At 36.8% G+C, this 288,358-nt stretch overlaps 3 protein-coding genes and 1 long non-coding RNA gene across 10 annotated transcripts; 2 read left to right on the top strand and 2 right to left on the bottom strand.

Annotated features, from left to right (window-relative positions):
- Positions 1-6,456: 6,456 nt before the first annotated feature.
- Positions 6,457-16,398, bottom strand: mis18bp1 (MIS18 binding protein 1). 4 transcript variants are annotated; one of them, XM_082142404.1, is made up of 18 exons: positions 16,289-16,398; positions 15,241-15,904; positions 15,046-15,141; positions 14,775-14,864; positions 14,136-14,410; positions 13,969-14,042; positions 13,601-13,722; positions 13,432-13,522; positions 13,222-13,334; positions 12,748-12,914; positions 12,546-12,621; positions 8,865-9,906; positions 8,564-8,730; positions 8,296-8,438; positions 8,012-8,154; positions 7,762-7,840; positions 7,607-7,663; positions 6,457-6,977 (listed from the first exon to the last, which is right to left on the bottom strand). In XM_082142404.1, exons 2-18 carry the CDS (start codon positions 15,833-15,835, stop codon positions 6,750-6,752), a joined length of 3,558 nt encoding a protein of 1,185 aa, XP_081998530.1. In that variant the 5' UTR covers positions 15,836-15,904; positions 16,289-16,398; the 3' UTR covers positions 6,457-6,749. The 4 variants fall into 4 exon arrangements, with proteins under 4 accessions (XP_081998530.1, XP_081998529.1, XP_081998532.1 ...); XM_082142403.1 differs by lacking the exon at positions 16,289-16,398 and having other exon boundaries at positions 6,457-6,974; positions 15,241-15,876; XM_082142406.1 differs by lacking the exon at positions 16,289-16,398 and having other exon boundaries at positions 6,678-6,974; positions 7,612-7,663; positions 15,241-15,876.
- A 450-nt stretch (positions 16,399-16,848) lies between these two features.
- On the top strand, positions 16,849-19,338 carry LOC309478725 (uncharacterized protein). 3 transcript variants are annotated; one of them, XR_014199077.1, is made up of 4 exons: positions 16,849-17,651; positions 17,721-17,927; positions 18,477-18,690; positions 18,807-19,338. XR_014199077.1 is itself a non-coding variant. In XM_082142407.1 (4 exons), exons 1-4 carry the CDS (start codon positions 16,994-16,996, stop codon positions 18,930-18,932), a joined length of 1,203 nt encoding a protein of 400 aa, XP_081998533.1. In that variant the 5' UTR covers positions 16,850-16,993; the 3' UTR covers positions 18,933-19,338. The 3 variants fall into 3 exon arrangements, 1 of the variants encoding a protein (XP_081998533.1); XM_082142407.1 differs by having other exon boundaries at positions 16,850-17,651; positions 18,474-18,685; XR_014199078.1 differs by having other exon boundaries at positions 16,855-17,651; positions 18,474-18,690.
- A 21,438-nt stretch (positions 19,339-40,776) lies between these two features.
- On the bottom strand, positions 40,777-197,390 carry mdga2a (MAM domain containing glycosylphosphatidylinositol anchor 2a). Its single transcript, XM_082142515.1, has 17 exons — positions 196,504-197,390; positions 147,511-147,650; positions 135,212-135,386; positions 122,665-122,861; positions 121,081-121,213; positions 117,543-117,812; positions 106,712-107,041; positions 102,898-103,191; positions 80,295-80,564; positions 73,387-73,535; positions 55,745-55,922; positions 50,214-50,234; positions 48,778-48,933; positions 46,675-46,839; positions 44,487-44,617; positions 44,175-44,277; positions 40,777-43,288 (listed from the first exon to the last, which is right to left on the bottom strand). Exons 1-17 carry the CDS (start codon positions 196,574-196,576, stop codon positions 43,200-43,202), a joined length of 2,874 nt encoding a protein of 957 aa, XP_081998641.1. The 5' UTR covers positions 196,577-197,390; the 3' UTR covers positions 40,777-43,199.
- Positions 197,391-202,961: 5,571 nt separating this feature from the next.
- LOC309478796 lies at positions 202,962-207,023 on the top strand. Of its 2 annotated transcripts, XR_014199099.1 has the most exons (5): positions 202,962-204,499; positions 205,187-205,275; positions 205,378-205,575; positions 205,681-205,792; positions 206,437-207,023. It is a non-coding gene; the product is annotated as an uncharacterized lncRNA (long non-coding RNA). The 2 variants fall into 2 exon arrangements; XR_014199100.1 differs by having other exon boundaries at positions 202,962-205,275; positions 206,437-207,022.
- Positions 207,024-288,358: the final 81,335 nt, after the last annotated feature.

The raw sequence follows: 288,358 nt of genomic DNA on the forward strand, positions 1-288,358 counted from the left end.
GAAAGTAGCTCGGCTTTAATCGGTGTTCGTTGCCATGGTATCTTACGCTGCAGGGCTAACCTGCTCCGGGGCAGGTTATGTTCTGGATTCAAGATCTCAGACTGAAGTTTGACCAATCAGCTGAGAGCAAAGAAACATATAGGTGACTTAACTTATTCCCAGTGTCTGTTGCAATGGCTTGGACATCTCAGCGCAAATTGTTATACGAGCACTTTGTAAAGAAAAAGTTTTTAGCATGACAAAATCCCCTTGCCTTTCCTGATAGTTATTTGTATGAAAGATACAGATTTTCCGCGGAAGCAATGTATTATCTTTGCGAACTTCTTGAGCCGCACATAAAGAATTTAACACGTCGAATTCATGCACTTACTGTACCGCAAATATTGCGTTGCGTTGCGTTTTTTTTTTTTTGTTTTTTGCAAGTGGTACATTCTTGCACGGTGGGTGACGCACAGAAGCTCGGGGAAAACACGGTTTGTCAAACCATTCGCAAGGTCGCTCTGCAGGAGTAGGCTACATGAATAGTGTTCCCCGGACATTTATCGACCATATGTCCATAAAAGAGGGCTTTTATAAAATTGCCGGTAAGATATATTGATAGGGTGACATCACATGAACACTTTTTTTTTTTCAAAAAGCAAATTTCACAAATGTACTATACAATACATGTTAAGAATTATTTGTAAACTTTTTTTATTATTCTGTTAATCTTATGATAGGATTCCCTAGAGTCATTGCAATATGCAGTCTATTGCTCCAATCTCCACTGCTCTAGTCTAGGGGAATATGAGGCAGATTATGTTAATAGTAAGTCCTATCACAGCCTTAATGTTCAGGTAGAGATGATGTGAATATGTGAGATGAATCTTTAAATTAATAGTAACATTAACAGATATAACAATGATCTACTAAACATTTCATCTGCAGACGACTTGTGGTCGTGAACGTATGATCACAAGTTTGGATGGTAAATGGCCTGGCTCCAGTGCTTGACTCACAAATTTCTGTGAGTCTGTGTTGTATCGGCGCTTTGAGGAAAGCCAGTTAAATTTGGTACAGTACAAAACACTGTTAATTTGAACTGAGATAAACCTACACAATAACCCCCTATCATGACCCTCAGACAGGGCCACAGCACAGCTTCAATGTGGCCCTCAGTAAAACCAGAGTGAAGATAGAGATGACCTTTGACATCCTAAAGGCACATTTCAACTGTTCGGCACTTCAGAGTCACCAGAGTGTAAAGATGTAGATGCAATCACCATACAGTATTCCACTTAATTAAAGCACATTGAAACTGCAGATAGGTCTCAAACTGTTTTATTGGTTTTGTGGGATGGGAGGGAGAAAGAGAGCAAGAGAAAGTTGCATTAATAAATATTTATACTAAAGTGTTACTTGGTTAAATAAGTTCACATACTGAGATCAGTTTTATCCAGCTGTTTGATTTCCAAAATTTATTTTTTTTTAAATTTTTTTTTGAGCCTCCTCAGCTCAGTCCAGCTCCGTCCAGCTCCTTTAGTGAACAGTCTAGTTCAAGTCTCCTTTAGTGAGCAGTCTAGTTCAAGTCTCCTTTAGTGAGCAGTCTAGTTCAAGACTCCTTTTGTACAGGGCCCTGACTGAGTCTGTTTCCACCTGAAACATAATTCCACCACAAACATGATCATTACAAGTTTTCTGGAGGCTCATCAAATCACAAAAAAGTTCCTTGTCTTCCTACAAACACAGGACTGACTGTAATTTATGTCAAGGGTTTTAAATCCTTACCTTGTTCACATTTCTTCTGAAGGCCATTGAGGTAGAGGCCTCAGTTTCTGGGGCAGGTTGTGAAAAATCCACCAATAAAAGAGATGTGTAAGGGCCAGTCCCTTTTTTATGCCACACATTCAAATGTTTGCCATAATAAAAAGCCCAGTGCATTCACATCAGCAACTGTCTGAGAACACACAGACAGAGTGTCTTCATTTCCTCCACCCTAATAAATAAAACTGGCTAATGTAAAGCATAACTGTTGTAAAGCAGGTTATGTTTGGTGTTCTGTCTGCTGCATACTGACCTCTGTGTGGGAGACTGTGTGTATGTGTGCTGGCTTCAACAGGGACACTGTATTTCCCTCTACTGCAGAACATACAGTCAGCCATATTTAAAACTTAAAAAAAGTAGTAATGTATTGCACACGTACCCAGTGTGACTTGCTTAGAGGAGCCAGCACCAGGGTCAGATTGTACAGCACCTGTAATCACATCCATAATCGGCCATCCCTTATTGCCTACTCAGAGCCAACTCCTCCGCCACAGTGTATTCTGGTTTTCTGAATTTAACTCTTTATTTCTGTTTGCTGCAAACAAGTGTTTGTGATAAAATGTTCACAAAAGTAAAAAGGTTGTGGTAAATACTCACCACTTTAAATTATATTTTTATTTTTATATTTTGTCTTTATCTGCTGACAAGAACATTTGGAGTTGGGGTTGCATCAAAAACCAATGAATATTGAATAATATGAACAATGAATAATATAATCTTTCTTAGTAGCCAACATACATGCACATTTTTTTATATATTATAAAAATAGGCTATAGGCTATATTACACATAATATAGGCTATACTTATTGTATGTGTATTTATGTAATACATAATTTTACATAAATATAGAACGTATTTGTTTAACTTACACATTAACAATCAGCAATCTTTCTCCAACAGTCTTCTCTTGCTTTGGCAGCAGAGACCGTATTGTTTCGAGCTTGAAATACATATTTAAATTAATCGTAATTATGAATGATTATCTCTTGCTCCTCCGCGGAAAAATATATCGCTCTCGCTCTACCCGCGATTGGTTGTTCAGTGTCGACGTCACTCTTTTATGTGCACGCGCGCGTGGAGTAATCATAGCTTGAGGATCAAAGCCTGAGTTGACAAAGAAAGTTGATGAGCTGCATCATGGTACCAATAAAGCCTGATTGCATCGGTTTGGTTTTGTCAACTCAAAACTAATCCTGTAACCCCGAGTTTGTTCAGCTACCTTCATGGTACAGGCCCCCGAATCAGAACGCGAAAACATATGACTCGGTTGATTTGACTCAGTTTTATAATTTTTTTTATTTACCCCTGGGGCCTGTACCATGAAGGTAGCTGAACAAACTCGGGGTTACAGGATTAGTTTTGAGTTGACAAAACCAAACCGATGCAATCCGATGGATTTTGTCATGCTAAAAACTTTTTCTTTACAAAGTGCTCGTATAACAATTTGCGCTGAGATGTCCAAGCCATTGCAACAGACACTGGGAATAAGTTACGTCACCTATATGTTTCTTTGCTCTCAGCTGATTGGTCAAACTTCAGTCTGAGATCTTGAATCCAGAACATAACCTGCCCCGGAGCAGGTTAGCCCTGCAGCGTAAGATACCATGGCAACGAACACCGATTAAAGCCGAGCTACTTTCATAGTACCTAAAACCCAGGGTTGGCGGAAACTAAACTGAAACATAGCTGGCTAGCCACCTAAACCGGCTTCATGGTACAGGCCCCAGATAACATTTTAAGCTGTCATATGTTATGTTACAATGCACCCCACACATGTTACAATGTACCCCACCTATGGGGCATGTTGTCACATTTCACTTCCATTCTTTCGGGGTATGTCAAGAAAAAAAGTATATAGCCTACTGTATTAATAAAACAAAACCACATAATTGTACTAGACATGTGGGAAATTAATGTGGGAAAAAATAAATACTCTGAACCATAAGTAGATTTACACAAACTGAGAAAGTCAAAAAGCGTTAGGTTGTGCCCCGCTCTATATATATGTTTTTTTTTTTGATAAGTTGCATAATTATTATCTCTATCAGTTTTCTTGTGTATTTCTGTGGTTTTCATGTGTTTATGCTTTAAGAGATTATTTTCAGATTTATATTCGATTTATGATTATTTTATTATCATTACTGTTTTCATCTAAATGCTTGTTGCAAATATTTTGGGTTGTAATATAATACGCGTTGCTTCAAATTAATACAAAATATTATTGTAGCTGGAGAAGGATGTGTGTGATTGGTTATACGTGCATGCTCGCGCGTCTTTACGTATATTTGGGGAGTTCTACGCGATACACTTCATTCTCGATAAGCAACGGTGAAGGGGCATCGCTTGACCGTGTAGCCTATTCATATTAATATCGTCTTTTACAGGTATAAAATAAAATGCACGCCATCATTGTAGACTTCTTCACATTAATTGTTTTCTGATGTATATGAGCGTGTTATGTCTGTAAACTCTATTTAGTGTTAACGATCGGTGCCGCCGTTAGTGTAAATTACTCTGGTGATGCGGAGATAAAATACAGATTATGTAGTGGTATTGTATGTGTTTCATGTTATCCTTTATTTATTAATTCTTTGTCAGGATTTTATTTCGTGCTGATTCACTGATAATGTGAGTATATGACGTAATGTAGTCGAGTGAACTTGGAAGTACATGGCATGAATGAAATTTTAGTGTTTACATTACCAGTAATGTAAAGCTGTGTTGAAAAGTATGAGGCTGCACTTGTTATATAATTTATTTCCATTAATTAATCGTTCCATAATATAAATAGGCCTATAAAATTACCGGCCAAAAGTTTGGACACTAATATTTTTTTTATGTTTTTGAAAGAAGCCCTTTATGCTCATCAAGGCTGCATTTATTTGATCTAAAATACAGAAGAAAAAAAACTGTAATATTGTGAAATATTACTACAATTTGAAATAGTTTTCTATTATAATATACTTTTTTGATACTTTTTTCAGGATTCGGAGTTAAAGAACAATTTATTTAAAATATAAATATTTTGTACCAACATAGGCTACACTACCGTTCAAAAGTTTGAGGTCAGTAATATTCTATCTTTCTTTTTCTTTTTTTTTAAAGAACTTAATAGGCTACTTTTATTCAGCAAGGATGTGCTAAATTGATCAAAAGTGACGGTAAACGACTTATAAAAGAATTTCTATTTTAATTAATACTGTTCTTTTTATTCATCAATGAATCCTGAAAAAAGTTACATTTCTAACATTGATCATAAATCAGTATATTAGAATGATTTCTGAAAAATCATGTGACACTGAAGACTGAGTTATGGCTGTTGAAAATCCATATTTGTTGGCATCACAGAAATAAACGATATGTTTAAAGTATATTAAAATAGAAAACCATTATTTTAAATTGTAATAATATTTTTCTGTATTTTTGATCAAATAAATGCAGGCTTTATTCGCATAAGAGACTTCTTTTAAAAAAAAACATGAAAATAGTAAAGTGTCCAAATTTTTGACCAGTAGTAGGTTACTGTAGCCTACTATTGCAGCATACATTTAAAAAATGTTAAAGTCCTTTCACGTCACTATTTCGCCTGTTGTTGTCCGCCGACACTTTACATAACGTTAAGCCTGTAGGCCTGGGCTTCATTTCACAAACTATGATAGTTTGATCAAATGGTAAACGGTGTATGTAGCCTATAAATAGACATAGTAGCCTAGACTAAATAAAGCGACTTTAATACTAGGCCTACTTACCATTAATGCGACTTTTGGTGCTGGTTTTGTGCAGTGCTGTGTATAGTCAATTAGCATCCATTGTTTAAACGACGCAGATTCAGATCGCTTCATAAATGTAAATTCGTCTGTGCATCTAAATTTCAATTTCAAACGATTTATGAATGACTGGTAAATTACCGCTCCACTTCACATTGTCCAATTAAATTTGAACTTGTGCCAGATAACGATTGGTCGGTGTATTATAGCCTACATGACAAACGGGCTTCAATGAATTATGTAATATTTTAAAATATGTGATAGGAAGATTTTTAATTGATTCGACAAACTACCTTTTATTATAAAAATTAAAAAAAAGTTACACAATTGTTGAGTTTATTCCTTCCTGCCGTCGAGCCATATGCTCACTGAAATAACTATATTTGGCTCGAGAGCATCGGTTCCCGAGCAGACTGTGGAATACATACGTTTACACTAGTGCATTTTCATTTTAAAACGCATAACTTTTGCTAAGATTACGTCTGCCGTCCACACTACTCGTTCCAGAAGGGTTTTAGACCCTCGTTCCAGAAGGGGTTCAGCGAAAAAAATCGAAGCCAGAAGACACACGCAACTTGACGCAACGCGTTGTGGCAACGACACCAACCTCAGACTGACAGAAACGTAAAAATAAACGTGAATTTAGGCATTTTGTTTTATTGACCACAATATTATCATTGATATTTGTTTGAGAAGGACACTTTTGATTAATTTTGAAAAAGGGCAGGGGCTAAACCAAAAGACCAATAAAAGGATTTGCCCAAAAATGTAGCCTATAAAGACAGGAAGGAACAAGATAAAGAAAAAATACAAGACACACAGCTGAGACTTCACTGCTAGCCCAGCATGTCTGCCCTTTGCCCCCAAAGAATAGTTATGTAAAACTTGTGATCACATTTTTTATTGTAACCGTTTTATTAGTTTATATTTATTTACAATACAATACGATCAAATAAAATCATTTAAAATGTTGCATTTTCAGTGAGGAATAATTCAATTTTTTTTCTTGGATAACATCCACAGGTGATGAACTCCAAATTAAAAATATACAATCCATTGATAAACTCTGAACTGGCCAAAAACAAAGCACTTCTCTTTTTCTTTAAAAAAAAAAATTGTTTTGTAAGCTATTAAGAGCTAGCAAACATGAGCCTTGGATCTGCCAAAGCAAAACGCACTTAAAAAACATCCGGATGCCAAATAGAAGTTAAAACATTGTAAAATAATGTGATTAACAGCATTGAAACTAGCTGATTTAAGATGATTTTTACAAATGCTAAACAATGATATTGAAACTCAGCAGTATTCCATAAAATAATCATCCTCCTCATCACTGTCATCAGCTCTGGATGGGTTATCCTTTTCTGAGAGCATATTCCACACCACAAAGTCATCATCTTCAGCTGCTGAAAACATGGGGGATGAATGGAAAAAAACAACATGGATAAACAACATAGTATATTTTTCAACTCACTGCTCTGTATCTAACCATGTTCAGATTGCAAGTCTTAAACCGACACGCAACGATAACATCAAAACCGGTGACGGAATAGAAATGTCGGAAGTATTCAAATGGTAGTTAAAACGGTTTGTCCAAAGATTTCAGCTGTGACTACAGCATGAGATGATAAATAGATTTGATAGATAGACAGATAGATAGATAGACCACCACAACGTAAGCATACCTACATGTGACAAGGCTTTCAAAACAGAAACAAGAAAAATGGAGGTGCATCATCTCGCTCTCCAAATAAGCTCCCTGTCGAGTCGCGGTGCAGAATTCCTCCGTCGAGGAAGTTCTGCACAGTGACTCGAAAGGGCGCTTCAATTTGGAGAGTGAGACTACGTCATTGCCAAAGCAACCCATCCATGCAGATAGGTTGGTTATGTTTGGACACACAAATCTTTTTTGATCACTCGGAATTAACAGTGCAAACAGTCTGCCTGAAAAGATCTGATTTGAGAACAAATCTAATTTGCCTGCAGTCTGAACAAAGCCATAGAGTTACCATTACCAAAAATGTAATGTGCATACATTACCAACACATCTCTTTAGGGTCTTCTTGACTGCTGGAGTTGGTGTAAGCTTGTCCTACACAAGAACAATATTGCATCACCATCATATTGATTGAAAAAAAGGAACACTTATGGGAACAATGTTAAAAACAAGCAGGATTTTAATATTGTTACCATTGGTGCAGCCTTTTTGCCCCGTTTCTGTCCTTTTTGTTTCTTCTGAAGATGAAAAATGTACTTGTCCATGTTATTCCTAAGATAAACAAAGAATTTAACTGATTTATACAAAGATGCAAATTAGACATCTGCTATTTGAATATTTCCATTTTCAAATGAGGCAATAAGCCTGATGAGTACACTCAGCATCCGCCCACTAAACACTCCAAAAGCATAAAAAGCTTTGGCAGTAGAGATACAAACGTACTTATTGATGGATCCCAGCATTCCTGGGCTAATATGCAGACACTGAGGGGTTTTAGCAGTAGTAGAGTTGCTTGAACTTGGCGTCTGAGGGTTCTGGAGCTGGCTGAAATCCTCATCATCTCCATTTGCAGCAAATACAGGCAACTACAGAAGACAAAGGTCAAGTTAGATTATTTTAATTTTTTTAACAAGATATCTGATTTAGGCTTTATCAGGTCTCTGTGTGCAATTTTTATGAAATCTAGTTCAGTGTATGTGGATCTAAATCAACCAACATAAAAGCACCTTGATTTGTTGTTTATTGTGCATTGGTGAGCTGGTAAACACATCATCATGGTCATCTTTAGGCATGTGGTCCAAGAAATGCCTCATCTGCTGTCTCCTTTTAAGAGTTCCAGCTTTAGCAGTTATTTCAACTACTTCCTTTCCTGTGAGCAAAACATAAGCTCAGGCATTTTCAATTGTATGGATTTACAAAAAAAAAAAAAATCCATAACCTGTAAAAACTGTCATACTCATAACTCATCAAGCTATACTGTAAAGGATAGGTTACCTGGTTCCTCAGTTGCTGCTGGTTTCTTTGATGAATTTTTACTGGAACTTTTGGTCTTCTGATGGGCATTACACTGTTCCTGACACTCTTCAGCCGAACGAGTTCCAACAACATATGCAACGTTTGGCCAGTATCCGCTCTTATGCTTGGGTAATGAGTTGACAGCCCTTTCCAAAGAGATACACAGTGAAATCATTTCTAAATTGCATCCAATTAAATTATGTGAATTTGTTAAATCATGGCCAGAAAACATTTCATATCAAAAACAATTTTAGGGTTGGCTTTCAAGATAAAAGCTTACTCGTGTAGTTTTTGTAGTTCTTCTTCAGTCCATTTTCCATCCAATAGCTCATCATGTTCATTCGTATTGCCTTTTTCTTTTTGTGGCTTTTTGCTTCTAGTGTTTGCTTTTCCCGTTTCAGATTTCTTTGATCTTCTGTTATTTGAAACAGCACGTTGAACACTTTCCTCATCCTCCGAGTACTCAGAATGTATGTCCTCTGAGGAAACCAGGTGTCCAGTCATTTTAAGTTCAGATTTACCTTTCCTTTGTCTTGTCCTTTTCAACAATAACGTGGCCTTTTTGTCGTGTTGTCGTCTCTCTTCATCATCCTCTGTGGAAAAATCAATAGAATCTCCTGGGAAAACATCATCTGAATTTCTCAGCGAGACCTTTTTTGGTCTACGTGAACCTTGTTCATTTTGTTCCTCAAAACTGGTAGAGTCTTGCGGCACAGAGGTATCAATCTTATGAGGTTTTGTTAGCTGTTTACAGTCTGTGGACCGTTTTCCTCTTTGTCTTTTTGGAGGGTCTGGAGATGCAAATGAGCTGTTTGAGTCAGTAGAGTATTGGGCTCTGGAGCTTAGGCGAGAGCTTCGGCGCAAGGAACTGTTATTGCGTGGCATGGAGTGCGGTTCATCTTGAATTTGTTTTTGGGAAGGCTTTCTGTTGCGGTTTGTATTCGAATCACTCTCAATGCCAGTTTCCTGTTCATCATATGACATTCCACCATCTCCAAGTGAGAAATTAGAATTCACTGCATCAACTTTTGCGTTCTCTGTTATTTCTTCTCCAGAACTCACAGTGGCTTCCTCTCCTCCAAACTGTTGTTTTCTCAGAGAGGCTCTTTGAGGTCGACTAGCTTTTTGTTTCACCGCATGACCCGAATTCGAGCTGGGGGCCACAACCGGGGGTCCTTTCTGAGCTCTTGTAGGTTTATTCAGTGAAGTGCTCTCTATTTGATTGCTTTGAGATGGGGCATTCCTTTGGGGCTTGGAATGCTGTTTGATCCTCCTCATTGGCACTGACAGGTCATCTTCACTGCTAGATGTGTTACGTTTCCCTTTTGTAAAACAAATAAATGTGAGAATTTGCGCTAAAAAAAGCAAATGCACTTTATAAATACAAGCGTGTTATCAATACTAGTGCTGCACAATTAATCGAATTTCTAATCGCGATTACGAATGCCGCGATTACAAAAGAAAATCCACTATGCGTGCGTGTGTTTAGAGCGTGTTATGTTATGAGAGGCGAATCACGACTACTTCAGAAAACCCAGCACAATAGGAACTACCAGGCAGTGACGTAAGTGTACGATGAAATAAAAAGTCTTTCACCTCAGAAAAACGGACTTTCATGTCATGTCAGCCATTAAGCCTTGTTTATACTTTCGCCTGGCTACGCAGCGCGAGTCTCCGCACACTGCGCGCGCACCTCCCCAAAGGGACGAGGCGTGCGCTCTCCGTTTTACTATTCTTTGAAATGATAGGGGGCGACTCGAGTAATTGTCCTCTAAAGTCTAAACCATCAGGAATCAGCAGTGAGAAGAAGAAAGCTATAAACACGTGACAATGTTTATTTTAGTACACCACCACCAATACCACACTACAAAAAGAATCGTGTAAAACCCAGTAAACCCTGAGATTATTACTCGTGACAATAAAACAAAATATATGGATATGAGAACGTGTATACAACATAACTAAATGAACGATCTCTTACATATTTTCTAATTTTACTAAACATTTCATTAAGTTTCGTGAACATTTTATTAAACATGGACCTTTATGTTCATTAAAAATACTTTTTATGCTATTGTATGCTCATTTTTTTAAATGTAAGCAACTAATTTAAACGTGCAAACTGGGTGCCGGTGTGGTGAAAAGTTCGAGCTCGGCCAGATTCGGCTCGAAGTCGTTCATCTTCGGATGCAGAGCCGCGCGCGCTGTTACAAAAAAAGCCATGCACACCGCCAAGCGAAATGGGGTCTTGCACCCAACGCGCACAACCGCCCACACCGCAATGACATTTTTGCCGCGCGCACCTTCGCGCTCGTGCGGACGCGTCGAGTGTGCTCGTAGCGCACCATCTTCAATTGAATGCGCAAATGCGCCGGCGCGCGCTGTGTATCGCTTCACTGTATATAAAGTGCAAAATAAACTACGAGCATGCAACGTCGTTCAGTGGTAAATTAGTAAGTCACGAAATAAAAGTAAAATACCAATAAATCACGTTACTGGTACGTCGTGTGTTAGTTGAGAAGGATTTGCATGCAGGTATGATTTTCATTCTAATCACCAGGAGAAGTTTCCATGTTTCATTAACAGTTCTTGTTAGTATTGTGTATTCACCATGTCGTTTCCATATTAACCCCAAAATGCCACTTTATTTTCATTTTGTGTTATTTTTTATATTTTTAAATGACTGTGGTGGCTCATACCAACATTGTATTAACACAAAGTTTGGGACTGCTATTTAATATCTTTAGCATAGGCCTAATGTTTATTAGTAGTCTTTACTATTAGTCGTATTCTTACAATTTATGTGTATGTTAAGTAAACGGGGATAGTACTTGTGTGTGTAAAATTGTTTTTGTGTAAACATGTATTATAATAATATACACTACCGTTCAAAAGTTTGGGGTCAGTAAGATTTTTTATGTTTTTAAAAGAAGTATCTTCTGCTCACCAAGGCTGCATTTATTTGATAAAACAAAAACAAAACAAAAAACCAGTAATATTGTGAAATATTATGACAATTTAAAATGACTGTTTTCTATTTTAATATATTTTAAACTGTAATTTAATCCTGTGATCAAAGCTGAATTTTCAGCATCATTACTCCAGTCTTCAGAGTCACATGATCCTTCAGAAATCATTCTAATATGATGATTTGATGCTCAAGAAACATTTATGATTATTATCAATGTTGAAAAGAGTTATTTACATTTTTATTTCATGATGCTATGATGAATAGAAAGTTCAAAAGAACAGCATTTATATGAAATCTAAAGCTTTTGTAATATTAAACACTACCGTTCAAAAGTTTGGGGTCAGTAAGAATTTTAATTTTATTTTTGGGGGAAAGAAATAAAATAAATCAATACTTTTATTCATCAAGGATGAGTTAAACGGATCAAAAGTTACAGTAAAGACATTTATAATGTTAGAAAATATTCTATTTTAAATAAATGCTGTTCTTTTGAACTTTCTATTCATCAAAGAATTTAGAAAAAAAAATTACACAACTGTTTTCAACATTGATAATAATAATGAATGTTTCTTGAGCATCAAATCATCATATTAGAATGATTTCTGAAGGATCATGTGACACTGAAGACTGGAGTAATGATGCTGAAAATTCAGCTTTGATTACAGGAATAAATGACAGTTTAAAATATATTAAAATAGAAAACAGTCATTTTAAATTGTCATAATATTTCACAATATTACTGTTTTTTTAATTGTTTTTTAATCAAATAAATGCAGCCTTGGTGAGCAGAAGATACTTCCCCAAACTTTTGAGCGGTAGTGTATATATATATATATATATATATATATATATATATATATATATATATATATATATATATATTAAATGTAAATTGTGATAATCGTAATTAATAATCGCAATTACAGTTTCAAGGGAATAATCGGCAATTATGATTTTTGTCATAATCGTGCAGCCCTAATCAATACACACCTCTTCCCCGAGTTTCAGGCCTGAATGATTGTTCCTCTGTGATTTGTGATGTTGCCAGAGTTACTGGCTTCTTTGGCTGGAAAGAAAAATAACATAATATTTAAGAAATGGCCCACTTGCACCATAACAACATATAAAGTCCCTGTGAATGTCACCAGAGATCAAAAGACATTGACACTGCTAAATAAAATGATAAGAGTACCGTGGACAGCAGTGAGGTAGAATAGTCTTCATGGATAGTGACATTCATGTCAGAGTCCATAACAATCCTCCCTCCTTTCCAGTATTCCAATGGCGGTTTGATGAGTCGGCCACTGCGAGAAACTTTTGCACTGCCCGGCTGAATGCTGTCAGCGGGCGTGATGGGAGCTGAATAACACAAAAAATTGTGTGACCTTTACAAACCTATGAGGATGGCCAGAGTTTAAACTAAATCATTTGAATTGGGATTACAAACATTCTTGATCCAGACGCTAATAAAATATAAACGCAGCTAGATATTAAATGAATCAATTATTTTTGATCGATTCAATAACAAATGATTCAGATTGATTTGTGAACCCATTTTACCTGATTCTTCAAAAAAGAAGTCACTCAAAAGAACAATATGCACTCACATTAGACATCACTATACAGGCCATTCTTTGCTCATATATATGATATATGATATACTCACAGGTTGTAAGGCCTTGAATCTTGGGATGTTTGGATGTTAAGTTTTTAGAAGCCTGTTGATTTCTTGCTCTGGGAGGTTTTGCACTGCTGTCATCCTTCTGACCTTTCTGTGATCTAAATCAAAATTAGGTAAAATCGTTCAATGAAATGTATGGTATCTTTTTTGTTATTTGATGATACATAACGTAATAACAGAGTTGAGGCAACATACCCCATATGGCCACTCAAAAACTGATCCAGGTACTCTTTCCACATATTTGGAAACCCAAACAGAAACTTCTTCAAAAACCATGATGGAAATGCTGCAATGGTTAAAACAAAAATGTTAAATGAAGTAAACACAAAGTAAGGCAATCTCATTTAAAAATAAATTTTCTTACATGAATTGGGATATTTAGCCATTTTCCCAATGAGCACATAGGTTCTGCCAGATGAGGTCTTGAGCACATTACTTGAGACTCTTTCAGTGATTAAACTGCTGTGCCAAGGTATCATAGTGTCTCTGTATTTATCAAACAAACCACATTAGAGCTACATGATATCTGAAATCATTCATCTAATCTTTGCAATGGGTTTGTAAAGTAAAAATGTTTGTGTATTTAAGAAAAGTATAATGCTGTAGTATAATAAAATTTACATTCACATATAATGTAGCACACAGACGATATATCAAGTCATCAAGATTTACCAAAAGCACAATCAAACAAAACGAATAAGGAAAAAAACAAGTAAAAAGCAAATATCTTACACGCGAATACCATCAACCACAAGGTCTTTGTTGAGCAGTTTCAAAACCCATTCTCTTAAATGAATACTCCTCACCTAAAAGACAAGTACAATGTCACCATTACAAAATATAAAAATCATAATAACCTTAAAGCCCACTAAGAAACAATGATAATTTCCTTAACTTACATTGGTTCCTTCATCCAGTGCTATGGCTGCTTGTCTAGCTTGTTGTTTTGACTGAAACACAGACACTTGCTTTCGTGGGATCAAGACGCGAGGAGAAAGCTGCAGGAGAGGATCTTCCAGAAGATTATGAGAGGGCTGAGGGGGTCCAGGGACAACTTCTGCGCACTCCGACTGATCAAACGGACCAGATTCAGGACTACTGGACATGTCATTTTGGAGGTCTTCCTCGTTGTCTTTTTCTACACAAATGCTCTTCTCACGAAATACACAACCGCCTGCAATCAAATTTCAGAGCAAATCTATTATGATCAGTGTCATATTGCTCTTTGCATGAGTTACTTTTGCATTCTTAATCAGATTACAGTAGGTCTATGTCTATAACCCAGTGTTCTGTAAAAATCTGAATCAGATCTATTATCAAGTAGGTTTACACACACAAGGAATTTGTCTTGATGAAAGGAGATGCTTCCAGTGCACAAAAAATAACAACGAAAAATAAAGATTAATAAACACACTCACAACTGGTCACGCTTTATATAAGTTTATGTTTATGAAAAAGGAGATTCATATCCAAACACATACATCATTCTAAACTACTGTAGTTTTATGAGTAATGCAGGATAAAATGAAACATTATACCTCTATTTCCACTTAGATAATTGATGGGTTTCTGCTGAAGCTGGGCTAATGTCTCATCAGGAACCACCTTGTCCAACAGCACACAAGGCTCTTGAGTAAACAAACAAAAAAGATTTGTATAAATTAATTGAGTCCCAGTGAATACAACTGTGCTGAAATGTCAGAGAACAGCAATTGCAAAAAGCATTTTTTTTTTTTTTTATAAATAATATATCTATATCTATATATACACATACATACATACACACACACACGTATATAAAAATCATACGTCTGTTTCTGTTCAGATTCTCTGGCATTTGCTTAAGCCTTGCTTTCATCTCTGAGAACATCTCCCGAGGCATCTTCTCCAGTAAAACACATGGCTCTAGACACACAAATAATAAAAAGAATTAAAAGAATTCAATTACAGCAATATGTACGACATCTGAAGAAAAAAAAGAAAAGAAAAAAAGATAAAACTAACCAATAAATGACCGTGACTCAGTATTAAAAGTTTCATTTTTTCTTCCAGGAACTTTATGAACATTGATGGAATGACTTTCCTGTGGCAAATCCATTTCTCCAGCCTGTGCATCTCCTCTTGGCGACTGTGGAGGTGAGAGGGCTAACACATATGTCTCCTGGCTGGCGTTACTCTTTTGTGAGTACTGGATGACAGGGTTCGAAGGCATATCACCACAGATCTCTTGGTTTCTTACATGATCAGAGGCTGCCCCATGCCCAGCAGAATTCTGTCTCTGAACTTTTGCCTTCATTCTCGCAAAAATCTTTGCTGGCGTCTCAGTGCACCTCTTCAGCATCAGGTTAGCTTTGTCTTGAGGGGTTACAACCTCTGCCGTGGCATTGATACTGCTGAGCTCGCAGGGGATATTTGGACTGTTTTCTTCAGCACTCTGTGCAGTGGAGTTCATCACCAACACATCTCTGTTTGAATTCTTTCTGCCTGAACCAGCGGCCCCATTGTGAGCAGTTTTAGGTATGGTTTTGACTGGTGTGATCATGTCACCAGGATTAGGGACTTCAGGACGTATGAAATAGTGTTGTCGTTGATGATACATTGTTGAGTAAGAGGAAAGATAGTCTAACTGTTTACATACCCGTTGTGGTCCATGTTTTCAGCAAAAATCCTATAAGATGCAAAGAAAATTAAATTAGCTAAATAATAATAATAATAATCCAAATCCAGTGTCTATCAAATTGGACACTTCCATGAAGAATTAGAAACATATCTTTAATATGACACGCAACATCAGTTATAAAATAACATAAAAAATGAATAAACATCTTAATGGAATTATACTATAAACACTTCTCTAAACCCAACGATTTTCATTGGCTGTACAATACTAAAGCTAGAACGAAAACAAAAAACCGTGCACACTTATCCGTCGACAAAATATACAAAACGATCGATTACATATCAGTAAACGAAATAAATATCTAACTTAATAGTTAAGTGAATAACATTATGGACTCCCTTTACAAGTTACAATAACAACAAAGACACTCACCATAAAAACTCATTTGAATTTTCCCGGATAAGCGCGGCTAACGTCTCGCGTCGCGCAGGCACTGCGTCACTTCCGTTAATGCTGCTAGGAAGTGAATGATTCATTTAAGCGAGTCGGTTCTTTCAAAGAGTTAGTTTTTAAAAAATGTGGTCAAAAACCGTTATGTGATTATTTTACCTCAAAACGCATGGCATTGCATCTTGCTGTTCATTACGTTTTCAGATTAGGATTGATTAATTATGGCGTTTTTGTAATGTTTATCAGTAAAGTTTGAGCCATCCGGCTTATAAAACAAAATCATTGAACCTACATAAATTGCATTAGCGTATTACAATTAATATGGGTGGCTTTTTTATTTAAAGACCAAAATGTAACAGTGAGTATAATGCCAAAAAGGCTTAAGATGTCAGACATAGGGTGTCACAATATACACTTTGAATTTATTTTAACCAATTTTGCAAATACGGACACTCCTTTAGACATTCTCTGTTTAATCTTAGTCGTGAACGAATCGTTCAGACTGGTTTTGTGAACCGGTTCAATTGATTAATCAAAAAGATCCGACTCAAAATAACTACGCATTATGAACCACGTGTCGGAATGAATACAAAATGATTGGTGTACGTGTCGGAGTGAAAACAAAATGATTCGTGTACAAGAATGAACATTTAGGAAATACATGTGAGGATAACGTTAAAGGAGACGATGTCCGCTTTTCAACTAACGGATGAGATCTGGATCCACGTTTTTGGATTTCTCTCTGTTCGTGACAAATTGAGTGTTCGTTTAAGCTGCACGTGCTTTAAAAGACTGATCGACTATTGGACCTTATGGAAAGACAGCGTTGTTGTCCTCAAAAAGTTCGAACTCTACGACTCACATTTTTGGAAAACTCTGCGCCAAAGAAAAACCAAGTCCATTGTTGTTCAAAAGGCAAATGCAAAAGGATTGCGACATATTGTGACCGAGCTTCCGTGGATCAGTTCCGTGACTCTGGCTCAGTGCAGTGATGGCAAAGCTCTGGCAGAGTTGGGTGCTTTAAAACACCTCGAAAAGCTCGTCATCCGTCAATGTTGCTGTCGGAGTCTGACCAGCTCACTTTTATCTTTGAGACAACTGACTCATCTCTGCTTGTGTGAGGTCCAGAAAGCTTCAGTATCGGAGATAAGTGCTGCTACTTCGCAACTTGTCAAGCTTACCTCCCTACACTACCATGAAGATAAAAATCCTATCTTTAAACCTGTCCTTCATGGCATGTTGAGGCGTCTGCCCAAATTGAAACACCTTTCTTTGAGATTGGGACCAAAGTATGGGATTCTTCCTGATGATTATTTTTGTCCAACTAAAGCATGTGGGCGTCCTGGTATGTATGCTTCATAAAGAAAAAGAAAATGAAGGAAAAAGTATATTCTCTCACTTGTGTTTCACACAGGGGTTAGTCCGGATTCAGAGTTCGGGCTGAGCAGTCTGGAGCTGCTGAACTGTTATGACCCCTGCCTCTCCCCTGTTGCCTTTGAAGCCCTGTCCTCCCTTACTAAACTGACGGTGCATTATAAACAATGGTGTGATGATCCAACTCTTTGCCGTCTCACAAAATGGTTGCAAGGGCTTCGTGTACTCTCAGAACTCAAAATTTCTTGTAAGTATGAAATAATGCATAAACACGGCTTATATATCTTTCATTTTTACCTCGCAGATTCGATAGAAAATGGGCTTCAACCGGAAGTTACAAATGAGACAAAGATACTTGTAAAATAATGTAACGATTAAGATGCAAGCAGAAACTTGCAGCATATTGCTTACTTGTCAGAAAACTACAAAGTTAATACAGACAAGTTTTCATTTTCATTGGCACCCATAGGTTCATGAACAAAAATATAACAATAATGATTAGCATAAATAATAATTGTTATTATTATTATTATTAGTAGTAGTAGTAATAAATGTAGTTCAAATTTGTTACTATATATTTTACTACTAATAATTATTCCATTATTATTATTATTTTATATTGATTTGAATCTATTGACAGCCCTAGTTTGTGTTTCAGAAAATGTGGATCATTAAACAAGTATGTTAGGGAAGAACATAAGAGTAACAATTCAGCACTTGATCTTGATTTTGCAGTTTGATTATACAATAAATCCCTCTACATTTTTGCTCTTTCTTTTGTATTTTTTTTTAGTAGGATACCCGCTCGGATTCTATGCTAAATCAATACCCAGGACTGTGCAGCATTTGTCTCTCATGGGAGTGAAGGCAGATTTGAAGGTAGTCAGGATCATGGCAGAGCAGGTGCCAGATCTCCTTCACCTCCACTTGGACTTGTGTTGTCACGACATCTGTAATATAATCAAAGAAATTCCTCAGATGTTTCCAAAGCTGGAGATCCTAAAAGTGAGGTGAGAGTTCTTAGTATAATAATCGAACTATATAATGTCAGAATAAGTAAACATGCTGCTTTTTGTTCATATCTGACCTCGGTTAACTTTCATTCTAAATAACTTCTCTCTTTCAGACACCAAAATGTTCCAGCATCAGTGTTTCTTCAGCTTCAGCATCTGCCTCGACTTCAGCAGTTAGTGATTTTGGATGCACCCCAAGGTCCCAGTCCTACTGTCCAAGACCTGAAACAAAAACTTGATGACCAAACAAACAATAAAATCCATGTGCTTCATTCCAATTCAAAGGACCAAACCACTTGTTCTTGTGGTTTTAATTGATGCACTTCATTGTTTCTTATGTGCAACTTGTGTATTTGATGCATTTGATGATTTCAGACATATACAGATACTCGTGCCTTTCACACAGTTGTTTTTGTAATATAGAGGAACATGTATGTGGAAGATGGAAAATGGACATAAATTGTAAATAGTGGATTAGTCTACATTTTTTACATTTGTTACATTGTCAATGACATTGTATGCCACCAGCATTCACTTGATTCTTTACAAAGTGGAATATATTTAGAAAATGGTATAATCTCTCATAGTCTCTTTGTATATCGTCTCAAATAAAGTAATGAAAGGAAATAAAGACAACAGGAAGAAGTCTTGTTTTAAATCCTTAACGTCCAAACCCCTCCACTAGGTGGCAATCCATTCACATTTGAGTATTTAAAAAAAGAAAATATACTTTTTTTTTTTCCCTCTTCATCTTTCCAGTTAAAACACAAAGTATATAACAAATATGTGCAAGTTCTTTTTTTCTTTTTTACAAGTAGATATACCATATATTTTCACTTTGGAACTACAAATAAGTTTAATATTAAATGATTTATACATTTATGTAGGCTATTATACAGATTGCCTCAAATACATTTAAAATGAAAGCTTTTATTTATTAGGAGCCAGGCACCTATTGTAATTTTTGGCATTCCTATTATTATTATTCTTTTTCCGTTTCTTCTTCCGCTCTGGAAGTCTATGGCTGCCCATAGAACCGCTTGCAGGAAAGTTATGAAATTTGGTACACAGATAGAAGACAGTCTGAACTGTCACCATAGCAAATTTGGAGTCTCTAACTCAATCCCTCTAGCGCCACCAACTGTCCAAATTTGCACTCACGTTTATGCTAATAACTTTATGCTAATAACTTTTGAACCGTAAGGGATAGGAACAAAATAATTTTCCCTCTGATTCTGTGGCTCAAGATGAATCATTGACCTGAGGCTACCTGCACAGTTTCGGCGCAGTGCCACCTAGTGGTAATTTACTTTTTTTGCTTGTAACATAACTTCACAAAAATCACAAAACTAGTCTCTTTTGATTCGAACGATACCCGAACGATGATGGCCATTTAGAATTTTGGCAGAATTTATATTTTACAAAGGCATTGGTGTATCATTTGGGGCAGCGCAATCTTGTGGTCAAAAGTTATAATGAATTGTCAAAAATGCTAATAACATTTGATTAAATTAGCCAATTTTAATGAAGCTGGTCTTAATAGTTTCATTGGGTCATGTCTAGAACATAGATACCGATTTTGCCATATTTGGCCAAACTTCCTGTCAGCCATTTGTATTTTGTTTCAAAACCTACTTTTTCAAACTCCTCTCCCTGTAAAAAATTGCTGTAAAAAAACAGCCACATTTTACAGTAACATGCTGTTTTCCATTAAAACAGCAATATACCATAGAAAAAATGCATTCTGGGTGATATTTGTCGTTTTGGAGAAAGTAGCCTTCAGGAATATACTGTGAATTAACAGCGCTCAAAGTCGACACTCAACGGCTGTGTTCCAAATCACACCCTATACCCTCATTCACTATTCCCTACATTAGTTCACTAATATAGTCCACTTGACTGAGTGAATTATTTCATAGTTAATTCAGTTAATTTTCTAAGTTAATTGAGACACTGAGGTTGACCTGCTCTTAACAATCAGATCACTGAAGGAAAGAGGAACTAGAAGAACAGAAAAAAAGATGAAATCAAGATAAAAGACATTAAATCTTAGCAAAATATCTTAGCAGAGGGGGATTAAACACCTCCACAAACAGCATTACCAGCTTCTCTTATTACTAACCAGTTTGACTTTATTTCTGTCAGACGTCTACAGAAGTTATTATTAAAAGGTAGCAGAGGTTAAGATGTAATTTTAGTTTCATTTGATGTCACCATGATGGTGATCAGTGATTGCTTTAGTTGGGCTCTTGACCCTTGACTTTTGAACATTAGAATTTCTTTGGCTGCAATAGCTGTGCCTTTAAAATACATTTGCTATGGCAAAAAAGCTGAAAGAAAACAGGGTCGATGAAAATAGCTGTTTGTTAATGGTCACAATCATCATATAGTGGCCTAATACATTTTGAATTTCTAGATCAGCTAGACATACACAGGCATCAAGAATCAGCATATAAATCTCAACAATGGTGACAATCATAAGTTTCATGCTGCACTGCATGTTGGGTATCAGCGTAGTACAAAAAAATAAATAAAAATAATTCAGCCTTGACTCCCAGCATGCATTGCAGCATGAATAAATTATGCAGCTGAATTGTCTGGTTATTTTCTTTAATTTGTACGTTTTGCTTTTATTTTTGCTGTTGGTTGTGTGTTGACTTTTAGTAGCATATTTTATGATGTTCAGATTTGATGTTATCTTTTTTGTTGATTGTCACCATTGTTGAGATTCATTGGCTGATTCTTGATGTCTGTTTGTGTCGAACTGAAGCCATAGTTAAAACATTTTTTGTGAATGATGAGTTAAAAGAATTCTTCATAACTGATCACGCAGCACTGCTTGAACTTTTGCTGTATTTTCACAGTGTAGTAAAATAAAATTGAGCTGCTTTAAAACAAGACAATTTTGATAAGGGGTTAGGACAGGGGATGTCAACAGTGATCCAAACATTATGTAATGACTAGTGGTGGGCAGATCGAGGCTTCGTGAAGCAATGAAACAGTTGAACCAAATGGGCCATATTGTTTCGAGGCTTCGAATCAATCCGACACCCGTCTCAACGGTGACACCTAGTGGTCACTTGCAGGTGTTGATCTGAAACAACCTTGACGAGCCATTAAAAAAAAGTGTTTTTTTATTATTGTATTTTTCTAATATGTGAAGCTTGTAACCTATAGGCTCTTCACTGTGCATAATGTTATTTTGGTCCTGGAAAATGAATATTAATAAAAGAAATCAAGCCACAATGTCTCACTTTTTTAGAGATTTTTATTAAAAAATATTAATTTTTCTGCTGTGGATGGACTTAGCCTACTTCTTTTTTTACAGATAATTTCTCCAGCCTTTGAAAAAATCCTCTCACAAGGGACACTTGTTGCTGACGTGCAAATATTTTTTTTTTTGGCTAGGACATACAAATGAGGAAAGATTACTGCTCTCTCTTTCCAGTAAGTTAGTGGATCATGAGTTCTGGGCAAATTTCAAATTCTCCTCAAATGGCGCATCATGGATGATGTATTGTTGGAGTAGGCTAGCTGCCGATCACAATACACACATCTCACTTTATTTGGGATTTCTAAACGGAAATGCTCCCACACCACAGATGTACGGCATCTCTTCTGGGGAGCCTCCATTTTATCTATCTATCTAAATCTATCTATCTATGTAGGCCTATCTATATATATGAATCTATCTATGTGTCTAGATATGTATCTAGATATAATCTATCTATGTATATATATGTATCTATCTATAATCTATCTATGTATTTATATATGTATCTATAATCTATCTATATATGTATCTATCTATTAATCTAGCTGTCTATATATATTTATATCTATGTATCTATTAATGTGTCACTATATGTATACTCTGTCTGTCTCTAGCCTATCAGTCAATGTGTTGTGTAAATTTAAATGTAAGCCTAAATAGCCTACAACTAATCAAATTGCACTATGTCACTATATCACCAAAAATCTCAAAATCAAACTCCTCTCAAAAACCCACGAGGTCAATATGCGTTGATTTCACTTTTATACAGATGTGTGCGACTGTGTGGTCTGTTCCCGACTGTGTCAATCAAACGCTGATTCGGCGGACCACACCTGATGAAACACTTAGTGAAACACTTCGAGGCTTCGTTTGGCCATAGTCACGTGACATGGGTGTTTTGAATCACGCTTCGGATCAGTGTTTCGAAACATCTGCGCTTCGGGATCTCGCAAAGCTTCGGAAAGACTATTTCGCGTCAGCCATCCCTAGTAATGACATCATAATCAGCAAAACCTGATCTCATTTTTGTTTGCTTTGTTTCTGCCACACATGTGTCTTAAAAACACATAGTTGCAGCAGCCGAAGAAAAACTAATGTTAAAGTCAAGGGTCAAGATTCCAACTAAAGCAAACACTGATCTCCATAATGGTAACGTCAAATGAAACAAAACAACATCTAAACCTCTGTTAATTCTCAATAGGAATTTCTGTAGACGTATGAAAAATAAATAAAGTCAATCTGGTTAGTAATAAGCGAAGCTGGTAATGCTATTTTTGGAGTTGTTTAATCCTCCTCTTCTGAGATCTTGAGAGATTGAATGTCTTCTGTGGCTGAAGTCAGTTGTAGTTACTGTGTTTCACTTTTTTATCTTCTTCTTGTTGTTCCTCTGTCCTTCAGTGATTCTGCTTGTTAACATCAGGTGTTCATCACTAATGCTCAATCATCAGTTAATTAATCACTGAATTATATCATTAACTTCAACACTGTGTTACTCCAACACTGTAGTGTAAACACACAAGTGTTCATTTAAAACTGAAGATGGAGTGGGGATTGCAGTGGGGTTAAAAGGGTTAAATAAAACAAACAAAAAAACAGAGCGAAGCAACTTAACTGTAAATTAATTTATGACATAAAACTGTAGAAAAACAGCAATTTACTGGCAACCCAGCTGCCAGTAGATTACAGTAAAATCAAGGGAAAACAGTAATAGCCTATACTGTAAAAAGTTACAGTCAGATTTATTAAACAAAAGAAGTTAATTTCACTGAAAAAATATTTGTGAAAGTTCATAGAAAAAAGGTATGCAAAGTCAATAACTGATAAGGAGAGTAAATATTAAACTGAATTTTTTTGTGTGTTTTGCACAAGATGATACAGGAGAGATCTGTTAGTTTAATTCATTAGTTTTGTGGGTCACCATTGTGCTGGAGAGTAGAGCCTGTGCTTCAGTCAAAGATGAGAGAAACACTGATGTTATGCTGTCTGTTGCTTTATTTAAAGGCAGTATCTGTAATTACTGATGCAGTGACAATCTCCTTGCTAAGTACTTTAGCACATACATCCGTGCTATTGTTCGCTATACGAACTGCAAAGACTTTAGTTAAAATCATGTTTTTAATTAATTCACTATTACACATTAGGTGTTTGCAGTTTTATATAAAGATATATTAATTTTCAGTGGACTCAAATGAAGTCAGTTCACAGTACTATCAGTATAAATACTAGTTTTTGAACTCGAACTGTTTAAAGCAATCTGTTTCCCAAATGGTATGAGTTATGGTATTTTTACGGTATCATACTGTAAAAAAGGAGAGCTGTAAATTAACGGTAAAGGGCTGTAAATTAACATTTGCTGGCAACCACAGCTGCCAGTAGATTACCGTTATTTTACAGGACAATTCTTTTACAGTGTAGACCGTTTGTCCAATTTCACCAAATTTGTGGGTAGTATCCAAAAACTGTACTTAGGTAAAAGTACAAGTACTTTTTGGCATATATACAATATTTACTCTAAGTAAAAGTAAAAGTAATAATCTTAATAGTTACTTGAGTAAAAGTAAAAAGTATCCAATGAAAAAACTACTCAAGTAACTAGTTACTTCGGATCATCATCATATATATATAACATGATATTATTTAGTTTTTGTTTTATTTAAATTACTATTATAATCATAATTTGATAGGCTATCTTTGCACACACAAAAAAACAGACGAGACAAGCATTATTTCTGTCATCTGTAGCCCGAAAATTATTGCCTGCCCTTTGGTTTGTATAATAGTAACTTATACAAAGTACGTTTGGATTATTAGACAATGTCGAAATAAAGTGAATTTGCAGAGTTTTGCATTCAAAGGAATTTAAAGGCAGGGAACCATAAGCACAGCCACAGAGAAGAAAGAGTTAAAACTCTTCACATGTGCTCGCGCTCATGACCGATAGGCTACTGAACATCTGAACACATACAACGATCAAATGCATATCGACGGATCTTCTTCTGTCTGTTCTCCAAAATGTAATCAAATATATATTTCTGCAAGCATATTTAAACTGGTTAACTGTGTCATAAGGCAGGCAAAAGCATTCGTTTTCAAGACGATTTCGCACGCCACTGCGCAATAGCCTACACAAATTACCGCGGGATGGCTGGTGTTCATTTCATAAACTATGAAAAATGGTAATGTTAGCTTATTTAATGTATAAATTAAGGGTCCATATATATATATGTCCAAAAATAATTCTCGTAATAATCTGTTTGGTTGTAATTTTGTAAAATTAACTGAATGAAATGAAATCGAATGTATCGTAGGCCTACTGTGGAATCATTCATTCACAGACAGCATACGAAGATGTTCAACTAATAATAAAGATCTTCATCGCTGGCAAACAATATGCACTTGCAGTTGCAGATTTGCTTGCTTTCACTTGACTGTAGGTCCACGGCCACTTCATCCAACGCTCTTGACGTTAAACCTTCCTGTTACAAACTCAAGAGTGTGAAACCGCTTCAGACAATTCAGTGCGTGAAGGAAACTGAACAAATCATTCAAACTGATTTGCGAACCAATTCAGACAGTTCTGCCCATAGACATCATATAATATCTATGGTTCTGCCAACTTGTTTGATGAAGTCTTTTAACAGAATCGACTCAAAAGAGTGATTCATTTGTGAATTGAGCATCGCTCATGCCCCAGAAAAAAGATAAAGCGCGCTTGGAATAAACTACATTTAACAACATGTAGGCTATTGCATTAAAATAAAGTAACGAGAGTCACGTCGCCCAACGTAACGAAGTAAAAGTAGCCTACAGTTTTTTCATTAGAAATGTAGGCTACTCAAGTAAAAGTAGGCTACCCACATTTAAATCTACTCTTAAAAGTAGGCAATTCCCCCCCATCCCCCCCCTATTGATTTCGAGTCAATAGACGAAACCATTTTCGTATACCACATCAACAAAGTTGAGGCATGATGTCAAAAACGATTCTGAGGCTGTGTCTCTGCAATGCTTTGGCACATTGACATCATTGTCACCTTATTACTCTGACCACACCACATCAGATTCGTAACAGTGCCATCTATTGGTCGAAAGTGATATACCATTATTTGCCTTTTTTTTGGGTCATTTTGCCTAAACTAATCTTAATAGGCTTTTAATTGCTCATTGTTGCAGTTGGTCTGATGCCCACCCTTGTTTGCATGACTTATTGTGCCTTCTTTGTGCTTGGCCCCTTAATTGCTGCTTGCAGCTATATAAAAAAATATATATTTTTAACACATTGTGATTTCACACGCATTTTCAGTTGTATGAAAGACAAATATGTGAAATGTTAAAACATTTAAATGTTTACCATATACTCGGAACAGGATTATCATATTTAGTTTTATAGTTAATTGCTGATAAAACAGTTATGTTTTTTTTTATGTTTTTTTTTTTTTTTACCACACTTCATTTCCAATTTAGACGTTTAAGGATTTATGATATGAAAATTAATTTTAAAGGCTTTCTATCAGGTTTTACTAATCAAGACCCAGTCAAACTGATGAGGCATTCATATAATTTAGAAGCAATTGTGCTAGCAATTAGCTGCAGTAAAGCTGATCCATCATTGCATATAATACTGAAGGGTGAATGTTTGGATGTTTTAATCCCACTCAAGGTTATACAGTTGTAAGAGCTTCCCAGAAGTTTTATGGTGTATTGAAGCTGTGAGAAATCTTCCATTAGCCGAGGATGGAGCATTCATCAAACGAGAGACGACAAGGACAACATATCATTCCACATTATATCCCACTGAGGGAGAAATAATATGCTCATAAGTAACAGTGGCGACTGAGTGAAAACACTTCTGGAGTAGCATGCAATGCTGCCTGACTTAAACAGTGTCCATTGAGAAGCCTGCAATGCTTCAACATCCAGTTCTATCTGCAATTTGAGAAGTGTTGAGCTTAGCATGCGTTTGATGTGAAAGTTGTGGTTCAGTCTCCTTAAAATATTTTACATACATTTTTTTTACATTATGTTTCATTTCAGGCTGTGTAAATATTCTACATTTATACATGTTCCAGAAATTTCTATATTTCACCTCAGCAAGAGAACTATATGTTCTAATGCTTCAGTCATACACTCTGAGATGAGTAGCAAAGGAGAAAATGGAAGGAGATTGGTGTATTCTCTTTGAATTTTCATTCTGAGACAGACATTCAAAATTCTTTCAGAATGCTAAGTGTTCTGTACTGGATCTCTTAGGGGGAAAAAATGTTTTCAAAAGCCAAGACCAAAAATACCATGATGAGTCTGCTATTGCAATTACGAATTAGTGTTGCATGGTTTTCTCGGAACATTGTATTGCCTCTTAATTAACAAAAAAACCCTTTTTTAATTTTTTTTTAATTTAAAAATTTTTTTTTAGATACAAGTATCATACTGTCAGAAGGAGTTCACTCAGTCATTATAGAATTGACAGATAGCATTTGATTCGAAAATGGGGCAAAATGTCCCTAATTAAAGCATCTTTTGAATTTTCCTTGAAAGTGTTTTGAGCCATAATACGAGCTTGGAACACTCTGCAGCTTTTGACTGCTGTTGGGCTCTGGATGGGAATTTCGGATTTCTTTTTAATGATATGACCCTAAACTATCTGAATGGCAGGCCTGCTGGAGCTGAATTCAAGGTAGCTCGTATGAAGCAATAAAACGCCAGCCCTATTAGTTTTGATTGAGATGATATGGCTACGGAGGATGGCGTGCACCTCCCCACATGATCACACATAATCAATGCCATTTAGTGGATGGTATCATCTTGTTGGTTTCTTCCATTACAGTCTATGGAGGGATTTTGCATTCTCTTCCACACACAATCATTTCTCATTTTGAGTATGTGAATGGCGAAGCCCCCACTCTACTGTGAGTAAACGACTTCTCAATTCTTATCAGAAAGCAATTTGCTCGTGCGAGACAGTACAGTCCAAGCTCTCCATCATTATGAAATGGCTGTCCATGCCGTCTGATCTACGAGAAAGGAGATGCCGTATGAACAGACTGACTATCTGGGAGATAGCTTGCCAGCTCATCCGGATGCAAACGCTGTATCATGCCGGGACAATGAAACCTGTGTCGCAAAGGGAGCTATGAAAATGTCGAAAACTGGCAAAACTAGCGAAAAATAATGTCTGTGCATGCAGGAAGATGCCATTCTATGTAATATATATATATTATATATATATATATATATAGGTTATGGTGGTTTTATATGATGTAATACAAATAAATAAATAATTCCCTCTGTTTTATCATTTTAGGCCTACATTTTGCCAAAAATCTAAATGGCTGTCCTGATGATCTAAACAGGTTATATTGTGACAACTTATCCCAACGTGTTCAATTATGTTTGAATTATGTTCATGTTTTTTTTTTTTGTTTTTTTTTAAAGAAACCTATACTTTGAGAAATATCAACTGTGACAGCTTTCCCCGGATATAAATAGAGGTCTTTAGAAAAAACACAAACTCAAGCAAATATGTTTTCTTTGCACATGATTTATATCCCTTTCTCTCCCTTTCTATGTTCAGAGGTTTTGAGGACACTAGGAGTTGTAAATGGCATAGTGAAGAACCTGATGAGTTCTGAAGTGAAAAGCAGGATGTGGGTCAGTGTGAATGTGTGAGAGTGAGGCTGTTATTCCCGTAGAACAGTAAAATCAGTAGCTGCCACTAGTAGTGAGGAAGTAATACCAGAAAAAAACTGATCAGGGAAAGAAAAAAAAACCAAGAAAAAGTCTATGCAAAGATCTCTCAATGGAACACATTATAACCAAAACCCTAATCCTGCTAACTGTATCCTGCATCAGATTTTTTTCTTTTTCAAAAAGGTTCTCTAAAAGCTCAAGGTTTCTGTCAAACTAAATACAATAGATGTTTTTACCTCCCAATGACAGTCGTGTATCTTTGACAGTCTTGAATCTCATAATCCAAATCTTTCAAATTTACTTTAATTCTTTGCTATATTTTAAATTTTCCTTTCTATAAAAGCCTACTGCTTGTATACATTCAGAAGGTCTTCTGAATCATTTTGTTTTCTCAACATTGCAACACTGCATATCTAATCAGCTCCTGACAAACACATTAATTATTATTTGAATTATCGCTCAGTGAGTCATTTAGTATTACTCTGGAAGGTTTTTGTCTTTCAAACATATTAAAATATGCAAATTCACGTCATTTCATATTTATATGCTAGGATTCCACAACTTATTTTTGTCAGCTAAACCACTTTGCCCTAAAAGTAAAACTTGGAAGTTAATAAGTTAGGTCAATAATAAAATTAAGCCAATAATAATAAAAAGTTCACGGTTCTCTGATGTCGGTTAATGGTCACATGACAGGTAAACGATTTTTCTCTAATTTTTTTAGTAAATGTTTATTATTATTATTATTTATTGATTATATTGATTATTTATTAATTATGATTTAATTACTTAATAGCTTTTCGTTAAACTCACAAACCCCTGCAGTTCCTTCACGAACCTGTCTGGGAAACCCTGACGTAGGCCTAATGTAAAATTGAATGCACTTCATGTTGTTGACAACAAGAAATGGAATATATTTTCTTTGTTTTCGTATTTCTATATTAATATGGTACAAGATTATCCTATTCAAATCAATGTGATAAACGAGTCCGGTCAAAGTAATCTAGAAAATAATCAAAAAGTAGTCAGAATACATTACTTAAAATGAGTAATCTTGCATTAGCCTACTAACTACAATTTTTGTCATGTAATTTGGAATCAGTAACTGACTACAATTTGCAAGTAGGCCTCTTTTACCCAGCACTGCCCACAACTTAATATTAGATTTCAGGGATTATACTAAGTATATTTCCAAAATGATGTTCCTAAAACTTTCTAATAAAAAAATCCTATATTTTTAATGTGTTCATACCCCATTAGATATAGCCAGAGAACGAAAGAGAATGATGAAGTAGCTGAGCAAAATAATGAAAGAGAGAGATGGTCAAACATGTGGACGAGTGCCATAAGAACATTTCTATTTCATAAGATGCTCAAAGTGCTGATGTACAAACAATGAATAAATAATTCCATTCTTTGAACTAGAGTTTGAACTGTGTGTTCCATAGGGAGTTGACAGAAAATAGACCTAATGATGACTTTTTCATAAATAAAATGATTTGCTTCAAGACAAATACTAAATTATATTAGGTAGTGTATGAAAACATACATTATTATCTGAAAAAGATCAATAGGTGGGTTTGTATGAGGAGTCGATTACTTTGTTATTTAAATGAGAGAGTAAAAAAAGGCAATATAGCATTAATAAATCAAGAGTTGGGAGACATACAAATCTTTTGTTTTAAATCTGTTTGTGTTAGATCAGCTGGACAGAAGAGACACTCATATATGAGCAACATTACACAAACCAACATGAAAGAGAAAGAATAGTGCTAAGGTGCTGGATGTGATAATTTCTCACAATTAGTTTAATCATACCCGTGGGTTATGCTCTCTTTAAACCCCGGCCGGGTTATGAAACCCTGTTGTGCTCTAAACTGCCTTGCCAAAAATGAACAGCATGGAATGATGCAGTGCATGAAGAAGACAACCAATCATAAACTAAGCAGTGCTTACAGCATTAAATATTCATGCATTTTGTAGTCGCATAAACTTCCAAAAGTTTAAGCTCTAAAAGAAAGATAAAAAAAACAGTGGCTGCAAATGACTTAAAAAAATTATTTGTTATTACTGTTGCACATTTCAGGAGAGTTAAGAGTGGACTTTACATGGCGACATTTCCCCACATCGACAAACAATTATTCAAACATAATGAGTACGTGTGGCGATAATCATCCAATCAGTGTCACTGATCTCATAAATCTGCATAAAAGAAAGTAAACCCAGGGTTTAAAAATGTACAGTAAAGCGTCTCAGGTTGCGACTGTAACCATGGTTCCCTGAGAAGGGGAACGAGACACTGCTGATACTACGACGACAGTCCATGACGTCACAACTGGAGCGCCTGTGATTATAAGGACTGCGCGCTACTTTCCAGTTCCCACTGGATTTCGTCCTTTGCATTGTTGATTCGAATAGCAAACAACTCTTACTGCACACACCGCAACAGACTTTTATTAAATGGTGGTTGAAATAAAATGCTGCGTGGTCAACCAATCAAAATGCTGCGTGAACTCAACCAATCAGCATGTTCAGCGCCCAAGTCCCATCTCCGAAAGTTCCAGAACTTTCATCAACTTCCTCGCCAGCAGGGACTTTCTGAGGGGATTCTTTTTACCTGGAACTTAATTTAGACCCTGGTTCCTGCAGTTAAAACACACCGAGTACCACCCTAAAGTCCCTAGTTCCTGGGGAAAGTTCCTGCGGTGGAAACGCAGCTTTAGCCGGAGTCAGATCTTCAATCATGCACATCCAAAAGTCTCATAAGTGACTTTTACACCAGGTAGTTCTAGGAACTAGCCACCAGGGTGGTTCCTCAAGAACTAATGGTTCCCTTAAGGAAACATTTTACTTGTTGCATTCGCACCGCTAATAGGAACTCTGAAGTGCATGACGTAAGCCGCGCTTGTTGTTGGGACCTTTATTTTAACGGCGCTGAGAACGCCAGAGCCTTCTACTTCATTAGTTTACGATCTGTCTAACAGTCCTGTCTAATACGTCTAATAATCATGTTTGGCTTGGTCCCCTCAAAGTTGCGTTGGATTTTATCCTTAGCGTAAAGGTTAAGAGGCCTAACTATCACTGTTTTCTATGTTCATAGAGTTAGTTTGCGGAATAAATATATAGGCTATAATCTGTATGTTTACACAGCTTTTTTTTTTAAATGGCGGCTGCTGGTGTTTCGCGTACGTTAAGCTAGCTAATCAGCGTATACTTATGTCACTGGTAGTTCCTATAGTGCTGGTTTAGACCCTACTCTGAAGTAGGAGCTAAATTAGTTCCTCCAAAAGGAGTTCCTAGAACTAAAATTATTCCTGCGGTGCGAACACGCCAAAAACTGGGTACTTCCGCCAATAGTTCTAGGAACTATGAAAAGGTTCCTCCGGTGCGAAAGCCCCTATAGAGACTGTCCTTACTACTGCATAATCTACTTCCCAAGCTCCTATTCTCTATGACAAGGAAAGTCCTGGCCTTTACTTTCCTCCCCTTAAATTAGTCATATAGATCACTTATGATTTTTTTTTTGGCTTGAAATCTCTATATTTTGTTTTATCTTTTCAGTCACTGGGCTTGTATTTGAAATCTCCAACACAAAGCAAATCAAGGCAACAGTAAAGAACATAAACAAACTCTTTAAATCTTTAGATAAGTTATACTGTGCTATAAAGGAGTCCTCAACAGGTTAGTTTTTGTATCAGTAAATGAGTTCTACCAGCAAATGCTGGTAGATGCTTTTTTTTTTTTCATGAGGAATACTAATAGATTAAAAGCGGCAAGCTGATGGCTCCCTTTGTCATATAGTTGGAGACAGAGATAAAGAAGCAATTCCGGAGGAGTTTGATAGAGGATTGGAATTTGGTTTTCATACACGCCATCCACTGGTATGTAGCCGAAGATGCCGTGGGAGTGGTCATCACTCACGGACGCTTGGTTCCCGGGGTGTAGACTCCTGCTGCTAGTAAGTCACCATAGACTGATGATAGTGTCAGCCACAGAACAATCTGCATTCATCATTTCTTATCTGCTGGGCCGCTGTGCTGATCCAAGAGATGCATCCTCTTGCTGCTGCAGGGTCAAGGACTGCATGATTGAGTTGAGTGTGTGTGTTGCTTTTTGACCCATACAGCATACTCCCAGTCCTGGAATTACTTGAGATCAAAATGACATGGAGTGTTAATGCACCATGGAAGCAAACCAAGCACCCAAGTGCAGACGTGTAAGAGGATTGTCCCAGTTACTGTCACTATACAGTACTGGTGTCTACATGATAGGAATGTAAGCAGTGCCTGTTTTATGGATGTAAGGGTGTTCGTGGTCAAGCAATAACACAATGCTATCATTGTCTAAGGGACAGGTCATTTCCGAATATCGTCCTCTAATACCAAACTCAGTACTCAATCAGAGAAATAGGAGGCCTGACCTTCACTGTGTCCATACCTTCTCCAACAGCAGGTTTTAAAAGATGTTCTGGATCATATTGATGTTGATGCTGGCAATAAGTGCCAATACCTAGTCAAGTAGTTGTTTAAAATAGCATTGCATATTTTAAACGAATATATTATACAAAAAAAATGTCACCTTATTTTTTTCATAACTTGAATGCTGAAAATCATCCAGCAAAAACACAAAATATATATTTTTTGAAGCATCAATATGCAGATTTTGCTATGCAATGACAGTTAATTGTGACTATGGGTTGTTAAATTCGTGATGAAACAGACGTACAGACGTTAACCAATATTGTTTTGACGTTAAAAGTTGGCATGAAACGGGTGTTGCGATAGTCTTTTCTTCCTAATGTGACGCACAGTATATCCGAGGGAAATGGTTTATTGAACAAGAAAAAATGCTGGGTGGGATGTGATTTTTCCCATTAATTGAAATTGATTGGATGGTTGTATTTTGCTATTTTCTGTGATCTTGTGAGTGACAAGTCGCCCCGCCCTCGCTCCAGTAAACACGCCATCAGAGAAGAGATGTCACTGCAAGAGGGAGGGGAAATTACTTTGATTAAAGATTATGAGGGCACATGAATAAAAAATAAATAATAATAAAGATGTGCACTGATAAGTCATTCATAATGAATACTGCAATATTCCATAAAAAGCAATAATTGTCCATTTTGATTTCATTGTGACTTTTTATGAATGGTGACTTAATTATGAACACATTGTTTATTCCTGGCATGTTACGTAGGGGATTTACTTATCGTGGTGTGGAATATAAAGGAAAGCAACATTCACCTATAAGCCTATTTTATTAATTAAATAGTCTGTCTAAAGGAGTAATGGGATTCAAAGTGAGGGAAGAATAAGAGACATCACGAGTTGTCTGCATGCAGAAGGACGTTATCGTAAATATAGCCACTAACCAAAAGCAGCTGAGCAGAGCGGATTCAATCTGCCTCCTTTATGACATCTGATTATCAATATGAATGAACCTCCGTCTTTTTCCCTTCCCTGATATCCAAGTCATCATCTCCATGGTGACATCCCAGGCTTTTCGTGGCCACTCCTTAAAACAAAATTAAGCAGAACAAAAATACATTTCCAGTAGGCCTAGCTCAACTTATATTTGGAGAGGCACATTCGGGATTCATTTACTCTAGCAGAACGCAATTTAGTTATAGTAAACATAATGATGAAAAAATTTGAATTCAAGTGAAGAAACACCATTGAAATCTTGCTATGTTGTTTTGCAAATGCCTCAAGGAATGTCTGTTGTGAAAATATGCAGCTATACATTTTTAAGCACGCAATCTTTTCACATCCCTCTCCAGCAGTATGTGCCTTCTCAGTGACTGAATCATTACAGAGACCTCCATAAAGAGTAAATCAACAGTGTTTACTTAAAGACAGAAACACATTCCACATCATTTACACTTTCTCAGAATCCACTAAAGTCTGATTTTCACTGCCAGCTTCTGGAGAAGAGGGGCTGCAGGTTCTGTGGTTGAAGGTGCAACTCAGCACAACTAAACTGCATGCTCGACAACACACTATATCAGCATGCTTGGCCTGGATTCATAATTTACAAGTATGACCCTAGCTACTTGCAGCCGTCGGAAACTTCTCCTTCCTGTCTAATTAGGATAGAGCTTGTGCGAATCTTTAGATAACACAAGCTCATACAGCGGCCCCAAAACTTATTTGGACACTTAAGCCACACTTAAAAAAAGTTATACATTTATAAAATTCCAAACCATGTGGCATCTGCAAGCTACTTATGGTGATTTTCTTTTCTTTTTTAAAATTCTATTATTATAAAATGTTGCTATCTTAAGGAACAGCACAAAATAAAGAACAATTACAACTTTCCGGTAACTCTTTAGATTCATATTCACAATTAACTAGGAGTTTTCCCTCAATAAACTCCTAATTACTGCTTGTTGACAGTAAGTAAGGTAGGTGTTGTAGTGGTTATGTTTAGGTATTGAGTTGAGTTAAGTGATGCAGAATATGGTCATGCAGAATAAGGCATTAATATGTGATTTATTAGCCAATATTCTAGTGATATTCATGCTAATAAACTGTTTCCTTATCTAAAGCGTTACCAACTTTCAAACTCCAACATATAGAATTACATTAATAATAATAAATATATTTGCATAAGAAAATTACTTAAATTATAGTTACAGCTATCAGTACAGTATTTTTATTTTATTTTATAATTCTCACATAAATGTAATCTTCACTATTATTCGCAGCCATGTTGATAAGCTGTATAAGGGGGTCCATATCTTATTAAATATCTATTTTATTCAATATCTACTTTTCTCAAAGTGACTGTTAGTGGATGTAAAACACATAAAGTGTGGCAACCAGAAATAACACTATACCTTTTCCAGATATGTCTTGTCTTCATTTTAGTGATTACATCCAATCTGTCATTTAAAACCAAATAAACAGCATTTTTTTTAAATGTTATATTATATTATATTATATTATATTATATTATATTATGATATTTTGTTATTTCAAACATTTTTGCCATTTTGGCCAATGCGTGTTCAAATTATTTATTTTGGCCACTGTATGTAATAACAAGTGATCAAACTCAATGTGCTGCATTCTGATCACATGGTATTTTCTTTCCCATCACCCATTGAGTGACTATCCGCTGTGATGGCATCTGTTCTGATAGGCACCTGACAGAGTCGAGATCCATTACTCAACAGTGACAGCTACAACCTGTCAGACAAATGGACCAGCGTCAGCTGACATATAGAACAGACTTCAGACACTGAATGCAATATTAGGAGCACCCTGAGTTTGGCATGGGAAGCAGCTCCTGTTCATTCATGCACCCTTCATTCTTCTCATACAGCTCATTTAGATTCCATCACCTTATGTTAATGTTCGGGCTGTCAAACAAAGTCATTTTCCTTTAAAATTTCAGACACATTTTGAAGACAGACAATATTTTACGTGATGAAATCACTGTTGGAATAACTACAGGTTCTCAGCTGAATTTTTTCCCTGACTCATTCCTTCAGTGGGAATACAATGAGTTTTCAGAACGATTTAAACACCAGTTGTCTAATTTTAAAAGCACTAAAAGAAATAAATAAAAGAAAGAGGAGGCATACTTCAGCAACTTCAGTTCTGATTTAATTCAGTCAGTTTGCAGAGGTTACCAAAATGAAACAACCGATCATTTTAATAAATAAAATATATTATCGGAAGGCAAATATATGTGATTTATATGCTAAGAACGGCACTAACTAAAGTTTCCTGTACCGGCCTGCCACCAGCCACCAGCTATACACTCAAATTTTCCCAAAAGATTTTTCAGTGAACTTTTTTCTTAGTGTAAAACATATTTTAAAAACCTGAATAATCTTTTGAGGGAATCAACTGACAAATTACTTATGGCTGCCTTTGCACATGGAACTGGCATAGAAAAAAAGTATTTTAACACAACAAAAATGTCACACTCCACCTTTAAACTAAACTAAACTAAACTAAACTAAACTAAACTAAACTAAACTAAACTAAACTAAACTAAACTAAACTAAAGCTCATTCTAATGCTAAGAACTTGAAACTTTAGTCAAAGCGCTTGGCTGCCTGTAAGGCTGTTTGTATTTCAAGTATAAAAATTGTATAAGGGAATCAAACATCGCATGTAAGATTATTTAAAGAATCAGCCGGGGAAATCGCATTTGAACATTATATGTGTTCTATCAAACTCTACATAAAATGTTTGTTTGATTCTCTTCCATGTCGCTTGCATTTATAGTCAAAATGACATATTGTGTGAAATAACCCACAAGAGTGTGTAAGAAAGGCAGAGGCTCAGGTTTTTTCTCAGAGAGAAAGTGTGTGTGTGTGTGTGAAGAAGACGTTAGCCTGTTGAAGTGTAAAGCAAAGACTTCACAGAGAAATCTCTGGTGGATGGAATCTCAGGCCCTACAATGTTTCAGACTTCACTGAACGCGCACATCACAGGATTTAAGTCTAATTGAACCGCAGAATCTACCAGGCACAGAGGGTGAAAGCTTTTCTTGTATTATATAATGCAATCTTAAATTTTTTATAAGAGAGCTGTCAAATATACGCTTTGTACTGCAGGAACTAAAGCATAATTCAAACAAAAACAGCCATATTATAACTATTGTTGTTAAACTTATTATTAATTATAATTCATATGAATATCCCCTGAAACAAACACATTCATATGAATGTTTTTACAAATAGCTTCATTAATGCTATTTATGGTGAACAAAAAAGTGGCCAAAATGTTTTAAAATGATGATTATTTATTAATATTATTAAGCTATTTGAATTTTTTTTAATTCAAATAATCATAGTTTTCCTTATAGCTTCAAAAAAAGCTATAATAATACATTTCACTAATAGCATTAATAATTGTTCAATCATTTATGTTTTTCAAATAGTTAAAATAGCAATTCATAAAACAAGTCAACGTAAAACAATGGTCAAAATGGTTAAAGTTATCTTTATGAAGCTATTTGTAGCTACTTTATGATAATCATTGTTTTCAGATAGCCTTTATAAAGCAAATAATAAACATCATTTCACTATTATGTGTCTTTCAAATTGCTTCATAAAAGCCATTCATAAAACAAATGAACCAATCAATCCTGTCAATAATAATTATGATGCTGATAATTAACATTACTGCAGTCCGCAGTTTTTCCTCTTTGTCGCCATCTCTGTTCGAAATCTGCAATTGCAGTTATTCGCGGAATTATCAACTTTGAGTGGGTTGTGCCTAGGCACAGCGCGGATGAATCCAATGTTTTGAGGAGAATGCGGCTGTCAGTCGCTGGTGTGGATATTGACATTCGCAATCACAGATTCTACTTTTTGGAAGTATGACCAACATAAAAATTTTCTACGGAAAATGCCATCTGAACAAGTAGTTCCTTATAAGTAACACCCACATTTGTTCTGACCAGCTAAGGGAAAAGAAGATCATATGATAATGATGATGATCGCTTATCATATCACGTCAAACCTTGCAAATTATAGGCTACTTTGTTCAAATTGTTAAATTTAACAACATCAGCATTGCGTGACTACATTAAATGCCCTTAGGATATTCAGACTAATTTTTTCTGTAGCCACTCCTAAGTCCGAAGTCTTTTGCATTTTACAACGGGTGAATCTCCAGTTGTCACTGGTGATCGTCGTTTGAACCTTTCTGGATCCGCCATCAAATTGATAAGTTTAATTATATAAAGTGCTGTGAGAAAAGGCTATAAATCTCCACCGCCAACATCCTCACACGCAATATAGCCTACTAGCTGGGACACCTTCTTTAAGTGTATCCAGATGTGACGTAATGACGCAAAGATGCTCGAATTTCCCGCGGAAATCCACCAGTACCAACGGAATTAAAAACATTATTACAAGTTTACCGTTTAGAATCGAACTAAGGCAAGCAGTTATGAACACTGGCTGGTTATGTACTTGCTCAAACAATTTATTTTGGATAATTTTTAACCCAAAAAAGTTACTGAATTTTTTTAACTACTATACTTTAACTAGGCTACTATAGTTAACATGAACTAAAAATGAACAATACGTCTACAGCATTTATTAATCTTAGCTAATGTTAATCTCAACATAATTATATTAATACATTATTAAAATCAAATGTTGTATTTGCTAACATTAGTTATTGCACTGTCAACTAACATGAACAAACAATCAACGACTGTATTTTATAACATTAACAAAGACGATTAAATACTGTAACAAATGCATTGATTGTTAGTTAGTGTCAATTAACACATTAACCAATGTTAACAAATGATACCTTATTGTTAAGTGTTACCAGGGAACCAATTAATTCTGTCAATAATGAATATTATTATATGTGTTTTTAATAAAAGCTATTTAATATTATTATTTATCTACTGTATTGCAGCCAAACTTTTAATAACTATATTAATAATGCATCCATAGCAAAAACTGCATTTGCAGGACAAGTAATGCTATACAGGCTGATTATAAATGTGGAAGTCATTGGCAGATACTTGACCAGCTCTCTATTGTAAAGGATAAGAGAATATCCCTGCAGTACTACCGCCAGTCCAGTGTTTTCAGCATGCTCAGGATATTTTCTAAAATCTGTCCAGCTAGTCTCAATAATCCGCTCAAACAATATGCTTTTCCGTTGGTTTGCATCACTGGTCTGGCAACGTTTTCTCATTTGTATGTTAAGTTAATATTTTCACATGAGTGAAAGTGGGGCAAGGAGAGAGAAGGATAGAGATGAAAATGTACAGCATGGAAACAGATGGTACTTGCTTTGTTTGGAGCATTTCGCCATGAAATAATGGATTATGGGAAAATATTTTATAAGCACAGACAAATCATACCCCTCAAAACAGCCAGACCACCCCAACCAAAAAAAAATTAAATAATCATTTACATTTGATGTATGATAGCTATTAACTAGCAACTCATACAATAATTTTAATGACATAAATATAGAAGGGTGTCCAACCTGTTCAGCCATAATCTCATTTCACATGACAGCACTGGAAGGCAGAGGCAAAGTTGCCTTTAGCTTTATACATTACGGTGTGTGTTTTCTCAGTGGCTTGTCACTGGTGACAAATGGGCCTGCTTGTAGGGACTTTCAGACCATAAATTACAGATAATCATATGGGTACTTATAAAATAACCTAATGGAGGGTTTTTAACCATCCCTAACATCATAAGCTCCTGGGCATTATATGCAAAAATCCTCCACGCTTGATAGAAGTTAATCTTTTTCTTTTTAAACAAAGGGTCAGAAGTTGCAAAAAGTTTGCACTGCAGATAAACAAATATCTGTCATTAGGAAAAACTGTAGCTCTTATTTTTTGGCTTATAAGGATCTGTGGATTTATTTGGCCACCCAGCTGAACAGATAAACCAACAAAAACGTATGATATATCTGATGCAGGAGGTTTCAGTGAAAATATATTCAAAGGCGATAAAACTGATGAAATTTCTGTCAAGATTAGTAAATAAGCCTGAACTGAACACATTTCAGTAAGAGCCAATGCCATTTCACATGCATTCCAGCTGAATTCTTACAATTTCAGCTTTGTGTTTCGCGTATACAGACCGAAGATCAAATGAGGCCCAAAACTGAATCAGTAATCTATTTTTGATGAAACTACCAGACACCCTGTGGTGAGACCCCTCAAACTACAAAATAAGACGGGTATTTGTAGGATTAGTGGCAGTCTCCGCAACGTCATTTAGCTGGCACTTTTTAGGGCTTAAAGTGGGTTTGCAGCCCAAGGCGGAACCACACACGGGTTTTATCATAATTAAGACAGCAAATGTTCTGTTAAGTGATGGTTAGTGGAACTGTAACTGCACATCCTCTTTTCAAAAATTCAAAGCTTTCATTTCATGGAATGACAAAATATATCTCCCCAGTCCCACACACACGCAGTGCTGCTTGAATGTTGGAATCTGGCTTGAGCCACAAAAAAAAGAAGAAGAGAAAAACAATACAGAACTGATGTATGAGAGCAGCTCTACATAGCTTTATTTACCAAATGGACCAAATCTATATATATATATTTGGCAATCTACCAAATCTATTGTTGATAATTTTGCTACAGTTGCCAAAATAGGTGAGCTTTAAGTCAGATCTATCTATCTGTCCGTCCGTCCATCCATCCATCCAGAAACTGTTCCATTGATCAATCAGTACTTGATTCAGAAGATAAAAACTGATAATTTGCTCTAAGCTGTTGTTTGGCCATATAGCATTTTTTTCTCAAGATGTCCAAGCAACTGAAAAAAAAAAAAGTATAATTAATGAAAACATCTGTACTAAGGAAAAAACCCACACACAATACCATGAAAGCCTTTTATTGAACCGAGATGTAAAATATCTTTTTTTTTTATGTAAAGAATTCGATAGTTTATTCCTGTTGATTGTAACTTTAATAAAATCGAGAAAAACAACTTATTGTGTGTTGAAGGTATTGTGTTTCTGAATATTGACATTAATATTTCACATTGTGCTTTGTCTGAATAAGTGTGAAACCGTTTCCATAGACCTCCCTACCAGGTGTATTTGCATATAATCTCATATATTTTATATTATTTTATAATGTCATACTATAGATTCAAATTATGTCATAATATAGTAATGCAAAGGGATTTTAGAAATGAATAAATGTTGAAGACAAAAAAAATAAAATATATATATATATATATATATTTGTTGCCCGAAGCAACATTTTTGGGCTGAAAAAACTAAGAGCAACGTAATTCTTCCTCGGAAATGAATAAGATGAATGAGAAAAGTGATTTTACAATACATGTCCAAAAACCAGCTGGTTAAGGTAACGGATGGTCTCAGGTAGTTCATAGTTTGTAGTACAGTTTTTGTAAAAGCAGTCATTTTCATTAGAGTAATAAAATATCATTTGTACGAATCCAACCGGATGGATCCAGATCAAGGCTGATCATCTTGTCCAGCTTGAGCATCAGTCCTCTAAAAGGTCCTCATTTTTTCAAACCTCTCAGTCCTCGGGATGTCAGAAAAAAAATGCCTTTTTTCGGCGGCACAGAAGTCTCATCAGATTTCTCAGGAGGATTTCATAGTGACCCTCCCGGCTGTTTTTCACCTGGTGATAATAGCTCCCAGATGTCCTACTGAGGAATCAATGGTGCTTTTAGTCCAGTCCCACCACCATTGTTTTCCTTATATCAGTCGGACGTGGAGCAGGTGGGATGTATGCTGTCGAAATAAAAATAAGTCATCATCTATCAACAGTATGTGGAACGCAAGACATCAGTGATGGGCTGCAACTCTCAAAACTCTCAAAAATGGGCACCCGTCTCTCATCGCGGCTCTCTGATTTTCACCTTTCACTTCACGTGTGTATGTACGCTATAAACCGTGCCAAAAGGAAATGCTATAGATGATACAGTAGCACAGTAAAATGATTTTACAGAGGCTCTGAAGGCACTTGATTTCATAAAAGACAGCAACTCCATGTCCCTTAGCGAACAGGTGACGGCTATCTTTACGCACCTAGAGAAAACAACTGCAAGCGGACACAGTGGGGAGATTTACATCCACACCAGCAGCAGGTACATCGTGATGTTCAACAGTTCTCTACCTCTGTTGTTTAGAGTTGCACTGAAATGAAAGGTCAACTCAATGATTCTCAGTGAGAGACGGTGTTTGTTGTGTCAGCTGCGTGATTAGCTGTTAATATCGATTCAGATGAGTTTGGTAACATACCTAATATAACGAAACACATAGAGTAAGAATGAAACATATACAGCCCAGAATGGGCGTATCAGGACGCCAACTGTTCAACTTGCTCTGTTAAAGCACAAAGGACAAGTACATGAACGCCCCATCTGTCTGAAAACATACTTTACATAGAGATTGTACTCCCCTTTACAAAAACACACATTTGTGGAGCCCTGATGTTCACATCAAAACGATAACATCAGAGCACAGGGAGATACAAAAAGCGCGATTGTATTTGACATACCTCTATTTTCAGACATAAGAAACGAAAACATTTTCAATTTTTTTTTCACATTTTTTTTTTTTTCAAACAATCATTCATTTTTGTTACCAACTCTGGTATCCTTGTTTTTTTCCTTCTCGGAAGCTTTCTTCATGTGGTTCAGTATTACGTATTGTGACATAATGAGGTCTTTGATGACAGAATCAGACGTTCAACAAAGCAAAAAGCATGTAGTGATAGAAATACATGTTACGTCTTTGTGCTTTGAAAGATTTCCCTATTAAGTCTCTCAAGCCGTCCTGCTGTAACCATCCACCTGTTCTTTTCTTTCTAACACTGACAACGGTAATGGGCTTTTTCCTCAAGATCTTGAGTGGACTCCAGTATAATACTCATGCCAATGTGTTAGCGAGCTTCAGATTCCCTCCCCGGCTTCCTTTTCATTCGCACTGATCTAAAACCTACGTTCCTTTTGTGTAGACGGGATGAATCTTTGGTTGTAGTCTTCAGGCAGTCCGAGTCAGCCGAAATCTCTATGAATGCCAAAGCTGGGTTCCACCTCCATGTGATGAGGTCACCTTCGGAGGCCAACCAAGACCAAAAGTAAAGTGAGACAGAGCTGCCATATATGCACTGCAGCAGAAGAAGCCAGGGATCTTATATCTGTGGGAATAAAGACAAGAACAAATGCAGTTATGGATGTGAACAAATATTCATTTCTCAGTGTTGTGTAAATAATTCAGAGATTAACAATTCTTCGTTCCTTTAGAAGTTTAATGAGGTTTGTCTACGCTCTGTATATATAGAACATCTTTCTTTCAACGTGCTATGCTTTAATGCAAAAAAATATATTGTAAATGTTTGCTGAGTCATGAAAGAGACCTTCAAGCTGGTGGATTGTCTTGTCATAGACAAGAAAAATGAAAGATAATACAGTCCACGTCTTGTTAGCCTTGATCCTACAGAAAAGTTTCTTCCACAATTGTTTGTTCTTGTGACTTATTTATACTAAACAGGTATTCAGCAAAGCAAAGTATAATTAAGCTGATCAAAAGTGACAGTAATATTTCAAATAAATGTTGTTCTTTTTAACTTTCTTTAAACTTTTCTAAAACTTTTCTTAAAAAAATAAAATAAAATAAAAAACGGAAAGAATTTCTGAAGGTTCATGTGACATTGAAGATTGGAATAAATGATTTTTTAAGACACATCAAAATGTAAAAGGTATTTTAAATTGTAATAATATTCCACAATATCACTGTTTTGGTGAGCATAAGAGAGTTCATTAAATAGATTAAAAAAAATCTCCCTCCCTCAAAATAACCAAACTTTTGGATAAAATCCAAATTTGTAATTGCTAGTATACCAATTTATAAACTAAAAATATAGCAATTAAATATGAATGAATTACATGTATTATTTCAATCAATTTGGGCTTCATTACAATAGAAAGACATTAATTACAATTATTATTTTTCTTATTTCTTTTTTATTTCATTGCAATAAACTCAAAAGCCATTTCTTAAAAACTCTTTTCCAATATACTTACTACTACTGGGTGGGGGGTCTCGACACTCTCCTTCCTCTATGGCCACATCGTCTATAGCAATATCCCCCTCAATGCCAGAGCCACGTATGCCCTCCAAAACCATCTAAATGAATAGGCAGAAAAAAAAAAATATATTTTCACTCCGTAATGGCTTTTCATTTCATTTTGAATGCAAAGTATATTAAATTATATAATTAGAAATGAGAAAAATATTATTCATGTAGTTTTTATCATATTATATTACATTATTTTATTATTATATTTCTTATATTATTTTTTTCGTGTTATTATGCAAGCAAAAAGAAGAGGCACCTGGAAAGAGGATGTTGGATTGATGTTAACTCTGGCTTGCCTCCAACGGTCTCCTTGGTTCCCACTCAGGGTCCACACAGATGTATCCTGACCTGTCTGGCTCTTCTGCCTCAAATACACGTTTAACGTTCCTTGAAAAAAAGGCATATGCACTTAGTGTCAATAGAAGTCATTAGATGCAATATGCCAGTTAACTACATAATGCCCTTGGAACCGTTCTTATGTATTACACAGCAACTGCAAGGTTCAGTGACCTTGAAAAGACATCGACTCATCTCCATCTCCAGAAGAAATCAATCATTAATCTGTTCAGAACACAACCACTGCTGTTGTTGTATGTATATACTGCATATATATATATATATATATATATATATATATATATAAAAAAAATATATATATATATATTTGGCACTATCTATAATTGCTACTACTCTAATTCTATGCTAATGAAAGGAAACGCTGGAAGAAAATCTGTATTACTCTCTCAGATGTCTGGGATTTGGCCAAATGGCATGTTTCATTTCCTTGCAAATGAGGAGACAATGAGATTAGTGCCACAGAGATCTGATGCTATTAATGCTAAAATACACTTTCTGGAGAAAAACGGGGAGTGGAACATTAAAACAACACACAAAAAAACTCTTGTTGCTATTTCGTTCTTCTTTAACAATGTATTTTTTTCCATCATTACAACATTTTTTGAAAATGAGATGAGGACTCTAGTCATATTACTTCTCAAATATATTTATTTTACGTGGAGCGGTCAGTGGCGGGCATTTTGAGATCACGTAACAAGCCGAATATTACTATAATTGATCTTTTACAATAGCATTTTTTACTGAAAACAATTGGATTTGCATTACAGTCCATCCAAACCACTAGCTGTCAGTATAAGTCAAAGACAACTGGAATATAGGCTAGTGCAACATACACAAAATGGATTTTACTTGCACCTTAAGAACCACTTGGGTTGGTTTTTATATCAAAACAGCCATCTAACCATGTTGTCTGGGTTGCTTGCTGTGCAGCCAGACAGAAGATCTTGTTGGTCACATGGAATTTTAACCCCAGACGCCCGATGAGACCATGTGTCAAAAGCCAGGAAGAGAACACCCTTGTGAGTTGGAATTAGCTTCACACTTACTATTCGAAAAGCACACAGCTTTGTGAAGCAGAAAATTGCAGTTACAAGCTTGTCTGTGAGGCCGTGGAGGTCATTGCTACCCCAGAAGTGCAATAGCATGTCCAGCTCAACTGCAGCAGCATAAAGTAAGCATGAAAAAAGGAACTATAGAAATGTATGTGTACCAAAGAGCACAAATTGAGTTATTGGTCTAAGTCATTTACAGCACTTACAGTCCACTAGAAACCTTTAATAGCAGGTTTTTCCATCCCAGAAAAGGCCAAAGAGTACACTGCAAATTTCTGACTAGCATGTTAACTTATATGGAAGCCCATTTCTTTCTGAGAGTAAAAAAGAAAATATAAAAAAGAAATCCGTTATTTAGGAGACAAAGTGTAAAATAAGAAACAAGTTACGTGATGTATAAAATTCACAATAGGATATGAGAAATAAATGGGCAATTTTGACATATAAAGCCTATGAGATTTAAAGAATTATGAGAAATATATTTTTCTCAGGCCTGTTTCTACCTAAAGTAAAATAGTAATATACATTTATATGTAAAAATCACATTTCTGAGAAATTAAATCTACCCCAATTCCATAAATTGAATATTCAATAAAGCTCATTGGATTTGAAAGCATCTATATTCATTCATACATTAAAACGGTTCATACATAACACATTTTAGAACCTGTCCATATTTTGACATTTTATACATATTTAACTGGAAAGTGGTAGACATTTCATCTTTGTTTTCATCTTGAGACACTGAAAGTAAGAATGTTCCAGCCCGTATCTGCCTGTCACTGACTGACCAGGGCTGCGTTTCCAAAAAAGCATTGTAAGCCTAAGAAGATCGTAAGAAGAAGAAACGCAGCCCTGATCACCAAGCACTCATTTGAACAGTAGATTTGTGATGTCAAACACACTGTAGTTGAAGAGGTTACAGCTCATCAACACTAATTAGAAGAAACAATTAAAATAAGTAATCTGCATACAAATCCCCTTTAGTTGATGACATCAGGAGTCCTTGCAATGTACTGTGCTAACAGAACCCACCTATATGCTTTCCATACATGTGGTAGTAGAAGCTGAAGCAGTACGTTGGGTTGGGGGCCACATTCCCGTAGGGATTTTTAGGGGCAACACTGAAGGATGGGGTCAACAGTCGGGCCTTGTCTCCCTCCAGACGTGGTCGTGAGGTCTCAATGTACATGTAGAAACCTGTGCAAAGTCCACAAGTACATCAAAATTAACTGATCATAGTAGCTCCCACACTACTGTTTAAAAGTTTGGGGTTGGTACGATTTTTTTTTGTTTTGTTTTTTTGAAAGAAGTCACTTATGTCTATCAAGGCTACTAAAAAATACAGTAAAAAACAGGGATGTTGTGAAATATTATTACAATTTAAAAGAATGTTTTCTATTTGAATATATTATACAATGTGATTTATTCTGTGAAACATTTTTTCAGGATTCTTTGAAGAATAGAAAGTTCAAAAGAACAGCATTCGTTTGAAATAGAAAAAACATACTGATCCCAAACATTTAAATGGTAGTGTATACATAATATACATCAAATCAAGAAAATGATTTGAATTTGGCACAATAATTAAAATAGTTTAGCATCAAAATCACACAACAGTTCAAATCTGATATTGCACATGCTAAATTATCAGGATATAATTTCTCCAAGCGTTAATACACTCCATTGAACTTAGCGCTGCCTCAGAATAATCAATAGGACCTCAGTGACTCCACAGAGCAGGACAAATGATTTTTCAATTCACATTTCTCATAGCCTTTTAAAAGAAAGATTTTTTTCCTTTCACATCAGGTCAGAGGGACTTAAAAAGCTATTGACCTGCGTTTTTCTCCCACTCAAGTCAAGCCCTTGAACATCAATTAATATAAATATTAACAGAGCGCTGCAAGAATGAGTCCTAAAACCCAGAAACAACTTAGCATTTTAGCACTTCCGGTTCCATCGTCCTCAAGTCAATAGGTTTTCTGAAAGGGTTTTTGGTTAAATGCCTGAAACAAGGTCTGTGGTTAACACAATTTTTTTCCCTTTTATATTACATCAAGTACATCAGTTTTTTAAAAAGCTTTTATGTGTCTTACAAAAGTCAGTTGCTATCAAGTGGCTAAATGGGACCAGATGTTGTCGGGGACATTAAACATAATCACATTGAACAAGTAAACTAATATACTCGCTAGTTTTCTTTTTGTGGTTATACTTGTGCTTCTGCAAACTATTATAACTCAAAATTTCTAACTTGCACATTTTTTAGAGGTTGAAAGATTTGTCGGAAGCTTAACGGGATAGTTCACCCTAAAATTCTGTCATCATTTAATCACCCTCATGTCATTCCAAACCGGTAAGACTTTCATTCATCTTCGTAACACAAATAAAGATATTTTTAATAAAATCTGAGCCAGTTATGTACTCTCTATTGACAGCTACACATCTACCACTTCAAAATCTTCATAAAGAGATCGTAAAACTAATGTTACAATGTAAAAGTAACCTAATTCCGTGGGAAAACCGAGGATTTGGCAACACTGAGGGTGATGCTAACTTCTAGGTTGTCCTACAAAAATTACGTCACCCCTGCAGCACTTAAAAACCCACTTCAGTTTATAGATTAAATAAGCACCCTACCGTTATTTCTGAACTTATAACTTGCAATCTTCAGATTCCACTACTTTACCAAAGTAGACAAGCTGATTGCATTAGTGATGTGTTGACCCATGAAAATGATCCAGTTGCACACCGGATCTGTCATGATCCGATGTCAAGTGTAATGACTGACACCATTTTTCTGAAAGTGCAGTTAATGGAACCCACAGAGCATCTTCCTCTAAACATCGCCCAACCAAAAGACAGCCTGTGCACTCCTTCAGCAACATGAGAAATTGAAAGTGCCTTTGGACGCTAATGCTATTAGCCTCTCTCTAAAAGTCACAAGCTTCATTTTGCTGCTGATATAACCTCCTTTTACTCAACATCCACTATGCCACTGATGAACAACAATTCATTAACTTATTTGTGAAAATATGAATCTTGAATTGTTTGACTTTGGTGTAGCTATAAATCCACATCTATCTATATTTAACTTACAGATTTGATTTACTACTAAGTGGCACATGTGCGGTATACCTTGTTTAGAGCCACTGCGGTCACTGCTGGGTCCAGTGTTGGGTGTATATTTAGTGTCCCTGGTGGCAGCGCTATGTCTCGTCCAATCAAACTCTTCCGTTTTATCTTGGGTGAACATACAGATGGTGTCCTCTTCGAAGCCGCACTGAAACTTACCTATGGTTGTTTCAGCAGAAAAAACAGTAAAATGTAGAGTGTGCAGAAAGAGCATCTAACAAGCTATATCAGACAATTCAGTCATTCCAGAGTGATCACATATCTGTACATAAATACATTTATGGATCATTATTAGACAGCTGAAATGTACAATATCAATGTATAGAGAACATCTAAAACAAGATATTTAGAAACACATTTGTACAAATTTTCATTTGTATTCATGATGCTTTCATCATCATCATCAGAGTTCGAAATGTATGAACTAGTCCAACACTGTTGATGTCACATTTAAATGTTTCACCCATTTACTGTCACAATATTTATGACCATTAGAAATTACACAGATAAAATTAAACCTTTAAATGACAAATTTGATAAATGCATTAACTGTGTTAAAAAATGTGATGGCAGTAAACATTTTTCATTTTCACGTTACAATCCATGATTTTAATATACAATAAACTAGATTTGAAAATATTTGTATGTATATGCTTTCAAATATGTATAATTTGCATAATACATACACTACCGTTCAATAGTTTGAGGTCAGTAAGATTTGTTTTGAAAGAAATTAATAATTTTATTCATCAAGGATGCATTAAATTGATCAAAAGTGAGAGTAAAGTTATTTATAATGTTGCAAAAGATTTCTATTTAAAATAAATGCGGTTCTTTTGAACTTTCTATTCATCAAAAAATCCTGAAAAAATGTGTCACGGTTTCCACAAAAATATTAAGCAGCTGTTTTCAACATTGATAATAATAAAAAAAAATCTCAGGCACCATATCATTATGTAAGAATGATTTCTAAATAATGGCTGCTAATAATGACCAGATAAAATAAATGCAGCATTGATGAGCATAAGAGATTTTTTCAAAAACATAAATAAAATGATTGACCTCAAATTTTAACAGTAGTGTATATGATAAGCAGATGTATGACTGAACATAATTATGACAACACTGTTAGATTACATTTTAAAATATAATTATTGAAAGATAAGTTATTTTCAAAAACATATTAAAGATCTTAACAATCCTAAACTTTTGCGAGTTAGTGTACATAAAAAAGTTGTTAATGTTATGCACATTAAAATGTTAATATTTTGATACATAATCTGTCTATCCAAACATATAAATGTCTATACCTATACTAATGAGATCATGTTGATAATTTACTCATGCTAAACTTCAAAAAGCAACAGCTATACATATTTTTAAATAGCTCTTATTCCCCCTTTTTTTACAAAAAAACCCACAAAAAAACTAAAACTTACTCCAATGAGGATTCACCGGTGCTGTAAAACAGAAAAAAGAAGAGGTTACACATGTGAAACCCTAGGCTTATAGTAGATAGTTTATTAATAAATCATTATAAACAACAGCAGGGGATTCAGAGAGGGGAGAATGCAGTTTGCCCTTGGAGAAAAGTGTTTAGAAAGTGCTTTGGGCATCATTACCATGTATCACACAGTTAGAGAGGGGAAATGAAATAGCGTTTTAGTGCAGGAGGGGGTGTTTGTGTGGGGAGAGGTCGCTATGGGGCTGTGCAATGCTCAGGTGAACCATAAAGACCTGTATCTCTCTTCATTCCATTCACAAGCAGCCTATCTGAGTGTGGCAGAAAGCCGTGTGCTTCCAGGCAGCCTCATTGAGGGCTAAGGTGCATTGTGGAAGAAAGGTTTCAGAGGGCATGTGTGGAAAAGATAGTGAGACTGAAACGATCCCTTTTTCAACCAACTAAGTTCAGTGCCTTAATAGAATACAGAAAAACCATGCGCAATCCTGTTTAAGTCAGAAAATGTGTATGGATCCTCCACACTAAGCTTTGAATATCTATGTTGGGAAAACAAAAATCGAAGGTCATCCATTCAAAAAATGTTTGAAAAGATAATATTGTCGAGGGCTCTAACTTTAGCAGAGGAATTTAAAGAAATACGGCAATATAAGTGTCTCAAATTGACATTCCAGCAGTAAAATGAGTACAGTGTGTCAGTCGCCTTCTGGGACGGAAAAGTGGCATCGGTTCTGGCATTTGATCAGGCTCCTATAATGAGAGAGATTAGCACAACAGCGTTCAAACATAGCAGATGTTCACAAGGGGTTGTCAGTGTAAATGTCTGCTTTGTGAACTGCAGGGGGAACAGCTCCACACGAAATTGATGATGCAAATGAAAAAGTAAAAAGTTGACAGGAGGGGGAAAGAAGGGGAATCAATTATCAAACGTCTGTTTACATACACAGGATTTACAAATGAATGAATGAGTGAATGATGGGAAGTGTCATGGGATTTGCAACCTCAACGGGAAAAGAGGGTTTTTGTCAAGGAAGACAAAATGCCAGTGAGTCATTCCTTGAAACAGATGCCTTTTCTTTTTTGGTGGTTATTTTTTAAGTAAATATGAATGTTATGGTTTGGTGCATTCTATCAGATATAGAATGTCTTCAAGTGTTAACAAACTGCTTTTGGCATCTCAAGCTAAGTTTATCAAATTCTTTGGACATTAAGAGAAAAAGGGAGGAAAAGGGGTGGAACATTTCAAACCAAATTGCTGGTGCTCTCCATGTTATCAAGGTTATTTCCCTCGAATCATTAACACTTAACAGTCAATAATATGATTATTATTACAAAAAATTTGATAGGATTTTTTTTTCTTTTCTTTTTTATTACTCTTTTAACATACATGATTTTTCTTTTAATATAATAAAATAATGAATACAATTACATATAAACACATTACATATATTCATATAAATACAATAAATTATAACTGATTTTGAATTAATATATTTAAACCTGCAAAACAATAAACAATTTATTATCGCTAAACAACTACATTACTGATAAAAAAAAAAGCACAATCGATATGTCTGTCACATGTGAACTGATCAAATTCCATGTTAACTATTCAAAACTAGCTATTTTTTTCCTATTGCAAAATCATAATTTTGAAACTAATTATTCCATGAAGGTTACAGTTCCCTTCCTATAAAACTACCCAGCTGTTTCTAAATGGGCTAAGGAGGGGAGAGGCCTGCTTTAGTTAAACTAAACAGATGTTGCATATTTGGAAACACGTGCCGCATTAACACACTCTCTAAATTGATGGGCTTCATGTTCTTTCCCTTTCCCTGTCTCTCTTCCTCCATCCCTGTAAAAGTACAATTAGAGCTATTGGAGCAGGAGGCGAAAGCAAAACGTCAACATCATTAAACACACAAGCAATTAGACCCAGTATATCTCCCACTCAGAGAGGATTCACAGCCGCCCTACTCAAAGGCAAGCTTTAAGGTGAAATCCTACCATATTCAGGCCTTTCATTTGAACAAAGCCATATAACAACATTAACGTGCAGAGCCGAGTAATAAATTGCAGTAATGCATTTCAGGCTATAGAGACAAGCCATGTTGTCTTATCATAGAAACTAGGTTTTGTGATACCCATACAAAACCCGAAGGCATTTCAGAAACAATATGTTATCACTGAGTCCAAGTAATGCACCCCACACATAATCAAAGGCCTGCAGAAATTAATGAGTAGAATCATACATGCATCCTCATTAGCATATTTCATATTCATTCATTTTGCTACAATGCTTGCATTGACTTACATTAGCATTTAAATGACCTGTAGTAGATCATTATTATTAATATTATCAGCAGTAAACAACTAAACAAAGAAATAATGCCATTTATGACAACCTAACACCATAGTAAAGTCGTAGTGAGGTGTACTAACTGTTTGACAATACAATTATAATAGCTTGTTAGCACTGTCCTCTCAGCCTGTTTGTGTTCTCTGAAAGGCTCATAAATAGCTGCCAATTGGTGGCTTTCCAAAGCAATCTACAGGCAGCAGCAAGTTTATGTGTTGAATAACTGCTTTATAGAATGACACCAAATGACACAGTCCATCAATTCTTCTTGGTAGCTTGTTAATTTGTCTGGCACTGTCCACGCACAAATGTGAACAGAAGCCATTAAAAGTCTCAGAAAACACTGTGAGACCTTTGCCACAAGTTGCAATGGCTTGCCTTTCCAATACTTTCCAATAAAAACCACCAAGTATGCGAGAAAAAAAATATCACTGAAATGGCGGATTCTGCCTCATTCTCATAAATTCTCAACATTCAGTGAAAAAAGCAAAAAATAAACACATAAACACTGTGATCCAAAACTAAAAAAAATTCTGTCATAATTTACTCACCCTCATGTCATCCCAAACCTGTATGACTTTCTTTCTTAATCTATTTTGGACTTATTAAACTTTTTTTTTTTTCATACAATGAAAGTCAACAACATTGGATTCCAATGATGTTCATTGTATTGACAAAAACACTGAGACATTCTTCAGTATTTTTGTTTTGTTTCACAGAACAGAATTTAGATTTTTTGTGTGAATTACCTCTTTACAATTAAATATCCATTGCACATGAACTGAAATAGTGTATACCTTGAATGCAATGTAAGTTGCTGTTGATTTAAGCATCTGCCATGTAAACATAAATGTGCTTTGTGCTTAGAAACCTTAGAAATAAAGTCATACAAGTTAGGAACGACTTGAGGGTGAGTAAATTATGACAGAATAAAATTTTTCGGTGAACTATCCCCTTTAACATTAAAAATGAACTGGACATGAACCGCAAGAAAAATGTATACCTTGAATGCAATGTCACCTTCGATTTAAGCATCTGCCAGATGCATAAATGTAAACATAAAGGTGCAGTTTTAGCAAACCAATAGAAGGTACTATCCTCACAGAGAGCTTATTCAACCGTTTACGTGGCTTAAATTCCAGTGTATTGTGAAAGCTGGGATATGGATTTTGACTGGTGTGATTGTGTTATCACCTTCTCCAGGCTATTTGAGCCAATTAAAATGCATAATGTCACAGTGGCAAAAGCTGGACTCTTTGATGGAATTGCTCCTGGTGTGAAAGTCATCCCATCAATACAGATGGTCTTTTCCTATGAGCCCAGTGGCAAAATGACTTCAGGGGGAATGGAATAGCAGTGAGGGAGATGTTATGGAATGAGACGTTTTCAATTTTTTAGCACTGGTATTTCCATTACCTGATACAAAGACCGTGTTGAGCCATAGGGCTTCATATCACATGGGTAAGCTGCTGAATAAACTATGAGCAGAATAAATGAAATAATGACCGAATGGAAGATTAAATGATTTTTGGGGGAATTTTTTCCTTTTGCTTTTGTAATCGCACCTGGTCTGTACAGATCTACGGGGGTCTTTTCTTGCTAATCCCTATTTTTAGAAGACATACAGAGAGTGAGGGGGAATTAACTCGATAGCACAGTGCTGTTTAAAATAGTTTTGAATGGAATCAAGCATGTCACACCTCAGGACACGTCGACTTTTCACAGTATTTCATGTCCATTACCCATAAGTAAAGGCTTAAAATTATGACAGAGCCTTTAAAGAGTCTATAATATCACACAACCTCGATAACAGAACACTGTGCACAGTTAATGAATGTGCCTGTGTGCATCCAGCCATTGGTGAGGTCATAAAGCTGCCACATTACGATTGGTTTTCTAGTAAAGAAGGGAAGGGGTTCAGGCACCAAGGACGTAGGGTTTAGGTGACTTGACATACGTTACCTGTGTCTCGACTGGCCTCTTTAAGAAGCACAAAGCAAAACCATAAGATCAATCTATAGCTCTGGTTAATTTTGGAAAATAGCAGATAACATGTCAACAGATGAGTATAAATGCATTTTTCATGTACACAGCCAGCAGAGGTCTCTATTACATTAAAAAAAATACAAATAATTAAAATGTCCTCTGTTGGTTATTTGTTGGATTAGCAGATTTCTACATAAGTATTAAAAACAGTTGAATCAAGAATTACATTACTAAAGATGTAGCATTTGCACAATATTTGGCGCTGTCAAATCATCTGAACTTAAATTCAGGAAAAATGTAAATGTCTTTAATAAGTGACCTTGACTTTAAGACAGGCAGTACACAGACAGTATCTGCTCATCAGTACACTCACATGATTCTTGGTTTATTATCTATGTTGCAAGAGCAGTTATATATTAGCAAAATCTGAGATCACAGGTCAAAGTTTAGCATTTTTCTAACTGAATAATAATAATTATGCATAGCAAAACTAAACTCAATGCATAATAATTTGAGAGAAAAGTATAATTAATTTCAATCAGGCTTTGTAAATCAGATTTTCAATGTGGACTTTTTACTAGTGATGAACTAATATTTCATTTCATTTTATGGCTGATACATTTTATATTAAAATTCTATAAAATTGTCAAGTTAAAAATACTAAAAACTAAAATCAGCAGTACATTTACAAACAGCTATATAACACATTACATGAAAGGTAATATCTGAAAAAGCGAAATAGGGACACTTTAAATATTACAAATGAATTTAGGGATCAAAACATAAAGCACTGTATGAAAAATGGTTATCCATTTTGAGATGTGCAAAAGACTGCCTTTAACCGTGTTAATAAATGATTAGAGTTAAAAAAAAGAAGAAAAAAGATTAACATTAAGTTAGTATGTTGAGTAGTATGTTAAGCTAGATGATGGTAAAGAAAATCTAAATGAAAAAAAAAATCTCAAATTTTTACTGATAAACAATATGCTACAGTATCGTGCAACCCTATTTTTGACCTCATTGTATTTGGAGACTCTACTATACTTTCTCTAAACATACAGTATTTTAGATAGCTAGGTTCACCATCATGCTATGGTGCTTTCATGTATTAAAATACTAAGAACATTAAAAACAAACATGACCATAATCAAACAAGTTTTTCTTACCACTGTAGTGAATGATCCTTTCTGTTGAATCTCCTTCTCCAAACCGTGTTATCGGTGTGAGGCGGACCTGATAGGCCTCAGGTTTAATGAGTTCGGTTAGGTTGTAGGTGAGTAGTTCTCCTTTCTGGATATTGTCTTCTGTTGGGATTTCCTGCTCCCACCATCTCTGGTGCCCCGTCTGAGGTAAAGAGCATAATTACAGGTTCGTTATTCCAACACCTAATGATTAAGCATCAAGCCAGAACACGCATAAGTAATGATCCTCCAAAAGGTCCTTTTAATAACACAGAGTCTCTAGGGAACAAAAACCATACATCTTGATATGATGTCTCTGCACTATTAATTAAAAACATAATTTCAACATACTAATATTATAACACCCTGTGCATAATATTGAAAAGGGCTGATCACCTCTGATCACTCGCTGATCACCTCTCTTTCTGTGTCCATTTTAGGGTGTACTCACACTAGGCACGGTTGCCATGAACCGGGCCCGAGTACGATTGTCCCCCCTCCCCACTCCCCCTCTGGCCTGCACTCACATAGGGTTTCAGCATTCGTGCCGGAGCACGCTTACTTCATTATGGTGCGACGGTTTCGGGATAAACAGGAAGAGCGGCGCTCTCACTGAACACAATGGAGTCCAGCACGGTTAGCGCTCACACTGCATGCGAACCGCGCCCGAGTCCAACTGAACCGTGCTCTGGCCCACCTCTTCCAAGCGGGCCAGGGCCGGCTAATCGAGCCGCGCCCGGGCACGGTTCGGAGCACTCACACTAGTCAAACGAACCGCGCTTTGGTGGTCAAACGCACTCGGGCACGGTTCAAACTGGCTAGTGTGAGTACACCCTTAATGTCTCACAGAGCTATTATGATATAGCAACTTTAAGAACTGAGTTAAGAACTGAGGTTTTTTAAGTTAAGAACTGAAGTTTTTTAAGTTAAGAATCTTATTTCAAATTTCAAATGTAACTTTTCTGATTACAATGGCACCAGCCAATGGCATTAATCAAAAATGCTCTGGCACTTCCCGAGACAGCCCCACTTGTCTGATGCAAATCAGTACAAATTCTCTAAACAAACACCTACACACAGCAGAGGTGGCTTTTTCAAACAATGATGCTTTTCACTGAGGAACGAAAGCGCATGAGGTGACTATCACAAAAAGTTCCTGAATAGGCAAAAAATAAACACTATTGAGTTTTCAGTGAGATATGTGAGCCGGCTAATTGATTTTGACAAGGCATTTTAGCTCCCTGACCCTCTCAATTAACTTTTTACTGCAAGCTGAATTAGTGCAATATTAGAAGTCAATTCATTCCTTTAGCTCGGGCTTGAAGGAAAGCATAAATGGATTTCGTCTGATGCCTTTTTATCGTTGTTGTGGTGGTAGATGAGAGGACATATCTAATTAAAATCCAGCACCTATGAAACCTTCCTGGATCTCCTGAAGTGAACTGCCGGGCAGTAAACAAACCAACATGAGTGTTCTAATCACAAACAGAGAATCTGAAAGTTGTGAAAGTGTTTGAGAAACGCTGGGCTTTCATTTGCCTAGTCTCATGTCAACTCAGCAACTCAAAGACCTCATACATCTTTCATTACAAATATGGATTAAATAAGGATTAAAAGTTACAATTTCCAGTGAGGGTAAACACAAAAGTTTGTTTTGGGGTAAAGTACACAAATTGTGAGTGTCAATTAATGGAATTTTTTTTTGCCTTATCCTTCAGGAATTTATTTGATTGTGAAAAGTGGACATTACATACAAGAATGGAGCCAGTTTGTTGGAGTGGTATCAGTGGTAATATTATGATAATATTGTATAGGCATTTTATAAATTTTTTTAATAATATGCATCACTAACTAATGCACAGCATATATTAAAAAAGTAAATAGGTCAATTTGTATACCATACTGGCTTAAATCCAGCACCAAAGTGAACTGCTGGGTGGGTATTTACTAGCAAAATCATTACTATGGGTTAGTAATTAACCTTTTGGCCACAGTGTGCAGAGTTGGTAAGATTAACTGTGAACATTTGCAGACTTGAACTTTTTCCAGGTGACAACTATTAGGCAAGCTGTATATGCACAACGACAGGAGAACACTGTTGTGTGGTGGCCGTTGATCTTGGCTGCAAGAATACGGTCTCAGAGCTTTGCTGACTGACAGCCATACACAGACTCCCTCGGCAGTCAGCCTCATCACCGCGGGTCTCGCTGGATTCAAATACAAGATGATTGGTTAAATCAGTGGGGCGAGAGAAAGGAGGGGAGGGTGGCAGCAATAGCCCTGAGAAGTTGCCAGTGTTCCCATCAGGGTCTCTCTCTCTCCTGGTAACGAGATTTCCATCGCCAAATCCAATTACTGTTTATTGCTTCTGTGAGATTTCTAATTCCATGCCTGCAGATCTTGTAGAGGGGAAAAGCATCGGTGAAGGCATATATAAGGAAAGATAGACCGTTCTTCCCCCAAAGCACCTTACTTCTGCAATGCATCACACAACAACAGCTTATTTCAAAGTCTCTCCTTTTTAAAAAGAGAAAAAAAAATCAACAAATTCTTAAGTGATATCATCACAGACAGCTTTCAGCAGCATTTGATCTTATCTATGCAAAGTCGCTAAACCCAAAACCCAATTAAACCCCACTGAAGAGAATCATAGAAGATCGTTTTCATATCCTAAAAAAATGACTCCTAACCTTCTCCAAAAAACAAACAAACAAAGTCAAGATTTTTTTTTTTTTTACACAAGCACAACATACTTGACATGGAGCATCCTTCAACACCACATTTGGGTGGATTTCATTAAAGAAATGAAACGCATCTGCTTTTTCCATGTGGTTCGGTGTGCACAGCTCCAGGGACCTTCTGTTTCTTCCAACACAGCACTCAAATCTTAACACATCCTTGAGCAAGACACTCTAAACCTTGTTGTGGATGTGAGAGGCCAATATTGAAGCACACAGCCCTCACACTGAAGGAGAGTGTGAAGAGCACAGGGACAAAGAGCACACATATGCTGACAAAACAACCTTGCAGAACCAACCAGCTCTGACGAAATACTTACAATTTGGTGCCGCTGATATAATACCCAACTTAAGTCTGTGGAATGTGAAAATAATCTATTGTGATTCAAGAAAGTGACCTTGGCTGACTGTATACATGAGACAAATTATAGTTCTTGCCACAGAATGTCACTACTTGTGTCAATGTGCAAATAACTGAAAGTTCAGCTTTTTTTTCTTTTCTTTTTTTTTAAATGACAAAATAAACAACAACAACAGCTCAGACAACTCATAAACTACCATTCAAAAGTTTGGGGGCAGTTTAAAAGAAAATAAATTAATAAGTTTCTTCTTGAAAAGTATTAGCACATTTACAATATTTTTACTGTATTTTTGATCTATTAAATGCAACCTTAGTGTGCATGAGACTTAAAAAAATTAAAAACGTACAGAGCCCAAACTTTTGAACTGTATACTGTATAACAAAGTCCCTTTTAAGGAAAGCCTGTTCACTCGGCGGCCATATTTGCAACGCCTCCGGTAGCTATTTCGGGCATCTAAGAACAAGTCCTATCTATTTGAATGGGGTAATCCTGAAATCTCAAAAACTGCTTGCCAAACTCACAATTAAATAACATATTTCAAATCAGCAACAAAATTTGACATGAACTGTCCCATAAATGTTTTTTTTTTTTTATGTTCCAATAGAGTTAAAAATGCTTATTTTTCAGGCTAGTCGACTCAAACGCGCATGTGCAGTCCTAAGCACGAGTCTCAGGTTTCTATGGGAACCGGAGCTTCTAACGGCAGCTGAAGTGATGCAATGTCTTTACCAATCAGCGATTGCCTCTTTTACTTAGAAGGCTGGACGCATTCCGCCATATTGTACATTGCAGTTTTTCCCATTCATAAGTTATAGGAGTGAACCGTCTTTCTATATTTATAGTCTATGGTATAAAATACAGACACAATACATCTTCTGAAGTTATATTAAAGCTTTATGTGATGAAAAGATCAACATTAAAATAATTAATTGCTGATAATCTTTTCTTCTGCAGCAGCTAACCTTATTTTTAAATGCACACCTACAGAACTGGCAAAACGGCACAGCATTTGATACTTCTCTTCAGGCTGGTAATCTATTTTGTGAGGATACACATCGCGACAGGGTTCATCGCAACACTACTCTGAGACTCGTGGCAAAGCTGCCAACAGCAGAAGGAAAACGCGAACTTTCACAATCAGCAGAGGCTTGACGCCAAAGGCTTTCTCTGGGGTCACTCGTGAGACAAGCATTATTATATTTTTATAATGTAATTTTCATCTGCTTCTCATTATCATAGCTTAAGAATTCCAAATGCAGTTTCCCTCCTGGTTTCTCAGTGAACCATCTGTGCCCTAAACCGTATATATTTTCCCCTTTTCTGTAAATCTTGGGTTTGTTGCAGTTTGGCAATGAATTTTGATTACTAATCAAACCAAGCACAGTTCCGACACTCGCATTTGAGGACACGGCACACTTTAAGGCATTTTTGGCTATTCTGCATTACATACAAACCTGACATTTCCCTTCCTCTGAACATGACCTTTATTCAAATACCATCATCAGAGAGATGAATACACAGGCCTCTTCTTTTGGTCAGAGAAACATCCTCAAAACGTGAGGTAAATTAAATAATAATAATAATAATAATACACACACATCAGTGTTAACCATTCAAGAGGAACTGCCCCAGTAATCCAGTGGTGAACATAGTGAAAAACTAACTCCAATATCAGCACTGAAATTCATACTGTAGTCAGACTAAATGAAAATATACATGATCTTCTACAGCACTGCTACTTCAGCACTCACCATTCAATTTTCTTATGAATAAAAGAAAAAAGGTCAAATAATCTCTCTGGTACTGGAACTTGCTGGTTACACAAGAAGGTGTGTGCTCGCTAAATAACAACTGTCTTTGCGATTCAAGTATAACACAGAGTAAAAGCATCCCCATTCACCTACTCTCACTGAAAGTACTTTTGCCTCATTTTGTTCCACCTTTTTTGTTCTGCATTGTAATATATGTTGCCGGTCGGAGGTAAAATGGCTTGTTGCTATGGCAACTGGGCTCACTTCTCATTCATGACATCGTTCAGCAAATCTTGTTGTATAAAGACGAGCAGAGAAGGAGTTGGGGATGAAGGGAGGATGGGGTGAATTGATATGAAAAGAACAAGACATTCTGCCCTTATGCAAATTCTAACCTAAACACCTTTTGTGCACTGAGATACATCAACTCCACATGGGAGAAAGGAAATTATATTTTGTGTAAATAAGAACCTCATTAGTATTTGATCGAAGATATCTAAGAAAAAAGAGCTGATTTGCAATTCAAAACAAGGCAATTAAAGCAAATTATGATGATTTCTTTTTTTCACTGCATACTTGGGGGCAACCTAAGGAAAGTTAATAAAAGAACTCTTTGCAAGTGTTAATATACTAAGTTTATCAAATTAAATTATTTGGATAGCCAGCTTAATTATGAACATGGTCAAAGGTGAAGATGTGCTGATCTCAATACAGAAGGTTCTGTGAATTAAACCAAAACTTTCTTCACAGCAGGTTCATCTGGATGTTCCAAAGGTGAAGCAGTGCTGATCTATGAACATCTCAAAACCTCCTTAATGCATATTTAAGTACTTCCACCCTGCAGCACTAAAACCTCTGCTTATAGCTACAGTATGCATAAGTTACGTGTACGGCAAATGCTAAACATAGAAATGTCATTTATTCTATGTATCCATTGGGAAGCATGCTATGGCACGCTAAAGCATTGTCTACTCTCTTTATTGTGAGTTATGAGCAGCATAGGATCACTAAACAGACTAAGCCGTCTAGAAATGCGGTCGAGCGATGCAAACTGACCCATCATTGATGCCATGTGCATTTAATGTCAGCTTGTGTCCGCTGCATTGCTAATGCAGTTTAGAACCATGATCAAAAAAAAAAAAAAAAAACTTTTTATATTTGCTTCAGTTTCCTTCTTTTTTAACAGCAGAGACAAAAAAAAAAGGACATTTACTTGAGCTCCAACTCAAAAAAAGTGTGAGATATTAGAATCTGGAATAACAATATGCACATACATGCTTACCTGTGCATGCAAAATATGAATCGCTTTCATTAGTGTAACCACTCCAGCGTGCCCCCAGTAATAAGACTTCACACAAGACTTATTTTGTCATAATACACACTAATGGCAACGAGCTTCACTTGTAAATAAGGTTTTATGCTAGCATTAGCCCACACGTAGGCCCAAGGACATTGTACCTTTAGATGCTTCATCTGGTGTGAAGTAAATTGCATATTTCCAGAGAACGGCCATGTGTCGATGTCGTGCAAGTCTTTGAATTAGCCCACAGGCCAGTTTGTTGACTGCAGAGTGCTGTTTGCTACCAACACACATCCTCTGCTGCAGTGGAGATTAATATATTCTTCTTGTGGTACTGTAAATGTGGAACTGTATCCTAGCACACTGTCCTTCTGCACAAACAATTCATAGACTGAAAAGGTGGCCTATATTCATTTACGTCACAGACTGAAAGAGAAACACATCAGCAATTGTGTGCTTCTCAGTGTGAAACAGTGTGCATGAAGAGTGCAGAAGAGTGTCCTTGAATCTTTACTGTGGGTGGAAGCCTTGATATTGTATTAGCATGCAAGGGGTGTACTGTATGTGTGTGTTTGTGTATCTTTATCAGTGGTGTTCTCTCTAAGGAGGCCAAATATAACGAATATAACCAAAATATAACAAATATTACCAAATATGTGACTGAATAATGTATAAACCGCTCATTTTTCGGAAGTAACACAGTTTAAATGTGTCACCCGTGGGCAAGTTTTCAAAAGGCTGCAACATCCCTTTTGCCTTCCTTGAGATCACATTGAGATACCAAAGCATTAATTTGAGGTGGGAATGGTGAGACACTTGATAGTCACTTGAGATCTGCGACTGGTTGATTACCCTGTTAGTGCGTTAATTCCCACCTATCATGTCCCCAAATCAACCAAACTGGAGGAAATGGACAAACTAATCACTAAGTAAACAACTTGTCACTTGTATGTCACCCCTTTTTGTCATCCAAATCTAAGACTTTGGCTGTTCTGAGGCTGTTCATAAAATACGTTTACTAGTTAAAACACCACTAGTGTTTTAAGACACTACTAGTTAAAAGTTTTAGGTCAGAAAGATTTTTTAAATGTTTTGGTTACACTTTATTTGGATAGTCCACTTTAGACATTCTATGTAACTTTGCATCTGCATGTCAACCTGTCTGCTTAATATCTGCTAACACTTTATTTTGATGGTCCACCAACATACATTCTACTGACTATAAGTAACTCTGTCATTCAAAACTTTGAAATTCAAATGACAAAATGACAAAAACTTTGTCATTCAAATAACCCTAAACTGTTTAAGGTTAGGGTTATTTGAATACAATGATAAACCTAACCTAATGAAAGTTAGTAGCTGCAAATTAATGAGAGTTAGTTGATATGTAGTTGCAAATTAGAAGAATGTCTAAAATGGGATATCAAAATAAAGTGTAACCATATTTAAAAAAAAAAAAGTATTTAATGCTCACCAAGGCTGCATATATTTTATTATGAAAATACAGTAAAAACAGTAATAATGTGAAATAATTACAATTTAAACCAACTAATGACTAAAATAACAGATTTTAAAATGTAATTTATTCCTGTGATGCTTTACTGTCACTTTTGATCAATTTAATGCATCCTTGCTGAAAAAAAACGTAATAATCCCAAAACATGTTCATAACTTAAACTTTTAAAAAGTATTGTATGTAAATTCTAAAAAATAGCGTGTTCATAAACATATATACAAAAATTGTATAGTATTTATTGCTTGTTGGTAGCGCAACTTACTGTAAAAAGTGTTCCATTAACCTTTAACCAGGAAAGCATGTAAACACTGGATAGCACATGAAAAATAAAATAAAATAATAATAATAATACAATTAAAAAAAATTAAATCAAGAAAAGAGACCTCCTGAAATTGAAGCCTCCTTATCAAGACAAGTGCATGCTACTGATCTATATGAGAACAAATGAGACAAACGTTAAGTAATCAGAGGGGGAATTACGAGGGTGAACAGTATGGGATTTCAAACCAGAGGGGAAAAGAGGAAGTTATGAGGGGGAAGAGATCTGATAAGTGCGCCCTGCTGAGTTCACTACTGAGAAAGCACTATGTGAGTGTGCAGAAGGGATGAAAGGCGGAGGGTGGCCCTGACTCTGAGATTCCAGATAATTCCAGAGATTCCAGATAAAATGCTTTTCAGTTTTGTCAGCAAAATGCATCAGGCAATAGTTCACCGGATGATTTTATAAAAGTATGCACATAAAGCAGTCAATACCCCACTAAATATATATATTTTAAAGCATCACAGAGTGTTTACACTTGTTGTGAAGTTATCCTGTAAGACAGGGATTCCCAAACTTTGTTGTCAGACAAAGCACTTTCACCTAAAATATTTACTTGAAGTAACCCCTGAGATTTTTAAGTTATCTTTGCAATCATTTAGCAAAAGATTAGACATCTTTACTTTTTCATCAACTCACAACTCCCTGTAGTTCCCTCACAAATTCCAGTTTGGGAAACCCTGCTTTAAGTAGTTGGTTGTCTCTGCACATTAAAATGGGAATAGGAGTACCCAGCAGACTTGACCTTTAAATTTGTATTTTGCACTTAGTTTACTTAAAAACTAAGACTAAACTTAAAGTAGCACAGGCATATTCACCATTTTAAAGTTAGAGTGAGCAAGTAACGTGGAACAAAATCCCATAAGCAGCCCGAGGTAAAAGGCTTCATCTCAGCACTACATGAAAAGTATGATCAATAGAGAGATTTTTACAATGCTGTTGAAACATTGCAGAAATATGATGACACACTTACAGAATGAATGCAATCAATTCAAACACTCTACAAGAAGTTCTTGGGGGCAAAACGGAAGGCCGAGGGTCAATTCCTATCCCAAAGGTTCTTCATGGCTTCATTTAGCATCGATTTGATAATTATGATATTTATTTCCTTGTGATAAGCAAACAGTTATAGTTTCAAAAGAGGAAACTCTGTGAAACCTTGAATATGAAATGGAATATTTCTTGATATGAAAGCTTAAGCATAAGTTCTGCCAGGAAGACTTAATTACTACGTCACTTATTACCTTCAAATCTATCCAATCATGTCCTAATACTTGCTGTATAAAAGATCGGCACTTACACATGTTTGAGTTCGCAGATGCTGACGCAACAATTACCTCCACCCACCCCACCACCACCAGGATGGTCCTGTCCATACCTCCTGGGGGGTCGGCTGCGCCCCTGCCTTCGTCTTCAGGCAGGAAATACAGATCCGCTACCCTTGGATTATGCACTACGGACAGGGCCAATGCCAAATAACTTTATAAATAATTGCTTGCTGGGCTGTCAATAAATTAATGCTTTGTTACATTATTATATCTAATATATCTCCCGAGTCTTTCTGGTAGAACTGGATTTCAGGGCTGCAGGAACAAATAAACAATAACAGAGGCTTTGGAAATGAGAAACAATATGAGTATTTTCCACACCATGCATCTTGTATACCTCACACTTTTAGGAGCCAAATTTGGTTTATGTCTTTGGAATTCGAAGGAATTATATTTCTATAATGTGGATTTGGAAGCTTTATGTGCAAATGCCTTTACCACGCCTGGAGAACTAAATGTTGGACTGCAGCAGTAAAATAGGCTTCCATTTCTCCTCAAGCCTGGGAGCAAAAGATAGTGCTAAAAACAATATCATTAAAGACACTTAATTCCCATTAAAGTAAACTCTGAAATCCCTTTAATTAAAGATGAATCGTTATACAACTTTTCTACAAAGTGCTATATAACTTCCTCTAAACATAAAGCTGAGGCAACTTGCAGAACTACAGAGATGGAACCTATATGTCATCTAAGTTAGGATGACTTTTACAACAGAGTGTTAAGTGCCATAAGCACAGAAAAAATGTTAAGAGGGCTCGTTAAACTTGAAGTACGTAGGCTGTATAGTGAAAAATGAGGTCATAGAACATTAGGGCTGTTCATAACTATGGCTGCATGCTGCCCTTTATTGCTGCTGTGAGACCAGTGCTCTAGTGACTTTAATAATCCTTGAAGACCATGTTTAAGATGGGAAGCTTGCCGCATATTAGAACAATAGAGTTTCTATACAGGATATGCAGGGTTGTCCGTCACTTAGATCTAAAGATATTCCTCATGTAGTTTTAACACACATAAAACCTCACAGACAAACATGTAGTTAAGTACAAAAACAAAGGTACACTGTTAGAAAAATCTGTAGAAATTACAGTATTACTGGCAGCTACTTGCCAGTAACTTACTGTAGATTTAAATTGATGTTATTTACTGGCAACAATTTGTTCAAAATTAAATGAACATTAAACATTAACAAGTCTTTATCTTTACAGAATAAAACTAAAATAACAGCCTCATGCAAAGCATTCTGGGAACCAAAATCTAAAGGAAAAAAAACAGAAAAAGGTTGATGAAGATTTCTGGTTCCCAGAATGCTTTGCATTAGATTGTTATTTTATAATTTTATTCTGTAAAGACAAAGACTTGTTCATGTTTAATGTTCATTTAACTTTGAACAAACTGTTGCCAGTAAATAACATAAATTTAAATCTACAGTAAGTTACTGGCAAACAGCTGCATAACTACAGCACATTTTTTACAGTGTAGATTTCACGTGCCATTTTCGCTCGTAACTTCATGAAACATGCATAGACTGTGCAAAATGGCCCATCATTATTTACAGCAGATTCTCACGATTAAACAGAGTCAAAACTCACCGTAATCTCTTAGATCTAGATCTATAATCTCATGTGTCTTAGATATAAAGAAATTCCTCAAGGAGTTATAACAATAAACGACAAACCGAAAACACTTGTTTGAAGAGGTTTTGGATGCTTGACTAAAGAAAAATACTATGGTTCCAAATTCTGTAACTTTTGATTACTTTATGCTATCACCACAACAAACAGCTCACATGTAAGGGGAACTTCACCAAAATAGAATTGTCCTCCTACTGTACCTTATTTCCTTCCTGAGTTATTGCATGGCAAATTAGAAAGATATGTAAAATTTCCCTTAAGGGGAGACACCCAAGGTGAATAGAAAAGACACACAAAAAAAACTAAAAACGAATAGATATCAGCATGAAACTTTCCCAGTTGATTACTGAAATTAAGACATATCTTTTGTATTAGAATTTGTTTGAATATTTATTTTAAATATGCAAATTAGGTAGTTTCTCATTAAATATGTGCTAATTTGCATATATTTCCAGAAGAGAAATCTGAACATTGGATAAAGCCAGATTAAATATTGTTTCATTTTGTTGACATATTAGAGTCAAAGGTTTTTACAGAGGGGATTTTGGATATCTCTTTTTTATCACTCCATTAATCAGAAAAAACGGTCAACAGCCATAAAATAAATACATTTTCGCCCTGTTTTAAGGTATAAAACGATGTATAAATCAGAATCTGAAAGATATATGAACAAACCCCTCTGTAAAAACCTGAAGAATATAGATACCGTTACGAAAAAGAAGTTTATTCAAGTGTTATATTAGTATACTTCTTTAAAACTAAAAATAAGAAAGTATACTTTCAGTCTACATTTTATATACTTCTCAAAAATATACTTTATTTACTTCTCAGAAATATACTTAAAATTACACTTAAGTGTACTTGACTTATACTGAGAGAAAAGTCCAAGGATATTTGGCCTATACTTGAACTCAATCTTCTGATCGAGATATACTTAAAAGTATAATTAAGTATTCAAAGTATACTAGTTGGCTTGTAGTTGTGTTAATTCTTTTGATCAAGTAGCCTATTAAATATAAAAAAAAATTCTTCAGAGTTTTTCATATACAGTCTTATGAAACTTACATTGTTTGAATATATTAATTAGAATATTGATATAAAACAGGTTTGTTTCTAATTATGTAACAAATTCTTATGTTTCTGATGTGATTTTCTCAACTTTGTTTAAAATGTTGCCTTTATTTATGAAACTTACCGACATTCAAGTGTTGATTAAAAAAGCATTCATGAAGCTAATAAAAAGTTTTTAAAATTAAAGCTGCCGTCGGCAAGATTTTTTAAAATCATATTCACTGAAACCGACACTATATGCTCCGACAGAACAACATAAATCAGCCGGTTTTAGAAAAAAAACAGCGCTTCTACCTCCACCTGGAGCCTGTTATTTGTTTTGCAAAAATCCACCGCTCCCGGTTCTTCTGGTCCAATCAGCGCAGGGCTGTGTGAGATCTGACTGTGTTAATCACAGTTCGTGCACACGCCACAGATCCCCCTCTCCCCTCTCGCACACGTTACAATATCACATGTACACGCCTGAAGTTCACAGGTGTGTTGGATTGTACGAAGTGTGATGGCAGAGAGGAAATCTACTAACAAGCTTCCAATTCCTCGGTTAACAACCAGAGCTAGGAGGTCCAAAACAACCAAGGAAAAGAAAATGATGCTTCGATGCTGAAGAGACGGGTGCGTTCACAGAAAATCTGGTGCACACAGACTGACGAGCACGAACTCGATGGGAAGGTGATGGGAGGGTGGTAGTGGAGGAGGGGCATGAGAGTTGTAAACATTCAAAATTGTGGCTAAGTCCCCTCAATCTGCCAAACTTGCTGACTGCAGTTTACCTGAAGTTCAGTTAAAGGTATTTTCAAGTATAAAAAAATTATATTTACATTTGAACATAGTATACTGCAAGTGCAAAAATATAAATATAAATAGAAACTATAAGTATAATATTATGTTCACTTAAAGAAAACTTACAAGTATACTTGCAGTAAAACTACTAACCTAGTAGTTTACTGAGAGTACACTTCAGTGTGTACTTTCATAAACTAAAACATTTAACTAGGCTACTTGTATTAAAATAGTTAACTAAGTAGTTTACTACTCTTATAGTGCACTTAAACGTATACTTTTATATACTAAAAGTGGGCCAATTTAGTCCCAAGCAGTATTGAAATAGTACACTTACAGTGCACAAGTACACATTGATATTAGTATACGTAAAGTATACTTAAAAATATACTTGAACATTACTTAAGTATACTTCATAAAATTAACTTGAAGTATACTTCTTTTTCGTAAGGGTAGGAATACAACTGGAAAGTTTGGTAAGTGCTGCTGGAGTGCAGATTTCTGGCTCAGAGTATGAGAAAAAAACTATTTTGAGAAAATGACCTTTAAAATGGACATCAGCCAATGAGATTTCGCTTTTAGAGTTAAATGCCCCATTGTATGATAAAAAAGTAAATTACCATATTTGGAAGTCTGAAAGAGGACATGTTATTGAAGACAAATAGCCCAAAATCTCAAAATTGACCAGTGAAAAAACAAAACACACGATGTTTTTGCCTGCCGTGTCTCCCCTTAAGCACACTTTTTATTTTATTTTATCAGCAGTTTCTCAGCACGAGAATGTTCAAATGTAATACATTTTTGTAATAAACGTAATGAATTTTTTTTCTAAAAATGTTCTCTAAAAGTTTTTTTTAATCAAACTATACCAACCTTTTGACTCCCGTGCAATAGTTTATACCTACCTTTTGACTCCTTGCAATAGTTTTGGAGTTATGAGTCTTTACTTTTATGTATGCCACTCAGAAAAAACTACTTTAAAAAATACCTTCAGGGCTTGAAGGGTAACAGAATCACTGATTTGATTCTTATTGAATCTCTTTCATTGGGTATACATGTTTCTCCACTATGATTTTAAACAGAATGAAAGGAAATAAGCAATCAGTCTGAAAGCCTGTTATAGACCAGGCGTTGTGTTAAAAAAATAAATAAAATTAAGAAACCTTGTTGGAGGTTACATATTCAACATTTTTTACTAGAAATTACATAAAAAAAGAGTTATTCAAAATCATTGTATTTATTGCTCTGTGCATGTTCACAGCCTCAAAGAGTGTTAATATAGTACATGAAGGCTATAAAAAACAACGGTAAGCAATCTCATTCCTAAGGGATCTATAAACACGCCAGCCCCCTGCAGTGAAATTGCCAGTCCCAGGGTTAGGCACTGAAGCGGTGCCTAATATGCTTGGCTGGCAGTGTCTCAGTTAGCTAGCGCGCACTCCAAACCCTCTCGTTTAGGATTGTCAGGCTAAGACTTCCCATGCCCGTTGCGTCCTGGAAATGTCACTAGCCAAAGCGGGCTCAGAGCCCACAGAGCGTTTCGAAGCACTCGCGTCGACAGGTGACCAGGCGAGACAACATGATGGATGAGCACGTAGGGGAAAAGCGGCATGTTAAACAGAACAAATAAACTGCAGAACAACAGTTGGTGAACAAAAAAGTATGAGCAGAGGCCGTGTAGAGGGAGAATATAGGAAATTAACGGAGAGGCCAGACTCCTCCATCATGATCAGAACAGATGAGTCAATCATCACCCGCTGCAGGCACAAAACACAGCTCCACACCCACACGTGCACACAGACACACACACTAAAGTACTGAACGGATGCCCCCGCAATCACTTCACACAGCTAACCTCTGTTCGCTGGGGTCCCATCCTTGATTTCTCCTGTAAAGCTTATCTTATTACAGCAGCTTCATCCCACCGGACACAGCTGTTAATTAGTTTTCTGCCCCTTCTCTTGTTTTCAGAGTCACTCTTTTTCTCTTTGCAGTGCCAGGTGCGCTTTCAGTTGGGAAGTCATCAAAGATAGTACAAGGTGTCCTCTCTATAGTGGAAATGACATGCATGCTGTTATTTCTCTTTTAGAGTTAATGAAATAAATGCTTTCTGCTGATAGAAGTAAATATGAAATGCGACAGATGCTGGGAAATAAATCTAATCTGAATTCAAATGGATAGAGTCTTTCCTTTTCAAGCCTGTGATGTGCATCTTTTGAAAAGGTTTTTGTGACATGCTTTAAATTATTTATTAGAAAATCTAATACTAACAGCTACATTACATGGGCCATTATGGGAGGCATGGATTTGATTCTTTTCTGATTCTTCAGTCCATCCACTAGATCATTACACTCCAGAGGACACATGCAGATGGGGTGGCATGCTGCTTTTACAACCACTTTAAACACCATTTTGCAGATTATTTTATAATTATACATGTAGCCATTATGACCTCATATAAATTGAGAGATTTATACTTTTAAAAAGTAATTTGTCACACTGTAGGACCCTTATAGCAAGTGAAGACAAAAATGATTTAATACAATTTTAAGAAATAGTGACCAGTTACAGGAACACAATACCATTCAAAAGTTAGAGGTCAGTAAGATTTTTTTTTTGACAAAGTAATATTTAGCAAGGATGCATTAAATTAATCAAAAGTGACAAAAAAGTTCACTTACATCTCTTTAACATTTATCAAATTAAAAAGATTTATTTCTATTTCTCAATTTTCTTTCTATTTATCAAAAGTACAAAATACAAAAGTATTAAGCAGCACACAAAAGAAACACTTCTGAACGATGCTGAAAATTCAGCTTTGCCATCACAGGAATATATTAAAAATAGAAAACAGTTATTTAAAAATATATAAAATATTTCACAATATTACTGTATTTACTGTATTTGTGATCAAATAAATGCAGTCTTGGTGAGCATAAGAGACTTCTTACAAATTTTTTTAAAAATCGTACTAATCCCAAACTTTTGAAATTGTTCTACATTTAAATAAATACAATTTTAGAGAGTATAGTTCAACCAAACAAACAAACAAAGGTATACTGGGAAACGAGTAAATGATTACCAAACATTCATTTTTGGTTCACTATCCCTTTAACCCATGATGTTATTAAAAATAGCATCTCATCTCTTCCATCAACTGCATGGAAACCAATATTGCTCATAAGCAAACACAAAATTCATCTCAAGCTCAACAATCCCTTGAGCATAAAAGTAGAGTGCTAAGACTAGTAAACATTACTAATAATGCAATCCCAAAACACAAGCAATGCAGAGACCTTGATGGAAACTGCAAAAAGCCCGAGAGAATGAGAGGGAGAGAGAAACAAAATGAAACGGAAGGAAAGGATACGGGCGAAAACAACAACAATATGCCATGGCAAGACGCGTTACGTGTACTTTGCATTGACTTTGAGCACCAGTAGGCAGCCACTAGCAAAGGCGAATCTGACAAGGAATAAATCACCCCACATGATGTCATTATAAATGGCCGTGGACGCTGCCATTCCAGCTGAGCAGAGGAAGTGTGAAGGAGAGGGTGACAGAACAGTGTGATGATGACTCGTAATTGACAACCGCACTGCTCTGCGTGACCACACGCGCAGAGGCAGAACAGTACAGCGCTAAAGCTCTTAGACAAATATTAGCCCTACTCAATAAACAGAACGCATCTGTTTCACTGAAGTGAACTACGTCAACAGTAACCATAAACGTCTCCCGTGAATCTTAATAATGTTCCTTGATTTATCCTATATGTGTAGGATGTTGACAACTAAACTTGGTCTAATTCAGTATTACTTTAGCTCTGCCTTCATAAGCAATCGTGCACACCATTCTGCACACAGGCCAAATGCACCATTAGCATGGATGCTACATAAAGACAATAGAGTCTATAAACAATTATATATTGCCATGAGCACAGCCTTTCTCTCACAGTCTTTTTCACAGACGAGAAGTTGCATTTAATTTGCATTGACTGGCTTTTAAAAATAGAACTAAGCATTCTGGGAAACAGAACATAAACTTTTATTTAAAAAATATCTTGAAATGACATGATGGTCTTTTTTTGTCCTATCTAATAATGTATTCAAGAAATACAACTAAAGACCTTAAAAAAGCAATTAATACATATAATGAGTCCGATAAAATGAGCATGATTTTAATTTATTTACAAATTACTTTAATCATTTACTCATTTAACTTTTAACGTAATTAAAGCAGTTTCACTACTTATTAGTATTGAAAAAATTCTGCAAAATAAAATTCCTGTGGTGTGACCAATATGCAGAAAAAAAGGAAATTATATCATAAAGAGGACCCCTGCAGATCTTAAATTAGCTTAATTCGCTTAAATTATCAGATAATTTGACCACAAAACTTGAAAATGTTTTTATATATATATATACTGTATATATATATATATATATATATATATATATATATATAAACTTTGTACCATTAAAAATATATATTTTTGCAAATAATAATTAAAATGTCTACACTCAGATATTAAAGATGTAACAAAAATACATTATAAATATATAATTTAATGAATATACAAGAATTACTTTTTACTTTTAATAATAAATCAATTTTAATGAGTCTTTTTTTTTTTTTTTTTTTTAATGGCATACCAAATGAAATTAACATAGAGTACATTTCTAAGAACTTGGCACATTATTTTTCTTCTTGATTCATTGTGGACATGTATAAACCCTTACACATTTTCCACATATCTGTCATACATCTGGTATGAATTCCAAAACATACCACTGATAAAATAATCTTTAAGTAAGTGTTCAGACACACTTACCTGCTTGATACCAAGTCGATAAGCCATGATACGGTCGACTGCATTGGGATTCATTTGCGTCCACTGAAGTTTGAAGCCGTAGACACGAGGTTTGTTCTGCCACAGAGCGCTGTAGGTGTCATAGTAGAACTCGGGTGCAAAGGCTTTACCTGAAAATAGACATTGGCTTATTACTGTAAATTCACAGCCACATTTCAAGGCCAAAACCAAGACTGAACAATTATTTGTTTTGTCCTAATAGAAAATTCATAAAAAAACTTTTAGTATTGAAGAAAAAAATTTAGACAGATGTGAAGATTTCCATGGATTGTGTTGGCTATAAATTGCAGATACAAAAGTGGCAGATTCCACATTCCCTCTGCCATGAAGCCGGATACATTATCACAAACATTCTCGATTTAGGATGTGTCAGATAAATCATTTGAAGTAAACCACAGGGATTTGTTTTATAAGGTAGGTCTGTCTTAAAGAAGTAATGTTTTTACACCAGTAATTCTTTTTTTCTAAGCCATGTTTATAAAAGCTACTTAAATGCCCTAATTGAACTAAGGCTTAATCCTGGCTTAGTCTAAGTCCTGTCTGTGAAACTGGGCTATAGTCTGCTGTTTAGACCGGCAGGTCAAATGTCTGGCGCACTGAAGTGATGCTAGAGAATATTGTGAATGCATTTATAAACCATTGCCAGTGGAAAATTAGTAAAAAAAAAGAGGAATGTTCTCCATCAGAGGCTCAATGGAGACAGACACAAAGCAAAGTCATTAGGAGAGCTCACCTCTCTATCTGCTGAAAGCTGACAAGCAATGAAAAAATATGAAAACGCGAAAGAAAAAACTGTTTTGCATCAAGGACTGTCTGTTTCTTGCCTAACTAAAAAACACTTGCAGAATCAAAGTAAAAAAGAATAAATATATTATTTGCAGACAACAAATGCTTTAAGCTCATGAAATGAAAAGAAACTCTATGTTATGTCTAAAATAGCTGTTTTACAGTACACTGACTGCACAATTAGATAAACAAAACAAACAAAAACATTATTGTGGTTATGTGGTAGAAAGGTATTGTGAATGAATCCTGGAATTATATTATTACGATAACTGGCTTTCATATTGTCACTTTACTAAAACCAAAAGAAATTACAAAAATTAATTAAAATAGTTTTAGAAAGCAGAATAAAACAGTAAAAATATGTTCCACAGTTCCACAGCTTCTTCTTTTTGTCAGACAGGTCACTCCATCCGGAAGTTTACCTTTCTGCAGAGAAATTTTGAATGTCCAAGTCGGTAGAAACATCTTGGAGGGTTACATTGAGAAGAGCGAGAATGGAAAATTTGCTGATGTCTGCAGGTCAGGAATAACGGCTGTCACCAGCACTTATTTTATCCCCAGCTTATTAAGAGGGAAAAATCTAGAGCCAATGCTAATAGGTCCATCGAGTTTACTCTGCTTAAGGCTTAGGGATAAATTTGACTCCTCTGGGAATCAATGCTTGAGTGAAAGTGGAGTGAAAAAGCAGGAGCATCATACACACATGGCTCTTAAATCAGCCTAAGATGGAGAAAGATACATGTAGTACTGCATGGATCAGCTGTCACAGCAGAGAGGCAAAAGAAACACAGCGGCTCCTGCAGCCAAGGTTTCTAAGAGTGCGTCCACTGTGCTCTACAATGGAAATGTACAAATGCTTTAAAGTGCAAACCTTTGATCTATTAGTTTCAGGGTTGGATCAATACCACAATTCTCAATTAACCTTGTCTCAAGGTACATCAGTTTCTAAATGGATACTAAACCAATATCTTATGCAACAAATAAACAGCCACGGACAGCAGAAGAAATTAAATTCGTCTAAAAATGAATTTGATAATTTGACATCAATAACTCAATAATTAAATCTGCTATTAAATGCTCATACACCTCACATAAGCACATACGTACTTTATATTTGACTCCCCAGTAGTGTGCAGCCATCAACCAGTGGGGAGTACTTACTAACCCATCAACCACAGGCACTCTGAAGCAAACCACCAAAGATTTTTGAGCCAAGTGAACTATGAATGCAGCTTCCAAAAAAGAAGAAGCAAAAGAAAAGAAAGATTTTTTATAATAAAATATATATATGTAAATAATGTCACACAATTTACATATCCTTTGTGTTAAACTAACAAGTTCAGTTGCATTTTAGCTTGGAAAAACGAAATTATTAAAGAAATGATGTATTATGGCTCTTTAACACCAAAAGTGAAATGAATCATCTGCAAATCATGTCTTTTATTCACACATAAGGAGCGAAACAAATACGCATCAGCCAATGCAAATTCACCCAGTGAGATTAAATCCATAAAGTGTATTCAATTTATTATATTTCATTTTTTTAAATTATATATTATTTTAACATAATTCATTAATTTCTGTATTAACACATATTTAGTTTTATCTTAAAAAGGAACTGTATGCGTTAATACAGTAACTACTATTAAAATGTTAAATGAATCAGAAATTAATACGATTATTTGAATCTCTTGACAGTCCTTGTTTTTATTTAAAGTATGTGCAGTCTGTAGTATCGGATACAGAATTGATTAGGCCTATATATAGTTCACGTTTCGAGTCTATCGACTTCGGGTTTGAGTCGTTCGTTCAAGACAGCCACATAAGCTGAGCTATTCAATTGGTACCGGATAAAGAATTGATTAGTTCATCTCTCGAGTCTTCAGGTTCGAGTCGTTTGGTTTTATGTCACGTAACTGCTTGTTGTTATATAGGTATCTTTATCAAAGTGATTTTCTATGGGGTTAGGACTGTATATATACATACACACACACACACACACACACACACACAGACATCCAAATAAATAGATTGAGATTCACAAACAAATGTAAAGAGATTCACAAAAATGATCAAATTCACAAATAAATAGATTAAGATCCACAAATTAATGTAAGAGTTTCACAAAAATGTATAAAACTCACGAATAAATAAAATGAGATTTGCAAATAAATAAATAAATTAAACAAATGTGTTTTATGTCGCAAATACAACTCTGCCTGGCATTTATTTGTGAACCGCTTTCTGTACATTTGTAAATCGCTGCACGCATTTGTGAATCTCTTCTTGTGCATTTGTAAATCCCCTCACGCATCTGTGGATTTTGAAACACTTCTAGCGTCGACGTGCAGACAAATCCACAAATAAGTGGACTCCACCCACCGTTAACTCAAGCCAATCAGATAACAGCTACATTGAGCTGACCAATCGTAGCACGTTCTAGCTACAACCAATCACGTTAGGCTTTACACTCGGGGCGGGAACTGAATTTGATTCATTTTGCAGATATTTGCACCCCTGAAAGGAGCTGTATGGGCGCTTCATTCAAATTGAGCTGTTTGTGTGGTTAAAACACCCCGTTTCCAAAAGATTGTTGGAGTTTAAGGCTTCTTTATATTTCCATCAGGATAAACTCAGAGTTACATCAAAATCAAATAGCCCCATTATCTTCCCTGCTGCCATAGCAGTTTCAAATAATGTAAAACTAACATGTTTGCAATGTTAACACATTTTGCCCATGACGTCTGTTTTCTTACCTGCAGATATAAAGTGTCTGCATAATCTTCCTTATTGACTAGTGCTGGCTATGAAAATGTATAATTCGTGACACTGTCTAAACTAAGAAATTAAATTTAACATTTAATTTAATATTCAACAATAATATTGATCTGCCTGCATTGACACTATTATACAATAACTGAAATGAGCTGGATGATGACATCACGGTTTACTCCAGAGCGGCTATATATAGGCTATAAATGAGCTAAATTAATAACTTTTTTAAAACAAAAATGAAACATCACTAATTACTTAAGCTGGATAGTGACGCTATTTTCTTTTGGAAACAAACTTTTTTGCATTATTTTCCTGTTATTTCTGTAAAGCTGCTTTGTATTGTAAAAATCGCTATATAAATGTGACTTGACGCGCGCAGCCCGACACGATGATTCACTGACAGGAAACGGTGCCCGTTCTACTTCTGAAGTAGGCGAATGATTTGCACATTCGCTCTGTCAAGTGTAGACAGCCTCGCACGGGGTAGACAAGATGTAAGAAATGGCAAAACGGATGATTTTGTTTTTTAAAGCACAATCGAGCCTCAGCAACAGCGTGTTCTATCTTAAATAAGGTGATGCTTCCATAATGGATTGTTCCCATTACAGAGATGTAAGCGCTGTTTTTCTGCCATTTTCAAAAGCTCATAAAAATGTGTCTTGACTTGAAATCCAAATTTTAAACATCTTTTATTGCAGCAATTTTATGGGCCTAAGCCTTACACTTTCTATTTGAGCCAATGCAGATGAACAAGCAAAGTTATTTCAGGGTAAAACCAAACGTGATTGGTTGTAGCGAGAACGTGCTACGATTGGTCATCTCAGTGTAGCCGTTATCTGATTGGCTTGAGTTAACGGTGGGTGGAGTCCACTTATTTGTGGATTTGTCTGCACGTCGACGCTAGAAGTGTTTCAAAATCCACAGATGCGTGAGGGGACTTACAAATGCACAAGAAGAGATTCACAAATGTGTGCAGCGATTTACAAATGCACAAAAAAGCGGTTCACAAATAAATGTTAGGAAGAGTTGTGTTTGTGACATAAAACACATTTGTAAAAAAAATTTTTTTTCGCAAATCTCATTTTAGTTATTTGTGAGTTTTATACATTTTTGTTAAACTCTTTACATTTATATGTGGATCTTAATCTATTTATTTGGAAAAATGCAACAATCCTAACCCCATAATTTTCATACTTACATTAAAAACTTCTTGTTAAAGCCTTTCTTTCCTTAGTCATGTCTTATTTCGCCTTGGGCACACGTGAGCCAGTACAACACTGGTGCCCTTTCAGAAAAAAGGTGCATGATGGTCCTGCAGGGCCTTCTCTCAACTTTCTGAACTTTCTGCTGTATTAATTGGTAACCCCTGTTGGGTTTGCATTTTGCACTGAAATGAACGCTGAGACTGAGAAAAGTCAAGCTTTCTTATCTTCGAACAGTTGTGCACATTGCTCTGACAAAGTGAAATGTCAACTTGATGCATTGGCCATTTGTTCAAGTGTCACACAAAACCCTGTGGCCATGTGACATTGGCTGTTGTTCTGTGCCTTCGCCTTCATTTGCTTCATTTGAATCCATCATGTTCGCTTCGCGATACAACATTACAGGAGTTTAGCCTCCAATAAAACAGACTCAACGTGGGATTGGGATTGGCTTGGGCTCTTTTAACGCTTAGACATACAGTATAAAAACCCATTTGATGACAACGATAAATGAGAGCTTCAAGCTCGTGCAGTATGTTCCAGCATCATAGAGAGCAGAGGCTCATCATAGATGCATGGTTTGTGCAAAATAATGGCCTTCAGCATGTCCTACAGAAGTGCACAGAGGAGAGAGAGAACGAGAGATGCGGATACAAGGAGAGTGGATATGAGTGATATAATCCTCTTTTATGCCTGCTGAACAGAGCAGGAAATTGTCAATGCAAATTAAATGATTAGGGGTGAACATCTCCAAGAATAACCTATGCATCAGAAAGCAGGTAGCTCATCTCTCTCTCTCTCTCTCTCTCTCTCTCTCTCTCCCACATCCTCCTCTGGTCCAGGATGCCTCATCAACCAGCTGGGATTTCAGCCATGAATATTCAACAGCAGGGAGGGCAAAAACACGAGCTAGCAGTTCCCATTTCTAAACACAAGCGTCTGGTGCAGTAGCAGGCATGAGATCAGGCTACTTATGTGGTGGCACGAAATCAAAGAGAAACTGCTCCACCATTTGCACCAAATGTTCCAGGTGACATGGTGGACTGGATTTATTGGTGCCAAAACAGATATACGGCCAGACCAAGATATGGGGTTTTGAATCTCGAAGGAAAAGCAAGTGCGGGTTTTACATCGCTAGTGATGCGCTAATGCTAGCAATATATCTGCACAGTTTAATTTATTCTGTTAAGTGCTTGTAGTTGAGATTTGCATGTTATTAATGACTGCATATAAAGTGTTAAGTACTGTATGTACATATATAAGAAAATATTTCCAGGACAAAACCAACATAAAAAAATAACAGGGTACTTCAGTAGTTTCTTCATAATTAAATGTGATTGTAGCACAAAAATCTTCCTATCAGGAACAGTTTTAGATTCGGCACCAAAGTATCGTAAAATGGTGATTCTTGACAGGTTTTTCTTAAGGAGATAGATTTGAGAATGCATGGTGACATAACAAAAAAAACTAAATGTAACGTACAATTAAGAAACAAGCACATTAGCAAAAGTGGTGTTGCTTGCGCCCAATATCACAGCCATGCTAATATTCAACCCAATATTGAGTGTGACATTACAGCATTTCAATAAACAAGAGATGCGTCCCTATTTACACACTGTACTTGTGCACTCTTCCATTTTGTAGTATAAATAGTGGAAGCAGTGTGTTCACACTTCAAATTACAACACGCAGTACATAATGAATAGTGTAAGTGTTTAGTGTCTTGAACATTATATGGGACACAAGAAAGAAGTTTATATTGAATACTGTAACTTACATTTCAAACATAATATTGCCAGTTACCAGATATAATATTACAAGTTATTTTGTCTTGTTTTGACCCGCCAATAAAAAAGGTCACAAACAAAGCCAAAGAAGAACCGCTGAGAGTTTCTAAGCAACACATAGTACTGGACATTTCCTTCCTGAATGAATAATTTAAGTTGTTCATAAAGATAGTTGCTTGTTGCCAGCTACTGGCGTAACAATGTAACCAGTGGAAAGAGTCACTGATAAATCCTTCCCCTATGTGCTATCATCCTAACTATACATAATTATATTGCAAATGCATCCATTTCAATTGCTCATGTATTTCAATTGTCTTACCTGTGACAAGGAAAGTACATCGGCCAGCACCTGCTTCGTTGGTGATGTCACAAGTGTACGCGCCGTAGCCCTCACGGTTGAGTGACTTTACGTGGTATTCCGTCTCGTCCCGAGTATCGAACTTGCCCGTTGTTAGCAGTCTGGTGCCCAGCTTCCATTCGTATGTCAGTACTCTTGAGGGGTGGGCACGTAAGACCCTGCAGCTCAGTGAGAACGGCCGGCCTAGACCCTGCCTGATCTCCGTATACACTGGCTCCACCGCAGGAGGATCTGGAAAAGGACGCACGTTCATATCAGACAAAAAGAACGTATTTGCACTGGTGCCTACTAAGTCAATAAAACCAATACAATTCCCTGCTGAAAAATCCAGCATAAGGTATGATTTGCATGCTGGTCACCAGAATAGGAAGCAGGAGAGTTTGTGGACCAGCTGCACTCAATTTTGCTCCAGCATGACTATGCTGGTCCACCAGCTAGACCAGCACTAAACCAGCTCTAACCAGCATAAACCAGCCGGGACCAACATGGAATTCATGCTGGATTTTTCAGCAGGGTTGAGAAATGTGGCAGTTTGTGGCAGAATAAACACACTGTGTCTGATAAAATAAAGATTCATTCACAAAATCAACAGGTTTTTGACACATAGTGGCCTGTGAATGACAGGAAATGCTGAAGTTACTTGAGAATGTCGCAACAGCAGCTATACAGACATCACAGATGGATCTGTAAGTTTTGTAATCACTGCGAAGCAGCAAAACAGCAGAAAAAAAAGAGAGGGGGGGGGGGGATTGCTGACTCACCCACTCATAAGAGGGTGACCTGTCATGAATCAGTGATTCATGGTGTTGGGAGCCAATGCACGCACATACACCATGATGCACACCATCAGAGAGTACAGCCCCGGGAGAGCATCATCAAACATAACATTATGTCCTTAGAAGGGCGCTGGCATCTGCACAGAGTTTGCACTTTTTATAGTCTGATTTGGAGAAGCTTCCTGTTACTGTAGTGCACAGCACTTCTATTAATGTCCGCTGAGAGTCATGCGTTCTTACAGAGAGGGCTTGATGCACAGAATTCACACACCACATTCCTCTCTTACTCTTCTATTTCATATACAGTACACCACCCAATGTAAGCTACAATATGTATTCATAATGTGTACATTATCAGTGGCCCAAAGTCCCAAACAGGCATTAGGACATTATAAAAATGAATGAATTTCATTGCACTATATGCCAAAATATAAAACACTATATATGTGTGTATGTATATATATATATATATATATATATATATATATATATATATATATAAAATTACAAGTTATTGCAGTATAAAGGGCTTGAGGATGATTTGAAAAGAAATGTTGATACAGGAAAATATGGATATTGAATATTTTCACAAAAAGAGGATGACTGAAAATGTCATTCATAATGGTTACTATGGCCCTGCAATAACATCTTCCCAAAGAAATAGGCTTTGCCTTTTTTTCTTGAAATTGTATCATCTGTTTGGTTATCTAGTATGCCTTCAGTAGATAAATGGAACAGTATAGGCAATACAGGGATGCAGTCCAGTAATTCAGACTATTCATACTTTACAATGTACCCCTACATCTCAAATCCACAGTGGCAATCATTTGAGGCATGCTCATCTCAGTCCCATTTCCCAAACTTACATAGAACAGCACATCTTTTCTCCTGTCTAAAAGTGCTAGAAATAAAAAAGGAAAGCGAACTTACTGTACCAGGCATAGGCTGAATGCTTCTAAATTCTTAAAGATCTAAAAGCATAAGCTTAAATGACTGAAATTAATTTAGTAGGCAAATGCTGTTTGCCTATGCATGTATTTCTTCAGAAAACTACTCTTAATTAATACTACTCTTATTATTTTATTTTTCTTTACTTATTAGTAAAATGCAAAAACTGTAATAATAAAGAATAACTGTGTCCAGGCTGGCCCTGTACATAAATGGAGACATGTATTGTAAATTTACTTTTATATACATGTAATATTCTACTATATGTTATACACTATGTTTACATTAATCAAACTACTCTATATCATAAACAAACAGTGGTACAAATATATATTTTTTATAATGAAAATAAAGTCTCAGGTTACGACTGTAACCATGGTTCCATAAAAAGGAGAACGAGACCCTGCGTCTTGGATCGACGCTATGGGGAATGCCATCAGCTTGACTGGTGTCTAAAGCACGTATAAACACACTCCAATTTCGTTGGCTGGCGACTGTCACACTTATATGAAGACGAGGAGAAGAACGGCAGTTCAAATTACAGCAAAACTTTAATAACTCAAAACCAAAGAGATCCACGCAACAGTGTGCACTCAAACACAATCAACACTAGACAATGAACACAGAGAACCGAAGGTCTTAAATACACAAGATAACGAACTCAAATGAAAACAGGTGTGCACTAATTAATAACGTAATGAATAACCATGACAACAAATGGCGAGCAGGAACACAGGACACAAGGAGAAGCAAACGAAACCAAGTCTTTGAAAACGAAACCAAAACAGACTAAACATGACATTACTCCCCCTTTCGGAAGGCCTACTGGCCTACTGCGGCTACTGGCGCAATAAATGATAAATGTTCAAATTGAGTTCAGGAGAGTGGAGGAGCAGAGGACCTCAATGGTGGAGCGGAAGACCACCACAGCAGAGTAGACAAGACTGAAGGTCCCCACGGTGGAACCGATGGTGGGAGGAGCCAGGGTGGAGTTGGCGTTTCAACGGCCAACAGTGGAGCCCAGAGAACTGAAGACCCAGGCACAGCTAAGGAGATGGAGAGATCAGACGACACCATAGGTTCAGGAGCCCATGGCGGAACCGCAGTGAAGGACTACTTCAAGAACCAACAGTGGTTGGGGAGGGAGGTAAATGAAGTAGGGGAAAGTAATTGCCCTACATACTCCATTCACCCTGCATAAACCCTAAGGGTGTACCTCCTAAGCAACCATCTGCAGGGGAGCATACAATTTTACTTTAAACCCTAACATAGGGGAAATACAGCTCAACCATAGGAAACTAAATACTTCAGGGTATTAGAAGGGAGAAAGAGATATGTTAGACATAATCAACCTCAGCACACAGCCACTGACTTATGCCACCCTCACTTAAGGGGGATGTGAAGGAGACAGGATGTCCTCAGACATGTGTCCATCCTCCTATTTAAACTGAAGTATCTTTGCCAAAAATGTGCCGGCGCACATACATCACAATCAAGCACTGCTCAGCATGCATATGAAACAGGCAACAGAAACAGCGGTTTCAAATTCATGTTAAAATTCCATGTTAAAAGAGCCATGACGATAATGTAGGGTCCAGACATCAAGGAACTCTACAATCTATCAATCCAGCCCTGGACCTAAGGAGCATACTGAACCACAGCATTGCTCTGGACTAGAAAAATTAGCGGAACACACTAATTTACATTTACATTTATTCATTTAGCAGACGTTTTTATCCAAAGCGACTTACAAATGAGAACAATAGAAGCAGTTAAACTAACAATAGGACAACAATATGCAAGTGCTATGACCCTTCCCAGTTTAATCTAATGCAGTACCTGTATTTATTTTAAATTTTTTAAAGATAATATAGAATAGAAAATAAAGTGTTAGTATTAATGAATCAAGTGTTGCCGAAAAAGATGCGTCTTCAGTCGTTTCTTGAAAATGGACACGGACTCAGTTGCTCTGGTTGATTTGGGCAGATCATTCTACCTGCATGGAACAGACCAGGAAAAGGTCTGAGGTCAGAGAAAGAGATTTAGTGCCTCTTTGAGATGGCACCACAAGACAGCGTTCACTTGCAGAGCGCAAATTTCTGGATGGCACGTAAGTCTGAAGTAATGAGTTTAGGTAAAAGGGAAGCAGAGCCAGTGGTTGTTCTGTAGGCAAAAGTCAGTGACTTGAATTTGATGCGAGCAGCAATTGGCAACCAGTGCAATTTTGTGAGGAGAGGAGTGACGTGTGCTCTCTTCGGCTCGTTAAAGACCACTCTAGCTGCAGAATTTTGGATCAGTTGCAGAGGTTTGATAGTGCAAGCTGGAAGACCTGCCAGGAGAGCATTACAATAGTTCAGTCTGGATAGAACAAGTGCTTGGACAAGGAGTTGTGTAGCACGCTCTGATAGGAAGGGCCTGATCCTCCTGATGTTGTATAAGGCAAATCTGCAGGACCGGGCAGTTCTAGCAATGTGGTCTGCAAAGTTCAATTGATCATCAATCACAACTCCAAGGTTCCTGGCTGACCTTGATGGAGTTATGGATGACGAACCTAGCTGAATGGAGAAGTTGTGGTGTAGTGTTGGGTTGGCCGAGACTACAAGCAACTCTGTCTTTGCAAGGTTTAGTTGAAGGAGGTGGTCCTTCATCCAGCCAGAAATGTCTGTCAGGCAGGCTGAGACGCGAGCAGCTACCGTCGGATCATCAGGCTGGAATGAGAGGTAGATTTGTTTGTCATCAGTGTAGCAGTAATAGGAAAAGCCATGTTTCTGATTCTGAATCACAGATCCTAGTGATGTCATGTAGATGGAGAAGAGAAGTGGTCCGAACGTACTCCGTTAAAATACTAGACTCTTATCATTCTATCGAGAATCAGGCGAGAACAGAGTCTGCTGCCGCGAATGCATCGCTATGAGTGCCTTCAACTCCCTCGAGAGCCGAACGTACTCTGTTAAAATACTAGACCAGTGGTTCTCAACCTTTTTAGGGCCAGCGCCCCCTATCCATTATCCAGGTCCCTTACCGCCCCCTTTATTGAATGTATGCTGATTATCATTCTGTTTTAATAATAATAATAGTAATAATGTGTATTATTCACATCCTTATTTTCTTCTTCTTATTATCATTACTATTATTATTATTAATAAATCCTTAACTTTTTGTATTTAAAATGTACAACATTTATGTAATGAGTGAGTACAAACTAAAACAATTTTCTAAACTGTGTTTTTGTCTTATCCTGAATCACTAAGGTACACCTATAATAAGTGTTTATATTGGGACTATTTTAAGGACGCGCCGCTTTCTCCTTGTTTCCACAAGCGATTGCGCTCAGCGTCTGTCGTTGCTATGCAACCATGAACTGCGCTCTCCATGACATGATGACGAGGAAGTATCAGCAAAGGATTAATTGATTTCTAGCCCTTACTTTAGCTTTACTACTAGATGTATTTATGGAGATGAGAAATAAAAATATAGCTATTATCAGCTGTTCGGCCGAGCTTTCGATGTTGTTTACGGAAAGGCTGAAGCTGATTAGTTGGTTTTTGTCACATGACCTGCTGTGCACTTGAGGCATTCTGAAAAGTTGAGATGTTTTCAACCGACCGCGTCGCTTCTATTATGAGCGCGCTTGCCGAGCGCCTACATTTGAAATAATGAATTTGCACGCGCATAAAACGCGATATGTGAACGGCCCCTGACTGGTTCAGTTTTGTTTTTATGATAGTGTATTTGCCAGTGCAAAAGTGGACAAATCTTTTTTTTTTAAATGCACTGTTTGTGGACTGTGATTTTGAACTGATAAGTGACTAAATGTCACAGAGGCTATTATGTATGGAAGACTAGGAATGCAGGAGTTGTTGTAACACCTTATAAACCAAAGGAATAAGGAATAGCATAAATCAATTTAATTAAAACATAAAAATGTAAATGAATAAATCATTTTAAAATGGACCAATGAGTAGACATCTTGTTTTATGTTAAATGTTTGATTATTCATGTTAACTGTAAAAATATTAAATAAAACAGAACAATAAATTAATAAATCGTAAGCCTATATTAAAAATAAATAGACATATGAGACTGTTTATTCACATGTTTAAAACATAGTTTAATAAAGCCAACATTTAAAAACATTTTGGCAGTTTTTTTTTTTCTTTATCCATTTGAAAATCTTGTTCAAATATGCAAGATGGGCTGTCATTGGACAGTAAAAATGACCGTAGGCTATATGGTCATCAAAGCAGTAATGTTTGCACTTAGGTTTTTAGGAGAGTATTGCAAGAAGCTGCTTACATTAACCTTACTTTTATTCAAAAGAAATTAATAAAAATCTTCTAACAAGAATAAACACATATGAACATTATTTCATTATTATTGTATTATTAATTATTTTGAACTATCTTGAAACTATCCAAGCAGCGTTTTGCACTCAGATGTGACAGCGGAATTAATACATTACCAAAATGTGATTACAGTCTTGCGAGTTAACAATAATGCCTGACCAGTAAATTACTTGGTGAACAAAGAAAATGTTTTGGCAATAGCCGTTTGAAAATGTAAAAGTTTACCTTATAAATAGAATTTAGTTTATTAATTAAAAAATTCGTCGCCGGAGTGAGTGGGAACATGATTTATTGAAAATATTTGAAAATATGTAAGTGGTTCTTCAGTCAATACTTTTTGAATGGCTTGTCAACTTTCCATTCTTCCGCTGCGTGATTCTAGTCAGCTCTGGATTGTTATCAGTGCGCAAACACATTTTTGAGCATGTGAATGCTGATTCTAGTCAGTGCTTGAGCGCTGGAAAAAATAATAGAGTCGTTGCAAAAAGAAACGATACATAGCTTACATGTCGCATTAAACTGGAAGATTTTAGAATGTTGTAGGAAATTATTTTGCAAGTAATTACATGTTTAATCTTGTCTTGCCTGGATCTTTGGTGTAAACTCGTGAGTCGTGAACACCTGAATGCCCCCCTTTAAAAATATTGCTTCCATTGTTCTCTGAACACCCCCGTTGAGAACCACTATACTAGACTCTCATCATTCTATCGAGAATCAGGCGAGAACAGAGTCTGCTGCCACGAATGTATCGCTATGAGTGTCCACTATCCCTCGAGTGATAATCAAGGAAGAACAAAGCTTCGTACCAGTCTCTTTCAGCTAGTCTCGTGAATGTATCATAATGAGCACATGCAGCTTCCTCGAGGAGTCGAACATGCTCCACCAGCAGTGCTTGCCTTACACACGCACTCAAAGTCTCCTGAAGACAAAAAGGTTGATGACGATTCAGTTTTCTCTTTATCTATAGTGGTCACAGTAAAAAAAAATATATATAAAATGAAACAACTAAAAAAGGTCCACGCATTGTGAGTTGAAATAAACGTTTAAAAAAGTCATTTTTTTCAGGTATGAGAGAAAGAAAGAAAGAAAAAGAAATCGGATGACTGGAGCTGTTTTATGAAATGACAAGAACAGGCTTTAGCAATCATGCCATTTAGAGAAAAGCTTTCTAAAATCAGTGGTTTGTTCACTTTGTTTCCCCACTCCAAATGACAAACATGTGGAGGCCCCACACTGTGAGTGGATTACATTCTGTGCAATACAATATCTCTTACAGCTGAGGTCAACAGTTCAGCTTCCACAACGACTTTATTCAGGCAATGATGCGAGCCCAAGCCTACCACATTTTGTCATTCTGAATTTCACGGCTGAGTTTCCCAAACTGAACCAATTCCTGCTGACATGTTGCCAATGGATGAGGGTTTGATAGACTAGTCATGGCGGTTATCCCACACTCGCGCTGTCAGACAGGTGACGGCGAGCAACAGTGTGCATTTGCAAATCGATTTTCAGCAATACGGGGAGAACAGGAAAAGACGTTTGCTGAAATGGAATCAATTGTGTATGCAAGTGGAAAGAAAAAACAGATAAACGATTTACTGAAACATTGCAACAGGAGGTGAAGAACAGTCCCAAATTGCCAAATTGCAAATAAATGTACTGTACATTGCACAATATGGTATAGCGCACTGCTGTGTACACATTTTAATAACAGCTGTGTATCATATTGACTCTCTGCTAGTAAGCTGTAATTGTGTAAATGATTTATGTGTTTCTCAACAATATAGCCTACTGTATAGCTGCAACATGTCTGAAGTCTACATGAAATGAGTAAAACAGGATTTTGAATACATTTTTATGGAGTTTATTCATTATAAATGGATTAGATTATGGATTAGATTAGAGGGGGTTATATTAATTTAATCATTAATATTAGTATAATTATAATAGCAGTAATCTAATAAAAAACATAGGGTAAAAAAATGTAAAATAAAAATAAATAAATAAAATCCGCAGAAAGGGAAAGTAGTTTCAGAGTAAGTCATTCAATATATGATTATAAATTAATCAAAATACCTTTTCTTCAGAATACCATCCACTGATGAATCATTTACAATAAGACAAGAAATGTGCATTAAGAAAGCAAATAGGACCAATTTAGATTTCATGTTCAAACAAACATGATTTTAAGAATGGATTGCTTTATTTCTGATGCTGCTTCATTTATATGAATTAAATGGGAATAGAACATATGAATCAATGACAAAATTATACAATCATATATGAGGTCATTTCTTAAACCATTCTCTGAACTTAAGACCAAATACAAAATTAAACCAAACAAAGCAGTTATAGAATTCCTGCCTGGCACAACAGCCTTATGAGACTTCATGTTAAAACTTTTGAATCAGTTGTGTTGACTTCTGCATCATTATTAAAGGGATAGTTCATTTTGAAATTAATTTTTGGTATGTTTTAGCTTACCTCAAGGGCATCCAAGATGTAGGTGTCTTTTTTTCCGCAGTAGTTTCAATTTTTATATTTTTAGGTCAAACCGTTCTTGTCTGTCAGTCATAATGCAGGTCTATGGTCATTATCTCAAAACACAAGCACAGAGTCCAAATTAAAACAATTCCCCGTCGTCCAAATTAAACAATTCCCCATCGTAAGTACACATTGATGGCCTAAGACACGAAACGAGCGGTTTGTGTGAGAAAACGAACATTATTTATATCGTTTTTACCACTTATACGCAGCCATGTCCGAGTGATCTGATCTGACGTGTGCGCAGACTGGTGCATAGATATATACACACTAGATGTCGCCTTGTCTACGGCAGTTCATTGGAACGAATGTCTTTAAGGCGACATCTAGTGTATATATCTATGCACCAGTCTGCGTACACGTCAGATCAGATCACTTCGACATGGCTGCGTATAAGTGGTAAAAACGATATAAATACTGTTCGTTTTCTCACACAAACCGCTCGTTTCGTGTCTTAGGCCATCAATGTGTACTTACGATGGGGAATTGTTTAATTTGGACGACGGGGAATTGTTTTAATTTGGACTCTGTGCTTGTGTTTTGAGATAATGACCATCGACCTGCATTATGACTGACAGACAAGAACGGTTTGACCTAAAAATATAAAAATTGAAACTACTGCGGAAAAAAAGACACCTACATCTTGGATGCCCTTGAGGTAAGCTAAAACATACCAAAAATTAATTTCAAAGTGAACTATCCCTTTAAGGGTCTTAAATGCACACAGAAGACAACACTTTACAGTGAAGACGTTATGACTGTTTAGCTGCACGAAACATTTGTTTCTGACCTGTGTAGGAAATTGTTATGCAACACGCAATTACATGACATTACATGACAACAGGCTTGTGTATAGATGAGAGTGTTAAAACCTATTAATTAACAAGTCCCCAGGGAACCCTCTTTACAAATTTGTGTCCAATATTAACTAAAGCAATAATGCAGTTTTTTGTTCTATTTTGGTGAATTTCTTAGGGGACTAAAAGCTGGGTTTGATGCATGAATGGTGATCGTACTTTGAATTGCACTCAGGACTTTTGCATGAGCATACCCTCTTTTTCATAAATTAATACTATTGGGAATAAATTAGTTCTCTGCTAATTAGGCTGGCAGCCAGTTTTGAATGCCATGCTAAGCGAACATCGAGCATGGAACGCTGGCACTGTGTCATCCGAGGAGAGAAATATTCCTCTATTCTCCAGCGCTTATCCCAGTTCCACACCACTAATCAGGATGCCAATTTTATCCCCTCATAACGAGGATCCACACCGCTCTTATATTCCACATCAGAATCCTTATTTGCATATGAGCCGTCCCAGTGTTTTGTCACTTTGAATAAGTAACTGTCATCCAAAACACTCTCTTGTAGCAGCTTCTTAAAGCAGCTTCTTAAAGCATACATCAGTTCTACTTAGACCTCGTCCAAGTTGCAATTACTTATCGCTGGGCCCAGATGGAATCTGTGGGCTTTAATTGCATTTTCTGCACTTATTTTAGGAAAACTCATCTAAATGGATTTAAACGTGGTAAAATGTTGAAAGTACTACTTTTATTTGTAGCAGAAAATGTAATCAAATTAGCCAAACCGTTGAATAAATAAACATGCAGTGTTAGGCAAGCTACTCAAAATGCAGCACTACATGTACACTACTAATGAATGAATAAATAAATAAGACATTTGTATAGCACTTTCATATGTACTTCTGTACATATGTGTAACGGTCACCAGCTGGAGTGCCCTTGAGAACCACCAGAGGGCACTCCACACCAGACTCTCCTATTCACTCACTAACTACATTTCCCATAACTCACTGCCCGGACTCATCATCTCTGATTGCATTCACCTGTGTCTCTTCACCTGTGTCTCATCACCCTGTTAGTCTCAACCTATTTATACCATGTTCACTCATTCACACACTGCGAAGTTTTGTATGTTGTTGCACTGCACTTCTGAGCATTTTCCCTGGTTTTCATGTCTCTTGGTTTTTGGATTTCTTGCCTGTTCCCTGGATTACTCTCTTGCCTCTGACCCCTGCCTGTTTTGTTTTGTTTGTTTGTTTGTTTGGACTGTCTACTTGTGTTTTGACCCTTTGCCTGTTTATTGGATTTCGTCTTTGGATTACCCCTTAATAAAGCTGCATTTGGATCCTCAACCTTCGTGTCTCGGAGCAGTTCGTGACAGAAAACTTCGCCAACACTGATCCAGCAGCCAAGTAAGACCCAGATCCATCATGAATCCAGCAGCACAGATCATGCGTCTCCGTCAGGGAGACCAACCAATAGAGGTATACGTCATGGACTTTTTGGAGCTGGCTCACTTGACCTGTATGGACGAGTTATGTCTCATGATCTTTTTTCGTGGAGGACTATCCGAGCCGCTTAGCTCCATAATGCCACTTTATCACCCTAGCTGGACTCTAAAACAGTATGTTGACCTGGCCCTGCAACTGAGTGGCTCAACTTTTTCTGTGGGTGTCACATCTGCCGAGCCTGAGCTTCACGTCATGCCCACTCTAGTGTTGGCAACTCCTGTGCTAACACCGCTCACCAGCGCAGTCACACCTGAGCCTCATCCCGCCGTGGCAGAGCCTGCACTTCACGCCAGTCCAGCCGAGCCTGCACTTCACGCCAGTCCAGCCGAGCCTGCACTTCACGCCAGTCCAGCCGAGCCTGCACTTCACGCCAGTCCAGCCGAGCCTGCACGTCACGCCAGTCCAGCCGAGCCTGCACTTCACGCCAGTCCAGCCGAGCCCGCACTTCACGCCAAATCTGCCGAAGCCAAGGCAGTATGCGTCATGCCCGCCGCCCCTGAGACTGAGAGCGTCATGCCCGCCGCGCCTGAGACAGCAAGCGACATGCCCGCCAAGCTAGAGCCTTCACCACTGGTCTCGTCCAGCACAGAGCCCTCTTCACCACTGGTCCCGTCCAGCACAGAGCCTTCTTCACTGCTGGTCCTGTCCAGCACAGAGCCCTCTTCATCGCTGGTTCCGTCCAGCTCAGAGCCCTCTTCGCCGCTGGTCCTGCCCAGCTCAGAGCCCTCTTCGCCGCTGGTTCCGTCCAGTTCAGAGCCTTCTTCATCGCTGGTCCTGTCCAGTTCAAAGCCCTCTTCATCGCTGGTCCTAACCAGCTCAGAGTCCTCTTCGCCGCTGGTCCTACCCAGCTCAAAGCCCTCGCTGCTGGTCCCGTCAAGCTCAGAGCGTGCTGATCCTGATCCAGAGACTGTTCACGTCACTTATGCCGAGCCAGAGCCAGAGCCAGAGCTTCACGTCAGTCCTGCCGAGCCAGAGCCAGAGCTTCACGTCAGTCCTGCCGAGCCAGAGCCAGAGCTTCACGTCAGTCCTGCCGAGCCAGAGCTTCACGTCACGTCCGCCCATCCAGAGTCTCGTCCAGCCGAGACTGAATCTGTTCCTGAGCCTGAATCTGATCCTGAGCCTGAATCGGTTCCTCTTCCTCTTTCTACGCCTGTGTCTTCGGACAAGATGGCCGACTCCACGCCTGTGTCTTCGGACAAGATAGCCGACTCCACGCCTGTGTCTTCGGACAAGATGGCCGAAACCACGCCTGTGTCTTCGGACAAGATGGCCGAAACCACGCCTGTGTCTTCGGACAAGATGGCCGACTCCACGCCTGTGTCTTCGGACAAGATGGCCGAAACCACGCCTGTGCCTTCGGACAAGTTGGCCACCGCCGAACCAGTATCTCCGGACAAGATGGTCTCCGCTGAGCCGGTGTCTGGTCCTGAGCCAGTGTCTGTTCCTGTCCCTGTGTCTGTTCCTGTTCCTGAGCCGGTGTCTGTTCCTGTGCCATGGTCGCCTGGAAGGTCGTCTCCTCCCTGGCCGCCTGAAGGCTCGTCTCCGCCCTGGTCGCCTGCACAGCCTGCTCCGCCCTGGTCGCCTGCACAGCCTGCTCCGCCCTGGTCGCCTGCACAGCCTGCTCCGCCCTGGTCGCCTGCACAGCCTGCTCCGCCCTGGTCGCCTGCACAGCCTGCTCCGCCCTGGTCCCTGGTCGCCTGCAGAGCCTGCTCCGCCCTGGCCTTCCGCCCTGCCGGAGTCTTCAGGTCCTCTTCCGCTGCACGGGCCTGGCCCGCCATCCCGCCCCCAGGTCCGCCTCCGCTCCACCTCCCTCCTGGAGAATTTTGAGCGTCTGGAATCCGCTCCTTAAAGGGGGGGCTATGTAACGGTCACCAGCTGGAGTGCCCTTGAGAACCACCAGAGGGCACTCCACACCAGACTCTCCTATTCACTCACTAACTACATTTCCCATAACTCACTGCCCGGACTCATCATCTCTGATTGCATTCACCTGTGTCTCTTCACCTGTGTCTCATCACCCTGTTAGTCTCAACCTATTTATACCATGTTCACTCATTCACACACTGCGAAGTTTTGTATGTTGTTGCACTGCACTTCTGAGCATTTTCCCTGGTTTTCATGTCTCTTGGTTTTTGGATTTCTTGCCTGTTCCCTGGATTACTCTCTTGCCTCTGACCCCTGCCTGTTTTGTTTTGTTTGTTTGTTTGTTTGGACTGTCTACTTGTGTTTTGACCCTTTGCCTGTTTATTGGATTTCGTCTTTGGATTACCCCTTAATAAAGCTGCATTTGGATCCTCAACCTTCGTGTCTCGGAGCAGTTCGTGACAATATGAAAGCATATGATTCTGTACACGCTGCTGTGAAGAAGAATCCTCTCGAGAACTTTTTTCTACCCTGCTGCTTTGAGAATCAGAAGAGGACAAGTTGGGTTGTTACTGTCAGGGTTTAACTGCAATTATCCCTTCATTAAAATATATTAGATCATTAATAATCAGTCAGCCTTGCCACATTTAGATGCAATTAAAACTTACTTCACTCCAAGGTGTTGGGAGTCCAAGCTGCACGGCAGTCGTATCCATCACGTCTGCTTAACTAACATGACTATATGTGAATCCATCATCAAAATCTGATTTCAAAAGGCAGAATTAACAGTCACACCAAAATAAAATAAATAAAATAAATATCCCTCCCTTATTTTACAAATAGAATGTTTAGCAACTGCAAGCCAGGCATTTTATGAGACTGAGAAAACTTGTAGCATTAAAGAAATGTCACGTCCTAATGAGAGAGGCTCAGCTGCTGGTGCAAAACACTCCTGAGAAAATGACAATATGAGCTCAATTGACACCCTCCCTATTTCTACCTCCCTTTCTGTTATCGTTGCTCCCATCAAACGCATGGGAGCAACGACAAGAGTGCCAATTGACCTTTACAATCCGTAGCTGTTTGCCTCCTGCAAAAATCGCAAGTGACGAGGTTCCGATTCTGGTCACAGCCATTGGTTTTGTGGCAATCATTGTCCGTCTTGCATGAATCGGTGTGTGCTTAATTATGGATGGGTAGTTTTTTGCCGGTACATGCTCTGAAAATGAATTCAATTAACCCCTTGACTGGTGAACATTGGCGATGTTGTGTGGAATGTGGGGCTTCCGTGTCAACTCTTGACAAGTGACAGGAGATAATTGAGTTAAAGTGCATTAAAAATACTCCAGTTATACTGACATTTGGCCAGGACACTAGATATTTGCCTCACTTTTTGAAATGTCACACCTCTGCTTCCAGTTATTTTCTGTGGCCATTATTTATTTCTGGACCGAACATTGAATTGCGCATAATTGCATCAGACACACAGAGATTGTACAAAGGGACAGCCATATTACAGCATACCTTGACACAATGGCAGTGGACAGAGATAGTTCCCATAGTGGAACTGGAAATGTGGTCATTTTATTGAGAGAGACAATAAAAAAGAGGGAAGAGCGTTATTGGGGAAAGAGGGCAGGATTGAGAACATTACAGGCCAGTTACTGTGTGTGCAAACAAACAAAATTTTATAAACTGGGCTGCTCAAATAAACTGAAAAGTTCTGATAGTTCAAGATTAACTTAATAAAAAAATAATAAAAATAAATTACAAATAAAACATAATTGCAACTTTATTTCCCACAATTGCAGCTTTATATCTCCCAATGTTACTTTATATCTCACAATATGATTTGTATCTGGCAATTGCGACTATTTTTCAATGTGATGATAAATAGTCAAAATTGTGACTTAATTTCTCATAATTCCAACTTCATATATCACACACACACACACACACACATATATATATATATATACATAGGCTACACACACACATACATACATACATATATATATATATATATATATATATATATACACACACACACACACACACACAATATTTCAGATGAGCGGACATCTGTTGCTTTTCAGATGTCCTCAGGCGGTTCATTTTCAACCTAGTATTCCATCAGAGAAAAAGTTCAAGGTCAGTGGCAGTCAGCCCGAGCGCTGGAGCGAGTCGCGAGTTGTGGTTTTTTAGGAGCAATTAAACTGAATGCTAACAGAAGGCTGAGAACTATGTATGCGGAAAGGATGATGCTGGGGTCATCTTGGTTATCATTGGAGACACAAGCAGAGATTTCTATAGGGATCAAACTCATCCTTCATGATGAAAAGATAATGCAAAGTTATATTGCAGCTTTATGAGTGGTTGAATGGTTGTCACTAAAATAAAGAAATGTAACCAGTCATATGACACAGATCTGTTAAGCTATTCACAAGCACTTAATTTCACAGTGAATAGTCCCATTTTAAAAGGTAAATGTGCAAGTCCACGTAAAAGGGGCATGATTGACTTAATGGAACCCAGAATGACAGAATAGGTACAGATAGCTGAGATAATAAAAAAGGTCTTTCCAAAGAAATTTAGCAGAGGGCACATGAAACTTCTATCTATCTAATATAACAGAAATCAATCAATAGATAAATAATGGGAAAAATATATTAAATAAATGGCACTTGCACCATATTAAATGTAGTGTTCATCATCTAGAGATAAGCTTTGAAAATAAATATGAAAATAAATAAATAAAGAGAATTAGTGTGAAAAATGTGTAAATATTAATATATAATCCGTTAATACTATACATACTATTCCTTTTTTTTTTTTTTTTTTTTTTTAACTTTTTGAACTACCGGTACATATGTAATTTGTCAAAGTATTTTCTTGTCTCCTCCACCATGATGACAAATTAAATAGGTCTATGCAAGTCAGATCTCAAACCAAAGTATGTCCAGATGGATGTATATACTGTCCAGAAATGAGCTTCTACTGTTTAGTTTTTAATTTTGTCCAGAAATTATATTATCCTGATTAAATGCCAGGGAAAATAGGGGGAAATCCAAGGGGTAACTTAACAGATGGCACTCAGGCATTAACCTCTGCACTATTTGTTCTGTGACGAGAGGGCAGAGTTTCATTTTATTACCAATATAACAGAGTAATGCAGATTTGAAGCACTTTGACAGAGCGAAATCCAGGGCAATCTCTCTGATGGACAACCAACCCCCTTCTCGCTTACTCACACAAACATACTCGCTCTCTCTGTACTATCTCCATACTTTCTCTTGCCCTGTCATAATTCCGCCTCTTTCTTTTCCTCCCTCTCTCTTTCAGCATCTGTCTTCATGCCTCTTTTATCCCACCTTTCCTCTCTCTCTCTCTCTCTCTGTCTGTCTGTCTCCACCCCCGCAGTTCTAGCACTTGCTGCAAGACCCGTTCAGCTGTCACAGATATAAGCAGACATTATCCACTGGCATACATTTGTGCCTTGGACTTCTGCAAGTAATGACTGCAGCATTAGGATTACCTCTGGACCCCCCCTCGACTATTCAACTGCAATCATTCTGTCTGTGATGGAGGGGGAGGAAGCAGCCTTTATCACACAGGGAGAGTTGACATAAGTTAGAGCGGTGGAGAATGAGTCATCAAATACAGTTACTCGTTCTGAGCGGCTAATGCTTATGCTAGCTGCGCTTCTGCTGAGCAGGAAATGATGGCTTCGTTAAAGAGCTTGTATCTGTCATTAGAATGCTTCCACATGCAATACGGTCAGCTAACAGGGAGACATGTAACATATATGGCTGCTTCAAATGGAGATTTGAAGAATGTGTTTAAAGGGACAGTACTCAAACTAAAATTCTGTTTGATTGCTCACTTTCATGTCATTCCAAACACGTTTGACTTTGTTTCCTCGTGGTACACAAAAGGAGAAATGCAAAAAAAAAGTACTGGTCATTTTTTTCAACATAATTACAACAAACGGGGAGCTTTAAAGTCCCTGTGAACCCGGAAGTTGCAAACGACTTTTCTCCAGTGTTGTGACGTATTTCCAAGTGAAACGGAATATTGAACAGAAGGCAGGGTTTTACTTCAGCGCTCCTCCTCTCCATCTCTGCTCATTGCAGACTAACGGTTTGAGGGGATTGGTTAAGCGTTTTCAACCCAAGCCATCAAACTGACGTCATCAGAAAAGGAAAGCCATTTCAGATTTTGATTAAAGATTAACACGGCAAAAAAAAAAATTCTGTGTATTAACTTGCACTGATTAATTGTTCACCACAAGACAAGTAATATGCGCTAACAAAGTAAATAGGGTCAATTTTGATTTCATGGCAACTTTAAAGGTTCAACAAGTATGGAAGTAGAATAATGTCAAATGTTTTTGAAATAAAAAGCCCGTTGAATTGCACTACTTAAAAAAAAATAGGCATTGCATTAACCATGCTTGCATTTTAATGCATTGCATTTTTAGTGCTTACATTTTTATGGGCTGAAATTCAACATGGTTCAATATTTAAGCTGTGAATATTTCAATTAAAAACATTTCAAACACCTTTTCATTATTAAAAATTCAATAATCCATATTCACCTTTCATATTTCACTTCCAAAATATTCAAACTGTTTAAAAATACAACCAATAATATTCAACAGGCAATTTTCGGTCCATTTTATTTCGCTTTGCAAATTCGCTTCCACAAATTCAGTGGTTCAAATTCGACAGTAAATTCAACATTGACGTCCAGGAACTGCAGGAAAAGCAGTAGATTGCCGAGCACACTCTCCATCTGCTGTTAGTCGACCTCACCAGCAGATGGTGCAAAAGCGCGTGTTGAAGACCAGCAACAGTTAGAACAAGTCATTCATTTCATTCATAAAACTCATTTACAGCAATGTAAGTGTATTTGTGATTATTATAACGGCTGTTTTATGTTAAATTCAGTGTCTTCACGGTTACTTTTCCTGTGTAGCCTACATGCATCTTTCTCTACCGTGAACGAGATTATAATTTTATTCCCCGATGCGGATATACAGATCCAATGTTACATTTTTGAGGTTGACATATATTTCTCTTGGTTGTTTAGTTGCCTTAACTTTATATTGTGGTGATGTGCTGCATGCAGGCTATTAGGGTTTCCCTCAATACTTCAGGATTCCCCTGGCCTGCTGGACATACAACGCTTAACGTAGCTTAATGGACTACAGTGATGTAAAAGACCAAACTCGCAGGCAAGCAGATGGACTCAGAATAACGCGCAACGCTTAATGCTGAGCGTTTCCCAGTGATAGATTGGCATACAGATGGCTTGATGTTGGACATTCGCACATTTAGGGACCGTCTCTAAAGTGTATACGACTTTGGTATACACGTTTCTAACTCCGATAGCATTTGAATAGAACGACTTACAGTCATAAAACCAACTGTAAAGTGTTCATTTAGTGTCAGGCATAATGCGCACTCTTTGGATTTTTGATATTTATTCAAATAAATTTAAGTTTGCTATTGAAGTTAGAAACGTGTATGCCAATGTTGTATGCAACTTTAGAGACGGTCCCTAAATGTGCTAATGTCCAATTTCAAGCCAATTTTTACATTTAGTCATTTAGCAGACGCTTTTATCCAAAGCGATTTACAGTTAAACTAACAATAGGACAACAATATGCAAGTGCTGTGACAGTTTAAGCTAATGCAATACACGTATGCATACTATATGTATGTGTTGATTTTATGCCAGTATATCACGAAACGCTCAGCATGAAACTTTGCGCGTTAAGTTCATATTCTGAGTCCATCTTCTTGCCTGTAGCCTATAATAATAGCCTACAGCCTACTTCCCTAATAAGGTGCAAAATTGGTCTTTCATATCACTATCAAAAGTGATCATCCTTGAGTATGAGGTATTGAGGGAAACCGATTATAATCCTGTTCATGGTAGAGAAAGCTGATGACATGTAGAATACACAGGGAAAGTAACAATGAAGTTATTGAATGAAACATAAACAGCTTTTGTGTGTTTATCATCTTTTCCGCATATACTGACACAGATAATCATTTTCATTTTATGAATGAATGTCTCCGTCTACAACACGCGCTTTTGCACCACCTGATGGTGAGGTCGACTAACAGCAGATGGAGAGTGTGCTCGGCAATCTACTGCTTTTCCTGCAGTTCCTGGACGTCAATGTTGAATTTACTGTCGAAATTGAACCACTGAATTTGTGGAAGCGAATTTGCAAAGCGAAATAAAATGGACCGAAAATTGCCTGTTGAATATTATTGGTTGTATTTTTAAACAGTTTGAATATTTTGGAAGTGAAATATGAAAGGTGAATATGGATTATTGAATTTTTTATAATGAAAAGGTGTTTGAAATGTTTTTAATTGAAATATTCACAGCTTAAATATTCAACCATGTTGAATTTCAGCCCATAAAAATGTAAGCACTAAAAATACAATGCATTAAAATGCAAGCATGGTTAATGCAATGCCTATTTTTTTTCAAGTAGTGCAATTCAACGGGCTTTTTATTTCAAAAACATTTGACATTATTCTACTTCCAGAAACAAGGATGCAAATGCACCATAAAAGTGGACCATACAACTGGTGTGCTATATTCCAAATCTTTTGATTCATACAATGGCTTTGTGTGAGAAAGAAATATTCTCCTCCAGCTGATGAAAACCGCTGTGATCAAATTTTTGAATCAATGAGCTGAAACCAGATCAGTCTGATTTGTAAATGAATCATTCAGATTGGTTTGGTAAACAACTGATTCAGTAAACAGATCTGACTCAAAAGAACATTTAATTCACAAATTAGACATTATTACATATCTCACGAAGACATTGAGGGAAGCTAGGGGGAAGTAAAGATATTTAATGAATAATGACTTAAATGTTGGGTCTGTGTTTCACTTAAAACCATTGAATGACTTCAGAATACCTGTAATACAGCACACAAGACGTATAGACCACTTTTATGCAACATAGGGTATGTTTACAAAACAACAATTTGGCACCAAACGAGCCAAATGTTTTTCCTTTGCAATTTTTGCGTACAGAACGCAACGTAGTCAAAATTATCGTGAAAACGACAAAAAATGCTGCATTGTGCATGCCAGGCCAGCAGTTGGAAAGTCACTTTGTAAAGAAACACTACACACCGAAAGACTGAACAAGTAATACGAATGCATGACCGTTTTCATAAATTGACTTTTTTGTAGTTTACACTGAGATGATAATGGTAAGATTTTCAAAAACGTACACTTTGAAACCATTATCAGGCCCCCAAAATTACGTTGTCGTGTAAATAAACGGCCAAAACGCATACATTTTTTTCCATGTATGTGTCGTGTAAATATAATAGGCTCATTGGAAAAACGTGCCTCTACCAAAACTTTTGCAAAAGTATAAAACATTCCTATACATACAATACATTGCATTTTATTTCTAGATGAAAGAGGATTACAAGCAATTTCCCACGATTACAAATTATTGATTAATAATGACTTATTTCCACACAGTACCTTGCAAAATACAATGTTATGACTTCAAAACACATTTACCACAGTGCAGGGATGGGCAACTAAGATCCACTTTATTGCATTGTTAAGCTCCAACCCTAATAAAATACACCTGAACAAGCTAATCGAGGTCTTCGGGTCCTACAAGAAAGCTACAGGCAGGTGAGTCTGGTCAGGGTTTGAGCTAAACTCTGCAGGGATGTGGATTGCAAGGGCCAGAGTTGCCCAGCCCTGCCATTGTCATTATTTGTAAACTAATACAGTTTGACATTTGCATTACATAACCAGCTCCATAGGTATTTCTTTTCTGATGTAGTAAACTTTGGTAGCTCACTTGGTACAGCATTCACAGTCCTGTGAAACACACAATAAAACTCACAGCTCAAAGACTTGTGGAAGCACAATAAAATGGCATGGTTGTTTCAACAAATGCTTTGCATTTGAAGTTTGTTTTGGGGTATGTTATTTTTTTTGCTTTTGTGTCCTTTTTGAATCTTAAAAATTCAAATCCCCATTCATTGTAAATGCTTTCAATAAAAGTGACCAGTAAATTCCTCAAAATATCTCTGTTTGTGTTCACAGAAAAATGAAATTCAAATGATGATAGGATGTATGGATGAACTGCAAGCAAATTTCTAAAGGACAAAATTCTGCTGTCTGCATTAAAACAGAAACATAAAAATTGAACCGCCAAGCAAAAGCTAAGATTATAAAAGGCATCCGTGACTGTACTTCACTGGAGAGTAGAGCTTTGAATTATAATATCATGACCTAAAAAGCAGGTGACAAGTGACAAGTAGTTCCCTTACCAAGAAAATGAATCGATTTCAAACAAGCTCTCATTTTATGTAGAAAATAATAATAATAATAATCCTAGAGCAAAGTATGATGGGTTTAAGCAAATTTCACAAGACAGCACAACACTTACCAGATCTTGTGTTCATTAGTTTTCACTAAGCCAGAGAAATATGCAAAGGTCAGGATTATTTGATTCAACTAAATAGGGCATAATGATCACACATGCTGAATTGATAGTAGGGTGTAACAAAAGACAAAGCTCGGGCAGAGCGAGCAATTACAGAGAAACAAAATAAAAAGCAGTGAATCGTGACTAACAAACAAAATCACTGACTCAGATCACAACAGGAAACACACAAAGGCTATTTCAGACCAATCTGGCCCTCTAGACAAAAAGAGAGTCTGAAGACATTAAAGAAGTAAAACGCTGACACAAGATAGTATTGTGAAGTGTTATTTAAATTTTTTGTGGATCTATACAGTTTTAGCAATTATATCTTAAAGTGCTGAGCGCTTTTCAGCCGACGCTACATTGTGTTCCTTCATGCGCAAGTTTTAAATGAAATCTTCTAGCACAATGCATTGTTAATTAAGGTATACATAGAGGTCATTTAAACTTTTTTTTTTTTTCAATACAAACACTATGAAACATGTTTAAATGCAGGCATAGTCCTACAATTTTCCACAAAGCAGAACTGTCATACTGTACATGTACGAACGGTAGTTAAGTGTATGAGAACAATATACTCAGCAAGGCCAATTGGACCACATACAATCTGCCTTGGGAGGAACTGAGATTGAATATGATTGTTGTTTCTAACACATGTCATTTAGGGTGCCAGTTATTATCAAGATGGATATATAATAGATCTTCCTGACATCGTTACAAATGCCAGATACTTAATAAAAATCTCTTCAGATACTTTAAGTGAAGCGTATATCTGTAATCCACCATACATCCTACTTGTATTATGGCTGTAATTAGATATTCCATGACATAGTGAGCTGTAGGGGAGAATAAGAAAACGTAGCCACAGCCAGAACATGTTTTTCACCTTCCCCATAGATGAAATGATGGTTAACACTTACATCTGACCCTCTCGTGTGCCTGTCTCCGAGTCAAACCGAGTCAAAGTCCTCTTCAGCAATTCATTCATGCTAAGCTATGCTGTGATAATATGGAATGCATTACATTGCATTAACCTCTGCACCTACGCTAATTGAATCTGCGAGCCTTAATTAGACACAGAGAAAAGATCGGCAATGTGCATCGCTCACTAAGGTTGTCTGTAATTACAATTAATGATGCCCCTATACTTTTTCATTTATTTCTCCAGAAAACTAATGATTTGCCAATCAACCACGACAAAAACGTATGTTCTAGCCTGAATGTAAGTTAATTAGGTCCAGCTAAAGTGCATGAGCAACAAGCAAGCCCAGTACTTACACAGCACTATGAGCTCCACGATGGCCTCTCTGGGTTTGACGTTGAAACCGTTGTACTGGCTGGTTTGGCAGCGGTACGTTCCGGTCATCTCACGGGAGACGTTGACGATGCGCAGAACTCCATCGTAACTTTCGGTTTGCATGTTGCCATCTGGCATGGGTGCCTCCTTATCAGCACGGGACCAAAGGATGATGGGTTTGGGTTTGCCGGAGACCAGGCACTGCAGCTCTACTGTGTCGCCCTCCTGAGTGGCCAAAGGTGACTTTCCTCGTGGGACGGTCAGGTTGGGTGGAACTAAAAGAGAGTAGATGATGATCAAAATGTACATATTACAATTTGCTATGAAAATGCACATTTTACTCCACAGTCCTTGGAGGAATGTTTTGGGTACAAGTCGACAGCATTTATTGTATAATGATAATAACCAGAAAAAATATATATTTACACCACTAAAGTTTGTATACTATACTACTACAAAATTGTGAAATAAGTATAATTTTTTCAATGATTTTGAAAGTATTTTATACTCAAAAAGGCTGCATTTATTTAATCAAAAATATTACAATGTAATTTATTCCTGTGATGGCAAAGTTGCATTTTCAACAGCCATTACTCTAGTATTCAATGTGACCTGATTTTTTTTTTTAAATAAATCACCAATTTTGTAGTGGGACTACTGCTCTAGGTGAATAAACATCTTGTCACAGACATAATATCTGTATCGGTTTTGCCAGTACATCAATAGAGACATCTTGTCACCCACCAGGTGTCAGGTAACTACGTTTCTTGCTGGTTTTCGCCGTCAGACATCATAAACGTATGCAGACGACAGGAAGGAGACAAGTTTATGTTCTTCTGCTGATTCCAGACAACAGTCTGGCAAACTACCCGCTCAGCTCCATGTAAACAAGGATGTTGTCACCTTCCTTCTTGGTATTCTAGCAGGACATTGTGTGAAGGTTACTAGGTTTACAGGCCTTATCGCTGTTGCGTTGTCATGACGACAAAAGACAGAATATCATTTTACACACTTTTCTATCACTATAGTCTCATGTTAACACATATAATATGCGTTTTGTGTGGCTATGCTATTTTTTGCCTATAAACAGTATATATTTTAATGTTTATTGCCAAGTCTCATTTACTTAAATTGTAAGTGTTCTTTCTTTAACTAAGGGATAAAAACAACCTTATTTTCTGTTGTAATGGACATAGAAATGTCACAAATGCTGTCGACTGACCCTACCTTGTATTCGACCCATACCATTCCTTCAAATGTTTCCAGTTATACTCAGGATGTCTAGGTGCAAGGGAATCTTAGTTTTCCACATCAAATCCTCAATGACTGAACAATTTGTCCAGAATACTTTCTGCCAACTTTTTTGATTGAGTCCAGACCTTAGAAACAGCAGGGTCAGGTTGTGATGACATGATCTGTGAAACAGGACAACTGAAGATGTCTACAGTTCAACAATGCCACAGACACACAGCTTCCTCTGAAATGAGCCACGCGGGTGCTGCATAGGCCCCTTCCATTAAACACACTGTAAATCTTGACTTTACTATGTTCAAAGTATCTGGACATGAATTGTCCAAGTCTCGACAGCCCACTTCACAAGCACCTTTAATAAAAGAGCTGCATGAAAACAAGGGTCCTTGTTGGGTAGTGAGCATATCACTTGATTGTGTTCTTCTGGGATTCTCTTAAAAAGTGGGAACAAACTTTTTTTAAATCCTATTTTAATAAAAAAAAAAAAAAAAACGGGAGGTCATAATGAAAGCTATCATGCACGTATGAGATGTGCGGTATGAAAGAAGATGACAAAGACAGATAAATACTGTACAGTGGAAAATAAGAACTTTTTTCCTCTGGATAAAAAATAGAAATCTACTTTTCTCTCCTCCAGAAGGTGAGTGGGAAAGACTGATTTATATAAAGGGATGGTAATGAGTATAGCATGAAAAAAGAGGAGAACAATGCTGAATGTATTTCCGATTGCGACTGCAGGGGGCCTGGTGGGAGAGAGATCTTGCGTCTGCAGGTTGATTAAGCATGACTTCTTTTGCAGACCCAGGGCAAACAAACAAACAAACAAACAAACATAGGATATTTTGCATAATGAAATGAGTCAGAAAATAAATCACATTATCCATTCTGTCAACATTAAAAGCCTAAAACAGCATTATCTATGTTTTGTGACAGAAAAAAATCTTTTAGATCTACATTTGTATCATTAAAATGTCATCAGTGGGGGAGGCTGAGATTATTTTGTTTTATTGAAGCTATAAAGCCGTAATGTGCCGAAACAGTCGGTAAAACAATAATAAATGTAATCACCATAAAAATGTTTTAATAATAAATAATTTTAAAGTTTTTTTTTAAATTTCAAAGAGTGATGGAATCCTACCATTAACCCCATTTCCACTGCAATTGTTTCTCATTTACTCAGTAATGCATGCATGATTTCTAATTAATTCATTTTTATAATTAATAAATCCATGTTCCTGTAAGTGCCAAGCTGCTTAAAACATGTTACGGTTTCATCTGCTGAAATTCAAAGACTGAGGTTCTCAGCAAATCTCTTTGAATCCTCATGGCAGTGATATTTAACAGATTCAGACTTATGACCTTCATACATACAAACAAACAAATAAATATCGGCAAATATTGAAAACAAAGTAAAAAGACATTCATGCATGATGCAGTGGTGTTTTGGATTCCATCCTGGGGTGGGCATTTGGATATGTGTGGCAGGCAATGTGTACATATTATGTATATATTTTATATATATTTATATAAATCTTACATACACATATACATATACATATACATACAGTATATATATAGACTTTCACGTTTCATGAGAAACTGTTGAAAAGTTTCTCGTGTGCACAGGATTTTTTTTGCGTGCTCACGCATTACAATTGACGGTTTATGTATAATAACCTATTTCCTTTGTGCGTCACTACCATTTTACTATGAAGAAAATGAGATTATGGATGCGCATGAATTAATAAAGATCTATTTGCAAAAAATTTGGCCTTCGTTAGGGCAGTACGTCATATTTCAAGGCCTTATGGCCGCTTTAATGGATTTAACTCAAAGAGGTGTTTAATTCGGATTTAACTGGTAGGAGGCTCAGTGTACATTGTCCTATATGGTTCATAAAAAAAAAACATTGATACAGTAAAATGAATTTTTGGGGGATTTCGTTAGGGCAGTATTTGGGGCAATGACATGACCTGCATATTGTGTGTCCAAGTGCATTATTTTCTTTTAAAATAATTTGATAAATTCATGACATATGTCACTTAAATCTATAAAATCTGTTTATATTGAATTCATTTTTAGTACATTCTAATAATACATATTATTTTATGTTTTATTACCTTAAATCCCCAAAATGTCAGGTGGTGCAACTGTCCAAACAAGTTCTGTCTGAAAATGGTGTCTTAATAATAATAATCACATCAGTTTTGAAAAGATTTTAATAAAAACATTTTTTTTAAGATTTAATTGTCAATGACCCATTTATATTGTGTCATAAAACTTAAATGATCAATTAAAAAAATATTGGTACAGTAAAATGTACAAAAATGTTGGATTGTATGTATGTTGGCTATATATAAACTGGAAATAGTAATGCGTGTGCACGCAAAAAAAATCCAATGCATATGAAATAGTTTCTTGTGAGCACGCAAAAAGTTGCATGTGTGAAAGTCTGTATATTTTAAATTTTTTGCAAAGGTCCCTTTACAGGCTCTGTAAAAACGAGCTACCCTCTCTTGTTTTTAAAGAATAAGAATAGCTCACCAGTGGTGGAGGAGATGTTGACGTCTATGCTGATCTCTGGTATCCCTCCGTTCTTTAGTGAGGCCACACAGGTGTAAGTGCCAAAGTCAGTAAACTTGAGGTCGATGATGTCCAGGTTTGTGGTTCCTGGGGCAACGTCTGGGTCAGTCTGGGTAATGACCATCCGCTCTGAGCTACGCAGTGGACGGCCGTTTTTAAGCCAACTGAACATCAGCTCCTCGGGCGGCGTAGCCTCCACCTGACAGGATATCTTCACCTCTCTGCCGATCTGGATGTTGTCATCATTATGATAGGGGTCTGGTGTGATCCAGAACCGGCCCTTCTTTAGAGCTGTGTGGACAGAATGAAATGCAACCGATTTAATAACAACAATAATGTTCATGTGGATATTTCTTCAACTTTGGCAAATTTTCACCCTTTAATTGTTAGAAAATACACTCAAGACACACTCTAACTAGTTTATTCCACAGGAGATTTTTTTTTCATTAAGTTATTTAGGACTGTCATGATTCCTCGATTCAATTTCAGTGCTCAATTTTTTCATCGCAATTTTACCTGTGCAAATTAACCAGCAAAATACCGGAAGTGGGGCATTCCACAGATTTGAATCCATGAAGTGCATTATTAGACCTTTATCACTGCACAATATATTAAAATCATACAGAAATCATAGTATAGTGCTAGTGAAATCACAAAGGATGCGATTCAATTAATTAAATATATTGTGTATTTAACAGTGTTGGGCTGGGTTTCCCGAAACCTCCTTAACGTCGTTCTTAAGTTACATCTTAAGCTGTAACTTATCGTTAATACGTGTTTCCCAAAACGTTCTTAGTTAAGTATACCTTCTGTAAGTCATACGTTCGGTAGGTTGGTCTGGACCACTCTTAGCTTTACCTTATTTTTCTCACCCAACCCGCGTAAAAATCCCTGGCCAAATTAGTACCTACTGTTTTTTGACAAACTTTTTATAAAATATTTTTTATAATATCCCATGAGTCCTAATAAATGCAATTTCAACTATTTCTGAAGTGCTTCTTTTATAAAGAACACCGCTTTCTCACATAAACAGCCCCTGCACGAGAGAATAATTGATTCTCGAGCCATCGATATCAACCAATTCAGCACCATCGCCACGGACAGCACCGGGTAACGTCACACGTAAGAAGGTATATCTTAAGCAACTTCCTAAGGTATGGTTCGGGGAACATGCCTAGAAATGGTATGCCTTCAGTTAAGTTATACCTTAAGAGTCTTCGTAGCGCGCTAAGAGACAATGTTATCGGGAAACCCAGCCCTGTTCAATAAAACCATAATTGCTTCTAAAACTTTATTTGAATTATTATTGCCTCATTTTTAATATATATATATATATATTTATTTTTTTTGTTGTTGTTTTTTTTTTTTTTTTTGTCATTTTTAAGGCTATTGTTCACTTAGGTCTTTTTTATAACCACAAAAAAAAAAAAAAAAAATCTGATTACTAGATTAATCGTCTAAATAATCGAGTCGACTGATTAATCGATTGCCAAAATTTTCGTTAGTAACAGACCAAAAGTCATTTATAATTAAAATGTCCACCACAGTATAATTTCCACCATATTTCCAGAAATATATATTTTGTTTTTTCAAGTTCATAGGTGGAAATGACATTGATGCAAATGACATTTGGCAAATTTTGGACTCTTTTGCCTTGCTAAGGATAATTTAATTACTAACATTTTACATAAGCTAAATAAACACAAACAATATTTTTAGACTTTTGGCATAATTTACAAAATGACAACTTGATTGTAAATAAACTTATTATTATTATTATATTTCTAATTAAAATATATTTAAAACACTGAATACGTTTTAGTATTATGTAAAATAATAACATTTTAATATTATTGTGACATTATTATTGATATTTGTATCGCTTCAATCATATTTACCTCAATTTTCTTCACACTTTAAATGTCTCATATTTCATCTCAAGCATGCTCTCATCTCAAGATGCCATAGTCATCTATAAGCAATTGCAACTTTTGAATTTTTCTTAAAATAAAAGGAGCAAAAATCAATGAGTATAGTAAAATATTTAGTTTTTTTTAATAATTTAAACATTTTTATATAAAATATTTAGTTCATATAGTTCTTATATGATAATATGCTGATATTATTTTATTTATTTAAAATCTTGGTATGTAAAAGTACCTGGGGTTGAAGAAACACCCATTAATAAAGGCACTTTCCTTTTTATAAAATATCGGTTTGCTCAAGAAGCAGTAACACACTGCTCATTTTCTTATCATAAAGTCTCTTAATCTCTTCATACAAGATTTGTACTGCATGGTTAATGATGCATTAAATGCAGTGCATCAGTTTACATAGCTAAAAGGTCTTTCCTTAATGTAATTTCAAAACAGTTTAATATACTTTTCCAAAATTCATCCACACCACTGCTTTTGAAGTCATTATCACTGTGACAAGCCAGTGACATAAACATGACAAAACACAAAATGTTAATAAAATACCCATAAGCTATTTTTAAGGAATTGAGGTGAGAGACCTCTAAATCTTAGCCAGTGAATACGGCACAAATAAAGCTGGATCTTAAAATACATCATCCCACTATCACCCCGAATAAGGTGAGAAATAAACAGAGGGCCCCTCAAGACACACACACACAAAAACGTGAAATTATAAGGGATTGTCAAGGAGTCGCGCACTTTCTCTGTTCGGAGGAGAACAGACGTTTCCTTCCAAAGAACCTCAGTCCTTTGACACTGACATTGAGAAGAACTCTGACTCAACCACACTGACATCTACAGAGTTGGAAATGATGTAAGAACGGCGTGACATGACACACACTTTCCACACTACTCCACTCATGCTAATGACTTAATCTTTGCAAGGCTGGATTGAGAGATCTTGCACACTGTGAACTCACATTCAGAAAGAACTTCAACTCAAAGCCACACCAGACTGAGCAGCAGCTATTTTAGGATCTTTATGAGTTAAAACCACACAGTAAATAAGCCGAAACCGCAACCCGCCATTCTCAAGAAACATTTTTTTTTGTAAAGTCGCAAAGTCAACATGAAATCAAATATATATATAGGCCTATATATAACATTTTGAAATAGTCTCTTATGCTAACCAAGGAAGGCTGCATTTATTTGATCAAAAAATCACTGACCCAAACTTATATATCAATAAACCTCTCTTAACCTGTCACAGAGACCAATGTTCACAATTTGATCAGTTCCCGATGGATAAAATCAAGTCCTGCCCTACATTTTTTCTTGTTCTTTTGGGAAATGTCACATTACACAAGTAAATGGGTTGTGAATGCAGTTTTTCTAAAGTCATGTTGACTTCAACAAAACACAACTGCATATTTATGAGATTTTGGAGGTTTCTTTTTTGTTTTACTTTTCATTAGCGCTCACTGCTCTCTTTTCAACAGGAGTAAAAGGGGTCAGAGACACACAAGCAAATGTCTCCCAATGGGATCCCAAGTCTCAAGCTAGCCATGAGCCAAAGCAAAACACCACAAACTCATTTCCCAGTCATTTTTGAGAATGCTGTGCATCTGGCCCTAATTATTAATCAGTGACTGAATTATTTAAAAACAGCTTTTAGGAAATCTTATTAACCAGTTGCATTAATTCTGCACATTTTACAATCTGTTACAATCTGGACTGCTAAGAGAGGATGTTTCAAGGTGGACTAAGGCAGAGACTCTGAATATTATGAGATAGATGACAAAGAAGAGCTGTAACTTTGCAAGGTTGCTTTATGCAAGGTTCGGCTCGGCTGGCCTTTCCTTACTGGTCAATTTGCGACTTAATCAATAGCTGAATATTGTGGTGAGATAGCTGTGCGCTCTTTGGTGAGCCCATAAAACGTGCAGGGTGTTAATGCTTTCGAGTCCAGTTCTGTCATTATCAAAAAGCACTGCAGGTAAGCAATTACCAAGAGACAAGCTGCTTAATCTTTCCAGGACATTTAAAGTCAGGTTGCAACACGTTGAGCGTTTGACGATGATTTCTTACAGTAATCCGCTGTAATAACATCTCTTGAAATTTCAAAAACGCTTAAAATGGAAATCCAACTTTTTGCTTCAACTTTTAATGAGCTTTCCAACAGAAGAATATATCAAGGAGCTCCTAAGAGACAACATAATGGTTTCTCTCCACCATTTGCACCTGTGTTTTGTAAATGTTTTATGAAACGTCTGGGAAAGAATTAAGACATCACCTCGAATTACTGCTAAGCTTTTTTTGCATTCCAAAAAACACAATAATGATGTTCAAATATGATTCCTTTCTGGCATCAAACATATGCAGAAGATATTGATGGATGCATTTCAAATGATTTTGTTCTAGATTAGTCTTTTCTTTGTGATATTATAATGAGCTAGTTATTTCCTCAGCTCAGCACCCACCACAGATCATTGTCAACACACTTGTTGCATTATATGAAAATCAATAATCCTTTTGACTAGCCCTGCATAGTCGTGCAATCAGAGTGAATAGATACAGTGAATGGTTGAGAAAAGTCTTTTACTGATGAATACGTGGTGCCACACACAAGCACTTTTCTTTACTTATATCTTATGCAACCATGGGAATTTAAAACAGATCTTTAAAGTGTTTTTCTTCATGGCCACATTTGCACTAGTCAATTGCACCTTTTTAGACAGCAAAACTGGAGTTTCAGACCTACTCTGCAATGCTGAATATTGCAGGAAGGGTTTGTCATTTGGAAATTAATGTCTTTCATAATAAAAAATAAACCGATTATCATTGCCTGGAACGTAACAAGCAATAATCAACCAGTTCAATTCAAACAATAGGTTTTCAAACAGATAAAATGCACTATGCACTGAGTCACATTCACTAACTGTCTGTAAAAAACATTTTGCACAAAAGTCATGGTTTATTGGTAAGTTTGCACCTGAAAGTCTGTAAAAAACATTTTGCACAAAAGTCATGGTTTATTGGTAAGTTTGCACCTGAAAAAACCTCAGAAACATGGATGGCTATGCCAGAATGTTCTATAAAAACATATTATTGTATAATAAGTATTATACACTCTCTCTCTCTCTCTCTCTCTCTATAGTAGCAACAAATTGTTATTATATATATTTTTTTACAATTTACATTATGTATATATTTTTTATATTTTTAATATTATAATTTTTTTAATATTTGGCTGTGTACACTTTTAACTGCAGACATGCACTCCTTGATAAAAAAAATCAGGAAAAATTATTTATTCATCAAAAGAGAATGAGGATCAGAACAAATGTATGCAGAATGAACCTGTTTAGAGGACATTTTGCATGAACATCTTTTCTGTGCAAGCAAAGAGTGTATAAAAAGTATACAAAAATATAAAAATAATAGTGAATGATAACCACCGTCTCACATTCCCTTATACAACAGGCAGTAGTACAATAAACATAAACCCCACCAACAAGATGTGAGCTCTCACATTAGAGGAGAAGAAATGGTTGAATACAAATCTGTTATTAACTGTAGTAAATCATCACTGCAGCAGTCTGCTAATAGTCACCACCTCATCAAAACCAACTGAATTCTCTATTATCAATTTTATTTCGCGGAAAAATAAGTCAAGCAGTGCAATGTACGAGGGGATCATCGTGAGCCCAGCTAATTTGAAAACAGCTTTACAGGCAAAAGCTGCATTCAGTCATTACATCCAGTGGAATCTCATCAGTGCCCTCACATTCACAAAACTGACACAGCATTATGCTGAGAAAACAGTTGATGTGAATGACCATCAAAGTGATTCAGAACACAATTTCCATATCAGAAATATGACCAATTTCTGCAGCCAGGGAAAGGGGGATGGGAGGACCGATCTTTGCATGCCTGTTTGATTGCTTGTGGAAAGTGGCCCAAACAGGAGATGATATCTTCTCTGTAAATAAATAAAAAGATGAGTTTCTATGGCAGTGTGCAGGCTCAGCAATACCCTCCCTTCCATCCCCTTGGCTAATAAATATCTTATAAAGAACGTTGGGTTATTTTGCAGTTATCTGCAGAGCAGACCCTGCAACGTCTGGCATAATCTGCTGAAGAGTACTGACAAGGCTCAGTATTTGAGTGATAACTGGGAAGGGTGGGGTGTGTTTTATTGATGATGCTGCCAGCGGGTGGTGGAACAGAGCTGTCAGAAAAGGCCTTACTCAGGGATGGCTATCTGGTCACTCCCACCTGGGTGCCACTGAATGACGGCCCATTACACCACTCATCAGACCAATCTGCCCCCAAGTAATCCCTGCACTGTGTTTGCTCTGTATAGGAGCCGAGCAAGATTACAGAAGACTTTGCTTTCTTCCTTTTTTTTTGTGTTGAACTAAAAATGAAAATTCTGTCATCATTTACTCACCCTCATGTCGGTCCAAAACCATTTTTTTTTTTCTTCCATGCAATTACAATTCAGCTTCAAAAGCATATAGTGACAGGAATTGTAAGCCTTTAAACAAATCTTAATTGATTTGGAAGATCAATTCTCTTTCCGAATACTGGGATCATTTCAATGATAAATGTAAAATGACACACTCACACACACACACACACACACACACACACACACACACACACACACACACACACACACACACACACACACCACACACACACAACACACACACAACACACACACACACACACACACACACACACACACACACACACACACACACACACACACACACACACACACACACACACACACACACACACTTAATTTGCTCAGGAATCAGTATTTGCATCCTTTTGATTTGAATTAAATACTCATTTTATTGAAATTCCATAGAATCCACATAAATCTGTTAATTGTAAAAACAACTAAATTTATTCAATTCATTTGGCTAGCAGTGGAACAAACAATTTGTTAACATGTACTAGATTGGCTTAGTTTAATTTATGTTAAAACTGTTTAAATGGATGGACATTTTATATCCAATTAAATCTTAAATATTATGACAATATATTTTGGAGTGTATTTGCTTAATACACTATACTGCTCTATATCTTCTCACAAAACACAGTAAAATAGAGCCACCTCTATTCTACCTTCATCCATCCTCAAGAGTTCAGCTTCCTCCCTAATAAAGTGATTGGAGAAACAGTTCACCTCAAACACCACCCCATCTGGCTACACATGCTCTTTTTCCCATTGCAGGAGAAAAGGTCATATTTCAAATGGCCAGTACAGCTGCTATCATAGAGCTTTGTACAAGCAGCCAGCAGAGTGTGTTGGGATTACCCAACTTCCAAACCCTCCCATGTAATATCGTTTTCTCTCCAATCCCTTGCTTATTTTGCCCAACAAATGAGATTCCGCCATCTGTGCAGCAAAGAAGCTGCGCAGCTCAAGCTTGTAACGTCCCCTCTGACGATCTTATATTATAAAACCTTCCACAATCTATGGAGCTAAAGAATGGGCCTATCATTGCTATTTTCTGCCCAATAATGTTGTTTCCATCCATAAGAAAAAGCATTTAAAACCTAAATGGCCAACAAGTCTAGGACAAAAAAGAAGCATTGGCCACAAGTGAGCCATAAAGACGTGGCAATGATATTGCAACATTCATGGTTTCATGTGATGTAGTGGAAAATGAGTAGCTCTCCTCTGAAGGTGGTTAATACATTAAGAAAAACACAAAAGTAAGGTGAACGGAATTGTGGGAAGTTCATTTTGTTGTTGTGAGAGTCAATTAATACATTGAAAATACTTTTAAAGTGTTATAAAAGCTCTGGATCATTAGGTATGCAAACTGTTTCTGCAACATTGATTATAGGAAAGCAACCAGGACCAGAAACTGAGCCACCAGAGGATCAGTATGTCTAATGAAAAGACATAATGGGATAATAGGATCAAAATCTAATGAAAATGAATGTTAAAATAATGGCATTTTAATATTACAATGAATGAATAATGCAAAAAGTGTCTCAGAAGGTTATGCATGGCAATAAATAACCGGCTTCTAATGTGGAATTTATTTATGGGATAATGTACAGTCAGCTGGTCATTAACGCAAAATAAAAGACCTACTTCGACCTGGTGCCCTGATAACCAAGTCTGGGTTTTTAAGCAATATCACATGAGCAGCACAATTGCAATTGCTATATTACTTTTATACAGTTATTTTATAAACAATAAGTTAATACTGAGTCATATTTTAGAAACAATTTTGCTATTTACTGCTATTTGCTTCAACAACACAATGGCAGAATCGTTGCATACCTCTTATCATGTTTTTTGTTCTTGAATGATTCAGTTATCTTGAATGATACAGTTGAATGAATGATTCAATGGCTTTCTCATAAACAAAATAACTTGCTTCATTTATAAATGAATCAGTGTTTTTGAATTAATTAATTAAATTCATTCATTAATGACTCACTCATAATGAGAGTCACTTGTTTCATTCCTGAAATGATCAGCATTTTTTGTTTTATTATGAATAATACACTCATAAAGAGAGTGACTGAATGAATCAGAACTTTCAACAATTGGTTAAACTAATTATTAATTTATAAACAATTGTTTCATTATTGAATGAATACTCATTTTACATTTTTGAATGAATTGATTGAGCGAATTTTTTAAATGACCTACTGGTGTAATGAAGTAATTTGCAGATTTTTTTGTAAAATCCCCTCCATAATGCACAGACTGTCTCAAACAAACACAGAAAAGCAGAGTGACACAAACAGGGAAAAGTCCCAGTGCTTTTAGACTGTCATATCAGCGCTAACCAATCAAATTTGAGGATCAGAAATAACTGTTGCATAATTTATGATAATGTAAAGCTGACGGTTTATCACGCTTATTCCAAATAAATAGAAAAAATAAATGGAGAATGATTATTGAACTGAGTTTAATATTTTTTTTATTTGAGTCAAAAGAGTGCTAAGTAAAACATTAAAATCGATATCACAGCAATTACCCTCTACTAAACCAAACTCATCAGACGACGGACATTTAGAAGGTTTCTGGATATCAGAAGAAAAAAAAATCCCCAAAAAACGATACTCAGAATGATACTGATACTAGTCAGTAATGATACTAACCACAAACTAAACTGTTCTTTGTTGTGAGGAGAGCTTGGAGAATTACACATGGCAGATTTCTTTCTTTGGTATGATCCTCTTCCCCTTTGCTGTCTACCTCACCAAGATGATCCTCCTCACTGGCAAGACATCTGACTCCCATCATACTCTCCAGCCTCACACACAAACCCAGCTCGCTGGAAATGCGTAATCTCACTGTGCTCCCCAGACCCGGTGAGTTGACAGACAGTAAGGGATTCACATTAAAACCTGGACCTCCAGATGTGTAAACAGCTTTTTGTGCACACAGGGGATCAGCCTTGAGAAGGAGTAACTGTGAAGTAAGCTATAAAAGCTGCTCCAAACCGGGGATAGTAAAGCTTCTTCAGAGAGAGTCCCACACACAGATGCCTGAAAAAGCAACTCCTTTTCTCCATTTCACTCTGCTCTTTTGGCTAGATGTAATACGTCAAAGTCATGGATATTCATTACACTAGGTAATGACGCTGGCTGGAAGAGTGCCTATTTATAAGACATTTCAAGCAAGGCTGAGTCTTTCAAACCTTCAAGAAAGTTTCAACAAATACTTTTCTAATAACGCTTACCGTAAGCAGAAGCAAAATCTTCGTCCTTTCACATCAGCTTCGAACCACAACTTGATTGTTTTTCGATGCATGCTGTTAGTCATTATTCATAATTGTACTGCATTCATAAGATATTTATTACCCCCATGTATTGTCATTCTGCCTTCATGATAATCATTAAGTAATTCATTATGCACTGATAAATGGTAATGGGTATAGTGGAAAATGCTGACAGCAAACTTGAGAGGCTTGTAAAACTTATTGGTGGAGGCAATTTACACCGAGTGTAAAGGAAATTAGATGTTATTTACACCCTAGTGTAAATACTAACAAACACTTTTTGCATCTTTTCAGTATCTTATACAGTATATACACATTCAGAAGTCTCTTATGCTCACCAAGACTGCATTTTTGAATTAAACATACAGTAAAAATAGTAATTTTGTGAAATGTTATTTGAATTTAAAATAACTGCTTTCTATTTTAAAATATTTAACATTTAATTTATTGAATTTTCATCATCATTACTCCAGTCCAGTGTCACATGATCCTTCAGACATCATTCTAATACGCTGATTTGGGGCTTAAGTAAAATTCCTTATTATTATCAGAGTTGAAAACAGCTGCTTAATATTTGTTTGTGGAAAAAAATATTTTTCAGGCAATGGGTCTCTAATTCACTAATAATTCATTCTAACTACCAGGATTGTTCTACATAAGGCAGCAATTCAAATTCTAATGCTATAAATATAAATTAAGGCATATAAATAAAAACATTTGGCTTAAAAAATATCATGTTTCTAAGGGTCAGACATGGTTTGATTTGGTTCTAAATATTAGAATAGAAATTAGATCTGAATTTTAGAATAACCTAACCAAAAATATACTGATAATTCCTGATGAGAGCAGAGGGATCTGAAAATGCCGCAAGCCTAATGCAAACTCAGGTCATCCGCGCAAACATACTAATATACAATCTCGCCACTCCAGGCCACTTCTCCAACATCAAAGTCACATATTTGATAGTTTTGTCTGGTTCTAGACTCTTGGGGTGCACTGTGTGGCCAGTGCTATGTACACCTGCAGCAAATAAACAATTTCCAGAAACTATGATACATCAAGCACAAACAAACTAAACCAGCTTGGCCTCAAGGCCTCTCTTCTCACCTCTGACGACAATGTTGGTGGATTTCTTTGCAGGATTACCCACGTTGTTACTGGCTACACAGCTGTAAACACCAGCTTCATCCGTGCTGATGGCAGGTATAGTGAGGGTTCCACCGTTGAGAACACTCTTCTTTGGAAGCTCTTCGCCATTCCGGACCCACGCCAGGGTCGGGTTGGGCTCGCCTCCAGAGATGATGCATACCAGAGTCACTGTCTGCCCAGGGTTGGCCACAATGGGGTCTTCCACAAGCAGCTTAATAGAGGGGGAGGCTAAAACAAAAACAGAACAGGTTAATCTTATCAGCTTCACATGGAAGACCTATTTTCTTACTTAAAGGACAAGTTCGGTATTTTACACTTAAAGCCCTGTTTTCAGATCGTTTCTGATGAAATAGAGTGATCTGAAACTCACCGAGTGGTCAGGGGTGTTCACTGATATGCTCACACAGAAATCGCTGCAAAAGATGCTTTCCAACAGGTTTTATCGTAGTTTTTGTCCATGTACGGGTGTGAGGCGTTTGGAAAAATAGGTCCACTGTTTTACAACGAATGGTAAAACACCTGTTGGAAAGCATTTTTTGCAGCAATTTTTGTGTGAGCATATCAGTGAACACCACTGACCACTCTGTGAGTTTCACGTCTTTGTAAACGAAAGTTTAATGCGTTTTAGGAAGGCTTGTTCCAGTGCACCTATGCAACCATTGTGGAGGTGGGGGGGTGCTACCACAGAAACCAAAAATTCTCGGGCCAGCAGCATGTGTCCAAATTTCAATCTTAACCGTTCTATTTCATCAGAAACGATCTGAAAACAGGGCTTTAAGTGTAAAATACCGAACTTGTCCTTTAAAAGAATACTCGCACTTACATCACATTTCACAACATGCTGACGTTTACATAAGCGAATGCATGTATGACAGCTGTCCGGAAGCGATGGTTTATAGTTTAAAATTTTAACAGTATTTTACTCACATAATAATAATAATAATAATACATTTTATTTATTTGGCGCCTTTATATATACATTATTTCACTTCAGAAGACATTTTATGGATTACGTTCACCTTCGTTTTGCATGGTTTTTGCAGCATAAATTTTGGGGGATCTATCCACTTGCATTATATGGATTCACAGAGATGGACAGTGTTGCCAACTATTTTCAAAGGAAAGTAGCTAAAGCCTGCCCAAAAAGTCGCTAAATGTCGCTAGATGACGTCATGCGTCAATTAGTATATTCACTTGTGTTCTAACTGCCTAGTGTGTTTTCTCTCCTAATCCGTGCTCACATATTGTATTTTAATATAATATAATATGATATAATATAATATAGTCGAATGTCCAATAAAGCTGTTCTCATTTCCTATATATTTTTTTGTCAGACAATAGAACGAGTATGATATAGTGAATGACAATTTTTTTTTATATGTGTAAAATTATCTGAATTGAGAGAGTTTGGAAACTGGATGAACTAAAGCTCTGTGACAGTGAGTTATACAAGTGATAAGCACAAGATAGCAATGGAAATCAAAACGGTTAAACTAAATTCTTTAAATATAAAACAAAGGAGAAGCAGATAAGTGATAAGTCTATTCACGCCTGTCAGCAGCCGTGTGCTCAACAGAATGTGCTACTGCTCCTCTCAGCCATTCACTGAACAGGGTAGACACAGAGAGAGGTGTGATGGCAGGGAGAAAGCAAGACCTCGCGCTCGCTGGCAACATTTGGAAAGTTACTGAGTTTGTCCAAAAAGTATGGAAGCTTGTTTCCGCCACAGAATAAAACATTTTAAAAGATAATTGTGACTTTTTATCTCACAATTGCGAGTTTACATCTCGCAATTCTGACTTTATTTCTCAGAATTGCCAGATATAAAGTCGCAATTGCGTGTTGTAAAGTCAGAATTGCGAGATATAAAGTCAGAATTGCGTGAAATAAAGTCGCAATTGCGTGTTATAAAGTCAGAATTTTTTTTTTTTTTTTACTCAGAATAGTTTATATCTCACAATTCTGACTTTATATCTCCCAATTGCGACTTTATTTCTCAAAATTGTGACTTTATATCTCACAATTGCGACTTTATTTCTCAGAATTGTGACTTTATTTCTCACAATTCTGACTTCATATCTCGCCATTCTGAGAAAAAAAGTCACAATTCTGACTTGATATATCGCAATTGTGAGAAAAAAAGTCAGAATTGTGATAATAAAAAGTTGCAATTATTATTATTTATGTATTATTCAGTGGCGGAAACAAGCTTCCATAAAAAAGTCACTAGATTTGTCGCTAGGAGCTTTTTTTTTTTTTATAAAAAAAAAGTGGCTAAAGGGGTCTGGCAACACTGGAGATGGATTATTTGTTTTACAAATATTTGTTTGTGTTCATCTAAAGAAAAAAAGTCTAATCATATATATCAGGAATGGCATGAGGGTGAGTAAATGATGAGAGAATATTCATTTTTGGGTGGAGTATCCTTTTAAATCCCGGGGCGTTGGAGCTTAAAAAAAAATGAGGAAGAAGAAACATTATAAAACTTACTAGCTTGACTCATGAATATTAATTAAGTGACGTTATAAGATTTTAAAGGAATCAAAAACAGTTTATATGCTTGTTTAGAAGCAATACCAGGTGCACATCCAACTTCAAGTGAGTAATTACAGCAAATACACAAAGTTCACGTACTGTCACCTCTTGATGACAATTATGGTGGTTTACCTAATAACGCTAATGTGTTTATAAAAAAAAAAGAAAAAAAAGTGGTATTTACAATTATCACCCAAAGAGATTGGTTTACTTGGGCCCATAATGCACCAGGTGACCACATCCAATCTATATAATCAAGGCCGTGTCCCAAAAGCACACTGGCAAGCTGTGATGTAAGGGCTTTCAAGTTGGAAAAGCTATCAGTCAATCCCCGGGATTGTGCCATGATCATCATCATCAGGCAATGTGTTGCCAGAAATACGCTGAGAGACATAAAAAAAAGTGAGAAAGAAGGATAGTGCAAGAAAATGAGCAGGGTGGTGGGGTGGGAGAGGAAGATAGAGAAACAGAGATGGCCGGAGGAAAAGGTCCTTCGACTCTGTTCATTCTTTAATGGATTCCGTAAAGGTTAGGTCTTCGCCGCAGTAGCATGTGAAGCCCACCGAGACTGATAAGGAGCACAGGAACCCGCAGGGCCATTTCCTTAAGAATATGGTTTTGCCATAGACTGAATTAACTGCAAGGCCAGTGGTGAAAACATCAGCCCGGGGCGGTTTCTTCAGCCATCAACCGACGAAGGAGGAGAAAAGTAGCAGCAGACCTCTAAATGTAACAGGCGTAACATACTCAATAACACATGCAGCACTCACAGCTCGCTGATTATCAGACCACACAGCACTTGTGGTGACAAGAGCCTTAGGGCACTTCCTTTAGAGAGTTGCTTCTGTGGTGCTGCTTGCATGTACTTTCTTACTCGTTGGACGGCTCAAATATAGCAGAAGGAGACTAAAATAACAGACAATGCTGTGCACAAGGAGGAGGTATCTTTGGCATCTCTCACCGGTTTTGTTGGTGAGCCGGAATAGCACACTCTTGTCGGGGATGCCACAGACATTGCGGACAGAGGCAGTGCATGTGTAGTTAGCGTAGTCCTGAGGACGCAGGTTCTTTAACTTCAGGATCTTGGTCTCACCCTGCAAGCCAAGAAGATGATATTGTATAAATCAGGATCTCAACGGGTTTAGCTTCAGGACACAGATTTTACATCAAGAGGTGATCCAACAAAGTACCAAAAAGTTTAATATTTAAATATTATACTAATATGAATAATTGGTGTTATTTTTCTTTTGATAGCTGATATTTTTTATTCAGGATTTATATATATTTTAGCTCTATGGAGTATTTTTGATTATATTTTGTTATGTTCAAGTCAGCATTAGAGTGATTGGTGCTCTCTTTGGTGAAGTTGCTTCAATTTCATTGAGTATATACAACTTGTTTTGATGTAAGTAACTCTATGTAACCTTTTTAGTTTGCGTAAAACAATGCTAAATACAAATAATTAAATGCAACTAACCATATAATGGTGCTAATAAATAAACTGACCTTTTAGAAGGGAGGAGGAGATTTGTTGTTGATCACATTAAAAAAGTCATCTGTCATTTTGGTAGAAGCAGCCAAATAAGTTAACATGAACAAAACACAGGTAAAATCTGTGTTCAGAAGCAAAACCAGTTGAGAACCAGTTTATTATGGCAACTGTGCACTTACAGCAAACGGTTCATAAATAGTGGCACTGTTTGATACCAAAACCTTCTGAAGATTCTTGGCTTTTGATCTGCTTTCTAACCTGAGATATTGACAGAAAACTGCAGTGCATCAGTTTCATATTCATAGTTCTGAAGGGGTTGAAAGATAAAGAAGGCTCTATTGAAAATAACATGTAGTATCTCCTCTAAGTGCACAGACTAATGTTGCATGAATGATTCTCTGTGGGGAATAAGAAGAGCGAAACAGGTCCAGAAATACCCTGCATCTTATGACTAATTACCAAGACAGATCCACTCTGGGCCAATCACTGTGCCATATCGGATATGGCAAAGCTGTGTTTTGAAAGCATTTTTTTTTAACTGTCATTTCTGATGTGCATCCTTCTGGACCAGATAACACTCACAATGTCAAACTGATGCTCTCTCTTTGTCTCTCTTGATAGCTGCAACAACTTTGATGCAAGAGCAATGAAATTCATCACATGTTTTCAAGCAAGCCAGCCTTTCATAAAGTTATCTTATATTAAAGTGATCTAGTATTTAATGTCACCATTGATGCACACTATATAATCTATTTTTTATATTACAAACAAATAAATATGATTCCATTTAACTGAAGTGCAATGCGAATATCATATATTTCGCATCGACCAAGTGGTTGGGAGGGAGCATGAAGAATCATTTTCACACATGAATTGGCACCTCAGAGTCCAGACCTTAAACTCATTGAAAGTCATTGGGATGTGCTGGAGTAGACTTTACAGAAAGCTTGACTCTTGCATGGACAGTACAAGATTTTGACCAAAAATGGATGCACCTCTAGATGGAAATAACACCACAACATTTATTTCCATCAATTTATCCCAATGTCTTACCTGTGTGAAGAAAGGCTCATAGATCTCCACACCCTTGTCCGAACCTTGGGACAGGAACTCCCTCCCTCGTCTCCAGCTGTACCGCACCGGAGGGTTTGAATTGGCAGCACACCGCAGGAACACTGTCCTCTCATAGTAGAACTGCTCCTTTGCCTCGCCTATACTCTGATGGACCGTCACGATGGGGTCATCTAAATCTGAAATGTAAACAGATGGGTTGGTCACGCTCACGCTGATCTAGCATTGCTCAAATCACCCTGAAAACCGCCAGGAGACTTCTGTAGAGATAGTGGTATACAGAAATAGCCATCTAGAACTCTAGCTAGGTATATTTCTGAAAAAGGCTTCAGAATGCAGACATGTAGGACAGAAGTATGGAAATGACAGAATGTAAATAAACAGAAAACTAGGTTACAGGTAAACAAAAACATCCATTTTAGCTTTATTTACACCCTACATTTTACATTAATATTCATGTCCTGATTCTAAAAAGTAAGCTCAATTCAAATGCACATGTCACAGTGTTACAGATACCAGGAACAGTTGTGTGCCACTACTAGCATTAAGTTGTTGCTAAATATACCTCAATAATGTGGAATAATTCAAACATTAAACTGTGATATATCTGATTTTTCCCTGTTTCTTTCTTTGCTTCGAGATTGAAGGCACAATTTGTTGAATTGCTTAATGAGCCAAAAACGACCTAAATTAAGAAAGAAGCCCATAAAAGAATTGAAATTTACTGGAGCGCAAATCATACAGTAGCCTATTATGGTCCAATATAGACATAAATTGCTTTGCACATTTGTAATACTTAACTCATTAAACACCAGTTAAAATGATTGAGATCCAATGCAGTCAGGTAACACTTTACAATAAAGGTCAAGGAATACATGTTATCATTAGTTAATGCAATATCTAACATATAACAATAAACAGTACATTATCAACCAACATTAATAATGTGTGTTAAATTCTATATAATAATACATTAACATTTCAAGTTACATAAATTAACAATACTTAATGTATAATGAACAATGGTATACATTTAAATGATAATCATATTATTTATAAATTAATATCAGTCTCCATTAATAAATGCTTTACAATTGTTAACAATATCATTAACAAATGATACCAAATTGAATCAAAATAAAGTGTTACCTGAAATCTCTGTATTGGTATATAAAGATCCAAACACTATTCACCTCTCCACAAACCATTCAAGCATTAACAACAAACTTAATGTCTAAAATGATGGACCACGTCGGGGGCCTTTATTTTGGCATTTGAATTGTGAGTATTTTTACAACTGTAATTTTTTTCAAGAGCCACAATAATTACAGTGCTTGAGTGAGGAGCCATGTGCTTTTAGACTGCCCTCAAAGCAATGCAATTTTAGAGAACTCTCAGCAATCAGTAAGCTGTGCCTTTCAACATCTTTCTTTCTCCTGCTTTAAAACATTAATCAACCTGTCCGATAACAATTTGACAGACAGCATTGGTACGACTCATTTCCTGCGTGTCAGGTTATATTTTTAATACTGAACCACAAATTAATTCAGTGAACGTCAATGGGGTCCAAAAAAAACCAAAACCAAAATAACACTATTATATGGACAAAAACATATTTTATGTTTCACAAAACAAAAAATTACATACAGGTTTGGAATAAAATGAGGGTGAGTAAATGATCACAGAATTGTCATTTGTGGGTGAACTATCTCTGTCATTTGAAGAAAAAAGACCACAGGTTTCAGTAGACCACTTTGGAACAAATATAAACTTGAATGTAATCAATATCGCTATTGCCTATCTTGACCGCTTTAAACTAATGACTAGTGAGTGCTGCCATGCTTAGAGACAACACGGGCACTCCAAATCAAAGTACTCAGTTGTTTATCGGCAGTGTGTTGGCTGTTCTTTATCAATGACATGTATCTAGGCTTTGATCACTGCATCAGGAGTAGCATGTTTCTGATCGATAAAAGCAAGTGCCCACCAGCGAATAGTCCACCATGAAGCTGGAATAAAAATGACAAGCTGAGGCCTGTTCTCTAATTCAAGGGTAATGACTTGCTCCTCATTGTCTCCCCACGGCAATGCTGCCTGTCATCGTCCATCGCTCCTTCTATTCATCTCTCTGTGCTACCGTAAATCACTTTACAACATCTATGGCTCCTCCGTGTCTGTAGGGAACAGAGGCAACACACAACTCCTTTTTTGACAGGTTGTGATAGCTTTTGATGGTTCCGATAGCAGAGGAGTAAACCTTTGAAACTTGGAAAAATTCAGGAGCTAGCTTACTGACAATGATGTCTCTTTGAAGAATAATCCTCATTTTCATTTCACTCATTCATTAAACCTCTCATTTTATGCATTTCGTCACATATTCAAAGCCATGCATTTGATTTCAACAAAGTCTACGGTTGCCAAAACTTCAATGAGAAGTGCCTTTAAGTCGATAATGAGGCCATGTTGCATCTCCAAGAAAATAAAAGTGTTCACAGACTCAGAATGATGACGTGTATGAGTGCAAAACTCTTTGAAAGAGACATAGATGAGATATGCTCTTATGATGAGTCACATAAAAAAACTCACTGTCTGGCTTTTGATGCCTAAGAAATGTGCTAGACAAGAAATACAAGAAATAACACATGCTCCATTAGAGCCTTGATAATGTAAGTTCGACCATATCAGAAGTACTGTAATTCATTTCAAACATAAAGCCGTAATAAAACATCTGAAGAGGTAAAGGTTTCCATGTATCATAGGATACACATTAATATTGGCACAGGAACATATTTTTTGCTATTTTCTCAGTAGGTTTGCATGTATGTTTTTCTTCAGCTGTTAAAATAAAAATATAAAATGTAGCTAGACTTAAAATGGTTCCTTATACTGTAACTTACCACAATATATTATAAACAGTATATAAATTGTATACTATTGCTTAAGTTTGGGGTCAGTAAGATTTTTTTAATGTTTTTGAATAAAGGCTCTTATGCAACAAAGGACGCATGTATTCGTTTATAAATACAGTTAAACAGCAATTTTATGTAATATTATTACAGTTAAAATTTTTAAATGACTGAACAATGACTGAACTAGTAGTGTATATTTATTAACTTTGGAACAGTAACGTATCTTTATATAAATATATCATATAAATATTATATGATATATTATTTTACATACTATAATACATGTATTATAAAAATAATAGTATATTAATTATTATAATATTTCAAATATATTGTATATAAAACAGTGGAAGATAAAAAGAGACAGCACCAAAAGTCAAAATATTAAAAAATAAAATGTAAAAAATCTGGTTAAATTTCACATATAAAGCAAAGCTATTAGATGACTAGCATAACTAACTACAGATTGTGATGGAAATAAACTTAGATTATAGCAATAAAGTAACATGTATTTATTAGTAGTACTGTATTGTTTCCTTAAGCTCTTCCTTGTGTCACTGTCCAGTCATTATTTGTTATTGTGTCTGTATCATTAAATGACACGATAAGTGGATACAATTTTCTAAGCAGCTATTTAGTATTTACTTTTATTCAAAGTGACCTACTGTAAACTTATTTTAGGAACATTCATTGCTCAAGGGCACAAAGGTTGTGGCTAATGGCTAGCTCCTTAAGAGGCTGAGATTTAGTCACTATAACACCCTGTTTTGTTAGTGAATATTGTGCCAAAGAAAGCATGTAAAATATGCTTGGAATTTGTACAACTGTCTCACTTCGAGCTGCATAAAGCAGTTAGTGAGAGATACATTAACGCTTAGAAAATGTTCTGGCCCATTATAAACAATGCTGGAAGGTCATTCGGCCATGATAAATTATTTAGATTACTGTGCCTAACATTATTTTTTTATTTTTTTCAGAGAAATGGTTTTGAATAATGGGCACTCATAATAGCTAAACAAGCAAGGGATAAAAAAAATCCTTTTTTTTTCTCCGTTTTTTCATAATCATGAAGAGAAGAGAAGTACAAATTTGAAAACAAGTGTTCTATTAACAAGCTTAAAGGTATATAATTAAAAATTAGAGGTCGACCGATAGTGGATTTTACCGATACCGATATTTAGGTTTGACCGTACATGCCGATAACTGATTATTCAACCGATATATTTTTTTAATGGATATTGGGATTAAAAACAAACATAACACTCCAAGTAAAACAATGCTGAACAGAAATGTGCGAAATGAAATAAATATATAAATATGAATATATTAAAATGAGAAGTTCTACAGAACAAAATAATTTAAACATTAAAATGTTACAGGTCAAATGTGTGTTTCTTTAGCTATAACCTAGAAACATAGCCTATGTAAATTTCATGGATAACACTTTGCAAGTCCCATTTGTTAACAAGGATGTATTAGCTAGCTTTCATGAACTATTATGCATTATGCAATATACGTTTTTACTGCATGTAATAATATTTGAGCAATACAATTGTACCTTGATCATTCATGTTAGTTCATAGTACATTAATTTAGGTAATAACAGATAAAATGAAAATTAAAACTCAATTTAAAATGTATTATTAAATGTTAAAAAGGAACAAACTAACAATGAATAATACTTCTACAACATTTATAAAATTGTAATCTTATTGTAAAGTGTTACCATTTCATATGAATCATAATTAAATAAGATAGCCATATTTAAATATCTGCAAAGGCCAGAGCATTAAAATTACATAAATGTAGACCTATATTACATGTATAGTCTCTCACTTTATTTGCTTTTATTTTAGAACACTTGATGACTATCTAATCAAAATAACAATATGTATTGTAGTGATAAAAACAATAACTGAAATCGAATGCGTTTCTAATTTGTTTATGTTTTTGTGGGCTACATGAACATATAAATGTTGAGAAAGCAATCACGTCACAAGCTTTAAATATTAATCTTCGCCGGCTAATGAATGCATAAAAGTGACCAGCTGGATATAAGCTAATGCAAATAGATGGTAACAATTGCGACATAAAACATTTGGGTCAGGTTTGCGTGTGTTTTTGTCACATTGTTTTAACCGCTTGAGGTAGCCACTACTAATGATCTTCGTGCTGCGCGCAGCCTCACATGTTAACGTAAACTATGGAGTTAATATTGTGCCATAATTAAACAAACAAATCCAGCATTTTGTAAACAAACTCGATCTGCTTTGCAAAGGAAAACTCAACTCGCAAACAAACAGAGAGCAATGTGCAAGTGCAAAGGTAACACATATGTATTGTGTTTTACAAATATAAATAAATGAGCCTAGATAATATTTCACAAACAAATACAAACCATCCTACAAATTGCATGTAACCTTTGAACAAATACCAAATCTAGTGCATACAAATGCATATCTGTCTGTTATGATTGTCAAGTCAAGTCAAGTATATTTGTATAGCGCTTTTCACAATGCAGATTGTATCAAAGCAGCTTCACAGTATTACATTAAAATAATACCACAAGGTTTGTTTCTAGTGAAATTTATTGATTGATTAAATTAAATTCAATATCCCCAAAATATCCCCAACTGAGCAAGCCAAAGGCAACAGTGGCAAGGAACCGAAAAACTCCATCAAGTGACCTAATGGTGTCCTAAAACTCCATCAGGTGACCTAATGGAGAAAAAAAAAACCTTGGGAGAACCCAGGCTCAGTCGGGGGCCAGTTCTCTTCTGGCATTTATGAACTAGAGGCCGGATTGTAGTTTGAACTGTAAGATTAAAAATATTATATGAATGCCTGGCTGAAGAGATGCGACTTTAATCTAGTTTTAAACTGGGAGAGCGAGTCTGAGCAACGAACAGTATCAGGAAGACTATTCCAGAGTTTTGGAGCCAAATGTGAAAATGCTCTCCCTCCTTTGGTGGACCTAGAAATCCTAGGTATGACCAAAAGCCTTGAATTTAGTGATCTTAAAGAGCGCGATGGATTATAGGGCGATAGAAGATCCGTTAAATAGACTGGAGCTAAGCCGTTTAGCGCTTTATAAGTCAGTAGCAATACCTTGTAATTAATACGGAACTTTATAGGTAACCAATGCATTGATGATAAAATCGGTGTTATATGATCATATTTTCTTGATCTAGTAAGAACTCTAGCGGCGGCATTTTGGACTAACTGTAGTTTGTTTATTGAGGATGCAGGACAACCAGCTAATAAAGCATTACAGTAATCTAGTCTCGAGGTCATGAATGCATGAACTAACTTTTCTGCATCAGAAACTGATAGCATATTACGTAGCTTAGCAATGTTTCTAAGGTGGAAAAAGGCTGTTTTTGTAACATATGAAATATGATTTTCAAAAGACAGGTTGCAATCGAGTATAACACCCAGGTCTTTTACTGTAGAGGATAAAGTAACAGGACATCCTATGATGTTAAAGTTGTATTGTGCGAGGTTTTGTGGGCGGTTTTTTGAACCGATAAGTATTACCTCTGTCTTGTCTGGATTTAATAAAAGAAAATGACGCGTCATCCAATCTTTTATATCTTTAACACACTCTGTCAATTTGGAAAATTTAGCGTTTTCATCCGGCCTTGATGAAATATATATTTGAGTGTCATCAGCATAACAATGGAAACTAATTCCATGTTTCCTTATAATATTTCCAAGTGGCATCATATATATTGAAAATAACAGAGGGCCTAACACAGATCCCTGCGGCACTCCATAGTTAACTGGAGTTATGATCGATTTTTCTCCATTTAAATAGACAAAATGGTAGCGGTCAGATAGGTATGATTTGAACCAGCTTAATGCTTGTCTTTGAACACCAGTATAATTTTGTAGTCGATCTAAGAGTATTGTGTGATCTATAGTATCGAACGCAGCACTGAGATCAAGTAAAACTAGTATTGAGATACAGCCTTGGTCAGAAGCTAAAAGTAAATCATTTGTGATTTTAACGAGCGCAGTTTCAGTGCTATGGTGCGGCCTGAATCCAGACTGAAACTTTTCATAGATATCATTTTGTTGCAAGAAAGAGCCCAGTTGAGCGGACACCCCTTTTTCTAATATTTTAGACATAAATGGAAGATTTGAAATGGGTCTATAATTTGCTAGGTTATTATGATCTAATTGTGGTTTCTTAATGAGTGGTTTTATAACTGCCAGTTTAAATGTTCTTGGAACATGACCTAAAGATAAAGACGAGTTAATAATATTGAGGAGAGGCTCTTCCACTACAGGTAACACTTCTTTCAATAGTTTAGTTGGTATAGGATCTAATAAACATGTTGTTGTTTTAGATGAAGTGATAAGTTTATTTAACTCTTTTTGTTCTATAGTTGTAAAGCACTGTAATTGTTCTTGCGGGGTGATAATTGAAGCTGAATTATAAGGCGCAATTGAAGACTGAACGTTTACAATTGTGGTTCTGATGCTTTCTATTTTCTCAGTGAAGAAGTTCATGAAATCATTACTACTGAACTGTAACGGGATATTTTGTTCGGGTGACGTCTGTTTATTTGTTAGTCTAGCCACAGTGTTAAATAAAAACCTTGGATTATTTTGGTTATTTTCTATTCGTTTGCGGAGGTGCTCAGCCCTGGCCGCTTTTAGGGCCTTTTTATAACGTGACATACTGTCTTTCCACGCGATTCTAAAGACCTCTAAATTAGTTTGTTTCCATTTACGCTCTAAAATACGGGTTTCTCTCTTTAGAACATGCGTAGTATTGTTGTACCATGGTGCTTTAATTTTCTCTCTGACCTTTTTTAATTTAATGGGTGCAACAACATCCAATGTTCTAGAGAGAATGGAGCTCATAGTGCTAGTTAGTTCTTCTAGTTCATCTGTTTGTTTGGGTTCAGGCAGCAGCTGAGATAGATTAGATAAGCAATTTGAGAAATTATCTATGGTGGATGGAAGGATTGTTCTGCCTGGTTGATAACGCGGCGCCGCATGACATATTACAGCAGTACGTAATATGCAAGTTACCATGTAATGATCAGTGACATCATCACTTTGTGGAATGATATCTATATCGGTTGGATCGGTTCCATGTGATATAATTAAATCGAGTGTATGATTAAGACGATGAGTTGGTCCGGTGACGTTTTGCTTGACCCCAAATGAATTTAATAAATCTGTAAACGCAGCCCCTAACGCATCATTTGGATTATCTACGTGTATGTTAAAATCTCCAACAATTAATGCTTTATCGACATTGACTAATAGGTCTGAGAGAAAATCTGCAAACTCTTTTAGGAAATCAGCGTAAGGCCCAGGCGGTCTATATACGGTAGCCAAGGCTAGAGATAATAGGGATGTTTTTCTAACATCTAAAAGCGTAACATTTAGTACAAGTACTTCAAGCGAAATGAACCCGTTTTCATTTTTTTTTTATAACCCGTTTTCTGAGTAACATTGAGAATATCTCTATAGATTGTTGCAACACCGCCGCCACGACCAATCAGACGGGGCTCATGCTTATAACAGTATCCAGATGGAGTAGACTCATTTAGAAATAATCATAATAATCATTTGGTTTAAGCCAGGTTTCAGTAAGGCAAAGTACATCGAAGCTATTATCTGTGACTATTTCATTTACAATAACTGCCTTAGGTGTGAGTGATCTAATGTTTAGAAGACCTAGCTTTAGAAATTGCTTTTGTTTACTAATAGCAACATTTTCTGTTTTAATAACAATTAGATTTTTCCTAGATCCTCTCACTAAACGAGGAATAGACACGGTTTCTATGCAATGTTCTACACTAGTATTTCTATCAGTTAAATTGGTGCAGCAGAGACTATGATTTGGACTTTTGGTTACTAGTCAAACGGTATTTAACATTTTGGAGATGTTATCCGACAGAAGATCTGCTCCGAATCTGCTTGGGTGTAAGCCGTCAGCACGGAAAAGCCTAGGACGCTCCCAAAACAGATTCCAATTATTTACAAAGAGCAGTTTCTGCTCATTGCACCATGACATTAACCATTCATTTAGCACAAATAATCTGCTGAACTTTTCATGCCCTAGTCGGTACGTGGGAAGCGGTCCTGACACAATGATCGTTGTTTCAGGTGATGTGCTGCGTACCGTATCGATCAGATTCCTGAAGTCTTTTTTCAGAACCTCCGTCTGCCGCAGTTTGATGTCGTTCACTCCCGCGTGCAGGACCACAGTTCCGACGCACTCGTCACCGTTCAGAATCTCGGGAACGCGAACAGCGATTTCAGAAACACGAGCACCAGGAAAGCAGTGACTGTGCACCTTACTTTTACCTAACGTAGCGTGTACGTGCCGAACGATGGAATCGCCGATGATCATAGCATCGCGTTCTGTTTCGCAAAGAGGGGAGAAGCGGTTTTGTGTGGATAACTCGAAAACCGGGAGGGTCGGAGAGAGTCTTGGTCTAGACCTGACTCGCGTCTTCCGCTGCGGAACCACCCAGGCTTCGTGGTGGCGTGTTGGAGCCGGAGTGAACGAGACCATGGCTGATCGCGACCTCGACGCTCGGGACCGATGCTGAGAAACGCACGGAGTAGACGAGGTCAGAGTCAGCAAGTTAGTAACGTTAATCACTGATTTGTGTGCATCGGCGCGTGATGTTTCAAGAGCTAAACGGCGGTCTCTCAGCTCGGCTTGTCTCAATAAAAGGTCGCGGATCTGTTTCTCAACAGCTTCCAGCTCAGACTGCAGTGCGTGCAGCTCAAATGTGTCCTCACCTGCACCAAAAGGTAGACTACTTACATCTGATATATTCGCCATTTTAACAGATGGACAGTAAGTTAGCGACGATGCTACCAGTGATGCTATCAATATTAATACTAATTTATTACTTAAGTCTTGGATATAATCTGTCTTTTTAGTGGTACGGGTGTAGAGTAGACGCACGATAGGTGTAAGTGAGTGTGGAGAAGACGCGTTCAGCAGTGATCCACAGGAGTAACCTATAAGAGTATCTGATGTTGGATCACTAAAAGGCTTGAGACGCGTCTGCTCAACAGTCCGCGTTGTAACTATGAGGTTTGAGCAGTAGTGCTTCTCAGAGAGGAAAAGTAGAAAATGTTCATTGTAAGTGAGTTTAAAGAGAAAAATCAAGAATTATAAATCAAATCAATAGAGCTCCAAAGACAACAACGCGTTCAGACGCGACGCATGCGCAGATTCACATGTGAGACACTTGGCTTTTTTATGAGATCTCAGTCAGCTCGATTTTCTCACAAATGTGTCCAGGCAGATTTTCTCACAAATGCAGTTGAGCAATTTCCTCTTCTAAAACAGTAGATGGCGCTTAGCTAGGGGATTAATTTAGCGCTAGTCTGCCAAAAACTTGCCTTTGCCTACAGCTGAGGAAAATGACCGGTGAACAGGTGTGTTTCTGTCTTACTTTAACTATAATTAACATTCTTAAGGTTTTCTTTTGTAAAATGTTTATTGCATATCTAGACAGAAATCCACATTAACACTTAGTAGCAATTCACTCTCTCTAGGATAGGGGAATCAATAAGCTGAAAGCTCTGCCATCATATGTTGCTTTTTTTTAAAATGTCTACATCGGACGCGTGCGAAATGATTAAATTAGTGATTATGTCTACACTGAACGAATCTATTTCTTTCGTTCTCCATAAATTAATGAGAACATTTCATTTAATTGAAAGGAGGGTTTAATTTGTCTGTCCAAAATAATAATTTGGGCACTGCATACGTCACAGGCAAGTTAAGAAACAATTGTATATTGCTAGTTTTGTTCAATAATTATTTTATTACATTAACAGTTAAGCTGACTAAATTCCAACTAAATAAATAAATAAGTGGGACCCTCCTTTCAATTAAATGAAATGTTCTCATTAATTTATGGAGAACGAAAGAAATAGACTCGTTCAGTAAATGTAACGTTTTTACAAAAATGTAAAAAAGCAACACATGATGGCAGAGCTTTCAGCTTATAGATTCCCCTATCCTAGAGAGAGTGAATTGCTACTAAGTGCTAATCTGTCTAGATATGTAATAAACATTTTGCAAAAGGAAACCTCAAAAAGGTTAATTATAGATAAAGACAGAAACACATCTGTTCACCGGTCATTTTCCTCAGCTGTAGGCAAAGGCAAGTTTCAAATCAGTGCTTCTCCCGGGAGACTATAGCGCTAAATTAATTCCTTATCTTAGCGCCATCTACTGTTTTAGAAGAGGAAGTTGCTCAACTGCATTTGTGAGAAAATCTGCCTGGACACATTTGTGAGAAAATCGAGCCGAGAGATCTCATAAAAAGCCAAGTGTAACAGACAGATATGCATTTGTATGCACTAGATTTGGTATTTGTTCAAAGGTTACATGCAATTTGTAGGATGGTTTGTATTTATTTGTGAAATATTATCTAGGCTCATTTATTTATATTTGCAAAACAATGCATATGTGTTACTCCACTGCATTTTCGCTCAAATTGACCTTTCCAAATTGTACTTACACATTGCTTTCAGTTTGTTTGCGAGTCGAGTTTTCCTTTGCAAAGCAGATCGAGTTTGTTTGCAAAATGCTGGATTTGTTTGTTTAATTATGGCAAAATATTAACTCCATAGTAAACAACTCAGCCAGTGATAGTTTTTATTTGTCCTCTAGAGGCCGCTCTCGCTCTGTATAATGCCAGCAGTCTCTTCTCAGCGCTCTCATACTGTGTAATGACTAGGGCTGTCACTTTTTTGAGACATAAGTGTTCATTGAATCGATTGTAAAATCGATTTTCCATGTCTAAAGAAGTTTCCATTTTAACGCCAAATATAGGCAAATCCACGGACAACTAACAGGCATTAGGACGAACGTAAAGAGGACGCGCCGCGCTTGAGACGCGCACAAGTCAGCAATATTTCTGATGATTTATTGGCGTGAAGTTTCGTGCACAATGACAAACAGGAGTGCAACATTCTCGAAAAACAATAAGCAGAGTGGATTGCCATAACATCAATGAAAAACATTACTGCAGGCTTCAACACGGCTGTGTTTACGATTAGAAATGTCAAACAAGTTTCACCTACGTAGGCGATTGTAGGCGATAGATCGATTGTGCAATTGATTTTCGAACTTAAAGTGACAGCCCTAGTAATGACTGCGCACACTTCTCAGCTGATCCAGCAACGGACGCAACCCGGAAAAACTATCGGTGTGGATTTTTGCCGATAACGATAGTTCCACCAATCAACTATTGGTACCGATATATCCGGCAAAACCGATGAATCGGTCGACCTCTATTAAAAATGCTCAATTAAAAATCCTTAATTGTAATATAAATAAATATATGATTTGACATAATATATGTTTAAATGCTACAATCAGAAGGACAGCACTTTTTCCTTTTCTTATTAGTTTATAAAATTTGAGGTGACAATATACAATCAACAGTGAACAGTCTTTCCAACTGCTTACGTGATTTGTAACTGCTGAATCAAGGTATGCATCTGAAAATCTACGCAGACGCAGACAAAGTCAGCAAAGGCTAATACCAAGCTATGACTTGCAAGAGTCTGCGTCAAGTGTGTGGTTTTCTGCCGACGGGCGGATGAGCTTGTTAACTCACAGTAGACATCCACTCGGATGGATTTGATGGCGGGAGTGCCGAGTCCGTTCTCAGCCTTACAGTAATAACGACCGCCCTGGTGCCTCTGGATGCGGGTTATGCGCAGTGTCTCGTTGAATACGCTGGAGTCCTGGAAGCGGTCAGTAGCACTGCCTGCTGTCTTGGTCCATCGTATCTGACGTGAAACAGAGAGAGAGAAACAAAAACAACATCAGCTTAAAAAGAGAATCATAAGCTATAGTGGTTTAAAGCAGTCAAATTCACATCTCCTTGTCTGTCTCTGGTGAAGCACATTGGCTCATATCTTTAAACATGGTAAATAATGATATAAAAAAAGAAAAATTATAATATTGTTGAGTTAAAAAGTTAACATTGAACAGTGTTCTTTTAGAATTAAAAAAAATATATTATTCACATTCTATTATGGTATTTAATAATATTTTATTTTTATTTCAATTATAATTTGAATGAAATGACTATTTAACGTTATCTATTTCTATTTAACTTAAACAATCCAGTTAGTTGTCAAGGCAACATTTCCAATTTTCATTTAAATTTAAGTTTTTCATCTTATATTTAAATTAGATTTTATTTCATTTTTAATAGTTTTAGTTAACGATAACAACACGGACATGACAGCATTAACAATCAGGCAAGTGCACAGATAGACACCAAGTGGTGCTCAAGCACCAGCAGGGCTCCAGACGAACTTTTTTTTACTAGGAGCGCTGTAGCACCTAACTGAAAATTTTAGGAGCGCAAGCAGAAAATTTAGGGGCACACCTTAAATCAGCTTGCAGTGGAATTTTTCAAATTTCCCCCAAAATAACTGTAATACTGACAAATGCTTTAATAATAAATAGACTTAACGCACAGATATTAGGCTACAGTGTGCAGTTCACAGGCTCCAGACTAACATCTGAGGGCAGCGGCACCGGAGCCACTGAGTTCTACAGAAAATACCTGGTAGAACTGGGGCTGACAATAAAGCAATAAGCTTAATTTAGGGTGTAGATGAAATTAACTTTAATTATTATCATTCATAATGTCTTTATATTAATTAAAAAGAAAAGGGAGTGAAAAAATTTATATTAGGGAGTGAAAATAGCCAATAAGCATCCTACTGTTTACAATGTTTTTTAAAGTTTTTTATTTTAAATAAGTGTTTAAATAAGAGTTTTCCTACATCTTAAAATGTTTAGTTTTAGGACAATCTTTGAAGGATGAACAAAAAATGTGTTGGTCATCACATTAAAAATAACATTTATATATGATATTATAGTTTTGAAGTGCTGGAAAAAGATGTGTAGTAGGCTACTTGTACTGTAAGCGTTTGACTATTTCTATCACAATACCATAGTTATGGTTAGAGTTACTACTGTATATTAGCCTAAATCCATGGTGAATGTTGCTGATTTGTGGACTGAAAGCCTTCTAAAAGTGTTTCTCCTGGTTTCCGCGTCAGCGCTGTTCGATCTGATATCTATATGGTTTATAACAGAGAACTCTGCGCCGAATCGGAATGTTTCTCACTGGATCTCGCAGCGATGATGTTATTAATTCTGAGGCGAATTCAATAGATTTCTTCACTGGATCTCCAAGTAACAGTATCGCGTGATCGAGATCGGCCCGCGACTGGCAAGTTTGGGAAGGCGCTTGAGGCGCTGCGCTGTTATTGGTCCGAGCTAATAAACGGTCCGTGAAGCATAAATGAGTAGCGCATTTTCGTTCCGCTTTCATTTAGTTTTCGACCTAAATAAATATATACGATTTGTATGCCTTATCACTAGGTGGCGATAGTGAAGCTTAAAAGCGAGGAAAGTGACTTCTTTTTTTTTTTCAAGAAATATATGCAAATATATACAGTTATAACAGTTTAAATTAAACCATTTATATGTAAATTCAGATATCTAAAGTAAGCATTAATAAATATTTACATAAGAAGAGGACAAATAAAAGACAAGGGATACAGAGAGAATTTTTTTTTAAGTATCATACATTGTTTATAGATAATCAGAAGAAGAAGAGGGAGGACAAAAAAAATCTATATATGAGAGAAAGCTGGTTAAATCTGACCTTCAGTGCCATTACAAAGGAATTGTTCATATTGTTTCGGGAATCTATCACAATTTTTTTATTGGTAGATAAACTAGAAATGTTTAAGCTGTGAGTTTATCAAAAAATGAAATAGAGTTGGAAGCGAGCCCATCAATTTCTGTTTAACAAAATAAAAAAAAGTTGAAAATATATTCTTTAGGTTTGTTGGAGTCAGTATAATAACAAATAATATCTTTCAAATGAAAAGATTGTGCATATTTCAGCATTTTATTGAAATAAAATATATGTTAGAACAAAACTTCTGAACCAATTTGAATAAATGTCATTATCATAAATATATGATAAATTCATAAATAACAAAAATGAAAAAGTTCATCTTCGTGACCACAAAATGTACAAGTACTAGGAATATCAACATATTTGGACACCGTTGAATTAACAGGGTATATCTTATGCAATATTTTAAACTAGTGAACTTCTTTGGTCTTGTTAGGAATAAAATATTTATGGGGCAACAACCATGCTCTTCTCCAGTTGATTTTGCCAATTAAGGCAGCCCAATGGGATCTACCACTAGGGCAAATTTGTTCTCTTTTCTGAATCATCTGGCGGATATGTTTGCTAATGATAATACCGTCCAATAACAAATCAGACTCCTTTGTATCTTTCTGGTTGTATAATATATGTCTCTTAACCAGTTGCACTAGACCTGTAGGGATAGCTTTAAGCATGGTATTATATTCTTTAAAAGGAATATGGAAGTCATGGACAGTCATGAAGTGTTCATTAGACATGATGTTCTCAGAATTGTCAAATAAAGAAAGGATATAAATTAAACCTCTATTAAACCAATTGAAAAAAAGGAGAGATTTGTTCAGTTATATTCATATTAATCCACATAAGAGTTTTGTGTGGTGAGAAATTGTGGATGTAACACAATTTCCAAGCAAGAAGAGCCTGCTGATGAAAATGAGAAAGTTTAACCGGGAGTTTATTATACATATAATTACATTTTAAGATAAAAGGGAGGTCTCCGATGTTATTAAAGATATAAAAAGGAATTAAAAAAAACATATAGAATTTGGATTTATTAAACATCTTCTAATCTAATTTATTTTAAACACATTTATAGTGTTATGAAAATTTAGCACTTTCAGTCCCCCATCACTTCAACAGTTGGAAGTGAGGAAAGTGAAGTAGAAGAAGAGCAGTATTAGTGAGGACATCAGTGATTTCAGAGGGAGGGGAGGTGGTTTGTGGTTCTGCGAGACACAGTCGGACATACTTGGGCAAAACTGACCAGCATTCACTGGTAACAGCCATATCACATGAACAAAAGTGCTGCATGTTTTTCCCGAATATCAGCACAATTGCAATTGTAAGATTCCACTTAATACAATAGTTTAATAAACAATAAGTTGATATTAATTTAAAATCATTCTAAAAACAGTATTGTCCATTTTGACTGTTTCTTGCTCTATTTCATGAACGGAAATAGTTCAGAACAAAGCAGAAGAGTTGCGTCCCCCTGCAACATACAGAGTGGTGGTTTGCTCCATCATATCACTGTGTAATGAGTTTAATTAAAAAATTGCAACTAAATGTGCAACTGAAATTGTTTAAATGACTTTAGAACATTTCTAACTGTGATGCTACTGTTTACGTTTAAGTTTTGACTTGGAAATGAGCAAATACTCTGCCACAGATCTGATCTCCAGATCAATACATGGCATAAGCTGTATTTGGACGGTAATTATTTCTCAGCAGGATGTCTGTAAAACAAAATCTGTATGTCATGAATTTGGATGCCAATTAATTCACAGAGGACAAAGGAGTTCTGTCATCTGACAGCCTGGAACTTTATTTGATGTGGTCTGTCTTGGTATATACTACAGGTTTATAAATCAAACTTTATTATAAGTGGCCCATCTCTAACATGATTTTCTCTAATACAAGTCCCCATTTTTCAAAATAGCCTTTTTTTGCTTTCCATATCACATAGTGTCAAATAGTATGGCTGTGAAATAGATTTTTTTTTTTCTATCGATTCATTCTTGTAAACTCGTCAATTCAAAATTGATTTAAATTATAACACGAAGCTGAAGCGTGTCTGCAAACAGCAGGAAATTCAGCCTAGTACACCAAGATTTTTGATTCGGAAAGCAGTTAAATCACTGTCTACCAAAGGTAAATGTTGAAATTATATCATGTTCGCTAATGGAATACATTTACAGCCTGAATAGGACTACAGACTATCAAAACAGTAAATATATTAAATTCATAAATGCCAATTTTTAAAACAACGTGACCCTAGTCTATTATTGTCTTACTTAATTGCCTCATTAAAATGTAATATGGCAAACATTTTTCATGGTAAACAAACAAACAAATATTGTGTACATCTCAAATTGCAATTAGCTTACATTTTTGACATCAACACCCACACACAAATATAGTATAACCCAGAAGAAAGCATGGAGAGATGAGGGAAAGAACGCAGCACATGGAGCTCAGCCGGGCATAGAGGAGAGAGAGAGAGAGAGAGAGAGAGATTCTGTAGCTCCCTCTGTGTACACTCTATCTGCCAACCAGCCAGACAAGTGGAGCAAATTGGCCATTCAGGCCTGGCTTGGCCTTACCGAGTCCTGAGTGAGACTTACTGTGTAGATGACCTACATTACAACAGAACCCCCCTTTATCATCCCTGCTGCTCAAGAACCTCAGAGGCGGGAGCAACTCAGCTTGAGTCCAGCAACAAAGATCAAAGCTCCGCCTTCCTCTTGCAAGTAGCAACTTCTCCTTCACCCCAACTATTAGCTCCGCTCTTACTGATTGAAAGCATTTTCAGCTCTGCAATTTTAAAAGACTACGCACTGCTTCGCCTACACTCTTAAAAATGAAGGTTCCAAAGTGATGCCAAAATCATTTCAGGTTCACCAAACAGCTCTTAAAGAACGTTTTAATTATCTATAGAACCTGTTTCAAATATAAAGAACCTTTTTTTTGCTGTGGAAAGGTTCTACAAAGACCCTTGGGTGCCAATAAAGAATCTTTACTTTTAAAAGCGTGGTCCTCAGTTTTCCTTTCACGAAGGTCTATGAAGAAGAAAAAAACAGCGGTTTGAAGCCCAACAGAGTCGTAACCTTTGGAAGTGGCAGAATGAAATCCATTTCATGCTTTGCTGAGGATGGAGGGTGGGCAGATTTGTTTACACACGTATTGGATGTTGGTCGGGAATAACGGCGTATTGGAACTCGTGGGGCTTAGATACGCCGGCTTTCTTTGTGAGCTCAGACAGGAAATAAGGCAGCTAAAGAAAAGTGCTTAGCCCTGTACGTCTGCATGTATTGAGGTGGGCTATAGCTGACAGCGCACAAATAGGAGTTTCTACTTTCAGAGGGGACAAAGTGAAACTGAATAATTCTTCGTGCATTATGTGGCAGCAATTCAGTACAACACGTAAGAAAAGATGACCCAGGCAAATCCTTAAGACTTATTGTACTTTAACTTCCCTCATTTAATGTAGAAATTCGCAACTTTGGGAATGAATGAAATAAAAAAGTAGGACATAAATCAAAAACCTCTTTTTTATTATTTGTTTCTGTGTTAGTAGAGAGCATGACTCAAGCGATATGTTGGGGTAGAGAGTGAAAACAATTTGACAGCAGCCCACTGTCTTCACAACCAAAGTGTCTCCATAAATAGTCATACAACAGTGGAAATGACAGTCCTCCAGAACCCATGCCATGTAATAGAAAGGAAAATATTGTTTCAGAGTAAAGGAAGGAAAGGAAATTTTCAAATTACAGTTATTGTAACTCAGGATTTCACTTTAAAGGTCTAGTTCACCTCTGAAATATCTGTCCTCAATAACTAATGTCCCTCCTAGTGTCGTTCCAAACCTGTATGACTCTCTGTATTCTGTTGTTTTGTCCATACAAGGAAAGTCAATGGGGTCCAATATATTTGTATTGGATTCATTTTATCCAATATATGCATAAAAAAAATGTAAAAAAAGAAAACCTTTTAACATCATTTTAACACAAAAAAAAATATATATATTGAAGAATATTTTAATTTTATCCATAAACTGAAATTCAATGGGGTCCAAGTTTTCAAGTGTAAACTTAATCCATGCAACTCCAATCTTCTGAAGTGATCCATTTACTTTATGATGAAAACTTATATTTAAGAGGATATTCAGTAGCAAATCAACAATTTGATCAACAATATTGTGACACATCTATAACAACAAACCTCATGTATGGAGCTCTTTCATGCTGCCTTTATGGATCTTGAAACTGATGGACAGTGACTTTCACATTCATCAAATATCTTATTTTTAGTTCCGCAAAAGAAAGAAAAACGGCATAAGGGTGAGTAAATGATGACAGAATTTTCATTTATGGGTGAACTATCCCTATAAAGGATTTGGTAATGTCATAAAATAGGAGTATATGTGACCCTGGATCACAAAACCAGTTATAATTCGCACGTCACGAGTATATTTGAGGCAATAGCCAACAATACATTGTATGGGTCAAAATTATAGATTTTTTTTATGCCAAAAACCATTAGGATGTAAGTAAAGATCATGTTCCATGAATATTATTTAGTAAATTTCCTATCGTAAATATATAAAACATTTATTTTTGTGAGTGAATGCAGCACAGTCGCGAACATAAATGGATTATTTTAAGGCGATTTTCTCAATGTTTAAATTTTTTTGCACCCTCAGATTCCAGATTTTCAAATAGTTGTATATCGGCCAAATATTCATATCATAGCAAACCATGCATCAATGGAAAGCTTATTTATTCAGCTTTCAGATGATGTATAAATCTCAATTAAAAAAAATTGACCCATGTGACTGGTTTTGTGGTACAGGGTCACATATAAAAAACAAAACAGTAACTATGAAAAATGAAGGTACTCTTTTTTTTTTTTTTTTTTTTTTTTTTTAACACAAACATTTTTCGTTCATCCTCATAAATTTGTCAAGTCTGAGATTTCTTCCCCTGCCAGCATTAAGTGGATCAGTGCCACGGAGCGCCTGAGCCAGAACGCTGATGGGAGTTCTGTGACGACGGGCCCAGTGTCAAATGCAGACAGAATGCACCCATAAAAAGAGCTATATATAGCCTCCAGCCCCCTCAGTCTATCATAAAGCAGCCCTGGGTGTATCTTTCTCTGGCCCACTCACTGTCTGTGGGATCTATGAGAACTGGTTCAGTAATGGAAGAGCTGAAACAAAGAGTTGGAGAAACCTTAGACAGGAATGTTTTGAGAGTTTACGTTAATTACAGATTAATATGCTTTGCTCCATGGTTAGAAATACATCTAAGATGACCCTGGTGCTAATTTTGAAGAGAAAAATTCTGGAATAGAGCCATAAATAAAACTGTGGTAATTAGGACACACAGCGAGTGTGTCTGGTCACAATTCGCAGTGCTAGACTACGGACAAGACAAGTATAAATATATTTTTTGTCATATATCTTGTGTGTCATTTTGACTCATATCTGGTCAATTCACTGGTTGGTCCTGCTTCAAAGTTTAAATAAAAAATAAAAAATACAAATAAATACAATAATATAAAATAAAACAAAACTTTCGTGAAATATCCATGTAACAATTTTGACAAGACATGATATCTTGGGAAATGTCTTGGGAAACAATCAAATTTAAAAAAGTAAAATCTGCCATAAAATGCTGCTGGGAATAATTCTGAATGGACGTCAACAGAGAAAGATGTTTATAGGACCAGATGGTGTAGTTACGGCATTAAACAGCAGGGGCTAAAGAGCTCCTGCTAAACTTGAACTATTGGTAGCAGTATATACAGTACACGCTTGACTGGGACAATTATAAAAAAGTAAAAATTTGTGATGTTAAAATTTTGTTTCTAACAATTACACATGGTGGTCTTCGACACTTCGTACCCAGTTAAAATGTTTAGATAATAAATGTTCCTGTAGTACATTTACGACAGCCTACTGCATTACGTGATAGGATAGGTCCAGAAAGTCATATTTCATGTTTACTGTCATTAACGTCTCAAAAGCAGAGATGGCAAGACTGCTTTAAAGTGGAAAAAAAGTATATAATTCATTAAAAATCTTTCCTTATTTACACTCAAGGTAAGGGAGTCAGCAAAAGTCGGAGATGAGATGAGAAGTGGCACAAGTTCATTTATTCAAAATGAGGCTGCGAGCAAAAATCTTCCTATCTTTCTACAATGAAGACTGGGAGGCAAAGGCAGCACAGAACATTCAAAATGCATTAGGGTTTTCACAGCCCAAAAAAAAAAACCGTCCTCTGCATGAACCAACACAACTCAAAACGTATTTGCGTAAACAATTAAAATATCAAACTGCCTGAATTTTAGTCATCAAACACGTTTATAAGCATAAATTGATCCAATAAATTGTATTTTGGTTGAATTTGATAGTGTTTATGTTTTATGTAGGACACAAAACCTACAAACCAAACGCAACAGTCGGGTTCCGGAAGTATAAATACAAATAAAGTTTGATTTATTGTAATTGTAATTTTGTGGAACATGACTCCATTTCCCAGAATGCTTTACTTTAACCAAGTATTTAAAATGGTTGCTAAACAATTTGAGGTGGACATTTGTTTGAAAGCACAATTTGATGGGCAACACTGGACTTTTTAAGTTTCAGAAGTCCCTTACAACTTCACTCTGCACCTGTTGAGAGAATCTTTAGTGTTGCAGGAAAGATATTCAGACCAGAATGGTGCAGACTCAATGAAAAAAACATATGAGGAGCTTTTGAGAATTAGATGCAACAGTGTTGCTCAGTAATTTTTTGCATTGGAATAAATGATAACTGCATTTACAACAACTTTGTGTTTGTGTGATTACTTTGAAATGAAAATTACATTGGAAATAGTTACGTGAAATGAAATTTCTGTTATTAAATTACAAAATTAATGTAATTGTATTTAGTTGTATTATACTGAGGTAAAATGTTTAATTCAATTAGTTACTAATCATCTTAAAACGAAATTGCTTTGCATTGATAAAGTTATCCAAATAAAGTAATCCAAACCACATTTATAATGGGTAACTAATAACAGTAAGCAATAACATTTCCAAAGTAACCTTCCTAACACTAAATGCATGCGAGACTCAACTTTCTGTTGTGTGACTGTGTGGAATTTCTTTGAATTGCCATGAATTTAATTCCACTTCCTGTCATTCCAATTCAAATTCAATTCAACGTCCTGTGGGGCGGAGTAAATTCAATTCAAATTCCAATTCATGAATTGAATGGAGGCCAATTCTGAAATTCTGAATTTTGCACAAGCCTGCTTCAAATCAGTTTACAATGTTGAGATTCACCTCATAGCTGGTTGGTGTGGTTCACAGCTTATGACTCTTCAACAAAGACTTCTACACCATAACTAGACCCAATGATGAGAATTTTTTTTTTTTACAAGCAGCATATATTTATCACTAATATCTCACTAAATGTTTTACCAGTGCCCAATTTTGTTTTACAGCTATTTACAACTAACTCGAGAGAGAAAAACTAAAAACGTCTCCAGAACTGATATGACCGATTTCAATTCGCAATACTTCCAGGGAGTCCTACGGCATCGATCATCTGACATTAAGATGAATGGGAATGTTACCAGATAGATTTCTTCAGGTAATATAGACTTTCTTGCTCCCCTCCAGGTCTGGGGCACATGGGGTGGCAGCTTCCTCCAGTGGCTCGACGTCCCAGGGCCCCATTGTGCATGCAAACCGCCGGAGGAGAGATGCACTTAGCACTTAACGGCAGCGGTGACGAGGCACCATTACCTTCAGGTGTACCTCATCCCACTCTGCCCACCCCATTCATCTCTTGTGCCTCTGCTCCGGTCAGGAACCTGGCTGCAGGGCAGCGAACAAAATGGACAGCGCGGCTCTGATGTGAGGAAAAGAACGTCACAGGACTACTAAAAAATGTAAACTCCTTACAGAAAGTGTGTAGAATGCAAAATGAAGGCTTACCTCAAAACTATGACACCACAGCGCCAGGAGGATTTTTTTTAGCAAACATTTAGATTTTACGACTCTTCCTAGCTTTCTGAGGTCTGACAGTGCTCCTCAGGGAATCACTCAGCTCTTCTGCAGTCGTGCAGATTCAGTGATTTCCCTCGTGGCCGTCTCTTCCCCTGCACTAACTCAGTGAGACTGCTCTTCCTCTCCACTGAAAATGCAGCACTGAGACCAAGATGAGAGGCGTAGAGTGCTGCCTATCTAAAACAGCACACAGGCTATGGGACTGATAAGCCCTCTGCAAGATATGGCGAGGAGTGGGGCGTTGAGAGAATTAAGACCACTTGAGTGAGGGTGAAATGGAGAGTACTGCAGCAAGTCCAGGAGCGTAACAGATGAATGATACATACAGGGAGTGCATGAAGTAGAAACACAGAATGTTGTTATCATCCTGTGATAATCAAAATGTTATATTATTCAGGATTATATTGCGTCCTCTTGAGCTAAGAAGCATAACATTGATTTAGGATGCACAGTAGCAACGAATATAGCATATGTCCTACCTATTTTGTCTCTAGCTCATATCTGAGTAACATATAGGGTAGAGGAGAGTAGACGAGAATGGTATTCCTACAATTAAACATTTCAGGATGAGAAGAAAGCAACTGTAACATAGGACGGTAGAAAATATGACTTAAAAATTCTGCCCCACATTAGGGGTTAGCTGCATCATGACAAAGAGTAAGTTGAATCATTGCGGAATACTTGAATAATTTACATCTCAAATAAAAATATGAATATAAATGAGAAAAAGCAGTTTTCTAAAACACAATCCGATTTCAAAGTCCTATTTGCCTGCAAATTATTCACATTTTCAGAATATTTTGGTAATAGCATTTGTAATATTATTTCCTGCATATGGATACAAAGCTTCACACTTTACCCCTAAGATACCATTTTGGAATTTCTTCATATATAATTAAACTACATTTAATTAATATAAACTAATTTAAACAATTTTATACACAGGCAATTCATTAACTTGTGTTAGAGATATATATTTTGACAATATATATCATCTTTGTACTCTGCATCTTTGACATGCAAAAAACAACGTCTTGCCAGAGATGGACTTGGACTTGTACTTCGACATGCAAAAAAATTCTTAAAATTTCTCATGTGCATCTCTGGCAGGATGTTGTATGTGATGGACTTGCATGTAAAAAACGGTGCACAGTTTTCTACATTTAGGAGGTGGCACATCTTACCCCGCTCACTTCATCCTGTGCCAGTCATCACACTATAATAAATATACTAGTTCACTGAGTATCAAATTCTACAATATTGTATTTTTCAACACCACAGAATGTTTTGTAACTCAAATTTAGTTTCCATTTCCAACCATTTTCATCTATGTAGCACACTTTATGAAGTAATTTTTTCTTATTTAGATTTATGAGGTACCCTTTTAATTCCACTTCCTTGACTCTATTTTAATTCAGAATAAGATAGAATACTTGCAATTTGATTCCAAACGTGAGGATTTATAATCGGTGCATCCGAAATCGCATACTGTCAGTCTGAGTAGGTACTACATCTGAATTTGAACTTACATCGTGACTGCTACAAAAGTACATTCTATATGGTATGAATGTGGGCAGTATGAATGAAATTCAAATGTACTACATCCACCATGTTGTTACTGTCACATGACGTGACCTGCCAGCGTCAGTTGCTTCACTTTCATTCATAAATCATCTCATGGCCTCATGGGATAGTAAAATCCATCACATGTACACTGTCACCTGATGGAGTTTTGGTTCCTTGCCACAGTCGCCTTTGGCTTTTGGCTTGCTTAGTTGGGGACACTTAATATTCAACAATATTATTGATCTGCCTGCTTTGACACCATTATATGATTATACCATTATATTACGATGACATCACTGTTTTCTCCAGAACGGCCTTATATATAAATTAACTTCAGAATCTCTGCTGAAGTAGTAGGTCATCTGGGTACTTTTCATTTACTTTTTTATGTATTCAGACATACTACTCTGTTGGCGTACTGTTTTCTCGCATACTAGTTGGGAAGTATTCGGTTTCGGACACCGCGAATGAAATTTTCTAATTCTAATCTTGTGCAAATATCCCATCTCACCCACTCCTGAGATGATTATGCTGATGATGGAAAAACAACAAAGGTCAGTAAACACAGAGAGCCTCACCTGTGGCCGTGGATGCCCAGACACCAGACAGGTCAACTCCAAAGTCTCCCCCTCCCGGATGGTGTACACCCTCTCTGTGTAGCGTTCCTCCTCAATGTTGCATGCGTGACCGGAGTGGATGATCCGAACGTTTGGGGGAGCTGCGTTAGGGAAGAAATGAAAAAGTGATATAGTTCAGTTTGCCGGATCATTTGAGGTTGCATCATCAACCAGCCACACTGCAGAAATCTGTCATGGAGGGAAATAAAATCCCTGCCACATGAGACTGATGCTTTCAGCCAAATCAAATTCAAGGTGAGGCACTGCAATCATTCACCTCACTGTAATTTGCACTACACCAGTTGCTCTGTATGTAGAAAAATATTGGACTTGCATTTCCAAGCAATTTCACAGACAAAAATACCCTCATCTAAGCATTACCTTATAGTACATCTCGAAGATGCGTAGGCGACTGATGAAGAAAAGTGCCTGTATTATTGATTTCCCCTCTAAGCAGGAGAACGGAGCTCGCTGCACTGCAGTGTGGTTGCTTGATGATGTTTCCTCCACTAATATCCACTTACCAAGCACTTCAAGGTTGCTATTTTTTTTTAACACAAACTCACATATTCTTATTGATGCCAATTCAAGGTTTTCCATTGTTAACTGCATTATTGTAAAGATTCATTACAGTGATACAGAAAAAAGTACTACAGTATCTCTAAGCTTAAAATAATAATTGAAAGCCACTTCAATTCTTATAAAAAATGCATTTTTAAATGAGTGAGTGAGCAAGCACCAGTTTTACGGAGTAACAAAATGAAAAGTACCAACGCAAGTAACGTAGTGAAGGAAAGGGGGCAACAAAGACAATCTCAATCACAACAAGGAGATAAAGGGGCGGGAAACATGTAAAATGACTGACGACCATAAATAATCAAAATGACACAAGGACGTTATTGAAACTCTAACTTTACTTAGCTGATTATTGTTGATTTGAAGTCATGCCAATTTTAATTAAGGATAATAAGATTTGTTTGTCATAAATTTTGAAACCGACTTTTAATGAATCAGTCGATTGAATGATTTAATGAAATTATAAATTAAATGTATGTTAATGTTTTAAGAACATATAGCCTCAATGTAGTTAGCTACTTTTTGTAACAAGCTTATATGGAACGATACAGTTTCAAAGAAGTTCCCCAACACTGGTGAGCACTGTTATGACCCTATGGTTTTGTTGTATTTCTGTTGTTTTGGGAGTGTCTGTGTGTGTCTGTCAAGGAACGTCTTCTGATTTGTTCCTGCAGGCCTGATTGGTGCACAGTACTTTAAAAAGCACACCATCACTTCCTCTAGAGTCATCCTGTGTTCAGAGCAGAGAGAGTTTGATTGCATAGAGCAGAGTTTGTGTTGAGGTTATAAAATAAGTTTTGTTTGTTATTTTGGCCCAGTCAGCTCCTGAATCTTGAGTCCCAATTTAAGACAATAAATTCATCATTGTTGGTCCAAACTCACTGCATTCCAGAGTCTTTCATGTTGCACCCTTTTTTTCCTTTGACGGGGCGTAACAAGCACACAGAAGTTATCAGGACTGACACCACCTGGAATGAAGACATCTCATAGATCTAACAGTGCTCACCAGGCTACTGCAAAGAGTTTAGGAAATGACAGGAAACTGTGCCAGAATGCATTGTGTTGCAAGGTTTCCTTCTGGATGCCAGATGAAACAAAAGGGGGGAGAAAAAAAAACACATACAAAAAAGCATTCTCTTCCAGTGTGCCAGCTGCCTGCTCTGCATCGTCCTAGTTTTAGTCCTCACCATCTATTTTTAGAAAGTCAGTGTCTATCTCACAACCCACCATATGACTGTGCTAATGTCCTTCCATATGACGTCAAGAATTCAGGAAGCAGACATCACTGAACAGGCCTCAAAGGGACACGTAGAAGGTGGTCTTTGGATTATTATCGATTAAAGAGGCAGCATCGAGTGCTTTCTGACGTCTGCACTACGACATCTGGACGCTCCCTGCAGACTGGAGACCGCTCATATATGCAGAGGTGGATTATCTTATCTATATGAGTTACACGATAGCGTCATGAGGGAATTATTTGACATAAGCATTACAAACAGATATTCATCTCAGGCATCTCAACATGCCAGGGCATATCATTGTTTGCTAATCTTTGAGTGTCAACACAAATGCACTCATATTTTCACACCAGACCAATGTCCTAACATGTGTTTAGTACACCCCACTTGAGTCATCTTAGAATTTTTTTTTAACATACAGTACATTGCATTGTGCTATTTCCAGCTAAATGAAAAAAAAGAAGTATGTCAACATATTCTAGACTTGTGATGGTGTGGAATATTTCAAACCAAAATGGCCACTGCTTTGGTTACTAGTTACTGTAACTATACCCTCATCATGTAATGATTCGATGCATATCACGATCCTAAACTCACCATATAATATTATTGCGATACTCCAAGACTTACGGTAAAAGGTTAACAATTTTTTTTTACTGTTGATTAAAATGCTACATTTGTTATTACATTGGGGGTGGAAATGAATAGGTTTGGACTTGGTGCTAGTAAACCAATGCACAGGACAATAGTGACACTAGAATACAAATATTCATGATTCTGAAAATACAGAATTATTTTAGACCAATATGCTTGCTCTCTGTCACTGACTATATATATTTAAAATAATGTAGGCCACTTTTTACTGGTAACATAAGACATTTGGCATTATCAGGACCCATAAATATTCCCCCATTGCATTATAATACATTTTATTCAACATTATAGTAGTTTAATGTAGTACGGACACTAAAACTCTGTAAACTTTTCATTTTGGGTGAACTATACACAATATAGTCAGTTTGTCACTATTCACGATACATATTGTCGCACTTTTGTATTGTGATATATTGTGACACAATATATTTTTACACCCTAGTTACTGTACATCCTCAGATCTTAAGCATTCAAGAGTCGACAATATGACAACATTTCTATAAATAGAGGAAACATTAAATAAATATATTTTTTCTGTCTATTTTGGGACAGGGTGAATAGGTTTTTCTAAATGAATCCTGTCAAGCATGAAAAAACAACAAATTCTGAATGTTAGATAAGAGTAGAACTTGGCAAGTTGGCTCCTCTGAAGACCTAAATTATGTCACTTCCTCCCTCCATGTCTCATAAGTGTTGTGGAAGAGGGAAGTCAAAACTCACATACACTTATTAAATTATTTAATTAACCATATCAATTTAATAAACTATTGAATTAGCGTCAAAAATCATTTCAATGATCAATGATCATTTCAGCTCTATACAGTCTGTGAAATGAAACCGCGTTCCTCCAGGACCATGGTGCTACATAAGACAAACACTGGACGCAGGACTACTAAACTAAACTGTAGGCTATATAATAAATTATATTAAATAGACTAAACAAAAGAGTTAAATAAGAGCTAAAAAAGAAACTAATAATAAGAACTAAAATGTGAATTGAACATTTATACGCACACAAAGTGTGTGCATAACTGAGTAGACAGTGCAAACAGCATGAGACAGTACAAATTTGGCATAGAACAGGGCATGGTAATAAATAGACAAGACAGTTGTAGGGAGATTTTGAGGAGTCTGGTGGCTTGGGGGAAGAAACTGTCACACAATCTGACCATGAGGGCATGAATGTTTCTGTACCTAGGTTGTTATATAAATATAAGTGATCTAGTATGAATGAATGGAATACAGGTATATACAGCACAGCATACAGTATTTTATCATTTAACATTTAATTGTGTTAAATTAAAATATATATTTTACATGTCTATGACTGTGAAATGCATGAATGAATATAACGTAAAAAATTATATAATAAAATATAAAAATACTGTAATTAATTGAATTAATATAATATAAAAATGTATAGAAATATTTCTGCTTCTTCAAATGACTCAAACAGTGCACCTGTCATGGAATGAATCCACTAACAGAATATTTTAGCCCAACTCTCATGACATTTTAGTCATTAATCAATTAGCATTTCTTAATTCTGTCCAATGGATTTCCAGTGCTGGAACTGAAAAGCCCCGTAGATCGGATCATGTTTCCATAGCATCCATATGCACAACAAATCAACACTCCAATCTCTTGTCATCACATTACATGTCAAGTATAGCACCGTCTAGAGAATGTGAGTACATATTCTATGAAATAAATAAGGCTGAACTCTCAGTTTAATTTCCTGGAGTGTTATTAGTATCTCCGAAAGCAGCCGATGGGCCGCGTGTTGGAGTTTCCTGCCCAGATCAATCAAACCGGCGGCTGTGTGATTGCCTCATCCACTCTGGAGGGTGATTCAAGTTTGGCTCTGTATTGCAGTCAACCCTGCGTGGGAAATTGAAGCGCTTTTGGATGTCCTTCCAATCAAACAAGCTTTGATTTCAATGGTAATATCTGCCTGCTTCCCCACCCAAAACTGTTCATGTGCCTGCAGTCCCATTGAGAGGAACAAGGATTTATGATCACTGTCTGATACAATTAAGAAACGCTTTAGTTTAAAAGTGATCGATTCATGTTAATTTCTAATTCATCCAGAAAACCAGTGAGTACAACAAGGACAAGTCACTTATATAATACATAAAATGGGTATCAATAAACTGAATCTGTGGAGTCTCCAACAAATAACAGTTAACATGGATACACATAGGATGTTTCAGTGGACTGGGTGGGCAATATACACAAAATATTCATGATATATTTGCAATTATTTTTTTCATTATTAATGTGCTTTTTCTTTGGCCCTAAGTTTAATAAAGAGTGTTTCATTAGAATAATCACTAATTTACTTCAAAGGTTGTTTGCTTGAAATGATTAGAAAAAAAAAAAAATCAATCCATTCCAGAGCAAACTGAATAAAAAAATATTGAGAACTATATCAAATATTGTAGAAAGGCTAAAAAAAAAAAGATGTCAAGACCAGCCCTGCTGTGTAGTATGATGAAAATTGCTAGGTACATCTGCGTTCTGATCACGTTACAAAAGTGAACATCTCACATGGTATTACAGAACACATTCAAATTTAGAGTCATAGTTATGGGAATAAACACTCTAATGAACACTGATGGAAAGCCATTCTCAATTGCCGCTACGAACAATAATGGAAACAGACATAAAAGCATAAAGCTGTCGGAGAGACTTTTTTATTCCTGTGCAGCAGACACATTTGTTTATAATTTGAGAAGTCTGGCATTGGGATTCTGGATTAAAAAGAACACAAAACACTATACGGATACAATGAACATAAAGGACATATTTTCTTCTTTCAGGTAAAGTAACTATTCTGTCAAATTATTACATTTACATAAGTTTTTTTTTTTTAAAGAAAGTAATGTATTTTAAAACAAGTAGATTTTTAGCTTAGCTTAACAGCATATATTCTCAATGTTTGTTTAACAATTAAAATGATTTCTCAGTCATACATTTTTTTTTTTTTTTTAATAAAGACCAATTAACCAGAAAGTACTTAGTAGCAGTCTATTAAACCTTTAACAAATTAATATAATTGAGTAAATATATTATAAATGTAATATGTATTATGATGGATGGATTGATAGTCAAGAATTAATATAATATAATATAATATAATATAATATAATATAATATAATATAATAGCATTGGCATTTGCAAAACCGTATGTGTTGACCGCTAATGCTCATTTAAAAAAAAAAAAAAGTGTTTAAATGTCAAAAATGTCAGTGGGGTGCAGCAATAGAGCATAACCCCTCTGTTTGCAAACATTAATCCTTTTTTACAGAACAGATTCCTTTTGCTCAATCACTCTAATCAGACACAGGCAGAGGAGGATAATAGCCCTATTGGGTGGAGCGAGCTATTGGGCGGAGTGAGCTTATCACTTTGATACACATGCTATGACAACTGCAGTTGCCCGAGCCCCTCTGCTGTCCAGCTGTGAGGATTAACCCCCAGCCAACCTGGCAACCCACTTGTTCATACAATGCATAGCATTCTACAGCCTGAGGGGATGTGAGACACACGGAAAAGGACAAACCCGCTGTGCATTTGTCAATATAAAGTGCATATAGTGTATAACCTGAGTTAACTCCTCTATTTAAATTAGCGTCCAGGTCTTGGGTGTGTCGCTTGATGATGCGTTCATTTTGATGACTAATAATGGAAGAGAGGGGCAGCACTGGATGGCAAACCCGCCGGGCCAAGGGCTGATGGAATTTCCTTCCTCCTTCATTTGCAGAGGAGCTCGATTGAATAAGCACTGCAAAACGAGTCATTACTTTTCATTAGCCTGGCACTAATTCTGTAAAGGCCCATATACACATTCACATCTGAATTGACAGTGCTATTTCAAATATCCGATTATTTCTAATGGTTAATATTAATCATGCTGGGAACATGGCTAATTGTGGAGGAGCTAAGAGGAGCACCACCCAAGGCCATGAAGCTCAATTGACAATGAGTGCACAAAGTGTCTTCTATCATTATAAAGGGCTGTATTTTGTGTACTTATATTTCCAAGAGGAAGAACAAAGACAACCGATATAACTTCTAGCCAAGGATGAATCGTGACAAAGCAAAATGTTTTCGTGCTATCCGTACGCCAGTGTTTCTTCAACTTTATAAAACGCAAGTACACAAGTAAATTCCAACCGACAGCACAGCTGCAGTCTTCTGTTCAGTTCAACTCACACTGAACTCAACACATGCTTGGTAATTCACTTCAAAACTCACGCTAAACCAATTATGAGAATGTCTTGTCTGAATGCAATGTGTCATAATGCAGACACTTTCAAAAGACTGGATTAATTCATTTTATTATCAAATGTTGATAAATCATCACAAACCATGCAAAGTTAAGCTATTTAAATTTTGTATACTTATATACTTTATTAATTATATACAACATCTAGCACTGTAAGAATTGACTGAGTGTCAAATAACATTAATCACTTTTTAAAATTCAAGTATACGATTTAAAGATTAGGTACAACATATTGTATTCATATAAGAATGGTCTAGGATTTATATCATGCCAAATTTAAATTTTACAATTTAAAATAGATGTTTTGTAATTTCATAGTCTTCAGTGTCACACGATCACTTCAGTGTCACATGATCCTTCGAGAAATCATTTTAATATGCTGATCAGGGCTGTGTTTAAGTCCAATTTTGTATGCCCGTCCCTCGATAACTTCATTCCGTCTCATTCACTCGGCTGTACGTCATTGCTTACGTTGCACGAGTGCCCACTACTGCCGGAACCCTTAAAATGTGTTAAAATGGAACGCACTAAGCCCTTGATCACTTGGAATAATATGCAATGGAGATGATTTATTATTTAAATTTGTTTCCCCCTCATGAATTTGTTATACACACCATTCTATAGGCTGGTATGTATGTTTGGGCTATTAAAAAAAATCAATATAAACAAATACTAAATATATTTGAGTATACTCGCTTCCTCGTTCAAAATCGAGGGGTCAAGGGTCTGTCCAAATATTCTTCCCTCCTCCACTTGACAAAGTTGAACACACTTCAAAATGGCAGTGGGGGTTCCCCCGAGGGTATGTATATGTATGTATAAAAGATTTAAAAGCAGCCTTGGTGCTGGTTATCAATGTTTTGTGGAAACCATGATACATTTTTTTCAGAATTCTTTGATGAATAGAACAGTATTTATTTTAAAAAAGAAATCTTTTGTAACACTATGAAAGTCTTTACTGTCACTTTTGATCAATTTAATGCGTCGTTGCTGAATCAAACTATAAATTTTTTTACAGAAAACAAAACTTACTAACCCCAAACTTTTAAACGGTAGTGTATATCAAAACAGGATTAATTATTTAACAGAATGAATTAATTAACAGAATTATTTTGAATTATTCAGGTTTCTATAATTTCATTTTTTTTCCTATTTTATGAGGCATGAGACTTACAGAACATTTCACAGGCTCTCACATATTTTAGCGGGTCACTGTTGTTGCCACATTCTCATTGCCGAGATATTTTCTTTAATAAGAGGAATTTTGACACTATAACATGCACAGTAAAACAAAGATGATGTCAATAATACAAAATGCCTAGCTATGCTTTTTAGAAGAACAGCTTTGTCCTTTTTTGTGCTCATTTACCACCGCATCAGCTCTGAGTCAACTGCTAGGATCATAATAGGTCACTCTTTCTATTCCGCAAGCATCCGAGCTGATAAAAGTATGCAATTTATTTATTTTTTTAAACCTTACTAGTCACCTTTGGCCTTTTGATCCATAAGGCCTCATGAATCATAGTGAATTTGATTAAAATAAACTCCACCATCCTGGTCAAATGCTTTAACTTAATTTCAACTTTATTTGAAAAGTTTTTTAGCATGAGGGCCAGCTTTGCTGAGTCTGAGGACAAGCTCAGTTGACGTCGGTCTGCTTTGTGGCTTTCAGCTGACAAGTCTGGTTTGTTTGGCTTTTGAAATAGTAATGAATTAGATCTAGATTCACGTCAGCGTAGTGGGTGACCTTTCAGGCTAGAATCGGCAAACTCTGCATGCAGCTTCTGCATATTCTAACAAGTATTGCTCGCACATTTTTGATTCTTCGCATTCTTTGATCTATTGATCTGGAACGAAAAAGATGTCTTAATGATAAATGAGATTTTACATTTAAAGCTGTCAAACTTGTGACGTAGCCCCAGGCTACCTGTGCTGAAGTATGTTCTCATCTTTCTGTCCTTTCTCAAGAACAGAACAGTTTTTTTACATTATACATTATATAAAGACATGCATTTGGTTTCATCTTCATTTTATAAAGTAGATGAGACTAAACGTCTACAACACAACAAAATGCCAAGACATCTACAAATATGTATCCCTATATCATAGCTCTTTCATCATTCTTTTTTAAGTTGTACATTAATTCAAAGTGATTAAAGCCGACTTCAAATGGATGCTCATTTCGTTTAAAGTCTATCTCACAGCAATGATTCTGATGCAAAGCTTGTTGTTGTGATTCTAATTACATCACCAGTGTACTTGCCAACTATAAAACCTTTTGGGACATACATTCAATTTCAAATTTGTTTTCATCATCTCATAGTGAACCAGCCATCAGTTCAGGCAGTCTTATTCTAGTCTAAATTCATACTATATTATTAGCCATACTAAAATAATTTATCTGTGTAATTAGGACAGGCAATATTGCTGGCCTGCTTTTAAGGTGAACATGACAATGCACCCTAATATCCAAAGCAAAAAGAGTGTGTGAAGGAGACATAAACCATGACTCATCGACATTTTATTAAACCAGTGCCATTTCCAGTTTGAGATGAAGTACATTTTTGTAGGATTTTAAACAATTTCATTAGCCAAATAATATGCTTAATTATTATATAAAAACTATTATTTAAACTCACTCGAAGACGTCACTTGTTTCATTACTGGATGAATCAGCATCTTGAACAAATCTCTTGAATGAATGATTCAATGACAAATACATGTTTAAAGGATTAGTTCGCCTCAAAATGAAAATTTCCTGATAATTTACTTACCCCAATGCCATCCAAGATGTTCATGTCTTTCTTTCTTCAGTGGAAAAGAAATTAAGTTTTTTGAGGAAAACATTTCAGGATTTTTCTCCACACAATTGGCTTTAACGGCAACCAGAATGTTGAAGTTCAAATCAATGCAGTTTCAAAGGGCTTTGAAGTGCTTCAAAGGGCTCTGCACGATCCCAGCTGAGGAATGGGGTCTTATCTGGCAAAACGATCGGTCAATAAAAAAAAAAAAAAAAAAAAAGTATATACTTTTTAACCACAATTGTTCGTCTTGTGCTGGTCTGCGACGCGCCACGTATTACGTCATCACGTTGAAAAAGTCACGAAAAAAGAAGAAGGAAATAATAATAATAATAATAAATTAAAACAAAGATGTCGGACGATTTTGAAGTTGGAAGAGAAAATGAGATGGAATTTTTCGCCCTTCCCTACCTTTTTGAACCGGAGTACACAGACAAATAACTTAAGATGACGTGACGCGTGACCTTTCCAACGTGATGACGCAATGTGTGGCGCATCGCAGACCAGCACAAGACGAACAATTGTGGTTAAAAAGTATATAAGTTTTTTTTTTGTTTTTTTTATGACCGATCGTTTCGCCAGATAAGACCCCATTCCTCAGCTGGGATCGTGCAGAGCCCTTTGAAGCACTTCAGAGCCCTTTGAAACGGCATTGATTTGAACTTCAACATTCTGGTTGCCGTTGAAGCCAATTGTGTGGAGAAAAATCCTGAAATGTTTTCCTCAAAAAACTTAATTTATTTTCCACTGAAGAAAGAAAGACATGAACATCTTGGATGGCATTGGGGTGAGTATATTATCAGGAGATTTTCATTTTGAGGTGAACTAATCCTTTAACAGTCACTTGTTACCACCTAATGGTGTAATGATTTAATGTATACATTATTCATTTGAAGCGTCAAGTTACTTTCAAATGATGATTTACTCTATTTTGACCGCTACTAGACATCAGTGTTTATTTCCCAACTATAAACCTTTATCCCAGGACTTCTATGATCATTTGATTTATTGTAACATAAATAATGATACCGTGTGGTTGATAAGACTCTTTATGAAGCTGTTTCATTCATATACATGACAACTGTGTTCTCTGGATCAACACAAACGCAGATCTGAATGTTCTCTATCATCGTATTTATCAAAGGTTTAATAGACACCTGAATCGTTGTCGTTTAGGAATAAGATTGTGTGGGTGTTTGAATCGAGCTGGCGATCTTTTAATGATTAATCTTGCAGCTCTAATATATATAATGTATGCAGGTATAAATATATATCAAGTTAAAAAGTTTTTATATTTTTTTGTAAAATGTCTCAACACAATTGGCACCAGTTTTGAAGAGTAACTCAAAACAATCTGTGACCGTCACAATACAACTCAAATCAGATTAACATTATTTGTTTGTGCACACACTGAAGTGTGGGGTCGATGTGAGATATACTGTATATAAAAGCAAAATTATCTCTGATCAGCTCTGCATGTCTCTCTCAGTCAAAGCTAGTTTTGCAGAGCGCAGTGCATATCTGCGAGATCCATATTTCAATCACGTCTCAGGTTCCACGCCTCCAATCTGAACGTTCCACTTTACCAATATAGTACTTCTGGGCAATAACAAGTACGCCTCCAAATGCTAAACAACCGGCACAATTTCCTCCTGCTGCACTGAGACAAATGCATTGATTTATCATCACCACTATCAAAGCTACCTCAAAACACAGGGAGTCTGGGCCTGTTTGAACACAACACCTGATCATGAGGGGGACAGTAATGAAATTTGGAAAAGCTGCTTACGGCTTATGGAGAAGCTAATCCGTTGATGCAGCATGCTGTCCACATGAAAAGTGATGATTAGATTATGGTTTGCATTCAATGCTGTAGAGAGCAAATATGGTGCAAAAATATGTCATCCAAGAAATAATGGCTTGATGTAATTATATTGCTTCATATATGCATAAACCCCAACCTTCCACTTCTGGTGGGACGCCATATGCTCTTGTCACAGGAATTGCTATTGTTGTCATTGCTGTTTGTGGTATCAGCATTATTTGGCATTGTTGATGTGCAGAAAAAGTGAAACTAAAACTCAAATATAAAAAAGGAAAAATGCATAATAAATATTTTAAATACATTAGTATATACAGTAACTAATAATATAATATAATATAATATAATATAATATAATATAATATAATATAATATATATTTAGTCTGCTGGTTAACTGATTGAAGCTAAACATAAGCACATAAGTGTATATAAAATAATAATAATTAGCTTAACATTTACAGCATTGATCAGAGACTCCAGCAGATATATCCTCATATAACCTATAAATGTTACATAAAATGTTTGTGATCTACAATTTGTTGACATATTACAAGCTGAAATCGATGGTGGAATAGTGGTTTACACACTTGAACGGATTTTGTTCAACTTTGTAGGGCACTTTGAAAGTCTGCCTAAGGGGTAAAAATGGTTTATTGGTGGGAATATGATTCAGTAGAGACAGATAATATGCATGTCCTTGATATCTGACTTTATTGCACTTTGCCTGATGTCAGTCCTGCCCAAACACCTGGCTCTGGATCCTCCAAGCAGTCTTAAATCGGACTTAAAAGCTCTGGCTGCACAGGCAGATGGTGTGGGTGGTCCACTGAGGGCTATAGACTCAGATAAGCCCAGGGTGAATTTATTTCCCTGGCCAAATTTTTTTTTGTTTTTTTTTTTGCTTTCTTTACTCTCTCTCTATCTCACCCACACACACACACACACACACACTTTCCCTTTTGTTGTTTGTAAGTCACAACATTTACTCTTGAAATAGTAATGTATCACTTAAAGCTGCACTGTAAAATACTGTATGTTGTCAGGTAACCTAAAAAAACTTCACTTTATGTGGAAACATCTCAATTAAGTTTATTCAAGTCAAAAATGTATTTAATGTATCAGAATCATCAACCTAAGCCCATTAGTTTATACGCAAGTATTTTTCAATGTTCAGATCAGGAATGAATAAATCCTTAAAGGGATACTTCACCTCTGGAAAGATGAATGTGTATTTAAAATAGGTCATTTATGTAGAAGAAATGTGAAGAATTTTTTTAATTTGGAGCTTTCTAGACTGAGAAAAGCCAGAAAATGTATTTTTTGGCTTATATGGATGAAAGACAACAACTCCCAGAATGCACTTGCTTCGCTGCCCTAGGAGGCCACTCCCAAGCCACGCCTACCGGTAAGAGAGTGCAGTTGAAAACAACAAGGTTAGGCTACCAGTGAGTCTCCGTGACGAGTCTGCCTGGGATTTCGGGATCGCCCAAAATGTCTGGGATTCGGCTTTTGCGTTCTACAGTCGCCATTCATTATGTTTACTGTGGCGGGCAGGACGAGGACGGCGCGAGGCCGGTGGCGTCATTACTGAGACGCGCCGGTCTCGCATCTCTCACGGAGGTGCGGGAATTTTCTTAGCAATGTTAAAACGCACATCATCCGATCACTTGTTTAGCGTTCATGTAAACACTACATTCAGATTCACCAATCGGAATGAATTCAGTTAGATTGAAACAAGAGGTGTGCATGTAAACAATGAATGGCGACTGCAGAAAGCAAAAGCTGAATCCCGGACATTTTGAACGATCTCGCCCGCCAGACAAGTCCGGGAAAAGGAGGATGGTAACCCCTACTACGCAGCTTTCTCCTACTATTCAGCTTTCTCCACAGAACAAGAGCCTGCTAGCTTAGCTTCCAAAGAAAGACGGCTGATACTGTGTACATTCTGTGAGTGAGATCCCACCCTCTATGGGCGGGTTGAAAACATGCCGAACAGCCCTATACTACTGGCTGTAGTCTTTAGCCTCTGGCCAGAAAATCCTCCGATGACGCAAAATGACGATTTGAAAAAATACATAAATCTCTCCTCTCAGGGGGATATGAGGGTGGAAAGCACGGTAATTCGAAAATACTACAGGTTTTCTACTAATACAAAGCTTAATGCTAAATCCTGAAGTATCCCTTTAATATAACAATTTTCCATTTCTTGAAGAGACAACCCTCATGAAATTGCAAATTGTCAGAGCTCCAATTTCAAGGTCTTTTTTTTTTTTTTTTTACTATGACACAAGGCCGTTCAAGTCATTTATTCATTAAGCGTGACAGTGGGTATTGGTATTCTTTAAGGATGCTATGATTTTAGCTATAAACCTATTATGGTTTGACATTGAATGATATAGTAAGACAGTGTTTTGCATGACCTTCATTTATGCTTTGTATTAAAATATAACTTTTTAAATACTTCCACTTAGAACAAAAGCACTGCCCTTTATAATGGACAATGGAATTATAATAATTTCTGAATATTTAAAAATTAAAGCTTAGAACTTGCTATGTTTTTAATAGTACAGTACTTGATGTAGTTTTTAATTTTGTAACTGTCAAACTTATTATTGTTGATGTGTTTGTATTTGTTTTTAACAACAGTAAAAGGTGAAAATATCACCTTTACCAATTTGTCACAACAATGTTACCATCAATCTTAATTAGCATCTGTTTGAGCACAAGCATAAGGACACCGTTTGATTAATATCCTATAATATTCCTGTAGTCAAGATAAATTGCACTGTTGCAACTTGCAAGATGCTCATCAGTCCCTTGCAGATCTGTGAAAAGACCCTGTCATCTACAAATGCACACCACCCAATAGAATTTAAATGTAATTAAATCGAACCAACAAACTGCAGTCCAATTCAAACATAAATAGTCAAATTCAGACAACTCTCTAAGCTCACTTTCACGAAATTGAGCATTCAAGATGCTGCTCACAGACTTTGTGAGCAAATAATCTTTCGTCTTTTGTCGAATGCCTCAGTTTTTCCAACCCTCTTTTTTACTCATTAACTAAAATTGAACACATTCGATTTGATTCAAGCAGACATGCCGAGAATTAAGAGTCTTAGACATGCAAAACTATATTAATATTGAAAATCAAATAAAAATCAAATAAAATGTCCACTGAAAGTGACAGTGGACAGCAGCGGTCCATCTTCTAGCCTCTGCCTTTAACTATGATCAGCTCCAGTGGTCCTGGCTTACAAAGATCATCAGTCTCCTGAGATCTCTCATATTGCAGGAAGATGGCAGCGCATACAGAAGCCATCTGCCCCGACATCCAGATGATGCACAGTAAGTAGAGATGACAATGTCATTCTTGCACAATTGCCGTTTTATGCCTTTCATTACTTTGCACATTTTGCATGTAAATCTTAAGTTAGACACACAACGCTCCATCAGCTGCCAGTGCTGTGCAATTACGACTCTGTGTGTATGTGTGTTTGTGTGAGTGTGTAACACAGTCTTAAGCCAGCAAATCACACACGGCACGGCGGTTACATAACAAACCCAGACTATTTTAAGCACTTCAAATAATAGAGGAAAGGTAATTCTGTGGTCTTCATTTTTCTATGTGAATGAGCACATAAAGGGGATGCTTAAAGAGTGCTGTAATCTTTAATGCTGTTTTGATATGACATACATAACATATAGAAAACCAAAACGTTTTTTTTTATATTTTTTTTATAAAATTGTAGTAAACTTTTTGCAACGAAAAAAAACATCAGCTCTCCTTGCAAACAAAACAAGATGATGTAAATAGTTACAGTCTCATTTGAGCACCATAATGCATTTTTAAGCTATTTCTAGAGTTAATAATGTGACTGTGTTAAATGTTGGAACAAAAAAAAGAAAGAAATCAACATACAAAAAATGCAAAACATAAAAAATTAAACATAAAAAAAAACACCCTGATATTCTCAATCCATAAAAGCACTAGGATCATCTTCACACTCGCAAACATATATACAGAAGGCATTTTCTGATAATTCATAAAAAAAATTTTTTAAAAATCTAAACACTTGAAAGCACACCACAAAATTACACCATTCATCTTCCGTGACAAAAAGGCCACTGGAGGAGAGGAAATGAGGAGAAATGCAAACATGAGAATAAACCCGTCAGGTGGAAAACATACTTTGGTTCTGTTATTAATTAAAAGCTTCATGTGCATTTCTTAGGCGCCCACCCCATTTATCTCACTCCAATTTAAAACATGAACATGCATTCATGAATCTGTTTGAAAGTTTAAATGGCGCGTGGCCTTCCACAATCCAATGGCACAAGTTTGCAGTGTTGACAGCTTCTTAAACAGTTTCAAAAAGTGATCTAATTCCAGACAAGAGGTACACACACACAAATATATTTGAATATGTGGTTTACGGTGACTCTCCATAGGCGTAATAAATTTTATACGGAACAAATTGTATTTCCTAACCCCTTACACTAACCCTACCCCTAAACCTACCCATCACAGAAAACGTTTTGCAATTAAAAAAAAAACAATCAGGACGAATTTATTTGATTAAAAAACATTAAAAACAGTAATATTGTGAAATATTTATGTTATCTATCTTAATATATTTCAGCAGCCATTGGTTCAGTCTTCAGTGTCACATGATCCTTCAGAAATCATTTTATGTTGCTTTGGTGCTCAAGAAACATCGTATTATGAAATACGAAAACATCGTATTTTTTTATGAAAACTTACAAATTATCACCTTGGAACGAAGTCAAATCTCTAACAGTCAAATCCTATGGAATTCTGCCAACACATGGTATGAAACCAAACCGGCATTTCTTACAAGCTGTGAGAAACTGTGAGTCAGTCAGTGATTATTTACACATGAGCCCACTATGTTTGAACAGGTAATATTAGTCAGCTTAGCCATAGATAAGTCATGGATACATATTTATTCCTTTAAAACTGTACTAGCTGTACTTTCAAGACCATATTTGTAAGGCGTAGTAGTTTTCAATTAACGTTGACCTGGAATAGGTCATGAGCTGCCAGAAGTAGCACACACGATTAAAGACTGAATCTGGTATTTACAGGACAGAGGTGTAAACCCTTGATTTTCTCCCTCCAAGGACATATAGTCGTTCTCTAGCAATTCAATTTACACAAATTGAAGTCATTCTCTTTTTTTATTTTTAAATTTGCCCTCCAGAGTAATGAAGCAGATCAAATGGAAAGGCAGAAAGCATGAGTCTGTAGATGGGGAATGCCATTACATTGTTGTCCGCTGACATTCTGTCCTAGAACTGCACCTAAGTACTTTCATTAGAGCGATACTTAATGTAATAGTGCCATAAACTACTCAAAAGTTAAAAGTGTCAATTAGAGCACCTCTAGAACAGCTCCTCATGCCAAATTGGCCATGATGAGAGTAAGTGGAAGCCTCCAAAGAAAGTGTTTTATTCACAGTGGCATCTCAAGTTACTCTATTCGCTGCAGTCACAGCATTTAGTGATGGGCCTAAGAAATGTATTGTTGCTTTCTTTTAAAGTGTCCCATTTGTCCACCCCCAAATTTCTTACTTAAAGGGGTGGTATAATGCCCCTTGTTACAATATATAAAATACAGTAAGTCTCTGATGTCCCCAGAGTGTGTATGTGAAGTTTTAGCTCAAAATACCCCACAGATAAATTTTTTGCAGCATGTTATGTACGGTGGCCCAGTAGTGCACAACACAATGAAATTTAAAAAGCAAACATAAGTTCACAACACAACGAAATGAATCCACAACACAACGGAAAATGTACAACACAACGAAATAAAGCCGCAACACAATGGAAATGCTCCTGTCCACTAGAGGGCTCTCGGAGCGCGATAAAGTTAGTTTTCCTTGCTATTGTTCTATAAAGTCGGTAGTCTTAATTAATCAACACCACGATTAGTTTTTACAGTATGCAACCATTGTATATCGACATAAAATATACTTCAAAATCACAGCTGCATATTTTTACTGGAGAATGCTTTGACGCGCTACCACAGCGCATCCCTAAGGGAACGTCTGGCAATTCCACCAAGTGGTTAAACGTATAATTTATAATATAATTTGATAAATAAAAATAAAAACCATTTGGTGAATTGCAGAATCACAGGAAGGTATTGGCACAATTTCACCTGTAATAAGTCAGTCTGGTCACTAGGAACCTACCACAAGCTTTGGGACATGAAAAAGAAAAAAAAAAACCTTTAGGTGAATTACAGTAGGCCTAATATTTTTATAAAAAAACAAATTGTGTGCATATAGGGAGCTATTGGCACAATTTCACCTGTTGTAAGTCAGTCTGGTTAATAGGAACTAACCTTTGAAACATGATAAAAGAAAAAAAACTTTTATTATATTACAGAAATTTCCCCCAAAAATAATTGTTTACTGTAATGAAGGGAGGTATTGGAAAAAAATCAGCTGTAGTAAGTCAGTCTACTACCAATACAGTCAAGCTTTGGATTTGGAACATGATTTGTTTTTGAATGTTAAAAGTAATTTTAATTAATACAAATTATACGTTTTAACAACTTGAAAGAATTGGTGGACGTTCCCTCGCATTTCCGTTGTGTTGCGGCTTTATTTCGTTGTGTTGTACATTTTCCGTTGTGTTGTGGCTTATTTCCGTTGTGTTGTACATTTTCCGTTGTGTTGTGGCTTATTTCCATTTTTGTTGTACATTTTCCGTTGTGTTGTGGCTCATTTCCGTTGTGTTGTACATTTTCCGTTGTATTGTGGCTCATTTCCGTTGTGTTGTGGATTCATTTTGTTGTGTTGTGCACTACTGGGCCACCGTATTTTTGAGGGTCAGTAAAAACGTGTTGTTTCGTGTGTGTCCCTTTAAATGCAAATGAGCTGCTGCTCCCAGCACAGAGGGTGGAGCTTCAAGAGCTTGTGTGTGTGTGTGTGTGTGTGTGTGTGTGTGTGTGTGTGTGTGTGTGTGTGTGTGTGTGTGCGTGCGTGCGTGCGTGCGTGCGTGCGTGCGTGTGTGTTAGCAGCTCCGATTACCTCACGCAGACAAGCACTAAGATGTCAGAAACTGTTCTGCTTTTTATGTTTAAAGTCTGACAATGATGGAGACTCAAGAAGAAGTGACAACATGTAGAATGCAACAGGACGTTTCTGAATGGTTAAAGGTGCTCTAAGTGATGTCACGCGTTTTTTAGGCCAAAACATTTTTTGTCACATACAGCAAACATCTCCTCACTATCCGCTAGCTGCCTGTCCCCTGAACACACTGTAAAAAACGCGGTCTCTGTAGACACCACAGGCTCCACAAACGGCAACAAAAACAAACTGGGCTCACCCGCACAACGAAACACAACAAACAGTGCTCCAGCCAATCACCGACAAGAAGTATTTGAGGGGTGTGGTTTGGGGGTTAGTGCGCGTGCACATGAAGGGGGTGTGTGAGGAGAGAGAAGCATGAATTATGGCCGACACACGACTAAAGAGACGACGTTCCGATGAACAAATTGCAAAGAAGAGGGACAAGGATAAGGGACAAGGATAAGGAACGCGCGAAGTCCCGAATTTACATCGGAAAAAACGTTGAAAGGTGGCGAGAACTCCGCCGGCAGAAGGGCTTCCAATCCGACATTCAGTTGCTCTGTTTTTGCAGAACAGGTAAATCCATCTTTCTTTCTAAATTGACGTTCATGTTCGCCAAACCAACACAAGGATGTAATTAGCTAGAACTATGCAGTCAGCGTTAGCTTTGGTGAATACAACATATATGTTTCTAGCAGCTAGCGATCAATCTCTATTGTAAATGGTCAAGCAAATTCACAGTAGGGCGACAATTTGTGTGAATGATTGTTTTCACCCACTGTTTGTTATGGATTTCAATGTTCATTTATAGGCTATTGACAACTTTGTTGACAACTAAATTTGTTTACGCCACCGCCATTGTTTATGCTCACTGGGAAACGCGAAGCTAACGTTATCTTGCTATTATTGCGTCCTTGTATGGGAGCTAACGTTATAGTTATAACCTCAGGTGGCGAAACGATTTTAAGACAATGTTTCTCTTTTTCTGCATTCTGTTCTGCAATATATAAAAGCATTTATCTAACTTGGTGACATTACACATTGAATGAAGTATCAGTAAAACTTAACTTTGTTTTTAGTGACTACTTTGACTTTCCTTTATGCCGGGAGGAGGGGGGAGGAGACGGGATGAGGAGGAGGGAGGGTCTAGCTAGCCTCCGTTTTGTTTGACAACAATTCGAATGTCAACACTCCCGGCATCACTTAGAGCACCTTTAATTGAAGAATTTCTGATGTGGAGTTAACTATCTTCAATTTGCATATTCGGTCATGATAATCAATAAAATTGCTTGTATGGGAACTGTTGTAAGATGCCTACAGAGTGACATGCTATTGCATTTGTGTTATGTACTGGTCTGGATTGCAAAAAATATGAAAAGACGGATGCGACAGCTTGAGCAGTCTCACAGATGTGCTTCACTACAACAACTCTTCCTCTTCTCAACACTGTTTGCGTGTTCCCGGGGTGGGGTTTATTGTAAAATATCTCCCTTTGCTTTGAACTTTGAGCTTTGTAACTTTGCAGGGGCCCGTTTCAATAAGGAGGTTCAACCAACTTTGAGTTTAAACTTGAACTCTGAGTTGACTTACCCTGAGATGGGAAACTCTGAGTTTTCAGTTTCAGAACAGCTGAAATGAGTTAGTTCAATCAACTCTGAGTTGATTGACTCTGAGTTAAGCACGTGCACCACAACTATAAAAAGCCATTATCAATGGAGCGCAGATATTATGAGTCACCATGACAACAGCGCCAGACAAAAAGAGGTCTGCATATTTCTCACCAGCAGAACTGGATGAGCTTCTGCAAGCATATGGAGAGTACAAACACATATTATTATTATTATTATTTAAATATCGGCTGCAGCAGCGAAGGACAGAGAGTTAGCTAGGGAGAAAATAGTTGCTCGAGTCAATGCTACGTTTACATTTTAATTACTGTTACAGTGATGGGTGTAATTAATTATCAAGTAATCTAAATACTGTAATTTAATTAAAGGGATTACTCTTAATTCTTCTGTAATTTAAAGTAAAATCTGATGTAATTGCATTAGACTATAGAACAATTCTGTATATTTAACATACATTTTTTAAAAGATATATTTTTAATGTAACCTCCCTCTAAACACTTTGGTCAATTCAAGAATAATTCATGCAATTGAATATTGTTTATTTGAAAGCATTAAAAGTGAAGTTTCTTGTCCCTCCTTGTATTGTTCAAGTGGTTGAGGTTGATATGGGATTTAGTAGGCCTAATAAGTAGACCAATACTTTCTAAAGATAGTCATTATTACATTAATCTAATTACACTGTTGAAGATGTCATTTGTAGTTAGTAATTCAAGTAACTTACCCAACTGTTATAATATCAGAGGTGAAACTGAAGAACAGTATGTTATTCAACCTAATTTTAATTTTCATGTAGATGCAATCCTGCAGGTATTAAAAGAACATGGCAGCAGCTGAAAATTAAACATAAAAACATAGGCTAATTCAATCAAGTAAGGCTTGAGCATATCATGGGTGTAGGCTACCCGACTTTACATTTGACATATTAAATAACTAAATAGCATCCAGTGTCTAGCAGTGCAGCAGCATTTTTGGCTGAGGGAATTCCTGGAGGGACTTCAGAGCCAGTCACTCCCGAAGATCCAAGGGCCTTCATAAAATGGTTTTACATATGTAAAAGAGGTTTACATATGTGTTATTTTTTATATAGGCTATTTTTGATATTTCCATTTATTTTACTTTGGGTTGGGTTTTCTGTTGGTCCCAACAGATTCTGATGGTAATATCTGTCTTTTGGAGCCTCCTGTCCCAACAGAACTTGCAGGCAGTTGTAAGTAGCCTACTCAAAACACCAGAAATTATGACAAATAGTATTATAAAGTGTACTCGACCAAATGCTCATCTTCACAGGACAATGGGGATAAAGAGTTTCTGCTGCCACAGAGAGGCCTACATTGTCTACACATCAAACAATCTACACATTCAGATTTTTTCACATTTTTATGTGGAGTAGCCTATAGAATCTAAGTTTAAATCTAAGTATTTAAACGGGTATTCTTATCTCTCCCCCGTCCCGCCCCAAGAGTGTGGAAGAACAGCAGGAGGACAGTCCATCAACTTCTGTTGCACTCATGAACACAGTTTAGTGATTTTCAGTAAATGCCACAGTTTAATTCTGTAGAATTTGTTTAGAACTACATTATGTAACTCTAATCTACTACTGTATTTTCAGTTGCCAGTTAAGGAGTTATATAGACTTCATCTTATTTAAAAAATTGGGGGGGAAAACAGCAGTAAAAATAGCTATATTTTATTTATTAATAAAAGATCAATTTTATTAATAAAAATGTACTGAAAGAATGAATGAGGGGTTTAAACACCACTTCCTCTTTAAAAAAGGGGAGGAGACCGAAAGAAACTCTGGGTTTACCGAAGAAAACTTGCTCCCGACCAGGTTAGGTTCACAGAGTAAGTTACCATGGTAACTGACTCTGAGTATAAGTTACCTCTCTTTCAGAAACGGGCTTGACTTACTCTGCTTTCTCAGGTTTGACATATCTCCCATTCTGAAACAGAAAACCCAGAGTTTCCCTCATTTCAGGGTTAAACATACTCAGAGTTTTCATTTAACCTCCTTTCTGAAACAGGCCCCAGATGTTGTTTATGCTCAAACAACAACATTACATACTAACTAAAGTTAGAAAAGTGAAATCATAATCAACCACCCCTTTAAGTTAATTTTTCATCTCTGTTTTTTGTATTTATTTAAAATTAGACAATTATGATATTATTTTAATCTCATATCTGTTATTTAACAGTTGAGATTGTTCATAATGCTGATCTAACCAGCAGAAGACACTAGCCGGGTTTAAATCCCAGTTGTTGTAACACTGCGTTACAATGTGCCCCTAACTATGCTATTCTATGAATTCTATTGAGAAACCATGAGAAAAAAAGGTGAATAAAGACTGAGTCAATGTTCAGAAATGATTCATTATTATCATGTTTTAAACTATGCTGTATAGCTGTGTTTTGCTGTGTTTGTTGCAAACTCAAAAATTACTTTATTTGTAATTATTAAAAAATGCCTTTGTTTTATATGAAAAAGGTTAATAATTGTATTTTATTGACAAAATATTTTAGTTTATCTTGGATAATTTTTTTTATTAGATCAGATAACATTTGAAGCTATCATATCTGGTCATGTTACAATGTGCCCCTCACGTGTTACAACATTCCCCACCTATGTTGTCACATTTCACTTACACTATTTTGGGTAAATCAAGAAAAATGTATGAAACAAAACCACATAATTATACAAGAAATGAATGTGGGGAAAAATAAATACTCTGAACCCCAAGTGATTTTACACAAACTGAGAAAGTCAAAAAGTGTTAGGTTGTGCCCCGCTCTCCCCTAGTTGTATTTACTGAAAAGCAAGTGGGCACTAGTCATATTCGAATTACTGCTTAATGACATTTACTTGCCCGATCGACTGCTGATACAGCATGTTGGCAGAGCATTTGATTTAGTTGTATACTGCACTCTAGACAGGAAGAGGTAAAGTTACAGTCAATCAAGCGTATGTTAGCAAAACAAGATGGAACCATACAGCTCAAACAACTTAGATTTCTTATGCCAATTGTGGCATATATAAACAGGAACACAAAAGCCATGGTTTGGCTCTGGTATTTTGGCATAATTTTGTGTGTATGCGCACAGAGATGCAAAAGAGGAATAAATTCGCTGTTCGCGCACTGAAACGTGCCTCTGTGTGCGCACCCTTTGGGTGTGTGCGGCTGTGCTGTGCACATAACAGCACGCGAGTACTGGATTGAAAGTGAAACTTAGTAATTAATCTGCAACAGCTAAAGCGAGAGTGAAACCCAAGTGCTGAACACTGTAAGGGTGGGGCGGCATATCTTTTCGGCCGTTTTCCTCTTTTGGCCAAAAAACCGAATAATAATTAAAATTTTCGCCGCCTGAGATTTCGGAGAATCCCAATTTTATTTATTTTTTGCTTAATATTTTTGTTATATATATTTTTCCTAGGATTCTTTGATGAACATAGGACTAATGGTAAAAAAACAACAGCATTCATTTAAAATAGAAATCGTATTTTTACATAAAAAATGTCTTCACTGTCAAGTCAAGTCAAGTCAAGTTTATTTGTATAGCGCTTTTCACAATACAGATTGTATCAAAGCAGCTTCACAGTGTTAAATTTAAATAATACAACAAAGTTTGTTTCAAGAGGAATTTATTGATTGATAAAATTAAATTAAATATCCCCAAAATATCCCCAACTGAGCAAGCCAAAGGCAACAGTGGCAAGGAACCGAAAAACTCCATCAAGTGACCTAATGGTGTCCTAAAACTCCATCAGGTGACCTAATGGAGAAAAAAAACCTTGGGAGAACCAATTGTCACCTTTAATCAATTAAAAGCATCCTTGCTGAATATAAATTTTTCTTTAAAAAACACAAAACAATATAGGTAACAATGGGTTATCTGGGTCTGTTTTGGGTGGGTTTTAGTTTTCTGTTCGTGTCTATGGTTTTTCATTGAATATCAGTTGCACCTGTCATTCATTTCATTGATTGGTTTGTTTGTGTATTTAAGCTCTGTGTTTCCTTCAGTTCAAATTTTTTTCTCGTTTTATATACACGATTGTTCTGTTCCTGATTTCTAGTTGAGAGTGTTTTGTTTTGAGGTTTTGTTAAATAAAATCGTAACTGCTGCGTATAGATCCATTTCTCATCTTTAGTTTCAACCAAAGCTGACAATAAGTGCCAATAATATAAATATAAAAAACAACTGTAATTCTATGGCCCTGGTCCTGAGACATACACAGGTATGGCAGTAAAAAACAGAGGAGAACAAGATGGGAAGGAAGAGAAAGAGAAAGAAAAGGAAAAGAACATTCTTTAGAGAGCAGGCCTTTAGGCGGTCTTCACTACCAATTTATTTGTCTAGTAATTATGCTGTGCTATCTGTTTTTGTTTTCTTGTTTATTTCTTTGGTTGTCAGGAGAACTCTTTGTCAGGCTATGTCAGTGTAATCCTAAAAAGGATTCACAGTGGGGGGAGAACTGGGAGGTAAATTGAAACAACACCATGAGAGTCTTGCATTAGAAAGCAGTAATTTCGGCATCTGTAAATGAAGTGTTTAAAGTGTAATTGTGTTTGTTTCACCAAAGTGTGTTCCTTTTGCACAGCCTTTCGTTTTTTTTTTTTTTGTATCGTGTTCAACCATCAAAAGCACATTTTGCATTTTCAAGAATCTCATTTAAAACTGGGAAGAACTTTAAAGCAATAACATTACATACTGCACACTGCTAATGTAAATCGGCTGGAACTGAGGGTCAACATAATTGTGCCCAGTTCATTAATTAAAATTTGCTTTAAATCGTATGCTATCTTCTCTGACCATCTGATTTCAACCCATTCAGGCTGTTCGTGAAACTAAGCAGAGTAAAGAGAACAGAGCGGTGCTGAAAATGGCAAGGGCGACTCATTGAAATACAGCACTTTGCTCTCCTTTTCATATGCTAATTCCCTCCAAAGGGCAGAGATGATGAGGGCAGTGTTTAAGAATAATGATGGAGAACATTTGCCCTCTTTGGACCACAACCAATCTGACGCCCTTCTGCTATTTTCATCACATGTACATTGTCTTAAAATGTCATCTCCAGCACATTAACGACGCAGGGTAATTTGCTTTGCTTGGAAACTCGTCATATGCTCACAGTGAGCAACGGCAGACAATGAAAAAGTGAGCTTCACCTTTGAGAGTAGTTACTTTGGAGCAGAAGCAGGTCATGATGTATTTAATTTTTTTTCATATTTCACTTTCTTTAGCTAAACCTGTTGAACTGTTTTGAAGAGTGCAAGTGCCTACAGTATGATGTTCTTAACATACAGAATCCACTCCATTCATGACTATATCAAAAACGTTTTTTATATTATGCTAATTCTATATTATACAGATACATCGTTAAAATGTGGGTATTTTAGTTTCGGCCAAGTCTTACTCTTTCTAAATATCTTTATTAATGTTTATTAATGTCTTTATTAAAAATAGTGATGCCCAAACCAGGGCCAAACCAAGCATATCTTCTAATACTTTATCTTTTTGCTTGAACATTTTTGAAATTCAGAAGAATTTAAGTGAACTGATTTATTTAAACATGTACATTTTGCATTTAAAATATTTTGTTGGAATTTCTCACCTTAAATGCAGGTCAAAAACTTTATTTCAGTTATTTATTAATAATAAGTACCCTTAATGTAGACCCTACTGTTCCACTTAAAGTGTCTCGGGAACAGGACTAAGGAGTTTCCATTTCTATTCTATTCTACTTGCATTTGGAATCTTGTTCATTCCTCATCAATATGTTCCAGGCATAGCTGCAATGTAAGGTGATCCACAGAGCTCATCTTAATGCCTGATTGGCAATTTTTTTCCAGGTAGGAGTGACACCTGTAATCTTTGTGAGCAGTGCTCTTAGCATAGACCAGGCATTTCCTTGAGACCTGACTTAAAGGGTTAGTTCACACAAAAATGAAAATTATTCACCCTCAAGCCATCCTAGGTGTATATGACTTTCTTCTTTCAGCACACAATCGGAGTTATATTAAAAAAATATCCTGGCTCTTCCAAGCTTTATAATGAACTTAGATTTTGAAGCCCCCACCAAAAAAACCCGCAAGTAAAAGTAATACACACGGCTCCAGGGGGGTAATAAATGCGTTTTTGTAAGAAAAATATCCATATTTATAACTTTATTAACTATTATCACTGGCTTCCGGTAACGGCTGTACGCAATTCTAGTTCCGACCAAAGAGTGAACTCTGACCCCAAGTATGATGTACTGTAGGTTGAAGGAGTAGTTTAAGCTTAGGTGAGAGTAGACGCATTTCGCCGTTCAAACAAATAAAGCGGGGCAACAAACTCAAGCTCCTCCGACATTTCTCTTTAAAAATGTGACTTCTAATTTAAGACAGGTGTTTTGTTTTGCTCTATCCTCTGCACTTCCGCGTTCATCAATACATCGGGTCAGAGTTCACTCTTCGGACGGAACTGCCATTCGTCTTAAATGGAAACATGTTTAAATGGAAAACCCATCAATCTGTATTTAAAAAAAAAAGAAGAAAAAAAGATTGGGAGTAAAATATTTTGTTGGATAAATATAATGCCCAAAGTCCTCAATCAAGTTTGGTTTTTTGGTACTTTGTAGAAAAAGTTCGGGCAACTGTTATTCCCAACCAGGGATACAAGCAAATTCCACAGGGAAACATTAAGAGTACGTTTACACGACAACTATGTACTAAAAACGTTTTTCATGTACAGACGACGTTGTCAAAACGATCCCCACAGATCCGCGAAAACGATTAAAAACACTGTTTTATGCTACCAGGCCAGTAGTGGGCGAAATCACTTGGGACTGAACACGTAATATGCATGCACATGGTGTCACCATTTTCAGAAATTAGCATGTTTTTTTAGTTTACACCGAGAAAATAACAGTATCGTTTTCATAAACATGCACGTTGAACCCTGTGTTTTTAAAAGTTTGTGTTTTCAGGCCCCCAAAATGCTGTTGTTATAAAAAAAAAAATCAGTATTTAGCTGAAAACGGTGTTGTGTAAATGGCACCTTATGTTTGCTTTGTTAACCCTATACTGTACACTGTAAAAACTAAAGGAGCCTCAAATATCCTGTCGGATTCTCAAGGAACTTCTAAAATGTAATTTAAGTGCCTCAAAGCTCTTTCTCCTATAGTAGGGTTACTGGAGGAGCATTGACAATCTTTGAGGTTCTTGCTGGAACTTATGGGATCCTTTAAGCACTTTGTATTTAGTTCAGAGGTTCTGGAGTCACCTTTTCATTACCATGAGACCTCAAAGTGCTTTGGGGGAAAATAGAGGAACTTGAATGCGATAAAAGGGTTACTGGAAGATCTTTTAACATTTAAGTGGTTCCTGGAAGATCTCTTATGTTAAAGCCAGCATCTGGAGGAACCCAATGATTCAGTGAGGCCAGAATAAGATTATTATTATCCTATTATTATTATTATAGGCTACTTAAAGTTTGATTCAGTATACATACCCAGGTGAAAAAGACGTAGGCTACTATTAAATGTATTAAAAATGTACTTGAGTGTGATTTTAGTAGGCCTACAATACAAATATACTTTAATGCATTTGTACATTTAACAGTAGCCTACGTCTTTTTCACCTGGGTAGCTTACATTTATTTAGTATAGGCCTATTTTATTGATTAATTTAAACGTTAAACTACAACACTAAATAATAATAATATTAATAATATGAAGAAGAAGAACCAGGAGGAGAAAAGTTTTAAGTTAATGCTCGCGCGCATCAAAGCTCAGCTGATCGTCACCGGGTTTGAAAGTAACGGCTCCTCTCATGATCTCATCAGAGCTTCCGCCGTTTGTTCGACTCTCCATTACAAGGTTTGTAAACTCGCCAAATAAATATAAATACAGAGTCTACTCACTATATATTCAATCACACATATATATAAACTAAATTTATTATACAATACTACGTTTTTACAGTGTTTAGCTACCACTCGTTTATTGCACAGTATCTGGTATGAAGGTTTTAGCCGCGATGCTAGATTCGTTGATCTAATGAACAAATGGAAATTATTGACTTTTTGTCTTAGATTAATTTAGTCATTCAATTCAACATGTACAACTGTGTCTTCAAATTGCTGATATAGCCTAACTAATTTAGCTGATTCCTGCTGTCCTCATTGGCGTTTGTTATGAATAACAAAAGCAGGTTAATATAGTTTGGTCTGTTTTTGTTTAGCCTAACTTACTACAGGTGCCCTCATTCTCTCAAATACCATTTTAAAGCCATTTACTGGTCAATAAATATTTGTGAATAATCAGCTTTTTTCTTCTGTTTCCCCAGAACAACCAGCACATTTCTAAAATAATCTGAACATTTCAGTGGCAACATTGAATTACAGTAAATTACCTGCACCACATGCAGGTACTTTATTACTATGAACTTTCTCTGTGTGAAATTGTATTGTTTGACTGTGTGCTTGTGTTTTTTTAATCAGTTATTCTCTGAAAATCTTCCCTCATGCTCTCAAATCTCATTCATGTTACTCAGAAAAAGGTCACAGGTTTGGCGCCAATAATGCTATGCATTTTTTCTTATATCTTTATCATTTGCATTTGAATATAAGACATTTTAACTCTGAATTAACTTCAAGTTTAGTCTTTTTCGACAAAAAAAGAGGAAAAAGCTATTATATGGCTTCAGAAGACTTACAACACAACCCATAACACATGAGTTGTGAACTCATTGATTATTTTTAGGATCTTTTCTGGGACATTTTTGGAGCTTAACCATTTTTACATAAATTGTTGCATTGAATTGAACTACACAAGTGTACATAAGAATGGTTTCATGAATGATTTACACTATTTCTTTCTGCTGGTGTTTCATGAAGTGAAAGCGAACAGTGACTGGGGTTGCATTATGCCTGAGATCTGCTTTTGGGTTCCACAGACAGAAAGTCAAACAGGTTTGGAACGTCACAAGGCTGAGGAAATTATTTAAATTTGACAACTATCACTTTAATAACCTTATTAACAGTAAATGTTGTACTTTGCAGGGATCTCGGTAAGCTGAAATACAAGTTTGAACTAGGGATGCACCGAAATGAAAATTCTTGGCCGAAACCGAAAAAGAGGAAACTAAGGCCGAAAACCGAAAAACCGAAAATAAATTATGCCAATTATTAGTACCATTGCATTTATGGCTATGACTGTGTACTAACTTTACTATAATCAAGGCATTGCATAAATTAATATTAAAGTTTCAAAGAATAAATCAATTAAAATTGTATGCAAATATTTATTTAGCACATTGCAAAGTATAAAATTAAATGTTTAACTTGACCCCACTCATGTGTACATTAAATGATAATGTAAAAGCCTACTGGCCTGCAGAAAGGTTTAAAAATGAAATGTTCTCTCATAAAAACAAAGTGCATTTAGGTCAATACTGCCATAGCCCATAATAATATCTGCAGCTATATGCTCACGGACGTGAGTTGCAAAAACCATAAACAGCTAAGGTAAATACACACACCTCTGATAAATGACGGCTGCTCTGCACACACACGCAAGGTCTCTCGCTCCCTCTCTCTGTCGCGCGCGCGCAACGTATGCGCGCTCATGCTCGCTCGCGATTCCGGGAGATTTAAACTAATTTGCGGGCATCAGGGAGCCGCTATCAATACGCGGGAAACTCCCGGAACTTCCGGAAGACTTGGGACGTCTGTGTTTTAAAAATCGCTGTCCGTGGGTCCAGCGGCGGTTTCTTCATTAGGGCGATCGGGCGACGCACCACCAAAGTGTGGAAGGGACTTTTTCAATAACAATCTCATTCAACCACAGAGTTATGCTAGCAGTCACTCACTGTTGTTCTGCCTCTGGATATAGTCCAATCAGCGCCAAGTCACGTTCTGTGGAGTACCGCCTCTTTTTGGGCGATTTCACTATGGCCGAAAATCGCCCAGAGTGTTCCCATAGACTTACATTCAAAGATTTTTTTTCCGAACTGCAGGCACTGCAATGCATTCACTATGGGTTCCGGGAGGGCTCGCACTAACGTGCTTTCGTCATCATACGTAAACTTCACTTGTGCAGCGATTGGTGGAAACAAATATACCTCTAATAATATTTAGCCATAAGCTGAAATGACATCCAATAATTTCCTCAGTGCATAACGTACATTTCACGGACATATTCTCCATCTGTAAATGTTAGAAAGTCAATATTTCCAGTTTTGCTGTCATGAGTGGGCGAGCTTTCTGCAAGCTAAACTTCCGTGAACGAGCGCCGCCGCGTGCATGAGCGCCGAACAGACGGAGCGCAATAGAAGAGGAGCGCAATTATTCTGACTAAAATATACATTAGCACTAAATTATAAATATATTTAGCTAAAATATTTGTTGTTGAATATTTGTTGTTGTTGGTGAACATAAATGTGCTAGAGAATTTCAAACCTACATGTGTATTTTTATGATATAAGCTTTTTTTATATATATTTTTTTTTAAGTTTAGTAAATTTAACTACTTCTTTAAAAAGCATTATTTTGTTTTTAAATTGTAATGACTGCAGATAGACAGCAAGGTTACACTATGTTTGTTTTTATAACCTTCAATATGAACATTGTTTGTAGGACAATATTGATCAGGATATTATTATTATAATTTTTTATTAAATACATTTTTTTATTTTTTTATTATTCAAATAGAAAAATAATATTAAATACTCAGATTATACCATACATCGCCATTTAGCCCAAAAATTCAGATTTATTTGGCAATTGGCTATTTCCCAACCCTACCGGCTGAAGTTTTAGCCAAACTTTAGGCTAATGATAGCTACATTATTATCACTGTTAAATTGTTATTTAACAATTAGCCTACATTCAGTCCTGGATTAATAATTCAGTTTGTCGCGCCCCCCCAATTTTTTTTAGCACCAGCCGCCACTGCGTGGGTCACTCTCAGATATATTGAAATACGTCCACACCGCAGATATGTTGCTTCAGACAAGCACGTGCAGGTCGCGGTATCTGCTGTTTGCGTCATCACAACATTTCGGGCCATTTTTTGGGCCATTTTCGGTCGAAAATTTTCGGTGGCCGAATATTCGGTGCATCCCTAGTTTGAACAAGAATAAAAATCCTCCTGTAGACCCGAAAATCACTGAAGTGCCTGGACCATCCACCACAAAAGAGGAAAAACAAACGGAAAACGAATCTGCTGTAGCCTACCTTTTCACTTTTATAACTCTTTAAGTACCTCACATGTCCCTTGTGAAGATTTTATTATTGATTGCATTTTATGTTGCAGCGAGTAAAGGTGCAGTCACATTTTTGAATTTCGTGAAATTACACGGGCAAAAAAGTCCATTGACCATCGTCAGCAATGTAGCGACGTAATGTATGAAGCACAGCTCACACAGGAGTCACTTTCAAGCAGCTTTCTGTTGGTCAAATCTAGCAAATTCCAGTGACCAACTTGGTCCCGTAGTGACATTTTTGACCACAAACGAAATTGCTGATCGTGTGGATTCTTATTGAAATGACTGGAATTCTACCTCTATCTCTACCTCTACTTCCTCTATCTTGTTTCATGAGAATACTCGACAACCATTTATGAACACTGTTGATTCAAGTCACACATCTAAGCTTTTCAAAAGGCATAGTGTACTCTTACCCGGAAAAAATACGGAATGCTGTTGCTTGTGTGAACAGACAGTGCATTTGTGTATTTACCAGTAAAGTCATTCTGGTAATTTTACGGTAATTTACCAGGATTGCTATGTGAAAGGGGCTAATGATAAAAGATTCTGAATCAAAATGAATGGCAAATACACACTCACAAATCTGCACTAGTGAAGTACTATAAAACATTAGCAACATTTTATGGACTTTGTTTTCACCATAAAAAGTCTTCACACACTGTTCTAAACCTAGCTTTTAACCCCTGGTAATAAAACGTTTCACACTTGTAATTCAGAAGCGGCGGTAGCACCGCTTTTTACCTGGTGTTATGAAATCGTTCTCTGGAGCAGGGTTAGCTCCACTTTTTGACAATTGGATTGAAGAAGAGACCGTTTCATTCTTACCTTTATAGTTCGGAAAGTCTACTCAGGATAAACGTGATAGTACAGTCAGTAAAATTATCATATGTAATGATAATATGTGCCATGCCATGTCTTTATGTTAAACATATTGTGTGTGGCGTTCGACCAAGCAGAGACATTGACACCGCAAATATGCAAATAAGAATGTTATCCTTGGGTTTATGAATGTACAGTGTGAAATGGCAGCATACCAGGAAAGATTATGAGCAGTGTGAAACATGTGTTAACTATTTCAAGTGTTAAAGACCCTAAAATGAATCATCGTAAAAATGGAAATTTTAATAATATTAATGACAATACTGAATGAGGGCTGTGGGGTCAATAAGAACAAAAAGTTGGGAACACTGATCGATACTGCAGATTAGTGTTAATATTGGTAGACTGCACTCCAAGACAAATGATCTTGAAATCAGTGGAGGTCAGCAAAAAGTCCAAAATTCTTTTTTTCCCTTCTTGTTACGAAGAAAATCAGCTAATGTTTCACATTTATTTCTACTTGCGCTAAAGGTCTTTAAAACATGAATTAAGGATTTAAGAACATCGCTGCCATAAAAAAAAAAAAAACTGAGATCTGTACAATAATAAATAATATAAGAATAAGACTAGAGCAAACACAAAATAGCATCTTTCTATGTTATCATTTGGAGAACAGAACCACTTATACTGTAGCATTCATCTAAGATCTTGGTAGTTCATCTCAGTTCACTACAGTTCACCATGAAGTTACGTCTTAAGGCACATTCATAATTCATAATCTTGGATCATTCACTTTGATCTCACAGAGAACCCAATTATTATTCTAAAGGAAACAATATGATCATAAAGATAACAGAGTGGCAAAAAAAACTTTGTGGAGGAATAATTTATGAGGTGCATCACAAACACAAATCTGCGTGTACACAATCAAAGTTACAGTATGTGCTGATGCAGGCACACAGGCTGTTTTTCATCATAGAGCATAAATTCCACTCCAAAGACCAGCTGAGGAACAACTGCAGTAAATAACCGCAATGGCTGCCTGACCAAATAGAATGGTATATTAAGTAATAAAAAAAAATACTCAGAACAGAAAGAGGGTTATTTGTTGTTTTTATAATGTTTATTTATTTTGTTTGTGTTCTGACCTCTATTCGACATTAAGGCAACATCTGATATTTCTCTTTTAAGTGTTTCAGTTTGTATTTACGTCCTATGTTTTAAATATATTTACGTTAAATTTTTATTTATTTTTTTTACGATAAGGTTGTTAGCAGGGGCGTGTCTAGAGCATTTTCAGTGGGGGGGCCATGCTGGGGCACTGCCTCCAAACGGGGTGGCCGCCAGTGACCAAAAAAAAGAGCTAAATTCTACAGTATATTACGTAAATCCTATTGATTTTATTATTTTTTTTAACTTGAATAAAGTTACTTGTAAACAAATGTAGTAATGAAGCACATTTTGATTAATTTAGTTTTTTGTCATCCCTGTATATATCCATTAAGTTAACCCTCTGATGGTTTACGGGGTCTTTTTGACCCCAAATGACTTTTGCTCAAATTAAAAAAAAAGTTCCCTTTGTCCAAATGGTATGAAACCTTCTACGGCTCTTCACACTTTCTAGATCTACAAAAAAAAATTTAAATTGGAATGATATCTGTTTTTATGTTAGCGTGACAAAAATTGTGACACTCGTGGTCTTCGGGGTCTCTGGAGACCCCGCAATCAAAATATACAAAATTCATCATCAAAATCAGAAACAACGCAGAACACATCGACAGAAATGGCACAAATAAAGTGGCACACTTCCACCAATGCAAAAAACATCCACAATGCTAAATTATTTTGCTCACAACACGCGCACACACACACACACACACACACACACACACACATATAGAGGAATACATTTTTGAGACTATAAAAACTGTTCTCTTATCATTTGTCAAATAAAATCATCCAAGATGCAGTACCACCACAAAAATAAATTGGTGACACTGACACATTGAAAATGTGCACACTCACACACACACGCGCACACACACACACACACACACACACACACAGGAACATTTGTAGGGCTATAATTTGTCAAAATTATGGGGGGGGGGGGGGGGGGTGGGTTCAGTACAAAAAAATGCTAAACTTTGACAAAAATATTTTATTTTTGTTATAATTGTGATTTTATAATATTTAGATATGAATCCAACTGAATCCAACTTGTGAAAAGATATCTTTCAGGTAGTCAAATAGCAAATAGCATATAGTGGAGCTCTATGGCCATCTAGTGGTTAAAGTGATATTTTTTTTATTTTAAAACTGCATTTTCCAAAAAATGGGCATAAATGTTACATTAAACCATTTAAAATGATCCATGTTATCCCCATGAATGAAAGTTAGAAATCTGGGTCTTTTATAAAGTGAATTTTACATCAAATGCTGTTTTTTTGTAAAAAGCTTATTTAAATAAATATTTATTTATTTATTTATAGAAATTTAAAAGATATCATTAATTCTCCAAAAACTGCACAAATGTTGAGTAAAAACATTAACAAACAGAATAAAATTACATTTGTAAAAAAAAAAAACTATTATCTTGTTACAAAATTAAATGTTATTGTCTGGGGTCTCTGGAGACCCCAAAAAACACGAGTGTAGACATAAATATAGACCATCAGAGGGTTAAATTTGAGAGCCAGTGTTTATTATTTTTTGTGTTTTCATAAAACTAACAAGTTTATCAAATAAAAACAATTTTTAATAATGAGCAATTTTAAATTCCCAGAAGCAGAAACGATGTCAATTATTTTCTTTTAATAAGTAGTTTGGCCATTACAATATACAGTAGTTTTATTCACAATCTCTTTCAAATAATAATAAATTAATAAATAAAAAATTCCCCCCACTGTAATAATTCAAATGGTTTGGTCAAAACATCATAGTGTTTCATTCAACATTTCTTTCAGATTAAATTACAAAAAAGCTGAGTAACACAGAGTTAAAGTTTTAGCACTGTAACAGTTCAAAAGAAAACAACACATAATGTTTTATAAAATGTTTTATAAAAAAAACATTTTACTAACATTGTCACTAACATTTTAGTAACTAAACTGAATTTTATTAGGTTTAGTGACAACATGTTACAATGTTTACATGATACAATTTCTGGTAAGCTACGCTTTTTTATTATTTCAATTCAATTATTGTGATTTGATTTAATATTGACTTATTTGGATAAATATTAGGTAGGCTACACAAGATAGGCGTTATTTTTCCTCAAGAAAAAAACGACTCACCTAATGCTGTAAACATACTGCCCTATCAGCTGGTAGTAGGCTATTATTTAAGGTTAAAAATAACTCAAATTAAATATAATGCGTTTTTTTATTATTATAATAACTTTAATGATATAAGTAAAAATATAATAAATATGTAATATAGAACACATATTTAGCTAAATACTCTATAGCTATTTTTTTTTTCTTGCCAACTATGTGCTATAGCCTATATTATGTTCATTAAATGGCTTTCCTGAGGTAAATGTGACAATTGTTCTGCTATGTTATTGACCTCTTCACGCTGATGAAAAACACTGATTGATCGATATTATGTATGAGGAATATACATTTCGGTAAGTTGTACTGTATCTTTCAGTGTTCATTCATGTTTTTTTACTATTAGCTATTACTATCTGTCACGTAGCATTTACAAGCGCCAAAACGGTATTTATTGTTTGAATTTCGTAATAAAATTGACAGAATCTGAGCTGAGATTTTTGTATATCATAAGTAACCTGCTCTGTCTAGTCTGTCGGTCTCCGTGTCCTCTTTGCTTCGCGATTTTTCTGTGCGTGAGAAAATGGATGTGTGGCGTGAGAGAGTATGAAAATTGCGTGTCTCACGGTGAATGCGTGAGAGTTGGCAGCACTGTGAGAGGAAAACAGTCGAAAAAGGCAGACCTCAACTAAAACAGCTGGAACTAAAACTTCTGTTTCGGTGGTGACTGGCAGCTCTTTGTTTGGTGTCTTGACTTCCCACTCTTGATTGATAAAGTAAAAGTCCAAGTCTGCGACGACCGTTGTTTATCTGGCGCTGCACTTCTTTGAAGTAAACTTCAGTAGAGTCTATAAAACTGATTGGTCGTAAAATGAACCAATCACAAGACATCTTATAGGGGGGGCACCTGGGGTGGCCAATCGAATTTCAGGGGGGGCCGGTGCCCCCCCTGGCCACCACGTAGACCCGCCCCTGGTTGTTAGGTATATTATAGATTATTTATTTTGTTTGCATTCTGATCTCAGAAAAGTTCATGCAGTGTGGGCCTTAAAAAAAAAAGTACAAACCTACAAAAGTCCTTGATTTTTAATTTTTAATGTATTAAAAGTAAAAAGTACTGATTGATGAACGTTTATTTTGTATTATTAAACTGACCCCCAGACAGAGCCTGGTTTCTCCCTAGGTTTTTTTCCTCCATTCTGTCACCATTCAAACGCGCATGCCAATAGACTATAAATGTAATACGCATGTGCATGGCTTCACCGTTTTTACAGATTCGCGTAAAAAACTCAAAAACTCATTTTCATAAACTTGCACTTCAAAGTTTGCATTCTCAGCCCACCAAAAAGGCGTTGTCGTGTAAATAAACAGCCAGAATCCATAAAAAGTTTTCTGTTTTCAGTTGAAAACGTTGTCGTGTAAACAGCCCCTAAATTAATAACTAATGATTTTTAAACGGAAAGGAATCAATGCTGAACTTCCTAATAACTTTCTACTAGAGATGCTGTACAGCCAAAACAATCTTTGTTGCATTAATTTCCTGTTATCACTGTAAAGCTGCTTTGAAACAATCTGTATTGTAAAAAGCGCTATGTAAATAAAGGTCACTTGACTTGTATACTTTTAAATGTATAATTTTATACTATATTTTATATAATCCTACTGCTAAAAATACATGGGGGATGGGGTGGGGGTGTTGCTGGGTCTGACATCATTATTTAGAATTATTATGAATTGTCAAGTAGCCAACACTAGTCAGTAAGAAGATTAGTGGATGCAGATACTGTACATATATGTATTGATCTGCAAATAATTGTTTTATAACCCAAATTTGTCATACACAATCAAAACATTAAATATATTAAAATATCAATTTAGGTTTCTGATACTTCATGTGTGCAAATGTAGACTTGGAAATTAAATCCCCGTAGTCGTTTAATTCACGGTACTGGACACCGGTTATTTTGCCAAGAGATCTCTTATTTGTTTTTTATATGTGTCAAGACATAGGAGAGAAAGACAATTTTCTGGAGAGATGGTCTTCATTCCAGCTTTCTCTGTTCAAAATGTGTGTCGACAAACAATATAAAAATAAACGTCACATAGAACAAAATGCATAACATTTTAAGAAGAATGCATGAAAACTTAATAGTTTTATATCATTTGAAACTGCTACGGCAGTGGGGAAGATGCATGGGCATTAATTTGCATTATTTTATTGTTTTATTGTGATACACAAATGTGGACTTAAACAGCTCGCCCTTTTACAGCAGATTTAGTTCACAAACAAATGACAGTAAAATTACCAAAATATGATTTTCATTTACCATAATAAATCCTAAAATTAGGAAGTACCATCAGACGTGCGCACGCTCAAGCTCCGAGGATGTCCTGCACTTAGCTCATTTTGAATCAGACTTATGAATTCAGTGAATTGTTAACTGGAGACTTGATCTGACCGGATCATTTGAATCTGCGAGTTGTTGTTGCCCCGAGAACAGATGCAATCAGATCAGTCCAATTCGTGAATGAATCATTCAGTGCAATTCCCAAACCGATTTAACATGGTTCATTGAAAAGAATCAGTTCGTTCACGAATCAGACATTGCGTCTTGGAGAGGGTGACAATTTCTTCAGTTCAAAATAACGAGGAACAACATGTTTTTAGGAAATTAAAAGTTAAAGTTTCTCAAAATAAAAATACTCCGGTAAAGTATACTTGAAAAATGGACTTAAGTACAGCAATGAAGTAAAAAATACTTGTTACTGTCCACCACCAAAGAACAGTAAGGAATGGGTTCCAGTTATATTTCCACTTAAGCTTGGTTTGGCACGGCACGATTACAAACGGTTCCCGGTCCGGAATTTAATAATAAAATTAAAAGAAATATCTGATCATCCTCCATAACGCAGTCGCTATTTACATCTTATATCATCTGTAAACTCTTGCATTACCAAGGCAACAACTAATGCATTTGTATTACATTCCAGTTAAAGCGTTCTGTTATCAGCTCAACAGTGGAAAATGAAAACATATCTGTACCGGCTAAGTCGGATCGGCACGCAATGAAACAGTTAAGCAATGAAAAAGCAACTTTTGTTACAAATGACTGAAGCTGAATGATCTAGTACTATAAAACACTCAATATTTTAATTAATTGGTTATACGGGGAAAATATATTAAATAGAAAAATGCAACAAAATGAAGCATTTCACTTTTGTAACTCACTGTATTTTCATAACTCTGACAGCATTGCTTCATAGAGCCTTGCTCATGTCGGTAAGCTGATTTGATATTTGATCATGACCAGATCTGTCCAATCCCAAATATACAGATTACTTTTGATCTCACAAAGATGCTAAGAGAAGTATTATTGTCTGGCGTAATCATATTTTGTGCATCCATCATCATTTTGCTTAAAATCAAGAGAAAGAGTAAACTATTACAGCCTCTGTCTGACTCTGTCCTGTGTACAGTAACATCTTTTTCTAAATTTGTTTACAATGATCATTTTGTTGGCTTGATTGGTTTCTTTATAATGTCCTTGAGATTTCACCCAATTACAGAGAATGAATTATAGATTCCTGCATAAAATCTTCCACTGGGATACAATAAAAGTGTTTTCTGCAACACTCCTAGTGCTTATGTAAAAACAATGCCTACATAAAAGAAAAGGGAGAAATATATTAGCATGAGACAGACAAGATGCAACGACGCCTTCGTAAATCTGTGAGCATGGCCTTAAGTTAACCAGCTTTCAGCTTGTGAAATTTTAATTAAGGAGAGCATCCTCACACAAGTCATGGTAACTCTCAGGATAACCTGCAGCACAGGCCTACCAGACTTTCACATATAACGACTAGCCTCCTCCCAACACAGATAAACGATAAACAATTCATATCCTCTCTGAATTGAGAGATATTTTTTATCTGTCGTCCATGACCTGAAATGTGGATATCAGTTTTCCGAGACAGTTTCAAAATGTCTTCACGTTTTCAAAGAAAGTGAAACCTTCTCGAAAATCAACTCAAACAGAGCGGTGAACCACAAAATGAAGCCTGCCCGCATTGCTTGCAGTAATGTGCATTACTTTATACTCATTAGCACTCATTAACACTTATTAACACTCATTCTCACAAAATCTACAGCTAATGGCTTGATAAACGTAAGCGGAGTGCCTGCGCTAATAGAAAAACTCAAAGGGTCGATGCATAAAAATTTACGGATTTTCACGTTGACAAATGTCGCTTACATCTGCCCTGAAGGTTCACTGATGCAGTTGCAAATCTCACTTATTTCCATGAATGTTTAATGAGTTTAAACTACAAGCTATTTTCATTTAACGTGAAACACAAAAGTCTATAAATGTAGTTGAGAATGTTATAAAAAATAGAGAGCAAATATCGTTCCAAATCAATAAAGCACCATGGGTAGGTAAATAGCTCCCAATCCTTTTACACTCTTTTCATTTCCCTTGATTGAAATAAAAAAAAGAAAGAAAGAAATACCTTACAAGGAGCATTTATTACCTTAATATAATGATTCTACCATAGTTAAAACCTCATAGCCTGTGCCAAAGGGGAACACAGATGTGCAGAGATGTTTTTTTTTTTTTTTGCACAGGGCTCAGCAGGAAATGGTTCTGTAATAATGCTTCCTCAGAGACCTTCACTGAAGCATTAACAATGTGAAGTCCAAGGTCTTGCTGAGGTTATTTTGTGCTGTTCCATTGGTTGTTGGAACATTCTTTGAGTCCACACACACAGGTTTGATCAAGGCACACTCACTGTTCATGCATAGTTCAGCAAAGCTCTTGTCAGGAAACATCTACACTTGACATTTTTGAAGAAAATATGAGTGGTGCTTGCCTGTGCAAATCTTGCCTCCTCAGTGCCAGTGTGTTGTAAGTGGTTTAAAGGGTGTTGCTCTGCAGTTGCTAAGGTGTTCTGGGTGTTCAAAGTTTTTTTCTTAAAAGTTTTTTTGTTTTTGTGCCAGTTTTATCAGTTGCCAGGCAAAAAAAATCGAATTACTTGGAAAAGTAACAGCATAACTCATCTCATAATTTGAGGCATTTTAAATGCATTTATTTAATTAATTAATTCTATTTCTATTTCAAGGGAGAAATAAGCATTTTTAGGTTGTGTTCACACTTGTAGTTTGGTTCGCTTCGCTTGTTTGGTTCAGAAAAAAACAGCGGCAGGAATCCCTCCGCCACACACACACAAAAATGATCTGCTGTGAGCATTCTGTCCTTTTTGGGGTCACATCTTCCTGTTTTTGGTTCTTTTACAGTACGTCATTATTCGAACCGTACCAGAGTTCGTTGTCTTATCATGTCTTAGATGCCATGTTTCCTTAGGAGGTACTAAATCTAAATAATTCGGTTCTAAATCATTTGGCTTGATGTTATGATGTCTTAGAATGACTAAATAAATAAATAAACTGGGCAATAAGGTAGCTTTTGGACATAGCCCACATTTTTTAAATAAATAAATAAACTGGGCAGTGAGGTAGCTTCTGGACATAGCTCACATTTTGGATGTCTTCCTAATCTAACCCATCTGGTTTTCATCAGCTCGATAGTAGAGTGCTCCATGACCTCAATCAGATGTGTCAAATAAGGGATTCATACAAAATATGCAGTGCTGGGCATATTCCAGATACCGTTAGAGAGTAGATTTTTACTTTACTTTGCAGTAAGACATTGTAACCTCAAACATTAGTTTCTGTCAATCACCATCTGCTAGAGGCTATTCGGTTCAGAACAGCTATACAAATCAGGAAGAATGGAGCGACTACCAAAGTCTATAAATATAATAAATATGGGATTGGAGATGTGAAAAGCACATCCTGAATATTGTGCATTAGTGGTTGTCATGTATTATATTAGCAGTAAAAAGGTCTTTAATTATCACCTATCTCATGCAATGTACAGGATGCCATCAGTCGTAAATGTACTGTCCAAAGTGTTCTTAAGGGAATACACAGTTCTTGTGACTGATGTCTTTTGTTTTTATGGTTCTGTATGGCACTTTGAGAGTCACTAATCTTGCCTTTCTGCTTTCAGGACTTTAGCTCACACTCAAGAGAGGGAGGCAACATCCATTGATTATTTTTTCCCCATGTTACTGTACTTCCAGCCATTAAATATTCATTAACATATGCATTTTACCAAATCTTAGCAATGTATTGCTATTATTAGTCTTTGCCTTTCCGGCCCAGTATTATTATTGGCCACTATAACTCGCCCTACATGAGCAACAATGATTTCTTTCAAAACGGCAGTGGGTTGCAGTAATGCATTGCATGGTTAATCATCCACCTGTAATGTGAAAAAAAGCCACAAACCCACAGGAGCAGAAAGCCTACAATACACTAACACAAAACAGGTATTACAAAGGAGGAAAAAACTATGGTCCTCAGTATGAAAGCCTTAAGCCTGCTAAAACCTTACAAAATTAGCAAGACAGCTAAGCATATGCGAAGTTTTTGCTGTGTCACATCTTTAGAAAACTATTAGAAGAATAGTGTATATTACAAGATTTGTGCAAGATGGTACTACACAAAAGTGCTGTAATATTTATATGGGCCCCCAGTGAAACTGGCAAATCTTTATAAACGAGTGCCAGTGGATGTGTGGTTCTCAAATGTTTTTCAAAAACAAGTAGTCAAAGCCAGAAGCATCCTGCCTATTCAAACAAGCCGGTAGATATTTTTGAGCCATGCATTTTGAATGCAAATTCCAACATAAATTATTCACATCTTTAATTAAGTTACACGACACGATTATTATTGCAAGTAGAAATAGCATCAAAATGCTGTGGTGAAAAACGCTCAGCAGAAAGTGTGCCAGTCAAATCAATTCACACCTTCTGCAGATCAATTGCTTTCAACAGAAAATTCTGTCAACATCTAAACATCCACATGCCACTCAAAACTCCTGAGATATCTTTCCTTATGGAACACACGGAGCTGTTATTATTTAAATCTCAAAACTGCTTTCAATTCAACACAATCCATTGTTAAATTCAGTTGTGATTTTGCTTGTGTTTATAAAAACAAAAAAATGATATGACTAAATTATGTGGGCTTTGAACTCCTTTGAACGTACGTACGTACGTACGTACGTACGTACGTACGTACATACACACATAAATATACTGTAATATACTGTATAGTTTTTATTTATTTATAGATAACATTCAAACTTGTATTTTTTTCCCGCAAGACTTACATTGATCAAAAGTGACAATAAAGACATTTACACTGCTACAACAATTTCCATTTTAAACAAATGCTATTCTTTTGAACTTCCTATTCATCAAAAAATCCTGAAAAATATCATGGTTATTCTAAATAATAAATAATAATAATAATATTCATCCTTTCTGAAGGATCATGAGTTAATGAAGACTGTAGTGATGGCTGCTGAAAATTCAGCTTTGCTATCACAGGAATACATTATATTTTACAAAATATTTAAATAGAAAAGTTCATTTAAATTGTAAAAAATATTTCACAGTATTACTGTTTTTACTGGATATTTGATCTTGAAATCTTACCGACCCCAAGCTCTCCCAACCCTAATTTCTGTTTAGCAGTTGTGTTTGGTTTGTTGTACATTGCCCAAGTCTTTCAAAGTTTACAGAACATGGCACACTAAATGTGCTACACTAACCAGGAGTGGAGGGTTGATAAATAATTCAGAGAAACGTGTAAAGAAGGTTGTTGTATTCCACATTAACAGTAATGCTTAACAACCGTAATGTGCATTGTACATCCCAAGGTTACTCGGCTGATGATTGCCATGGTGTAGAAAAGCATGTAGAAGGACTGGAGAAATTGACCTTCTGTGCACAATAAGACCCATCGCATAAAGATCTACATTGTGGCCTGCAACATATGCTACTGTGCAACTCAACACCATTCACAAGTTCAACTGTTCCCCTTCAGAAATTGCACTTGACAATGTAAGAGAATTCTGAATATTGTATAACTATTTCTATACCTTTTTAATGTCTGCTTGTAAGAGGTGTGAATTATTTACAGTAGAATTCAGAGGAACTGAGAATGGCCCTTTCACATTGGTCAGTCCAATCTGGAGGAAACTGTCACAGGCAATTGGCTAACTCTGTTTAACAATGTCATAATGTATATGAATGCTATTTCCCCTCCTCCCATCCTCCCCTCCCCCCTCCCCCCTCAACCTCAACCTCAACCTCCCCCTCCCCGGCCACCTCAAATATACTTCCAGCTTGCAAAGTCCAATATTACACAACAGGAGACTGTCAGTATGTGTGACCATATAGTACATTTTAGATGTGGAAAAATGCAGCCATCAAATTTTAATTAAACTATTAAAGTATGTACTATTTCTAAAGTAAAAGCAGTGCTTGACCTCCGTTTCTGAAGGGTCCAGTTTGAACCAATGTACAATGAAACTAAAGCAGTCTGTTGTGGCCAGATAAGCAGAATGCATTTGATTATTCTGTGTTACTTAGTAAAATATAAGCAATTCTTCTATGGACAGATGGGATGTTGAAGCTAAAAAATACTTAAATATTAGCAGCTCGGATTAACACTGGAAAAGCAGAGAATGGACGCATTTAGCTGAAGTGTGTGATACTATCAGCTGACCACGACTGTCTGTGACAGATATGAGCCTGGATTTAATGGAGAGGCTGCATATGAAATATGAAACAGAGAGCCATCACACTGGGTAAATAACATAAATATCTGAAAAATATCCATATATATCCAATCAAAACATGCTGACATTAGATCCAACAGTGGACCAACAGTTGTACTGAATTACATGAACTAAAAGCTTATCGACCTCTTAGATGTCTTACTATCGGAGCCCTCTTTTTCATTTCGGCCTAAGTGGCCTGTTGGGATGCTGTAATATAGTACATTAGTCTCGCTGTACAATAAAACATTTATTAGTCTTTCCAGTTAGCATCTTCATCAAAGTTGATTGCGGTGTAATTCTTATTGACTTCGAAAAGGAAGACGAGTTCAGGACAGGTATTTTTATATTTGCATCTCTGTTCACCAAAACGTAACAGCGCCAACGGCCTTCTTAATATTTTCTATACTTGATTATAAAATCAGAGCAAGTAAAGTCCACACTCTTCAAATTACTTTGTTTTGTTAAACATATCCTTTGATCAGGCAAATGCAACAAGGGAAAAAAAAGAAAACAGTTGTCATGTGAACACCAAGAGCAAAATTAATTGAATAGGAGAGTGATATGAGTTAAGCATATTTGAAGTTGAAAAGAACAGGAAAAACATGTTGTCACTAAGAGGCAGTGTGCAAAGAAGGTCTGTTAACTCTTTTTTTGCAAATCCTGATTAAATGTGTTAGAAAAGACAAAATACAAAAAACCTAATTGTAGTTCCTCGCTTAAAAGGTATATGACCACTCCAGACTCTATGCTCAACTTGAACGACAACTACCACCTTACGAAGTAATGTGAACCTCGTAAAATGCATCAGAGACTCACTGGAAATGATATAGACAGATACAAATTCCATTAAATAAAGGCACCTCTATCCACATTACCAGCACGGATTGTGGGGGTAAATCTAAAGAATTCTTTAGAATGGGTTAATTGCTGCCAAACATCAAAAGTATGTATTTTTTCTTCACAAAAACAGTACATACTTTTAGGGCATATAAGAAGGCGAATTGGGACACAGCGTTCCTGTCACTCCAATTCAAATACCAACTCTTGAACTTAAAGGGAGCAAATTCTTTCATTGTGGTAAACGTGTTAATCCAAAACATTTAATGATCAATATGTAGGGGTGGAGGTACAGTGTGTAGAACGATTGCTGTTTGAATCCTGTTGAAATCTGTAGAGAAATCTGCAAGTGCAGGATCCATGCAGACCAACTTAGTATTTATCAATTCAATGTTCAAAAACCCATCATGATTTACCATGCAGCATCCATGGAGTAAACTAAGAGGGCATGAACCAGCATCCAACTCCTAAAAATGAAGTACAACCCACAACAGTTAAAAATTTGCACAGGTTGCACAGGAATCATTTGTTTGTTCATATGCCATTTACAAATAGAAAGCAAGCCAACACACTGTGAAACTGTGAATCATTATCGATATGAATGACCACTGAATGTCAACTACTGGAAATATCACAGATCCCAGATTATCACATCTAGCGAGTAACGTGCCATATTTAATATGACATCCATCTAATCTGTATAAGGAAAATGAAAAGAATAGCCTGAGGTTATCACCAACTGTCTACTCTAGGGTCATCATGGATTCCACAATATAAATAAATGGATAAATGTACATTTTAAATTCTAAAAATGATGGACCACGTGTCCACTGTGCTTGACTTCAGGTGCTCACAACCAACCTGTAGCAAAAAGGTTGCACTGATTCTTGCCCTTATTTTCTTTTTTTTTACCAATCCAAACAGCCTTCCATTAAGTAACAGTAAATCTGCCCTTGTAATCCATGTGACGTCAGCTAAAATCAGTCTCCCAGCCAACGCTTTATAGGTATAGCCTTCATCCCATTATGACCAACCCCTTGTAATATTCTGCAGGCAGAAGGATGCAGAACCGTTTCTATGTAGGTTTCTATGACTGAACGGTTGACACGAGCAGCCTAACCTACATAAAATTCTGTCAAAGGAAATTTAACAACCTTACATCATATGCTACTGCAAATCACACATCACAACAAATGTGCTTTCACGGCTATTCAACATAGCTATTTAGCTATTGAGCTTAGAGGACAAAATTCATCAAATATTCTGTTTAAAGAGGTATCTGAACTATACACATGCTATAGAGAAAACACATATATGTTTAGAATTGTTTTTGATTCAAAACCTTAGATACAGTCACTGTAAAAATGTTAGATAAATATATGTGAAAATACTGCACTAAAAACCTGTTAATTTGTTAAATGTAAGTTATCTTAATGCATACAGTAAAACTAATATTATGTTGATATAATAAATGATAGTATATTATATTATAAATTGTGATATCATTTTTCAATAAAATATTATTAAAAATGTGATGTTGAAATTAAGTGCAGTATGAATTACCTTAAAATTTACATAACAAATATATTTAACAAGGTAATATGTGATACACATTTACATTTAATTATTAAAATGATGTTGTTTATTAATAGAACGTATGAGTAGTATGAGTATAAAAGTATCATAAAGTAAAATATTGTTAACATTAATTAATGACTTATAATTTTTGGAAAAGAGATTGGGAACCATCACATTTACAGATTTATTTCAAAAGTTTCCTCTTATTTTTATCGGTTATACACATTGAATCTATACTGTTTTTTTTACTGCATTTTATATTATTCAGTTCATGTTTACTGCTTTGTTTTGTGTAATGTGTAATTCCGAAAGTGTTCTGTATTGGGTAAACTATGCTCTGTCTTTATGTATTAATAACCATTTGCTGGAAAAGCCACTTTTGATTATCTCTAAGTCATTATGGGTCGTTCCACTGTACCACCTGTGTCATTAGCAAATTGTATAAGCCAGTTCAGTAACATTTAATAGCTCAAATAAGTATATCAACATTATATAATTTAACGACATATATGTAGAGATCTGACACTGACAGACTGAATTATAAAAGTCACCAAATTGCGCACAGTGTAGCCAAGGGCGCCGTAAAGGGGTGGAAGGTTAGGACGATTCTAAGGGCCCAGGCTGATTTAGGGCCCAGAAGAGCAGACCCCCTTTTTCTTTTCTTAGTTCTTTTCTCTTTTTTATACATACATTAAATGTGCTAGGGCCCCTCATGCACTAAATGTGTATTTTGTACGTTTTGACCATAGATTTAATATTTAAAAAACAAATAATGTATTTACTGTTTCAGTCACACCCCTCCCCCTCACAATGGTTCATTCCACCTGCGCTGTCCGAGCTACGATCGCTCGTGTAGCGTCTCTTGCTTATTGCACTTGCTATGATGCAGCGCAGACAGTGACACACGCAGGCATGTCACATCAAAAGTCAGGGCATCAAAAACGGAAATAGAAGACAGAGAACGCCGAAGTCGACAGTATGTCACACAGTTTTTCAAAAAGAAAGGTAGCTTGCCCTATTCCTGTATTCCAAAACTTTCAGAGTTAGGCTACTTATTTTTGTTGCTACATGACCTGCTTTTATCTAGCTAGCTAAGTAAAATAATTACTGAATTATGATTTACATCCAACAATAATAACATCTCTGCTGTCTCCGGGTTATCATGTCTCGTAGACACAGATTCAGCGGCTGCTGCACACCCACGTCCTCCTTCCCCCACGTCCCCCGTCCCCGTCTCATGGTGCGTTCACACCGGACGCGAATAGCGCGTCAGGCGCGAGTGATTTCAATGTTAAGTCCATGCAAAGACGCGTTGTAATTTCGTTTCAAACTTTTGTTTTTACGCGCGTCAATTTCGCTCTTGACGCGCGAATTAACACAAAAAGTGGTCAAGCGTATAACTAGACGCGGCAGGCGCGAATTTGACGCGCTATTCGCGTCCGGTGTGAACGCACAGTCAGCCGAACAAGGTGAGCCTGAGCGCGAAACTTCACGAAGATTGATTGAAGCCTCTAAACACGTCTTATCTACTGTGTTCGCCACATGATGATAACTTTACAAAACAAAAAGTAATCTACACGCTTCAAAAATTACAAAATCAGTTTGCCGTGTGTTCTGTGAAGTGACAGTGCTGCTGCTGCTACGATCGATGCTGTCAAACTTGACGTTCTTAATATGAATAAAATGCCCCAGAAAAAATAATATAAAATTGAATAAAACATGTCTGTAGTAGGCTAACCATTGGCTATAAGGAGTTTACAAAATAGATATTTTAATATTTTATATTAAGAAAACAAAATAATATGGTTATTACGTGTGTGTGTTATTGTCTGCACCTAGTATGCAACTATGCAATGTGCTAAGTATCTTTTTTAAAGTATACAGGGCATGTTTATTGGGTTACATTTTATCTGTAAAAAATGTAGGGGGCCCAGAAATTTTGGTTTCCATAGGGCCCAGAATTTCTGGCGGCACCCCTGAGTGTAGCCCTTGTGACAACTTCCCCATGTGGCAAATAGCCGCCAGTCTGCCCATATACCTAAATACTTTGCAGCAACGTTTACCCCAGTGATGGTCACAGATCTGTATGCGTTGATCAAGCAATGCATCTCCTAGTAATAAAGATATTTCAAAACATCCAATCAATAACGGTTATCATGCATGGCAACGTAGCCAATTTCATGCATAAGCCCAATACGAGGCAGACTGGGGCCACAGGCTAGCCCACGGTGCACCTGTAACGCAGGAACTGTCAATTGACATGTGAGCTATAGGGCCTACATCACACTGGATATCATTGAGAATGAACATCCACATCTTCCATCTACCTCGCAAGGTCACGACAGTTCTGTAAAGGCTATTGTACGTAGCCGCTACGTCTGTTTGTCTTACCGTATATTCCCTGGCAAAAAACGCCTTCAAATAGTGCGGCCAATAACCACAGGAGAGCAAAGATAATATCCATCTTTACGTTAGTCTGAACATATCCAGCTCCTCAGGCGGCGAACAGTAGAAGGCAGTACGTGCAGTCCAAATCTCCCACCTCGCGTGACCGTATCATCAAGAAACAGCTGAAGTAGTGTCAGTCCGAGATGTCTCACAAGTCATTTCTTGCCAGTTCAATGCAGATGTTCTCACCAAATTGGTCTAGGCGGAGATATAAATATGTGACAGATAAGGAGGACGAGCATCAAACCTTCAGAGCGGGTCTCCTCCTCACACCTTCGCCGGCATTAAGCACCGACGCGGCTGGCGAAAGTAAATGACAGCGCCATGGGAAACACGCGCGCTATTAATCGGCTACGCGCGCTGGCATCCACCTCATCGACGTTCCCAAAAGATAATACTGCGGAATTTAATGCGAAAGATAACCAATAATCGACGAGACCGCCTCTCTCATCCCTTCGTGCGTTCAGGATGCCGGTGAGGCAGAAAGGCACGCCGAAAAAAAGCTGCTCCTTGATGCTGATGGGAGCGCTACTATAGTAACACTATGATTCTTCGTCTCCAGCGGATAAACAGATGAATCCGCTATTTCATTAGAGCTGTGTGGGCCAGCTTTACTTCTCGGAAGTCTTTGGTCCCGGCTTGAAAAAAAAGAAGAAGAGAAACAATGACACACACACACGGATGTGTCAGGTTAGGTTGCCTGTATTCAGGATAAACCGTAATTTAGTCTGGATGAAATGTGAAGGGTGGTCGGGCACGCTGCGCCATACGTACTGCGCTGGAACGCCGGAGCCCAGCTGGCTGACTACGTCAAAGAGCGCGTGAGTGAGTGAGTGAGTGAGCGCGCTCGGATCTCATTTGTATGAGAAGCACTCTCGCGCTGAGAACGTTCGCAGCAGAGCAACGTGAACTTCATTATAAATTAAAGGCCGCTAGTCTAAATGGTATACATGCTTTCTGACGTTTGTTCGTTCGTTTGGCTTTTTTCTCTCATTGAAACGGAAGATGATAGCTGCTATTAATTTCGCCGCTCACCTCCTCCCTGGTCGACTTTATAACTATCAAATGAATGATTTTCCTTCCATTATCAACATATCAACCGCAACAATGCCAGTAGATGCGAGTCTACATTCTGTTAAACATGTCACCATTAAATCAGGTGATGTTAATATGCTCGAATATATTCGAGCTAATACAATCTGTTAATGTAAAACGAACTGATGATGATGACACAGGTGGTTCAAGAGAGGGTCACATGATGACTCACTATAGCAACCGTGAACAATGATCAGACACTAAAATAAAACAGTCAAAATTAACCAAACTAAAATACCACAAAATACTCAAATGTACATAATAAGGAATAAAAATGTTATGATTTTAATAGAGAATTCTGAGAATGGACATTTTACTGTAATATTTTACAGCAACATTATGTTGGCCAATTAATAATTAATTCACACTTTTTACAACTAAACAATTTACCACAATGTTTTTGTAATAAGTACACATATTTCCTTATTTAAACACATTTTCAAAGCAAATTTTAAATATAAATGTGTAAAAACCTTGTCATGTTTCACTAAACTTTTATGATAGTCATTCAGTGTTTAATAGGTACTTACTAACTGTTATTCAACACTTTACCAGAAGTGGGCCAGTGTGGCCAGTGTTCCAGGGGCCTTGAACTGAAAAGCAAACTTCTGAAAATGTAAATATACAGTACAGATGAACAGCGAATGCGTGCAAGTAATATAATAAAACCTAATAAACAATACATTGTGCCCCAGGGTCTCGCGTGACTGTAATCCTTGATCACAGTAGCATGCATCACCCTGATTGAATCAATGATTTTTGTGTTACCAGCCCAAATCTTTTTGAAAAAAGCGGCTAGCACCATTATGTACATTACATCTGTATTATCGATATGAATATTTTATATTTATATGAAATATGCAATCAAATGATCAATCGAGTGCTATGGATTACAAAATCTTAATAATACTGTCAACTTTGTCAGGGCTTCACAGCCATAGAGGATTCGTTGGTCAACAAATTGTGTACTGTACATATACTGCCATCTTCTGGAATAAGAAAAAATAAAGTTACATGAAAATACATGGTGACATGCAAAACAGCACAAATTGATTACATTTTCTATAAAAATAATACTATTTTTATTAATTCACTACATATTCAAATATTGTAGCTGAATATAATTAGTGTGATTATGGCTTTAAGAACTACCCAAATAGAAATTACATAAAATGTTGTTGGTGGTCATCTAGACTTATCGAATTTAACATATAAGTGATGGCAAATGCTGTTTTATGTGAAAACACCATATAGCAATATAGCATTGATGAACATGAAAAGGGCAAAATATTTGTATGATATTTTTGGGTTACTTGACAGTCCTTATTTCATTGTCATTAAATGGAAAAGAGTGGCCAGGAAGTTCTTCAATGACCCATGAAGAAAGTAATTCATACATATGATGTACAAAGATGAATGCGGAGTAAATGATGACAACATTTTATTTTTTAGATCCTTTTAAGAGAATAACTATTTGATTTCTGTTTTCTGTTTTTACAATACCCAACCTTTCTTTTGTGTAGCTCACTTTAAAAAATAAAAACATTAATTCCAAGTCTCTCTTTAATTTCCTGTTCATTCCCCATTTTCCATTTCAGTGTAACTGGCTACATCACTAATGACACTTACAAGGTAACAGAGAAATGTTGACAGGAAACAGGCTCTCAGTTTTTCATGTCCTTAAAAGCAAAATGCACTTCAAAATTAGTGCAAATTAAAAGCACAAGTTTTTGTTTTTCCAGTCTATCTTTTATTACAACTATTTGATTAACGCTTTTATTGTTAGATTTGTGGCAAATTCAATGTTATGGCAGTGGCACTGGATGTGAAATTTGTTTTTGAAAGTCTTTTATTCTCACTAACGCTGCAATAATTTGATCAAAAATACAGTAAAAACTGTGAAATATTACAATTTAAAATAACCGTTTTCTTTTTTAATATATTTTAAAAAGAAATTTATTCCTGTGATGGCAAAGTTGAATTCAGTGTCACATGATCCTTCAGAAATCTTTATAATATGCTGATTTGGTGCTCAAGAAATGTTTCTTATTATTCATGTCAGTTGTAATGCTTAATATTTTTGTGAAAATCATGATATATATTTTTCAGGATTCAAATAAATAGAAAGTTCAAAAGAACATTTATTTGAAATTGAAATCTTCTGTAACATTACATTAACATTACATTACAAATGTCTTTACTGTCAATTTTAATAAGTTAAATAAATCCATCCCTGCTGAATAAAAGTATCAATTTATAAATAAATAAAAAATCTGAACAGTAGTGGTTGGACACAGTCTATACATGTTTATCTAGTAGTATACTACCAAGGTTCTTTATTTTTTTTGTCAGGTTAATTGCTGGGCTTCAGCTAAAGCTAGATACTTTACAAAACTACACAACAGACATGACAGCTGCATGTGTGGTGTAGTCACCCATGTTATTGTTTAATTAGGGTGTGTTAGAAATGTGTGTGTCAGAGAGTTGAGGCAAATTAGCGCTGGGTTAAAATTAGCCATCGCAGTGGTGAGCTGAGATTGACGAGACAGGCACTCGCCAGAAACCTCAGAGCTGTCCAGGTCATTATGCAGCATCACTAACTCCATCCATCCAACAACGGCAAGCTCACATAACTGCCTGTTAATGGTGAACAGTTCTGTGAGCTGTGAAGCTGAGGAACCTTGACATGAGGGAGTGAATGGATGCGAACATATTTCTGATACAGATCTGATTATTTTATATTTTAATGAGGTTCACTCGTTATAAGCATCCACATTCAACAACTATCCGCTCTGTAACCTCTTTTAATTAACACTCAGTTCTAGCTTCTGAAAGGATACACGCTGAGTTGATGTATACAACATAGGTGATAAGACCTTGATGTAAGAACATTACCCCTTTCATGAAAAGTTCTCGGTATTATTCTTGCTTTTCAGACTCACTTGGATCAATTTGATAAGCTTCATCAAATATAAATGTAGACTAGAGTATTCACAAAAAAAATTCTATTTAAACGTATTTTGCGTGTATACAACTTTAACAAGGTGACCTGGGAGGTAGATTAATTGAGTATGAAATTTGAACGCTATTTCTGTGATATATTCAGCTATACACACACACACACACACACACACACACACACACACACATATATATATATACATATATATATATATATATACATATATATAAAGTATTTTCAGAACTTAAACATATTGAACGTGTTCTTAGATGTACACTGAGAACAGTGTTGGTTTATGGAAGGCATTTTCTGCCAAATTTAAATAAATAAATTAAATGATTAAAATGAAAATTAAAACCAGATTAACGATTTCATTACAGAAAACTGTATGCAAAAAATTTGACAAAATTGAGAATGAAATTAAATGATTTCATTTTCACAGCATTATCCGTCAAATTGAAAAATAAAATGCAATTGGTGATTTCACATTTCATTTTCACTACAGTCTCGAGGCAAGACTGCCAATATTAAAATGAAAAGCCAAACGTGAAAAAGAAACTACAAATACAGTTTTTACAATGCTCTTTAGTAACGCTCACGCAATAATAGTGACACAATTCAAATACAAATGTAAATTTTCGTTTTCATTTTAATTCCTCTTTTATTTCACAGTTTTCATTTTAGTTTTCATTTTCAAGGACAACCTGCATGCAAATTCTATGTTAATGAGTGGGTGTGGCTTATTCTAGTAACGGCGCTGAGACACGCCTTCTGTAAAGCTTAAGGCCTCATTATACTTCTGCGTCGGACCTACGCCGGAGCCTATACGCCGTAGGCAACGTGTTGGTTTTAATTTATACTTCTGTGTCGTTGTCCGCGTTGACGCGTACCTAGGGAGCGTGTGAAACCCCGAGGGAGGGGTTCTGGCAGACCAAGCACAGCGCTTGTGTCCGTGTAGAATTGACGCGTTGTTACATTTTTGGAGAGGTGCACGTCAGGGTACGCCGTAGGGTACGCGCGCTACACACAGCCTACGACGTAGCTACGGCGGCAGTTCGACGCAGAAGTATAAATAGGCCTTTAGTCGTCGACGCCCGTGTGCATGAGTTGAATGTGTGAAATGAAATTATTTAAATGTGATTATATTGTAATCGAGACGACGAGATATGGCGAAATCTGTTAGTGAGCTTTTGCGGGAAGCTGCCGCAGCATTAGAACATGGAAACAACCAGCCTGACCATGTTAGTTATGATGTTAGACTCAGACTAGACCATAATCGACGATGAGGTTCATTCATGTATTAGGCTGTTTTGGAAATTCAACTATTTGGGTGTACAAAGGTCTTAGTAACACAATTTCTACAACAATTATAGCCAGACATTAATACCCGCTAGCTTTAACCGAGAACCTCGGCCAATGTTTCATATTCGCGTCGTGCCTAACAACGCCCTTCAGCCGTGACTTATTCAGATACAGCACTAGCCTAGAGAGTACCTTATTGATTTTATAAAACGGTGACCACGCAATACAAATATGAATCCCGAAACATATGTATCTATGCAACTATCATGAAGTAAAATAAATCACTAAAAGCCAATAATTCCTTCCGCTGGAGAAAAAAAAAATAGTCCCTGACCATAAAGCAACAGAAGTTACATTATTTCTCCATTAGATGGAGACAAAGACTGTCTTAATGAGTGAGTCAGTCAGTAGAGAAGACTTTTGAAATGACTCAAACTTGTGATCACGGAGAAGAAAGACGCAACTGACATGACTATAGGCACGGACAACCCCTATTAACTGTTAAAAGTACAAGATATCACACGCGACCGGACATTCAAACGGATTTTTTATTATGAATATAGCACTGACCTGAAGGAAAATGCTATATCTAGCCTACTGTAAATGCAGGTACACTCGCTTTCTCGATCTCATCCAGAAGTTGTTACTGGAAATGAAAATCAGCATTGCGATTCTTTTTGTACACAAACTTAAAATAACCAAAAGACACGTAACAGTTAAACAGCGGACAGATACAGGCTATAGTGCTGTATCTGAATAAGTCACGGCTGAAGGGCGTGACGCGAATATGAAACATTGGCCGAGGTTCTCGGTTAAAGCTAGCGGGTATTAATGTCTGGCTATAATTGTTGTAGAAATTGTGTTACTAAGACTTCTGTACACCCAAATAGTTGCATTTCCAAAACAGCCTAATACATGAATGAACCTCATCGTCGATTATGGTCTAGTCTGAGTCTAACATCATAACTAACATGGTCAGGCTGGTTGTTTCCATGTTCTAATGTTGCGGCAGCTTCCCGCAAAAGCTCACTAACAGCCCAGATAGCATGTATAATCGGCCCGAGCTCGGCTGCCCCGCGGCGCCTGCGGCTCAGACTCGGCATCGGCGTGTGTTAACCGGGCCGATTGTGGCCCGCAGCTCGCTCTGGCACATGCATTTTTGTTACGGCTGTAAAGCACTGGGCCGATTCATGTTCACCGTAACTGGTCGGCTCTGCTGTATGATCTGGACCACTTCTGGAAATGACTCGGCTTAGGTTAAATCAAGGATGGTTTTAATGTAGCAATAATTAACATAAAAATTATTTTAAAATTGACGTAAATTCCTGACTGTATCTTAGTATGTTATACTCGTCGAATGTCGTTGTCCAAAACAAAATATATGCGGTAAATAATAATAATAATAGAGTCATTTTGCACAGAGCAATTTTTTATATTTATAACCATAGCAAAAATATTTAGTTGTCATGAAGATTCTTTACGTGTATTTTAAAAATGCATGGGCGCTCGACATCACTCGCACAGTCACGGTGATTGCAGTCGCGCATCGGCTGAGTAGTTGGGTAGTCTAAAATTAACACTGAGTCTAAAATTCATTTTACTGGCTATTTCAAATGTTTACCAGCAGTGACGGTTAAACTCTGGGCGCTCGGCTCAGATGCGTTTACCGGTATGAAGCCGATTTCAACAGTTGCTGCAGCGAGCGTCAGCACGCAAGACGTGTGCACAACTTTCGGTGAGATAAAACTCAACGCCTGACTTAAAATCATCCCTTTTCGATCCTGCGTCATTACAGTGAACTTGAGGTAAGTTGTGTTCAATTTCCTTAAAAAGCATCAACATTTCACGCCGAGCATAGTTTCAATCGAGTTACGTCGACCTACATATTTCGAACTGTTGCTGATTAAATGTTGATTATTATCGATCCGTTTAAACTTTGTTCATGTTCATTTGAAAGTGCTTCCCTAGATGAAACGAAAAGAAAGAATTCAGAACTCGAATTCTATTAATTAGGACAACAATATACAATTTTTGTCTGAGTAAAGTAGTGCAAATGGGGGTAATATGAAAGCTTTTATGGCGCGAAGTTAACGAAGCTAACATTGACTAACGTTAGCTGCGCTGTTTTTGCGCTAGCAGCTCATATTTTCGTTCTGCTAGTTGGCAAAGAATTAGTTGCTAGGCTAGACACCATTTTTATTGAATGCAATTTACGTGAATAATATTTACGAGCACAGTCTTTGATCTGTGGAAGAAAATAAAGTGGAACAAATGTTAGCTGGCTTAAGGCCAATTCATACCGCACAGACAAACGCCAACAAACACGTTTTGTCCTAAAGTATGTGCACATTTTGATCCTGTAAGAAAATATTTATTTTACTTATGTAAATAGAGGAATGATGTGGGACTTTGGTCTGCTGAAAGCTGGGTCATGTCTGTTGCTGAGTGAGATCGGGACTCTTATTATGAAAATGAACTGAGGACTCTTATAACGGTAGAGGAGCAGCTGCGCCTGCGCCGGCGACCTCACAGTTGCTGGGGATTATGATTACGCTGACACGTTTGCTCCTGGTTTTACAGGTATGATACAACATATGTTCATGCTGCAAATATTTTGTGTATTAATGTTCTGGGTTGTGAAGATCTATGTGCAGACCGTCCGCCATTTTGTGAACGCTGTGTATGACGTCGTGAAGTGCATTTAATGGCCTTTTGCACAGGGGCCTGTAACAGATGCACTCTCGACATTTAACAATATAAAACGAGAAGAAAGTTGTGTCTGAAAGCTGCAATCTTTTACTTGTATTGGTTAAAATGAATGAATATCTCGTGTTTTTCCGTGGGTGCTTGAGTTTGTCGGTTTCTGTTGGGGCAGTGTGAACATGACACTTATTTTTCATAACATTCTGAATACAACGACCAACTTTTGTTGGTGACTTTTTTTTGTTGGTGTTTGCTGGCGTTTGTCTGCGGTGTGAATTGGCCTCTAGTTGTACTTTTATGGCGCAAACTGAAATCGCACTTTATAGCTAACATCAACATTACCTTTGGCTAAATGCGGTCTGTACAGACAGGTTTGAAAAGTTTATTAGCTACCCTAGGGCTGGGCGATATGACTGAAAACTGTATCATGATGTAAGCGTTTCATATCAGTCGATAATATTGATATTTTTTATGACCTATTTAAAATAAGGACCAGGAGAAAAATATATTACATTCAACATTTTTATTTTAAACTTAACCTTCCTCTGATTATAATCCCCTCAGTTATAAAGGCAGAAATGTCAACACAACCATGGAAAGCAACACCATGGAAGACACAAAAGACCGGTCTTCTCAGGAGGCTGTGCCTACAGGTAGGAATTCTACAAAGTGAACTCTCTCGGTTTACTCTGACATATCTACGTACAATGTTTTGCTACTAATCTGTTATGCCTGCTTTTTCTTGTGTCTTACAGCAATTGCTAAGGAGATCCTCATCCAGCTTGATTCTATCAGAGAGCAGCAGTTGCTCATCCTGATGCAGCTCCTACAAATCTCCAGCAGTTCCAGACTTCACGCCAGACCCAACACATTTTGGGCTCCTACTTTCAACTATTGAGGAGCTACAATGTTTGGAGGAGACGTTAAAGAATCCAGAGGAGAAGAAGAATTTGGTGAGTTAAATTATGCATTAATCAGATCATTCCTAAAAGTCAGTCCCCACTCTCACTCATGCTATATTCCTTAAATAACTAACGAGTTACATGTCTTTGTTTCAGACTGTTCTCCTTGGAATGGTCGGAGGCATGACTCTTAAAGACACTGTGGGGCAGGTCCTGAAAAGAGCAATGAACACTTCGCTGGCAAGACTCATTAAAAGTGTGGTTCTGGGTGAGTGTCAGTGCTGGATAACTGCACTGTGGTGACACCCCAGGGCTCTACAGTGCAACCTATTTATTTATTTATTTATTTATTTACTGGCTGTGACGGTGACAAAGTATTTAGGAGCACCAGTGCGACTGACCTGATCAGGTTCTATGGGTGCACCCTCCATTGAAACTAGAGCTGCAACGATTCCTCGATTAAAGTCGAGCACTCGATTAAAAAAAATCCTCAATAGCAATTTACCCGTGTTGAGTAACCGGCAAAATACCGGAAGTGGCGCATTCCACAGACGAGAATCCATGAATAACATTATTACACCGTTTTCTAAGGCTACGCGATCTATTTAAAACCATTTACAATCATAATATAGCATAGTGCTATCATGAAATCACAAAGGCTGTGATTTAGTTAAGAAAATGCGCTTTTAAAAAAAAAAATGCCCCGGCAAGTCATTTTATCAAATACCGCCTTTTAATGGGTAGGTTAATTTGTCATTGATCAGAAGGTGCTCCTAAATTTGACTGTGCTCCTAAACTTTTTAAATTAAAAAGAAATGTAAGTGTAGAGCCCTGCATCCAAATTAAGTTTTGGTTGTTGCTGAGTAACATCACGTGGTCATGCTGCCCTCTTCTATCTTGTGTTTTTCTCAGATGCAGTCCGCCGCAATGCCCTGACCAAAGATTCTACAGAAGAGGAAACAGAGCTGCTCATCACCAGGTGTCTGTGGTTAGCCTCTGATAGGGATGGTGGCCGAAGTCAGAGGGCGAACAGGCAGACAACGTAGACAACTCAAATATCGCGGTGGGCCAGAATTAAATGTTTCAAAGTTAAAAATGTTGATATTGGAAAATGGTATTTGAACTCCTTGATTCTACATTAATGCTGTGATATTATTTCTATTCTATTCTTTTCAATTCAAATCTGTTATTAAAAAGTGTGTGCGTAGACTACTCAAAAACGCAGTGGGCCAGAATTAAATGTTTCAAAGTGAAAATGTTGATATTGGAAAATGGTATTTGAACTCCTTGATTCTACATTAATGCTGTGATATTATTTCTATTCTATTCTGTTCTATTCTATTCTTTTCAATTCAAATCTGTTATTAAAAAGTGTGTGTGCGTAGACAACTCAAATGCAGTGGGCCAGAATTAAATGTTTCAAAGTTAAAAATGTTGATATTGGAAAATGGTATTTGAACTCCTTGATTCTACATTAATGCTGTGATATTTCTATTCTATTCAAATCTGTTATTAAAAAGTGTTTATCCTATTTTTGTAGTGTGGTCCAATAAAAAATGCATTAAACATGAAACCTGTCTTCCTTGTGCTGTTTTACTTTGTTTATCTTGCATAAATAACGGCTGCTAAGCAATTTTAGTATTAACCTGATATGAATGGAAATCAAAGTTCAAATAAGCCCAAATAAGGAACGGGATTGGAGGCGAGCTATACGTCCTCTCACTCGGGTTTCCGCAATCGGGCCGCGTTAAAACCGAGCGCTCGGCCGAGTGTCTTTAGCCTTAATCGGGCCGCGTTAAAACCGAGCGCTCGCAGAGCAATCGGACCTAGATTCATGCCGAGGATTGGCCGATTGTTTTAGCCTTAATCGGGCCGCTCTCGGCCCGCACAATTTCGCCATATCTCGTCGTCTCGATAACAATATAATCACATTTAAATAATTTTGTTTCACACATTCAACTCATGCACACGGGACGTCGATGAACTTCGCTTTACAGAAGGCGTGTCTTTAGCGCCGTTACTAGAATAAGCCACACCCACTCATTAACATAGAATTTGCATGCAGGTTGTCTTTGAAAATGAAAACGAAAATGAAAACTGTGAAATAAAAGAGGAATTAAAATGAAAACGAAAATTTACATTTGTATTTGAATTGTGTCACTATTATTGCGTGAGCGTTACTAAAGAGCATTGTAAAAACTGTATTTGTAGTTTCTTTTTCACGTTTGGCTTTTCATTTTAATATTGGCAGTCTTGCCTCGAGACTGTAGTGAAAATGAAATGTGAAATCACCAATTGCATTTTATTTTTCAATTTGACGGATAATGCTGTGAAAATGAAATCATTTAATTTCATTATCAATTTTGTCACATATTTTGCGTACTGTTTTCTGTAATGAAATCGTTAATCTGGTTTTAATTTTCATTTTAATCATTTAATTTATTTATTTAAATTTGGCAGAAAATGCCTTCCATATTGGTTAAGTTACTCTAAGAAAAGTAATTAATTACTAGCTACTAATTACTTCTTCAACAGTGTAATTAGATTACTGTACTAATTATTCTCTATAAGAAGTATTGCATTACTTATTACTCATTACTTTTTGCAAGGATAGACATGAAACTGCTCTTTTAATTCTTTCAAATAAATAATAGGCCTCTAAAATTGCAGAAATTATTCTTGAACTGACTTTATTAAAAGGGAGAAGGTTACATTGAAAACATACATTTTAACATTAGATAGTCAACAGTCTATACAGTATTTTAATGCATTTACATCAGAATAAACTGTAATTAAATCTAACTGTAAGAGCAATCCATTACTTTACTTTTTCAAGGGAAAAGTAATTAAATTACAGTAATTAATTAGTAATGCATTACAACCAATCCAACATGGGATTTTGTTATTGTAAACTACATTAAAAGTTTGGGGGGTCAGTAAGATAAAAAATTAAATTAATAAAAAAAATAAAATAATAGTTTGATTCAGAAAGGATGATTAAATTGATTAAAAGTGACCACAAAGACATTTCTAATATATCAAAATATTCTATTTCAAATAAATGCTGTTCTTTAAACTTTCTATTGATCAAAGAATCCTGGAAAAAAAGTATCCCGGTTTCTACAAATATATTAAGTATTACAACTGTTTTCATCATTGATGATGATAATAAGAAGAAATGTTTCTTGAGCACCAAATCAGCATATTAGAATGATTTCTGAAGGATCATGTGACAATCAAGACTGGAGTAATAATGCTGAAAATTAAGCTTTGCTAAATAAATTACATTTGAGAATATATTAAAATAGTGAAAAGTTACGTTTAAATTGCAATAATATTTGACAATATTTCGTTTTTTACTGTATTTTTTAACAACAAAAAAATAAGTCTCTGTGAACATGAGAGACTTGACATGGGAGATATCATGGTTATTTATTGAAACCTAATGAGATCAGAGAAACCTTCAAATCTACAATGAGTTGGACTGTGATCCAAATATCCTTAACCAATTTCTCTGAGCTCCTGACAGAGACTTCATCAAGTCTACTATTGATTTTTTGATTTGCACACAACATTTAAGTGGTGAAAAGTGTTATGTTTGTGTAATGGAGCAAAGCTGGGTCATCAGTTATAGTACATTGGCTGTCATTCTTAGATACGTCTTCTTTAGAAATTAAACATCTCTACAGCATTAAACATCGTTCTCCTATTATGTGGTTATAGTTTAAGTCGTTCACAGAAGAAAAAAGCACCAGTGCTCTAACTCACAAGCTTGGCAGGGTTTGAGAGATCGAGTGCTTGAGCAAGTCTGTCAGTTACTGTACATCTGTCACTTAAGATACATCTTCCTTGAAATGCAAATGAAACTCCAGGCCAGTGGGATGACAGCCCTGCATCTTGGCTCACTAAGGTGTGTCCCTCATTATCTGGGTTGTGAAAAAATTGAAATCTTTATAAACGTCTTCAAGAAACCAACCACTCGAATGATTACATTATCACCCAAGTCCTCTTTCACTATCATTATGTATCATTCTTTCTACAGTATACAACACGAGTGTGAAAAAATTTACATTTTGGTTTGATATTTTTTATAATAGAAGGTATAATGTTATCATGAAATGAATTATGAATTTGAACTGCATTAATAATGAATTGATAATGATGAAGATCAACTGAATGGACTATTAAAAATAGTATAAATAAGTTAATTTCAATTAAATGATTATCATTTTTGTATAGACTATTCAACACAGTTGGGAATCACATTTTCTTTTATAATCATTGTGATTCCATTTTATATTTCCCTACACAAATCAAAAGTAGTTGCAGTACTGAACCCCATATTTGTAGTGATCTTGTAGTAATTATTTGTCAATCAGTCCCAGGTGTTCAGCTCTAATCAAATTATTTCTCCACACTTTGTCTCACCTCACATACATCTGTCATAATAGCCTCATTATTTATTTACAGTGTGAAAATAATTCTGGATGTTTAAGCTCTAAATTATTCCTCATACATGGCTTTAAAATAAAGACTTTAGTTGTAGACTAATGGCTAAATATCTGACCTGATAACTGTGAGGCTGCAGGTTTGAACCATAGATATACACTGATGTGCTAAAACATTATGACCACCTGCCTAATGTGCTGTTGGTCCTCTGCATGCTGCCAGAACAGTGTCGATCCGCTGAGGCATGGACTCTACAAGACCCCTAAAGCAGCAGACATTAGCAGTAGATCCTTCAAGTCATGTGGGTTGCGAGGAGGAGCGCCGTGGATCAAACTAGTTGATCCCTGTTGATGCTCTGGGAAATTTGAAGGCCAGAGAAACACCTTCAAACCATTTCTGAACAATGTGTGCAGTGTGGAAGGGTTCATTATCCTGCTGAAAGAGACCACTTCCACCAGGGAACACCATTTTCTTGAAGGCTGCTGGTCAGCAACATTGTTTAGGTAGGTGGCATATGTCAAATTTACGTCCACATGAATGGCCGGCCCCAGGGTTTCCCAGCAGAACATTGCCCAGAGCATCACAGAGTGCATCCTGGTGCTACACTTCCCCAGGTAAATGGCACACACGTACACGGCTGTCAGTGTCCACATGATATAAAAGAAAACGGGACTCATCGGACCAGGCAACCTTGTTCCATTGCTCCAAGGTCCCTTTCTGACGCTAGCATGCCCACGTGCTTTCGACGATGGACGGGATGCAGCAGTGTGCGATGCACTGTATGTTTTGACACATTCCACCCATAACTCCATTAAAATTTTGTGTGACTTGTGCCACAGTAGACCTTCTGTTGGTTCAGACCAGACGGGATAGCCTTCGTGGCATTGCTGAGACCTGAGCACCTATCACCCTGTCGTTGGTAAATTCTCACCACTGCTGAATGGTAGCGACCCATGAGCTTTGCCGTTTCAGAGGTAATCTGACCTTGTCCCTTGCCAACAATTTGGCCCTTGTCAAAGTCATTCAGATCTTTATTCCTGCCCATTTCTCCTGCATCCAACACATTGTTTATGAGAACTGATTGCTTGCTTACCATCTAATCTACCCAGACTTTAATATATAGCCTTGTTAGGAGACGATCAATGATATTCACTTTACCTGTGACTGGTCATAATGTTTTGGCTCATCAGTGTATATACATAGATGCCTCATTAGTGGCTGTTTCAATGGGCCACTTTACCTTAGCTGTCGGCCATATTGGAACAGACCAAAAAACACTCAAGAGCAAGTTGAATGTGTCTGCAACCGTATTTATGCATGTATACATTTCTATGACTGCAATAGGCTTCAGCACATGAAAGACAAAACGAAGGTGCAACCTAGTTGTGTTACCATAGTTTAAAACACCGTAGTATTGAGTTTATATTAAAGTGCAAACCAACACATTCTCACCTGTGAAAGGTTATCCCATTTCTTCTGGAATTTAAATTTCAGCAGTTTTTACAACCAGAGGCTGTGCAATGTTATGACATCTTGGAAAACTCAGAATTTTATTGTGACGACAGCATGTGAAATGTTGACAGTTCCAAGATGGCGGACGAGTCAACGTGTCTGCAGTGGTCGAATGTGGCACCTATGTATACAAATTTATACACATCAAAATCAAAATGCTCAGACATGAAGGCAACGACACCACACCTGCCACAATTTGGACAAGGGAGCCTGCCTTACTGCCACACTCTAAAGCAAGCTTGTCCCCAAGCAAAATGCAGGAAAGGAAGTGTGGTAAGATACCTCACACTAAATGAACCAGCTGACATCTGAAAAGATGAGATATTACTTCTAAGCAACTGACTTCCAAGGACTGTGCAAGCCAAAGGAGGTGCGGTGACATCCAGTCGATATCTGCTGAATGTGTGTGGCATAATCCAGCTGGGTGAATCACAAATACATCAGACACCATGACTAAATCCCACGGGGTTGTCATTCCTCTAATGGAATGAGCCCAGGGCCACTGGGGGCTGCAAATCGTTAGATCCCACACCAGTCCTTTCCATCATCCAATGAAATGAAATGGGAGCCTGAGTCTAAACTGAGTCTTATTTCAGTCTGTGTAAAGGTATAAAGCATACTGGGTAAAGGCAATGCAACCTTCATTCCTCTTCTGATGAGGAAAGGTCCAAGGGAGTACAGCTGTAGGACAAAGCACGGTCCCACTTTATATTAGGTGTATTTATGTACATATATATATATATATATATATATATATATATATATATATATATATATATATATATATATACAGTATATATATATGTGCAATGTACTTACTGTGTTGATGTTGTATTCAGGGTTACACAATTTCCATTTCAAAATTCCATATTTTCCCAATTCAAATGTCCAAACCTCTCTGTAGATGTTATAGACCACATTTAACATAAATGGTTCATACAGCATTATTTTCAGCATTACATTTGGTATATACAGTCATCTGAAAATATTCTTATTTTCTAAAAAAAAATTGTGCTGGTTTTCTTGAAGTGATAACATCCACTTACATGAAGAAACCTAAAACACTTTATAACCTGCATACTGTATATTCACCTCTGACACGTCGGTTTGATGCTGTAATCATGGTTTGATGTTTAATGATCACCAAACAGCAAAGTACAGTAGGATTTAGATGATCGTTTGCTCCTTACTTAGTGAAGTTCAAAAGAGACTTGCCAAAGAGTCTTAGGCAAAGAGCTATAGCGTGATGAAAATGTGTGCCTGTCAAAAAATGACAGTGTAACATTTATAATGTTACGAATGGTCTCTTTTAAACTTTTAAAGAACTCTGGGTTCTTTTAAACTTTGTGGCCCGGTTTCACATATTTAGATTAAGCCAGGATCAGGCCTTAGTTCAATTATAGGATATTTATAGCTTATTTAGTAGCAGGATATATTTAGTAGCTCTTATAAATGTGCCTTAGAAAAAACATCACTGGTGTGAACCTTAAAAACAAAACAATGACACTGACATATTTTAAGGTATGTCAGAGCAAGTTTCTTTCAGTTAAAGAAGCTCAAACATGAAAAACTGTGAAACCGGCCATATATTCATCAGACAAACCTGAAAAAAAATATCACAGTTTCTCTACAAAAAATATTAAGCATCACTAATGATTTCATCAATGATATCAATAGGAAATGTTGTGCCAGCATATTAGAATGATTTCTGAAAGATCATGTGACACTGAATACCGGAGTAATGGCTGCTGAAAATTCAGCTTTATCATCGTAGGAAAAATGTACATTTTTAAATATATTATAATAGAAAACTTATTTTAAAATGTAATAATATTTCCCAATATTGCTGTTTTTATTGTATTTTTTATCAAATAAATACAGCCTTGGTGGATTTTGTTTATAAATCATAAAATGCAAACACTGGACTTCATATTTGAAATATACTGTAGATACTGATACTTAATAACTACATATTAGTTCAAGATCCTATCCTAGAATATATTTTTAGGTTACATTCTTCTAAACTTCAATTTCTTTCCAGTAGAGTGCACCATTGTATCACAAATATTATAAAAGAATATACTGAACAGAAGGTTTAGCTTATAGATTTAAAGTCTATAAGACCTGTAATGTGTAAAAAAAAAAAAAAATGAATATAAAATAACCTCAATTCTAACCCCTTCATCCTAGTCCTTGATAATACCACCACTGAATACTAACCTTTAGTATAAATATATGACAAAAAGCTTGTGGGGATCAACGACAAACACATTGATGAAACTTATCATCTTAATAAACTTACGTTTTACAATTTTAGATTTAGAGTCAGATCCTCAAAAAGGCAGCTTGAAATTGTCACCTGTAAGATATCCATAACCTTCAGCAAAGACCACATTCTTCTAGTTGGGGACAATATTATTAACTTGAATGCACAATGATAACTGAACTGAGCTGGATGATGACATCACTGTTTTCTCCAGTGCTGCTTTATAGATAAATTTAACTCATTCCATAATTGATTAACTTTATACAGTTACTGAACACTGAACTTATTTCAGCTGAATAATGACTGTATATTGTCTTTTTAGAGCTGCTTTACAGCAGAATGGAATTCTGTTTGCATCAGTGAATTGTTATATTTTCCTGGTTATCACTGTAAAGCTAATTTGAAACTTCTGTATTAATATATAACTTCTGTATTGATGTCATTTTCTGATCTGTATGTTATAAAACGATATAAATAAAGGTGACTTGACTTGGTTTACTTTACAGTATAAAACACTGTAATGTTGGTCATCAAGACAAGAACATTAAAAGTATTTCAGTCGAGGAAAGTTCTGATGGAGACACTGATAACCTTTCTTTCAAATAGTATTGCATCTTAGTGACGTTTTATAAGTACCTATCTATGCTATAAATTTCTCTTTTCAAGACATTTATACACTGCCATTCAAACGTTTGGGGTGGGTAAGATTTTTTATTATTATTGTCTGTTATTTAACCAAATTCCTGTGATAGTAAAGCTATCTTTAAGATAATTTTCAGGATCATTACTCCAGTCTTCAGTCTCACGTGATCCTTCAGAAATCAATCTAATAAGCTGATTTGCTGCTCAAAAATTTTTTGTTTTTTTATTATTGTCAATGTTGAAAACAGTTGTGCTGCTCAATATTTATTTATTTTGTAAACAGTGATTCTTCAAGGTTCGTTAGGTTCAAAAGAAAAGCATTTATTTGAAACAAATGTTTTGTAATATTATAAATGTCTCTACTGTCACTTTTGATCAAATTGATGCGTTACTCATGGTAAATCAATAGGGATGCATCGATACCATTTTGTCAGAACCGATCCCATCCGACATCAAAAATTCTGAGTATCGACCGATACCGATCCAATACTAGCACAGTTATTTTTTTTAAATCAAGTAGAATTTCTATAACTCTGTGTTGAACTGATAATCACCCTTTTGTGTGTTTAACACAATATACTAAATACAGACAACTTCATTATAAAATATATATATATATATATATATATATACAGTATATATATATATATATATTATCATAATCTATGACAAAAATGCTATTAATAACTAGATTAGTGGATAATTCAGCATTAAAAGTTACTCTAGAAAAATCACGAGTGCACAATAATTGTATAAAATCTGAACATTTAGTGAAAAAAATAACATTATTCAGTGGGGAACAAATAAGAGACAATAAGTGTAGCACTAAATCTGGTAAAATGTTACACATTGCTCTTTGTATTGTTGTAAAATACATTCATGAAAAACAAGTAGGCTATTATAAATTAAGACATATTTTAAATGTATAGCGCAGCTGTTTAATGAGGCAGCATAGATATGGGACCAGTGCCGTCGCAGGTGGGGTGCGAGGCCCAGTGCGAACTTGAAATGCGAGGCCCTGCTCTTTGATGTGGAAACTCAATTGCGCATGAATAACAGTGGACGTAGCTGTTCTAGTTCTATTGCACGCATAATCTCGCTGCAATACGTTTTTATCAAGTAGAATAATACAGCATAATCATGCACATAGTCTCAGCTATGACTTTTTGCTACTTATTTCAGAGGGGGAAAAAATCAACTGTGCAACGAGTGGCTTTACACATCAAGTCAGCTCGAGAATTTTAGTGTGAATACATACATAGATCCGGCTATTTGACCAATGTGTATCTCAATGGTCAGTGGTAGAACTTTCGCCAAGCGTGTCAGAGGTTCCGGGTTGTAATCCGCACTCGTATAGTTTTTTTTTTTTCTCATCAAAACCGATTATGTTCATCAGTGGTTGTATATCAAGCAGGGACACGTTTGTGTGCATTATGTTTTGTGATTTCACCAGAACGAATAGATCCGCAACGGATTGAAGCGCGCGTCCTAGTGAAGACAGTGCAGAGTGTGCGCGAGCCACACGAGAAAACACTGTATCCGCTCCACTGATCGCAGCAGCAACGAGCACTTTGATAACTTGATTTAAAAAACACATTTCAGCGCTAGATCGTCTCTTATTTAAAAAACGAATGAAAATAATGCTCTGCCAGTTAACTGGAGATGTTTTATTTATTTGTAGAATTGGTACATTCGTGCCGCGAGATGTTTTAAAAAGTGGTGGGGACAATATCCCAGCAAACACATTTAGGTTGTGGCAACTTCTGTGGCACGTTGTATTTCTGCTATGGCAACGTCGCTGTCTACGTGCTCGCAACATTGTAACGTAGAATTGTAAGACGCGACAGGGCTGTAGCAACGTTTTTGCGCGACATTCAGCAACTGAGAGACGACGTTCTGACAATTTTTTGTTTTTATGCTACATAGGCCTAGATATCCCCCATTTATCATTTTATATTTTGAGGTTAATTTTTAATTAGTCAGATGTTAGATAATCATATCGTTTTTTAAAAATATTGTTTATCCTTATTATTATTGAATGGGGCTATCAGTAAATTAGTCTTATTATAATCAACACCTGCAAGTGTACACTTTGAAGAGTAAAAATGACAGAAGGTTACGTTAATTCAACTTTATTAAAACTGCATATGGTAATCAAATTCCACTTCCAAAAGTCATACATTTGTGGGGGAATAAATAAACGAATATACAAATTTCTTCTTAGTATAATAAATAAAACATAAAAAGCAAAGATCAGAACATTTAATGAACAAAACCGGGTTTTGTACATGGCGGACAGTAGTCGAAAGCCCGTTGACAAATCAGAGCCCGTCTACGGAGAGCCTGGGCACTCCCAATTCGGTTGTTAAGTCGTGACGTAACCACTCTCCGATAATACTCTTTCCGGGTCCAAAGTCCAGGTCCTCTCTACCTACCTACCGCTTTCGCTAGTGTTTTGGTTATTATTGAGTGTTTTTACAATGCCGCAGTGCTGTGTCCCGTGTCCCGAGCTAACTCACTTCAACCTCGTAAATCTTCTTTTTCATTGATGCCTGGACTCTACCCTTAATTATGCCACCTGAGTGATGAGCTACACTAACCACTCTGTTGGTGTTAAAGGAATTTAAACCCTTTTTGACCGCCAAGGGTGCCTCACTAAGAAGGACGTGATCGTAAATAAATGTACAGGTTTCACCATTGTTATTTCTGGACGAGAGGAGCGCTTGGACCCGGAAAAGGCTAAACGTCACGCGTGACGTCAGACTTAACGATCGGATTAAGTCCTATTGTACCGAATTTTGGTTGTAGTTCCACCAGAGTTCCACTGGGGGCGATCGCCCATGAGTGCAAAATGAATGGGAGTCTATGGGGCTAAACGGCTAAATTTGTCTCTTTCACCCGATTGCCGTTGAGAAATCTCTGATTTGATTGTAGGTTTTGCAAGTTCAACATGTGTTATAGGTCGAAAGTTAAATGAAGGTGTACTTATTTGCACAAGCCTATAGCACATCAGAGCAAATCTGAAAAGGGGCATCAAAGAGGCCAAGCACTGCTACAAGCTTAAGATAGAGGGACACTTTTCCAACGCTGACCCTCGGCGCATGTGGCAGGGCATTCAGGCCATCAGTGACTACAAACCTCTCACTCCACCCCCGCAGCCACTGATGTCAACTTCCTGAACGAGCTAAATGACTTTTATGCTCGCTTTGAAAGAGACAACAGAGAAACTGCCACCAAGCTCAAATCCTCAGCTGACCACCCGCCGATCACACTCTCCTCCACAGATGTCTGCAATGCACTGAGCAGGATCAGCGCGCACAAGGCTGCTGGACCAGACAACATCCCTGGACGCGTACTCAGGGCATGTGCAGAGCAGCTCGCTGGGGTTTTTACAGACATTTTCAACCTGTCTCTTGCCCAAGCAGCTGTACCAACATGCTTTAAATGCACTTCCATTGTGCCAGTGCCAAAACACTCCAGCCCGAAGTGCCTTAATGACTACCGCCCTGTAGCACTCACACCCATCGTAATGAAGTGCTTTGAGCGGCTGGTCCTGGCACACCTAAAAGACTCTCTACCATCCACATTGGACTCACACCAGTTTGCCTACCGTAGCAATAGGAGCACAGAGGATGCAGTTTCCATGGCACTGCACTCTGTGCTCACACATCTGGACAATAAGAACACTTATGCACGCATGCTGTTTGTTGACTTCAGCTCAGCATTCAACACTGTCATCCCAACTAAGTTAATAGCCAAACTTGGAGACCTGGGCATCAACACCTCCATGTGCAACTGGATTTTGGACTTTTTGACCAACAGACCCCAGAATGTTCGATCAGGCTCCAACTGCTCCACGTCCATCACACTCAACACTGGTGTACCACAGGGCTGTGTGCTAAGCCCGTTTCTCTACTCCCTCTTCACCTCCGACTGCAAGCCTGTGTACGGATCTAATTCCATCGTCAAGTTTGCGGATGACACTACGGTGATTGGTCTCATCAGCAACAACGATGAGACTGCCTATAGGGAGGAGATCAAGCACCTGGCCACATGGTGCACTGAAAATAACCAGCTCCTCAACACCACCAAAACGAAGGAGCTCATCGTGGACTTCAGGAAAGTGTCAAGAGACCATCCACATCAATGGAATGGCTGTTGAGCGTGTCTCCAGTTTCAAGTTCCTGGGGACCCACATCTCGGCGGACATGACCTGGACAACCAACACCTCCAGCCTGGTCAAGAAGGCTCACCAGCGCCTTTTCTTCCTGAGGACACTGAGGAAGAATCAGCTTTCCTCCACTATCCTGGTGAACTTCTATCGCTGTGCAATAGAAAGCATCCTGACCAACTGTGCTACAGTGTGGTATGGGAGCTGTTCTGTTGCAGAGCGCAAGGCACTGCAGCGGGTGGTGAAAACCGCCCAGAGCATCACTGAGACTTCACTACCTGCCATCGAGCACATCCAGAGGAAACGCTGTCTGCATCGAGCTCGCAGCATCCTTAAGGACTCCTCTCACCCAGCCCACAGACTGTTTTCTCTCCTGCCCTCCGGCAGGCGTTTCAGGTGCCTCCGGACCAGGACCAGCAGACTAAAGAACAGTTTTTTCCCCAGAGCTGTCTCTTTATTAAACTCTAACCCTCATTGATCCCAGTCCCCTCATATACTGATTGACTCTCCTCTCCCTCCTCACACCAGCCTCCATCTTGTTATTTGCAATACTATAATGTTCATTTGCACTGCTGACTGTATTATAGTAACAACTGTTTACATATGCATCTTGCACTACTACCTTGACTGTAATATGCTCAATTTGCACTGCCAACTGTTTATTTACAGTACCGACTGTTTACATAGGCTATACATTTGCAATACCGTACTTTAACTGTAATATGCAATTACTTTCCACTGCACTTTCACTCGGATAGCTTCTGTCCAAACTTATTTGCACTACTTTAAATCCATTGTTATACTGCTCATTTTAGCCTAACTTATACATATATCTATTTGTAAAATTATGTTTATAGTAATAGCCATCTGTAGATTATGCTCACATTCTGTTTATAGTAACAGCCATCTGTATTCATAGTACATATCTATCTGTAAAAATTCTGTTTAGAGTAACAGCCATCTGTATATTATATTCAGTACATATCTATCTGTAAAAATTCTGTTTATAGTAATAGCCATCTGTATATTATATTCAGTACATATCTAGCTGTAAATTCTGTTCACAGTAATAGTTATCTGTATATTATATTCATAGGACAAATCTATCTGTAAATTTTTGTTTATAATAGTATTCAACTCTATATTTATTCAGTACATATCCATGTTCTGCTATGGAACCACTGTATATCCTGCACTTGCTGCTATTGCACTTCTGGTTAGACCTAAACTGCATTTCGTTGCCTTGTACCTGTACTTGTGTAATGACAATAAAGTTGAATCTAATCTAATCTAATCTAATCTAAACTTATGTCCTTTCGATTTCTTACAGGTTGAGTTGTTGTTACCCATAACACGCTAGCATTCTGCTAATAAACGCTGATTGGTCAGTGAAGGACTGATTACGACCAGAGATACAGCTTGATGGCATCGTGGCATCCGAAGTGGGATCAGAAACAAACAAAACAAAAACTCTTCTAGCACGTGTATTTACTGTACCTGTGTCACCTGTGTTGTGTATTTACCTGTGTCAGCTGTGTTGTCGATGCCTCGAGAGAAAAGAAAGTGCAGAGCGCGAAAGCACCAAAGTGACTGAAGGATTGCCGTAAAGCAGTATCTCTGGTCGTACGATGTGTATGACGTCATTGACATTTTAAAAGACTTTTTAAAGCAAATAAGTGACTCTAAAAAATCTAACACCCAGCAATGTGTAATTTCTTTGCATCTCCTTTCGAATGCAACATTCAAATTACTAGACAAAAAATTATATCCTGAGAAAAGTGGATTTTGATGGGTATAGCGCCATAGACCTCCATTCATTCTGCACTCGCCTGCGAGCACCCCCGCATGGACAGAGACGTGTTACTGCAGCCAGTCCAGAAAGCGGAAGTAACCAGAGAGTGCCAATTCTCTTCCTATTAGATATTCTCTGGACAAAGGTCGGTTACCGGAATCAGTCCAGGAAACATCAACAAATCCAGAGGAACAAAGAAACGAATGAGACTAAATAGCAGACAAATCAAATGAAAAACTAATCAGTGCGATCGAGGCTACATTAGTCACATTAGAAATTAAGTTGTAGGTTGTGTTTGAATAATTGCGTGTGTTATTTAGCTGAGGTAAATTGAACGCAATTTACTGAGATATCCTTGCTCGATGAATAACGAGACTACATAATGAGCCCAACGGGCGGTTGAAATTTAAAAGGCTGATTTTCGCGCTTCAGGGCAGTGACGAGTAAATATGTAGTCCAGTGGTTGTCAAGACACTGTTGGCACAACCTTAAGCAATGGCCCTGAACGGTGGTTTAATGTCCACGTTGTGACAACGCTCTAACAACCTTCACCACACAACGTAGTTATAGCAACCTTTTAGCCATGTTGTTAAAACGTTGTTAGAAGGTTGGGTACGTTGTGCCAACGTTCTGTGTTTGCTGGGATCGACCCTGGCAAAAAGTGGTGGGGACATGTCCCACCCGCAAATTATGCCTATGAACACAGATATTTATCCTCATCCCTCACTCTTGGACTTCACCGTCATCCTCAGTGCCCACGTTCCCGTCCTGCTGTTAATGAAGCCCGCTAGGCTCTGCCACAGTGTCGGCGTGGGTTATGCAGATGCTAGCTGTTGCCACCGCATCTCTGGAAGTGCTGATAAATTTATCCAGCGATCCTCGCAGTGACTTATGAAAGTCTTCCTTCTTTTTAATTTTGTCCTTTTCTCAGAACCTGATGCGTGCTTGCGAAATCGGTCGCGTTCTCTTGCAGCTGACATGTTGGCTTTCCCACGCTTTGGCTTTCCCCCTCTCCCGTCTTCAGTGAGGACGCATTACGTAATAACATAGCGCAATGAAAAACCCGCTTAATTTGTTGGATTTACAAAAACAAATTTGACTTTGACAGAGACATGTCATTGATACAAAATCATACATAACTAATGTATTAATAAAAAAAAATAAAAAACAGGATTGCGAGGCCCCCTAGTGGCACGAGGCCCTGCCCAGCAAACACATTTACGTTGTGGCAATGTCTGTGGCATGTTACATTTCTGCTATGGCAACGTCGCTGTCTACGTGCTCGCAACATTGTAACAACGTAGAATTGTAAGACGCGACATGGCTGTACCCAGCAAACACAGAACGTTGGCGCAACGTACCCAACCTTCTAACAACGTTTTAACAACATGGCCAAAAGGTTGCTATAACTACGTTGTGTGGTGAAGGTTGTTACAGCGTTGTCACAATGTTGACATTAAACCACCGTTCAGGGCCATTGCTTAAGGTTGTGCCAACAGTGTCTTGACAACCACTGGACTACATATGTACTCGTCACTGCCCTGAAGCGCGAAAATCAGCCTTTTAAATTTCAATCGCCCGTCGGCTCATTGTGTTGTGTCGTTCTTCATCGAGCAAGGATACGTGAGTATTGCGTTTTATTTACCTCAGCTAAATAAGACACGTAAGTTAATAATTCAAACACAACCTACAACTTCATTTTCTAATGTGACTAATGTAGCCTCGCTTGCACTGTTTAGTTCTTCATTTCATTTGTCTGCTATTTAGTCTCATTCGTTTCTTTGCTCCTCTGGATTTGTGGATGTTTCCTGGACTGATTCTGTTTACCGAACTTTATCGTCCGGTTTTTCGACTACAGAACCGGTTTTGTTCATTAAATGTTCTGATCTTTGCTTTTTGTTTTATTTATTATACTTAAAATAAATTTGTATAGTCATTTATTTAGTTTTTTTCTTTTTTCACAAATGTATGACTTTTGGAAGTGCAATTTGGGATTACCATGCAGTTTTAATGCATATGCGCATACCGTACGCAGAATGATGCTCTTAAAGCAACATGGAGTCACAGCGCTCAGCGCTTCGAGTCCGCATTGAAAAGTTCAAAGCACAAAGGAAAGACATATTGATGCGTAGTGTATTATTCATTATCTATCTATCCAATAGTTTATTGAGCCTTTTCTTTTAACAGTTTTAAATTTCAGTTACTGTGCACGTGAATAACAATTATATGCTCTCTACTCCAGTGTTGTGAACTTGTGATCTAACAGACACCTGATAGAAAGTAACATGATTAAGTTACAGCAATAAAGTCCAGCAATATGAAGTTGTTTTATGCAAAACCATAGACCTACAGATCAAGTATACAAATAGTAGGCTAACATTGAATCAGCTTGGAGACAGTTTCATCGTGTTGACTGTCGTAACCGAATGCGACGCGCTGTTTGAATGGTGAATGGAGAATGACTGACAGCCTCAGCGGAGGGAAGAGTTTAATTTAACGACTTAAATATAAATTTCTACCTCACATCACAATACTATAGAATGGCTTCAGAACACTTATAATATAGTGCATGCCTTTTGTGGGCTTAACAAAACACATAATAATATACGCACATCTCGTCTGATCGAGACCCGATCCGGCAAAGAATGGCAGTATCGGAGCCGATACCGACTGAGAATCGGATCGGCGCATCCCTAATTCAAACAATAAGACTAACCCGATAAAGGTATCCAAACAGTTGCTCACCTGTCTAATAAAACACGTGTTTCCATGGTTTGTACGGAAGTGAGAAATCTAATGATTATATTTAATTTCAGCTTTATTTCAAAGAACAAATAAGAGTTTTCCTAACTCTTTAATAATTATCATACATATAGTTTATGACCTGATATTAAATATTAGACTTGGAATATGGGGTTTTCAATATCCTCTTGCACACAAAAGGTGAACTGAACAAAAATACTTTATATAAAAATATATATTTGTATAAACAAAATAAAGTTTATTTTAAAACACTAGTAAAAATAATAATAATGTGAAAACGATATTAGATGCAATGGAACTGTTTTTTGCACGTTCTCAAGCTGCCTCTGGGTGGCAGTGTTTGTCAACAGAAAACTCTCACTGAGCCTATCAGAAAGTGATGTGTCTGTAGGCCCATGTGTAGCAGTACAATGTGCATGTAAAGAAGGAGGATGTCTTTCCTCATGGCAGCATTTTGTAATCAGTGGTCAAATATTAAAACAATAATAATTTGTTACACTTATATTGCAATTTTCTCAGCTCTCAAAGCGCTTTACATGGAAGGGGGAATCTCGTCAACCACCACCAATGTGCAGCATCCAGCTGGATGATGCGACGGCAGCCATAATGCGCCAGAACACCCATCACACACCAGATTATTGGTGTAGAGGGCGAGTGATGAAGCCAATCAGTATATATGGGGATGATGATGGACAGAAGCCAATGGGCAAATTTTGGAGTGGATGCCGGGCTTAAATGCCAACTCTTTTTTTTCCAAAGGACATCCTGGGATTTTTAATGACCACAGAGAGTCAGGACCTCGGTTTAACGTCTCATCTGAAGGACGGGGCTTTTTTGACAGTACTGTCCCCATTACTATACTATACTAAAATCAAGACACACACAGACCACAGGGTAAGTGAGCACCTCCTACTGGCCTCACTGGCATCTCTTCCAGCAGCAACCTAGTTTTCCCAGGAGGACCCCCATCCAGGTAGGCCTACTGAGTCTGACCAAGCTCAACCCTGCTTAGCTTCAGTGGGCAACCAGTCTTTGTACAGTGGTTTGTACCCACAGGGCTACAATAGTTCCGTTTTTATTATTGCTTTTCTTTGTATTGCAGTTACTGTTTGTCCTCTCAGCTGAAGTAGTAGAGGGCGGAATTTTGTTCCACAGATTTCTGGAAAAGGGAATCGAAAAGTCAGTTTGAGAACATATAGTCAGCGCAGCTCTCATTATATAGGCTATACTCCGCAGACAAACATGTAAACACACAAACAAACTTAGGAATTTTAAAATGAGTTGAAAAAAGAGATTACCACTTCACACATCTCTCTGCCCCTTTCTTTCTTTTTTCTTTCTTGTGTAGGTTAATGAAAGACTTCTGTCTTGGTTCAGTGTTTCATAAAACACTGTCTCCTACAGGGAACATCTCTCTCTAAAGAATGAACTCACCAGTAGAAAATGCTCATTAGCGCTAAAGAAAAAATCCATTCTTTAAAACCACCAAAACCGAAACTCCAGATGTTATGTAAATTAGCCAAACATGTCTTTTTTTAGGAGCCATAAAGAGGCATAAAGATCTGTCTGAGATTATTTGTGACAACACACTCACACGCTTTACACCTCAATACAGTGAATTCTCCTGGTGAATGATTAAATCACAAAAAAACTAAAAACACTCCGCTGCAAGAATGCCACATGAGCATTTCAGAGGCAATTAGGGAAAAAATTCTGTGTTAAAACTGGCTATTGTCATAACGTTAGGAAGTGAGGCTGACCTGTAACTTATTAGCAGAACGGATCCTGTCATAGAGTGAAACACTACCGCCGAACGCTGCGAGACTTCATATCCGCTTTCCTCTCACCCCCACATGCAATCTTCCAAACACAACACTTAAATTACATTTTAAGGGCGAAAACCTACAAAGCTACTCTACTTCTACTCAAACTGCATTGACTCACTGTCTTAAATATCCTTACTTAGGCGTACTTTGTTTTAAAACTTGCTTCAAGATTTAAAGTTCACATAAAATGAAGAAATACATTTATATTGGTGTGAACAGGACTGTGCCCTCCTAATACATGTTCATGGTCTTATTGTGTGATTTATTGATGTATATTGGACAAAATACATTTATAAAAACGCTCTGGCTCTGAAACAAGTTTTCGACTGTTATTTACAATGCGCAGTGTTTCCGTGCATGCGAATACAAGACATGCGGTTGGCAGTTAATGTTAATATTAATATTAAGGCTTTAACATTCTAATAATACTGATTTTCAGTTCGAATTTTCCAATTTTCCCCAATTCAATTAGTTCCTGATGGATATTAAAGTCCCATCCCACTTTATTTTCTTATTTAATTTGTGAACATTGTTTCATTTTGACTTCAAAAGTTTTACTTATATACCTCTGTGTGTGTGTGTGTGTGTGTGTGTGTGTGTGTGTGTGTGTGTGTGTGTGTGTGTGTGTGTGTGTGTGTGAGAGAGAGAGAGATAGAGAAAAAAGAGAAAGAGAGAGGCTGACAGACAGAAAGATAGATACAGAAAGACAGATAAAAGCAGTGATCTGGATCAAAGGATATAAGGAGGAGAAATGGTCATCTGGGACAGACAGAAACACAAGTGTGTAGCAGTAGAGTTACAGCAATAGGATTCATTTTCTTTCTACATGAGGCCTGAACTTCTCACCATAAACATGAATTCCTAGATGCTGCATTAGCAACTGCTCTTAACTACAGTCATAATTCTGCAAAAGTATTGACTGGAAAGGTCAAGATCTGCCGTAAACAGAAGAATTTATAGATGCAGCCAGCAATTACATTTACAGCTTGTGACATCAACAGGCTGATTTTCACAAAATTTGGTTCATAAATGTCCGACATCAGCATATTGCAGATAACATAAAATTCAAAATGTAAAGGTGTATTGGTAAAATGCTCTAGTACAGTGGTTCTCAAAGTGTGGCTCCATCTAGTGGTACGCAGAGGAATCACTGCATTTCGCACATAACCTACGACGATCAAACCGGTGTGATCAGTCTTGGCTGGTCCCTGGAGTGCATGATTACTACGATCCGATTGTGAGTAGAATGGTCAGTGCATCACGTGATTAACTGCTATATTCAAATGTGCTTTTGCAGTTGGCTGGCGCGTTTATTTTAGGTTTCAGACATTAAAATTCACACAAGTACTAAAAAAACAATACATTTAGAATTTGTCAAATATGATGTCTATGGAAGCGGCAATAATAATAATTTCCATTATAATTAGACGACATATGTTTTACACATTGTGTAAGTAACTCTACTCTTCTCCCAGTTCACCGGCCACTTACTTTCATGTATTTCAGGAGAAGTGGATGAATTCACGTGTTGTAAATCCAACAGATCCGATTCTCCTCTGAACAGTGGCACGAACTAACATGGTGGCGCATAGGCCTAGCTCAACTTACGCAATCATTATAAAGGTGTTTAAACAACAAAACACTTCCACTTGCACATATTTGACAATCGGAATATCAGATATTTCATGCCATAGCTAACAAATTTGTGAATAAAAAAGGAAATAAAAGCAGATCATGATCAGCGCTATTGTGGCTGCAGTGTCACGTGACAAGCAATGACACATTAAGATGGAAACAATAAAGTGATCAGTTCTAAATAACGGTCGCCTTGAAAAACTCACGGGGGTCAGCAAGAATATTTAAATGTACGTGTAAAAATGTTAAATGTGAATACACAGCCTGTGTTCATTTTATTATTATTATTATTAAGTACAGTAGGCCTACTTTTATTTTAAGTAGTCTACTGTACAGTTTTTATTTCACTTTTAGGTGCAATACATTTGAATTTAATCATTATTTAAGTTTTTTATTTACCTGTATGTAAGCAGCACAGTGCAGTGTTAATATTCAAACTGTGTTTTTACAATGTTTTCACAAAGTGGCTGACAATAATAAATATTCTTATTAGAAATAAAACTGCCTCGTTTTTGAGCTGTGCATAACTGTAGCTGAATAGTTAGGCCTACTACGCTACTGTATTTTCATATTGGTCATTATGGTGGTCCTTGGAGAGCCAGATATTTTCTGAGGTGGTAGGATACTTGGTGTAAAAAGTTTGAGAACTACTGCTCTAGTAAATGAAATGGATCACCACCACAGAGAAATCCTGATGAAACTGGTCGGACTGGTAATCAGAAACATAATGGTTTGAGTAGAGGTCATAATCCCAAAAATGAATACAGCTATGAATTATTTATTTTTTCATATTATATCACACTACCATCCCAAAGTTTGGGGCCAGTAAGATTTTTAAAATATTTTTGAAGCTCACCAAGGCTGTATTTATTTGATCAAAAATACAGTAAATAAATACAGTAATATAGTGAGATATTATTACAATACATAACTGTTTTCTATATTTTTATCGTGAAAGTGTCGAAGTCCGTCACCGTCAAAGTGTAGGCCTATAGGCTACAACGTCATTGAACATGTTGTTGCTGTTCTTGTTGCATTTTCACAGATTTAACCAGCAGATGTCCTCAGCATGCTATGTTTTGAGTGAAGCTAGTGTAATCTATCTAATAATCTAACTGAATTTAGCTGACGGAATAAAAACACCACATAATCTATATACCTATCACCGCAACTTCAAAGGAAGCAAGACATGTTGTTGAAACGAGCGCTGGATATTTGAGGTAATACTTCTCACCGTTTATTCAGAGGGTATGAATGATTGTTTTCCATCACTGATTCTTGAGAGTCGGGACAAAACACGTTTTAAAAAACTTTTTTTTAAAATACACACTATATCAATTAGAGTTATATGTTTCTGCAGAGAAAGGTCTTAGCTATTTAACCATGTAAAGGAACAGGTTCTAAATAAAAACACATTTTTAACAAATAAACATGTTTCCCTTCAGAACTGGATTTGTGTCAACTCCGTCAGACACACTAAAAAGTATACAATTTTAATTCTTCAAATCAAACAAGAATCTAAAGTTCTGAAGTATATTGTAATAGTGTTTAGTTACTCTGATATGTAAAAAAAATACAATATATAAACTTAAGTTGTGATTTCACACTCTTCTGAAAACTCAGATTTCTAAATATTTGCATTTTCAAACTTTGATTTTAATTTCAATATTGTAAAAACAAATTCCTTAAATAAATAAAACATAAGAGGATGTAGATCAGATGGTCCTTTATTACAAAAACAACATAAACTGAAGGAAGAATATTTCCCCCCCCCCAAAAATGAGATCTGACGGTGTTGACGAAAAACTGACGGTGTTGACAGAAAAACTGACGGTGTTGACAAATTTTTTTTGAATGTTTTACCTCAGATTTGTGAAATGTTCACCTGTTTTTCATGATATGTTCTGACAATAAAGAGTAGTTTAAAACCACAATTAACACTCTGTTTTCTACAACTTTCACTTAGGAGCAAAAATCTGCCTTTAAACTTTAAAGAAATAAAGATTTGACATTTATCGTGATAATTATCGATATCGACTGATATAAAAAAAAATTATTGTGATCATTTTTTTGGGCCATATCGCCCAGCCCTACACTGGCTTCTCATTTCTCTATCTCTGTCTCTACATATATAAATATATTAAAGTGCTGGCAAAGTTACACGTTACACAATAATAAGCAGACCACTGCCTGCCCGTTCTCTACAAGTCAGATGCGTACGGTTAAATAATGTAATGCATGCTATGTATGTGCATTTATGTGTAAATAAAACCCTGAAATAACAGTTTAACCCTTCACTATATTCACAAATAATATTATATTCGCACATTAAGGCTATGTTCACACTTAGCGTCTTTTTTGACAAGAAAAAGTTGACAACGGCGTTTTTTTTGCAAAAAAAAAAATGCTGGCAGCGTTCGGTTACAAATAGCAGCCGAGCGCGTCTTTTGTTGCTATAACAACAGCTGCAACAGTAGCCTAGTGCTGTGTGATGCAAAAAATGTCGAGAAAGAGAAAGTTGGCTCTTGCGTTGGCTTTTGAAGTTACCGGGGAGGAGAATGTCGGTTCACAAAGACGTTTGTGGGTGCACGACAGACAGTTGTTCTTGTTGTTATGGAAACGACAGGTCTCGCAGCGCTACTCGCTTGTCATTGGTCAACTGTCAAAAAGGCGCTTGACGTAGGGCGTTTTTTTCAGAAAAGTTGAACTTTTTTCAACTTAAAAAGACGCTCTGAGCTGCAGAAAAAGACGCCGGCGGTGGCGTCTAAAAAAGCGCTCAGGACTTTTTTGAAAAAACGGTTTACTCCATAGGGTTATAATGTAGAACAGACGCTGGCAGTTTGAAAAAGACGCTAAGTGTGAACATAGCCTAAGAGGTTATTGGTGGATTTGTCAACTCCGTCAGCTTACAGGTCAACTCCGTCAGACATAGAACCTGACGGAGTTGACGTCTGACGGAGTTGACGTAAGGGCATGTATTTTCCCGCCAAAACATGTATTGTACACTGCAGCTAGGTAGTTTTTCCTCAGTTGCTAGCTGTCCCAATAACCTCACTAAAATGCTTAAATTCAATCCACTATGGTTTAAAAAAAGTATCTTAACAGAAAGATGGTATTGACATGGTGCAGCTGTGACCATAGGAATATTGATATTGTTTGTCTAAAATGAAAAAAAAAAGTAAAATGTACCAGAGCATGTGTGGTAGTGCTGCATTCACCACAGGCAGGGAGATGAAAAGGGGTCCTCAGGGATATAGCTGACCATGCTATTTCCTGATTTAAAGAGCTTTATGAAAAAATCTGATGGAGTTGACAGAAACTGAGGACACAACTTTAATAGGCAGATTTTTATGGAAAATATTGTTTGATGTTCACTTCATGCATTGTTTTTTATATTTCTACCCCTTATTTTTTAATTGATATATATGTTTTCACAATTGTAGAGCTTTTTAAAAGTTTTTTGGGATGGTTAATATTGTGACCTCTTGCTGAGTACAAGTGCAATAACATGGACCTTCTAACCACAGACCATACATTTAAACAAATTTTCCCCAAAAAGATAAAAAAGTTTATTCTAAAAATCAGATAGGTATATACAATTCCTTTAGATTTAACTTTGTAAGTATGTCAATCATGATGAATTTCTTAATTTTTGCTATAAATTAGACTTTTCTATGTGGGACATGTTTTGTCCCAACTCTCAAGAATCAGTGCCATATACATTTTCTTGAAATGGGTGCTTGACTTGTCAAACAGTGGTGGATTTTTCTGGACCTCAGTTAACTTCTCCGCAATCTCGTCTGCCATTTTTAATGCACGAGCCCTTAAATTAGAATGGATTTTGATTGGCAGTCAGTGATTTATCGTTCAACAGCTGGAAGAAAAAAAAAACAAGAAAAAAAAAACAGCTGAACACTTAATTCAATAAAGTGATTTATCGTCTGGAACAGCCGTTCCAAAGTGATCCCAACGATATCGTTTCTCTATATCGTTATAGCCCTGGTGTGAACTCTGCTATTCTTTAATATTGAGAACGATTTTTAGAACTGTATCTTTATCTTTATCGTCATCATTATTGGTGTAAACGGGCCTTTAGTGTCTTAAGGACTTTTTCCACAGGTGAAACATAACAAAAAAAACAACAACCTTGTTTAAATCCTTTCCAATAAAGATATGTAAAGATAGATTATATATAGACATACACATGACGATACTCTCTGTGTGATAGAAATATCTCGAAATATCTTGAGATGGGATTTGTCTAGAGAAATCAGCAGAAAAGGGAGATTAAATTCTTTGAAAAGCTTGACAGTTTGACAAGGGTCAATGATCAGAAGAATGACCAGAGGAGATAATAAGTGACCAACAAAGACAGTGAAATTAATGATGTCTAAATGATTGATGGCCCAGTCACAGTGTGAAGTAATGATATTTTGCATAAATACAACAATAGATATAAACAAATATAATGGGTTTTGACCACACCAGCAACAAAAACGGTTGCTACTGGTAAAACATCCATCTGCTATTTATTTAGGACGCCCTTTAACAGAGAATGTCCTCTCCCTCTGCACATTTCTCTGCAATGGTCCATGGAAATTCCAATTATCAGATTGATCATTAGTGTGAATGATGACCTCACTAATTACAACTCATTTGCAGCTAGACAGTCAAACATTAGACAATTGTTCTCAATTGCACCAGCCGTTTTAACAAATAGGCCGAAAAACAGCTAAACATTGACAAGAATAAATGTGTCTCGAATACTTGTGGCCATTTCAAATGCAAGACAAATGCAAATGTGAGGAAAAAATCATTTTCAAAGGAATATTGCTGCAAGAAATATATGCAGAAAGTTACAGATAACTTTTTTTTGCATAAAATAAACATTAGGCTACTTCAAGACAGAAAGGCTTTAAATCACAAAAATTGTCCAAATACAATACATCTTTGTATTATGAAATCAAATACAACTTTTTCCCAGAAACATACAAGCAAAGTTTCAATGCTAAATGGCTTTATGATGTCTACTCCTACGCTTGACAGCACTTCTTTTCCAGCATGAGTCTGGTGTACTGATCTGACACCCGAACACCTACTACTTCACAAAGGTTACCTAGCTGTACCGTGTTAAACTCGAAGATCTACGTGGCATTGAGAGCTTGATTTGAGATTTGTAGTATCACTCAGTAAAGCTGAAGGACATCTTTGGAATCAGGCATTGGGTGTATCAGGCCTCAAAGAGCGAATATGATTCCAAGTATCAGGTTTCACAAATAAAGCAGGTTTGTTTAAGAGTTGACAAGTTCTTGAGAGGTCGCAATGACCTTTCTTAGGAGTGAATCATGAAAGGGAGTCGAGGGAACGAGAAAAAAAAAAGTCCTTAAAAATGGGACATGCCAACAGTGCTCTAATGGAACGCATTCAGTCCTCTTCAAGGGCCAACAGAGCCATAGATGTTAAATCACTGTACACACTTTTATTGACGCTTTTTTTGTGAAACCTGCCCTTCATGAAAAGAGACCAAATATGGTTCTGAATGACTTGGAGAGAAGGCAGAGATTGAGTTGGATCTTATGAAGTGGCTGAGAAAACATAGGATGACTTGTGAGGAGAGAAAAAAAGGAGATGCCTCCAGGCCCTCTTTATACTCATCATGATGCTTTGTGAATTGTTTGCGTCTGTGTATCCAAGGCCTATGGGTAGTTTGTGTTCAGACTGCCCTTGCTCTTTCAGCGATTTTTGTGCTATAAAACCTCTGTGACACACACACACACACACACACACACACACACACACACACACACACACACACACACACACACACACACACACACACACACACACACACACACACACACACACACACACACACACACACACACACACACACACACACACACACACACACACACACACACACACACACACACACACAAACAAACACACACTTTCTGGGGCTCATGTGGTTGCCAAGGTTACCAATATCAGGCTGAGAGTCAGGAATACATGAATACAAGACACCTTTTACTCTTCCCATAATCCACCATAACGCTGAGATAAAGAGTGAGTGTTTTCTCTCTCTCTGCCGTTAGCCAGCTGCATGTAGAACATAAGCAGTTGGCCTTACTGTGTTTTTATTGATTTACTCCACATTATCACATGCCTTTAGGCTACTTGATTCTGATTTGGCAATTGTGGCATTGAGAGGCTAAATATTTTTGTATAATGATTGCTGAACTATACATTTAACTGCGGTCCATGACAAGATAAAGGTGATATGTTCCTGCATCTTGTATCACTTAATGGTCTTTTCATACTAATGCATACTAATATTTGGGAGTCCATTGCATCAAAACGTCTGTGTTTTCTGTGCTAAACTTTAAATCAATATTTCAATATTACATCCATGTTGTGTGTGGTGTTATGTATGGTAAGTATTGAGTGTGTACCACGTGACTGTGGTGTCTTTCTGCCCCTGAAAAGCCAAGCTGTGAGGAATCTCATAACTTTAAGAAACCAAGACCTGAATTCCAACAGAACATTCACCTTCAATAATGCATAATGAGTTTTTGACCAGGAAGGCATGCAACTGCAGAAACTAAAAATAAGCTGATAATAAGCTGACTCTGACTCGGCAAAAGTTAACAAAAGACTAAAAGTTGGAGTAAGTGACAATTAAGCGTGGGGCTGAGGCTGTATGGTTTTCCAAAATGTTCTTTTTCATGGACGTTCTGTTTTAAAGGCTTTCTATTTATGTTGTGCATCCTGTCACAGTGAAGCTCTGAGGTGTAAAATGCCTGTGTAAAATGTTGTTTTAATAGGCATTCAGCAGTTTGTGAAGTCATGGACTTTGAGTTGTGAGGACAAATGGATTTCAATAAAAATCCCATCCTTTTAGTAACCAAGATTTTTTTTTTTTTTTCTGTGGGCTAGGCTGTGGTCACTTGGCCTGTACTTGGTCCAGATTCCCCTCTATATGATCTCTGTGCATTGTCACTTATTTGCAAGATTATTCTGGACTTTAACCAACAACTACAATCAGACCAGGAATGACCAGGATGAATGAAACAATTACTGTAGTGAAAGAAGCTTTTTTTTTTCAAACAGTTGTTCCATGATGAAAGAAGAGTAGTGTGTATAATCACTCTCGCTTTTTCACACAAACACACACACAGCTTGCTTCACAGCTGGGTTCATTCCCTTGGGAGATGGCCATGCTCTGAGGGAATTGCAGAGAGAAAGTTAATGCTATTCTGTCTGCTGCCTCCAAATACCATTGTGCACTTAATGTGGTTTCAGGAGTAAAGCTATAGTAACTGGTTTAGGATCTTTATATAAATTCATTCCTGAAAAGAAAAAGATAAAAAGACAAGGGGCTACCTCTACAAATCCATTTATTCCTTTCCTATTTCTTTAAAGTACTTTCTTTTTCAATTTCTGTTTAAAATTACTACACACAAGGGAAAGTGTAATAATACAATAGTACTATAAAGCAATAGTTTAAAACCATTAATGGAAACCTTGTAACGTTCAGTCAATTAGGGCGGCAATGGGGTCATATTTTACTGTGTGAGGAATTGGGTGCTGTGTGTTGAATTGGGAACAGCACGCCATGGTGGTTGATCATTGTGATCCTGTCGGTCTGGTGTGTGGAAGGAGAGATGGGATGTGAGATTTCATTCTGCTGTGCGCTGTTGACTTCCTCACTGGAGGAGCTCGGATAGAGATGTAAGCAACATCTGGCCCTGCCGTTGGTCTGTGAAGTTGTTGAGAGGGTAGGACTGAGGAAGGCATGGGGCAGGTCGTCTCTGTAGGTGGAGAGACAGTTGCTTCTGGAATTCTCTTTTCTTTTATTTGTTTTGCCCTCAGTTTCTCTCTCCTCCGAAAGCACTCAACGACCTCTTTCTCCAGAGCCGCCAACAGCATCTTTCGCAAATTCCTCCACTGAATTTTATATCAACATTCTCTCTAAGATAGACTTCACGGTTAAAATGACTTTCGACTTTCGAGTCTTTAAAATCCTTCTCCAGTTTTAAAACAATGTTTTTTAAGAGAAAGTACTTCCGCACGAAGCTGTTCACAATCACATTGATGTAAAACCCGTTAATCCTTAAAATCAGCAGATGTTTAAAAAGGATTATCCGATTGAGTCGTCAACGATTTTTTTCAACACAGCCTTTTCAATCTCAAACATTCCCCGTACGGGCCACCATATGTAACGTTCAGCCAATTAGGTTGAGATTACAAAAGTTAAAATGGGGTCATATTTTACTGTGTGAGGAATTGGGTGTTAAAAGAATTTGACAAAACTGAGGTTAAAGTGGATAAGAACGGTGTATTTACAGTCTTCACAAGATACTTTAAAACCAGGAAAACTCAGGCTGTTAAAAGCATTCATCTCACCACACCCTAAAACAGCCCATAAGAATCCTTGTGTGTTGAAGCGTTCCAATATGAGTGTCCACCAGTGTATATACAGTCCGAAAGAAGCTTCACTAAACTTTGCACATATCATCACCTCTAGACCATGCTGAAAAAAGTTATCAAAATAATTTTGATCTTTTAAGCAGTTTAGGAGAGACAATTTTGATATGTGCTATGGCCCAGTATATCTATATCTTGTGTGAACAAAGTTAAATATCTTGTGTGGCCAAACTTCTCAAAACTTTGTACATATGGAGAACATGTCATTTTTTAACAATCATGAATTTATGATGCTCATGAGGCTAACGCCAAATTATAAACTAGTATCAGCCATATCAACTAAAGTTGAAGGCTGTGAATGATAATGTTGCCCATTAGAGGCAGCCACAGGATAATGCATTTATGAAGCCTAATCGTTTTCTATCAGTTGACATCCCTTTGAATAGAACCCACAATGCTAGACATTTTCCAAAAAAAACGCTGACCTTGCGCTATGCAGATAATTCAGTGAGATTCGACTGTGTTGCCGCTATTTCCAAATCACATATGAATGAAGGCAGCTGAAATACAGTGCATTCTTTCCTTTATGGGTCAACCTCTGAACTGGAGTCATTTAACAATTGTGTGTGCAAGCAAGCACTACTGTTTCTCCCCTCACTGTAAGTTTTCTCACTGGTGAATGACACATGATGTAGTCCAATAACGTTTCACTTCTGGTCTGTGCTCTTTCATGTGTTTTGGAGGCGTGGCTTTGGACGGCGATTTGCCGGGAGGGTGGGATCTTATGCTCTCAATGCTAGCAGGCTAAAGTTAGCATTTCCCAGATCACCTATCACACCTTTAACTCATACATTTGTCAGTCAGTGTTCAATTCTAAAATGGTCTTGTATACAGCAGAGATTGCAGAAAATATGGACTGGTAAAGTCAATCAACTGTTCTTGCGAGTAATGCCTGTAATCACAGTTACAGAAAACTGTACTGTCAAACCAGAAGGAAAGTTAGGTTGTTAAATTCTCGCTCTGTCTGCTTAGCGTACTTGAAACGTGCTGATGACGGATGATTTCTGCGTGAACAGGCTGCGCAGTAATATGCAAACACGCGTTGACTGACAGGGAACACATCGTGGTATCATTTTATTCGGACTGAAATTATTAAACGACCATTTTATGGTCCTACGACTTCCACAGATGAAATATTTATATATAAAAAAAAAAAAAAACGCTTGACATAGTGATTGATATCATGAATCTTTCAAGCAGCATAACAAAAAAAATTCTGTAGAGATTCACTATTGCACCTTTAATTGGCAAGGTAAGTTATATCAAAGGAGTATAGACCAAAATAAATTCAATTCTCAGGACAGACATTGGCCACGTATACACTGCTTTAACTTTTATACTTCCAAAGTGAGTCACAACTGTATTGAAATTATAATTTTCCTGATTTGATATCGCAAAGCGTTGGTGTCTTTAGTGTTTTTGGTGTTTTAAACAACCGGAAGGACGTTGTTGTTTGCCCATTTTTGTAAACTGCCGTTGACAGAGGCGCTATGTTTTGTTTTTGGTCATTAAACGGCTGCTTTTGCTTGCTGAGAGAAATTCGGTGGAGAGGGACAGGCACTCAGGCAGCATGCTGTTAAAATGTGAGTGTGAATCAAGACACTTACATCTTTCATTGTGATCTGCTTGCAGCACACTGAAGAAGTGAAACGCACATCACACACACGCACTGTTGATGGCGTCATTAACAACCAGCTGTTCTGTTCGGTTGTGAACACGATGTAGATTTACCAGGATGTGTTGGAGTTGTTGCTCCGCAAAACAAAATACTCAAACAAAGTCAAAGCAGATTCTGAAGTCATGAATGATTCAACCCAACTGCCAACTTTGTTCAGGTTTTGAACGAATCGTCAGGTGCGAATGCGCTTCCCATGGATCTCGAACACGAGGTGATGAAAGAGAACGCTGATTCATTAAAAGATAGATGTAATGAAACAAGGTGTTAATTTTAACTTTGAGCTCCACTTTTCATGGCTCAGCTGACCAGAAATGCGTCGCATTGGTAAAGCTGATGCTTCACTTAATAGAGACCAATGTCATTGATTCAATGCATTGACCAGCGCTGACGCCATTCATGCTAAATACCCTTAAACGTTGACCTCAAAGACAGACGCAGGTAATCGCACGCGCTCAGTCGATCTCTCTCATTCACTGTCTGTATAGGCTTGTTAAGTGCAAATCCACAAAGCCTCAGTACAAATCACCATGATAAACAGTCTTGTTATCATTAACTTATTTAACATTCAATACACATGCACGAAGTTCAAAACAAGAAGGGTATAGCTTATGAAAAAAGAAAACTGCTTGCTGCGGTTACTTGCATTCCTCTGCGGTTGGCTTGTCAGTATCGCGGTAATTCAATATTGCGGTTATCGCGACAGCCCTAATTACAAACAGGTGCATTGGATCAGGGTTGTATCTGAACACTGCAGGTCCCCTGGTGTATGTGGTCATTGTTCCAAAGCAGCTCAATGGAAGTAGAAAAATATCCAAATTCAGAACTGGCAAGTGGCTTAAATATATTTACCTTTTCTATGAGCACTGACTGAGGGTTTATTGATTTATGGAAGGACTGAGTAGGAATGACAATAAGATAGTAGATCACCCCTAACCCTCTATCTGATTATTTTCAGGCTTTTGGAAAAAAGGGACCAAACCATTGATCTAACACTAGATGGATGCGGTGTGTGAGTCATGCCAGTTAAAGTAACACCTCTTGAAGTCCTCATACTCACACAGGTAATAAGTGAGGACAGCTGCCAAGGGAGTTTCGTGAGGAGACTAATCCAACTCTAGAGCAGGGGAGTCCTCTTCACATCACCTTTATGAATGAGAAGAAAGGTGAACGAATGGTATGGTTATATAATGTATGTATATTGTTCTCTTTAGTTGCTGCTTTCTGCTTAGACATGACTCATTGTCTATGATGAGGCTAGATGGTGTCAGTTTAGACAGAGATGAGATGTTAGGTGAAGTGTGAATGAGTGAAGCATAGACATATACAGAGATCTGGAAGTAGATGTGACAATGCGTATGTCTTCTACATGACACGTGTCTGAATAAATATGACCGTGAGAGGTTCATACAGGAGCATGACAGGTCTCATCCTTGATTAATTCATGAGCTATTTCACCTGCTGTGGGGAGCTGTCCTTAAATGATTTACCTTTCCTGCAGCGGTTGGTATTTCAAATGTGACATTTCAGATGGCCGAAGATTTTTAGACTAATCTATTAATTTATTTTTGCTGTAGGCCATTCCCGATCTCATCGGAAAAAGGTTTAGCATCAATTACTGTAAATCCTGACCATTAAACACAAAGAAAATTCTGAGACCTTGCTCAGTGTCACAGACTGGGCAGATATGTCAAAGGCCTTTTAAACAAGACGTGTTGTTGCGTTAAACAGCTAGACAGAGCACAGCGTGACTTAAAGGAACACTCCACCGTTTTTTCATATTAAACTATGTTATTCCCTTAACTAAGACGAGTTGATACATACCTCTCTCGTCTCAGTGCGTGCACTCAACCGCTCTAGCGCGCGGCAACACTTTGATAGCACTTAGCTTAGCCCAGTTCATTCATTAGGGACCAAACAGAGATGAAGTTAGAAGCGACCAAACACCTCCACGTTTTCCCTATTTAAATACAGTTACACGAGTAGTTACACGACCAAGTATGGTGACACAAAATAAAACGGAATAGCAGTTGGGAGCACTTCGACTTGGCGCAGTAATATCATCACGCCTGAAAAATCCTCTCCCCCTCTCCCTCTCACTTCTGTCATTAGAGCCAACGTGACTTTTTACTGCGCCGAGTCGAAGTGCTCCCAAGTGCTATTCCGCCATACATTATAGTTATCCTTTTTACCCGCTTAGAAAAGCGCCACGTTTTATTTTGTGTCACCATACTTGGTCGTGTAACTACTCGTGTAACTGTATTTAAATAGGGAAAACGTGGAGGTGTTTGGTCGCTTCTAACTTCATCTCTGTTTGGGTCCTAATGAATGAACTGGGCTAAGCTAAGTGTATGTATCAACTCGTCTTAGTTAAGGGAATAACATAGTTTAATATGAAAAAACGGTGGAGTGTTCCTTTAACATAAGGCATGTTTTTAGGCGTGTTAACTCTCAGACAATATTGCTTACATAAACACTTGTAAACACAACCTGATGTCGTAAACATGACTTCCCAACTTATAAATACAAGCTTCTCAGGAGGACTCTTGCTGTGTTCACGCCATGTCTTAATAACCGTAATTTCGAGATGACAACACTTGATATACTACTCTGAGCTGTTCAATTATGCATTTCTGTGGCAACATTATCAACGCCCAAATGAATTTGCAGTGGTCAGGTGATACAGCAGTCACGTGGTACAAGGAGGAGCTCTCAGAAAAATCCAAGTTTACAAGTTATAATTACGAGCTCTCAGAGAAGTTGATTATACAGTAATTTTGAAATGGTGTGAACGCACCTTTGAACACACCATATTTTTGATTGGCATTTGGACTATTTTTGTTACACAGACCCTGATAAATAGGCCTAAACATCACTCGCACATAGAGATCGGAGATGGCACTGCGCGCACACAGAAACATTCAGGAGCACAGATAATTATTAACGCTGCAATTTTTAATTGCTACATTTATATTACACATTACTGTTTTTAAAGTAATTAAACTCACAGCTTCATTTTTAGACACTGCACAGGCCCAGGTAATTCTCTCTCGTGCATGCTGGGAGTTTATGGACGGAGCGTGAGTGTGTGTTGGAGTGAGCTCTATGGTGTGAGTGAGTTTTCTATCTTTTTATCTATCTCTTGTGGTTTTGTTGTTAGGTAAATAGAGGAAAGTTTGTAGGTGTTCGTGAGGAGCGTCATTGGTCAGTGTGTACTGATCGCTATGGCGGCGTCTCAGCACGCGAGCTAGGAAAGTTTAACGCGGCGGCATGGCGTTAAGGTAGTACCCGCGGAGCGTTGTTCAGTTGAGGACTGTGTCCTCGCTGTTGCTGCTGTTGTTGGTCATGATTGCATTCTATCTGCATCAAGAATGAATAGCGCAATAGTGATGTTTTTGAACAATGTTGACAAAGTGAATGAAGTTGTAGAAACCGGGATTGTTGTGAATGATTCCCTTACTCCAGTTATGCCCTTAGTACAACCAGCGAAAAGAGTAATATTGTCAATTGTCCCGCCATTTATTAAAAATGAAGTGATTGAAAGGCAATTGTCCAGACACGGAAAGTTTGTGTCAAAAATTAAGAAAATCTCACTTGGTTGCAAATCGCCACAGTTGAAACATGTTGTATCATTTAGGAGGTAGGTGCACATGATCTTAAATAACCAGAATGAAGAGCTTAATTTAGCCATGAAGTTTAAGATTGAGGATTTTCATTATGTTATTTTTGCTACCTCGGATCCGATGAAGTGTTTTTTTGTTGTGGACAAGAGGGTCACGTGATACGCGTGTGCCCTGAGAAGAGTGCGGATCAGAATCACAATAGAGGTGAAACGCTTAGTAATACAGATCATCCACAAACAAGTGATACAGTATCTTGTGTTGACAAAAATGGAATTGACGATCGTGAAAGTAATAAAAATGAGAGCGTGGCCACAAACGAAAATGTGCATGAAGGTGATGTTTCTGCGGTCAGTGTGAGCAGGCCATATTAGAAGATGCTTTGAATGTTGACATGACAGAAGATCAGAGTATTTTTAAAACACCGACATTAAAAAGGAAAACTAAGACCAAAGGAAAATAAAAAAGGGATAGTAAAAAGGCTACTGGAACAGCTGTTGGTGATGCAAGGTGACTCTGAGTCGAGTAATGTTGAGGAGTCTGCTGTGGATAGTGATTGTGAATCAGCTTCACAGAAGCGATCTGTCCGCAGCGCTTACACATCAGACAAAATTAAAAAGTTTCTTCAGACAACGAAAGGCATGAAAGGTGTAAATGTAGAGGATTACTTCCCAGATTGTGAGTTGTTTATAGATTCAACCAGGGCTTTAATGAAGGAGGGTGGAGCTTTCACTGAACAAGAAGTCATTAGGCTGAAGAAAATTGTCCAGAAGATAAAACTACATTTATTAAACGATGAAGTCTAGCTTCTTTCTTTTTTTTTTAAGTGTTTGTTACTGGTGTGCTTTTTATGAGTAGGATACAATTGGGCACACTTAATTTAAATGGTGCACGAGACAGCAAAAAAAGAGCAATGCTTAAAGAAAATCGATGTAATGTTGGTCCAGGAAACTCATAGTGATGTTTTTAATGAGAATGAATGGCTAATGGAATGGGATGGGTCAATTATTTTCAACCACAAAAATCAATGTAGTGGTGGCTGAGCTGTACTTTTTAACAAAAACTTTAAACCAATTTCGTATTAGATAGAACATGTTGTTGTGGGACATCTAATTAAAATAACAACAAAATTTGATTTTTTTTTTTATTGATTTTTTTTTATTTATAAATGTGTATGCTCCTGAAAGGGTTGTTCTTTTTGATAAATTAAGTAATATTTTGTCAAAGTGTAAAGAGGAAGAGTTCATATTTGTTGGAGGGTTTTTTAATTGTACGGCAAATGGATAGGAACCATAAAGAGCCACATCTAGCTTCTCAACATGCTATAAGAAAGCTTAGAAGAACATGATTTGTGTGATATATGGATAACTTTATATAAAGAACAAAGGCAGTACACATGGGTGAAAACAATAGATAATTATATTTCTATGGCTGGATAGGTTCTATTGTTTTAAATACCATTTTAATGTTATTAAGAAATCTGAGATTTTGCCTAGTGGGTTTTCTGATCACAGTCTAGTAATCTGTAGTGTCTTCAAATTCTAAGAGTGCCTATTGGCACTTTAATACTTCTTTGCTACAAGACACATTTTTTTAAGGATGTTTTTATTTATTTTTGGAAACAGTTCAGTTCCAGGAAAAAAATATTTTTCTTCCCTACAACAATGGTGGGATCATGGGAAAAAAGAGATACAGCAACTGTGTTGTCAGTACACTCTCAACGTGTCCAAGGACATTTCCCAATCAATGAAAACCTTAGAGATTGAAGTAGTGGAACATAAAAATTTGGTAGAGTCCACAGGAAATCGAGGACATATTGAGCTCCTCAAAGTAAAAAAAAAAAAGGACTCTGGATAACCTGTTAGGCATCAGAGCACAGGGAGCTTTGATCCGCTCACGTTTTCAGAGTGCAGTAGAGATGGATGGCCCAACTAAATTCTTCTTCGGTTTGAAAAAAAAAAAAGGTCAAAGCAGACTTATACATTCTTTATACTCATTGGAGGGTATAGAAATGGTGGAGCCTCAGGAAATTAGAAAAAGAGCTGTATTATTTTATTCTGAGCTTTATAAAAGTGAACATACAGAGGAAGATGAGCTGGCCAGCTCTTTTTTTATGGGTTTGCCTAAAGTTCCAGATGAGACCAATTCTTGGCATGAGAGGTCGCTTTCAGCATCTGAACTGCATGTTGCTCTGCGGAGCATGGATTGCAGTAAGGCTCCGGGAATTGATGGTCTACCAATTGAGTTTTATAAAATGTTTTGGTCAGTTCTGGGGGGTGATTTGCTGTCTGTGCTCAATGATAGTCTGGCCGTAGGGTTGCTACCTTTGAGCTGCAGGAGGGCAGTCATTACCCTGTTACCCAAAAAAGGTGATTTAAAAGAAATAAAGAACTGGCGCCCTGTTTCACTTTTGTGCTCTGATTTAAAGCTCTTTTCTAAAGCTTTGGCCATTAGGTTGAGGTAGGTAGTTGGGCAGGTTTATTCATCGTGATCAAACTTACTGTGTGCCTAACAGGTCTATTTTTGATTATCTAATTCGGGATATTTTGGATATCTCTATTGGACATAGACACTGGTCTCATTTCTCTACATCCAGAAAAGGCATTTGACCGGGTTGAACACAGCTATCTCTGGCGCACGCTAGAGGAGTTCGGGTTCAGCTCTGGTTTTATTGCCATGATTAGGGTTTTGTACCAGGATGTTTAGAGTGTACTGAAAATTAATGGTGGTCTTAGTGCTCCTTTTAAAATTAACAGGGGTATTAGACAAGGTTGTGCACTTTCAGGAATGTTGTATGCTCTTGCCATTGAACCTTTATTGATTAAGATCAGAGAAAGCATTGAAGGTTGGACCATACCTTGCTCTGGATTTAAGTTGTCTGCATATGCAGATGATATTATTGTTTTGGTTAAAGGGCAAAATAATGTTGATCTTCTTAAAGACATTTTTTGACAAATTTGGTATAATTTCCTCTGCCAAAATTAATTGGTCCAAAAGTGAAGCCATAGTAAGTGGTAAATGGTCCCATGGTCTTCCTAAACTACCAGGTGGTTTGTCCTGGAAAAGAGATGGGTTAAAATATTTAGGAGTATATGTTGGCAACGATTCAATGTTAGACAAAAATTGGGAAGGAGTTTTAGAAAAATTAAAGGGGCGATTGGAAAAATGGAAATGGCTTTTGCCAAAAATTTATTTTAGAGGGAGGGTTATAATAATTAATAACCTGGTGGCTTCAGTTTTGTGGCATCGTTTGGCCTGCATCTATCCTCCAAATGGACTTTAGAGTCAAATTTAAGCCAGTATGGTGGACTTTTTTTGGAGCACTTTTCATTGGATACCGCAGAGCATACTTTTTTTTACCCAGAGATGGAGGACAAGGACTTATTCATTTGCCCAGCAGGGAAAGGCCTTTTGACTTCTGTTTATTCAAAGGTACCTCACAGGACCTAAGGATCTAGTCTGGAGAAAAGTGGGTGATGTTATTTTTAATCAAGCTGGCAGAATGAGATTGAACTCTGTTTGTTTTGATGGATTTGAGTAAGCTGAAGTGTAACGGACTGACTCCTTTTTATAAGGGACTTTTTAAAGTTTGGGACTTATTTGAAAAACGGAGGATGGAGGTGACTTCCTCGTTGTACTGGCTTTTGGAGGAACCTCTTGTACATAGAGCTCGGCTTGATGTTACTTGTGAAGTTACACCTGGACTGCTTCATTGTTTAATTACCACTAAGACTTTAAAACGCATCATTTGTTGGATGTTGCTGGTTCTGGTTTAAATAATGCTCAGTCCATGGCCTCATATCTAGGTGTGCGGTCGGTACGGCATGTAGAAACAATTCTGGACATTTTTAAACAGAAACTCACAGAGGAAGAAAATAATCTGTTAATTGATTTTTATAATGGGAAACTGGTTCCTAATAATACAGATCCCTTTCCAAGTATTTATCTTAGTCCCAATCTCAAAGGACTGTTTGGACCTTTTCTGAATCTGAGGGGGCTAGAAGGGTTAAGTTTGCAGGATTTTCAGAGTAAAGTTTTGTATAAATGTCTTGTAAAAGTTTTAAATAAAGCAAACTTAAAAGAAAACAGTGATACAGTGTGGAGAGAGAAATTGGGAATAGATGATGAAAATAAATCTGTTTGGAGAGTTTTATACAAACCACCAATTGAAAAATGCACAGGTGATATTTAATGGAGAGATTTATAAAAAAAAAAAAACTTAAAGATTTAATAAGTCAGTTGTTGAATTTTTAAATTGGGCAAGCAAACTCTATTTTAGCCAAAATAGAAGGTAGAGAGGGACAACATGTGGTTACTGTATTTAAAAATATGGTAAAAGCAAGGGTTATGTTTGATTTCAAGTTCTATAAACTGATGAATGATTTAGAAAGTTTTTTGTACAAATGGTGTTTTAATGGAGCTATTTGTACGGTTGAAGAAGAAATGTTGATTTTTACTACCATGTTACAATAAGTCTTGATTTTTGTACCTGTCTTGAAGTCTTGTTTTTTTGGATAATGTGATTGGATGTTTTGCTGACGTTGTAATGATATAAATAAAGTGTGTTGAAAACTCTCTCTCTCTCGATAATTAATTTAAATACATGCTATAATTCATTCATTCAAATAAATATAATCTTACTGCACTGCTAAATCTCTGTCTCTGATTTAAAGCGGGCAGGATGCTAGAACTAACGAGCGGTAACTGACAAAAACAACCATCATTTTTACCTTTTTTTTTTTTTATTATTATTGTGCTGCAAACATCACTTACAGCTTTAGCTTGTCATTGCTGGCAAATGACCATGGTATTTGTGGAATAATCCACGGCTAGCTGTGCGTTAAACGATTATAATTTTTTGCCTCCACGCCATGCACTAGAATCGTTTAACACACAGCTAGCCGTGGATTATCCCTTACTTATCCTGTGCCCAAATTCATCCAGTTGGCCCATTTTTTAAAACTGACATTGATCTGCTGTGCTGTCAAACTTTTAAGCTTGTTTACAAGGCATCTTAAAACTGTGCCACTCATGTTGCGGAATGCTAAAAAATCTGCAAGATGCACCATAATGGCCTAAAGGCATCCAACTAGTGTTTGCATAGACAAACAATTGAAAAATAGTACACGTCTTGTGTGAACATTCCCTCACGTCTCTAGACTAAACTAGATATTTTTGCTAGAAACTAGATATTTAGCCACAAATTAAGAATTTGAACAACGTATTGATTTGTTCCATTTTAGTTGAATCATGGCCATGTTGTACTAATTTGTTCTCCCGTTTTAGTTAAATTGTACTGTATAGCTTTGGAACACATTAGTATGACATGGTCATGATTTAACTTATTTAAGGGAACAAATTTATAAAACATGGCGGGCTCCGAAAAAAAAAAGAAAAAAAAACACAGGCTAGGCTTCTAATCTCAGAGAATTCACTTCTGGTAATGGGGAATATTTTTGTGTTTTTATATATCATGTTTATTTTGAGTGAGAAAACAACGCACACTAATTCAAATTCAGAAAGCAATAATTCAACAACAAATACCGTAGCCTATTAAGTCACATGAATCCTATGAATAAAAGGTGAGCCAGTAGCCACAGACGTCTGATAATCATCAGAACTTCTCTTTTCACATGCTTTTCATGTTCAGCAGCTCCACAAGCAGAGAAATAAGAAGTATTTTCATCATTCTATTCAAAACTGAAATGAACAGATTTGAGTCTGAGATACTACACTCTCTCTGAGCCGTCCGCTCTGTAAATTCTCCAAAAGTTGTTAATTTGACAATGTCTCTCATTAGCACTCTGTGATCAGGTTTTCAGAAAAGAAAGTCAAAGATAATAGGATACATATTAGGCTACGGACAGCGCAGAACGTCTGATAGTTGAGATGGTGTGGAAGCGTTAATTAAGTTCTGTGATGAATTTTTTGCTCCCCTTCTGTTAGGGATGTGCAGTCCTCCATCCTGCATTATGAAGGTAAATTTGTCATATGTTGTGAAGAGACTATTTAGTTGTTCTTTTTGGAAGTGTGTCAACGCTTACAGTTGTTCCATTTGCTAAAAAAATAACAATCCTTTGCTGTTTGGAATGGATGCTATTATATTGCATAAATCATTCTGATTTACTTCAAACATTATGGCTAAAATTAGCGCTCAATTGCGTTCACGTTTGGCGTGTTGACATTAACTTTTAGCTCATATAGTATTTATGCTCATCTTAACTGTTTATACAGCAAATGTGAAGAGTTCAGGTTGCATTAAATAAATCCCTTTATCCACTGCGGTGTCTCTCCAGTGCTCTCTGTGATGTCAGGTTTTACTTAAGTACATGAAATATAGAATCTGCCTTTGAACTTCATGCCTTTTATAGTATGAGAGGCTTTATCTGCATGCCAAACAGTGCTGCATGATTACACTTGAAATGTATGTGGTTTTACATCATTTGCATAAGATGACTGTTGTTATTTCTTCTTGCTAAACTTTATACACTGTGTCATCTTTATTTTTGTCGCAAGGGCTCAGTTCTCCGGTTGAGTAAATCCAGCGGGTGTCTTGAGAAAAGCTGTCGAGGAATGTTTTATTGTTGCTTTCAACAATCAGTGGTTCTACGCTGAATGTCAGCGTGGCTGAAAATCACTTTCTTGGAAGTGCCTGGACTGTGTGCGAAAGACTATATATGCCATGGCAAATTTCGAGATTTTATCAATTTGTTATTTTGATCCTCCAATATCCTGTTTCCCAAAAAGCCATTTTGAACGCACAGATCTCATGTACAAAGAGCCGTGATGGTAATGTCGTCCAATAGCCTCATTTCCCCCTGGTATCATGAGGAATGAAGAAATCATGAAAGCAAGGTTCTAACCCTAACCTAACCCTAACATTAAAGGATCAGCCCTCTTCATGTTCAAAGTTGTTCATGATTTTTTCATAAAACTTTTAGAGTGCAGAGATGAAAGAAACATTTTTTCCTTCTTTTTTACAGACCTTCAGTGAATAAAGAGCAGGTGTCATATATTATCAGAAATGGCAAGAGAATGGCCCTTGTGGTACATTATGTTCCTCTGTTTTATGGGTTAAATCTGATTGATTCAGGTCATGGGCATTCCTGAAATAGGTTTAATAAAGTGACTTGAAAGACACTTTCCAATATTCTCTCTAGAAGTATACTATGAAAATATGGGGGTGGGGGTCACAACTGCTTTTGTAAGGTTTATTTAAGAAAGTCTGAAAAGGTTGATGTAGCAAATAAAGTGGCAAGAGGATGACATTTTTCTTTCTCTTCATCTCTTCCAATTGTGGTAGAACCTTAAGGGCAATAATGTACAGTGCTCTGATTTATCCCTTTTATGACCCAAGCCATTAAAAAAAAAATGGACTGAAAAGGCTACAGGAGTCAAAGCCATAGTGTCAGACTAAGTTTCATGCTGAAGCTATAAAAAAATTCTATGAGAACTGATATTTAACCCAGGCTTTATTCTACTGCCTGAGGTTCCCAACAATGATTTTGTCACATCTCTCTAGATCATCTCTCTAGAAATTTGATTTGAGAAATGTAATGGTTGAAATGAACATTTAGAAATTCTGTGTGAAATTCTTTTCACACAGAACGCCTTTTTGCTTTAAAAAACGTGGGCAATGGAATGGGGAAAAAACGCAAGGTCTTGAGACGCGTTTTTAAAAAGTTGAACTGATTTTCAACTGCATTTTTAGAATGCCATGTGGTGAGCGAGACGCTGCAAAAGACACAAGACGCGAGCGCAACGGTTATACACGTCTGTCTAGAGCGTGCTTACATAAGAAAACAATCGAAAAGTAGCGCATTGGAATGGAAAAACACATTCTGTGTGAACATGAGTGGACGTGAAATCAAAATTGACCTATTTAATATTCCAGAGAAAACCGGTGGTCTTTTGCTATACAAAACGGTTTTCCTTTTCCATTGAAGTCACTTAGGACATTCAGGCTTTATAATAATGTGGCAAATAGCTATTTAGGTACTGTTTTAGCTAATTTTGTATAGCTAAAGATTTTTTGTAAACTTTTTGTGGTCCAATCAAATAATGAGTCAAGAAGCTGTGTTAAAAAAAAGTGCTTAATATTGCCATTAGTCACATTTGTAAGGTCAAAGGTGCATTGCAGTGATGCAGGATCCCACAATCCAAAGAACCAGAGCCCAAGTATTATGCTTTGCAGACTCTGTCTGTCAAACTGAATTGAAGGAATATTGATCTGCGAACTGGTCCAACAGCTCAGAAATGATAAATGTTGATGATATTTCACTAGAGAACATTAAGTCAAGTCACCTTCATTTATATAGCGCTTTTAACAATATAGATTATTTCAAAGCAGCTTTACAGTGATAATAGGAAATTAAAGTAACAGAGATTGTATTGGCTTTACAGCAGCTCTAGAATAAAGTTATTGTCCAGCTAAAGTTAGTTTTTGATTGATTCACTTCCGTTGAAAAGATCATTAGTTATTAACTTACTCGCTTACACGACACTGTTTTAACTAAAAACAGAAAACTTTGAACGTGTTCTGACCGTTCATTTGCACGGCAAGTGTTTGGTGGCTTGAGAACGCAATCTTTGACATAGGTTCCAAGGTGCAAGTTTTCATTTCTTTTTTAAAACATTATCGTCTCCATGTTAACTTCAAAAACTTGAATCTGTGAAAAAGGTGACGGTGTGCACATTATGTGTTTAGTCTATAGGTATGCTCGTTTGAATATATATGTGCACAGGCGTATAGTCGTTCTTAACAAATTAACCTCAATAAATTACTTGTCTGGCCTGCATAATACAGAATTATTAGTCGCTTCCGCGTATCCATGCGAACTGGAATCATTTTGATTACGTTATATCTGTACAGAGGTAGAGGGAGGTGTAGAAAAAAAAAAAAAACTTGCATCACAATAGGTGTAATTGTGATTGTCAAAACATTTGGTAACTAAACAGAATTTTACACAATTTTCACGATTTCAATTCAATGGGATTTGATTTCAATCTTGATTCAATATTGACTCTTTGGATAAATATTAGGTAGGCTACAGTAGATGTAGCCTACATGTTAATTTTTCTCAAGAAAAAATATATCTCACATAATGCTGTAAACATACAGAGAGCCCTGTAAGCTGTTATTATTAAAGGTTAAAAATAACAAATTAAATTAAATATAATGTGGTTTTCATCATAATAACAATTATGACACAAGTAAAAATATAATACAAATGTAATATAGTGCACATATTTAGCAAAATACTCCTCTCTATAGCTATTTTTTTCTAGTCAACTAACGTGCTGGTCATTAAATGACTTTCCTGAGGTAAATGTAACGTTCTGTGACATAATTGTTCACCTGCAGTTTTATTGACCTCTTTCCGTGGTTGAAAAACACAGATTGATCGATATTATGTATGAGGCATAAATACCTTTCGGTAAGTTGTACTGTATCTTTGAATAAAAAGTAACAGATGATCGGTTTACTTGAACTGAGGCGCTACAGCGATCGGTCATGTCACATTTACAAGCGCCAAAACGGTATTTATTGTCTGAATTTCGTAATAAAATGGACACAACATGAGAGCAGTAACCTGCTCTGTCTAGTCTGTCGGAGTCAGTGTCCTCTTTGCTCCGTGATTTTTCTCTGCGTGAGAAAATGAATGTGTGGCGCGAGAGCGTGTGAAAAGTGTCAATTGCGTGAGTCTCACGCTAAATGCGTAGAGTTGACAGCCCTGCTTTTAGAAGGGGGATAAATCGTCGGCAGCGTTCCTGCTTCCGCCATGCTTCTTCTCCATGTGAGGATTCATTACATTAGACTAGAGTGCGCACTGCGTCGCATGCACACAGTGCTTCTTCTACATGTGGGGATTGTTTACATCAGAGTGCGCATGTGTTTCGCGCAGCATATACCGGTCAAGGTCAAGGTCAAGGTCAAGCTTTATTAAGATCCCTTTTGGGCAATTTGGTTGCAGCACAGGCAAACAGACAACAAACTGACACATACAGTACATCATGATAATAAATAGCAACACATATTACAAATTACAAAAAATACAAAGAGTACCTAAAAAAAAAAAAATATATATATATAATATATATATATATATATAAACTTTAATAAATACCTTTAAGACTTATTTAATAGTCTGATTGCACTCGGAACAAAAGAGTATTTGTATCGATTATTTTTAATATTTGGTAGTCTATAGCGACGACCTGAGGGCAACATAAAGAACTCTGGATATAAGAAGTGTTCACTGTCTAAAAGCACAGAATGGGCTCGACTCAAGACATTTCTGTTGAACAGAGCTGTCAAGCTTCTTTGCTCTTTACCTATAATCTTCCCACTGTTATTGACTAATTTATCTAGTGCATTTTTGTATTTCACAGCACTAAGATTTCCAAACCAGCAGCTAATGGAAAAGGACAACACTGGCTCTATATAAGACTTATAGAACAGTTTCTGTAGCTCAAACAGTAGAGCGTTGGCGCTAGCAACGCCAAGGTCATGGGTTCGATTCCCAGGGAAAGCAAGAACTGACAAAATGTAAAATGTGTACAATGTAAGTCGCTTTGGATAAAAGTGTCTGCCAAATGCATAAATGTAAATGTAAACAGTTCCATCAGTGTTTTGTCTATGTTAAATAATCTTAATTTTCTAAGACAGTAAAGGCGCTGCTGTCCCTTTTTACACAGGGCCTCTGTGTTCAAATCAAACTGCAATCTTTTATCAATAATTGTCCCTAGATATTTATAACTGTCCACACATTCCACCTTATTGTACTTAACAAATGTGTCTTGGGAAGGATGTGTTTGTATTCTGAAGTCAATACTCATGTCTTTTGTCTTGGATACATTAATCTGCAAACAGGCATCATCACACCACTTCACGAAATCATCAACCACTGGACCATGGCATGTTTCATTTTCTTCTAAAAGACTCACAATAACTGTGTCGTCTGCAAATTTTAAGAAGTACCTATTTTTATGTTTACTTAGACAATCATTTGTATATAAGATATACAATAGGGGAGACAAAACACATCCCTGAGGAGAACCTGTGGATGTTGTCAAAGGGGCTGAAAGACTACCATTTACTCTCACTCTCTGAGTTCGTTCAGTTAAAAAATCTGGAGGGCAATTGATCTTTGAAAGATGTTACAAAACACTGGGGCCAATTGTTCTGCACAGACCTTAATTAAACGCCCTCCGATTTGATCAGGACCAGGGCTTTTTCTCACATTACAACCCTTGAAGACTTTCATTACAGACAATTCATCAAAAAAGTTATAAGCACAACCATAACTCGTTTTAGATTTCATAGACTCTGTCGCTGGACCAAAATCAGGCACATCAAAACGTAAATAAAACTTATTTAAGTCCTCTGCCAGCTGACTACTAGAGTCGTACTCAGGTAATTGAACTTTCTTGATCTCATACCCTTTAGTTCCAGTTATAAGCGTCATCCCCTTCCAAACAGACCCCAAGTTGTTCATACTCAACTCTTTCTCAAGCTTTATTTTGTAATTTATCTTTGCTTTCCTCACTTCTGTTTTTATTTCCTTTTGCAGTTCAAGTTTTTTGACCAGATTACCCTCATGAAATGCTCTATATCTCTCATTCATGAGTGCTTTGAGGGAATTTGTGAACCATGGCTTATTGTTTGGGAATATTTTAACAATCTTGCGGGGGATAAGCATCTCTTCACAAAAGGAGATATAGTTACTAGTGACATCTGTAAGTTCATCTATACTCGAGCAAGAGTCATAAAAAAACATCCCAGTCCGTACACTCCAGACATCCCTGCAAAGATGCAGTAGACTCCTCAGACCACAAGCTGATGTTCTTAATCTGTGGCCGTACTCTTCTTAAAACAGTTTTATATACGGGAACAAGTAAGACAGTATTATGATCCGCCGACCCCACTGGAGGCTGAATAAAAGACTTATATGCATCCTTAATTGATCCGTAACAGAGGTCAAGAGTTGTATTATGACGTGTGGGGCAAGACACATAATAAAAATTCCGCAAACACTGCTTCATGGGACACTTGTTAAAATCGCCCAGAATCAGGTTTGGAGCATCTGGAGTAATAGCTTGCAGTCTATGCACAACACTCCCAAGGGTCTCTACTACATTTGCTTCATTTGCTCTCGGATGTATGTAGACCACTGTAACAAAAAGTTGAGGGAATTCGCGGGGCATGTATTGTGGTCTGAGTGATACAGAGAGCAGTTCAAGGTCTTTAGTGCACACGCTCTCTCTCACAGTAACAGATCTGCACCATTCTTGGTTTATATACAGACAAACGCCTCCTCCTTGTTTTTTACTCGTAACTAAAGGACAACGATCCGTACGAAAAGGAGTGCCAAAACCGTCAATAATTACGGAGTTATCAGGGTCGCTACTTTTTAGCCACGATTCAGTAAAAGCCATTATACAAGCATCTTTATAAGCATGTTGGAAACGTTCCGTTGCTTGCAGTTCGTCGTTTTTGCTCCTAAGAGACTGGACGTTGGCCATGACAATTGACGGGAGAGGAATCCGGTTTAGACGTAGCTTTCTCAGCCTCACCCGTACCCCTCCTTTCTTCCCTCTCTTCCGTATTTTCCGAGGGTTACGATCCTGAGTGGTAAAAGGTCCCGTATTATTATGAACACCGTTTCCATGCGGCGGGCATTGGTCCACAGGATAACGAACATTGTAAGGCCGATGCCACTGAAGAAGAAACTCTCTGCCATACTGGATCCTCACCGGCTGTTTAACAGGAGATGCATCCAGACACGCGAGAAGTAGGGATATAGCCCACAGTAGGACAATAAACAGCACATCCATTTGACAAACTCGTCCTCGTTGGACGTTATGAAACGACAAAGTCCCAACAAACTCAGACAAACAAAACTTTAGACAACAAGCGCGCGACAGACAAGTCAGTTTGGTCCTGTTTCAGCTGCTGGTCGCCACGTGCGTAGCGCCCTTCGTTGTTGAACTTAGGCTAAGTTCAATATGTCCCAGTGTTTGTTTAAGCGGTTGATGGAAAATAAGCTAATGCGCGTTCTATAAATCTAAATTCTGATCTATTATTTTTCACGGTATTTTGAAGTGCCCGCGATAACAATATCGTGCATATTCATTACCGCGGTTTATCGCATTACCGAATACCGGCATATGTCTAGTATGCTAGGTTAATGAGATGTGTTTTTAGTCTAGATTTAAACTGACAATGCTTCCCGGACAATGCAAGGTAAACTGTTCCACAGTTTAGATGCTAAATAGGAAAAGGCTCTACCGGCAGCCGTCGATTTTGATATTCTAGGTATTATCAACTGGCCAGAATTTTGAGATCGCAATAGATGTTAAGGACTATAATGCGTTAAGAGCTCACTCAAGTACTGGGGAGCTAAACCATTTAGTGCTTTGTAAGTAATCAGCAATATTTTAAAATATATACAATGTTTAATAGGGAGCCAATGCAGTGTTGACAGAACTGGGCTAATATGGTCATACTTCCTGGTTCTGGTAAGAACTAGCTGCTGCGTTTTGAACCAGCTGTAGTTTGTTTATTAAGCATACAGGGTATCTACCCATAATAGCATTACAATAATCTAGCCTTGATGTCATAAACGCATGAACTAACTGTTCCGCATTTGTAATTGAGAGCATATTTTTAAGATGGAAGAATTCAGTTTTACAGATACTAGAAATGTGACTTTCAAATGAAAGTTTTTTATCAAAGAGTACACCCAGGTTCCTAACTGACGACGAAGACTTGACAGAGCAGCCATTAAATGATAGCAAACCTTGAAATGGTTGAAGTGCAGCATTCTGCTCATTTCAGTGCATTTCAAAATTAAATTGTAAGGAGTCAACTTCTTGTAGACTTTTAAACCAATTGGCACAGCTTTGCTATTAAAATTAGCGTTTAAAATCAGCAACTAAATCAGCATATTTTCATCTCAAAAATATTGCAAGCATTATATGATTTTTTATCCAGACAAGACTTAGAAAAACTTGTTCATGCTTTCATCACCAGCAGGGTGGATTATTGAAATGGACTTCTAATGGCCTTCCCAAAAAGTCAATAAGACAGCTTTAAGCTCATACAGAACACTGCTCCCAGGATTCTGAGCAGAACCAGAAAATATGAACATATCATACCAGTCCTCAGGTCTTTATACTTGCTCCCAGTTACATTTAGGATTGATTTTAAAGTATTGTTACTGGTATATAAATCACTCAATGGCCTATAGGACCTCAATACATTGCAGATGTGCTCACTAAATATAAACCTAACAGATCACTCAGATCATTAGGATCACATCAGCTAGAAATACCAACGGTTCACTCTAAGCATGGTGAGTCTGCTTTTAGCTTTTATGCCAGCAGAAGCTGGAACCAGCTTCCAGAAGAGAACAGATGTGCTCCTAAAGTAGTCGCATTCAAATCCAGATTCAAAACACATCTGTTTAGCTGTGCATTTACTGAATGAGCACTGTTCCACTGTACATCCGACTGATTACACTATTTTATTTTTGCATCCTCCTTTTGATTCTAAACTGAACTCAAATGGCACTGAGAATTGGGTAAGAGACAAAAACAAATTACTTAATTGGGGAAATTGAGAGATGAAACCATGCTGATGACCTCTGTCTGTGGTGGAGTAGTGAGTTTGACGTGCAATTAAACTTGAGGTTCTTTTGGGTGCGGACTTGATCGATTCCATTCCTAGAGCTTCTGAAACAAATCTTTGGGGTGCGGACTGGTGGGGAAGTGAACCCTAGGTTACTCCGTGAGTCAGTTCTAGAGATTTCCGGGTCTATTGGAAACGTCCAATAGATTTCTTAGGCGCACCGAAAGAACACCACAGACACAGTGTAAACACCATGGGAAAATCTCAGAGTAAAACTGGGAGCTGTGAAAAAAATGATACACCGGTGTTTTGCCAGATGAGAAGTTTATCTATGTATCATCTTTTTAATCTTTTAATTCCTTTTATAACTGTTTTAATTTTCCTTGTTTTTATTTTGTGATTATTTTAATTCCTTTCTGTGTAAATGTAAGCACTTTGAATTACCATAATGTATGAAATGTGCTATATAAATAAAATTGCCTTGCCTTAAAATCATAGTAAACATTATGTTTGAGTGTGAAATAGTGTCTAAATGCCACTTTAGAGTAGTGTAGTAACACTAAATCCTGTTTGTTAATTTCTTTGGCAGTGGATATTTTGTTTCCTGTTGGTGCTTCAATAAGAGTGTAATAATTTTCCATCCCATTTTAAATTATCGGCAGGTTTTTTAATTTCCTGGTTTAGGCTATTGTGCGGTAGAAAGCACACTCAAGGTCTGAGGGGAGTCTGTTCGTTTTGGGAGATAAACAAACATATTGAAGGCCAGCGGCTCAGGTAAATAATTAGTTTGAAGTAATTCGCTTGTCATCTTTTGTTTTCCTCAGTTGCAGATGAGGCAGTCTATCAGTGAAAGGTTCACTCGAATGATGAGTGCTGGAATCGCACTGTAGGCCTACATCAATTTACACGTGCGAAATAAATGTTCTATTAGATGAAAATGGTTTGCAATTATAGGTTGCTGAGAGTAAAAAAAATCGAGTCTGGTAGTATTTTTTAATTTTTTATTAACATTATTAGTTTAGGTTAATATTCATTAAATGTCTAAGGGAAGGTGTTTATTTTACATTATGCGGTGTGATAGATCATCAAGTTTTGTAAATTTTTTCAATTACTTTTTGGCTTCATCGATTCATTTTGGATGATGCTGCAGTCAAATTAATTTTAAATTCAAATATTAATGATTCAAATATTTAATACAGTCTCTCAATTATGCGCTGATAAAGCTGCATGCATAAGCAATATATTTATATATACTTCTAAAATGTGCCTAAAACTTTTTTCACAGTACTCTGTGTATATACTCTACCATTCAAAAGTTTGGATCAGTAAGATTTTTTTTTAATGTTTTTTTTAAAAAGAAGTCTCTTTGCTCACCAAGGCTGCACTTACAGTATTTGATTAAAAATACAGAAAAAAACATTTATATTGTGGTTATTGTTTTCTATTTTAATATAGGCCTATTTTAAATGTTAAAAAGTTGTCCTTTATTGGAATATAAATTAATATTTTTGGGGGGATTATTTGAATTGAAAGTTCAAGTAGAATTTACATCAAATATTTACTGTCACTTTTGGTCGATTTAATGCATCATTTCCAAATAAAAGTATACATTTCTTTAAAATAAAATCTTACGGACACAGATGACTTAAGTAATATGTTATATTAATAAATTCCCGGTAAGAAAAAAGTGCACAGACAAAACATACACACTGCTCTTTATTATATAAATCTCAGTTCTGTCAGGTCCATTAAGTCAAGAACATACATGACAATAAAAATGATTTAGGAAATTTTTATTGAATAAATTGCAATTCAAGTTTGATAATTCTGAATTAAATTTGGCGGTATGGCTCTGTTCAGGGAGTCCTCTGACCTTTCATGAGCACCATGAAATAGCAGAGAATCAGAGGACAGCAGCAGCATAGGGAACACTCACACAGTTTAGGACTGGGAGAGCTGAACTATTCCCCATATGAACAGAGCAGCAACGATGGCAGAAAAGCAAATGCCACGTTATACACGACAAGGAGGAGCTGGGGAGGTGGCGGGCTGCAGAGAAGCTAGCATCAAGCAGTTAGGAACGAACCAGTGGTGTAGTCTAGTTTTTTGTAGTGAGTATACTGTAATACCTTAGATGTTAGATGCCTTAGATTTTACATGAATATGGTCCCTGAACCATATTCAACCCTGACAAAAAAAAATAAAAAAATTTGCTTTTAGAAATGTTTTTTTTGAAAAAAAAAATGGTGTTATTGTTTTGGCAAGTTTACGTTGAAAAACTTTGTGTGATATTCCCTTAAAATAACGTTTTAATAGATTGTATTATTATTATTATTATTATTATTATTTAAAAATACATTTTACTGTGCAATTTCTTTCTAATTTCTTTGAGTTGGACCGAACTTTTATTTTGGTGGATTGTACACATTTGAGTTTCTGTGTGTTTTAATAAACTATTATTATTAGGCCTACTTGAAGTATACTCTACTGTGCAATAGTAATATATTTCTGTTATAATTTCTTCAAGTTATACCGAACTTTTATTTTGACAGGTTGTCGTAAAGACATAACAGTTTCTGTGTGTATATGAAACGAATGAATGACGATAGTTTTATTCTCGTGAAGTGACTTTCATAGCAGCTCTGCGATGAAGTGCACATATGTAGCCTACATCATGTCTCAATACAGTGAAACGCTGAAAACACCACGAGCGTGAGTCACGCGTGCTTCAGTGTGTGTGTGTGTGTGTGTGTGTGTGGGGAGCACACATTGAGCGCTCATTCCCAGAGACGCGTAGAACAATTGCAGTCTCTTTTAACTTTAATATTCACAGAAACTCTATAGTCCATATCGAGATTTGATTCATTGTACAGCCCTACTTTTGATTTATTCATTCAAAAATAGCCAAATTCCGTGACTGGATTCCGCGATTCTATCCGTGTTGCTTCGCAAACACAGACGGGGTGAATTTATGAATGAAAGTGTGAAAGTTCTGACACAAAACTAAGTTGTTACGTATCCTCACGCTTTTTTTAAGTGGGTATACGGAAATCCTTGGCCTTTTCTAGTGGGTATACGGCGTATACCTGCGTATCACGTAGACTACACCACTGGAACGAACTGAATCTGCATAAAAAGGCCCCCTGTTTTTAGCGTAGCCATTAGCAGCGAGGGGAGTTGAACAGCTGATGCGCTGATGCAAAACAGCTGATGCATCTCAGCTGATGAGACCGTGTTATTGGCCAATAGCGTTAGCAGCGTCTTGACTACCTGGTCTGCCAGAACTGACGCTACGCCCAATTTTGCCAACCATGAAGATTTATTTTCTACTCTTCTCTCCATTGTTATATTTTCCCATATTCTTGACTGATTATAAAGACATGAGAAAAGGGATTTTGAGAGATTTACATTAACCAATAGAGCAGCATAAAAAAAACACATTAAGTGTGGCCTACTGCAGTCTCTCTGCATTACAGCAGCCCTGCTGTTCCTCTCTGGGGCTTTCTCACTAGATGCTGTTTGTTAGAAAGCCAATTTGTCACCTCAGCTATGCTGTGAGCATCATTAGCAGAGGTCGACAGCTCTCTTACTCGCCTGGTTTCATGGTTGAATTCTCCTTTTCCACATGACTCTCTCTCTCTTTCTCTCTCGCTCTCTCACTCATATTTAGGACTCAGGATAAAATCATGCTTTGGTAGAGCCACTGGTGATGAATGATCAGGCTTGGAAGAAAGATAGCAGTATGCAAGACAGGGATAGGTTACAGAGAGAGGTTATTATAATTCCAAAGGACGATATGACTTGGGTAGGTGGTTTCTTGGTTGTGGAGTGAAAATGTCTAGCTCAGAGATATTGTGGAAATCCAGTATAATGCAATGCAAAGCACTGTCAGCTGAAAATAACGTTCTAGATTTAAAGCTTTTTGAAATCTGTTTAATGCAATGGAACATATCTATTCACATCACCATTCTGTGGGTTTGGGTTTTCAGGCCAGCTGAGAAGATATGCTCCAAATCTTGATTCCTAATCTAATGTGTACTGTATGTTTGCAATGCATTGTAAGAGAAGAATCCCAAGAGAGGGACCCGTTAATGAAATAAAGATTTTTAAACCAGTAAATTTAGCCATGAGGAGCTGCAAGGGAATGAGTTCGGCTCCTTTTCATTATGTTTTTCTCATTATGTTCTCATCAAGATTTGAGTTTGTTAAAATGAGCATAAAATTTTTTTTTTTAAGTAATGGGGCAAATTCAGTGAACTGTAGCGCCACTGTTGCGTGCAGTATTGTTGCGCAAAATGTTGCGCAAAATATTTTTTTTATTTAATAATTGTCTCTTTCAGCACAAACACGGCTTTTGTAAATTACACTTTGTAAAATGACGCCATGTTAAACTATTAAACAATAAGTAATAAGTAAACTATTTTAGCCTTTTAAGATTCAGGGAATTATGGCATGCAAAACACATTTTGTTGTTGTTTTTACATTATTACCCATGATGCTTTAGTGCATAATGCTAAACCAGGGAAGTAAAACAATGCAAATAGCATGTTTTAGTCCTATAAAACAAATAAGTCCTATGAAACCAAGCCAACACATTCCCCTTCAGTTTTTTTATTCCTCTGGCTAGTTCATTGAGAACACCTCATAAAGTTTCTGGAAACCTTATTCTCACCTCAGGCTAAGGACTGCAGTCAAGTTACAGCTTGCCTCACTATCAACTTGGAAGAAACAATTTGGCTTCTCTCTTCGTCTTCTTTTTTGTCTTTTTCTAAGCCCCCCTTCTCTCTCTGTCATTCTTTTTGCATTCTGTCTTTTAGCCTTGGTTCACTCTGTCCTTCATTGCTGTAGTTTATAGTGAAGGGTAGAAGAACAGAGTCTGAAATTGCGTCAAGCTTGAGGTAAATACAATGAGACAGAGCAGCTTCTTCTTTCACATCACTGGCTGCTTACAAAACAGTTAGAATTATCAATCCTGACAGAATGTGTTTCCTAATTCCAAATTTCATGTAGGTCTAACAGGTAAATATAGATATTGAATAAGTTCTGTATCTGTGCAATTAGGCTACACTGTACAGTCTTCACTGCATAAATTATAAATTGAATAGTAGATTAATCCTTATTAAAGCTGCAAAAGTTATTCAGTCAAGAGCAGTGAGTGAAATTTCTCAAAATTTAAAAAGCAGTGGTTCAATTGTTAAACTGTACAATTAAAAAGAAAGTGGACAGCCTTGTCTAATACCTCTTAATCTCTCAACATTAAGAAATTGTCTACAAAACCAAAGACCTTTAACACATTGAAAATATAATTATGGTCAACATACAGCTTTCTCTTGATCCAAAGAGACCAAACCAACATTCAAATTGCACATATCCAAAACATCTCGCACTAAGGACGTTTTCACAACTATAGATCATTTGTTTTGTTCTGAAACAGCAGGTACTTAATTTGATTCAATGTTGCGTTTTCTTCTTGGTACGGTTTGCTTTCACAAGGCAAACTTTCAAAGCGTACCAAAATGTGTTCATGCAAGTCACATGCGAGTACAACTGTCCTCTTATTGGTCAGAGTTTCCTCTGCGTCATCCATCAAGACGATTGACAAGTTCGCTACATGAGCTTATTGTGGCTTTATTTGTTACTGTCGAGACACATGGAAACACTATACGAATGTAGCCATCATTCCCGCTGTTAAATTATATACTTTCATATTAAAACTGCAACAAATTCAAACGCGCTCTCTCTGGATCTCCCAGCGCTGTCTAGAGGTTAACAGTGTCAAGACAAATGCAAACACTATACGAATGTTATAATGCCGCTAGAGCAGGAATCAAGGCTTCATCGGGACAGCATTTTTGCACAGAGAAGCGCTATTATACAACATTTTAAGATGAACAGGTGCTCTTTTGGTTTTCAACTGTGATAACTAATGTGCTCACTCACAGAATCAGAAACTACTGCTATTTATATAGTACATTTCCCGTTATGAATTATAATACCATTTGGTTTGTTGGTCCACTGGGTTGGATTGCTTTCACACCTCAAGCGAACCGCCCCAGAGTTCATTTGCAATCGGGCCGAGACCACCTCGTTCAGGCGGTCTCGATTGGTTTGATGCGGATCCGAGCGCGATTGCCGTGTTCACACATGCCTCCAGGTTTCGAAACAAATGCTCAGGTGTGAAAGCACCCTAAACATAAATTGTCCGTAATAGACCTCTTGGGAACACGACATGATTGATCCCAGCTGTGTACAATCAATTCAAAAAAATTTTTTAATCAATTTGACAAACATTTTGAGAATATTTTGTATTCAGTTGTAAGAAGTGCATCAGAATTGGCAAATGGTGAAACATTCATGCATTTAAGGGTTAAAAAGGCAGATCAACCATTGGCCATAATGATAAAAAAGCATATTGGCAGGGAGTAGGCAAAACACCATCTCTTATACATTTGCACAAAAAAAGAATTGTTATTGTGGGATTGAATGAGTGCACTCAATAACATGCAATATGGTTTCGGACACCACTACAAATGGCTTTCCCCTTAAATAGTGCCCCATTTAAGTGTATAGGGGGCAATTTCGGACACAGCCTAGGCCAACTAAGGAAGACAGGAAATAAACACAGGAACTGGGAACACAAAAACTAAACCAAAACAGAACATAAACCTGACAGCACACACATGCATGATCTAGGAATAGGGCATATTTTAAAGTTTTTATTTTTGCATTAAAATTATTTTAATTAAACACATTAAATTAAATTAAAATAAATTATAGGCTAATTGTTTTTTTCAATAACATTATTTCCTTTTGAGAATGGCATAACTCTTACTTCGCATGTAGTCAAGCTTGTCATTGACAGTCTTCATTCTGTTCGATCTGGTGCTCTGAGGTTTGACCAGTGAGAAGCAAGAGAGAAAAAAAAAAAAAAAAAAAAGATTGTTGCTTTGTAATGTGTGTTCTCTCCCAGGAGAACAGTTGTTTTCTTGCAGTCTTAGCAGAAAGTATTACAGTTGGACAACAACAATAAAGGAGCAAATGTTTCCCATTAAAGGGACAGTTTAAAGGTCCCATTCCATGGATTATTTTATTATTTTAGAATGTTACCTGGGGTGCCCTTATAATGTTAGTATGTTTTTTAGATCAAAAGTTGTTATAATTTAGAAATAAAAGGCATATTTCCTAGCCTGATTTTAGCCTCTGATATGAACGCTCTGTTTGAAGGGGCGTGTCTGCTGTGAGACTTCAGTGTAAACGCCCACTGCTGTGATTGGCTGACATGCTTGCATATGAAATATTTAGCATTGCATGTGCAACTCTCTCGAAAACTTTTACTATTACAGCTATTATACGTTTTTACTATTACAGCTATCGGGATTAACGAATCGTGAGAAGTTTTTTAAGTAGATCTATTCCCATCACATAAAAGGTTGCAGTGATGAACATTGAGCAGATGACAGCCTGTTGATCGCATGAATGAAGATCTTATCATTGCAACGCAGTTTCTGCACTCTCACTAATGATTTCACCAATGCAAACATGAGGAAAGTACAGTAAGAGCTTCGTTGTGCAGCGTAACAGCGTCATTGATTTCATAACGAGTTTTGGCAAGTGTCCAGATAAACTCGCACTGTGTGATATGACGACATAAGGGGAAGATTCTAGATTCGCCCGTCTGAGCTTTCATTTTCACAAAAATACCCAGGGCTTGGTTTACACCCATCAAAACGTCTAGCCACTGGGGGAACATAGGCAGGCTAGGGGAACTCATATTAAGGTTAAAAAACCTCATAAAGTGAAATTTTCATGCAATGGGACCTTTAACAAAAAAATAACAGTCTGTTACCTTTGACTCACCTTCATGTCATTACAAACCTATATTCCTTTCTTCCTTCCACGTAACACAAAAGGAGATATTGAGCAGACTGTCCAAGCTTCTTTTACAGTGAAAGTGAATGATGACCATTGCTGTCCCTAGACAAAAGCAGCTTGTACAGGTAAATATTTTTTCCACTAAGAAAAGCCAGAATTGGCAGAATTTTTTGGCTGAACTACTCCTTTAAATTTTCCCTGCAACATGGCATTATTAGACATTTTAAAACAATGTTGAGGGTAAAGGAATAGCCCTGTCTTAAAACACAATTTACTGACTGGCATTTATAGTGGAATTATTTACACGTAAATGTGTTAAAGTTTTTTAAAAAAACTAACAATACTGTACACTGTTCTACTCTCTTCACTGTACTCTCTCTCTCTCCCAATTTTATCTCCACCTCTATCGGTGCTTAGGCCTACTGCTGATCCATCTTTATAATCAATTTGCACTTGTAAAGTAATTTGCTACTGTTAAAGGGTTAATTCACCCAAAAATGAAAATTCTGTCAGTAATTACTCACTCTCATGTTGTTCCAACCCCGTAAGACCTTCGTTCATCTTCGGAACACAAATTAAGATATTTTGGATTAAATCTGAGAGCTGTCTCACTCCTCCATAGGCTTCTAAGACACTATAACTTGCTGGCCCAGAAAATGTATTAAAGACATCGTTAATATAGTCCAAGTGACTACAGTGGCTCAATTTTAAGTTTATAAAGCGACGAGAATACTTTTTGTGCGCAAAAAATAAAAAAAATAATGACTTTATTCCACTATTCATTTCCTTCTCTCTGGGCCTCGAGTTAGTTCACATAGTGTTTTAACGCAGCGCGTCTGTGTTGTACGTCACACATAGGCTCACTATTGGCCGACGCTGGTCATGTGTGTGACGTGCAACTCAGAAGCTCTACGTAGTTATACTACGTGAAAAAACTCGAGGCCCAGAGAGAAGGAAATGAATAGTGGAATAAAGTCGTTATTTTTGGGGGGTTTTGCGCACAAAAAGTATTCTCGTCGCTTTATAAACTTAAGATTGAGCCACTGTAGTCACTTGCACTATATTAACAATCTCTTTAATGCATTTTCTGGGCCAGCAAGTTATAGTGTCTTAGAAGCCTATGGAAGAGTGAGCCAGCTCTCAGATTTAATCCAAAATATCTTAATTTGTGTTCGGAAGATGAACGAAGGTCTTACGGGGTTGGAACAACATGAGGGTGAGTAATTACTGACAGAATTTTCATTTTTGGGTGAACTTACCCTTTAAGCTTCAGCAAACTGTGCATTTTATATTGAGTCATGCCACAGCAGGTTATAAAATGATATCTGACCTGACCTTTTGACTGCTCCTAATTCATATCGACTTGTACGCTGCATCATGATGGGAGTTTAAATGGCAGCAGCTAGGATTAAAGATATTTGAAACTTCAATACCAAAATGTTCATATGAAGAAAAGCCAAGAGGATGTGATGTCACTGGTATGAAGAGAGCTGACACCCTCATAATAGGAGCTGGGACTTCGATAATAATGTCTTTAGGAGGCTCTCACACACAGCATAATCCTCCTTTGATTGATGGAGGAAGGCCAGCTTGCCCATTGATCAAAACTCCCTCATGTTCCGCTTGGCCTGAGAATTAGTCAACACAGGAACAAGAGAGAGAGAACTAACTAAATAAGATGATGAAAATTTGATTTTCTCGTTCTTCATGTCTCCAAGCATCTTTTTTGCTCTTTATCTCTTTAGTTCTCTCTCTCTAGTTCTCTCTCTCTCTCTCTCTCTCTTTTGAGCATCTCTCACGCTGAATGCAACGCTGAAAGTCTCTTCAGTTGCAGTTTTTCTTAAAAATCATAAGCCACAGCATGCAGGTTAAAAGATGCATCTGTTTTTCTTTAGCCATCAACTCTTATCAGCGGTCAAGTAGAGCAAGACGACATGAATGAGTAATAGTAAAACTTACCTCTTGAAACCTGATCAGTGCAAGATTGAATAGTAAGAGCACAGTGGCATGTGGAGAACTTCTGAAATAACTATTGTTCATTCATTCATTCATTCATTGATTCAATTATTTTATTATAATATATTAATTTATATAATTAATATATTATAATAAATATATATATATAAATTCAGTTGATTTAATTCAGTTTGTTAATAAATGTATTAATACATTTATTAATGAATGTTTTCATTCATTTTTATTTTTGTGTTTTTTTAGTTTAGTTATTTTATAAATTCAGTTCAATTTGATGTTTTATGGTTTTTCCAGAGTCAAAGGCGCATGTCATTTATAAACAAGCAACTGTTACTATAGTATTTTTTTTAGAATGTAACATTTTAAATACGTTATTTCTTGTTTACTACGTATATTATTAAACAGTACTTTAATCTACATAAAACTATAAAAAATAAAAATCACATTGCTTCAAACAGCTCAACAATAATACAAAAAAATGTGTAGCTCCTGGCTGTAGTTTGCATATTATATTATATAAGTGTCTAAACTTCAAAACAAAATGAGATATTTACAACACATTTGACACACATCTGTATGGGCACACTTTGAGGTGCCCTAATAAAAGTGGTGGAGATCAGGCAAGACATGGTGCTATAACTGTAAAAAAAAAAACTTTAATTAAAAACATATTTTTCCTTAGTAAATTAGTCGGCAGCAAATTGTCTTTTCCATCTATGATCTAAGTTTATTTGGATCCCCATTAGCCACTACCTAGGCAGCGGCTACTCTTCCTGGGGTCCCAACAAGTAAAAAATACAAAACTACATTTGATCAACAACAATAAAAAGTCAAGTCACTGAAACATACTAACCCAACATTCATTCCAAATATCAAAATCAACAATTTACTATACATTGTGCCATTAAATATTCCTTTATTTTTTTTAAAACTCATTTATTATAAAACAAAGCAGAGAGACAATCCTTCACCAATGCATTCTTATTATATCAGTCCTTCTATTACAGTTTAAAGTGAGTCGTGTCACTCTGTTCTGGACTAATTGTAATTTTTCAATTATTTGTCTTTACTTGATGCACTCGACCACATCACTGCGCAATAATCTAAGACCATTGTTTGCACAATTTTTGAAATACAGTGTTGTGGTAAAAAGTTTACACATCTCTTAATAACTGACAAACCTTTTCCCATACCGGTTACCATATTTTCTCTCCGTTTTGACCACTTCAGCCTACTGTCTAATATAACTCCAAGAAGTCTTATTTCCTCTACCTGTTCAATAGGCACACTCTTTACAGACAAATTTAACTTTTGATGCAATTTGATGCAAACACAATGCTTTTGGTTTTTTATCAAGTTTAGAACCAACTTATTATTCCGTACCTACTTTATGACCAATTGTATTTCTTCATCCAAAGCAGTAGACAACTGCTTAATGTTGCAGGTAAACATGTTTTATCATCTGCATACATGACTGTCCAGGAAGATCATTGGTCTTAAACAACTTCCTTGAGGCACACCACATTGCAACTCTTTCACATCTGAATAACTTTGTTATTATACCACTATAAAATACACATTGTCCCATTAGACAGTTAACTTTTAAACCAATGTGTATGAGAAGTAAATTTGTAACATTTCAGTTTATCCAGCAATAATTTATGATTCAGTAACATCAAAAGCTGAGCTAAAATCTAACAATACTGCTCCTACTTGTCAAGATTCAGAGAAGGGAGGACCCAGGCGCAGAATGAACAGGGAGTGATATTGATTGACAGACAAAACACAGGCAGAAACAGCCCAAACAATAGAGCTGCAGGGCACACAACAGGAGAACATGCAGGCAGGTCAAGGGCACAACTGGAGAACAGGTAGGTTGAAGATGAGACAGCAAAGACGTGACATCCAAAGATGGAGACAATGCAGCGGCTCAGGGAATCAGAGGCTTGACAGTTGGCGATGAGACTGGATGTAGCACCAGGCTAGCTGCCAGACAGGAGAGTCAACGACCAGGGTGCAACAGGATGCGGGACAGGAACAAACACGAGACAAGACTAACAGGCCAAGACATCAAATAATAAAAGCAAAATAAAACTGATAATGAGACTAGAGAAAAATTAAGAAACAATACTGAAATAACAGGATCTAACAAAATAAACAATATCTAGATTTAAAGAACTGGAACAAGCAAAAAGAAATAAAACGAGACAGCAACCTTGTAGAGAACTAAAGAGAAAATAAATAATATTAGTTAAATCAAAAACAAAAAACAAGCGAGAAACCAAAATTAAACTTAGAAGAACTAGATCAAAATAAAGACTAGAACTTGACTAGACTTAAAATCAGGAACAAAGGAAAAACTGGATAAAAATCAAAACAAACAAAGCTAGAACTGACTGACAAGCGAGAATGCATGCACAACAATTGCAGACCACACACAAAACAAACCAGCAAAGACATGAGGGAAAGAGGCACAATATAAAGGGACCAGAGCACATGAGAATCAGGTGAGCACAATTAGTGAAACTAGGACAAGACGTGGACTAAACAAGGGGGCGTGGTAACAGGAAACAAGGAGGCAGGACAAGAGGAGCACATGGCAAACACAAAGACAGAGCCATGTGCTCAAACACAAGACAAACATAGAAACATGAAACAAAGACAAAACAGACGAGGCTGCCAGGGCAGAACCCTGACACTACAAAGTTATTGTCATCAATCTGTGCTCTCCCTCAATATACATGCTGAAAAGTAGAGAGCAAATGATTCTCCTTAAAGAATAATTGAATTTGCTCACAAACTATCATTTTCAATACTTTGCTAAGAACTGGTAGCAAACTTATTGGTCGACTATTATGACCATTAAAACCCAGTGCTGCATTTTTCTGTAGATCAATAACCTTTGCATCTTTCCAAGCTAAAGGAAAAATCCCTTTTTCAATACTGATATTAAAGATGTGGAAAACTGGTTCAGCCAAACCAGTAATCTTAAATCAACTTTATTTATCAAAAAATCATTAAAATAATTTCCAATTTCATATGGTTTAAAAATAGTTAAAAATGAGTCACCTGTATCTATAAAAGAAGGAATTTGACTTGATTTCCTATCTATATTTTCATTTCATTATAGCACCTTATAACTTTATATATATTTATAATTTATAATCTTTTATTTCTATTTTATTTTTATTTATTTTTTCTATTTTTTATTTATACTTATGTTACTTGTCACTTGTCTTGTCACTTTATATTGTATGTGTACTGGAAGCTACTGTCACCAAGACAAATTCCTCGTATGCGCAAGCATACTTGGCAATAAAGCTCTTTCTGATTCTGATTCTGATTCTGATTCTGATTAATTTTTAAAACATTCTTTACTTTGACCTATTAATTTTAGTTACTCGATTTCTTAATTTGCAATAAACGTCCCAATTCTTCTTGTTCCCAGTTCTGTTTGCTGTACCCTTTGCCACATCTCTCTAAAACATAATGTTTTTCAACTCTTTAACAATCCATGGTGCCCTAACATTCTTCACTGTACATTTTTTTATAGGTGCATGCTTGTCCACCAAAGGGTAAAATAATCTTTCAAATGCTGACAATGCATTATCAGGATGAACTTCCTTATAAACATCAATCCAACATACATTATTTACGTCTGTAAAAAAATGATTCTTGACTGAATCTCTTATATGATCTTTTATAAATTACTTTTGGCTTCCTAAGTTTTCTAAGCATTTACATACTTGCTAAATAAAACATGTTTTTTACGCATGTGCTTAAAAAGCCTTAAACCCCTTGAACCCCGATAAATGCTGCTTGCAGCTTTAATTTATTATTATTATTTGTATAAATCCAGTGATTGTTTTCCATAAAGAAACAGCAGGTGCAAATGTTTCGAGTAAATGCATTGCAAAGGTCACACTTTTTCCTGGAGTTGCAGAGTCATTGAAATGGTCCATTAGTGTTTTTTTTTGTTAACACAAATCAGACTCCACTATTATTTCCTTAATCGATGTAGCAGCCAAACTCAAAAGCCAAAGTCTACGTGAAAGGCATGTTTCATTGATCACGACTCTTTTGATGCACTGCAGGGGGGTAAGCCAGAAAATATTCTAATAGGGTAAAATCTATATTTAAGAATAAAGAACTTTTAGTCAACCAATGCGGAATTATGTTACTGCAAAAGTGATGGCTCACAAATGTTTTTGCAAAGAAAACGTGTTCACAAAGATCAATAGGAATGCACTTTGCACTTGTTGTAAAGAGTAATTAACACTAGGATGCTTGTATCAGATGCTCCAGGTGACTGGTATCATTGGGGACTGTTTTAGTCTAAATTATGTAAAGCGAGGTGTGAAATTAAAATCTTGCAATGGCTTCACTTCCCTGTTCCCTTTTCCCTATACTTCTCTTCCATTTCCCCCCATTTCACCTCACACGTAGCCCATCATAAACTGATTATTAGAAAACTCAATAGCTTTGTGGGCTATAATTATCTTTTCATTACAGAGGTGTTGTTTTATTCACCGTGAGCTCCACAAACAGACAGCAGGATGAGCTCATGAAAATTCATCAGCTTGTTAACTTGCAGAGCACATGCAGAGGTTTTAAAAACGTTATTATTCTAGTCAGGCTTCCAAATGAAAAAGCCAGACCAAGTTGCTAAGACCTGGATGAGAGGCTTCAAGTCTTTGGGTGAGAAATGTTGCAGACTCAGACATGCGGAGTTGGATAGCAGCGCATCTCATTCGTGTCAGGGGGTTAAGTGTCTCGTGCGCTAATGCAGCTTATGAATTGCAAAAGTGTAAAGGGTCATGTCCAAAGGCAAAAATTAGTGTGGGGTTTTCGTTTGATCTTTGGCACAAGGAAAAGGGAGAGATTTAAGAAGCATGCATTTTCTGTTGGGTTTTGAACTTCTGCACATTAAGATGAGGAAATCACAGGTCTGTATGGCACGAGAGATGGGGATAAGATACATCTCCTTACCCCGAATTATTCAATGACCTTCAGAGGGATCAACAATTTAAAGGCTAGCAAAAAAGCTCAAAAGCATGTAAATGATTTACCTAAAATTTGCCATGAATTATTAAATGTGACATTTTCCCCAAAATGGTAGCTGAGGGGTAAAGTGTGCCAGCAATAGTGAGTTTTGCATCCAAATGCGGGAATCACTTGTGTCTCGTTGAGAAACTGGCACGGACAAACAAGCCTTTCAAAAGCAAATATTCAACGATATCTCACGACCAGTACGAGTGATTAAAAGGTGGCTAATTCGTACGAATTCGTACGATTTGTCTAAACCCACGTGATAGGTAGGTTTAGGGGCGGGGTCAGGGGTAGGTCATTCGTACGAATTCATACGAATTTGGCAACTCGTAAAATATGTACGATTTAGCAAAAATCTTACGAATTCGTACGAGTGAGGTTGTATGAATTGGTACGAATTAGCCACCTCGTAAAATTTTTACGAATTGCTGTGAGATCGGGTTGAAATATTAAAGATTTTTCCCATTAAGAAGCTACCTCAGTCTGACATAGGGAAATTGCAAGAAAGGAGCAACATCTCATATTTCACTGCCACATTGATGGATAAAATGTGGGATTACAATACTTTAGTTTGCTTAGATCTTTTGTAAATTGTAAATACTTTTATTTTAGTTTATAATTTTAGTTTTTCATCACTGTGTTATATGGATAAAATGAACAAAGTAAACTTTAAAAGGAGGTAGTGCATTTATTTGTTTGTTTGTCTTTTGGTTAAAAAAAATCATTTGTTCACATTTTTAATTAAATTAATGTAAATCATTCTCATATTCTCTAATAATGAACTTTACCCTTGGCACAGTTTTTCATAATGTAGACTGTGATTTTCAAAAAAAAAAAAAAAAAACGTTTGCTTGCTTTTATACAACAGTTCAACAAACAAGATGAAAATATTGAGTAACTTAGATTTTAGACACAACAGTGCCAGTTACTTTGTCTGTTTTTGTTCCACCAGTGTAGTTCCAAACAAAGCCACAGCAGAACCATTGTGCAATTCTAAGCAACACACAATCGTGGAATCTGACTGAATCTCCCTTGTTGATTGAATTGTTTCAGTGAATAATTTAATGACACACTCAAACAGACATTAGCTGTATTCAAAATCGCACTGTCCAGTAGGTTCTACATTTGGTTTGCAACGACTTTTAAAAAGTATGTTCTATATAGTGAGAATATGGCTAGTATGAATCCGCTATGTTGTCAGACACGTGACCAGCAAGTGTAATTTGCGACACTTTATTGCCATTCACAACAGCTCTCCCGTGGCTTCATGTGATAGTAAAGTGTCCAAAAATACACACTCCAGAATCTCGATGGAAGTATATGTCATCCGGTTACTTTTCACGAATACTGTGAATTCGAACATTATAGTCTTTTGGTGTACTGTTTTTCGCTTACCATATGGAAGTAGGCATATTCAGATCCAGTGAGTCACTTGATGCAATCCTGTATGAATCAGTGTTTTAAACAAATTGGTTTAATGAGTGATTTGCAAACTCACTTATACAGTCACTAATTACCCTATACTGGTGTAATGATGTAATCTACACATACTGAAAAAATCCTAAGCACTAATACACAGACTGAAAGTCTGTCTGAGTGAAAGATCCCTGTTGAATTATTCTATGAGATCATATATCAGAGTCGAGAACCAGAATAAACTGAATATTAGTTTAACGCTTAAAAAAAAAAAAAAAAAAAAAAAAATTATCCAATAGCGGACAACTTCAGTAAAAAGTGGCATCACTCTCCCCTAAGACGTCTAAAAAAGTCCCACTGAAAAATCTTTTCACCAATTGATCGCACAGTGAGCAATAGGGAAGATAATTAGTGTAAAAGCACAGCTCTGTGGAATTGAATGGACATCTCTTGGTGCTGCATGAAGACAGTCTGATCTTTATCTATTGAACCACCACAAATTTGCCAACATCAGCTCTCACAGGGAAGCATGAATGGCTATTAAAACGTGATTCTGTAGGCTTTCCTCACCTTTAATATTCCTGACACAGCAGTAACAACCAAGCCAACAGAAAACCTTCTCAGAAATGTTCTGGCAAGGTTCTCTCGAAGTTATGAAAAAACATTTTTCCAGTAACAGTAATAGAACGTTTATTTAAAGTTACCAGGTCTTTAATAAAGTTTTCAAAATATGAGCACAAAAATTTTATTTACGGTATACATTTTTCATGGAACTTTTTTCCTGAAATGTTTTTGTTGGACGTTCGTTTAATGTTTTAGTTTTTTTAAATATCGCTACTTGTTTCAGAATGATCAGAGAACATTCAAAAGTGACATCCGCATAATGTTTTCAAAATGATAAAATGTAATTTTCATATAACCAAAAAAAAAAACATGTTCAGAGAACATTCGGAAATTACTTTTTCATAACTTAATGGGGACGTTGGCAAATGTGGATATTTTAAGATGATTTTTCCACAGACTTTGAAACTACACATGAAAGTTTACTTTCACATTGTTTACAGGTTTCTGTTAGCCTATTATTTTGGCTTCACATTGATTTGCTACCAAAATGGGAAATCGGAAAGAAATTTTGAGAGGCAGTTGTTCAATCTGTTACCCCACTTCCATTTGTAATCCGTTAATGTGACAGACCAACAGAGGAGGGTGAGATTTCCAAAACAACAATCGCTATAGGTGTGACATCCCCTACCGTTATCCAGTCATCTGGTGAGATGCGCATTAGATTAAAGCAATCTAATGTGATCAGATCTTAGGTGTCCCTGATTACCTAATTCACTATTTGTTTATGTAATGAACCAATGTTTTAATTAAATGCTAATTCATACATCTAGGGATTTACAGAGTGAAAATTATGATATTAATATTCATAATATAGCTGTTATAATGAGAGCTTTGTAGAATTCTTAGCATTGTTAACAACAAAATAAATACAGTTTTTTATACCATAAGAAAAAAGTCTGCAGAAAAACTGACATACTGGTAATTTTCTGCCAGGACATTGTCCGTTAAGTTTACGGATTTATTTATTTTAACCCTAAAACACAATGCAATGCAATGTGTAATTAAAAATATGTAAAACACCTGTGAAAAATCAATACGAAAAATTATTTTATAATTGATATTGATTAATATTGAATCAAACTTTTCTTATTGAACAGTTAAAAACAAAAACAGTATTTTTGCAATACATTTGGTACATAAATTACACCTTTAAGTTAAAGTGTTTATATTTTAAATAAGAAACCTACATGTAAGTCTTTCCAATTATACAAACTTATTCCAGTTTTATTTATTGTTATACATCATATTAAAACACCTGGGAACCTCAGATGAGAAAACTAGAATTTAGTAAAATACCTATAGATCTGTCTGGTATCTTGAAATGTATATTTCCCCAATATGAACAGACTTTTTAAACTTAACTTCCCCTAACTCCAGCAGTCTGAGATGAAATATTGAAAAGGAACAAGCTCTTCATTTCATTAATAAGCTGAATCAGCTAAGATATCAGCCAGCCAGCCCTAAATGCTCTTTTCTCTATATGATCCCAGTCCAGCCCTCTTCAAGCCTCTTCTCTCAATTCAGCTGTAGATTGAGGAGCATTACCAAAAATTCTTCATATTCATTATTACTTTTTTTTATTCTGATTGATCAACCATGACATTCTGTGGTCAAATATATTTTGCTCCACTTTTTCTGGATTTACTTGATATGATTGTTTTGCGTCTGATTGTACAATATCTCTTGCAATGAAAAAAGTTATCCTGTTTAGCTTGTTCAGGTGTGTTTGACAAGAGTTGGAGCTAAACTCTGCCAGACAGTTGCCCTTCAGGCCCAGAGTTATGATCTACAGTATTTAAAAAAAAAAAGATCTAGCATCTAAAATCCTTTGTGACTTGCATACAAAACAATCCATACTTCAGAGCCTACTCAAAAAGACTCCTCTTTTTTTAAACTATCTGTTCAAACCTTACATGAAATCAGATGTAATAGCCTCATGGTAACAATGTATAATTTTAAATGTGCACACATTAATTATTCATGCTGTTTGCAGTACTGTATAACTTAAACAACCACCTGCCCATTTTCTTTGTTATAGTGTTCCTTTGATGCAATGATTTGTTTTTGTGCTGTCAGATATTATTTACATAAAGTGTAAGCTAATAAAAATGCTGTTTGATGATTTAGTTCTTAAAAATGCCACAGTAAAAAGTTGAGAAGTTCAAAGCAACAATATGCATTACGACTTTATAATTCTAAATATAAAATGAACACTGCAGTATATTAAAGAAGCAAAATATAGGCCTATATATATTTGCTCTCATTGAAAATTAACAATATTCGGTTGCTTTGTCGCTAAAAAACGCTGTTAGTGAATGCCCCTAATAAATGTGACTCAAATGACTCCTTTTCCACCAAAAAAGAACTGGTTCGGAACTGGTGCTGGTTCAAAGTTGGTTCAACTTGCGAACCTTCTCAGAACCTGTTTGTTTTTCCACTGACTAGAGAGCCCAGCGAACGACGTCGTTACGTCACTGTGTACGTTGCCATACGTCTTAGCTTTCCCAACTTCAAGCTTAACAATTACAATGTTGGACTACATCGTCTTTCTGCAAATGTTTCTCCTGGCTTTGCGATCCTATATTGGGGTCAGAAGAAGACGTTTAGAACACATCTGTGCTGCTCGTCTGGATTACTATAGACGGAGGTTACGTTCGAGAAGAAGTTCGACAATAACCCCGCCCCCAGCCCGCAACGTAAGCATGACGTGGTAAAAGAACGGTTCTAGTCAAGCAAAGAGTTGGTGCACTTTGGAACCAATTTTCCTGGCCGAGAACCGGTTCTTTGGCTGTCGAAACACAAAGAACTGGTTCGCGAGTAGGCACCGGCTCCGAACCGGCGCCAGCACTGCCTTGGTGGTAAAGGGGTATCTGTGATAAATTGCTCACACTCTTCTAACATATGATAAATGGCACTGAAGCAGAGCTGAACATGGTTTGTATGCATAAATCCTGCAGTCTTTTCCAAGAATATACTGTACTATGTTTTGAGTGTAATCTGCTCATTTGTACCGCTATATAGAAGGGATTGCATGTCTTTGTGAAGAACGGCAGTTGTACTGTGCAATTCCTCTTAAGCTTTTGTTTACAGATGAGCGTAATCATCTCTTATTGAAATGTATTTGTGCGTAAAAACCACAAAGGTGTTGTGTGTCTATTGTCTCTTGTATGGATGAGCTTGACTGAAATTAAATGTGTTGCCATTATGAACCTTGACTTTGGAAGTGTTTCAGAAGAAAGGCTGGAAAAGAGCATTTCAAATGCAGCTCAGAATCGACTGCTGGTCTGCAGGCAGGAGACCCTGGAGAGCAGAGATGCTTCTCGCTCGCATCAGCACCTCTAATTTCCCTCTCTCCACATTAACTAGTTCTCAGACTGACACCTTATCCCCTCATACATTGCCCTTGCTGAGACCCGAGAAGCAAGGAGGATCTTGACAGAGTTGAGTTCCTTTCTTATTGATGGGCTTGCTGAGATCTGGAATTGCCTTTGGTGTACTCTGTGTGTGTGTGTGTGTGTGTGTGTGTGTGTGTGTGTGTGTGTGTGTGTGTGTGTGTGTGTGTGTGTGTGTGTGTGTGTGTGTGTGTGTGTGTGTGTGTGTGTGATGACAACTTTTCACATTTATATGTCTTCAATCAAGCATAACTTCAGAAATCTCCAGAGAATAGATTCTCTTCTACCTCCTTTGGGGAAGTTTATATAAAGAAAAAAGGAAAATGGTGGAAAATTGATATAGAAGAGGAGGGGGAAAGAGTGCGAACACACACACACACGAGTAGACCCTTGGGGTCCTACTGCTTGTAGACCTCCTGATGCTGGTTTTCACTGCTGCTGTGTCAGATATGATAAATGTTAAGGCGAGCTTGTGGTGGCATATCAAATCTGACTTATTTTAAGAAAAAAAAAATACAGCAAGTTCATTTTTTGTATTTTTACACTGACTGCATTGTTGCAACAGTATTGACTATGTTTGTGCGCATATTAGACTTCTTATTGACACTTAAGGTTTAGTCTCTGTGCTTGAATTACCAAGTACAACACACATCCTTAGGGTTACTTAAGCAAAATACACTTTCCTATAAGTTGATTTTTCTATAAGAAAATGTTTGTATGGAATTAGTTTTTATTATTATTTGGTTTGGAATGCTTTATACCGTTAAAAGGTTTGTAGTCGGTAGGATTTTGTAATGTTTGTAATGTTCACCAAGGCTGCATTTATTTAGTAAAAAATACAGTACAACAGCAATATTGTGAAATATTATTACAATTCAAAATAACTGTTTTCTATTTTAATATAATTAAAAAATTTGAATTATTCCTGTGATGGCTGTCATGGTCACCAGCTCTGTCACCAGTGACTATATCTGCACTACATTCCCCATTATCCTTCCTGTCACTCACCTGCACTGCATCTCCCTCATCTACATTTCAGCTACTTAAGCACACACCTCGCACCAGTTCAGGGTCTGGTCTCGTTCATAGACATTGTTTGGACTACCTACCTGACTGTGATTTATCGCCAACGTTATACTCCAGCAATTATTCTCCTACGTCAGTCCTCTCCGAGTTTCTCCTGATCCTTCATGTGTGTGTTCTCACCTACCATCCCATCCAGGTGTGTGCTTCCACCTGCCATTCTGCATCTGTCATCCACGATTTCCTGCACCTCCAAGACAAAAGACTTCCCATTATCATCCATCTCAAGTCAACGATATTTTTCATTGTCTGATTCACTTACCTGTTTCCGACCATTACTCTTTGTGCTGCAAAAATAAAAAACCTGTCATTGTATTTCCTGTTTCCGAGTCTGTATTCCGTAACAGTGGAAAAGCTGATTTTTCAGCAGCCATTACTCCAGTTTTCAGTCACATGATTCTTTGAAAATCATTCTAATATTCTGATTTGGTGCTCAAGAAACATTTCTTATGATCAATGTTGAAAAGTTATGCTGCATAACTTTTTTTGTGTGGAAACTCAAATTTGTTTTACGCAGGGTTCTTTGAGATCAGAAATAATATCCAGAATCTAGCAGCAAAGTGGTTTTAAAATGCATTTCAGCTTCTCAAAAAATATTTTTCAACATTCACTGAAGGCAGCCTCACGCTGGATCCTACCCCTTTGTGGGAATTAAGATGAAAAGTAGAAACAGAAGGAAAAGAAATTGATTGCGAAGGGATTTCTGTCTCATGCCTGGAGGATCTCGAGCCTGAAGGGAGCATGAGGGTTATTTGGAGCGGTATCTGCTGCTGAACTATACTCAGCGGCCGCTGTTGCTGGCCGATGCGAGAGTCTGGAGTGGACCAGAGCCATATAGAGAGAGTAGCTGGAGATGAAGTCTGAGGAGGAGGGGAAGGGGAACGAGAGACGGAGGAAGCTGTCAGTTTTGATGGAGGAGAGAGTGGTCTTCTTGAACGCAGCTTGTACGAGCGCTGGAGCTGACGTCCTGGGTGCTCGGGCGATGGATCACAATCCATTGTGGAACGACCTGGTCTAGGTCAAGGAGGAAAAGCAGGCGTCTCTCTGGGACGCTGGAGAGTTCATCATCTGACGGGAATAGCCGGAGTTCCGGGAGGTCAGACATAGAAACGTAATAGAAACGTCCCGATGCTGCCAAAACAGCTGATTCCAGAGCCAGATGAGCGGCTGCTTATATGCTCCAGCAGTTAATTGAAAGATTAGAAGGGTTCACTCCTCCTGAAATTATGGTTAGGAACTTCACTAAAAACAGAAAATCAAAGCAAATAATTTCGCAGAAAACACACATTCACATATCTAAAATTATTCAGTTAAATCGAGTCACACCTTCTGCAAACACTTTAAAATTTACATTTTGCCATCAACCCTCATGGTAGTTTAAACTTGTAAAACCTTTTTCTTGTTCTTACCATTGAGAGTGCCATGAGCTGCAGGAAGTACTATAGTGCCCCTACACAATACTGTTTTAAAAATGAGTAGTATCATATCCAACAGCATCACTCTCCTTTTCTGAAGCTCTCTGAGGACAGTTAACTTATCCTATTCAGTGGGATTGTATGAATGCTGGTGCAACTCTTTCCACATAAGAACAAACTGAAATTACATGAAAGAGGGAAACACACTTAGAGGTACGTTCCCAAGTCCCAGGGTTTTGAAATGGAGTGGCAAGAGAGTGAAGTACTAGAGATGAAGAGATAGTGGTGAGTTTGGAATGCAGGAATTGTGGGAATTCAGCTAAAGGGATAGTTCAACCGAAAATGAAAATTCTGTCACCATTTACTCACCTTAATGTTGTTCCAAACCTGTATGAGTTTCTTTCTTCTTTTGAACACAAAATAAGATATGTTGGTAGAATGTTGATAGCCAGACAGTTGACTTCCATAGCAGGAAAAAAATACTATGGAAGTCAATGGCTACCGTCAACTGTCTGATTACCAACATTCTTCAAAATATCTTCTTTTGTGTTCAACAGAAGATATTGTTGTTGTAGTTGTTGTTGTTTTTGTTTGTTTGTTTTTTGCTCTGATGATTGATTCTAACACTTTGCAAACTATACTTTTGTAATATGCATGAGTTGGAGAAGCCTCCATGCTGGCTATCTCATCATGTACCACTGGATTTGAGGATTAGAGAACCACAGCTGTGCCGGGCAGTGCTGGCATCACATTCCAGGAAAGTGCTGAATAACTAAATGCCCTTCCAAATTCTAAGAACAAAGTGGAAGTTAAAAGACAAGAGAGGGATAAGAGATAGTAAATATGGGAATTGATTGGAAAGGAGAGAGAAAGAGGGGAGAATGCAATGAGAATCAACTGGACTTGGCTAATCGTTATGGCATTTAAACTTAAATGTACAAATACTGCATGTCTACAGAATGTACTTTATCAACGTAATACTTTATCAGCAGTTTTTCATTCATATCAATAGATATTATGAAATTGTGACTTCAGATTATGACAGTCTGATTAAGTGAATGAAGAAAGAAATGCTAAAAACTGTGGCTGATGTTACTTCCAGACCATCCATTATCCTGTAAATTGATAAAAAGTGACAGTAAAGTCTTTTACATTGTGTTACGACCCTGCGCTTCCTTTCCTCGTCTGCTGGTGGTGTTATGATTCAGGAGAGTGTGGGAGATTGTACACACCTGACACCGGTTCACTACTTGATTGTGGAGAGGATAAAACCTTGGCCTCCACCACTCTTCTTCACTTCGTCCAGGGGATTGACAGCCTCTGGAGAAGTCACTTGTTGCAAACCTTTATTTTGTCTACAACCCATACCAACCTTTTCTCTTCCCCATTTGGATTATGATTTTTCCCCTTTGATTTTGAACCCTAGACTTCGTTATATTAATTTATCTGTATTTTGAAGACTAATAAAATCTGCAAGTCATTATTTTAGTGTACTTGTATCCTTTATGTACGGTCGGAACGAGCTGGCCGTAACAATTGTTATAAAAGATTTCTATTTCTATTCATCAAAGTGTCTTAAATGTGTCATGGTTTCCACAAAAATATTAAGCAGCACAACTGTTTTCAGCATTAATAATATATGTTTCTTAAACAGCAAAACACCATATTAGAATGATTTTTGAAGGATCGTGTGACACTGAAGACTGAAGATGGAATCAGAGAAATAAATTACATTTTAAAGATGCATTTTAAATTGCAATAATATTTAAAAAATATATATTTTTGATCGAATTAATGCAACCTTGGTGAGCATTAGATACTTATTTCAAAAATACCAACCCCAAATACCCCAAACAGTAGTGTACATGCAGAATGTACTACAGCAATACCAAGAATAGAGTGCTTTTATGCTTTTAGGAACAAAGCCAATGTAGTGCTAAAGTTTGAATTGGGCACAAACTAATAAAGAATGTTTTTGTCTACTTAACTTTGGGTTTGTTAACTTTGGGTTTAAATGAGGTAAAATCTTTTATGTAATGTCTCAGTTAAAGTAGTTAAAATAAATGTATTTGTGAGGTAAAAAGATACATTTCTAGCATATACTTAACTATCTCCTAATAAAAGCCTACAAAACATAATTGGAGCCTTATTGACCTGTTTCTATCCAGGCCTGTAATTTAGCTTGATCTGGGAGTTGAGCTGCTGTCATGGTCGAGGAAAGAGGATTTTACAAGGGAACATCCATCGAAATGAAAGCACCTTGTGTTGATTACTGAATTAAAAGAGTCTGTGGGATTTGCTTGTCAGTTCTGCTGTAAAATATGACATAATTACAGGCAAACAAAGAACAGTCTCATTTCATATATTTTGATGTGTTTTTCTGCTGTATTCAGTGATATTTTATTTTGTGCCTAAAGCTGAGCCATTTATTTAATGTATCTCCTAAAAATACGTCCAATTACATTTAGGAATTTTTAGAATTGCACCAGTGCCAAGGCAGAGAGAACAGATAGACTTTAGGCACATGATGAGTTGAATGTAATACTCACATGTCGCATGAGAACTTGTCGGTAATCCTGTCAGGGCAGGCAAAGGGGTGGAACAGGAGATAATGCTTTATTTCTTTCTCATTTCCCTGGTTGTTTATACTAAAACATTTATTTGCGACTGTCTGAAAATGGACAGTGTGTGCTACATTGGCTCTATGATATCTTGTCAGACATAAAACCCCCTAAAATCTTTATCCTTTGATGAATTACCCAAGCGTATGTATGTTTAATGCATGCATATTCTTACATTGCACAGCCCCTTCCTTATATATAACAGTAAAATGGCAATTACTTTTACTATGAGGATGAAAACGACTTTTTTTATATTTAGATTTAGATTCAAGTGACAAAAACTTAAGTGTGCATCTGCTGAGCTTTACTTTCTAAGTTCTGCTTCAGCTCTAATCCTCACTAAATCTGCACAGATCCATCATTACCATATGCAAAAAGAAAGTGCTAGCAGGAAAACTGAACTTGATCTTGATGCATTATTAAGTTGAATACAGTTCATTTTCATTCAGCAAACTTTCGTTGCTCACTTAGATCTCTGAGATCCCAAGACCAGCTGCTCCTTGAACTTCCTCGGTCACGCTTAAAAGGCAAAGGAGATCGAGCTTTCTCAGTTGCTGCCCCAAACTTGTGGAATGGTTTATCAATGTCTATCAGATCGTATACCTCTTTAAACATGTTTTAAAACCCGTATTTGTTTAATGAGGCCTTTGCTACTTTGTAAGGACTATTGGTTTGGATTAGATGCATTTATATTATTTTATCTCTTTCTCTTGTTTTATTTTATTATTTATTTCTTTGTATTTTATTGTGTTTTATTTAATTTGTTTGAAATTGTACAACACTTTGGTACTTTCTGTGTTTTTTAAGGTTCTTTATAAATACATTTTGATTGATTTGATTTGATTGATTGGTCTTGGACATTAGTCTTGGACAAAAGTCTTGTGTAGCCAGACTTTTGACCATCAGGATCTTTTAACATGGATCATGAAGACAAGAGAGCAATTATTACTGTAAAATTGCTTCGATATGGCTTGCCACATTTAATGCTAAAATATTGTTTTGGTTCTCTTCTCATATGTCATCTGAAGTAAAAAAATATATATAATCTAATGATTTTCTTCAAATATTTGAATGTTTAAAAATGTGCATATAACAAAGTATTCACTGAGATCATTTTGGACAGCTGCCTTTGGTTGCCTAAAGTTCAGCCTGTCAAAATCCAGAGATCTTTATTTATGAAATTTATGTTCATGTCCGGCCACACACAAATGTCTGACAACACAAATGTCAGAGATGTCAAAGCATACAAAAAGATGTTGGGAAAAGGGCATGAGTCCTTTTCGCAAGGAAGCAGAACACAATGAAACTTAAGATTACATTTTGATGGAATTGATGTTCAGCTGATATATGCTATGTTAGCTTAATTCAGGGAATTCACAGCAAAACCTTGAAACAGGTTTTTAGCATGTCTATATTATTTATGCCTACTTTGGCATAACTTGTTATAATTAATTATTAATATTTGGACCATTTAAAGGGGTCATGAATTGATAATTCCTTGAGCTTTTGATATATAAAAGGTCATCATAATATAAGAATATCCTGTAAGTTTCGGAGCTGAAAACTTCCTTGTTAGTCAAATAAAAGCTTTTATTGACAGCTGGCTCATCAAACGAGGGATCTGCGAATTGGCCTACCTGTGACGTCAGTGTGAAGCGAAACACCACCTCAACAGAAGAAGACCAACGCCTAATTCTGTAGCCCCGCCACCGATACACGCATGACATTTAATAGGTAAATACCATAGGCCTACGTGGCACTAAACTGGATCGAGCTACCAAGCAATAAAAATGCCGGTGAAGATTACAAAATATTGTGCAGTGCCTGGTTGTGGAAGAACACAGTCGCTGCATAAGCTTCCTTCGGATTCCAATTTTAGGAATGCGTGGTTGAACTTCGTTTTTAATGAAGTTCCAGCTCACGTAGGGTAAGACATTGTGCGTTTGTTCGCTTCATTTCACAGCGGATTCTTTTGTAAACAAGACACAGGTCGAGGCTGGATTTGCAGACAGAATGAGATTAAAAAACGATGCTGTGCCTTCTGTATTGGATCCGACAGGAATGTTTAACACACTTATGTAATACTTATATGTGCTAGTATTGCATTGTTACAGATCGTTTGATATCTACTGATTATTCGAACATGTTTGGGCGAATCATTCCGGTTGCCATTTTTCCACATTGGAAGTTTTCAAAACAATTCCCGATCTGATGGGGGAGTCGAACCTCATTATAATATGCAAAACTGTTATCCAATCAAAGCAGTGGGTGTTTACTTCCAAGTCTCCAATGTGGTACGCCCATAAAAATTATGATGTTTTTGAATGTAAAAACCACACGAACATCATAAGCGAAAATCAGTTTGTCCAGCGAACACTCAGTATTGATCGTCTATCAACTCTCAGAAAGGATTTTTTCGTGGCCACAATTTTTTTTTATAACTCTTTCTTAGCATATAGCTGTGATCGAATCATTAAAGTGATGTTTTATTTAACTAAATCAAGAACACATAACCAATCTAAACAAACACGTACATGGGTAAAATGGAAAGTGGAAGTAAATGAAAGAAGCTATGGAAAAGAGTAATTTAACCATAAGAACAATCAGTTGCTTAGTTTAAAACACCTGGTTAAAGGGATTTACCACTTACACTAAACCTCTGTTAAGTTAGTTAATTGTACGATACTTAGCAGTTGAACGAGCATCTGGATGCAGTCCCAGGAGAAAGTCTGTATGGTTCTGTGAGTTGATGGTGTTGAAGTTGCAATCTATTTATTCCACACTGAATGAAGAAATGATGATGAACTTGCGGTATTAGTTTGACTCTGTTACTGTTGGGAGAGTTCTGGCCCAGCACAACCTCGCGGTCGGACTGGGTGTTCCCAGTCCTTGCTACATGAACAGCAACCTGAAGGCCCGTACACACCGGGACGAATATCGGCACACGTTATTCGCCAGCGTTTTTCAACGCGTTTTTTGTGTTCACACCCAAGCGTTTTTCGCTGACGATGAGCCGAGTGAACATGCAAATTCATTCCCTGACATTAGATGGCGCTTAATGTAAAACAGAAATACAATACCACTCCATAACAGTCTATACTCTGCAATACCACTCCATAACAGTCTATACTCTGCAATACCACTCCATAACAGTTCTCTTTTAACAAGATTTTTGTAGTCGCTGTCGCGTTTGTCATATAGTTCTTTATTCCGACACCAACGAGACCAGCAGCTCTACATTCTGCCTTGCATCTTCCTCGTCATTTCTTCCCGGCAGTGTCTGTCTATGGGCAGTGTAGACGCTACTTGGCGTATATCTTCTTCGCTGTTACGTGTGTGTGCTCGGCAAGACCGTTTTGTGTTTGAGCGCCCCCAAGTTGTGTTTTACTGTAACTTCAGAAGCTCCAGACACGTGAGCAAAAGCGCCAATCTCATTGGTCGGATAGTTTTTGACGCGGCGCGTCAAACCAAAAAAACGAACCCGAGGCGTTTAAAAAAAAATTACGCTTTTACACGTGGCGTTTTTCGCGTCGGTGTGCACACTCACATTGGCACCCTTTGTTTAGTCACGAGGCGTTAAACGTCGGCGAATATCGCGCGCGAAATTCCTCCCGGTGTGTACGGGCCTTGAAGAGGCAGGAAGAGAGTGTGTGTGGTGTTTAACTTCTGTGGATGACTTCTTACTCCTCCAAGGAGTCAGTGAGCCAATGACAACTTAAGCTTTCGGAGGGAAAGATTACGACCCTTTCTCTTCGAGCATGGTATCTTTTGCATATGTAACTGGATTTGGTTTTGATGGAACTACCAAAGATTCTTGTAATACAAATATGTTGCAGAGGTATCAACAATCATCAAAATACAAATTTGTAAATACCAAAAATGGTATAGGTGAGGTTACATTAACTAGTGGTTCTATTAAAGCATGCATAAAATGGTATACAATACAAAAGACACTATACAAGACAGTAATAATCATACACACAATGTCCTGGAGATATGCATGTTCATCCATAGAAGATTTCATTTTTTTTCCCCAAAGAGTACATTTTTTTTAACTATGTATTAAACAAGTTCTCCTTTTCAACATCCCAGACATAACAATCTTTCATTGACCCTCTTATTGTTACACTTAACAATATGTGCCATGCTGACTCTTCACACCCTGCCAGGCTATGCTAAAATAGGTCTGGCCAGTGTGTATGTGTTTGTTTGTGTGTATCCTGTAGATCTAAACATGTTTCTGTTACCCCGCTGTGCTGCTAATATCTCAACTGATTCTAAGCATCCAGGACTCGGCATGAGGTGGAGAAAATGTCCATACCATGCAGAGAGGAAGCCCGTTTGATCTCCATATTCTCCATCCTCTGAAATTCAGACCATCAACATGAGAGATATTAGATATGTTGGGTTCAGTTCAGACATGCATTGAGGAAAACCTGTAAGGTTCCATGTGGAAAGTAATGCACAGTTTTTCATCAAGGAGAGACACAGATGATGTTATTAGCTGCCTTTTTTTTTGTTTTTTGTTTTTTGGGGAAAAGCACCACAGAAATGTATATAACAGATCACATAATAAGTTTAAAAGCAAATGACAGCAGTATTGATGAAAAGGCCATTTCACCAAATCTAGTAAATGGTTTCCAACCACAATCTAGCTTGTTACCCTGACTGATGTTTATAGCATTTATCTTCTAGAAACATTGACTGGACAAATAATACAATTATGGATAATTGTAAAAAGGTTGTGCTGGCACACAATTTGATTTAATGGGAAAATGAGAACAATCTGTAAGATCTTGATGGTACAGGGTGAGTTTGAAACTAATGGAAACTGAAATCTATATGGGAAAAAACTGCCTGGCTAAGCTATTCCAAGACAAAAATAATGAGAAAGGTAACCTTTATCTTGCTGAAATAGAAACTAACAAGTCTGACCAGAGTCACCATTAATATGTTGCTATTGCATCAATTATTGTAACGTGCTCCAAGAACCAAGTTAGAGTCAGGATCTAGATGCAGATAAAAATGATGTTTAATGGCTCAAAACAGTAATTCATGGCTTGAGCGTAGAACACATGACATGAATCCATAACACCATAACAATGAATCCATGGAGGGCACGTTCACATGAACATTAGAACAAACTAACATTCAGACAATAATCCGTACAGGTCAGAATGAACATGGTTAAATAACATAACTAATTAGATAACACGAGACACCTGAGTCTAATTAGCAAAAACTACAAAGACCATGAACAGAACTACAAAAGGAACATGACCTCAAATGACAATTTTCACAATAAAAGACATGACAAAGCACAGGTTCCTTACAGTTATGAATTAACACATTTCACGGCTTATTTTAGCCAAGTTTTGACAGGAAGTAAAAAAAAGCTTTTCCGAGGCCGATGAAACACTGACCTCCATCCTGCTGCCTGGTTAACTTAATTAAAATGATTTAAAGCAAGACAATTTCATTTTGTCACAACTTAAATTCCATGACGTTCAATCCAATTAAATTAGAAGTTGACTAAATCATTTTGCGACGACTTGAATAATTTGTGTTGGCAACTGAAACTTGACAATACATTTCTAGATCCCAGTATGCTTTTAATGGGACACAAATGAGAGAGTAAATGTCAGAATTAAGTGACATTTCATTTTTTTTTTTTTTTTTAGGAGACTTGTTATTGTTTAATTGTGATATCTGAAGGATATTTAGAATATTTTTTGTTGTTGTGTTGGAGTTCTTGTTACCATTGTGCTGAAGAGTAGAGCTTGTGCTTTGGTTGTGGGCACATTGAGCTGTAACCAATGAGCAGTGACCATGATTTTGTTTGTTTTTCTTCTCCCTTACATTTAGAAAAAAATAAAATTATATTTAGCATGCGAACCTGCGCTACACTGGCTATTTTCTGTTATAAGATTAATGGAATCAATGTGTTAATTACTTTCAGGATAAATTCACAGAATAAGTCCAATGAAACTGATGTGATCTCATCGAATTAAGATAAAGAAAATGAAAATTTAATGAAAACAAAATGAAAAAATGAAAACACAATTGAATATATTTTTCTCTTTCTTTGAGGACCCCACTACCTTTCACTGTAAAAAAAAATCTAAGATATCTTCTTTTCTACTATACTTTTGTGAACTATCCCTTTAAATTAAACTTGTTTGGTATAACTTCCAGAAGCCAGAAAACCAGACGGGAACAGAATCTTGCCATTTCTGTGTGCCTTGTGCATCAGATGGTCAGTGAACATGTTGTGGGTGGTTTTTGGACATGCTGTTTGAAGGCTTAGACTATCATTGTACCGTTGTCAATGGTCTTCACCCAGCCTCAGGTCTGTGTAATTGTACAAATGTCTCGGTGCTCGTGAGTCTTAAGATTCTCAGAGAGGTTGAGTCATGGCAGTCGGACTGCTTGGTTTGTCAATCATCCATAACTCATTCCTACAGCAACCTGGAGACATGATCCGCCTCTGCACCGAGACAATTTTTCATCACACCGTCAGAAAGATTGGTGGCATAACGGAGGTGGTGGAAATAGACCAACATAAGTTTTGATGACTCGTTACAAGTTTGTGCCACAAATCACAGAAAGTGTCCATACAACTGTGTCATATTTTTGTGCTAAGGGACTACTCTCTCTCTCTGCCTGTTCATCTATTTTTAGGTGGATAAATTCCCTTGAGAGAATATTCTGCAGAATATTGATTATAATCAGAGGTATAACGAGTACCTAAAAACATGCTTGAGTAAAAGATACCTAATGACTCAACTAAAAGTTACAAGTCACCAAATCCAATACCACTTGAGTAAAAGTCTTGGTATCTGTTTTAACAGTACTTAAGTATTTTACTTGTACTGAATATAGGCTCAAAATGCACTAGTGCTCAACACCTAAGAGACACGCCTGTGAAAATAAGAAACAGTTGATTTGTAAGGAGAAATATCACGTTTATTTTCTAAACTCAATATAAAACTGAACACCTCAAAATTGCCTCTTTAATGACAACAAACACTTAAAGGGTTAGTTCACCCAAAAATCCAACCCCTTAAGACCTTCGTTCATCTTCGGAACACAAATTAAGATATTTTTTATTAAATCTGAGAGCTGGATCACTCCTCCATAGGCTTCTAAGGCATTATAACTTGCTGGCCCAGAAAATGTATTAAGAGTTTTTCACGTAGTATAACTGCACATCGCTTCTGTGTTGTACGTCACACGCATCACACACATGACCAGCGTCGGCCAATAGTGAGCCTACGTGTACAACACAGAAGCGCTGCGCAGCTACTACGTGAAAAAACTTGAGGCCCAGAGAGAAGGAAATGAATAGTGGAATAAAGTCGTTATTTTTGTTGTTTTTTTGCGCACAAGAAGTATTCTCGTCGCTTTAGAAACTTAAGATTGAGCCACTGTAGTCACTTGGACTATATTAACGATGTCTTTAATACATTTTCTGGGCCAGCAAGTTATAATGCCTTAGAAGCCTATGGAGGAGTGATCCAGCTCTCAGATTTAATCAAAAATATCTTAATTTGTGTTCCGAAGATGAACGAAGGTCTTACAGGGTTGGAACAACATGAGGGTGAGTAATTACTGACAGAATTTTCATTTTTGGGTGAACTAACCCTTTAAGTCTCAGTTAAGCTCAAATGCTCAAAAAGGCCATATATACCAAAATCGTTCTAAAAGGTCTATTCAATATAACGGATAAATATAATAATGTTAATTAAAATTAACTAGTCAAAGTCTACTGTACATACACTGGACGTGTTGATTTCGGCCTCATCACCAGCTACAGTAATAACCTCATCTCATAAATCAAACACCTGCGATTCAGCAACTACCTGCTAATGCTAATGACAAGTTTGAGTGAGTAAGGTCAAAACGCAGAAGATGTATG

This window comes from Leuciscus leuciscus (assembly GCF_965113295.1).
Source record: "Leuciscus leuciscus genome assembly, chromosome: 17".
Taxonomy (NCBI): Eukaryota; Metazoa; Chordata; class Actinopteri; order Cypriniformes; family Leuciscidae; genus Leuciscus; species Leuciscus leuciscus.

Bases quoted from the DNA above. Each gene is read 5' to 3' on its own strand.
- mis18bp1 (XM_082142404.1), bottom strand. From the start codon at position 15,835: ATGTATCATCAACGACAACACTATTTCATACGTCCTGAAGTCCCTAAT. The intron at 12,915-13,221 runs GTGAGTATATCA...TGTGTTATTCAG, and splicing joins GATTCAAGGCCTTACAACCT to CTCCCATCACGCCCGCTGAC. The intron at 12,622-12,747 runs GTACTCTTATCA...TTTTCTTTCCAG, and splicing joins CTACCTCACTGCTGTCCACG to CCAAAGAAGCCAGTAACTCT.
- LOC309478725 (XM_082142407.1), top strand. From the start codon at position 16,994: ATGTCCGCTTTTCAACTAACGGATGAGATCTGGATCCACGTTTTTGGA. The intron at 17,928-18,473 runs GTAAGTATGAAA...ATTTTTTTTTAG, and splicing joins CTCAGAACTCAAAATTTCTT to TAGGATACCCGCTCGGATTC. The intron at 18,686-18,806 runs GTGAGGTGAGAG...TCTCTCTTTCAG, and splicing joins CAAAGCTGGAGATCCTAAAA to ACACCAAAATGTTCCAGCAT.
- mdga2a (XM_082142515.1), bottom strand. From the start codon at position 196,576: ATGGATATTATCTTTGCTCTCCTGTGGTTATTGGCCGCACTATTTGAA. The intron at 117,813-121,080 runs GTGAGAGATGCC...TTTTTGTTTTAG, and splicing joins CCGGCTCACCAACAAAACCG to CCTCCCCCTCTATTAAGCTG. The intron at 80,565-102,897 runs GTAAGTACTGGG...GTCCTTTTCCAG, and splicing joins CGTGGAGCTCATAGTGCTGT to ATCCTCCTGCGGTGGAGCCA.